Source organism: Rhinolophus sinicus, chromosome 6 (genome assembly GCF_057876585.1).
Source record: "Rhinolophus sinicus isolate RSI-liver-muscle chromosome 6, RSI-T2T, whole genome shotgun sequence".
NCBI classification, from domain to species: Eukaryota; Metazoa; Chordata; class Mammalia; order Chiroptera; family Rhinolophidae; genus Rhinolophus; species Rhinolophus sinicus.
In genome coordinates this window covers 4,379,679-4,668,036 of record NC_142506.1, presented here as the reverse complement: position 1 = coordinate 4,668,036, position 288,358 = coordinate 4,379,679, and the positions used below count along the sequence as shown (strand labels likewise).

The window sequence follows — 288,358 nt, the reverse complement described above, 5'->3', positions numbered from 1 at the left end:
TGGAGCACTGGGTTTAGACGAGGGAAGCGGCATCATGAGATCCACATTTTAGAAGCAGCTGACCGTCTGTGGAAGGGGGAGCAAGTGGCCTATGGGGGGCAGCTCAGAGCGCTACCACGAGTCCTACCTTGTTCTTTTCCTGCCCCCACCCCTAGGCTGTGTGATAAATCGTCTAAAGGGTGTTCAGGAAGGAGAGAGAAGCAAGGACCTACATAAGCACACGAGGCCAAGGTTCCCTCCTGATCCATTTCCTCAGCCCTCGTGGCTCAGCACGGTTCCCAGAGCCCAGCCCAGGGCAGGGGCAGCGGATGGAGCCCAGAGTGTGTTTCCAACAATGCAGAGGGACATTTGTCTGCAGTGGCCAGTCCAGAAAGCCCCAGATCCTGCCACCACCCAGAGCCTGGGAAGCTCTGTCCATAGGAGCATGGCCTCCCTGTGGCCAGAGCAGCGTCCTTCCCCTCTCCCTGCCTCCACAAGGTGACACAAGGCAGTGCTTCTCTAAGTAGGCAACCTGCTCAGGTGCTCCCAGGCTGGCCTCCCTCACCGGGCTCTGTCCCCTTGCCCTGAGTAGAGGTCACTCACGACCCCGGCCCCTGCCTGCCCTCCACCTCCTCCCTGCACACCGGTTGTTGTGAAGCCAGGGTCAGTGTATTGTGAGGCTCCTAACACATGACACGGGCATAGAAGTGAGGAGAGGCGGGCAGGCTGGCCCTTCCCCAGTGGGGTGGGTGGGGCCAGGATATGACCGGTCCCTGGGATTTCCAGAACCCTGCTCTGTCCACCGTCTAAGCTGGTGGCCTCTATACTGCTCAAGCCCTCCTGGTTCCCAAAGCAAGGACACCCTCACAATGGAGGGTGCAGGCTTGGGAAGTGGGGGGCGACCGTCCACACTGGATTGGTGTGGGCTAGAGTCCTGAGCAAGGCTGGGTTCAAATCGGCCTGGAGGACCTCGGCGAGGACAGAGGAGAGCATCACAGGTGGACGTCACAGGTAAGCCGCTTCTGCGTTTCTCTTCACACCACACCCTTTCTGGAGTGCGCCCATCTGACTGTCTGCAAATTTGGTGCCTCGAGGCTAGGGTTGCCAGATTTAGCAAATAAAAATATAGGACACCCTGTTCCATTGGAATTTCAGGTAGGCAGCAAATAAGTCTTCAAATACTAGTATGCCCTTTGCAATATTTGGGATACATTTTAATCTAAAAAATAATTCATTGTTTATCTGAAACTCAGATTTAGCTGGATGTCCTATACAGTGGTACCTCGGTTTTCGAACGTAATCCGTTCCGGAAGACCAAGTTCTGAAACGTTTGAAAACAGCCGACAGCGAGGCCTCCGGATCTTGCACTCAGCGGAAGCTGTGTGACATGTTTGACTTCCGAGGCGTGTTCGAAAACCAAAGCATTTACTTCCTGGTTTACGGTGTTTGTAAACAGAAATGTTCATCAACAGAGACGATCAAAAACCGAGGTACTACAGTATTTCATTGGGAAATACTACAGTCGCGGCTCTCCATTTGTTTTGAAGCATCCTCAGACCCTTCAAAGAGAGATTCGGCTTTGGATCCAGGCAGAACTCACGCCCACAGCATCAACCCCCGGGAAGGAGATTTTCCAGCTCAGTGTGATGAGGAAACTTCCGGCAGAGTCGTCTGGTGACGACTGAATGACTCAGTTTCCCAGGAGGCAGTGGGGCCTGTCTTGCAATGGAACACTTTCCTCCCTCCTATAATTCTTATAAGAAGGGGCTCCCCTGGACTTCTTCAGCCGGGGACTCATCTGTCAGGAGGCTGTGCACACTCGGACCTTCACCTTTTTCTTCCCTCTCTAGGCAGGACAAGAGGGAGGCGATGGTCTGAGAAAATATTCCATTGCTGCAAAACCCAACTTTCCCTTGGGAGACAGGGGGCTGTCTCAACCTCCAGACTTGGATCATCAGGGAGGCAAAAGTCTTGGCAAGTGCTTTCACAGGCTCCTTTTATCAAGCTTAATGAGGAACCAATTCAGTCGCATATAAAAGAAAACCCCAAACAACTGTGACTTAAACAGGATAGGAGTTTGTTTCTCTCTCACAGAAAAGAGGTCTACCAATCAGTCAGATAATGTAGCACAGGCATATAACGACCCTACAGAGCTCCTCGGCTCCTAGGCTGCCTGTTCTCCACCTCAATATGAGCTTTCAACTTAAGAGTCACCTCACAGGCCAAGAGGGCTGCTGGAGTTCTAGCCATTGCATCCACATTCCCTGCTGGCAACAGGATGCAAAAGGAGGGACAACACATTAATCGATCCCAGCTGACTCTGTTCCTTTCTCAACCTTCTTGAAATTGGACACAGCATTTTTATTTCTATCTTCTTGGCCAATACTTAGCAGTTTGATCAATCCTTGGTGTAAGGGAGCTGGAAAATGTAGTCTTTTAACAGAGCACATAGCCTGCATGAAATAATGATACGGAGGAAGAAGGAGAGAAAGAATATTGCGTGACCAACAGCATGTAGCCTCTGCTACGAGCAACAGAAGGTGCCATTTTGATGTCCACCCAACTGACTTCTAAGTTCTCCGTTGTCTCTGCTCTTGAATGGGCAAGATAGATGGGGTCTTACCTTAGTTCCCCAACCACCCAGGAATTCAGGCAGGTGCTGGATTGCTACGTCTCATGGTGGATTGCACACGGCCAGCAGTCTTACAACATTTTCTCCAAATGAAATCTTACTTGCATGAACACGTGGTGAAACTGGAACGGAGCTGGTTAGGGTCATGCCCTGGGGCTCACCTAGGACGCCCTCCTCGGCTCAACCCTGGCAAACCCAGGCTGCAGGAAAGAGCCGGGAAATCATTGGACCCGCCAAACTCAGAAGCTCCTGCCCATATGAGGCCTAACGACTTTTTGGCTTGGTGACCACAGGGGCTCCTTTCTCCAGAGTGACCTCAGAGAGAGGCCTCCCCGTTTTCTGGAAGATTCTATCATGGGGTCTCCTGCTTAGAGGTAGAGGATCCCTCAGGGCTCAGCTTTGGAATTAGGATTTCACTGTTGCCAAACTGAATGTCATTGAAAGATAAGACTCCAGGGGGCACTCAGAACTCCCCCTGGGTCAAGGCCAAAGACACAGAGAGCACAGGCCTGGGGTTGGGGTGAAGTCTGAGGTGGTATCGCTCCTTCCTGTGAGAAAGAAAGGGATTTAAGCCACAGTCTTCCCCATGCCCTGCCTGCCCTTGTCGGCACTGGGGTCCTTAAACCCTGTCTTGACAGCCCCACTCCTACTTGAGAGAAGGCGGCCTCCTCACCCTGCCCCACTCACTTGAACAGCTGTGAGAATGGAGGGTGCAGACCTATCATGGCCCTTCGTGTCTGCTTAGAAATGACGTCTTTCAAGTTCTAGCTAATCCAGTCCAGCTCACGAGGTTCAGGTCCTGGGCTGGGGAGCTGGAGGCCCGGCTGCTGGCTGTGGGTTGTGTCTGTTTCCATCTGGTTCCCTTGGGGTCCTTGATGGGAAAATGGAGGAGGTGTGTGGAGCACGGACGTGGGCATGTTGGGTTCCCAGCCACTTCTAATCGTTCCACCAGAAAAGACCCAGCTGGGGACCAGTTAGCAATAACACCCCAGGTGCACGCACTTCAGGGGAGGGCTCATTCTTAATGGTAGCTCCTCCCTTCCCAGGGCCAGGAGCAAGCTGCCTCCCCAGGAGAACCCTCCCTCCTCATCTGTGTACCCTCAGGGCCCAGCATGCACCAGCACATAGTAGGTGCTTCATTCACGCTGGGTGAGCGAGGTCCTGCCAGGGTTATGGTCGGGGCCCACTTAACGCGTCTTTGCCTTGGGTGACAAACACCCACAAGGGAATGAGAAACTGCTGTGGAAAAGACAGTTGTGTCCTCTTTACTTATTTATGTGTTTACTCATTTATCATTTATATTCTGTCTACCCCTTGGAAAGGATTTGAGGAGTCTTACAATATTAAAACACACACAAAAAGAGCCCACCCCCCCAAAAAAAAAAAAGAAAATCCTACACAAAATAAAGATCATTTACAAGCAGCAGAAAAAATACATGTTACAGGCCAAAGTCGCTTCTGCCTCTGAGCTGTTAATTTGTGCCCTAAGGTGCCTGGGAGGTAAAGCGAGAGCAGATATTTCACTCATGCACACGTTGCCTTAGCTCGTGGAGGGGGGCCAAAGGGACACTGCACCCCACCCCACCCCCATGGCCCCAGCTCTGGCTGTCACTCATCTGTGTGTCTGCAGCCCCTCCTTCACGGATGACGGGAGGGTGGGATGATACGTGCACAGCACGTGAAATGTCTAGTCCAACGGTTCTCCTCCTGTGACAACCAGCTGTGGGGAGCGTGTGCCCCCGAGACGGTGTGACTCGTCATAGTTTACATGGCAAAGCTTGTGCTTCTTTGTTTTTTTTTCTTTGTTAAAATGATTGAGAACAACTTGAAGAGCATCACTGTAGCTCGTTATCAGAGGTCAGGGAAGGGTTTTTAGTGAGGACAGGGGGCAGCATTTGTCTGAGTGGCTCTTCCGTTGGTGATGGGCCACGTAGACAGCCCCCTCCCACGGGCACACGCAGCCCCGGGAAAGGCTGGGAAAGGGCATTTAGGACCTGGCCGAGGCTCTTCCTCTGTGTCCTGAGTGCTGCTCACTGGGGAGCTGTCAGAATGGCCAGGGCCCACCTGCACAGCTCCCGTGTGACCAGGAAATGCCTCCAGTGGATGGGGGGTGGGAGGGAGCGGAGGGGTGACGGGGACCTGGCGAGAGGGCTGCCCCCGAGCTGGGCTCCTCCTACTGCTGTGGGGAGGAGCTTCCCACCAGGGGACTCAGCCACAGCTGAGGGGAATCTGTGGGGACCATTAGGAGGCAATGAAGATGGATGAAGGGCCCTACACTGAGGAGCAGCCAGAGAGCTCTCTGGCTCTGGAAGGCCGGGACTGCTTGCCAATCAGCAGTCCCGGCCACCACATGTGGGGTGCAGGGTCTATCACCCACCTTTGACCATAACCCATCACCCTTAGGAGTGACCATCCTAGCTAACCATCACTGTGAGAGTGCCACCCCTCTCCTACCCCTCCTCCCGAAACAGCACTGAAAATGGTCTACCTTTGCTTGCACACCCCTGGTGACGGGGAGCTCATTAGCTCTTGAGGCAAGTGAACCTCCATCCAAAGCTCCAACCCGGGTTTCTCAGTCACGGCCCCACAGCAGGATCAGCTGTGCCTGGGCTCCACCTTGCAGGTTCTGATTCGGCAGGTCTGGGGTGGGGCCCAGGCAATCCTTGTTTTACCTGTGACAACACTGAGGTCACAGAGTGGGTAAGTGGGGGAGCCCAGATCCACATGCAGGTCCCTGACCCCCCTGATGTCCCATGGTCCCACTCCTCTGGCTTCTCATGCACTGAGGGGGTGGGGTGGGGGTGACAGGCCTCGGCCACCAGCTCTGCCCAGGTGCCGCTCACCACTGGCCCAGCCGTGTGCTCAGTGCAGAACGGATGGACTGGGCCCCATTCTCTCTGTGGCCGCTGCTCCATCCCAGGTTATGAAGATGCACGGGCTTGATTAGTCTGCGCTCAGGCCCCGATTCATCATCTCCCGCACACCTTTCAAAAAGCCCTGTGCGTTTTAGGAAGAACAGACTCAGTGTCACACAGCACTTTTCTGATTAGAAGGAACAGGCAAGGCCACAGAATCCACCTAGGAGTCTAGAGTCCGGCTCCTTTTGAAAGCTTCCAGGGCAGGGCAGGATGACTGGACTGTAATGATGAAAGATGACCCTGGCTGGTGGCACTACATTGGGGGCCGTTTCCAGGGTCTGAAGGCTCTCGTTGGTTCAATGACATGCTGGTTGTAGAGCGCCTGTGAGGTGTCTGTCACTAGGGAGGTGTCCGCAGTGTGGCAGGAGTAGATGGGGGACTCTGATTGGCTGTGAGGGCGCCTGGGTACCCCATGCTGGCCACCGGCGGGACAGTGGTCGGGCAAAACAGAGGGGGCCAAGGCTCGGTCCCCCTGAAAGGAGAGGGCTCAGGCTCTGGGACATGGCAGCAGATGCGTTCTCATGAGCAGGATCTGTGCTCTGTAGGCGCCTTTGCCCAGGTGGGCCACCGGCTGCCGTGCCCCTGGCCTTGTCCCTGCGTGCTTGGCTGACTGCACCTGAGTTCTGGGAGCAGTGAGCCCGTGCCAACTCCTGCAAACTCTCAGGTCATTTTCCTCTGCAGCAGCTCCTGTGACCATTATATCATTAGCCTGGTGGACAGTGCACCAAAGGTTGCCCAGCTGCTGGTGGTGCAGACAGGGGGCCAGCTGGGCAGCAGGTCTGAACACCCAGGCTCTTCAGCCCTCCCTGGACATCGTGGGGTTTGGTGGGGTGCTGCCCGTCCAGGAGATGCTCCTGCACCTCCTTGGGGAGCAGGGCCATCCTGGAGGCCAGCCCTCACTGAGCCCTCTCTGTGATCATTGAGGTACGTCTGATTTCACACTTTCACTACCCTGTATATTTGTGTTGTGTAAACCCATTGCATGGAGGAGAAAACTGGGCTCAGGGAAAACAAGAACTTGCCCCAGGCTACGCAGCCAGTAAGGGTCCTGATGGCGACTCAGAAACCTGACCCCCGAGCTTAGACCCACATCTTCCTGCCGTGGTGCTGCCGCCTGGGGTTCTGGACACAAGACATACTCGTGTCAATCTGCATAAGCACACAGCTCACTTTCTTGGGAGCAGAATCTCGCTTTTCCCTCCCAGGACCAAAGAACTCTGCAGTTATTGCTTCAGTAGTGACGCTGTTCCTTAACCCTTGTCAAGAAGATCAACTAGCCAAGCTCCATCGTTCTAGCTCTCCGCAAACGTCAATCATTTGACAATTATCAAGTCTTGGGGCCCAGTATTTATTTTCCTCACTGGCCTCTTTCATTTCTCTTGTTCCTCTGGTAACCTTATGTCAGGTGGGGATGAGGTGACCCCAGTAATATTAAATTCTCTGTCTCACTGGCTTCAGGGAGGTGGTTGGGCAGGAATGGAGGGAAGGGCAGGCCACGGTGCTTCAGGAGGCCCCACGGGGCACTCAGGGGACTCAAATCTGAGTCTTTCCCCAACTTTGATGGCCTTGACCTTCTGGAAATGTCAGGCCAGTTCTCTTATAAGTATCCCTCACTTCGGGCTGATGTCTTCTGAAGGTTGGGTCCTGGCAACGCACCTTTGGCAGGGATATCACAGAAGTGACAATGTGCTCGTCCCATCACTCTGAACCCTTGAGTAAGATGGGATGGCCTGAGCTTCTCCACTGTAATGACTTCCCCCTTCAGGTGATAAGCATTTTGTGGGGAGGTCACATTCAAAACAAGCGCCTCACCTTTTCTCAGGAAGGCCTGGTTCCTCTGAGAAGAGAGTGGTATCTAGAAGCCAAGATCTGGGGGAGAGTGTGCTTGACACCAGTGCAGCGTGGCCACCAGGCACTCCTCAGACATTTACATCCACACTTATTTCTGTATCTGACTGTCTGTATTGACAACCCCAAGTTTATGCTGATATGTCCATTTCTGATCCAACATCAGAGAGTTTATCGTACCGTGTTTCCCCAAAAATAAGACCAGGTCTTACATTAATGTTTGTTCCAAAAGACGCATTAGGGCTTATGTTTAGGGGATGTCATCCTGAAAAATCATGCTAGGGCTTATTTTTTGCTTAGGTCTTATTTTTGGGGAAACACGTTAGCTTTCACCCTTTCTGTATTGGTGAGTCCCCCCACAGTGAGAAAGCTGGCTTCCATCCTCCTTCGTATAGTTACTTATTTGATCAATCCTGTCATATGGGAAGTTTCTCTTGTCCATTTCCACCATCTCCCCCAACCGAAGCCCTCCTGTGCCTGCTGAGGCTTGGGCTTCTCCATGAGGCCACCCCTCCACGCGGCTGCCCTCCTCCCCCAGCTGGGTTTCATGCTGGCCCTCCCCATGCCTAAGTGTCCTCACCCCTTTGGACTCTCACACCTCACACAGGGTTCCCCTTCCAAACATGAAAGTTGCCTTTTGCACATTGCTTTTTAATGATCTCTTTATGTATTCTTCTTCCCTTCTGGGCTCAGCAACTTTTCAAAGCTTGGCATGTGTATAATTCTTCTCTGTATATCGTTACTGACTTCTGTACCAGGTATACACAGAAGGCTCTCAATAAATGCCTGTTGTGTGCATGAGAAAACGACCACATGGGTAAAGGCGCAGAGGCATAACGCAGGGTGGAAGTGAGTGGGTTGGTACTGACGGAGCAGAGCCAGGAGCAGGCAGTGGGGGCAGGAGGCCAAGGTCAGACCCCGGAGAGTTCAGGATTCCAGGGAAAGGGGCCGTTTCTGGTCCCCGGGATGATGGAGACTTAACGGACATCTTTAGGCCTGAAAAGGGTAGATCAGGCCTGTGCGCTGGAAGCAGCTCGCTGGCTGCCCACTGGAGGATGTGCTAGCTGGGAAAGCAAGGAAAAAACGCGCAGACCTCAGCGTGGCCCAGGGCTCTGCCACTGCCACCTCCTATCCCTGACTTTCAGTCCTTCAGTTCCTGCTGCAAATGGAAATATGGCCTCTGTCACATGTGGTATTTTTGATGTTCTCATGTATAAATGCATAAAAAAGAGAGATTCTGTTCATACTCCATCTACTTTCTTGTCAGTCTCAGCTTCATTTTCAATTCCCTCCTTTGGTGTGCTCATTTCCTCCTTGATGGATTGCTTGATTCAATCCTTGTACGCTCGCTGCTGAAGGGAAGCACGTCGGGGTGGGTTTTCTTTTTCTTTTTTTTTCCTTTTTAAATCCTAGAAGCTGCTGGGGAATGTGCTGGCTTGCGGGCAGGCAGGATCCAGTGTCTGGGGTCTGTTTTGAGATCACACCAGCATCCTGGGTTGGGGCTGTCTGTCGACACTTAAGACAAAAACGAAACCTCAGGGAGGAAAGGAGGGTTGCGGAGCGGGTGATATGGGCCAGTATAGTGCTACCGTGTTTCCCCGAAAATAAGACCTAACCAGAAAATAAGCCCTAGCATGATTTTCAGGATGACATCACCTGAACATAAGCCCTAATGCGTCTTTTGGAGCAAACCTTAATATAAGACCTGGTCTTATTTGGGGGGAAACACGGTAGGTGCTATGGACACAGTCTCCACTCCGATAAAGCCACCTGCTCACTTCTGTACAGAAACGGTGATGGTTTACTTGGCCGCTTTCCATTGTTGCCTGATGTCTAGGTTTCTTGGGTTTCCATACCATCCATTTACAGCCTCCACTCTTATTTTTACAGATGGGGAGACGACTTAATGACGCCATCAAGCGCCCGGGTTCTTTCTTTCTTTCCACGCCATCTCCTCAGTGTCATGAAGTTTCTTCCACGTCACAGGATGGTTAACCTCCTCACATAACAAAATAAAACTCAAGTTAAGATGGAGACAGGAGGGCTGGGGCGTTCTTCCTGTGATTCTCTATCTGATTAAAAGAGAGAATGATTCTCACAAGCCCCTCATTGCGTTTCCCCTTCACTTTCATTGGCTGGAATCGGATTACATGACCATTTTTAGCTGCAGGGGAGTCTGGGAAAATGAGGATCGGCTATTCCAGCCTCTCTCTCTCTCTCTCTCTCTCTCTCTCTCTCTCTCTCTCTCTGTCTCGGAGGCAGGTTTTCTGGACAAGAAGAAGGGAGGGAAAGATAGCTCTTGGGTGTAAGTAGCAGCGTGTGCCCCAGCACTCGCTGGCCAACCCCACTTCCGCCCACCCCAGCCACAGGCTGTCCAAGGAAGTACACTTGACATGGCTGCCAGCTGGGGCTGGAGCGCCAGGGGGACGTGTGGGTGAAGGACACTCCGCTCTTGCCTTGGCTCACTTCCTTCCTTGTCACTAGAATAAAAGAGAAACGCCATTGTCTTCCCAGTGCTGAGGGCAGTGTCTGGCATACAACAGAGGCTCAACAAGTATTAATGACATGAACAAGACCGGGGCTGAATTGACTGCTAAAAGGGGGAAAACCCTTTCAGTGCCAAACAGCACCAGGAAAATGCCCTTTCAAATTGACTTTGTTCTGGGGGGACATTTGCCATAAGGTCCAGGGTTAGAGAACTGGATCAGGGAACAGCTGGGGTTTGGGGGTCTTATCAAATTTTCCCTGCAATCCATGGAAGTGGGGATTGTGGGGTGCAGGTTTAGCTGAGGGAGTGGAGTGGGGGACTTCCCACTTTAGAGCATGAGGACGTGTGTCAATCTTGGCCACCTGTGTCTAATGAACATGAGGGGTGGAAAACACATGGTGTTGGGTTCCCACTTGGCTCACTATCTACCTGAATTACCATGGACAAGACACTGGTCTCCTCAGCGACAGAAACATGGGGATAATGACAGCCTGCCTTTCATGGGTATTTCAGAATTTACAGGAGAGAGAGCTCTAGCAAATTCTCAGGACATGGTGGGTGGTTAATAAATGATAGTCACGATAATATTATTATTCCTGTTTTAAAAAGCCACCTTGCATTTAATAGGTGTTCAATAAATTATTCTGGTGGGTTTCATTTCCTCGTGATACTCAAAAACATGGGATTCTCCGGACCACAGACGAAAAGGTTCCCTCGGCAAAGTCCGTGGTTTGAAGCGTCAATAAGGGCAGGGCAAAGCATGTGTTTACTGCACGTTTTTACAATCTCATCATCTGCTACAGTTTTTAGATGGGGAAATGTGATAGTCAATTAAGAATCTGAAAAAGAGTTCCCTTTATTAAAACTCACACACACATAAACAACATAAGCACCATATTTCACGCCGAATCAGAGCCGCTGCCCGCGAGCTGAAATTTACCGCCTCGTGTCCCAGCAGAGGGAATTTGCAGTTGGATTAATGCCCCTTTCTCTGGTAGTAAATCCATTTCATACATATGGCCATATTTTCACCCAACTGACAGGCTGCAATGGCTGCTCTTTTGTAGTCGCCTAGGGAAACCTGGGGTCCCTCCAAGGCATTTGGAGCCTCCTCTGCAAGTCCCGCAGAGTCACGACATTCTCCAGGGCAGAGGCATATTAGGAAGCTCAGCCCGGTCATCCCGAAGATGGGAAAACTGAGGCAGTGATGCATACAATCTCTCCACCGCCACTTCCTTACCATGGCCTCTGGGGCCACGTAGGACCATCTAGACCAGTGGTGTCCAAACTGCAGCCCGCAATCCAATTTTATTGTCCCGCAGCAAATTCCAAAAATATATTTAGTTTACTTAAATAACCAGGTGAGGCAATACGTACTTTACCTCCAGTGAGTGGCCTGGCTGTTTGTGTATTTTACTGCATATGCCCCTTGGTGAAAAACGTTGAAAAAAGTTTGGACACCCCTGGTCTAGAGCCTTGTGGGGCTGCTCTGCGCTGCGTCATTCATTCTGGGAGCTCTGGACTGCTTCCATCATGGCCTCACACACCGTCTCCCTCTGCCGGGCCTGTCTTTCTACCCTTAGAGTGGTCTGTTAGGTGAGGCCCCCCGGGGGTGCCCTCGTCCCCCAGAACTACTCCATCAAGGCACTCTGGCACAGGTGGAATTAATCCTTGCACAATTAGGCCAGGGACGTTTAAGCTTAGTGTCTTCCTTATGGAGGCTGGAGCTCCATGAGGACGAGTGCCTGGATCCCCCGCATTAGTGCATCTTACTGGAAGGAAGGAATTAATGATAGCTGAAGGAATGAAAGGGCCAGATGTGGAGACATGCGACAACAGCCTCGGGGGATGGTGAGTAACTCACTATATGTGGAGTGGAAGGTTCTGAGGAGATGAGTTCGGAGAGGTGGGTGCGGGGCTGAGAGGGACTCGGTGTCTCTCAGGGTTGTGCGAAGATGCTGGGTGCCACCCTGTCATGCGGGGTCTCAGCTCCTGCTCCCCACATAAGAACACAGGATATGGCGAGGCCAAAAAGGAACACCCACGGAGCCATAGACAGGGAAGTCATACCACTGTATTCTCGCTGGCGGCTGGGTTGGAGACACAAAAACAAACATCCGCCAGTACCCCAACAAGGGAACTTCTTGCACCCCAGTCTCGCTGGTGGCTGGGCGAGACACAGGAAGGAAGGAGGATCCACTCAATCCGCAATCTGCCATCCACTTCTCTGCCAACCAACCAATCCCCTTGCCAGCATAGCTACTACGGTAGTTATATTAGTGGCCAATTGGCTAACTGGTTACGGCCAACCAGTAGCCAGCACCTTTCCACGTGAGGCCGAGAGCCTGGAAACTGCTCTCTGGGACTCTGTCCCCACGGGGGGACAGCAGCTGGACTCAGTGACCAGCCTGAAAAGGGAACATCCTATTGACGTCCATTCCGGTTGCTGGATCTTGGGTTTCTTAAAAAATCAGCAGCTGCGTCACTTATCAGTGCTTGTGATTAGCTTCTTTTAAAATTGAGGGGAAAGAAAGATTTTAAAAGTTCTAAAAATAAAATGAAAAATTCTCCATTTTGTTGAAAACAATGGCAAATTAACTCCGTGCTGCTCTCCACACCCTGGCACTGCATTCACAGAGCTCACACTTGCCCCACGCGGATGGGGCAGAGAGCAGATGCCCTTCCTGGCACATGACAAGGTCCAAGTCCCCCAGCTGTGAGGCTGGAGCCCTGTCCCGAACCCAGCTCTCTCGTTTGGGACCTAGACCTCCCAGACGTGTCTCTTGGCCCCACCCCCTACATCCTGCTTCTAATAGGATGGGCCAGCCAGCAGGGTGTAGCTGCCACACAGTGAGTCTCAGTCCGCCATCAACCTGCAGCTCAGACCCTCCTGGAGTCCTTGGTGGCCCAGGTGAGCCCAGATGCACAGCCGCTGCTACCTGCCCTGACTGGTCCTGTGTCTGTGAGTCCCTTCCTCCTGGTCGACCACTCAGATCCGGGCATCATTGGCCCACCAGACGGGTGATATTGATGGCTGTCTAGGCAGAAACCACCTGTGTCAGAGTCTGCTGGTCACCTTCCCACGTCTATTCTCCAGTTCTTCCCTCTCAACAAAACAATAAAACTCCCATTTTGTTAGAAGGAGCGATGACCTGTTAAGGGTTCCATGTCTCTCCCAGCCTACAGTTGGGTTTGGCCATGTGACCGAGTTTGGCCAGTGAGATATATAAGCAGAAGTTATTGGACAGGCTTCCAGACGTGCTTCTGTCTTTCCCCATTTTCCTTCCTGCTACCTGCAATGAGGAGGTAGTGGCTGGGACCCCAGCCCCCACGTTGCATCTGGCCAGTAAGGAGACTCCTGACTCACTACCAGCTGCAGTGCCTTCTTATATTTTGGCATCACTAGCTGCCCATGCGGGTCTCTTACATACAATCTGGAAACTTAATACGTTTCTGGGGACTTCTTTTCCACGAGAGCTCCCAGTTCTGACTCCACAGGATCCTTGGCTAGTTGTAAACTTGCGAGAGCGCCTCTGGCACTCCCAATGCCCTGCTGCTTCTTTGCCTGGAAAACACTCAGCCCCACTCTCCCCAGAGCACAGATGGCCACCACCTGTGTCCACTGGCAGAAGGAGCAGGCCAGAGGGGTGTCGGGCCCTGTGCTAAGGTTTCCACATATTTTAGGCCAATCACTAAACAACTGCTGGAGATAATGAATATATTAGTTGCATTTCATTACAGATGAGAAGGGAGCCTCCGAGAGATTCTGTAACGTCTCCTGTGTCGTCCACTTGTTCACTCACTCAGTAATCACGTGCTGCGCTTCTTCTATGTGCCACTGTTTTCATTGTTGATAACACCCACAGTGCTGTGCTACTTTCTGAGACGGGGGAGACAGCACACAGACGAGCTTGGCCGCGCTACATCTGAGTCATGTTAGGACAACCAAGGGGGATGTCAGCTGTGCCTCCAGATCCAGTTGTCACCCAGCAAAGCAATGACAGCATCAGGAGTGGAGCCCGGGTTGTGTCCTCCCCATTGAGGCTCTTTGGAATCCAACTTGACTACAGGGTTAAACAGAGAGAAGACCCCTCCCCCACTCCCTGCCCCAGGTTTGGCTCAGTTTGAAAATAAATGTTTTCTAAACGGAACAAAAGCACACATTTTCCAACCATCTGAAATGAAAGATCTTCATCTAATTTTGTATCCTCCTGACAGCTGTGGTTGCGGCCTCGTCGGTGACCACACTGTCCAACGGGAAGAGTTTTCTGGTTTCTTTTCAGAGAATGCAGGCGCCTCAGGCCTCGGGAGCTGTGCGTGGGGAGCTGGGGCCGTATCTGCTGAGAGCTGTGCCTTAATGGCCCCACATCGATTGGAGCTATCGACCTCTTGGTTTCAAATAACTGACACGGTTTCCAATGGATCCAGATAATTAAGACTGCTCAAATGGCAACTAATAATTTGCATTTGCAGTGTGGGGAACCCACGCTGGGTGGGGGGCATGGCAGGAAAATTCATCCTGGAGGTCGTCTGATCCTTTTAATGGACTCTTAGAAAAATCATTTCGCCCTTCTGACTTATCTTACCAAAGTTACCAAGTGACCAAGGGGGGTTCTTTCCTTTTATTGGACACTTGGGGCTGGCTCACAGTGTTGGCGAGTGCAGGCTGTTGCCTCCCACCCTGCAGAGCACAGGAGTTAAACACCACCCCCGTCATCTGCTCGTCTTCTTCGGGCATCGCCTGAGCCACTGTCCTGAGGCCGTGGCTCCTGGCTGACCGGGCTTGCTGGGCTTTCATCACAGCTCCAGCAGCCGGCCGAGGGCCAGCTGTGTGTATGAGCCTGCCTCCCAGCACCTGTCTTTGTCATCAGTGGGGGCCTGGGTCCAGCACACTTCTGTCACAACAGCAGACAGTTGTGGAGCGCAGGCAAGCTGTCTCTGAGCACATTGTCCTGCAAACTCACATAAACCGCACAGGGACCCCGAGGCAGGAACTGTTATCACCTCCTTTACCAAGAAGGAAACTGAGCCACAGAGGTCAGTAGCTGCCAAGGCCATGAGGTTATTAGCTGGTGGGGTCAGAATTTGGCCACCAACAGTCTGACCACAGAGCCCAGGCGTTAACTACCAGGCCAGGCTTGTCAAATGAATACAGGGTCCCTCTCTTCTCTCCTGGCCTCGTTCTCCCTCCATTTCCTTCCAGCACTGAGCTACATCTAGTGTGTCTTTTCGTGAATTAGGAAAAAGGTTCCTTGTTGTTGGGCAGATGCATTTCCCCATCACGGTGCGTGGCTTGGTGGGTGGAGGGTGGACTGGGTTTCAGCCCCCATTGAATCCTTGCTTAGAGCACAGCCTGCCCCACCTCTCTGCACTGTTATCAACCAGTGACCCTTTGGACTGGTTTTTCATGCAGGATTGTCCTCCAAGCTCCCCCCAAATGGCTGTTGCTAGCATCTGTTGTCACCCCGTCCATGGTGAGGTGCTGGGCAGGGAGAACCCTGACCTCTCCCCAGTCCCAGCAATCCAGGCTAATGCACAGCGCGGCCCAGCCTGGGGACAGCTGGGAGTGGAGGGTGCAGTGAGGAAAGAAAAGGTGCAACAGGGAAGACTGATTTGTTTTATGTTATCAAGATTCCACGTCATTTCTTTCTGAAAAAGATTACACTTGCTTTTTTAAGTTTCAAATCCACGGGATGAACATACATTTTGGAGTCAGGGAGAACTAAATTGAACTCCTGACCAGCTCTCTGTGCTGCATCTTTGTGAGAATATGTAGATTCTGCCTGTTCCTCAAGACTTCTGACTGCTCTCTGCTGAGAAAGTATCTCAAACTGTGACAATAACACATGTAAATGGCATCCTTAGAGTTGTGCAGTGCACAACTTCTACAACTGTATGTGGTGGCCCTGACCCTGACAAGTCACAGTATTTTGGAACCTCATTAATTTCACCCATAAAATGTTTGTTATTGTCCTTAGAGAAATTGGTTAATAAGTGTTAACTATTATTATATTATTATTGTTGCTGTTATCAGATTTCAATCCTAACAAAAATGATTATGATACGCTGGAGACATTTGGTATTTATAAAGGATTTCTATTTTTCCAGTGGGGTTCCAAATTTATTTTCTAGTCTGGTACAGTCACAAAGCCATCATTATTATCTGCATTTTACAGGTCAGAAAATCAACCCATGTATTATTTCATGACTTGGACAGAATAAGACAATCAGGAAAATCAAAAGCAATGTTCCAACTCCTCTAATTCTGACTCAGCTTGTCATCAGGCTACTCTTTTCTCCTGGAGCAGGTGGTGATGGTGGTGATGGGGATGGTGGTGATGGTGGTGATGGGGATGGTGGTGATGGGGATGGTGGTGATGGTGGGGGAGGGGTGTGTGTGTGTGTGTGCGTTCAAAATGTACTTTCATTGGAAAGTCTTATTAAGTTCCCTTCTGCCATTGTTCCAGATTTATTGCTTTAATTTGTTTTGGCTTTTTTATACACAGGGGCTACATTTTCCTTTGTTCTACCTCAGTTTCAACCTGCCTGTAGGGTATAAAAATATATTTTTATATTTCACCCTCTATAGTTTACTTGTCTGGTGGCCAATGTTAAGCAACAGAATGATTTACTTTGGACTTGAGAGTCAGCAAAATGTGAAGTCATTTGTATCTGTAGCACTCATACACTTACGGATAAAAACATGTAGACGTGAACTTGGACCACGGTTTGCAGGGGAATTTCTCTCTCTCTTTCTCTCATCTTACTAGTATCCCTGCCACCTCACTATACAGGTTTATCCCACGATTACTATCTGAAAGTAAAACACTCCCTGAAACCGTTCGTAAGCCCAAAAGGCATAATTACCATGACTTTGTATGTCCCTCGTCGTCCTTTCCTCCTGTCATCTCCTGCCTCACTCTCCTTCCTCTGCTTCCTGGGACTACCTCCCACGTACAATCTGTGCACCCAAATCCTTGTCTCAGGTCTACTTTTGGGGGACATTGACACTAAGACAACACTCCTCAGGTGGTGGTTTTATGTTTGGGGGCTGATTTGTTAAATGTGTGTTTCCCTCATGAGTCCATGAGCACCTTTGGGACTGCCTGCATCACTGTATCCTGGACGCAGTTCCTGGCACACAGTAGGTGCTCAATAAGCCCATGCACATGAATGAATGATCCCTGTATTATGAGGTCATGATGCCTCATGGTGATGCCATCGTCCCACTTTCTCCTGAGAAAAGTAGTTGCAGGAGGTGGCAGGAAAATGTACCTGTTCTTTGTGTCAGTGTGACCTGGCTGTTGTGTATGTTACAGGTTGGACCTGACCTTACCTCAGCCATCCTAGGAGTCCAGTGTCCTAGGAGGTCACCTGGCCTGAGAGCTCTGGCCAACAGGCACACCTCACACTGGGCAACATCGGATCCCAGAAGGACAGTCAGCATTGTGGCTGGAGGAGGCGGGAGGGGAGGTGGGAGGGGAGGCGGGAGGGGGGGTGGGAGGGGAGGCGGGAGGGGAGGCGGGTCACAGGGCAGAGCGGGGAGTTAGTGAGGCTATGGGAAGAGAACTTTGGAGAGGAAGAAAAACGTGAGCTGCTGGGCACCCAGCCAGTGTCCACCTGGCTTGGGTTCGCAGCTGCTGAGACCACTTTCTGTCTTATTTGCCCGTGTGCCCTCTAGGCAGCCTCCTATCCTGCAGTCCCCGGTTGCTCCCAGGCCCCGCACTTTGGTGATGAATTACCTCCTAGTGGAGCCTGGTCTGTTTTCTGACCATCCAGGGGCTGGGTCATGAGCAAACTCACAACTTGGAGCAAGGTGGTCTGTGTCCCACAGCCAGGCCTGCAGCCCAATGAGGGGTCTGTGCTTAGGCCTGAGAAGAGCATACTTCTGCTTTTCTCCTGGCATCTCTGGTCACCTCGGTAGTTTCAGACTGAATTTCCTCTAAGGAACACCCCCTCCCAAACTCCAAGAGCTGGTCGCCTGCACTGGGTGGCCCCGACTCCAGCCTATATTCTCTGACTCTCTGGCTCAGCCTTTGCCCATCAGGGAGCCAGAAAGGAAAGCTGGAGTGGTTTCAAAAATGGTTCAGGGCTGGGGCCAACCATCAAAGTCCAGACGTGGCTGCTGGCCAGGACTAGGCCCGTGGTGTGTCCCCTTCTGCCTCGTCTCTCTTCCTGACCACTTCGAAGGGGCTCCATCCCACCACGGTCTTTTTCTGAACCGTGTTCTCAGCCTTGGCTAACTTCTGTCTAGAGCTGCCGTGGTGTATCAGCCCGGGCTCCGCAAAGAGAGAGCGCACAGGGCTGGAGGCCAGCAGGCCAGAGTCACGGTGCCACAGGGCTGGCTCCATGAGGAGCTCTGAGCGGGAGTGCGTGCCAGGCCGCTCTCTCGCTTCCGATGGCTGCCAGTGTCCTTGGCTGGTATACACATCACTCCAGGTGCAGCCCCCACTTCACAGGCCTCCCCCCTCATCTCCACATCCTAAGTGACATCTGCAAAGACCTCATTTTCACATAAGGTGAATGCACAAACACAGGTGCTGTGGGTTAGGACTTGGACATATCTCTTTTGGGGACACAATTCAACCCAGGACAGTGGGTGTGTCATGGTAAAGGTGCCACCCATCCCCCCCTCCCTCCCCCTCCCCCTGTACCCCTGCAGCTCTCCTTTGCAGGCCCCCCTCTCTCCAGCCTGCACCCCAGGCCTGACCCTAATCCCCCCTTGAGCATTTGTTCCGGGGTCTTCCTGTGGGAGTTTCCACTGGGGAAAGCTTCTCAGTGGGCAGTCACAGCAGCGTGTCCCGGGGCTGGGCAGGCAGGTTTCTTAAGGCCTGGGACCTGACAGGCTCTACTCTTCTCGGAGCTGCTGACATCAGAATCCATTACCACCCTGTAATTCTCTTACTCCAGAGGAAGACTTTTCTCTGGGAGTGAGTTTTCCCAGAAAAGACTTGTAATACAATGGCTAAAAGCTCTTCTCAAAAACCACACCTAAAAGCAGAAGCCTTCCCACTAGCCATTTTGACTTCCAACAAAGAAAACAATTAAAAAGGAAAGGAAAGTAGTGAGTTGAGAAGGAAGCTTCTGAGAGAGAGGGTTCTAACCAGGTTCGCGGGGCCAGGGCTCGTTTGAGGGAACCTCTCTCTCTCTCTCTCTCTCTCTCTCTCTCTCTCTCTCTCTCTCTCTCTCTCTCTCTCTCTCGGGTTGGGACTGGTTTGATTTTCACCCCTACTTCTTTAAAGAGAGGGCCAGTATCCACATTAGCGTCTAGACACTGTGCCACTAGCTTGGGGCAGGTTCGGGCAGGTTTCACACCCACTCTGGGCCTCAGTCTTCTCATTGGGAAAACGGGCATAATAAAATCTGCTTTGCAGGACGGCCTAGAGCGTGAACAAAATGAGGCTGGAATAGGGTTCCACTTGGTTCCTGGCACATAAGACTTGCTCAGTCGTACTCGTTGTGACTTCACTTAACCTCATGAACTCTTGGTGACATGGGTATGATTCTCTTGCCACAGGTTTGAACACAGGCTCACAGAGGTTCTGTCCCTTGTCCAAACACACCCAGCTGGCCAGGATAGAGCCTGGATGGATCCCCAGCCGACTAGGCTCTGATTGCCCATCGCCCACCCGCATCCACTCCCCTCCTTACCCTTCCTCCCTGCCCTCCTTTTCCTCAGCCCTTCCCTTTCTCTGTAAAGCCAGGGTTCATGACCAGGTTTGGGGCTGAGATAGGGCACCGGAAATGTTGGGGGGAAAACACTGGATTTGGAGTCAGGAGCCTGGGGGCCAAGTCCAGACTGTGTGTGGAGTGAAACCTGCACAATGCCTCCCTCTCCAGACTTCTTTGTTTCTCCCATGATGGGCAGGGCAGCAACACCTGCCCTCGTCACCTCTGGGGATGCAGGGGGGAGGGACACTACTCTGTGCGGGCTGCTTCAGGTGAGGCACAGAGCCTTACAATTTGCACCCTCACTTCATGCCCCGCCGTCACCAATGCACTCATATGTCAGTAGGAAGCTGGAAATAGCCCCCTCCCCGCCCATCTTACAGAGATGCTATTGGAGACCCAGTAGTCCAAATCCTCCCAACTCCTGGCTCAACACTGAGCTCTCTAGAAAAGAGCTGACAACGTCAACAATTGTTCCTGTCACCTCCCTTCCTCATTTTGCCCCCAATATCAATGGGAGAATTTGGGGTTTTTTTGTTTGTTTTTGTTTTTTAAATTTGATTGATTGTTCCTAAAGGGGGACAATTCACCAGGTATTCCTTGCCCCTGAATGGAGCATGCTTCCTCCATCTTTCCCGAAGTCCTGCCAGCCCTTCACCATGTAGCTTAGCCACTTGGTCCCCTGCCTATGGGCTCTGGCCTCACTCAGGCTTCTGTGCCTCTTCCCGGTGCTCTGTTGGGGCCGTTTTTCCTGCCGGCGTAGGACTCTCCATCCTCCTGTCCGTGTCCTGTCGTGGACAAGTCAGCAGGGCCCAGGTCTTCTCCTTCACTTGTTCTCAGTCTCCACTGCAGTGTGGCCAGGAGTGAGGAAGGACGTGTCACCCACCTGTCTCCTCCAGTCAGCCCCGAGGACCAGTCAGGGAGGCAGAGAAATGCAAATCAAATGTGTCTGCTTCAAATTAAACCCACATTCTGGTCTAGTGGGGGAAGAGCTGTTTCTTAGCCAATAAATATTAATAAGAAAAATAAACCAATCTTTTAGGCTTCTTCCCCCCGGCTGCCACCCCAGGGTTATAAATTATGTACTGCCTGAGTCTGTTTTGACAGTTGTGATAAAGTGGGTTTCAGATTCAGCGAGCGTTTCTCCTGAAAGATTGCAGCATTGTGTGTTTTCTATACAATTGCCCCTACGCCCCCCACCCCCACATTTTCCTGTCTAGAAGGAAGATTTGACTATAGTAGCTATTTTTCTACTCCGGGGCCCTCTCTGTCACCTCTTTGCCAAATAGACACTGTGATTTCTTTTTCCTTTCTTTCTGTCTCTCTCTCCCTCTCTCTCTTTTTAACTTCTGACCCTTATCACAGAAAGCTAGAAAGATACTAATGGGCAAAAAGAACAACCGCCCCGGGGTGGGCGTGATGGGCTGTGATGGCTCCAACTTCACGATGACGTGTCCAGGTCTTCACGCTCCAGGACCAGGTTCCTTGTCTGACCACCAGTTCACACCAGCAGAGCCCAGCCCATCACGGAGGGCCCAGGTGAAGCTCCAGCTTCTTTGGAACTCACTTCCTTTCCTCCTGTAACTCATAGTTAGGACTAGGAGGGGCCTCTTATCCCATCTCTACTATTTTCCATCTGGCTGGTTTCCATTCATGCCTCCTCCATCTCCCCAGGAGCGGTTAGGTAGCCCTCCCCTCCACCCCCATTCCCCTTACACTCTCAGCCCGGCTCACCCGGGCTTTATCTCGCCCTCATTGGACAATTACTTGTATGCATGACTGTGCACAAACTCCACGTGTTCCCTCGGTAAATTTTTATACACGTATGTCTACAGACCTGCTTCACCTCCAGATCAAGACATTGATCTCCAGCATCCCAGCACCTGAGGCCCATCCATCACCAAAGGCTCAATTATCCTAATTACGACAATGCCGGTTACTTTCATCTGTTCTTAAACTTCTTCCAAACGGAATCATACAGTACGCACTCTTTTGTGTTTGGTTGTTTTTCTTTTCACTATTATGTCTGTGTGATAAATCCAATTTGTTGTGTTTAGCAGATGTTTTTTTTTCCGCATTACTGAAACTGTCTTAGTTCTTTTGGGCTGTTCTAACAAAATAACATAGACTGGGAGGCTGATAAACAACAGAAATGTATTCCTTACTGTTGCTGACTCTAGGAAGTCCAAGACCAAGACAGCAGCAGATTTGGGGTCTGGAGAAAGACCACTTCCTGGTTCACAGATGGCCGTCTTCTCACCATGTCCCCATGTGGTGGAAGGGGCAATAAAATGGCAATAACCACATATCTATCCACAATTACTTTAAATGTAAATTAATTAAATGATCCAATCAAAAGATAGTGTGGCTGAATGGATAAGAAAACAAGACCCTTACAAATGCTGCCTACAAGAGACTCTCTTCACATGGAAAGGCACACAGACTACAAGTAAAGGGATGGGGAAAAGATATTTCATGAAAATAGAAACAAACAAACAAACAGTTGAGGTAGTAATACTCATACTAGATAAAATAGACTTTAAAACAAAGGCTATAACAAGAGACAAAGAAGGGCCCAGTAATCCCACGTCAGGGTATTTATCCAAAGAAACCCAAACGCTACTTCAAGGGGCTGTGTGCATCCATAAGTTCATGGCAGCACTGTTTACAATGGTGCTAAGATATAGAGGCAGCCTGGGTGTCTGTCAATGGAAGAACGGATAAAGAGTAGGTAGTACATATGTACAGTGGAATATAGTTTGGCCACGGAAGGGAATGGGTTCTTGTCATCTGTAGAAGCATGGATGGCCCTGGAAGGTACTGTGCTGAGTGGAGTATGTCAGACAGAAAAAGACAGATGCAATGTGATTTCACTTGTGTTGGAATCTAAAGAACAAGATAAACAAACAAACAAAACAGAAACAAGCTCATAGATACAGAAGACATTTTAATGGTTGCCAGATGGGAAGGGGTTTGGGGTGAGTGAAAAATGGGAAGGGTTTAAGAAGTACAAAGTGGTTGTTACAAAGTAGTCACGGGGTTGTAGTGTATAGAATAAGGAATATAGTCAATAATATTGTAATAACTATGTATGGTGTCACATGGGTACTAGGGGAATCACTTCTTTAATTATATAAAGGTCTAAGTCCTATGTTGTACACCTAAAATTAATACAAAATAATATTGAATTTCAAAATAAAGTTAAAGTATATAAGGTATATATATCTGATATCTCAGATGATTTACCTGTTCTACTCTTAATGGACAATTAGTAATTTCCAACTTTTGGTTATTGGGATTAATGCTATAAACATTCTTGCCTTGTCTTTTGGTGAAAATAAGTTTTCCTTTGTCTTAGGGACAAAGCCAGGAGCAGAATTTCCAGGACATACAATATCTATGTTTAACTGAAGTTGATTTTGCCAAAGAATTCTCTGAAGAGGTTGAACTAAACTTACACTCCGACCAGCAATCTAGGAGAATTCTGGTTATTCCATATCATTGCCAACACTGGTTATTTATTGCCAGTAGACTTTGTGTGTGTGTGTGTGTGTGTGTGTGTGTGTGTGTGTGTGTGTGTGTGTTTGGTCCATTTAAAAATCTGAGTCATCAGCCTTCAATTTGTAGGAGTTATTCATCTATTCTGTATATGAGCCCTTTTTAGATGCATGCGCAGCAAGTATATTTTTGAGTCCATGTCTTGTTTTATCACCCCCTTAATGGTGCCTTTTGATGAACAGAAGTTCCTCATTTTAATGAAGTCCAATTTATCAATCTTTTCTTTATGGCTAGAGCTTTTTGTGACGTGTTTAAGAAATCTTTGCCTACCCAAAGGTCATGAAGATAATCTCTTATATTTTCTTGTAGAAACTTCAGTGCTTTACTTTTTACATTTAGATTTATGAACCATGTCAAATTAATTTTTATGTGTTGTGTGAGGTTCACCTTGACTTTTGAAATAGCCGCTTCCCTGGTGCCCACCCCAGCTTCCTGTCTTGAATTATCCCAATTTGTGCGGCCAACACGGTTCTCCAGCCTAAAGCTGGGTCTGATCACATGACTTTTCTGCTTAAAGCCACATTGTGCTTCTCTGACCATAAAGCCCAACGTCTCTAGCGTGGTGTGCTCTGCCTGTCAGGATTAGACACTTATCTTTCTAGCTTCATTTCCTATTAAGGAGATGGGCATTATAATGTAGCCACAAAAATCCTGAATACCTACTGTTATGGGTTGAATTGTGTCCCCCTATAAGGTATATTGAAGTCCTAGCCCTCAGTCCCTCAAAATGTGACCTACTCCAGGACAAAAGAAAAGTTTATCATGGCAGTCTATCTCCTATCTGTAATGTCCAACATGGCTCCTGTTTCAGACATCTAATACTGAGTGACGAAACACCCCAAACGTTATGACTTAAAATGATAATTTAGTAATATCTCTCATTACTGGGTAAACAGGGTGCTAAGTAAGTGGTTCTTGCTTGTTCTTTCATATGGTTGAAGTTGCATGACAGCTGGAGGTAGAGTCACTTGAAGACTCAAGTGGGCTAGACATCCAAGCTAGTGTCTTCACCCATGTCTAGAGCCTTGCTGGGGATGGAGAGACTCCCTGGGGGCAGACCTGCCAGTCCCGTCCCTTTCCTGTAGCTTCTCTTGGCTAGCTTGAGCTTCCTCACATCATGGCTTCCTCACATCATGGTCATCAAACTGCTTACATGGAAGCTGCTTTCCCTGGGAATGAATGTTCCAGGAGACCAAGGTTGCTTCTGGCCCAGCCTCAGAAGTCATTCGGTATCATGTCCTCTCCTTCTGTTAGTTAAAGGCACAGGATCAGCTGAGATTCAAGAGGCAAGGATTTTGAATACTGAGAGGCACGGCTCATTAGGGCCCATGGGAGACTAGTTATGGTAGCTCCTTTGCGTATCCTTATGAGCTGTGAACACATTATCTTTTGTCCCCAGAAGGCTCTAATAGAAGTCAGGAAGGGCATTCATTAGACCAGTAATTTATTCTGCAGTCAATTTCTTATTATAAAATGCATGCCCCACTCTAATATGTTATCTAGATTTAAAAAAGGACAGAGATGACCCTAAAGGATGGCCTAAAACTCATTCTCTATATAATGTGGCCTCAACAATGTCGATTGGTCTCACAAATGCTATATAACACTCTGCACGGATTAAGTAAAGGCCTACGAGTATGTATGAAGAATGACATCCTGTATACATTTTGAAATATAGAAAATAGAATAGCTCTTAGATATTACCTGGGGACTTCAGGTTAAGAAGCATCAGAATCAATGATCTCATTTTAATCTCACGGTAATAATTAGTAATTTCATTATACCCAACAGAGCTCATCGAAACAACCATGTAATGAAACAAAGATGTATTATACACATTTTATAGAATAATAGATGGAGTTTCAGAGTTATAAACTGCTCTTCTGCCAAAGGGAATACCAAGGCCAGACCGGATTCTGAATAATGGGGCAATGGGAAGGCCTTTTGTCATGCATTCAAGTTTAAATAATGGCTCAACATTTTTACCCCACATTCACGTCTTCACTAATGCTCTCCTCAGGTCTTGAATTGTTGTTTTTATGTATAAGATGTTACTACTGCTCTTAAAGTTTCGTGACACCTGAAGATTTATACTTTCGGGAGATCTCTTTAGGAAAAAGGACAGAAGATTGTGAACAGAAAATTAGATTAAAAATGAATATTTACGTAGAAGGAGAAAAAAAGATAAATTATAAAGGTTGAATAACTACAAAATTCAAAATAATCACACAATATCCAAGGAAACAACCTAATATTTTAAAATTAACTTCCAGACACACATCTAAAACATGTTTTCCCTAAGATTTCGGGTCCATACTCTTCTGTGGCCTCTTCAGAGGACAATTTTGTAATCATTTCTAATGAGACAATAGAAAGCTTATTCAGTCCTTCTGGCATGGGGGATTAAAGTAGTTTTTACTGATAGTTTAGAAAAGGACATTTAGAATCCTAACTCTACAAACTTAGGGTTGTTAACAATTTTGGGAAAGATTCTAGCCAATTTCTGCCACGTATATGAGCTGTAAGTTTTCAGACCACTTTAACTTTTCTTGTGTAACAACTAAATATTAAATCACCTTTGAATTACTGACACTCAATAGCCAGCTTGTCATGCCTTCCTCTTAGAGTGATATATTTTGAGCTTTGTATGACCTCCATGGTTGTCAGCATTTTGTTTCAAATCAGCCAGAAATTTCAATATCTCCCCAATACATTCAGATGATTCACTTTTTCAGACTGATCAAAATATCAAAGAAACCAGGAACCTATGTATTTTTTCTATGAGTCACTCTTTCTTCTAATGAATTACCACATTTAGTGTGATCTAAACATTATTTTTGCTATAATTTGCTTCTAAATGTCAGATCAATTTCTCTTAGTTTTTTCCCCCTCGTATTTTCCTTTTGTTTCCTGTCATTGTAAACTAAATTTCCTTTCATCTCCTTAACAATAAACTTAAAGATAATAAAAGAACTATCCTTCCTTCATAAACATTCAGTTCAGGAGCCTGCGATTTATTATTTGTTTTATTTGAAACATTCCAAAAGGCCTTTTCAAATTACGTTTGAAATGAGGTATTGAAGCTCTGTCAACTTTTTGAATACTTTTTTAAACGTTTTCTTTATGCTCACTCAGGTTTCTCCAAAGAGTCTTCAAACATGTATGTTGGAATCTTTAAACAACTTGGTGGCCATGTGCAAGTCTTGAATAGATTTGTAACAGCCAGACCATTTTATCACCCTTACATTCTTTAAAGGAAAATCTAAGTTGGCACGTGCATATAAAATAACACGTACAATCCAAGCCTGCAAAGAAAACATTCAATGTAGTCGACAGCTACCAAAGCTGTCACCAACCTCAGAATTGTGGAGGTGGCCTTTTCTTAACGGGATTCACGGCATATATTGTGCCATTATGTTTACATGCAAAGGACTTTGTTCCCCGTAACAGCAATGTTTTCATACAATTGACTGTGAATGACATTCAAGAACGGGCTACCATAGTCCAGAAGCTGTTGCACTTTGTTGAATCAAGTCGTAGATAGCTGTCAGCTGGCAAAAAAGTTAAAAATTTCTTATAGGGTTTTCTGCTGACAGAGTAGTAGCACACAACATTCATCACAGACCAATGTTTATCACGTCGAATGTGGAATCTACCATCACGGGGTAGTTATCTAGTGCTTGGTTTATTTGATGGATCTCTTAATGGAACACAGTTTACAGCCCAAACAGCACTAAGCCCTATAGGACACATATAGATGACACCATATAGGACACCCAAGATCTCAGCAGTTTGGTCGTTCATTATTTTGAAAAACATTTGTTTCAGAAGTAGCTTTTATATCCATTTTATGTTTTGTTTGATTCTTTGTATTTGTGATATGATTCTTCTTATCTCTGTGGCCATGATATTGGGGGAAAAAGTTGTTTTTACTTAAGCACATGAATGAAAACGCTGCTTATCATAACAGTCTGTCATGAAAGATCACAGAACTTATTGAGGGTCATGAATGCAGCACAGTGCAGCTACTGTTGACCTTCACGTAGTTTTGTCACTTGTACAAATTGCGTCTCACTTTGCCTTTATTTTCATGTCCCTTCTGACTTTCGTTTCTCTTTGGGAATGGCCTGATTTTCACAATCGTTGTGATCGCTTTAATTGTCATTTAATTTTTATACTTTTGACTGCCAGGACTCTTTTCTGCATCTTTATGGCTTTGGCCATCAGAGTTTTAATTCCTGTTGTGATGTAATAAGAGAGTTTTGGACATCTTAAAGATTCTGCCAGTCTTGGTGTGTTTAATTTTTTTTCTTGACTTCTATTAAGGTACTTCCCATCAAATTTGAATTGTTGCTTTGATGAATAATCCTTAAAATGTATAAAATTAATCCAAAATCAAGGCATACACATTAGCAATTCTAATACTTTTAAAAACTGCCACTACTTGTATTGAGCTATGTAAAGTGTAATCCAATTATTCCTATTCCATATCCATTGATTTACTGATGAATGTGTAGGAGTTTGTTACTTGCTTCTTCAGGCTGTTTTGCTGTGTCACTGACAATCTTGCATTCTCTTTCATCTGGAACCAGCAGACTTCCTTGGGACAAGAGGCACTGGATATGCTAGATGCAATCCAATATATTGGGATGCATAAAACACACAACTTCTCACGCAGACTCACTTGCTGTTTAGTGTTCTCACACTAGCTTCTACTCTACAAACACAGGAATTGTGATTAATTCTATTTCATATAATTCCCACCACAAAAGAAAAACACCTACAGTGCCTTTAGAATTGTACCTGCTGAGATTTTGAGCATATAGTTGATAGGAAAAAACTGTTTTGATTAGATATCAAAGAGACTCAGACTTATGATTGTACACAGTTTATGACTGGAAGACTTTCCCACCGCTGGGCTTCTGGATGTGTACGTTTCACCGTGTTTCTCTTCCACCAGCCACAGACACCTAGTGTCAGGGACTGGAGGACAGACTCCTCTCGGGCTCAAGTTGCATCCTCAAGTTGCTCTGCAAGGTGAGTTGACACAGAGGGAGCACGGAAACTTCTAGAAGCTACTCCTATACCAGGATGGCTAGCAGTAACATAACTATAAATGGTGGTGAAAGCAAATCCCATAAATATAGACCAACAAATTCCCATTGACTATATCCCCAACTCAACCTTCCTTTTGCCAGAGATCCCCAGAGCACTTACGGTAATTTATTACAGCAAAATGATAGAAGGTAAAATCAGCAAAGGAAAAAGGCACATGGGGACAAGCCAGAGGAAGCCAGGCATAAGCTTCCAGAGTCCTCTCCCAATGGAGTCACACAGGATGTGCTGAAACCCTCCAGCGATAAATTGTGATAGCACATGATAACAGAAAATCCTGAATAAAATTTTAACAAACAATTCAACAGCACATTAAAAAAAGCATAGCATGACTATATGGCATTTATTCCAATAATCAAGAGTGCTTTGTTATGAGGCAATTCATCACATTGATACATCCAAGGAAACAACTTATGGTAATCTCCATAGATGCTGAAGAGGCATTAGGCAAAATTGAATATCCATCCTTAGCTTTAAAAAAACTTAGCAAAATAGGAATTCACATAGTTTCCTCACTTGGTAAATGATATCTCTTTTGCCCCCGAGGCATTTCCAGGATAAATGAGGAAGCACTAAAAGCATTCCCACTAAATTCAGGAAAAAGACAAGGATGCCTTCTCTACAACATTTTCTCATTATAGCAGATGTGTTAGTAAGATACAGAAATTATATGTACAAAAGCTTGAAAGGAGGAGGTGAAACAATCACTAGCTAAATACAATATGATTATGTCTCTGGAAAATTCAAGGCAATTAACCAAAAATGAATAAAAATAGTGAAATAATTCAATAGGATAGCATGATTCAAAGTTAATAAATAGAAATCAATAAATTGATCTCTCTCGCTCGCTCTCTCTCTCTCACACACACACACACACACACACACACACACAGCTACGTATAATAAGCTATTACATTGTGATATATAAAGGAAGAAAACAATCAGTTGAAATATGACAGTCTAGTCCATTCCGTATTTTCAAGAGCATTCCTTCCACACGTTTCTCAGAAACCATGTCATCCGGGAACCAAAGGTTCTGTGTCTCCAGGCGGCCAGACTGCCCTCGCTAAACCTCCATGCCCTCCTCTCCCACAAGCTGCAGGTCAGTGCACGCGCAGCAGTAAGCTTTTCAGAGCCAAGAAGAAAGCTTCCCCCTTGGGAGAGGAAGCGTGGGGGAAGGGGTCAGCTCCTGGAGGGTTTTGAATAACATGGTTGAAGACCTTGGGAAGGCGATGAAGCCATCAAGGGGACTAGGGGCCAGTGTGGGGGCAGAGAGACAAGCGCAGAGTTTCCTACAGAAGCAGTCCCGCTGAGAGCTCATGGGGAGCTCAGTTCTACTAGACAGAGAGCAGATGGATTCACAAAAAATATTTAAGAAGTGCAATTGGCCAGATTCGGACAGTTTGTTTGTCCCATGGTGGAGGCAAAATCTAACAAATGCCACGTCTTCAATAGTCATCCTTCTAATAGTCTTATTAGCATTTTAATTATTATTATTATTATTTTGGCAAATTGACAAAAAAGCAGAGGCTGGTGTTTATATCTTGATAATTGTGAAAATGCTTCACTGACTCCTCTCAATAGCTATGACCCCCATTAACTGTCGCGTTCACTGTTACTTGTCATTCACGGTGGATGTCAGATATTGTCCTAGTTCTTCCTGGCATGTCTCAAGTCTAAAGTCATTGATGGAATAGAAAAACGGGAGGCAAAAATTAAGAGTGAATTCCTAGGTAGAAACTGAAGTGGCAGGTCTGTCTGGAATACAAAGTTTAGAATTTGAGTAATCCTCATGAAAAGCTCTGGAGGATGTTTGGCTCAGTTTTATTAATCCTCACTTGCATGGTCTGTTGGGGTGCTTACAAGATATGGTGTGTGTGTGTTTTTTTTTTGTTGTTTTTTCATGAGCATGGGACAATATAAGGTATTTTGAGAAAAAAGAATGAGAAAAAGAAATGACTGATGTACCCTTACGCTTTTTGCACAAAAACGTAAGAATGCACTTTACACTTTTCATTGATGAGCTGTTCCCTACTCATTGATGTCAATTTATGTTTGCCAAATGAGCCATTCAAGATAGGGGACTAGAATCTAGAAGAACGTAGACTAAAGATACTCCTTAAAAAGCCTTAGTACTTTAGAATACTAAATAGATATATTCATGTGGGAAGCAGACTTTCACAAAATTAGAAAATCGTAACTTTTCAAAGTCCTTAATACCCCAACCTTCTACTTATTTTTCACCTGAGTTTCACAGACAATCAACTCCAGACTGGCAGTGTGGTTTATCACTGCTGAACTTTGTCACCTGGCTTAATTTCCCTTTCAGCTCGGCTTGGTAATAATATCTGCCTAACGGCATCCCATCTCCAGAATTTCTCGTCATCCTTGCATGACACAACGGAGGGAGCTAATCATGTTTTAAAGAGACTAAATATTACAGTGACATAAAAAGGTTCATTATGTCTAAGTCAGGAATATTAAACATCTGTGACCCGGGAGAGGAGAAAGGCAGAGATTAAGTTTGACGTTTGAGTGAAAACCGGGTGATAAAAACAATTAGGACATTAATGGAGGAAGATTCGGTGCTTTGTAGTACCACTGACCTTTCCAAGCTCACTGCTCCTTGTTGCTTCATGTCTTTGATTGCTAAGTCTCCTGAGAGGGGAAAGGGATAATTTAGAGGGTTGGATGAAAATTCATTCAATTTCTGCTCCACCCCATTACCTGGAGGTTGGTGCCCCTGCGGCTCATTTCCTAATCAGTGAACTACTGAACCATCAGGACCCACACCTCTACTGCTCGATACCACGAAGGTAGGAGGGTCTGGATGCCCAGGTTGAGTTCTACCCCCGTGGCCTTCAGGGTGTGGCAAACCAGGCTTGGGGGGTGGGGGAAAGAACAGGGATGCAAAGTGAGACGGAACTGGGTGTCAATCCTTCTCCACAACTGGCTGCCTGTATGACCTGCAAGTTTCTTACCCTCTCTGAGCCTATTTCCTCACGTGTAAGGGGTAGGAAATGATATCAAAGGCAGTGAGATCAAATGAGATACGTAAACAAAGCAACTGCCTGGAATTTAGCTGCGATCGTCGCAGCTATGTACATTCCCCCTTATAAAGAAAGTAAAATAATTCTCAGGAGCAGCCTCAGAAGACTTCTGCTTCAGTCTCAGAGGTCAGACCTCTCCCAGAGGGAGGCTGGGAAACTAGAAATCCTGAGCGGCATGCTTGGCCGGACCCACCGTGATCTACAACTTGGGTTGGTTCTCATCAAACGAGGAGGGTTAGCTATCACATTGCCGACTCGCGGCACCTTGCTTCCTGTTGGCTTCTACCTAAGCTCACCTGCTCTGAGTCTGCTGTCCTGTGTGTCTGCTTCCCGTTGTCTAAAATTTGGTTGCCACATCTCATCGGCTACCATCTCTCTTACCTCTTTTGACTTCATAGGGTGACACTTAATACATTCCTTTACTGTCATTCTTGCAGGCTTTCAAGAGGTGGCCGCTTTTACCTGGAAACCCAGAGTACATTCTCAACTTGCTCGGGACCGTCAAAGGACTTCCTTGGTCCCCGTTTTTTAGCAGCATGTCTCTCCAGAGCCAACTTTACACATCCGCTGAGGGCAGGGAGCTTCCCCTCTCATCCTTCCTTCCCTACCTGAGCTTGCCCACGGGCCTGGCTCTCCGCAGGTCCAGAGAACACATTTGCTGAATCGAGCCATTCTCTGGACATGAAAACTCATGTCTTACTCAAGTCCACAAGGTGACGGCTTCAGCTGGCGCTGCCTCATTTCCGGCCTCTATAGAACTATAGAAAAGCAATTCTTATTTTTCAAGAGAAAGCACAGAGAGTAACTGAAGCTCCTGGGGGCAGAGTTTCAGAGCCCACAGAGGCCGAGGTGTACTTTTATCCGAGACCTTGGAGGTGGCTGACTGGAATTGGGTTGGAGGTGAAGGAGGAGGCAGCATGGCAAGCATCCCAGGGGCTCAGTGCATCAGTTAAAGCTCTCAGCAGCTGGCTCCCAGTTCCGGGAGCGAGAGGAACTTCAGAACTTCCGAGCATCCTCCCGGACTGGCTGTAAGGCTGGGGCCAGAGCCTGGGGCTCTGAACAGTTTCACTAGTGACATGTGAAGGCAGCAAAGGGAGAGAGAAGGAGGGTGGTTATTCAGGGCTCCGAAGGGGGCTGCCTTTTCTGGGTTCGTCGCTTGTGGGTGTCAGAATCTTGACCACCCCTCTGGGCAGTGACACAGATGCCAAGATACTTTCTGTGTGCATCCTGTTAAATAATCGTCCAGCAATAATTGATTGGGAAAGGCTCAGGGCCTTAAATAAATTCATGAAGGATTAGCATGAGAGCTGTTCCATCGCATTACACCAAAGCCTCTGTTGCCCTGTCGGAACCACAACACAACTCAGGCAAAGTTTGTGAGTACGTAACAAATGACGGTGCAGATGACCTATTCTTGTCTTTTTCAACCTCCGAATTCCTGTTCTTTCAAGGAACATCTTTGCCCTCTCCACTTCTCATTAGCATCATGTTGTTATTATTTTTACTATTGATTATCTGTTTAAATATCTCTTTTTGCACAAGCTGTGAAATGTAGAAGCCAGGGCTCTGTCTTCAAGTTTGCTGATTCTCTGTCAACTCAAATCTATTACTGAGCTGCTCTCGCAAAATTTTTATTCCAGTTAGTTTACTTTTCAATTCCAGAATGTCTATTTTTAAAAAAAAATAATTTCTATCTCTTTACTAATATTCCCTATTTGAGAACACATGGTTCTCATACCTTCACTTAGGTCTTTGAACACATTTGTAGCAAGTGATTTAAATAGTCATGTAAAGTCTTCACCCAGTGAATCTAATATCTATAGTCTCTCAGAGACAGTTTTATTGACAGTTTTCTTTCCTGGGTGTGGGGCATCCTTTCCTGTTCTTTGCATGCATCCTAATTTCTTTTGTTGTTGGAAACTGTACATTTTAAATAGTCTAATGTGGCTACTCTGCAAATATGACTCCCCTGTCCCCAGAGCTTGTTGTTGTTACTCTCTGTTGCTCTTCTTGACGTTATTTGTTTATGTCATAACTTTTCTAGACTAATTGTCTAAAGGCTGTATTCTCTCTCGTGTGCAGCCACCAAAATCTGTGCCTGGTTAGCTCAGTGGTCCATGAGAGCCTGGACAGAAATGTCCTTAAATGCCTTAAAACAATAAGTTTCTCTCTCACACTTTGCCAAGGAGCTGTGTGATGTTAAAAGGTGCTTCATACAAAGATTTTATGTACAAAAAAGTTTGGGAAAAAATACATAAGCAGATTAAAAAAACAAAAAAAACTCCTGTGTTGTATTTTCTTTCCCAGCTTTGATTTCAGCACAGCCTCGGTGCACAGTTCCATGCTTGCTGGAGGTCCTATGTCCTGCTCATTCAGCTATGTCTTGTGCCACTCCTCTGCTTTTTTGGCTCATGCTCAGTGTCCAATATTATGAGTCTTACTAAATGAAACCACTTAAGGACACAGAGGTGGAAGGTCTCAATGCCATAATGAGTTAAAAATTGATTTTAATATCCCTTGGCCTGCTGAAGGTGCCTGGGGGTGCGAGAAAATTAATGCTTTGGGGGTCAACCCTCAATCAATAGGGGAGCAGAAGTGGTGGATAAATATAAGCTTCCTGCAGTTGGCGGGACGAGTCAGAGGGCATTCCGCCCAGTCCTTACAGGATCTCTCTGGAGATCAATCCTCACGTGACATAGTGGGAAGTAGCTCAGTGATGTATCATGTAGGGCCTTTTCCTCCTTCCCCGTCTCACCTTTCCTTCTTGCCTGTTTCCAAGCTACTTGTGCAAATTTATGTTTTAGACTTTGCTCGTAGGAAAATCTAAATGAAGACCATGGTTTTAGGAAGAGCTAAACAATTCTTTTTCACTACAGTTCTCACAGAGTTTTGTCCACTATTTCAGATTGTTATTATGTAAGAGAATGTTATGGAATGCTTTCAGTCACCGAACCTTTTAAAATTTACAATCTTGAGGGCATTTGCCCCATGGAATACAAACATGCTTTCAGAAGTGTCGGTTTAACATATACAGTTATCTACCAGAACTTCAGATAACTTTATAGATCTCAGTTAATGAGAGGCAAGCATCATTCAGTGCTAACTTCATATGGTCTTATGATACAGCTTGAAAGTGCTTTGGGGGTTGGGCAGAAATGTCATGACATCACGACGCCTCAATATTCCACTCACTTTATCACATCCAAGCTCACACAAGCCAAGGCACCATCATGGGCAATACTCAATCTGATATAGAGATGATATATCTCTCTGTGATACAGAACAGTTCATATTTGATTTGATTTCTTATTTGATGAAAATCGGTGATGATTCTTCTACAGCAGAACGATATAATTGTGATTTAGCTGATTTTATTTAATCAAATGCTCCATGTTTTATCACTTAGAATATTTAATTTGGGGGATGTTGGAATTGTGTTGTAATGTTGGCTTGTATGCATGTGTGTATAAAGGATCTAGTGACAACTTCTTGTCAATATCTCACAGTTTGGGGTATCCTGTCCCCTTCATGCAATTTTGGTGATACCTCACACATCCTGGGGATTCGAAGAGTCCAGTGATTTTCAGCCAGTTAGAGATCTTCTCTGGACTTTGCCATATTGGTAATAGATGAGGAGCTGTCTTTTTCTTTTGAGTCAGGGGTTAGAAACATGTAGGCCTGGGGCTGCTGGTGATTGTTTTGTCCCATGTGGAGAAAGCTTGACTGTAGTAAGAAAATAAAGCTGGTTAACAAAGGGAACCAGGGATGAACATAAGTGGACAGAAAGATGGAGTGCTACTGTCATTATTTGAACCCTTATATATAGCTATGCCTGAAGGCAGCTTTGTCCTAGGAACTGTCAGTTGCATGAGTCAATAAATTCTCTTTATTGCAATTTGCTAGTTGGGCTTAGAACTCTGTCACCGGTGGCCAAAATTCTTGACTTAGAGTAGACTGTAATCTGAAGCACATGGTAAATACTGTCCTTGGTTCTGGCTCCTCCCCCTCTGCCTCTGTGGGGGCGGGGGCTGCGACACAATAGGGACCCAAACTGCCTTGCCTTCCCTCACAACATGGCACTTCTTATAAAGCCATTTGATACCTCCTGTGTGATATTTCAACTCCAAACTTTGCGTAGCGTGGGGATAGAATAAGAAAGCAAGGTTTTGAAGGGCTGAGTTTGGGATTCAATTTTGTAGCCCTCTTTTGGCCTCTTCTGCTTTTGTTCTAACCGTGAAAGCTTCCTTGAAGTCAGCAGCAAGTTTGGGTTCCTGGTGCGACATAAGTTCTGGCCCTTAGACATTCTATTTTTAATAGACAGTCCTGGTTGATTTTTTGTAAATGAAAAAAAAAAATCAATATGGCTTTGATATGAAGACTTTGCTGTTCATTTTTTTTTTTCTTTTTATTTGGGGTACTTTTTTCTTTTTCTTTTTCTTTTTTTTTGGTCAGCAGTGAAAGAGACTCTGTACCAAAGAAAAATGATGTCCACAGATGAAATATGTTTTCCCTGATGTTTTTTGATCAGCTCGATGCATACCAAGTGCTTTCAGAAACTCAGGAACCTGCTGGGACTGGGGCAGGCATGTGGAAACTGAATTTGTGCATCTCTTAGCATTTTTGTGGACTCTGTGATTATTTTAAGGTGTCTGTTGGAAGTCAAAGTTTTCATGGTTTATTAAATTAGAAATAGAGCTCACTAGATAAATGCAAACTCTCATCTGGAGGACAGGGACTCCCAGTCTGGTCCTGGCCAATAATTACACACTTTTGATGTCAAACACTGATTGTCAATTCATCATGTCTCCTCTCAGAAACCTTTGATAGATCTCCATTGTCAGGAGGACAAAACCCAGATTCCTTAGACCACCCTTCATGGTACAATCCAATCTGACATCAACCAAAACGTCTTGGCTGGGAACGCAAGCTCCGGGTTCAAGGTGCAGAGGGGCTGTGGCTGGTCATGTGGCTCTGGATGGGTCTCCATGCTTCCCTGGTTTCAGAGCCTCCATAAAGCAATTCTGTTGGGCAAGGTCAACTCTAAATTCTCCTTTGATTATTTGTTTTTGTTTAAACATTCTTTATCTGGGTCTGAAATCTTCAAACATACCTCCCACCAACATTGACTAGATGTCTGCTATATGCCAGGGAATTAAAATACATCATCCCTTTTGCTCTTCACATAATTATAAGACGTATTTGTATGTTAGAGGAAAGGAAGCAGAGACCTGGGGTCACACGGCTGGGACAGGGCAGAGCTGTGACAACCAGAGTCAAGTTCAGGTAATATCGGTGCCCTCTTTGGCTCTGCTCAATGTCCGCTATTATACTAAGTGAGACCACTTAAGGGAATAAAGGCTGAAAGGCCTCAGTGCGGTAATGAGGTAAAAATTGGTATTAATCTTCATTCAAGAAGCCCAGGAAATGTGTCCTTTTATTTTTTTGAAGAGATATAAAAATAAATACGTAAAGACAGTGTGGCCTAGTGGAAATTGTCTTGTATTAGCCACGAGAACAGTGATTTTGAGTGAGTTTTTGTGCTTAGTACATGTTGAATGAGTGAATGGACTATTTTAAACTGGGGTCCAGAAGCCACAGGCATCATTTTTATCTCCATCACTGATTTGTTATAATATGTATTATCATCTTGGTTCAGTGGAAGAAAAGTCTAGGATCACGGTTTTCTCACAAGTGAAATGAGAAGGTTAGAGACCCAGGTGACTCTTTCTCATTCTCAGATGCCTTCCTTCCTTCCTTCCTTCCTTCCTTCCTTCCTTCCTTCCTTCCTTCCTTCCTTCCTTCCTTCCTTCTTTCCTTCCTTCCTTCCTTCCAAGTCATCATCAATCCGCCATTGACTGAGTGCCTACTATGTGCTAGGATGTTGCTCAGATAAAAAATGGTGGTTGCGAAGAAAGCAGTGGACACAGAGCGGGAACAAACACATGACCTTTACCTCAGAAGGCCGTCAGCTTGAGCACACTGAGCTCCTCTCTGTGGGAATACCCTGCCAGGGAACAGAGGTGGCCAAGCAGCTCGGGTGTGATCTCAAAGCAGGTCTCTATTTCTGTATTCACATAATAATCTGTTGTTGTAAAAGTCACAACGTTAAGCTCTTTCTGTATTCTTTTTCTCACAGTAGTCTCCAAATTGTATCAGATTTTGGCTTTACAAAGCGTAGACTGTGTCTGTTCCCACGCAATCTGTCTTCCACCATCCTTTTCCTTCAGCACTGATGACACTTATTTCCTGCCCACACCGAGCTAGGTGCTTTGACACAGGTAATAGAAATGCATGGGCTAGCACACGGGGCCAGCAGCATGGGCTGGTGGAGCCAGAGAAGACAGGCTGGGGCATTTTTCCTAATGTATCCCCATCTTAACAGCCACCACACACATGAGTATCTTAAGTGCTCTGAAAAGTACAGAAACCTGAACAACTTTGTTAAAACTTCCATTTCTGGATTTATTTACTCCAGGTTCAGGAAATGCTGTTTTTCTTTCCGTGTGAAGCCTGGAGCTCGTGTTCTATAGGTACCCAGTAAGGACCTGAGTTAGGAATGCACCTGGTCTAGCTCAGCAGTCCACCTGGGGTGGAGGAAAACAGTAGTTCTGCATTAATTCCACAGTGACCGTGGTTGAGGCCAGTTATGGGTCAGACCCTGGACTAGATACTGGGAATTCCATGGTGAACAGAAACAGACATGGTTCTCACTTTCAAGAAGCTCACAGAAAAGACAGCCACGTGGACGAGATGCAAGTTCTCAACTACGACAGATGGTATAAAATGAGGCCTGGAGAGCCAGAGACTTTCATAAAGAGGGAGTAGCATTTGGTCTCGAGAGTATAGGAAACATTCTTGAAAGAGTGGCAAAGAGTTGAGACCTGAGGAATAAGCGGGAGGATAGTAGACTAGACGGGGCAGAGGGGGGCAGTAGGAGAGTCTAGGCAGTGGGCACACAGCACCCCGTGGTGGAGAAGGCACGCCCGAGCTGAGGAACCACAGCAGGATGAGAACCTCCTTCATCCTTTGCTTAGTTCTAGCGTCTTCTAGATACCGTTCCTTTTCAGGGCCATCAGGGTGGTGAGTTGACTCTGAGTCACCTTTATGGCCTGTGGGGTAATATCCTCATGTCACTGACCTGGAGGCACCTCAGAGTTTTAGAGACAGGCTGTTTCCATGCCAGTGGCACTGGGTTCACAAGGCAAGTACCATGAGGTCTGTTGGGAGGTCTAGGTGCGTGCTCTGCTCCTAACAGCTTATCCCAGGGAGGGGGTGTCCTCTTAGTTTATTGCCTGCATTTCATTAGAAGAGTGTGGAATATTGCTTTTCTTTTATTATTTTTTAAATTATGATATTACACTAAAAAAAGAAGATGGTAGTGGAAACGTTCATATAGAGGAATGTTGTATGTGACAGAACGTAGCTAGCACCACCCTTGGCACATAGAAGATACTCATTAAGGATTATGGAATGAGATGCTTGTGGGGCATCGAGTTTGAGGTGTCATGATCCTTCCTCCCTTCACTCCCAATAGATGCTGATGCTTTGGTTACAAGTATTTGATTTGGCATTTCCATGCATCATTGCTTTATAGATTGTCCCCTTCCTCAGCTCCAAGCTCTGCACCTCAAGGCAAGAGAAACCATCCATGCCTGGATTAAGCCTTTCAGGATAAAGTGCTGACCGGAAGCTGAGGTGACCAAGGCCTTGCTCATTGGAAGGCAGATCTCCGGAGAGGGGCTCTGATGCGAGACCCTCGTCCAAATCAGCTCAGAGGCTTTCTTCATTCAACTCCTCCAGAAGCTGACCCTGAAAGCTGGTCATTTACATAAAATAATTCCAGGAAACACCAGCAAAGAAGGAGTGAAGTAAGACAGGGAAGGGGAGGGCTCCAGCAAAATGTTTGTTGTCGTGAAAGTTACTTCTGACAGTGGGAACTCACTCCTTCTGAGGAGCTCTGGATGCCAGGCTAGGACATGTACTTCTGGGTTACCCTACCTGGAGTGTCAGGTTCTGGGGTGTTCAGCCACCACCGCTGCTTCTTTCTTTGATGAGAGCCACGGTCAGGATGGTCTAGCTCATGTTCAGGGAGAGGAGAGGAGGACAGCTGGGTTCTGAGCAGATGTGAGGGGTCACCACCAGTGTCACCACTGTTGCTTTCACACGAGCCTGGACTTGCCAATGGTCCTGCGGAAACAAAAGGGTGTCCTTAGAAGTGGCAAGATGAACGGCAATGAAACTGGCCCACACCTTGGGAAGAAGTCCTTTTTGAGAAGAGGGAGGCACTTCCTTTAATGAGACCCTGACAATGAAATAAAAGGCAGATTCTACCTCAAATACACCTGGGGCCAGGCCAGCATGCTGGAGTGTCAGCTCCTTTTTATTTCCCAGGCTGATGCTACATCATTGTTTTTCATGCTAATAAGCATCAAGAAGCTGTCAGAATTCTTTTTCTTTTTCTTTTTAAATCATGCCAACATTCTTTGACTTACTCTTGAGACTCAACAAGACCTCTGTGAGCTGGAGATGGGAAAGTATGCAGAGGGCACATGGGACAAGTGTCAGATAGGAGAGGCATTTTACAGTTTAATCAGATAGGGGAATGCACGCTTTTTTCTTTTCTTTTCTCACAAACAGAAAGCGTTGAATAATCTGGAAGCATCACAGCCATGGTAGAGCTGGAGACAGAGGATTAGGTCTTCCAAATACTGCATTTTAGGATCAGAGGTGATTTGTTCTCTGGGGAATTGCTGCAAAAAGAGTTTGGAAACTCTGGTTATTATCATACTGACCTTAACCTGGACAGATACACTGGGGTCTTTATCTAATAAACATTCCAGCTGGCTGCTAGAACACTGGGTTAGAAAAAACAGAAGCAGGGTGTAACTGGGAGCAGGTAAACATTATTTTTCTCTGCATAATATTAATAATGTCTAATGTCACTCTCTGATAATTCCTGACTGCTCCTACTAAAATAAGGTTATTTCTGCATGGGAGAAAATAGGGAACAGAGGTTGGACGCATCCATTTTCAATTGAACTAACACTGTCAAGGTGCTTCTGTATGCCTGGTTCTGTGCAGGAAACACATCTGACACAGAGAAGCAGGAGGCACCAGTCCTGCCTCTGGAAATGGGCAGCCTGGCCGGGAAGATGACAAGTGATGGGAACACTTCTGCCAGCCTTTGAAGTGTGACGGATGGAGGGAGAAGGGGTCCTTGAATGAGTCTAGATGGGAACTGCCAAAGATGTGACCCAGGGCCAGAGAGGTAAGAAGGGGGAATCTGGAGCTGGCTTCGTGGCTCAGTGGCCTTGGTGCTTAGGTGGCCGAGAAAGCACAGGTTAGGGGCCTGGTTGGAAGCATATTATGATTTCTATTACATGTTACATTTGGGGTGCCCCTGGGGTATCCTTGGAGAGATACAAGTTGGGAGCCTGGAGGAGACCTCTGGGCTGGAGACACGGGTCTAAGTGTCAGCAGCATGAATTTCCATCTGTGGCACCTGGATGGAAAGTGATTCCTTGAATTAGAATAGAGAATATAAGATAGGGAATGAAATGGAATTGGGTAAGAAGAAGAAGAAGAGAGCAAGAACATCGTAGGGGTGATTATAAATATTGTTTTTCTAAAGTGGGGTGAGGAAGGTACTAAAATTCTATTTGGTGCTATGGTTTTCATATGCTGTTTCATTTATTTCCCACAACACTTTGATGACAGGCAGTGTTATTCCTATTTTACGGACAGGGAAACAGAGACCTGGAGTGGTTTGCGGGGGGGCCAACGTACGTATCTGTTGGGAAGGAGGGGATCGATGTACAACTTCCTTCTCCCTTCTGGCATTCAAAAGTCATTGAGGAATAAGAACGGGAGATAGAAAGACCGCATTCAAAATGCCAACTTTATTCCACATAAAGCTGATTGGAGACTACAGGTTAGATGTCTGGCCACTGGGGGGGTCCTAAGACTCCACCCCACTGTTGAATTTAGCAGCTCTCACATGGCCCTCGAGCACCCCCACGGGAGAGCATGTGCCTATAAGTTTACGTGGCAGAGGAGCCAGGTGCCCCAAGGCCCGAATGGGCTACTCCTTGTATACCAAAGGCGCTTCCTCCAAACTTCCACATCACATACCTCACTCCCCTCCTCTAGAAAGGTGAGTGATGGGCAGAAAGAAAGTGGAACCCTTTCTCTAGTGACTTCTCTCTTAGAGAGTTGAGTGGAAATTTCTTCCTATCCTGGGAAATATTAAGTAATGAAAAAGCTGGTAACCTTTTGGCGAACCCACGTCTGACTGACTCTTGGGTCCATTTTTATCACTCTGCAGTACAGGTTACACACTAAAAGCATGGATCTTGGAAAAACAAAATTAGATATTTCTAGGCACACAATTAGTTCTCATCCCTAACATTCCACGGAAATGGCCTCTTCTAGGAAGAACCATCCTTTTGTCACCCTGCCCCTGGGTGCCCATCCTGTCCCATCTCCGTTCTCCTTACGAGCCAGCTCTGACTGTGCGAGGATAAGGCCGGTGGGTGTAAATCTTATTTTCCCCTTAAGTGATGTTGGAGTCAGTGCTCCTTTTGCTCTGTTCTCAGGAGCCAGGTTTGCAGGCCTTACTGTGACTCCATAGGGGAGTCGCTGTGCTCCTTGCATGAAAGTACTGCAAGTTTTCTGTCTTCTACCCACAGTACTGTTGAGACAGAGATGTCCTGTGAGGTGGGAAGCCAGGACTTTGCTTGTGTGGTACCCTAGTTCCCAGGCTGGGGGCATTCCTAATTCTCTTTGGCTTGAGTTCATCCAATCCTAACCCAACACCACTCAGTTGAACCACGTCAACGCAACATAAGTCTTCCCAACATAACCAACTCAGTGAACACAATGAACAGATGAAATCCTACAGAAGTTACAGGAGAAAACTCTGTTAATTCATTAAGAATCCAACATTAGTGAGCACCTACTGTATGCTGGGTAAGTACAATATTGGACTAAATGTCTGATATCACGGGGGGCCTGAGGAAGTGCCCTTGACACCAGTGGGGCGGTTCCCCAGGGAAAGTGATATTTTAGCTTCATTGTAAAGTGTGATTTGTAGTTTTCTAGGCAAAGAGGAATGACAAAGACATTCAGGACAGAAGGAAGAACACAGACAAAGTCTCAGAGGTGATCAGAACTGTAGGGAATTCTAGAAATTCCAAGAAGTTCGATGTGATGAAACAGAATGCGAGGAGGAGAAAGGGTGGGGCTGGTGTGCAGGGTGTGGAGTTGGGAACGTGGGCCAGGCTCACATCTGGGTCAGATGGCATTCTGTGGCTTGCTCAGGACTCTGCGATTGACCTTGAAGGAGCTGACCTTCTGAAAGCAGCCCTGTCTTACACTCATGGGTCGTGTTTCCTGGTGTTACACTAGGCCTCAGGTGCGATCTAATGGTCCTCGTCTACACACTGGCCAGGTGTTGCAGCCCTGGCTTGTGGTCTGCCTCCTCTGCCTTTCCCCCTGCCACATCTTTTGGGAACTTTCCATTTTCCACCTTTCTCGATTGAGTGCTTCTTTCCAGATTTCCAAACAGATGATAGAGCCTAATCCTGTTCTAGACTCAGTGCCGTTCTAGATCACTGACATTTTGTGTTTATGGTAAGAGAACGTGGCTGTACCTCTTAGTCTTAGGTACCCATGATATACAGAATAAATATTTACATTTTAACAAAAACAGAACTCCCCCTCCCCCAATTTTGGGGTGTACTCAAACATTATAACGGAGAGAAGAAATGTGACAGGGACCTGCTACTGGTGAGGAGGAAATGAAGTACAAACCAACACACGTGCAAGTGCTTGGTGTTCCATCTGAACCCACCGAGGGCCCCTCCCCCAATTCCAGTGAAGTGAAACCACTTACAGAAAGGGCAGAGCTGGGACCAGAAAACAGGGCTCCTGTTGCCTGACCTCGGGCTCCCTCACTGCTCCACAAGCTGGGATCCCCACATCTGTGGGAAAATCATACCCTGCTGATATTCAGAGTCCTCGCATCGTTAAAAACACTGTCCGTAGAGGCTTCCCACAACCTGGGTCATTCCACCCTGAATAATGTCTAATTATATATTTCCATGGTTACTTTCAGAGATAATAACGAGTCCCCCAACCCCCTAAAACTGCACAAGGACTCTGGGAAGTGTGTTGAAGAGAGCAAAACAAAACCACACAATTACCATATTCAAGCAAATAATCAGAGGCGAAATTGGCTACTGAGGCATATTATCTCTTACTAATTATCATTGTAAATGATGAAAAACTCAAAATGAACGGTGCTTTCCCCACCCCTGTGCTGCACAGGGCACTTCTTTTCCCAGTTCTAGGAACTGAGGGCCTAATTATTTGCACTTAACAACTCAGTCCCATCTCCTTGGCTCGAATTCCATTCGTTGCTGTAAATGGGGGCCGCAATTGTCACAGAAAGTGCGGTTGTTAAGAATAAAGCCTCCCCTGCCTCCCTTTCCACTCCCTAGCATGAAGAATGACTATAATTAAGAAGCGCCCAATTAGCAGCCATAGATCAGACTCCTTCAAACCCCAAACCTAGCAAGACCGCCTACTCTCACTTGAGTGGGGTGTCTTTCCCACAGGAGATGAATTCAGACACACACTTCAAATCACTTTGGGCTCAATAACGCTTTATTTGCCATGTCCCCTTGCCATGCATTTCCAAAGGGGGTTTAAACACGTACTGGAGTACTAAGTACTAATTACTTACTCAAGTAATAAGGGAGCCTCTTCAAAAGACTCTGAGTTGTTACTGAAATGGAAAAGAGAAATAGTATCTGTTAAGTCAATCGCCGATTCAGTGTCTCACTTATGGACAGAGCACAGGCTTAGCATCTGTCCTGGCGTAAGCATCGTGCTAGGTGGTGGCTTTACAGAGACACATCCAAAGTAATGTCTGTATTTCAGGAGTTCAAGGTCAATCAGAGGGAGATGGATTGTTAAGCGACTGGGGTGAAGTGAAACACCTGGGAGCTTCTGCAGTTGGGGCAGAGAAGGGTACAGCTTTGAACACTGCAAAATAAGTATGTTTTCCCGGATCCACCTCTGGAAATTAGGTCTGGCTGTAATGGAGGAAAGACTGAACACATAGGTATAGGGGGAATGGAGCCATGAGGCCGAGCGCTGTACAAGGATTCTCAGGGCATCTCATGTTCTGTCCCATCTCTGCAGCCATCCTTTCTGTTAAGTCTTCATTCACACGCTGCACTGGCCTCGCCAGAGCGTCCATGTTTCCCGAATGCGGGGCATCTTCACTCTTTTGTCCCTATTGTTTCTTCCACGGACATCCCCTCCCACCTTTTCTGTGGCTGTGGAATTCTGTACCATCTTTCGAGGCCTGTTTGCGGCCGCATGCTGTCGTGCAGGGGTGTGGACTGATACCGGCTCTGCCAGTGACTGGCTGTGGGCAAGTTGTTTATTCCCTCTGAGCTCAGGATTCTCCTGCATGAAGACAGGAATGAATGGTCCCTGCCTCAAAGAGCTGTTCAAGGATGAAGTGAGCCGGTGGAGGAGACTCCCAAGATCGGGTGCATATTGGGTATTCCACTTGGGCACCTTTCCACTCTGAACTTTAGAATCAAATTGCAGTAAGTTAGATTAAGGAAACATACATGGAGCTCAATTTCCATAAACAAGAAGTTATGAACCATGGTCTGTGGTCCAAACCCCAAGCCAGCAGTTGCAGGAAGGCAGGGATGTGACACCGGAGTGTCCATAAAGGTGCTGACTGTGTAGGTGTGACGATGAGGCCACCGCACACATGAAACAAGCCAGCCCAATGCTGTGTAATAGAATCTGCTTGAGTGACTTGAGGGCAGGAGGCATTCTTCTGTGAACATCCAAGTATCGGCAGGATGGTTTACTGGATGAGTAAATGAATACATAACACTGCAGCACCCTCCACAGCAACTAGACCAAAGGACAAGCTTAATAACTGAATACTAAATATTTGAATTAATGAGGGAGTGATTTGCATTCTATCACAGGCAATTTGTGATTTAGAGAGATGTGCAGAACATTTGGGATCTGAGAGAATTGGGTTTTGTCTTAGGTCTGCCTACTTCTGATTCTCTGCGTGAGCTTCAGCAAGCCAAACATTGATAACGACCCAAGACTTGGGATAGCAGAGGGCACAAAACGATAGCTCTCTCTCACCTCCTCTCTCTCATATATAGCAGGGGTGCCAAAAACATGTATACACATTTTAAGAGAGGAAAAAAACTGTATTAAAATTGTAATACTCAATATACACCAAGAACAAAAGATGAATACAAGTCATGTGTATACATTTTTTGGCACCTATGGTAAATACTCGTGCGTGTGTGTGTGTGTGTGTGTGTGTGTCTTAGAATGGGTTTCGAGTGTGCCATAGCCCCTACCATCATCCTCTGCACCAACAGATTGGCTGCTTAAGTAAATTCACAAAAGGCCCTCATGGAGGAAGCCATGCTTGAGCTGGGTTTTAGAGGATGAATAGGAGTTACCCAGAAGTTAATGGGGGAGGCAACCATGGTTCAGAGATCACAGTTCATTCAGGAATAGGGAAATGTGCTCTGATAAAGGGAAGATGGTCGCGTTGGGGTTGGGAGGGTGGGCTGAAGGTACAAGGACAATTGGTGAGGAGGGCAGGAATGAACGTGGAGCTGGATGGAGCACGGATGGTCCTCTAAGACACCATTCAGATCAGGTACGGAAAGTTCTCTAATGAGGCTCTGTTGTATTCCAGGTGGCATCCTAGTCACTGGGCAGTGATGGATGAGGGAGATGCAGTCCCTGTACTCAGAGGGCACGGTCCCACCGGTCATGGGCAGACGGAACAGGACATTTCAGTGTAATGTGGTGGGTGCTACAAGGCAGGTGAGTAAGTGCAGGCAGCTGGCAAGTACAGTATCATTCTCACCACCGTATTATGACGGAGCTACAGTCACAACAGCGCTTGTGAGATGAAGAAACCAAGCTTTGCTTGACTCCCGAGCTTGAGCTCATTCCGCTGCACTGGAGACGGCAGCAAAATGCCAGCAACGATGGCTGTGCTCCAAGCTGTGCTTTGCATATGGAATCTCTCTTCCTGACATCAAGGCCATGCAGATGAAAACTTACCCTCCATCACCCCTCCAGCCGTCCTAGCTGTCGGGGGAGCGAAGAGGGGTTGCGTGTCCCCAGTGGGTGTCTGCGTGTCCTGCAGTGCCCAGGCCTTGGTGCCTCTTTACCTTCCATCTCCCTTTGCCCCCTGACATGCCGCCAGGCAGTTGCTTAGCAACCTCTCCAGCAAGACTGTGCATCCCGGCATAAATTGCTGCTATGCACCGGGAGACATTCCTCCCTCCTTCCCTCTCCTGCGTTTTAAGTAAAGAGACATCCTAAAATAGGACATTTTTTTTCTTTTCTTTTTTTTTTTCTTTTTTTTTTCTTTTTGACAGACAACTTCTGTGTAAATGTTGAAATCTGTGTTGTCTGTCAGGAGCAGTCAATCTGAAAACTTTGCTGAAGAGAATGTATATTTAGTAACGGGTGACAAAGAGAGGAAGACATTGATATGTCAATTATTCTGGCTAGTTAATGCAAAAGCCGGGGATTTAAATCAAGTGGTTCAGGGAAATGAAAAGGAAAAGAGAGCCGGGCTGAGGACAGACCCTTGGATTTTAAACAGTGCAGGGCTCTGTTTTGTTTCACTCCATCTGTCGCTAACAGAGCTACCGTGTCAGCCTAACCCCTTGAGTATCTGTGAGAGCATCTTGGCTGCTAAACTGGGCACACTCTGCATTCTTGCCGGAAAAGGTGCTGGATTTATAGGCAAAGAGGCTGGATTTGAGCCCCAACTCTGTGCATTTTCATATTAGATCCCTGGTGTGTTAAAAACATCAGATTTCTGAAGAGGTTGGTAAACAGCCTGCCTCCCTGACCCCTCCCTGAATCCCCTCCAAACTCTATACCTGGACCCTCAGGACCTCCATGATCTCCCATCTGCCCCCTCCCCCTGCCCCGCATACCGGGGGCCTCCTGGACCCTATTCCTGTGGTCTTTTATGTGGTCGGCACCAGAGCAGTCCTGCTTACAAAATCTGTCACCCAAACCCCAATAGCCCTGTAGTAGTAGTTCTCCACTGCGGGCAGTTTTGTTTCTAGGGGATACTTGGCAACGTTTAAGATATTTTTGGTTTTCACAGCTACGGGGAGGGCGAGCTGCTGGCTTCCAAGTATGCTGCTAAACATGCTACAATGCACGGGGCACCTGCCCACAGTGAAGAAGGCTCTGGACCCAAATGTCAGCAGTTCTCAGGTTGAGAAGCCCACTGTCCAGTGATCACCTGAGGGAGAGAACCTGGCTGAGTCACTCTTACCTCTTCTGGCCTCACATACTAGGCTGCTCAGACACCATTCTTTAATGCGTAAATGGCTAAATGAAAGATGAAGGTACCTCGTGATTGAGCCAATATTTCTAGTTTCAAAACACTGAGACTGCACACTTTTCCAGCTGCTTGGTTGGTATATCATTTTATGCCAGGTTTATTCTGGACATCAGCTATCAAAAGTAGTTGTCCTGTGACCACCGTGTTTCCCGGAAAACAAGACGTAACCTAGCATGATTTTTCAGGATGACATCCCCTGAACATAAGCCCTACTGTGCCTTTGGGAGCAAACCTTAATTTAAGACCTGGTCTTATTTTGGGGGAAACATGGTATGAGGAGTAAATTCATTATTGAGCAAGAAATGGGTTGCAGATTAAGTGTCTTAACTAATCTCCTGGGCATCGCTCTGCAGTTGGTCTACTCTTTGTTGGTCCCATAGAATTTTATCTGTATCCCTTGGGTGGGCTTTCTAGTTCCTGGTTCCCTCCTTGTTTCAACCTGAGCTCACCCTGATCTTGGAATGATCTCCAGATAGTTGGATCAACATGTGGCAAAACAGACCTATGGGAGTCAGCATTTCCACATCTCCTGTGTAGTGAGTTCAACAGTGGTCCCCCCAAGTTCTAAGCCCCCAGTATCTGTAAATGTGACCTTATTTGGTAAAAGACTCTTTGCAGATGCAATTAAGTTAGGAATCTCAATATCAGGTCATTTTGATTTAGGGTGGGCCCTACATCCAATGACATGTATCCTTATAAAGGAAAGGCCAAGAGAGCTTGTCTAATGAAGATGCTTCTGGAAGGGACTAGCATTTGAGTCGGTGGACTCAGTCATGCAGATGGCCCTCCCCAGTGTGGGTGGGCATCACCAATCCATTGAGGGGATGGATAGAATAAAAGGCAGAGGAAGGAGGAATTCACCCCTTTTGCCTGACTGCCGAGCTGGGACACTGGTCTTCTCCTGCCCTCTACTCAGCATCATCTCCCCTGGTTCTCAGGCCTGTGGACCTGGACAGAACTACACCACTGGGTCTCCTGGGTCTCCAGCTGGCAGAGGGGAGACTGGTACTTCTCTGCCTCCATAATCCCTGCTCCTCTGGAGAATCCAAACACTCTCCCTCAGAGCCTTCAGAAAAAGCCAACCCTGCTAACAACTCAGTTCCGTACTCTGCCTTCCAGGATTATGAGAGAATGTGTTTCTGTTGTTTTAAACCACCCAGTCGGTGGTGATTGGTTACAGCAGCCTTAGGAAACGAATACTTCTGCATCCATCCTTGTGCTGCCGCGTCCCAACTCCTCGGACGGCGTCATCCACCTGCCTGTTGTTCGAGTCTGAATCAAGTTCTGACTCTTCCACCCCCACTGGACCTGCAGCATCCAGCAAACTAACGAGTTCTCCAAACCTACGCCCTTAATAGCTCTTCACTCTTTCCCTGCACTCGACTCCACCCTGCACTGTCCGGTTGGAGGTCTCAGTAATGTCCACTTCCGTTACTGCAGCAGCTGCCCCCACCCCAACTCATCTCTCCGCACTTGGCCCGTCTCCCCTCCATCCTGCTGCTCTCAGCTGCAAAGCTGACGTGATCCCGCTTAAAACTGCATCACGTCTTCCGTGGAGTCGTCAAGAACCATCCAAACTCCTCAGCATAACCCTTCCTTGACCATCCTTTCATGCATTTTCTTTTCCTCTTCATTTTTATGATTTAAAAACCATTTAATTAGCCCCGACCGTGTTCCGATCCTGTGCTTGGCTCTGGGCGTACACGGAGGAATAATACCAAGTTTATGCCTGAGCTGGGGGAAAAGATACAGATAATGACTTCATTCCAATAGAAGGAAATGAAGGATGAGAAGTGATTGGTGTTGTGAGAGTGACGGATGGGAAATGGGATTGCTAAATGGCTAACCTAGTTTGGGGACAGAGAAGTCCTCCCCTGAGGAGGCAGTAGTGCTCACAGCTGGGAGATGAGCTCACAGAAGAGAGGAAGGGCAGGGAGAGACCAGGAATGATCTGAGTTGGTGTGCAGCGTGGCACGTTGGGGACCTGGGTGGAGGTGAGTGAGGCCGGAGCGAGCCATTAGGACAGAGGTGACGTGAGGCAGGCAGGAGAGAAGGGGCTGACACACAGGGTCCCGGGGCTGGAGATAAGGGGCCTAGATTTTATTCTAAATGAGAGAAAAGTTATGGAATGGCTTTACATAGGGAGTAAACGAAGCAGACTTATATTTAAAATAGCACTTCGGCTGCTCTATGGAAGTGGACTGGAAAAGGGCGAGGGTTGGCCTTGGGACACCTGTCAGGAGGCCCTGAAGTCATGGGAGGTGATGGCGCCAGACCGAGAGGGGGTCCAGTAGGAGCAATACGACCCGGTGGCTGGTGGTGGGGTAGGGACTGTGGAAAGGGAGACATCAAGGGGACCCCAGGAGTCTGGCTGAGAAACGGGGTGGCTGGTCCCATTTACTGGGATAGAGTATACAGGAGTGTGGACAGGTACAGGCAGAGGAGTCATTCATTTGTGGTGTGAACTCGCTGGTCGCCCTGGCTTTCCCTCCCAGCTTTCCTCATCCTCTCCAGAAGGTTATGGAAGCCCCAGAACCTGGGGTTTGTGAGGTTCTAGAAGCCCCAGGCTCTCTTGTCTGTAGGCCTTCCCACCTGCTGCCCCTTCTGCCCAGAATGCTTGCTGTGTTTTTCTCCCTGACGGGACCCTCCTCTGGGGGACCCCTCCCTGATGGGACCACTCCATCCTCCATCTGCCTAGAACCTGTACTCCACTCTGCCCCAGCGGACTCTCCCTCCCTGACCTCTCCCTCCATCCCTCAGGCAGGTTCTGCTCTCATTAGAAAGTCATTTCTCAAGGGTGAGAGGTCCCCACGCACATAAGATAATGTAGCTAGATTAGAGGGGGGTTGCCCAGCTCCTCTCAGGGGCATATCTGTTCCAGCTCCTACCCCAGCAGGACCCCAGCTATGCCAATGCACGAGAATGCCACAGTTCTTCCTACCGGCCTATGGCAGCTGTGAGCGCCCAGTGAACTCCTGGATGGTAAAGAATTTTGTAAACTCAAGGCACTGATGATTTGTGAGGTGCTGCATGAAACAAAATGGAATCCTAATGGTCTTGTCTCTATTATTGCTGGGATGTTAAATTTAGTTATGAATATTTGAAAGAGACGCCTCTGATTACTTAAATGTGTTACCTAACTATAGCCTCTAAATCATGAAAACCAGAGACAGGGATATGGTGAGACTTACAGTGGACATATATTTTAGAGCAAAGGTTCCCAAATATTGTTCTGTGGACCAAGACTAGTATATAATGAAGTTTTCACCTGTTCACAGTAAATCTGTCAGTGTACTGTTGCCAACTCTCCTATTCCGGGGAAACAAAGCTTTCTTTTAAATTGATGTTAGTTTTTTGTTTGTTTGTTTGTTTGTTTTTTAATAATCTGTATTAGCAAAGCACTAATACAGATATTTTGTATTAATATTACTAGTATTATTAATATTAATTGCCTTACCTTGATCATTCAATTACCTTGATTATTTTTTAAAAGTCTGAAATATACAAAAGTTGTATCCATTGTTTTAGAGTCCTCTTTATTTTACAGATTTTTTAGGCCTATTGAAATTTTTTTCAGTACTGAAGAAACCCAGAGGAAACTAAATTTGCTAAAGCTCCTTGTGTGGCTTGGGAATAGAGTAAGAAACGATGACTTATTGGGCTGTGGCTGGAACGGACCTTATAAGATCTAATCCCACATCCTCCCTAAGAGATGCTTTCAGACGCTCAGTGATGTCCCTAAAAACTGTGGTCCACTTCCAGGGGCCAGATACCTACGAACGCCTGAGAGGGCTGTGCCACCTTTGAATGGTCACACCTCAGAACAGTCTTCCTTAAACTGCCCGATCTGTCTTCCCCGCATTCCGCACATTGATCCAAATTAGCCCTATAGAATCCCAGAGAACATTTATAGTATTTCCTTCGTGGGTGTTCAAATCCTAGAAGTCAGTTACCTTGAGTCTTTTCTAAGGTAATCAGCTTGGATTCCCAGGAAATACATTTGAAAAATTCAAACTGATTACCTTCCCCGTTTTGGTGGTTCTCTGCCACCAGAGCGTGTTTCCTACCCCAGAGTTCTGATGGCCCCACAGAGATACCCAGCGCTGAGACTGGTCTAGCTGATAAGGGGGACTTTCCTCCTGGGTGGGGGCATCTCTGGGGAGAGCAGGGGAACTCATGGTTAGGCCTTGGGGCCCTGTGAGAGTCAAACATGCCAAGACAGCTCGACCACGTAGGCGGTGGCTAACCTACATCCCAGTCCACCCCTGTGTTGGCCACGCGTGCGGGTGACCATCTTTGTAGTCCTCCCCCATTGCAGGCACTCTGGGAAGCCCCGTAGCAGCATGAGTGAGTGCATGTGTTGAGGCGTGGGGGTGCTATGAGCAAAGGGGCCGGCAGAGAGAACAGGGAAAAAGGAGGTGGCGGGAGCCCCATGAACTTCTCACTGGACTGACCAGCCTTGAGAGCGGCTGCGACATGCTCACGCTGCCACTGTCAACCAGGGAGGCCCAGGCTGGCTTTTCCAGGACACAGAAGAGACCACGCGGCCCCCATGAATCAGGGCAGAAGGACCCGCTTCTCAGCCACCTGCGCCCACAAGTCCATTCACATCAATAAAACTGTCCTGTCAGCGCAATGCAAATTTCCTAGTTGGTACACTGGGCCGGCTGAAGTGCACAGGTGAATCGTAAGGAGAACGCTGCCATTATGCCTGATGTGTGATTTCACAGCCCTGGATGAGAGGGGCAAGGAGTCATCAGGCCTTCTCAACATTGGCCTGATGGAAAAACAAAAAACAAAACCTCACAAACACATCATCGTCTCATGCGTTTTCTTAAATGCAAAATCTAATATGTAAAGAAAGCTTCAATCTGCAGGAGACATGGAACTGAAGCGAAATAAATTGTGCTCCATGCCAGGAACGCGGGTCTCCGGCCCCGGTCAATGAGCTCCGCCTGGCAGATGATTCGGGGATGGTGAACAGCGGACACAAAAGGAAAATGTGGGTTGCGAACAGTTGACTTCATTTTTCTACCCTCATACTATCCTCCAAGGTCAGCTTGTTTCCCCCTCACCCTGCCCCCAGCTTTACTGAAGTATAATTAACAAAATAAATTGTAAGGTATTTAAAGTGTACACTGTGATGGTTTGACATGGGTATACATAGTGGAAGAATGCTCCCCATCTGATTATCAGACCCATCACCTCACACCCCGAAAAAAAGACCTAGTCGGACAATCAGCTCTAATGCGTCTTTTTGGAGGAAAAATTAATATAAGACCATATAACATAACATAATATAATATAATATAATATAATATAATATAATATAATATAATATAATATAATATATAATATAATACCAGGTCTTATATAACATAATATAAGACTGGGTCTTATATTAACTTTTGCTCCAAAACACACATTAGAGCTGATTGTCCGGCTAGGTCTTATTTTCGGGGAAACATGGTGGTCATCCCTCTTGTACAATATAGTGTTATTAACTACAGTCCCACATTACACGTTAGGTCCACAGGCCTATTCATCTTGTAGCTGACAGTTTGTAGCCTTTTACAACCTCTCCCTATTTCCCCCACCCCTCAACCCCTGGCAGCCAACCACTTTTCTACTCTTTTTCTACGAGTTAGATTTCTCTGCTTTTTGCTTGTTTTTATTCCCAAGTATTTCCTTGAAATCTCTGTAGGACAGTGTTGTGTGATGGGAGATTAACCTGATTTACAGGAAGCAAAGAAGCTGGTTTGTATTGTTAAGGGAGTAATCTGGCCCAAGGAATAAAAACCAGTCAAACATTGAGAATCATGAATTTGCTTTGGGGTCACAGACAAAGTGGAGAGAGCCTTGGGGAGGGCAAAGAATAGCATTTTTGTTAGACTGTCTGGGTGGGTCCTGGTTCCTTTTCTTATAAACCATTATACAAATTGATTAACTTCTTTGATCTTCAAATTCCTTATGTATGCGATGGGGACAATGAGAAAGGGCCCTGACACATGGGCAGGGGGCGGGAATGAACAATAAAGTGGAAAATGTATGTGAACAGGGAATAACAAAGCCTTACATAAACGCGGCTTCTTATTGACATCTCTGGGCCTCAGTTTCCTCACTTATTAAAGGGGATATTAGGCCAATGTCTGAGGTTGCTTTCAGTTCTGAGGTTGCCAGCTTAATGAGGGCACAGTGTGGTCTGCTTACATTCCAGGGAGCAGGTCCTGACCCCCTAACTTGCGATGCGTTAATGGAGAATAGCACAGAACCAAGATGAAGAAGACAGAGTCTGCCCTCAAAGTGGTTCACAACATTAGGGGTAAGATGAGCAAACAAATAAATTAATCCCAGTAGGCAGCGAAGGCCGAGGGTGGGGAGTGGGGAGCTGTTTGTGCAAGAGGAAGTAGAGAACAGCCGGAATGCACAAGTGCCTTTCTCAAGGTTCCATATTGGATCAGTTCTAAAGCTTTCAATCTGGGCATCTCAGATTGGCACCTGGGGGGGGGGTGTTTGTGTGTGAGGGTGCGGTTTGGACATCCAGTTTTTCAACTCCCTCTTGGTAGCATTGTAAGAAATGAGTTACATGGCAGGAAGGAAAGATATGGGTTTTCGGATCCCATTCTAGCCGTGAAATCCTAGGTGCCATGCTTGCCTTGCCTCTCAGGTCTGAGGGAAGATTAAGGGTCTTACTGAGAGTCAAAGAATCGGGAAGTACTTTAGAGAAGGGCAGATGGGTTCTTAGGGAACCTCCAGTCCATTGTGAGAAGGAGAAGCCCCAGGGATGAGAGCGCTTTCATTACTACGAAGCTGTCTTCTCCAAACCTTCTCCCTGCTCTGCATCATCTTCTGTAGCTTCCTAACCTTGACTGCACCCTAGAATCATGGGGAGAGTTAAGGTCTCCAGGCTGAACCATTGACCAATTGAGTCAGAATCTTTGAGGGTGGGACCAGGATATCAGTATCCTTAAAGCTCCCCAGGTGATTGCAACGTGCAGCCAGGCCTGACACTTCTCTTCAGCTCTGGCTTTCCCGATGTTGCTCAGTCGTTGACTCCCCATCTCTATCCTGAAGACTCAACCCTGTCCAATTCCTGAGTCAGGGTGACGAAGACAGGCTCACCCCAGGGGTGGGGTCCAGAATGGGACGCGTGCCCATACCCAGTACCTGGGGCCACCCAAGTCCACCTCTGACTTCATCTCCTGTGTCTGTCCCCCCACTCACTCTACATCGGTCCGCCTGGCCTCCCTTTGGTTCATCTAACAACCAACAACAGCCCCACCTCAGGACCCTGGCAGCTGCTCCCTCCTTTGGCTCGGAGCTTTTTTCCTTCAACGGTTGAACGGTGGCTTCTTTTCAACTATGCCGAGCTCGGCTCAAAGTCACCTCTTGACCCTTTCTCTTCTCTCCCCTCAGCCCCAGGCATTCTCCATTGGAATCCCTGGTTTACTTTTCCCATCCTGGTGACTCGCTGACGTTATCTGCCTACTTGGTGATGGTTTATTTCACTCCATAAGGAAGTAAACTTGGTGAAAGTGGGGCTTGTTTGCTCCAGGGTGAGGACCCATGGTTGCCTCCCATGAGTTTTCATAAATACTACAATTGGTTGATTTCTTCTGCCACTCACCCAGGCTGTTGCCCTCACAGGTACCATTGACCTATCTCCCTCTTTGCTCATTTCTGTTTCCCTGCTGTCCTCCTCCCCATATAGTTCATTACACACAGGAGGTGGGCATTCACTGGCTTGGTGTGACCTACAAAATCTTCCAGCACCAAGGGATGGACCCAGAAAGTGTTAAATATATAGAATCTTACACTCACAGAAGCAATATATGCCTTGAAAACCATTTTTTCCCTCCCTTTTGCATTATCACCAAGTTTGGGGAAGATACTTTGGAACAAAATGTTTTAGTGATGAGCTGTTTGTATGCTCTGCTGCATTTCCTTCCTTGAGGGGATTTATTAACTTAAAAATGGAAACTCTCCCTTGTGAAAAGTATTTAAATATGTTTTCAAAACATGCTGGACTGCAGTGTGTAGACCAGTGATAGCCAGCGGCCCCTCCTTCTCTCCAGCCCCTCAGCCCTAGGGCCTTTCCTGCAGGCACACAGATGAGGGGCTCTCCAGAGCCCAGGGCCTGAGTGTAAAGCTTGAGACATCTTGGTCACAAAATAGGAAGGGATACAAGTAAAAGGAACTGGAAAGAAATTTCCAGGCCCTAAACCTGCACAACGGCACAAGGAACGAGGGCAGAACCACCTGAGCCAGGACGACAGAGCCTACCACAGGTGATATAATTGCGCACAGAATCTACAGCATCCCCTTCCCTGGGCATTCTGCACTCTGCAGAAGCATCCCAAACTTCAAAAACACAAAACAACTTTTCCATCTTCCATCTGTTCTCTCACACGCCTCTCAGACAATTGGGAGCAGGGGGGTTCTGATATGATGGTTCTTGCTTTGGCAGAAGGAAACTGAGACTCAGTAGAGTGTCCGGGTGACCTGCCGAAAGTCACGCAGGTGATGAGCCTGTAAGCGGCAGCTCAGACCCACATCCCTGTGTGTCTGAGTGCATGACGGGTCCCTGGGTGCCTGTGTTCTGGCAAAGCAAGGCGGTGAGTGATAGAGTGACGGTCACAGCTGCTTGGTTCAGCTGCCAAGTCTGGATTCACCGGGTGGATGGCACTGAGTGAATCGCTTCCCCTTTCGCACTAGCAGATGTTTGGTCTGAACTGGGGTGTCCAAGATTATTTCCTCTCCTCCCATCCTGTGTCTCTCCAACACTTTGCATAACATTCACCGTAAAACCATAAAACCATACTGGGGTGTTATTGTTAGGGTTACTTTGACGGGTTTAAAGGAATTTAATATAAACATGGACGCCTAATTCTGACTAGTTACCGATAAGATTGTTCCTGCGTAAAGGGCAACTCTTTGCTGGGACTTACACATAAAAAGGCATTTAAAATTAAGAAAAAAAAAAAAAAAAAAAGGAATCAGAAGCCTTAGGTACAACTCCTGGCTTGTCTCTGCTGCCTGGTCACCGCTCAGAGCTTCAGCCTCCTCATCTGAGAGGTGGGCTTGGTATTAATACCTTCCTTTCAGGGTCATTAAAAGGCTGCGTGAAATAACGAACATGGAGGCGTCGCACAGCCGGCTGGCATCATAAAGTGGAAGCACCTCGTGCCTGGGACGGATTTCCCTGCCCCCCTAAGCTTGATGTCCCTTCATGGTGGGGGACCCGCTGGATGGGATCCCTTTGCTTATTTTCCAGCTCTGCTCCAGGCACAGCCGTGACCTCTCTGGCGGGAGGGCTGACAAGATGACTATGGACATGGTAGCTCAGCTTAGACCTCACTTTGCTTTAGCGAGCAGTGTGCTCACCCACAGGCAGAAGGCTGTGGGCGCCGCAGGTCTCTGTCCCTGTGTGTGGCAGGAAGGTGGCCCTGGGCCATCCCTGACTAGGGCCAGGAGACAGGTTGGCCTCCTTCTGCAGTTCATTTAACAGGCTCATTTGGCCCTCACACTCAGGGGACGTTTTGACCTCGATCTGCCTTGCTATTCATGCAACTGCTCGGTTTGTTGAGAACCTGGGTAGGAAAGAGGAGCGCAATTTACTGTTGCACCCCGCCCCTAAGACCTTGAGACCCCCAACCCAACTCCCACTGGACTTATTCCTTGACACCTGACTTTGAGAAAGACTCTGCATCTCCTTTCTGGGATCCTTGAGGGGAGCAGGTGACACAACCTCATCCGTCACTTCCTCCGCTGTTTCGTAACCCTCCCTGACACGCTCTCCATCTGGGGCTAGCCTACATTCCACCCGTGCCATTTATTAGGCCCATTCCCTCCAGGCTCATGGCACCTGGCCTGATTCAAGGGAAGATGAATGCCTTGCTCATAATCCCTCTCTCCTTTCTTACAAAGTCACCCTTCTGCCTGGAATCGTTCGTTCTTTAGAGAGAGTGCCAGAAATGCAGTGTTTGTAGGGTTATCTTTCCCAAGCACAACCGAATCTCGGATTCATAAACTACCACAATTGGAAAAGCGTACAGGACCGGCCCTCTGGATGGGCTGGGCCTCCCTCTAGGCACTAAGCTCTTAAAGACGCTGCTGGTCAGCTCGGTCTGCTCCTTTGTCTGGCGTGGCTGGGCACACACAAGCTGGCAAGTCTATTACAGTCACGCACGGTTCCGGGACTCCACACCTGGCCCTTGCTGATTAACCAAGCCTTTCAAGGTCCAACCACAACACATCACAGAACATTCCAGGTCTGACAGCTCCTAGGGAATAAGTGTCTCTGTGTGTTCCAGAGATGTTCCATGGACGCTGGGTAATAATCTGGTGACTTGTGCTGAGAGCTGAGCCCTCCGTTCAATTCAAGGATGACTTCAGCTCTTGATTTCATTAGTTCCTCCTCTGACCAGAATCCTTTGCTCTGGAATTGAATTATCTCCCCCCCCCATCCCCCCATCGTTGTAGCTCACTGTATCAGTCAGGATAAGCTCAGTTGAGCTGCAGTAACAACTGCACAATCTCAGTGTCTGAATACATCAGTTAGCAGGGAGGGCTCTGCTCGCGGTGGCCATTTGGAGACCAGGCTGATAGAACAGACACCATGACAAACATTGCCACTTGCCATGTCAGAAGGAATGGGGATTGAGATGAATTGTGCATGAGTCCTTGAACCTTATGCCTAGAAGTGACCCAGGTCACCTCTCCTCACACGTCACAGGCCAACAAGTCACATGGACATACCTAACTGCATCAGAGGTGGAAACAGCAATCCCACCATGGGTCTGCAAGCACAGAGCCAGAAAGATTGGGCAGACAGCAACAGGGATTTTCACCTCACCAGCTTTCCCTCTCTGTCCAGAAAAGGAAACATTCTATAAACCACCTATTAAAATGGGGAAACTATCCAAGCATGTATTCTAATGTACTTAACTTAAAGGGAGCAAACTTTGACCCAATTAAGGAAAGAGATTTTCCCAAGATCACACAGTGAGTCAATGGCATATTACTACTAGACACGGGGTCTGCTGATATTTGTTTTTTTCTCCTTTTTGGACCACAGTGTCATGTGGACGTATTGTTTTGTGGATTTATCCATCTCCATTTGGGTTTCTGAATCAATAAGGTTGTTACCAATTTTAGCATGATTGGCTGGGGGGTATTGATACTATGGTTGACGATCAGTGAGGGAACTATTTAATTTACTAACCCCCTGGGCTTGGAAGATGGAAAATCAGGATGATTTTCATCATGGGAATATGCATTTGCGTCCAAACAGCAATGCTGCCAGCATCTCCCCTGAAAATGCCCAGCCTCAGAGGTAAACCGAGCCCCCCCCCCAATGCTCCAGAACAATGCCAGGTGCTTAAGTAGGAAATGCCATTGGACAATTAAATCAGACAATAATAGCAATAGCATTGAAAGTCTTCTCAATGCTGTGTGCTGTTCTCCTTGTTATGTTTTCATGAACTGATTTAATCGTCATGCTAATTTGGCAGGTGGGGATTGGTAGCCACCAGCTTACAGTTGAAAATATTGATGGTCACAAAGCTTAAATAACGAGCAGAGAGAGTAAAACTAATATTAGAGAGAATAACTTTATCATTATCGCCATATCCACTTATTGGCTAGAAAATCCCAGATCAAAATTACTGTGGTCATTTATTATTTTTCAATGATCTCTCCAAGTGGTGACGTATACGCCCTATGAGTGGAGGGACCAGGTCTGTCTTATCACCACCAGAGCCATCACTCCTAGCGCTGTGCCTGCCATACCATAGACATTCTATAAACAAGAAGTTTAAATTATTATAGATCCGGGCTTGCCTGGGTCCCTGGCAGAGACGTGAGTTTAACCTTCTGCCCAGTTTAGTCAGTTTGCTTTGGATCCTGGCTTTGCCCTCTGCCATCTCCTTTCCGCCGTAAGTCCCATCCATTTCTTTGGAGTATCTTTGGCATTGGCACAATACATGTCTTCATTTTAATGTTTTTACATCTCTCTCCCTGTTCTTACCCTCATTCTTGCCTCTCTTGCTCTCTCTCCCTCTCCAGCCCCTCTTATCCTTGTGTTCTCTGCTTTAATGATCAAGATATAGACGCGCCACCTCCAAAACACCTGAAGAATGGCTCATTGCTGGGTAGTTTGGTTCTGCGATGAGAACACACACCTTGAGTGCATGCCAGGACCCAGGCTTTGATGTGGCATCGTGCAACCTCATTTACTGTTTCTGCTCATTAGTACGCTGAAATCCCCTTTCATTACTTCACTCATCCAATTTTTATTTTGTAATTTAGCTGTGGAATGTAATAATTGGGTTTAGCATATCCAGGCCTTCCTGCAAATGGATACTGCCTGAATCTTTGGTCTGGACTGTCCAGTGACTTGCTATTAATGAGTATTATTAATGAGCGAATGTTATTGATGAGTGAATTTATCAGGTGTGTACTGAGTGCCCACTGTGTGCCAGGCATTGTGCTGGTCATGGTCATGTGATAAGTAGGAGCAGGACACACGCCTTCCAGCAAAAAGCTCACTAATTATTGGGGGAGAGAGACACATAAACAGAGAGTCATTTAGTCCTGTTGGCTGAGGTAGGTACACTCTGAGATGGCCCCCAATTATCCTCACCTTCTGGTGTGCATGTCTGTGTGTAATCACCTCCCTGTAAAGGACCCGTAACTTCCTCTGTGCAATGGAAAACAGGAAAGATGACTGATGGCACTTGATCACATGATATGAGTGTAATGCCCATCTTGCTCCCTGACTCTCCCTTGCTGGCTCTGATGAAATAATGGTCGTGAGAACTGCCCTGCGGAGGGGCCCATGGGGTGAGAAATGATGGACAATCTCAAGCCAACAGCCAGCAAGAAACCGAGGCCTTCAGTTTGACAGTCTGCACGGAAGTAGGTTCTGCTGGTAACCACCTGAATGATGAATGAATGGTTGGGACGAGAACTAAGCCCTGGCCGACGCTTCAAGTGCAGCTTTGTAGAGACACCGCTGAACTGGGCTCCTGACCTACAGGAAATGTAAGCTAATGCGTGTGTATAGCTTTAAGACTTTAAGTGTGGGGTACTACCGTTATGTGGCTGTGGATTAGTGCAGAGCTTGAGGAAATCTTCCTGCGGAAGCAATGCATGGACGCTGCCTGAACGCAGGAGTAGGGGTTAGTCAGGCAGCAGGGGCAGGAGTGGGGTCCTCAGGGAGAGGGACATTTACAACAGGGGGCACAGTATGGGGAAGGCCCAGGGCCAGAAAGGCCTGGGCTGTTGGGGCCCCCTAGGCAGCACCAAATGGAATGGCTGCGCGTTGACGTGGTCTGATTTGCAAAAAGCTCAGTGTTACCAGATTTGGCCTGCTATAATGAGCCCAGACCTACCTGGGCTTAAATTTGGACACGGAGAAGAACCTATCAACTCTCACTTTGACTCATCTAACGTGTTTTGCTTTTTCCCTTAAAAAAATTAAGATGGTCTGCCTTTATGAAATGTTCTTCATTTCCCTGCATACATTTAAAAGGTCGGCATTTCTGCAGGCATGTCCGAGCCTCACAGACGTGGATTTCACACGGTCACGGCAAAAGAGAGCTTCAAGGGTCACAGAACGCGCCGACCTCGCCGAGCCCGCTGCACGCTGGGAGGACACTTTGGAGACTGGCAGCCAAGTCAGGCTTAGCTGTGAGTATCCAGGCTTGAGCCGCGAACGATCCCATTTCCTACTAAGCCCCTTACCTACGTCCACTTCCACAGGTGTCCTATCTCTGAGCCCATCACTTTCCTCCTGCACAAATCCAGCCCCTTCCTGTGGGCCTGACCCCGGCCTGCTCTGCAAGGTCTCATGATCACTCCCCAATCACTTCCTCCCAAGTCCGTGACCTTTTGCTCCCTTCTGACCTTTTCCTTTTAGCCTGCAAAGATGGCCGAGCATGTCCACCTCTGAAACAACATTCTCTCTTGCCCCTGTTTACATTTTTCAGGTTCTGATGTTAGTTTTTCAGTCTCCCTCTTGTCCTTCTCCAGGGTGGCCCTTGAATGAGAGGCGAATTCTCCCTGGATCCTTTTCCTCGCCTTCCATCTCCTCCTTAAAGCACTGAGGGCTGACAGGCTGATTCCCGTCAGCCCAGCCCTGCAATTCACTGATACCTGAGTCTCAGCTTCTCTGCAGCAGGTGACAAGGTAAACCACACCCATTTCTTCCTGCTACTTCCTTTGCCCTTGACTGCCATGTCAGAGCCCTCCCCTTGTTGTGGTCCTTTGCTCTGATTGGCCCTTCTCTCTCTCCTTTGTCTGTCCTTCCCCCTCCGTTCCCCAATCTGCCCCTTAATTAAATAAATATCCATGTTCCTCTGAGTCTGTCCTTCCTGCCACGTGTCCTGGGTGGACGTACGCCTCTTCTCCTGCATTTATCCTCCATCACAAACGAATGGCCGTCAGATCTGTGTTTCCAGTGCTGACCTCTGTGGACTGACCACACCAGCCTCATCACCCGACACTCGCATGTACATGAAGCTCTGTTTGTATAGAATTGACTTCCCACTAACACCAGGGCGCTGGGGCTCCCTCTGCCTTTGACTCACCCCGTTGCCTGTGCTGCACCCCCGCCTGCCCTTCCTCAACCTTGCTTACTTCTGCTCATCTTTCAAGACTCAGTTCAGGCATTGGCTCCTCCTAGAAGCCTCATGAGCCTCTGGCAGGGACTAGATAACCTCCCCTCTTCCCACCACGTTCCCACTCTGGTGGCATTGCTATTTCTGGCTGTTTCTTATTGCTTCCCATTTGTCCGTGAGCTTCTGGGAGGTACTGGCTTCCACTGTTCTATAACCAGAGACTAACACTGTGCTAGTCACTCACTCATTCATTGAAAAAGGAATGTCAAGGGGCCCTCCTAGGCCCTGGGGATCAGTGGAGGGGTGATAGTCACAGCACATTGGGAGACACAACAGGAAGGTGACAACTTCCTGGGATGTGTGTTTGCAATGGGGCATCATGGGACTTTGGAGAAGTGCCACCTAATTCAGACAGGGTGGTCGGGGAGGTTTCCCAAAGCTGAAAACTGAGGGGAGGATAGGAATTAGCTCACTGATGCACTTATCACAGGGGCAGAGAGGTGGGAATGTTGCAGGTAGAAGGAACAACCGTGCAGAGGTGACAGAGAACATGATTTACTAAAAAAAAGTGAAAGTAGCCCCCCAGGCTCCATCTGATGTTTGACATGGGATCTGCAGAGAGAGAAGGCTGGAGAGGACGTACAGCTCTGACGGCAGTGTGGGGGACGGGTAGAGAGGGCCAGAAAGCACCAGGAAGCCCAGGAGGAGGGTCCGAGGCAGCTCAGGGAAGAGGGGACCGTGCAGAGGGCTCTCTAATTCCGACCTGTATTGATCTGTACTCGTCCGAGGTGTGAACAGACAAGTGGCCCTGCTCACCTCCCTGCCATCACCTCTTTTACCCCCCAACACCTAGCTAACCTTGTTCACTTCGCTCCCCCAGGCTTTTGAACTTGCTGCTCCTTCTGTTTGCAGTGTTCTCCCCTGGGTTTGGGCATGGAGGGCTCTTGCTCACTCTCACATCACAGGCTCTAACGACCTCTGTCCCTCCGCGCCACAAGGTTGGGAAGCAGGGCCACTTCTCAAGATAGACATTCGTGATTGAGACACATCAGCAGCTGCCTCTGACTACAGCCAGCCTGCGGTCTTCCTTCTTAATAGAGGATGGAACCACCTTCTAATTCACAATTCTGCTGTTGGGGCTTCCTGTATCTGGAGTGTACTCTGTGTTGGTTTTGAGTGACCACACTGACGGCAGGTTTTGCTGGCTTCAAGAGACAGGAAGAGAACAGATGTGTCTGCTTCACTTTTCTCAGTTTGCCTTGATCAGAAGCAATCAAGGCAATGGGACTGCCGCTGGGATCTGTGGGGAAATCAAGCTTCCGCTGGCCTTCGCACTGTCTAAGCCGAGATGCGTGAGAATTACAGAAGGCAGCCCGCATCGCAGCTGGCCCAGACGCAGCCTTCCTAAGGCTGATAATAATGGCAGGCTCAGCAGGACAATTTAGAAGGAAATTTATCTGTTTCTGGAAGCACGGAAAAGAACTAAGAGGGATATTTATGTGAGATGTTACCTTCCCTGTGTTTTCTTTCAAAAGCTCTGATGATTTCCTTTTGTCTTTTTGTGCAGATGCCCAGAGATGTATTTCCAGCCCACTCCCCTACCAGCACGTGGCTTTCTGCCTTGGTAGCCTGATGCGGTGGGCTGTGGAGAAGGGCGCCACACGCAGAAAACGGCCTTCTCCCTTTAAACAGAAAATCCTTCCATTTGCTCTGCCTTGCTCACCTCTCTGACATCGCCTCTTTTATTCCCCCAACTCCCAGCTACCTCTGTACACTTTGCCCCTAAGACTTTTGCATGTGCTGTTCCTTCTGCTGGGAGTTCTTGTCCCCCTGAGTTTTTGCACGGAGGACTCCTGCTCATTCACACATCACGGCCAGAATCAACTTCTCCTCAATGTCACCTTCCTTGATTGTGACTGTTAACTTTATGTGCCAATGTGGCTGGGCCATGGTGCCCAGACATGTCGTCAAACATGACCCTGGCTGTTTCTGTGAGGGTGTTGTGTGTGGATGAGTCAACACTTAAATCGGTGGACTGTGGGCAAAGCAAATGGCCCTCTCTAGTGTGGGTGGGCCTCATCCAATCAGTTGAAGGCCTTTATAGAGCAAAGACTAATCTCCCCTGAGCAGGAAGGGCTTTTGTCAGCAGACGACCTTCAGACAGACTTCACTGGCAGCACTGCTCTTCCCTGGGCCTGCCGGCACTAATGGCAGGTTTTGAACTTGCCAGCCTTCACAATTACAGAAGTGAACTCCTTAACATAAAGCTACACACACACACACACACACACACACACACACACACACACACACACACCCTGCTGGTTCTTTTTCTCCGGAGGATCCTGACAGATCCATTGATCCCCTGCCCAAGGTCTCGCTTCTCCTCCCCCACCAGTTGCTCTGCTTTATCACTGCCCTGTTTCTACCCCAAGACTTGGCACTCTCTGAAGTTATCGTGTTTATTTATTTGCTCCCTCATTCACTGCTGCTCTTCCCCAATAGATCATGTGCTCCCAAAGGAGAGGCACTGTTCTTGTCCTGTGGATGGTTCTAACCTCAGAACCCAGCACAACTGCTGGCCCCTGAAAGGAGCTCTGTAAATAATGAAGTGAAATGAATGAGGGCTTTTGTGCTTAAAAACAAGCATGCCCACAAAAACATGCACCCAATTGTTCACAACAGCATTACCCCTAATAGCTCAAAATGGAAACAACCGAAAATGCCCACCGATCGCTGAATGGATAAACAAAAGTGGTGGTAGACCCATAGTGCGGACTCTTATTCAGACATGAAAAAGGATGAAGTCTTGAGACATGCTAAAATGTGGATGAACCTTGAAAACGTGCGCAGTGAAAGAAGCCAGACACCAAAGGCCGCATGCTGTATGATTACACGTAAGTGAAACGCCCACAATAGGCCAATTCGCAGAAACAAAGCAAATTAGTGGTTGCCAGGTGCTTGGAGGGGGGAGCAGAAATAGGAAGTGATGGGTACTAATGGATACGAGGTTTCATTTTGGGGTGATGAGAATGTTCTGGGATTAGATAGCGCCGATGGCTGTGCAACACTGTACATATACTAAAAGCCATTGAAGTGTATACTTTAAATGGTGACTTGTATATTATGTGACTTTTACCTCAATTAAAGGAAAGATGTAGGCTTCCACTCTCTCATTTAACCATGACACCCACCATGTGACTGGATCCACCAGTTACGACTGAGCAGAGAGTAAAAATGACAGTCCTAGGGTCCCACAGCTGGCAAGTAGCAGAGTCAAGGACACCACCCACGTGCATATGGCCACAATGGGTTTAGAATCTACCTGTGTTTGTCCACACCCTCGAAATGCCTTTGGTTCCATTTCCTATTGACTGTGCTCATGGTGGCTGCTTGATGGGTCTCAGTCTTCACCCCATCTTCCCTTCTCCACCACGGTGATTATCATTGAGGAAGCATGTACCTCGCCATGTAACTCTCACCCCAAAACTCCCTGAATGGAGGCCCGAGGCATCCCTAACTGAATGCCTAGCAGCAATGGCACCTTATCTTTCAAACGATATCACTCATTCCCATGTTCGTTACAGCATTATTTACAATGGCCAAGACATGGAAACAACCTAAGTGGCCATCGATGGATGAATGGATAAATAAGATATGGGACACACACACACACACATACACACACACTATTATTCAGCCATGAGAAAGAAGGAACCCTTGCCATGTGTGACAGCTTAGATGGACCATGAGAGCATTATTCGGAGTGAGATGAGTCAGACAGACAAATACCATATGGTATCACTTACGTGGAATCTCAAAAAGCCAGACTCGTAGAAACCAAGAGAAGAACGGTGGTTACCGGGAGTTGGGGGGTGGGGGAATTGGGGAGATGTTGGTTGAAGGTTACAAATATGCAGTTAGAAGACGAGTAAGTTCTCGAGATCTAATGCACGCATTGTGACTAGTCAGTATATAGCACGCATTGTACTATATACTTTTAAGTGGCTAAGAGACTGGCTCTTAAATGTTCTCACCACCAAAAAGAAATGATAATTATGTGACCCAATGGAGGTGTTCGCTAAGATACAAGGGCAATCATATTGCAACATGTAAATGCATCAAATCAACACATTGTACACCTTAAATTCACACAATGTCATGTGTCCATTGTATCTCAATTAAAAAATAAAACAAAAAACTCCATCAGCCACTAGTCTCTCCACTCCTCTCCCTTTGAAACCTGCGCTTACTCACAATGAGCTATGCTCTGTTCCATGAGGATTTTTCCTACTGTCCCACCCGAGGGACTACTCTCAATAGAACCCGCTCTCTGGACTCCCCTTCTTTCCTCTCTTAGCTAGTGAAAGTCTCAGCTCAAATATCCCCTTTGTGGTAGGTTTCCCCTCTACCTGTCCATTGCAATCCATCTTTTCATTCCCTGCACTACCTTTGCTTCTTCCAGCAGCACTTCAGCCTTTGTCACCTGCCGTTTCACGCTAGATGGTGGGGTGTTGAGTCCTGGGGAAGAACTCTGCTCTTGGCAACCTGAGTGTTCAACCAATGGAGGCTACTGTAAGGAGTAAGGCAGTTGGAGGCCAATATACCTCTGAAAGGGAAGAAAGTGGCGTTTATCTATATCTGTGGGTCAGGAACCTTCCTAATTGTAAACACCCCAGAGTTAGGCAAACACACGTGGACTCTGAGGAAGCCTTTTCACGCTTCCTGGAGGCCAAAGCTTGGTCCTTGGAGCACTGGGCCAGAATTAATGCTCCCCATATGTACCTAGCCCCTCTCGAAGGATCCGTTTGAAGGCTGTGGAAGCCTTGAGTCCCAGACCCAAGAACCCCTCCAGACCTACTGCACATGTGTTGAGACGGAGCGGCAGAGGGGACGACGAGAGGCAGGGGGGGTGGGCGGCGGGGCCCTCAGCACACGGACCACACGTCACACGGGTGGAAGGGCCCCGCCCACTCCACACAACGCTCGCTGGCCTCTGTCACTAGGCTCTCGCGCCGGTGTGAGAATATCAGCGTGAGAACCATAAAGGTTCAACCAGTGCATAAAAAATACCTTACATGTTCTCACTACAAAAAAGACATGGTAGTGATGTGACATGTCCTTTGACGCACAAAAATGTTTAATGTGGATGAAGTATAATTTATCTATTTTTCCTTTGGTTTCTTGTGATTTTGGTGTCTTAGCTAAGAAACAGTTGCCTAATCTAAGGTTCTGAAGATTTATACGTATGTTTTCTTCTAAGATTTTTATAGTTTTAGCCACGACAGCTAATGCTTTGATCCATTTTGAGTTAATTTATGTATATGATGTTGAGATGAGAGCCCACCTTCCTTTTGCATGTCAGTATCCAAAACTTCCTTCTGCAAAACAGTATCCAAGTGATGGCTCAGCTCTTGTTGAAAAGTCTATTTTTTCTCTATTGAATGTTCTTAGCACGCTTGTTGAGTAAAGAATATACACATTTTTTTCAACTGGGTGAAGTACTGAAAAAAAAATGACTACATTATCTTTGTTCTAATCCTTACCAGAAGTGTCAAGGTCATTATCATTACCTCTATTTTAAAGTTAAAGAGAATGCAGCAAGGAGCGTTGAAGAAACTTGCTTCAAATCCACCTGGCTGGCTAGAGGCAAGATTGGGATGAAAAAATCCAGTTCTCCTGAGTCCTACATTATTATTCCGTTATATATGAGTTACATCCATCCAGATCAATGACTATCTTATTGTAAACCAGTCTGCATTATTTAAAATGTAGAGAAATTATTTTAAATGGATAGAGAAAACGCTATCAAATTTTCTACAGCCCACGGGAGTTGAGACTACACTTTCAATTTCAAAATAATAATAAAGCTAGAGCTATTTCTAAGACTGTTTCATATATTAGCTCGTCCTCACAGCAACCCTATAGGGGGGATAAGTTTATTTTCCCCTTCCGTACGTCAGGAAAAGGAGGCATGGTGAGGTGACATAACCCACTCAAGATCACGCAACTGGTGGGTGTGGTCAAGATGGAGGCAAAGGAGGCAGCTGAGCCCCTGAGTGTGGGCACACATCACTGTGCAACCTGCCCCTTGGGGCTCCTTGGCCGAGGAACCTGTCATTCTCTCTTAAAACCTAAAGTCTTCTACAGGGCTTAACATGCCCACAGAGTGGAGGCAGTAAGCTCATGAGTTCTGGAGCCATGATGCTGGGGTTTGAGTCTCATCACTGCTTTTTACTAACTGCGTAGCCATGACAGAGTTATTTAAGCTGTCTGCACCTCAGAGACTCATCTGTGAAATGGGAGATAATTACCTATTTTATTGGGTTGTTGCTGGAAATAAAAACATGTGAAGTGCTTATCATACTACCTGGCACAGAGTGAGGGCTCATAAACATTAATGGCTGTGTTATTATTACTCTTATTTGCCAAGATGGAAAGAAATGACCGAGGAAGTCATTGTGTGCTGTGCTGTAAGCCCCGGACTGGGAGCTGGGCCACCTGACTTCCAGTTCCAGTTCTGCCATCCAGAGTGGTGCGACCTTGACCTTTCAGTATTTACAGGGGCTGAGTTCCCTTTGGAAACAAGCTTGCTGATCAGGCCTCTATGCTCTGGTCCAGGCATGTCTCCACATTTCCTCCCCCTCCTAATTCCTGCCCCCCAATGGCTGGCGTGCCCTGAACCTGTCACTTAGGTCCCCATACCTGCTCTTTGCCAATTGCTGCAGGCTCACGTGTTCAACTCCTTTTGTGAACCCAGGGCTTGCAGCATAGTAGGTGCTCAATAAATAGCTCCTGACTCACTGACTGCTACTTGTCACAAGTATGTTTGGCATCTCCTAGGAAGCTTGTCACAAACACAGCAGGCTGGTGAGTGCCCCTGGGTCTCCCTTACCCTGGGTAATGCTGAGTCATGTGCCAACCACCCACTCAGCTGTCATTTCACAGGGAAGCCCTCCCCCCAGAGAAAGTCCTCACCTCCGGTGTCCTCCCCTGCCGTGTCCTGGGTAACTCTCCAAGTCTACCTCTCTGTGTTTCAATCAGGAAGCCAACGGCAGCTTCTGTAAGGGCACTTCTCGGGGAACGCGGTGATTGAAGCAGATCATGAGTGAGGGAGAGAGATTTGAGGTGAGTGAGGTATGGAACAAAGACTCAGGAATAAAAAGAACAAAAGTATAAAAAAGGGGGGCGGTTTGTTTGGTTGATGTTTTTTTTTAAACACTGAATTGTGTACCTCTTCTTGCTTAGGTGGCTTTTATTTTGCATCCAGGGATGCAGGGCTCTTGGAAGTCTTTTTCTTTCTTTCTCTCTCTCTCTCTCTCTCTCTCTCTCTCTCTCTCTCTCTCTCTCTCTCCCTCCCTCCCTCCCTCCCTCCCTCCCTCCCTCCCTCCCTCCCTCCCTCCCTCCCTCCTTCCTTCCTTCCTTTCTTTCTTTCCTTTCTTTATTTTTTTTAAGTATGTTTTTCCAGGACCCATCAGCTCCAAGTCAAGTAGTTGTTTCAGTCTAGTTGTGGAGGGCGCAGCTCACAGTGGCCCATGTGGGGATCGAACGGCACCCTTGTTAAGAGCATCGCATTCTAACCAACTGAGCTAAGCAGCCACCCCGTCTTTTGATTTCTGTTAGGAGCCCCTGAGCCACTTCAGACCCCTACCCCAGCTCCCTTGGCGCACCCACTCCTCCTCTGTCCTTTAGAAAGAGTGAGGTACATGCCTCGTGCCATAACAACTCACAGTTTAAAAGCCCATGTGGTATAACGGTTATATCTGAGTTATCATACATGACCGCATAGCCAGTCCCACAGGGAGAATTTCTATGGGTCCTGCTTTGAAAGTGGGTAAACTGAGGCTTAGAGGAGTGAGTGGGAAATTCCAGCCTCCCGTGGGTTAGGGTGGCTCAGGGTCCCCCTTAACCATGCCCCCATATCCTATCTTGCCTCTTCATTGCATGATAAAGGAAAGGGCTTTTCCAGGCCCCTCCCTCCATCTGAGGGGGGAAGGAAGGTGAGGTCCCAGAGCTCGGAAGGGTCCCTGCAGAGATGGGCCTTGGCTGAGCTTTGCTGAGGAGGCAGCAGAACGCCTTTGGGCTGTGGGGGTTTCACTTTCCCACTATTAGGTGGGGACAGTTTCCTCATCTCTTGTTCATCATACAAAAATTAAGAGTTATTATTTTTAAAGACTTTAGCTCCTGCCTCACGTGTGCTCCTTACACGTGAAACAGAGAAGGCAGGCCTGGAGGAGGGCATGTAATCTTAGGGTGGATAAAGGGAGAGGGAAGGTGGATGCAAAGAGCAGGACAGGCCTGGGACGGGGCCCTCAGCTGCACCATCTGCCTGAATTCTGAGAAAAGTGGACAGAGGCTCCCAGGGCTTGGACTGACAGAGTGCAGGGGTCACGTGGGCTTGTGTCCTCCAGTACCATAGCCCTTCGTCCGTTGTATCCCTGTGAACAGACTCGTTTCTCTGAACCCTGCTGGACTCTGACCACTCCAAGGCAGGACTTTGCTCTACTGTATTTCTAAGGCTTAATCAGCACATGAAGGGTACACACATATTAATATGAGTTGATAGGAGCCAACAGCAAATCCTGGCCAAAGCCTGAACTGGGAGATGGGGCCTGCCTGTGTGCAGTGCATAGAAGCATTCTGTGCATCAAGGGCCCGATCTAAGTGGCAAAGCAGGAAAGGTCTGAGCCCAGACGTCAATGTTCACGAGTCCACTTGCTTCCAGATCAAGCCACACCGTCTGTGATCAGCTTTTGTTAAAAAATAAAGCTGCCATTGTGACTTCTATCCGTTTTATTGCTTATTTATCTCTTAATTTGTTCTTAAATTGGGTGGAGAGTGGAAGAGCTGTTTAATGAGGCCACTTTAAACTTCAACATCATTTAGCTTTACAGTAATAATAGTAATTATTATTATTTTGCATCTCAGTGTTTCTCAAAGGCTGAAACCTTGAAACACGTGCACTAGTGTCATGTGTGGGGTGAGAGACGCTGTGAAGGTACAGATTCCTGGGCGTTTTTCCAGACCTACTCAGAATTTCTGAGGGGGAAAAAGAATGGCCCAGAGTTTTTCATTTTAACAATCACTCCGGTAATTCTTTGGCAAACCAGACGTTGAAAACCACTGCATTTTCTTATCTAATTTCCACTAGAATCACACAAGGGAGATAGACATATGTATCCTATACACAGAGGGTGCCAAAAAATGTGTACACATTTTAAGAAAGGAAAAAACTATTAAAATTGTACTACTCAATATATACCAATAACAAAAGATAAATGCAAGTCATGTTTGACTTCTGCAATTACAAGAGGTGCTCAAAGTGGTTCCCATCAGCATCCAGACACTTCTGATGACAGCGAACTACTGCTTGAGCAACGTTGACCAACGTGTCCACTTGGATACATTTTTTTGGCACCCCCGGTATATGTATATAATAGATACACATATAAATATGAATAAGTAAATATATATTTATTATATGTATTTTGTTTTACAGGCAAAGGACCTCAAGCTTAGAGATGAAAATTAATAATTAACTGCCCACTGCTATGCAGCCCCTGAGTGGCAGGACTATTACATCTGCATTTCCTTGTAACTTATTGGCCTTGCGTTCCTCAAATTCGAGCTGTTCTGTGTCCTTAGGACTGTGTAGAGCTCTGAGGCTCAGAAGATGTACTAAAATGATTTCTGAACTCACATTAGCTATAATTTAATCGGGTAAGGGGAGCAAATGATTTGGGGTGTGGGCACATGTTCAAAGATAAGGGGCATATACGTAGCAGGAGTTATGGGAGTTTGGGGAGAGGAGAGCAGATGTGGCCTCAACTGGAAAAACATCCAAGAAGAAAGTAGGACTTCCGATTGACTGTCTAGACTGAGTCAGATGGGCATAGGTGAGGGGAGTGGAAAAGAAGGTTCCAGGTGGAGGGGTAGCCTGGATGAAGCTCCGGAGGCCGGGCATCATAAGGCAGTGTGAGACCCTTCCAGCCTGTGCCACATCAGTCACACAGCTGGCAGGCTGTAATGCCTTGGGCCCGGCTTATTAAGCACATTTGAAAATTGGGCGAATTGCTTGATTTGGTAAAAAATTACATGGTACATTTAATCAGGCCTCCTTTAAGGAACAAATGTCATTAAACATCCCTTAATTAGCTGCCCCTGCAGCCTGACTGGGTGAAAATGATATCCTTGACAAACTACAAAACATTTTTAAGGTCATATATGGAGAAGAAAAATACCACTGGATGCCCTTGGGTAATAGGCCCATAAAAGCTTGCCTCATTTTCATTCACTGGAAAGATTCATTCTGGATTGCAGCTAATCGGAATGGGATGGGCTTTCTTTGGAGCAGAATGTTAAGACCAAGGTGTGTTGGTCTTTATGCTAAAGGAGGGAAAAATAAAAGATCCAGAAAAACAGACACATACACATTCAATAACACACTTGTTTATCAGCCTGCTGATTTGTTATGGGAATAAAAATGTCTACTTGCTATGTCTACTTGCCCAGGATACTGTGGGATATTATAGCAATCCTGGTCTGGCTATGCCAGGACAAAAAGCGAATCAGAGAATGTTACAGAGATGAAGGGGACGGTGCTATCAGTTCCTTCGGTGTAATGTACACTCTCTGCACAGAGAAGAACACACATCATATGTGTGCAGCCTAATAAAATTTCAGCTAAAATCACCCATGTCACTAGCACCACCAGATCAAGAAACCAAGCCCCCTAATACTTTCTTTCCATCCTCTCCTGCTGCCTCCACCCTCTGGTAATTATTGTCCAGACTTCTCACAGTAGCGGCTGATTTTCCCCGCTTCTGTTCTTCATTTGATGGCATCATGCAGTGTGTACCCTTCAGTGTCGGGCTTCCTTCGCTCAGCAGTGTGAAATATTCATCTACGCTGCTGTGTGTGCTGCAATTTGTTCACTCTCATGGTTGTATCGTGTTCCGCGGATATGCCACCATTTATTGACATATTTTCAGCTCATGGATATGTGGGCAATTTTTCATTCCTAGGTACTACCATGTTTCCCTGAAAATAAGACCTAGCCGGACCATCAGCTCTAATGCATCTTTTGGAGCAAAAATTAATGTAAGACCCAGTTTTATTTTAATATAAGACTGGGTCTTATAATATAATAGTAAATATGATATGATATGATATAATATAATATAATACCAGGTCTTATGTTAATTTTTGCTCCAAAAGACTCATTAGAGCTGATGGTCCGGCTAGGTCTTATTTTCGGGGAAACACAGTATGAACAAAGCTGCTATGAACATGCCTTTTGTTGGTGCATTTTGGTGCATGTTGGCATATGTTAGCATGTGTCGGCGTATGTTGGCGCATGTTGGTGCATGATGGCATATGTGGCCCTATCTAGACATAAGACTCTTGTGCTCAGCATACGCAGTGTAGCTGGAGTGTACACAACATCATGCCTTGTGATAGACACATTGGTGGCAAGAGCATTAATGTACCTTAATAATATATATTATATATGGTATATATAACATTTATAATAATATATGTACATATGTATGTATGTGTGTGTATATATACATGTACATGCATATAAAACCTATCTGTCTATCATTCCTTTAGGCCATCAGCTCTTTGAGTGCAGGGACTTCTGGCTTATTTTTTCTTCCTAGGGACAAGTGAACTGCTTGGCACAGGGAAATCCCGATCTACGTTTGTTCAACAAAGGAAAGAGCACTGGGCTCCAATGACTGGATTCTAGTCATTTAGCCTTTCTGGGTCTCAGTCTCTCCATTTGTCTAATGGGGAAGATTCGTTAATTGAAGGATGCTGACTGAGAGAGTTGGCTTTCTCCTCAAGGAACTTACACAGCAGAACCCCTGCCCCCAGCACTTACCTCTATAGTGTGGGGAGTGACAAGTCTTGCTTTTCGTCAGACTTCTTATTAAAGACAGTGTCTACTTAACCTAGATTAGGATTCTGACATGATATCCCCCCAACAGAGGAAGGGTTCTAATTGCAATCAGCAAAATCAAGCCACAATTAAATGCCTGCAAATTGTCATGTTCATGGAAAAAGCATTTTCCATCTCTTCTGGTCATTGCCTCCCGGCCCCCCACCCCCAGAAGTCCCTTCACAGCATTTTCTCATGTTTCACTTCATTTTTAAGTGTTGACTAAATACATTCTTCTGTACATTTAAGATACACCTTTAAGGTAATCCAAACGACGCAAACTAGTAAATACAATTTGAATACGGTTTCTCATTAAAAAAAAATCAAGTAGATTTCAAATAATTTGTTCCCATATTTGATTCCCTGCCTGCTTGTAACGTAGGGAAAATAAGACGTCTGTGGAAAATTTGTACCGTGAGTTCGATCACCAAGTAGATGGACTCAGGGATCACAGCACGGCTTTCAATCATCCCATCCCTCCCGAGGCCAGTCACTTTCACAGTCAGAGCTGGCATTTTCGACCGCGCACTGGCTCTGCATCACTGGGTAAGCCAATGCCTTCTCTGGGCCTTCAATTCCTTATCTATAAATTGTGGTTTTAGGTAAAATTATTTCCAGCTTTTACATTTAATTATTCCCCAAATTTGGAAATGATTTTTAAAAGGAATTTGGGGTGAAGTAGATGATAGGGTGTGGCAGATTGCATTATTTTCTCTTATTTTTCTCCCCTTCCTGCATCCTTTGCCTTAAGACCTTTCACTTCCATCCAGAAGGGGTGGAGGCTGTTCCCCACACCCCATCGTGACTTGCCTGGGCCTTTGAGATGTGGGTGGATGGACAGAGTGCCAGTTCCAAGCCTAGACTATAAGGAATATTGCAGGTTTCTGTTTCCCCTTCTTGTGCTTCCATCCCCCATGAGAAGATGTAGCTGCTATTCCTTCAGGCTGGACCCCAGAAGGAACACATTTACAGCACAGCATTTCCAACCATCCCACTGACCCATGGGCCTGAGAATAAAAGCTCACTGTTGCAAACTGACTGACACATACAAAGCAAGTATGTCATTTTGTCAACAACAGGAGCAATGACAGAACATACCTTTGCCTTGGGTGTCTATTGACTCTCGGTCTGTTGAGACAGGTGGGTGAGATGGCTGTCGAAGAGTGGAAACCTGTCCCAGGTAACAATACATGTTGTTAGCTTTCTGTGTGACACTCTTGCTGAGCCACTGACTTATGTGACCTCACTTACTCTTCACAACGACCTTATGAGGAGGTATGAGTCTTGCCACGCATGGAGGACAAAAACAATGCTTAAAGAAGTCAAGAGCCTTGCTCAAGGTTAAGTAATTACAAGTAGGGGGTGTAGGAGGGAATCTCAGGCCAGCTCTGGACCACTTTGCTCTGCCCCCTCTCAAAAATGTTGATGTCAAATGTGAGTGGTCTGGTGTGTCCACATTCTCGTGGAGACCTGTGTGCACTCATAGGTCACACAGAGGGTGCCAAGGGGGGGACTATGGTTATACATTCTGAGTATGATGGAAAGGTTAGGATCAGACTCGTGGACCATGTGTGGCAAGACTGTCAGTGCTCACCGAATACTCATGTACCCTCTCTGTTGTCCAGGCGCCCTGATGGTTGTGCTGGGAACGTGACTGGGTTCTACCAAGTTAGAAGTAGGCAGATACATGCTGAACAACTTTGGGGAATATATCTGTCGCTTCAGTGTAACCGTTCTGTCCTCACTAAACAGTGTGACTCACGTTTTCAGCGGAGTATGGAAATTGCTTGGCTCTTCCATCTGGAGTGGATACCTGAGATATTCTGTTCTCTTCTGGCAACAATTTAAGATGTCCAAAGTACCTGCAACACATTAGATGCACGTCAAAGGAAAATAAAATGCTGAGCTAGATGGATGAATAGAAGAAAGAAAGAGTGACAAAACTGTATCTGAGAACATAATTGGGAGATCCGATGGGAGATGGAAGCGTGTCCAGACAGCCTCCTCTCCAGAATGGAGAACACGCCACCAGACGTCTTGTTCCTTCTCTGATTTTAACATCAGTGACATTGAAGCAGGAGTTGTCATTTCAGTGGACGATGACGGCAAGTTCGATCGTCAACCGCTGCCTCTGAAGAAACAGCTTATTAGCTTTAGGAGCTCACAGCTACCCCCAAATCCAGTGGGAGCTGCCACGAGACAGTGCCATTCTTCATGGCTTTAATCTGAAACATTTACATCCTTCGGGGGACTGTATCAAGAGCTTTTAATGAAAAAAGTTCCATTTGAAATAAGCTTGTGCTTTTTTAAAAAAATTGCTTTTCTATTCTTTTTCTTTCTTCTTTTTCTTTGTCTCTCATTCTGGAAAGGCAAGCTATAGAGTGTTATAGTTAATTCCTCACACCTCTTGTTCACTGAACAATTATTGAGGACACTTTGAAGAGAGTTTTTTATTTTCTTTTTTCTTTTCCTACTAGGAAGAATAATAGGACCTGAAATTTAAGCAGACTGAGCCATGGGAGCGGGAGGAGTAGGCAGTGGCCTGGGCTGAGCTGAGGGCTGTGGACCAAAAATACCTCCTGTGGAAAAAAATCAATGTCAGGGAATCTGCACTCAGGAGCTTTTACTTCGAAGAGTTGGAGGCAAAGAGGTTACTATTTCTAGGCAAATATGGGTGAGATACATACGCATAGAATCTCCACGATTTGGGCAGATAGATGTATGATGATAAAATGTATGCAGTCTCTTATTCCTTCAAGCTCTGCAATAGCTGTGAGCTCACATAATGTACAAAACAAACCTATGAGTTAGGGCTCATTTCCCCCATTTTATGGGTGCGACTGAGGTGTGATTTATTACGTTCTGGCTGAATGGGGATCTATGTGGGTTCTTGTAAGGGCTGTCCAAGGATGGTTCAGAGGCTTTCCCTGCCACACTCTTTCCATAAATAAATACCATCTCTGCCGCCACCACCACCACCATCAGCACCACCATCCTCTCCACCACTACCATCATTACTGCTACCATTGTCACTGCTTTCACCACCACCACCACCGCCACCAACACCCCCATTCCCCTCCCTATCACAGCCACCACCACTGTTGGCATTACCGTCACCATCACCACCACAACCAACCACCATCATTATCACCACCACCACCGTTACCACCACCATGGCTACCACCCTCACTACAACCAACATCACCATCACTCCATCACTTCCAATAGCTCCTTGTACCATGATGTCCAGTCACCGGAGGAAGACTCAGTGCCCATGCAGCTCCCGGGTGCGGGCATAGATGGTACCTACATGAGGAGGCTGAAGTGTCTACATACTCGGGCTCAGCCTCTTTCCCCAGGTATCTCAGGTCTGCCTCCTCCTGGGTTTCACTTTCCACTATCATCACTCACTTCTCAACTGTCTCTCCCCTGATCCCCCAATCAGAAGAAGGAATCATGTTCTGAGCTATGGTGGAGGGTTGGAAAACTCGCTCTTCAGTTTCAACTCCACAGGAAAAGCTTGGTCCCCACCTCCCCAGGCCTTTGTTCGCTGTGCCGTCCTCCCTTCATTTAGGTAATACTCACGGAGCCGAGTTGGCTCTGGGTTCCAGGCTTGGTCTATGGGACAGCAGCCTGGCGTCATCCAAAGGCTTATCAGCCACAGAATCTCAGACTCCACCCCAGACCTACAGAATCAGAACCTGCATTTTAACAAGCTTCCTGGGGGATTCTTAAACACAGACTTCAAGAAGCACTTCTGTAGCTAACTAACTGATGGAGGGTAAGTGGTGGGAGCACAAGAAAAAAACTGTATGTAAACCTGGGATTTCAAAACTATTTGCCAAACAGACAAGAGAACCGAGGCTCAGAAGGGTGGTTGTGGCTTCATACCCTGCTGCTCAGAGAAAACAGAGCAAAATGAGACCCTGGACTTCTGCCACCAGAGCGTGAGCTCTTTTCAGGACAGCTTGCTACCTCTCCCTGTGCAGGTCAGAAAAGTGTCCTGTACCCTGAATCCAGGGCATGTAGAAAGTCAGTGTGGGCAGAGAACACCCACATGGCCTGGGGTCCAAATTCCAGTGGAGGGTACAGTGCCAGGTCAGAAGTGTCCTCCAGCAACGCGACTCCACATTTGAGTCCTTTCACAGCTTCCTTTTTACTTTATTCGCAGCTGAAATCATTGTCTCGTGTGATTTTGACCACATGCTTACTTCTTATGGCTTCTCCCACTAGAATGAACTTCACAAGGCCGTGAACTTTTTCCATCTGCTTGTGGCTGTATTCCCAGCATTGTCATATAGAAGACGTTCGAGAATTTGTAGAACAAAGAAGTGTAAGAAAACAGAGGTCCCCAAAATGAAAATAATTTACTAACATTATTTGTTTAAGTCAAAAAGAGAGACAATTGTCTGCCAGGCAGTACCCTAGGCACTCTATATATGTTCAATCCCTTATGGTAGTAGGTATTTTTCATATATATATATATTTGTTTTGTTTTTTCCCGCATAAGGATGGCTGTCCCGAATGACAATGCTAATATGTCGCTATCCTTGTCAGACATAAGACTTGAATCTTGATCTATTGACACGATTTTTTTAGATGCAGAGAAATAAAAAGAAGGAAAGAATAATTTGTTCATCTATTCTAAGCATAAACTCCATGTCAGATGGAAAGGGAGACACTTTCTATGCATTATTTCTCTTAATCTACCCAACATTATACAGATTGTGTTATTATCTCAAATTTTCACTGAGAAGGCACAAGCCAAAGACCTTTTGTCTAGAAAGTAGTTGACACATATTTTGAAATCAAAACTGTTTTATTTCAGTCTATGTTCTTAGTCACATACCACTTTGTCTTCTCACTCTTCCTTATTTAAAGGAACTGATCTCTATTATAGAATACTCAGTAAGACCTCCATTCATTTTGGCAGAAGTTTACCATATACCATAAGGAAGGGAAGTTAAAACATAGGAAGCTGATTGCAGAGATTTCTTTTAAAGCAACCATTGTCATGTTTTCTCTTGGGCCAGCCTGTGTCTGCTCAGTCTCCTGTACTTTCTCCTTCCACTGCCTCAGGTAATGAGTCCTTAACACTAGTTGGCTCCTCAGCCTGCAAAGAGGGCCACTTCTGTTCTCCATTCTTTATTTCCTCAGCAGCAGAGGTTGTATGATGCATTTCAGAAAAAAATTCCAACGAGGATGAAATTGGATTGGGTTTCTGATGGACCTTCTGTGAGTTAAATCTTTCTCTCCCTGGAAGGAGAGAGACCTTGAGTTCAGATTCAGAGGGCCTTGGATCTGAATCCCGACTCGGGAGGAGGAAGTACTTGCTCAGAGGTTGTTCTGAGGTGTGGGTGTTCTGATGAACTGCTTCCCGTGTGCCCACGGTCTGTGCAAGCTGGTCCATGGACGTTTGCCTGATCGACTGAGGATTGCATGGTCTTGGGGAAGGGGACCCAATAGTCTCCTGCAGCTCTCGTTATGTTCCGAGTAGAGATACTGCCACCCAGGTGTGCAGACTAGGGCATAAATGGAGGCTCTGAAGAGTGAAGTCCTCTCCCTGCCACCTTACAACATGGGATATGTTTGGATAAAGCATGTTGAAAGAAAAGGCAACAACTGCCACTTTACTCACTTAGAAAGAGTAAGCATTATATATAGCTCAATAGGTTAGGAAAAAGGGATCTTTTGGGATGAACAGACATTAAATATGTTTTAACAAATCTTTAGAGGAAGCAACCGTGGCAAGATCACAGGGCTTAATCCAATGATGAGAGAGTTAGTGTGGACTGGGGAAAGAAAGGCCGACAGAGAGGAGACATACGCAGTATGTGATCACATGAAATTCAGTGTACTTACAGAGTAAGAATTAATTTGGGAAAAGACTGGCCTAAAGGTTATCCAAGACACAGAACATTGTTAAACAGGAGACACAGCATTAAAAGACTTTAGAAGTGAATGTGAAAGAGAAACATTTGCAGTTTTTGTTTTTTTTTTTATTTCTAAGTTATCTAATTACCAGTGGCAAATAATTGCTATGCTGATTATAAATAAAACTATTATCCTTTTATTAAAACAGAGCTAAGAAACACTATAGAGAAATAATTTTTAGGTAAGAACAGATAATATTTTTTTCTCCCCTGTTGTTTTCAAGTACTCGTATTCACAGTGACCCAGTCTACTTCCAATTACCCTGTGTTCTCGAAGCACAAGCAACACCTTTCCTTGATTTTCACGTGGGATTTGCACTTTTCACTAACTCAGACTCAACTAATGAAGGGCAGTCTCAACTAATGAAGTTTTACTCAATTTGTCGCCCAGTAGTGAATTTACCCACTGGGAAATGAACAGAAAGACAACCTGGGGCCTTTTAGGAGTAATTAATGTGTTGAGAATTTCTATGGAAGTTGAATTGCTGGTTCTAAAATGTACAGTCTAAACAATTGTCACCCCAATAAATTTAATAAAAAAATAAATAAATAAATAAATAAATAAAATAAAATAAAATGTACAGTCTAGTTACTGCTGTTACTGGGCTGGTGGGATGTTGGCCTGGGAGCGGGGGAAGGGCACAGGGGAGGATTATCTCTTATTACTAATTCTGTTTCCCAGGCAGACTCTTTCATGCCAGGACTGTTGATTTATCCTCCTGACTCCATGTTGAAGTCGGCTGTGGACTTAGGGGTGATTTATTTTGGCTGCGTTAATATGAGCGACGTCACTGGGCCTAATGATTAAGTATTCATGGTCGGCCATAAATTACTCTCTTTCTTTGCTCTAGATAACAACGGATTATTTTTCACCACTTCTGAGCATGAATTATGAAGGACAGTTACTTCTTTAATCTCTAGCACATCTAGCCATGAAAAGGTTTGTGTCTCCAAGTCTCCCGTTTCAGAAGACAAGCTACAGCTACCACTTCTTTCTTTTAAAAAAAGAAAGAAAGAAAAAAAAACCACACACACACGAAAAAAACCATGAGCGAATGAATTACTGCTCCTGAACATTTATCTAGGCACTATTGTCTAGTAGGGGAAAAACTGGGTTGTGTGTCAGGAAACTTGGACGTTTTCCAGGGTCCCGCTTCCAATCAGCTGTGGGAATAGCTACAAATTCCAATTTGTCAGGCCTCAGTTTCCTGATCTGTTAGTCAAGAAAGCCAATATAGTTGCCTCTCCTTTCAAGTTATTGTGAGGCCCATGAAGACAGCAGCGACACGTCATAAGGACAGCTGGGACGATATGAACGTACACATGTGCTTGCATGTGTATTGATATGTGTGACGTCTGTGTCGGCATTCAGTTATGGAGGAAAGTCACTGCCAGAAACTACAGGATTGGTTACCACCCCTCTGTGTCTCTGGGATTACATGGTTTTTTTTTAACTTTTCATTGTCATGTTTCCAAAGTAGTTGGACACGTACTTAGAGGCCTGAAACCAGCATAAACAGAAAACCCATCTTTTTTTGTTAACAAATCATCATCTACTTGGTTGCTCCTCTGTCAGGATACGCAACTCACAGTTTAAATCATGGTTTAGAATCATTTTGGTCAGTTTCTCACTAGATAAATATAAAGAGTGTAGGTATAGCAAATGGCATAGTGAAAAAAAATAAAAAATAAATGAACCCAAATCAAAAAAGGCCGTGCAGGGCGTAAAGTCAGGTTTCAAGTTCAGAGCCTTCCTCCTGGATTCTGTAGTTTCCTTTCCGTGGGGAACATGATGGCTCTTGTATATTTGAACTGAGTCTGACTTCTTGAGAGCACAGCGGTATTTTTGCACTTGTCCTCATCGCATGGCCGTGTGGCACGATTAAGTTGATGAATTCAAGTTTGCAGCCAGCTTCTGTCCCAAGGGATTTCCTGCAAGAGGGTAAAGGTGGCCTTCCCAGGCCTTTGGATACCGAGAGAAGCAGGTTGGAAAACACATTCTTGCAACTTTAAACACCCATTCTTGTCTGCCAACTAGAAACTGCCTCCTAATGTGCCACATCCCACACGCATTCGGATTTAATTTGTTTGCTTTTTTTCGGTGATTGCTCTTTAATTATTGCAGTGTTGAAACAACTTGCTCTGTCTCCAAAAATACGCTCCAGTAGGTGGGGGAAAGATGAAGGGGTGCCATACAGGCGGCCTGGAAGGCTGAGTGACAGCTGCCTGAGGAGCAGTGGCTCAGGACCTGGCACCTTCACTGTTCCTGCACCTCCCAGAGGAAGGACTCAGCTGTTAGAGGTCAAGGTAAGAACCGGGTCCTGAAAGTGGGCTCGGGCCAAAAGGTAGAAGTTATAGGTGTATGGAAGCTAAACTAGGTAATATCTAAGAAACTCCCTTGCCTCCAAATATGATCACATTCTTTTAAGTGTATTAGCTTCTTGGGATGAAATGTCATAATGTAGAAAACAATGGACAAGTGGCAGGCCTGTTTTAGGATACTTTTCTGTCACTTAAAGTCTTTGGGTCTTTGACGAAGTTTCATAAACTTCTCTGTGCCTCAGAGTTTCCGGTAGTAATATGTGTATACTGATATTGAGTTCATGGGGTTACTCCGAGGCTCGAATAAGATTAATTTCTCTTAGTGCTTTTTATGGGGTGGGGTTGGTTCCTCTCAGCTGCTTTTCTGGGCAAATGCATTTCCTCCTGTCTCCCCCTGTAGCTTGGGAACGTGGGCCAACATGGAAAACCGGAAGCCTATATCCAGATCTAGATTCTACTAATCGGCCACGGGTGAGTCATTTTTCATCTGCTAAGGTTGTTGTGGGGGTTCAACGGGATGGAAATTATGACAGACCGTTTCTTGAGCTCTTAGTTTCTATGTGCCAAACACTGTGATAGCCCCATCACACAAATTAGTCGGTTTCATCCTTAGGAAATCCTAAGATCCTCAAATATTCCCAATGTACAGAGGCCAGTGAGAGTCAGAGTGAGAACAGGAAGAAGAAAAAGCTAATGTGAGAGAAGGGAGACGTACGGAAGAGGTGGTGGAGAAAAGAAAAAAAGAAAAATAGTCTCAAGAAGGGGAGCCACATGGTTAAGTTGAAGCTTACAGACTTCTTCCGTAAGCGCCCTCGGCTTTGGAAACAGCAACTTTTTCTAAAATACGAATGTCAAAAAGAGAAGAAACCAAGTCAGAGAGTCAGAGTTAGAACAGGACAAAGGATCTGTTGGTGTGTTTTGACTGAATCCCCAGATGCCAACATTTTCGATACTCTTAGAAAACCAAACTAGTGAGGCTTTTGTTTCCTCCAGTGTCTAGTTCAATATCCCAGACTTGATACTGGATAGACCGGTGGCTGGAGCTAACCTACTGCTGGAATGATTTCAGTGTTCAGCTAATGCTTCATTCGCTCAGCCAGTACTTACTGAATGTACTGTATGGATCTGATGTTGGGGGTAAAGCAGAGCAACAGGGAAGTTATGTAGGGAGGGTGGGCTTAAGCTTTAGCTTTTGTCTTTGGGCAGGAGACGGGCTGGGTAGGCAAGATCATGGAATCAACAATTTTGGGGATGATTTACAAATGATTTAAAACTCTTCTTTTTTTTTGGTTCCAGGTCTGCCACATCAAGAATTTTCAGCCCTAACATTTAGCTTAGTGACTCTGAGAGACACAATCCGGGGAGACGACTTTGGATAGTCTGCAATTTTTATTCTTTGTCAATAGAAGTCATATTTAATCTGATCTGCATCTATGAAGTGGGCAACCTCATATTCATACCTAAATCACAGAGGTATTCCGAGTGTCTCCAATGCCCTTTGCAAACTTTCCAGTACCCCAGACACACACACACACACACACACACACACACACACACACACACAGTACTTTTTAGTTTTTTTTTTTCTTTTCTATATTTAATGATGTTTTGGCATCTTAATAACGTTTCTGGCTGGGGAGAGACCACCCCTCTAGGGCCTCAACAATTCTTAGAGAGAGCAAATGGCTCAGCCAGGAGCATGCCTTTGGAATGCAAATGTACCATTCCAGCGTCCTACCTGCCCTGGCTGGGCCATACAACCCAGGAGGCAATAACCCTCTTCCTTAATCACCCTGTCTGGTTCCAGGCATAGAGGGACCATGCGTGTAGGTAATAGTCCTCCAAAATTATTCAAAGTAGCCAATAACAAAATGGTTGCCCTTCCCTTCTCACCTTTCCTGTAAGAACTTCAATAAAGCGCTCGCTCTTGTACCTGTCTGTGCCGCCTGACTGCACTGGCCCTTCCCCACGGGGCCCCGGGTGCTGTGCCACTTCCCCGTTCCTACAATCAGCTTTATTTTCCTGGGCCTCCCCTATGTCTCCTCCTGCGGCCACACCTGACTGGCCATCCCATCAAACACAGAAGACACACAGATTACTGTTAGACAAAGGGCTTTCTAGTTTACAAAACAAACTTACGTTCACTAGGTAAAAGTTACATTAATCTTTTGAAATGGCTGTCTCTTTCCTCAGGTCATGGGTTAGGGAGCAGATTCAGAGAGGGGACAATCTGAGCAGGCTGGCCCAGTTCAACACATTCAGGAGGCAGGCCTGAGACTCAGGTCTTGGAAATCCAGGTTCCAAGTCCTGAGTTTCAGGGTTTCCACTCTTATTATAATCTCCTTCTGTAACCTCAGCCGTGATAACTGCTAGGTCTTCCATGAAAACACTGTGGACCATGCTGATGAAAGCAATACTGTTGCTCGTTTTACATGACATCAGAAGACAAGGCAAAGGGAACCAGCATGATTTGAGCTCCGACCCTCCCGTGATTTAGCCCTCTCTGAAACAGAGGTTATTGTCTCTGTGTTACAGATGAAAAAAAGGGACACTCCAGGCTTTATTTCCAGCTGAAGGTCATACGGCTGGTAAGTCGGACAAGAGCGACTTCCCTCTGGTAGCACAGCCCGCGTCTGCAAGCCTCTCTAGGTTCTCCGGGCAACACAAGCCCCCTCTCTAAACTCTTTTCATGATGCTTTGCATTTTCTGATCAAAAGTGCCCGGTGGGGATAGACACTGGGAGGCAATTTAGCCAAATATCCTTTTTAGCAAATGATTTATTTACTGCTGCTAGGACAGCATTTTCTCCGATTCTTTCCCTGGCCCGCCTGGCTGCTTCCTGTCTTTTTTGTTCATTTCTCGCCAGGAAGCCTCTTATCTTTTGCTGATTTGGGGCCAGTACATTTTGTCCCCATAGTGAATCTGAGACTAATGGGCGCCCAGAAGAAAGGCAAAGCTTAAAGCCACTCAGAAGCACAGTTGTCTTCTCTTGGAATAAACACGTCCTTTTTCCTTACGTTTCTAAGTGGGATCCTTCCTAACGACCTCTGTCCGCTCACACCACGCACTTTTTCTCACACATCCATCCGCTTCCCAAGCAAGCGTAACTGAACAAACTTGGATGACATGGGGAATAGGAAGTAATTCTGATAAGAATCCATATGCCCTTACTCTTTGCCTAAGTTTTAGTATATGTGAAGCTGCATCTGAGAGGGAGGGGGTGGTATTAGAGGCTCCTAAAAAGAGAAACAGACACAGAGTGCCTTGTACTCTGCGCTCATATGCTCAACATTACCACTTTCATTCTATACATTCAGAGGATCGCATGACCAGTGAGCTGTGAGAACAGAACCAAAACTCTCTGAAAGGCTTTATGTCTCTCTCTCTCTCCAGCATAATACCTGTCCAGATGAAAAGTACGGCCTCGCTTACAAAGTTTGATGGAGGCTACCTAGTTGAAGAAGGCAAGTCCAGTAGAATAAAACCAACCTGGAATGCTGTTTCCTACAAGTCACCTTGGCTTACCCAGGGCTATGCTCACGTATCACATGCCCAGGGAGGTCAACCCTGCCACCCTGTTTAAGTTGCCCCTCCAACACTCTCTGTCTCCCTTCCCTGCTCTGTAACCTCACTATCTGACACATTGTATATTATACTTATCAATTTACTGTCTTTCTTCCCTTGCTAGAGTGTAAGGTCCTTGAGGATGGGAATTTCAACTGTTTTGTTCATTGTTACATTCCCGGTGCCTAGAACAGTGCCTGGCACACAGTAGGTGTTCAATGCATATCCAGTGAATGAATGAATGAATGAATGGAAAAAGGAGAGTTAGGTGTCCAGTGGTGAGACCCAGAGCGCTGTACCAGTGCTGCCTCTATCAGTTCTTTTTAAAACACAGAGCCGGCAAATACATTTCAGATGAAAGAATTTGCATGTAAACAGCTACTCAGCTAGCTCTCCTCAGTCTGGATGGCTCTTGCCATTAAATCTCTGAAATCAAGACGGAGACTTTATGTTCATTCTATGAAATCTTACTTTTGTTAGAAGAGGCCAGAGAGCTAGGCTCAGAGTCTGGGATCGGGGCACCAGCACGGATGGCTTCTAGGTGAGGGCCTCTTCCTGGTTTACTGACAGCCGTCTTCTTACTGTGTGCCTACATGGTGAAAAAGTGTGGCATCCAGGATTATACATTAGATATTTACAAACATTGGCAACACACATAACGAATGAGGTCAAAAGGAATGTATTTTGATGAGTCTTCAAAGGACTGAGCGCTACAGCTAGTGGAATGAGAATAGAAGAAGCATCTATTAGGTCTACCTCATTGAAAGATACTTGGAGACTGAACCACTGCTCCCCTATCTGGAATTCACATTTACTACATCGCCAAATGCATGTTCATTTGATCCAGAGTTTTTGTCCTGGTGTAAAAGGGATACAGAAGTAAATGTGCATGAATTGAATGCACCTCTGGAGATTCAGCTGGGGAGAGATTGATCTAGTCAAATTAGACTGGCGCTTGAAAGACAGTAACAGTTGAGTGCCTGCCTAAGAAAAGACAACTAATAAATGCATGCATTTTTGAATGCATGAGTGAATGGCTATAGCCAAAGTGTGATAATTACCCAAACTGGGTACCTCGAGTTTAAACGCCACATAAATCGTCTGAGGTTCTGGGTGGTTTTGTCACAAACAGTTGTTTCCACTGGTTATGTAGCGTGAAGGAGCAGGTAAGTCTGACTTGGTATACCTGACACCCTTCTGAGTATCTTATCTCCACGTCGTTCATACACCCTAAGAAGGCCAATGACCACTCAGAGAGGATGGGGTTCCAGGGCTCAAACTGGAGACGCAGTCTTGGTGACAGAGCAGAAAGAGCAGAGGACTTGGGATCCCACATGGGTGGTGTCCAGAAAGTTGGGAAGTTTCTTTAATACACAGAACTCCAGCTGCCTCAGCGGTAGAATGTGATTCCAAACAGCTCCCTGACGATGGCACGGTGGGGACAAATGAGAACATATGAGGTCAGACAATAAAGTCTGCAAACTTGTTGCACCTATGTTGCCAACCTTTTTTGATATCAAGGGATCATTCATTATGAATTTGTACCAACTGGACAAACAGTTAACTAGGTTTACTATTTGGAAGTGCTGAAAAGTCTGCATGAAAAAGTGAGATGACCTGAACTTTTCACCAGCAATTCATGGCTCTTGCATCACGACAATGCGCCAGCTCACACGGCACTGTCTGTGAGGGAGTTTTTAGCCAGTAAACAAATAACTGTATTGGAACATGCTCCCTACCCACCAGATCTGGCCCCCAGTGACTTCTTTCTTTACCTGAAGATAAAGGAAATATTGAAAGGAAGACATGTTGATGACATTCAGGACATTAAGGGTAATGCGATGACAGCTCTGATGGCCATTCTAGAAAAAGAGTTCCAAAATTGCTTTGAAGGGTGGACTAGGTGCTGGTGTCAGTGCATAGCTTCCCAAGGGGAGAACTTTGAAGGTGACCGTAGTGATATTCAGCAATGAGGTGTGTAGCACTTTTTCTAGGATGAGTTCACGAACCTAATTGTCTGACCTCATACACATGGAAGTGCTTAGGAAGCATTTTCGAACTCTACAAAGGAAACACGACCAGAAGAGGCTTCTGAATGTGTGTGGAGCTCAGATAGAGCGCCGTGAAGACACGCCCACATCCTCAGGACTCCTAGTTACCAGGAGAGTAGGAATGAACAATCCTGAGTTTAGCTTCCAAAATAGCGTACCCATGAGTCTGAATCAGGAAATCTTTAAAACGTTTAAGAGAATTCATTCTCTATAAATTAGGTTAAACATGCAAAGAAAAAAGTAATTTTCCACTCTGCTACTTTCTGGAGGATATTTAACTATTGGGAGTTATGATTCCGAGAACCCTCAGGCTCATGACAAATGTGGCTATTTGCGTATTGGACCTCGGAGATTTCTCCTCCTATAGCTGCTGCTTTGCTTGTACCCTCAGGGTTGGAAAAGGCAAGTTGTTCTGAGCCAAGCATGTTGTGTTTGGTAAAAACAAGGAAATACATAAAAGTAAGGCAAAGCACTAAAATAACACTGGGTTGCGAATCGGGGCAGTGGATGCCTGCCTCAGCTCTGCCCACCAAAGCAGTATGGCCGTGTGCCTGGGTGGGGGAAGCTGTCCGCTGGTTGGATCTTTCTTGGCCCTCTCCTTTCTCACGACATAGCCTGCAGCACTTGGCCAGAGAGGCTGAGCTACTTCCTGCTAATGAGGGACGTTTCCCAGGCTTCATCTTCCACTTTCCACTTTGCACGATCCCTTTCCCTGATGTCCTGGATTACATCCCGTTGACCCACCATGGGACAACTCTGTCCGGACCACAACACGGCTACCTGATGTGCCTGTTTTTTGGGTCATATTCTCCCTGAATGCTCTTCTCTGATTGTTTTTTCTGGCTTCACACCCTGCAGCATCCTGACATATACTCCATCCGGATGCCGTAACTGAACTCTTGGTGGTGTTGTACCATCCAATGGCTCATAAACCAGGCATCAATCTGGGAACTGGACCGTCGTCTTTATGGTCAAATTGACCTGCTTCAGGGACCTTTCCCAATAGCCTGCAGCCATAAACGATCTCTCTCTGTTCTCTGAAAGCGAATCATACATTTCCTCGCATGTGGAACTTAACGCACTGTCAGCCATGTCTTATTTTCCTACTATACGATGAGCAAGGCAGAATCACCAAGTATGATTCATTTTGCATCTCTTCTCTGCCAGTTCATGGATGGCAGCCATCATCAGATGCCTTGGCTGGCTCTGCCTCCTCTAATGGAATCGGGGCTGGGACCTCTTCTACTTTCACACACACACATGGTGTTTGTCTCTCTGGAAGGCTCTTCTCTTCCTGTATTCAGTTAACTCCTATTTAGTCTTCAGATTCCAGCCTGATCATTACTCAGGTTCACCTGCAAATCACGGCCCCCCCCACCATACCTCTCACATGTCTGACTCAGCACTTGTCTCAGGTGTGCTGTGCATGTTGTTGCAAGACTCTTGGCCCATGATGGCAGGAAGCACAACTGATTTTGCTCATCATAGTATTCCCAGCATTTACAACAGTGCTCAGGCCATGTTTGATTTTAAAAAGAATAAAAATCAATGATCTGCAAATGAGCAACAAACTTGCATTAAATGAATGAATGAATGAATGAATGAATACTTGCATGGGTTCATTGTTTTCTTCGGTGACTATGGTAGTCTTTCCATCTCGGTCACCCGAAGAGATTTGGGTTCACATTGGAAACTACCACCAGGTCTCTCAGGGTTTCTCAGCTCCCGCAGGCCTCCTGATGGCAGAGAATTGCTCTCTCTGCAATGAAAACAGCAGGCCTCAAGTCTACAAGCCTGTACATAAAAAGATCCATTATCCTGGGAGCCAAATGTCACTGCTGGAATGGCTTCCAAACGCTGCCAAAAAGAACATTATTAATAACAGTAATGATAATAATGGTGATCATAATAACACATATTAAATTTTAATTTATATGGCACCCAAGCTCCGTAGCTCTGGGAGGGAATCACTCTCACAGCAGAGGGGAAGGGATGAAGCAAAACTCCAACTGAAAGGAAATATGATACACTTTGGGCCCGGAGCCAAGCGTTGAGCTGCTATGTATATGGGAAAAGAAAAAGAAAAGGACCAGGCTTCAGACTAAGTGGGACGATACGAGAGTTCTGAATTTCAGGGATATGTCAGAGAGAGGTGAAAACATATGTTTTAGTCTCATTTCAGGATAAGCACTATTCTCGTTTGAACTCAAAGCATAGATGATATGACCCTGGGGACCTCTAAGAGATGCAGGGACAAAACCTGCCCAAAGGCGTCTGAGTCTGTCTACAATGGCATGTGACAAAGCAACAGGACTGGATGGGTTGAAAGGTCAGCGGTCCTTGTACTGTTTACAGGGAATGGTCAAACATTCGAGAAGTGAAAAAAAAAAAAAAAGTGGATGTTTTAGTGGTTGTGAGGACACTGAAAACCTTTTTCATAGTAAGAGAATTCAATGCCTCTGAAACTGGTTAACAGCTAGAAACAGGAATAGCTTTCATTTATTGTGTCAGCATTGGGTAACATTGAGATATGGGTCTTGGAAGTCAGTCAGATTGCATTTCGGTCTTTCTTTTCTGCTTATTCTGTGACCTTGAATATGTCACACAATCCTGTAAACTTCCATTTCATATTATTTGATAGCAATAACAAGATTTAACCTCATAGGTTAGAAAATGCTCGGTGTTAGTATCTCTTATTCAATAAAAAAGTGTATTGATGTATCCAACACCTTCCTCACCTCCTTTTCTTTTTTTTGTAAGACCACTTAACATGTGATCTATACTCTTAACCTCTGACATTTTGAACTGCATGATACTGTATTTTTAACTATAGGCACTATGTCTATTGCCTTGATCGTGGTGATGGTATCACACGTGTGTGCCTATGTCTAAACTCATCGAATCGTGCACATTAATGAGTGCCGTTCCACCTACATCAATTATGCCTCCAGAAAGCCCTTAAAAACAATAAAACATGGAACACAGAAATAAATAAGTGTTCACTGAGTATGATGTAGTTCATACTTAAAACACGGTAAGAAGCAATCCAACAAACCTTCATGTATGTAGAACTATGATTGAATGACCCCTTGCAAAGAGAAGTTCAGCGTCACCATGTTTAAGTTGAATGGATCTGTGCGCCAATTTATTTTGAGACCGAGAACTTGGAAGGTAGGAGTCCTGTGCCTGATATCTGGATATGAGACTTGTGGGAGCAGACAGAAGCAGATGATTAATTACTGTAAGATTAATCATTGTGTGACCTTCTTTCCCAGGTCACCACCTCCCCCAGGCAGAGTTATCACTCCAGATGTCACCTTTTTCTACCGAAAGCATTAGAGGCTAAAACTCGACTCTATATTCTGATCCTAATCTATAGTGGATAAAAAACATGATTTTTTTTATTAATAAAAACATACATGCATATGCTAAAAAAAGTCTAACTACCAGAAGGATATGCAATTAAGATTTCTTTCTCATCAAATGTCTAATACCTTCCTCATTAGCAGTTCCTTGCTTGTCCTTCCATAATTTTTCTTCTTTGGTGTTGTTTTGAAGCTCGGTTTAATTAACATGCCTGCATATATCGCATACACCTTACAAATTGCCAAATTTCATCCAGTATGTTACAATATTAATATCCAATATATTAAATGCATGCTATGTGCTGGCCATTTTCCTAAGAACTTTATATGTATTATTACATGTAGTTTTCACAGCAACTTCTGGTTTATAAGCTCTGTAGCCTCAGTCAAGTTTCTTAACTTTTCTGAAGTGGCTTAAAACCACAAGAACTGTGTTCTCTCACAGTTTACGAGGCTGTAAATCTGAAATCAAGGTGTTATCAGAGCCATGATCCCTCTGGAGGCTCTAAGAAAGAATCCTCCCTTGCGTGTTCCTAGTTCACGTGCTGTTGGCCAACCTTGGTGTCCCTTGGTGCTGCCACACCACTCCAGTGTCTCTGCCATCGTCACTCAGTGTCTTCCTTCCTGTGTGTCCCCACATGTGATCTCTTCTCCCTATAAGGACACCAGTCATTGGATTCAGGACCCATCCTAATTCGGTATGACCTCACATTAATTTAACTAATTATATCTGTAAAAACCCCATTTCCAAATAAGCTCACATCCAGAGGCTCTGGGTAGACATGGATTTTGGGAAACACTGTTCAACCCAGTATAGACTTATCTATATTTGATATTACATATCTGTTTGTTTACTATTACTTCACCATACTAAAATATAAATTCCAGAGAGATACGGCAGTCATCTGTCCTGCTTATTGCTGTATCCACAGTGACTTGTGGATGGATAAAAATATCTGTTGACACAAGAAATTCTGTGTTAGATATGAATAAGTGTAAACAACATACTTTTTAAAACCAAACCTGAGGATACAATATTTACTGTGATTTGGCTGCTTTTTGGACTTATTTATGTATCTTATCTTTGCCTTTTATATTTAACCTTTTCATTGTTTTATTTCCCTCTTTTTCTACCTTCCTCTAGAAAGATTGAGTTTTATCTAAATCTAGTTCCCTTTTATTATATAACATAATTATTTCATGGCTCTCTTCCATTGGATTAGGCATTCTTACAAAGCCTAAAGTTAATCAGTACTTTTATTCTCCCTCATAATACAGTCAACTGTGTAAGCTCCACCTGTTTTTAAACTAATCTAAATTATCATCCTCCTTAATTTTTATTCTTACAATCGATGCTTATTTAAATTTACTTTATCTGACATGGGACACTGGGCTTTTAAAAGAATGCAACTGTCTGGAAAAACAAATAAACAAACAAAGAAACAACACTGATAATTTAAACAAGGATTCAGATACTTTTCTAAAATAAATGATACACTTGGGGTACACCCCACGAAAGTGATGAAGACTGTATGGTAGCCTGATACAAAACAACTTTTTAAACACACAGATTTATGAATTTTATTTGTTGACCTGTAGTTACTCCCCGCCACCCTTTCTTTTTGCCCTCAATTTCCTTTATTCTGAAATGCATTTTTAAGGCAGCATTTTTGAGTAAAACCTATGAGACTTGATCTAAACATGTCTTTATGTTGCTCTCACTTTTGAATGGTAATTTCTCTGGCTCTAGAATTCTGAGTTGACAGCTATTTTCCTCAGTACTTTGGAGACAGTATTTCTTTGTTTTCTGGCATCTGTTGTTGCAGATGAAAAGTCTACTGACAGTTTATTTGTTGCTCCTGAAATTAATCTGTATTTTTTTCTGATTGTTTTTCTTTGATGTTCTGCAGTTGTCTTTTCCCCCCATGGGGAAATGAGGATTTCTTTGTATTATCTCTGACAACTTGTCACTCATCTAAATGGAGACTCAGCTTTCCTCAGCGCTCAAACATTTCTTGTCCATGTTTCCTCAAACGTGAGCTCATCTGATTCTATTATTTGAACTCCTCTTAGATGTATGTTGGACTTGCTTAATCTTTACCCTTACGTCTCTTTGCTACTGACTTCCCAACTCTATTTTTCCTACACTCATTATGGTTCCATTAGATCTTTCAGTTTACTAAAAGTTATACAAATCTATCTAATTTCAGCTAAATTTATTCTACTTAAACTTCACTATTTGTTTATTAGTAAAAGTCTTACTTGGGACATTTTCAAAGTTGCTTTTTTCCCCCCACATCGTATATTTATTTAATTTATTTTTGTATGTATACTTTAATCTCCTTTATCTTTTTACTTATTTCATACTCATTTTTTTCAGGTTTATGTTTTCACTGTTGTTGCTGTTATTGCCAATTCTTGAAGCATTAATTCTTCTATTCATTATATCTGATGATGCATCATGGTAGCCTGATTTTATGAGGCCATTAATTAAAATAAAATTCTGATATTTTTTCTCCCCTATGGGAGCACGGTGAGGACTTTCCTAATTACTTCTGAAGGAGCCTTGGGTTTTCAATAAACCAGACAATTGTAGGTGCACAGAAAAACTGAGAGGAAGGTAGAGAATTCCCGTATAATTCCCACCCGACACATGCACAGACACCCTCATTATCAACCCCCCCCAAAAGTGATACATTTGTGACAGCTGGTGAACCTTCATTGATGTGTCATTATCACCCAGAGTCCATCATGTATATTACGGTTCACTCTTGGTGTTGTATCCTCTATGGGGAAGACAAATGTGTAATGACATATATCCATTACTATCAGATTTGTTTTTCATGTTAATTTATGATCTTGATGACACAGGCCTGGGTTTCAGTTTCTTATTGGCACCTTTTAACCACATTCAATACCTCTGACAGAGTCAAGCTTTCTTATTATTTCCCAGACCACAGTGGTGATCAATTTCCATGGAAGAGACAACTGTTTGAGAATCCGGAATTTATGCAAAGACTCAGTTCTAGTTCTTTGCTTTCTTATACCCAAAACCATACCTTCTGGATCTTCTTGGATAGCAGAACCCTAGTTTTCATCACCTATGACACACCTATGACACACCTATGGACATCCTGGTCCAAAACGCTGGGGCCCCTCCCAGCATCCGTCTGACCTTACCATGCTGATATTAATTCTCCTTTATTCCTGAGACTTGTCAACTCCCTTTCTTTCCTTTGAATTTACTTTATGTCCAACAGTTTGTTATATTTTTTCAGCATATGTATGACATGAGATCAAAAACTATGGTGAATATTTAAGTTAAAAAAAATATTACAGTAAAAGACACATTGCCATTAATCCCCCTCAAAATACTTCCCCTTGCTTCAAACACACTTATCCCACCATTCTTGCCACTTTCTGAAGCAGTTCTGGAAGTCTTTCGTGAGCATCTTTAGTTGCGCTGTTGCGGCTGCCTCGGTGTCCTGAATCGATTCAAAACGGTTACCTTTCATGGTCATTTTGACTTTGAGGAAGAGCCAGAAGTTGCACGGTGCCAGATCCAGTGAATAAGGTGGGTGAGACATACTGTAATGTTTTTGACAGAAATTGCTGTACCAGAAGCGATGTGTGACACAGAGCTTTGTCATGACGCAGGGTGAAGTAAAGACACTCACGAAAGAGGACTCCCAGAATTGCTTCAGAAAGTGGCAAGAACGATGGGATAAGTGTGTTCGAAGCGAGGGGGAGTATTTTGAGGGGCATTAATGGCAATGTGTCTTTTCCTGTGATAATTTTTTAAAATTTAAACATTCACTGTATTTTTCGATTACGCCTTGTGTATGATTTTATAATGGGAGGAAATTTACGTATATTTTCTTAGACTGCCGATTGCTAGAAGTATACTCTATATTTCATGTAGTTTCAGGGATTACACACGATGCTCATGTAGACCTTAGACTATTTTACTTCAATACAGTAGAAAATGATCACAGCCTGCAAATCCACCTGCAAAGTAATGCATAGCATTACCGAGACCACAAAGAGGTAGTTTAACAAGAACCTCCCATAACAATAGGGGGTTTTACTTTCTCATTTATTTTTTGTATTACTGTATTTTTCATATTATTTGAAATGAACAAGGATTGGTTTTGAAATGATAAAAACTGATTGAACACAATAAACACCAACATCGGGCAAAGAGTGACACCCATGAGGTTGGGAGATGTCACCGGTGTTTCTGCACCTCATTTCTGATTCGGGGACCCCTCCTCTGCAGCCTTGGATTTTCATCTTTGAACAAAGCCACAACTGATGCGGATTTTCCCCTTAGCTCCACCCCATGAATCTGGGATGAAATTTGACATTCGGTTGTTGCTTTTTTTTCCCTCCCAAGAATATGTATTTACTGATGGATTTGTAAGAACAAAAGGATGGAAGTTCTGTAAAAAGAGGGGCTGTTTCCTCTGAACAGCAGGGACGAGTGGGCAGTCAAGCTTTGGGTGGTTTCCCAGACGCTGAATTTTTGGCATATGCGACTTTTCTTTCCTGGCAAACACCTTGGTGTCTCACCACAAACAGCAAGCCCTTCTTTTTTTCTCGCCTGCCCACAGCCTGTCAATGTCATATGGAGGACCAAGAATAGCTGTACCAGGTAGTCTCTTAATCATCTCCCAGTGAGTGTGAGTGTGTGAGTGTGTGTGTGTGTGTGTGTGTGTGTGTGTGTGTATGTGTGTATGAAAATTCCATCTGAAATATGAAGTGATCTCAACTGTTTCTCATTGACTAGGGAAGTTTTTACCAGTGGGTGTGGAGGCGAAAGGAGTCCAAATCTCCTTCACAAAATGTGCAAACAGTTTTTGTACATTTCCTCTTTTACAACAAGGGGACTGGAAACGAGGTTAGAGGACTCCATGAGAGCTGAGAAAAGCAGTGAGGGGGTTCTAGAAGTACTAAGGCTTTCTGTACCCAGCAAGCGTTCAAGCTGGTTTTCCTCCAGTCACCAGAATGAGTGCTTCTCTTAGGCTAAGAAATTGGGTCCATTCCCTGTCCTGGCAGAAACTGATTTTTTTAAATTCATTTAAAAAGTTTTTTATTCTTCATTTGTAAACATCTTCAGCCAGCAAAATTTAGCTGAATGGGTGCTTGCCTTGCATAGAATTCCATTTCCTGTCTTCCCATGCAGCCCAATGTATTCAAAGGACCATGTACTGGCCAATGGTATGTAAGCAGAAGTGCTGTGTGTGATTCAGAGGAAATGCTCCCCTTTCCTACCTGCTGGGAGATGTGATGGCTGATTCTTGAGCAGTGTCTTGGACGCCGAGGTAGAAAACTGTGTGCTGAGGATGACAGAGCAGCAAAATGGAAGGGACTTCAATTGGGACAAATTCAAGAAGCTACCTGAGCTATACCACCAATCGCCGTACCTCTTTTATGGGAGAGAACATATTTGTGTCTTGCTGAGGTGTTAGTTTAGATACCCTATCCTTCTTAGGTGGACCTTATCTTAACCGATATATCTTCTTTTAACTGCAATTGTTGTCTTGCTCCATTTAACAGCGCTTAAGACCAAGTTCACAATCTTACCACCTGTTTCCCTTCTAAGAAATCCAAGAGGTTGGCCTGTAGGTGGAGGCTCCAGCAGAGAGAAGACGGCTTTAAAGTGCTGGAGTTGTTTGAATGTGAAAGTTCCACTGTGATCATTAAACAGTTATTGAACGCAGACATTGTGCATTTTCCGTCCTCTGCGTTCCTGATTACCGCATTTTTTGAGTAGCAAATAGCTAATTAAGTTAGAATAACACAAATTTAAAACACACACTCCATTAATGGGGAGTAGGTTGCAATGTAAATTTCACAACTAATTTAGAAAGAATGCCATTTTGAGAACAATTGCCAAAGTTTTTTCCCCATACTTGACTTCAGACTGGGGAAAAACTTGTACTTTAATTACAAGCTAGACAAATACAGTCTAGGAAATCTTGTTCAGTGAGTTCAGATATAATGAGCTTCCAGAAAGCGGTGAGCAGGAAAATGATCATTTATTTATACGGGTTTTGCTTCTTGGCATTTTGTGATTGCATTTGTTTGGTGTACTTGACTATTAAGATTTAAAGGCACTGTTTCCAAAGGAAGGCAGAAGATGCCCAAATCAGTCACTGTGAAGCATTTTCCTGCTCCAGGGCTTAAACTGTCTCCATCACCAGCACCAGGGACACAGAACAATGTGGAAGCCGAAGCAGAAGACCCCTTGTTGACAACAGACAATGTGCTGCTTGTTGAACATTCAGCCACAAGTGAGACTTATCTCTACTTCTCCCAATCCTTAGTCTGACCTGCCTGTGTAGCCATATGTCTTGTTCCATTTCCCGGGCATGTGTAATGCTCCAGAGACAGAAGGTAGGACTCAAGACCACTAGGGGTGACAGGTGTTACCAAGGGAAGACTTCCATATTTCACCAGGGTAGCTAACTTAGGAGCTCTCCGCCTGCTGGGTCAGTGCTGGACACTTGTCTGTTGTCTCTTTTTTCCTCTCAGCTGCAAACTCCAAGAACACAGAACCACCTCTGTATTACTGTGGGGACCTCAGTTCCTGTCACAATGACCAGTATATAGCAAACGTGCAATACATTTTTTTCCACACAACAGATGGCCTCTCCACCTTTAGAATAAAGTTCAGGCTCTTTTGCATGACATTCAAGACACTTCAAAATCTGGCTTTAACCTTTCTTACTAGTCTCATTTCCTCCTTTCCCCTGACGACCGCTGCACAACTATATTGAAGCCATCGTGGTTTCCCAGGCAGGCTTAGACCCTTACACTCGCCGCATCTGCTGAGAGGACCCTCGGTAAACTTTTACGATGTAGCTTAAATGTCATGTCTGTGTGGCGTCTGCCAAACCCAGCAACTTCCTGTGGAGTGACTTTAACAACAGACATTTGTGGATTAGCTGTTCTGTCCCAGGAATGGCCCAAAGTTCTGCGATGGCTCTTACCAGTACTGGAGGGTCAGTGGACATGAGGCTGGACACAAGGCAGTGGGCTGAGCTTCATGGCCAAAGGTCAAGCAAGGCCACCTCCCAAGTCTTGCCTATTTCTTCCTCAAGAAGCAAGGTGAGCCTGTGGAATGAGAACCAATAGATCTAAGAGCTGGTTGCTTTGTTTGATAAGACTGCTTGTTGAACGTTCAGCCACAAGGAAGGAAGGCCTAAGCTTCCTTACTGTCTCATAACTTTGGCTTCCAAGGACACCGAACACTAGTCGTAGCCTGTGACCCCCACCCTGTCTCTGTGCCACTGCTCATGCCCTCCCCGGTGCCTGCTCTACCCCGCTCCCCCATACCTGCTTGACCAACTCCTACTTAACCTTAGAGAATTAGATCAGGAGTCCTCCTCCAGGAAGCCTTTGCCGATTGCCCCTTCAGTTTGCATTACACGCTTTCCTGTGCACATGTCTATCTCTGTTCCTTCTATTTGTAACCAAGTATTTTACACTGTCAAACCCCTCTCTGAGAGCCCCCTGGGAATCTTGTTGAGAACTGCAATGATATAGAAGCAGACCCTTCAAGAGTGAAGCCTGGGTATTTGAATTTTAGTATCTTCCCCCATATGACGCCATGAATATCCAAAACCACGTCTCTGGGTTGTGAGTTCCTTGAGGCTGGGCATCCCTTATAAACGTGTGTGCTTGACAGAATGACTCTCAGAAGGCGGGCAACAGACTTTCATTACATGAATGACTGAGTGAATGAATGGCAGTGCCCTAAGTGGCATCGGAAGAAACCAACTCCCCTGTCTGCTTTGTCATCTCTTCCACTCCCTGCCCTGGGTCATCTGGTCCCCTGAATCCTTACCTTTCATAGATGCACCCGCCATCACCTGGGAGTTAGCTCTTGTCTCTATGGTAACATGCTATGTAATTGATTTCCTCCTTACATTAGTTGTCTTTCCTCTGTTCTCCCCCACCAGAATATAACCTGCCTGAGAACAGGGATCTCTCGTCGATTTTGTTCAGTGATAGACTTTAATTACACAGAACAGCATCTCAGCAAACATTTGGTAAATGAATGAATGAATGAGTGAATTAACAAATTTCCTGAAAGGGACCTTCACTCTTGAACCTGATTTGTGCCAATGCACTTCCTCACCTACTGACTCACTTTTAGCCGACAGTCCTTGCACCATCTGCCTGCCTGCCAATCACCTAGCTGTGCACCCCACTTCTCAGGCTCTGCCCACAGAGCACCAGTTCAGCCTCAGCCAGGCCTGGTCCTTCCTAAGAACTCCAAAATGTCACTGGCCATTTCTAATGTGCAAGTGATCACGGGAGCGTCCCTTGCTGCAAAGTAGCAGCATTTCCATGAAAGCCGAGGTCTCAGCTGCTGTCTTTGATTTATTCCAAGGCTGCGCGAGGGAACCTCCACTTGTTACTTGGAATGCACAGAGCTGCCCCTGGGGAATGAAGATGGCACCATTTAGACTCATCATCACAGAGGGCACCCATCGCTGCCGCCTTCTAAATGATCCCCTGTGTAGGCAAGACAGTGGGCGCAGAATGGCTGGCCTCAGAGGCTTTCTGGCTTGCTAACAAGCTACTTAGCTGAATCTTGTTACCTTAAGGTCATTGGCTTGAAAATAGGCCAGGTTCCTGGTCATAAGAAGTGCTTCTGTTTGATAGCTGGGCCACAGGGCAACTGAGAAATGGTATGTCTTCAAACCTGGCCCTAGGGAATAACTGTTTCTTGTTCTTATGGTGATGACAGACTCAACACCAAGCCTGTCCATTTCTTCTCGGTGGGCATGGTCCCTGAGTAGATGGTAGGAGCCAGCCACTTGGAGAGGTGGCCTGGGATCTCTGATTGGTGCAGCTGAGCATGTTGTATGTGACTGGAGACTTGAGAGAAATACAGAAGTGGGGGGTGTCATCAGATGGGCACAGTGAAGTGGGGAGGAAGGCCATGGTGTCAGCAGCAGGGTTTTGTAGTGGGAACACCAAGGTGGGCTCCAGACAGGCGCGGTTTCAGATTTTGATGTTGCCACTTGCTACTGATGTAACCTTGAGCTAGTTAAGAAAATGAATTTTAGACTCTATATTCCTAACCTGTCAAATGGAAATGATAATGTATATCTTATGAGGTTATTGTATTACCCATGTGTGTACAGGTTGTATAAAAACTATAAAGTACTATATAAGATGGAAATCAGATATTCAACTAGCTGAGCCTTTCCCTTCAAGGTGAGAAGTGCCAGATTCCAAATTCTACCTTCAGAAACACATCGATTGTCCTCTTATTAACTCAGATGACGTCAGAGGATTCTACCCAGAGATTGTGTCATCTAACCAGCTGTGGGATGAGGAGCTGCCATCTAGAGTTGCCCACCAGCTTCTCTGCTCGGGCTTCTATGTGCACACGAAGCTTGTACACGCGTGTGCATGTGCACAGAGCTGGCACTTACACAACCAGACATGACAGCAGGGGCCTGGGTGGTATTCCAGGATGTTAGTCTAAAGCCTGTGGTTTTCCCCATCAGGGCTAGGTCCACCTCTGGGATGGGCAACTGGGGGAGAACAGAGAGAGACAAAGCATTCTTGGGTCACACATTAGGGTAAACATAGCCGCATGGGTTTCATAAATGCAGTTATCAATTTCCTAGGAGCCTCAGGGAATGCAAGAACCTTCCCCTAAAGGAGGCTCAAGGAAGGCACTTTTATTTCATTCATTAATTCAATGATTCAATCATTCATCAAATACTTAAGAGTGACAAGTGTGTACCAGATGTTGTTCTAGGCCCTGGGTTTCCAGGGGTACATGAGTCAATCAAGGCTGATGGCTTCATAGAATTATCTGGAAAGAGGTAAAGCATTTTCTGGGCAGTTTTATTTTTTTTAATTTTACATGCAGTCGTGTCCCTTTTGGGGCACTGCAATCAGCTCCAGGTACGTTTACACGAGAATTTTACTCCTAAAAGTTTATTTTGAGAAAAAAATTGCAGATTGCACAAATATCTACTTGTAAGATTTTTTTTTCCACAGCATTATTTATGTTAGCAGACAAGTAGAGAACTATCTAACTGTCTGTCAATAAGGGGAAGTTTAAATAAATCGGCAGCGTATCCTCTGAATGGTATTTTATATCTGTCATTATTGAATTCATACACTATTTCTCAATTTGATGAAGAAAAAAAAAACTAAGGATGTCTGTGGGTAAAATAAATACATGAAAGGTGTATTAAAATGTGCTGGCATAATATCTCCTAGTTATCAGTTTGCATTGTCTTTGTTGGGCTGTAGCAGATAATTGGGTTTGTATCCTCTTTTCATGGGTGTGACCTTGAGAAAATGACCTAAATCTACTAAAATGACCTGTCTACTTTCTACAGTGGCCATAACGATGACCTTGCAGGGCTTTGTGATTTTTCAATGAGATAATGTGCGTTAAAGTGTATGTAGCAGAGTGTCTGGTTTGGAATTCAAAGTTATTAACGATCTGTTTACCCATATTGTTTTTTTAAGTTATCTGCAATTAATATGTATTACTTCATTACTCAGCATAAAAGCCAAGCAGTATCATAAAGAACAGACAGGGAGGGGAGTCTGACAGACAGGTCCTCTGACGAGCAGACATCCCAGGTCCTTGCTGTGCATCCACTGTAGAGTGGATGATAAATATCATTAGGTTGGTGCAAAAGTAACTGTGGCTTTTGCAATTATTTTTAACTTTTTAAACCGCAATTACTTTCGCACCAACCTAATAGCTTAACAACCATGCAATGACCATGTCATGGGAGGAACGGTCATAGGAAGCTGAATTTTTCAGAACAGGAGTCTTCAGAAGAGAAATGAATATCTTAAGGTTTCTCATATCCAACCGAGGTTAGGCTTAGGGGCACAGCTACGGCCAGTGGACAGATGCTCCTGCACGGGATGCTGCTGTGTGGGGAGGGAACTCCTCGGTTGGAGGTAAGAGAGCCGGGATGGGAGCCCATTTGTCCGTGAGGTTGTAGGGACGATTCCTGCAGTGGGTAGAAGCCAGACCGGTTCCTTTCCATCCCTGCTCTGAGTTCATGACCTACCAGAAAGAGTCTTTTTTTCCATTGTATCTAGGACCTGCCACAATCCTATCCGCTTCCTACCAATATCCCCAATGTGACGTTTCCTTTTGGCGCCTCCCCTTTTTGCCTAGTCCCACCCACAGGAGCCTAATGAGCTCAAGGCCACCTTCCTCGGTGACTCTGCACAACTCACACCATCACTACACATTGGGGAAACAGCCTGGGCTCTGAAACCGGAAATGCTGCACTTAGATCTAACTCACTGAGAGTGTCCTGGGACAGGTTTTACGAACTCATTGAACCTGGTTTTCCTCATCTGTAAAATAAGGATGAAGAATCATTTATTGTGGACTTTCTTTTGTATAAGAATTAAATGAAGACCAGCTGAGAAAAGAAGAAAGAATGCAGCCTTGCCGGTGGGCAATTCCTGCCTGTTTCCTCTTCCACATTCCCTTTCTGCTTGCCTCTTCTCTCCCTACTTGTCGGCCTCATTTTTTCCCTTCACCTTTCCTAATAAAAACAGAAATCTCTTAATTTTGCCTACTTCTTTTTAATTTGTAAGTCTATGCTGTGATTCTTTTTCAGTGGGTCCTCACCAAAAAATGAACAAGTTTGCAAAGAGTAAAGGGTAGAGAGAAAGGAAGGAAGGAAGGAAGGAAGGAAGGAAGGAAGGAAGGAAGGAAAGAAGGAAGGAGGGAGGGAAGGAAAGGAAAGGAAAGGAAAGGAAAGGAAAGAAAGAAAGAAAGAAAGAAAGAAAGAAAGAAAGAAAGAAAGAAAGAAAGAAAGAAATGAAACAAGCAAACAAAAACCATTCACTCGAGGTAGGTAGTATAATCTCAGTTCTACTGGTAGGAAACCAAGATGAAGAGATACTAGGCAATTTGTCTGAAGACACAGGGCAGGAAAGACAGGGGCAAAACCCGGACTATCCCATTATGTCAGGGACTGAGAGGATCCTGCCTCCTCTCATTTGTTTGATGCTTTCACTAAATTTAAAAGAAAAATATATGTAAAAAATAATAGAGTACATATAGGGTTCAATTTAGTATAAATAACTGTTTTTAAGACTGCTACAAAACCCATGTAGTGATTTATAAATATTACTGTTTGGAAAAAAACAAACTAGAATATCCATTTAAGGATCTTCTGAAATGTCAGTCAGGCCCACTCGTCCCTCCCCTTCACTGGCCTGTTCCATCATTGCAGGCTAAAGCATTTTCTGGTAGGAAATCACAGAGGACATGGCCAGATGCTTTGGCCAAAGGTGGCTGGTAGACTTTTCAATTAAAATAAATCACAGTGATTGAGTCATTGTCTGAGCAGAGGTCTTGATGGCCGCAGAAAGGAACATGCTGTGTTCTGAAAGGCTGGGGTTTGACTGTGGAGAGTGAGGGGGGACGTGACACAGGGCCAGCCCCCCATGGGCTCCAGCAACCCCGGGAAATGCGCCATCACCATCATGAAGTGGGATTGAGCCACCGACACAGTCTTGTTTATTGGACCTCAAACCGGGCAGCCAATTTGATTACAATTTGGCAGACGCTAGGTCTCTGAAGTAATTTCAAACCTGCCCCAATCATGAGTGAATATCAAGTCATAAAACGAAAGAGCGGGGAAGGCAATTGTTCCAACCCCTTCATTTTATAGCTGCACAGACTGAGGCTCACGGGAGTCCGGGAAGAGCAGCGTTGGAGAGGGCTGGCCTGTGCCTGGCTTTTCGTCTGTCCACTTGCGGGGCTTCTGGCCTTGGCCATGCCACTTGGTGGCCCTGGGCCCCTGTCTCGTCATGTATCCAGTAATGACAGCACTACCTCCTTCACTGAGGGAACTAGATGTAAAATCCTGAGCAGAGGCCTGGCCTGGAGGAAGACTATGATCCATGACAGTTCAAGCGACTTCCCAGGGACACAGGCACAGCTTGGAGATGACAAGGCCAGGGTTTGTGTTGGGGTCTTTGACTCTAAATCAGTGTTCTTCCCACGACCTCCCGTAACCTCTCTCTCTCTCTGTCTCTCTGTCTCTGTCTCTGTCTCTCTCTGTCTCTCTCTCTCTCTCTCTCTCTCTCTCTCTCTCACACACACACACACACACACACACACACACACACACATACATTACAAAAACAGTGTGACTCATTGGGCATGATTTAGTTAGCTGGGGACAAAGGGTAGAGAAGGGCTGTGTCTGTGAAAAAGGAGGGCATCACAAAACCACTGCATGCTGGGCTGAGCCTGTTTATTTCTTTTCCAGACCAGAAAAAGTGACTGGAGTCGCCCAGTGTCCCGCCCACCAGCCCCGCCCATTTCCCTCCTCCATAGATTCTGACCCTTTGCAGACCTGCCTTCAGGGAGCTGCTGGGTCGGTTTTCCTAACGATATTCCGTTGAATGATTACAGCTTTGGGGTAACCTCACTCAGGGGGACATGCTCTTTGAACATGGTCATGACCTCAAGCTAAAAGAGTCCAGTGCTAACGGTGATATCACGGCCATTAACAAATCAGTAAGAGGGGACTTCTGAGGACATTGCCCTGCATCTAAACCTGCAAATTAGGTCAGCCTCACCTCTGTGGTTCTTGTTAATATTCTGGAATCTCTAACATGCACTTTGCTTCACTAAACCCTAAGAAGTCATATATTCAGTCACTTATTCAGTTTATTCAGTTAGGATATATTAATGTTCTACAAGATTCTCACAGTTACAGACCAAAGAGAGGCAGAAGGGTGAACTAGAGCATTCCAGTGACGTTGGTAGTTCCGTGATAGAGAGAGATCAAACCCTCTTGGGCACACGGAGGCCATGCCTGGTGCCTGCGGGTCTCAGAAGAGGAACCGCAAAGCAGGCAAGATGAGTGGCAACTCAGAAGAGGAGGTTTCCAGGTGGCCTTGCAGATGGAGACAGGTGCCTGCGTAAAGGAAGTGAGGTTGGAACCCATATGATATGTTTGGGAATTTTAAGTCATTTCAGGAGGATGGAGCATAGAATATGTAAGTTTCAAACACTGAGTCATAGAATTCAAGAGGCTGGTGAGGTGCATTAATGGGAGTGACGCCTTTGGAGTTGTGTGATGTGGTGTGGTAACCCTAGGGCAATGTCATGAGGCCAGCATGCTGAGGACCCTGGGTTTCTTCCTGGTGACAAAGGGAAATGAGACGCACTGTAGTGCAGAGGTTAGGACATAGCCTCAGGCACTGTACCCCCAGGGCGTGAATCCTTGTTCCACTACTGGGTGGCGTTGGACAAGGTACTTATCCCCTCTCTGCCTTGATTTCCTCATCTGAAAAATGGGAATAATGAAAGTATCCACTTCATAGGGTTGTGGGGAGAATTTAATGAGTTGAATTAATGTAAAACACTTAGAATTGTGCTTTTCACCTAGTGTGGCCATATTATTATTACTCATGGGTTTTCAGAAGGAGAAGAAGGTGGATGGTCTTCCAGACAAAGATAGGTTAGAAAAGGATGGGGAAGGAAGCAGGGAGACCATTAATATGCAGTTGAAATAATCTGAGGGAGAGAAAATGAAGATCTAAAGTTTGATGGAGATAATAGGGACGGAGGAGAGGAGGGTATCAGTTAATGATGGCCTCATTAGCTGGGGTACCAACATACACCATCACCTCATTACTTGAAGTATTGCATTAGTCTGGGTTCTCCAGAGAAACTGAATCAATAGAATCAATGGGGAGAAGTGTATGTGGGGGGGGGGGGAGAGAGAGAGAGAGAGAGAGAGAGAGACCATGAAGAATTGGTTGATGTGATTATGGAGGCTTCTCTCTGCTCTACCAGATAATCGGACAAAAGGGAAATATTCCTTAACTGAGATGTCGAGTGTACTGACTGTTGAGGTGAATTTGAATATTTACTTATATCTTTGTAAGATGAGAATATTCCTGACAGCACTGTAATTAACCACTGAACTGCAGGGCAATGTTGAAAGAGACACGACTGTCGTCATTGCATAATCACTACCAAATCCCACAAACTCTTTCCGTCTTGTTTTTCCCAATGTGGGAAGTTAGAACTTTGGGCCAAGTGATATGTAAGATCTTCCCTGACTTCTCTATTTTTTAAATCTCAGTCTAAAAATATACAGCATGATTTCTGTGATTGGGCTCCATGTCGACTGTGCAGTGCCATTTACTTTCCTGTTTTTGGCAGGAGGAGTGGAGCTAGCCCTGCAAAAAAGCCAAGTGCCCTCCCTGGGGATGGGGCTTGGCAGGAAGAGCTGCAACAGTGAGCTGGTGGATCCCTGGTCAGGAGGGAGCAAGATGAGAAGAGATTCAGGACTGTCACATATGAATGATGGCACCGTAGCAAAGGTCCCCTTCTCTGGTCCCAGGGCTCCGAGTAGGCATGCCCTAGGAGTCCGGCTTTGTCTCAGAAGCACAGAGAGAAGAGGGCCAGGACTGGGGGCATGCCTCCAGTTGCAAAGCCATGATGAACAGTTATTTACTGAGAACCCACCAATGTCAAGAGCTGATCTGGGCTGGGAGGGTAGAGGTTATCTAAGGAACAGCCTGAGTTAGACCTGGGACCACCCTTTAAAGAATGGTCCTTATGGTAGCGTCAACCAAAGAGTGAACCAAAGTGGAGCTTTGGGAATCAATGCTAAGAACAGGGTATGTGGTAGAATGCTCCAAACTCTGAGTTCCAACTTGAAATACTAAAGTTATAGTGTTTGTGTGGCTATTGAAGTCTCACATTGTTGTCATGCTTAGTATCAATGTCTCGCGCTGCCCAGACCTACGTGAACATAGCTTGACCTTATTTGCCACTGGATATGTTTCCATAATAAGAAGGGAACTTTTACTCCTTCCCCCAAAAGGGGAAAACAGAAAATAAACAACCCAAGATTGAAGCAAAAGTAACTTAACTGATCAGTGATTCTGGGAAAAGAAACTGAGCATGCCCAACTCAGTCTCCTCTCCCCTCATTCAAATCCCCTCCAGAGAGAGGGCAAATTTTCTCTTCATTCATGGAACAAGCTCCTCTGGGGTAGATTTTAGGGAGTAGGGAGGTGTTTTCATCAGGATGGGCTAGGATGTGCTGCAATAACAAATGACCACAAAGCTTCAGTGGCTTACAAGTACGGAGATACTTCTCCATCGTGAGTCATCACCTGTTACACAGGGTTTTCACTCCTGGCCCCGGGTTCGTGGAGAGTCTCTTTCTGGAAGATTGCTGGTTTCTATGGACTGAATTCTATTCCCCCAAAATTCGTATATTGAAACCCTAACCCCCATGATATAATTAGGTTAAGATGAGGTCATGAGGGTGAAGCCCGCATGGTTGGATTTGTGCCCTTATAAGAAGAGACACCAGAGCGCTTTCTCGCTCTCTGGTTACTTGCTATGAGGACACAGCAAGAAGGTGGCTGTCTGCAAGCCAGGAAGACAGCGCTCACCCTAATGGCACCCTGATCTGGGGCGTCCTGCCTCCAGAAGTGTGAGAATATAAATTTCTATTGGTTGAGATGCCCAGTCTATGGTATTTTTTATGGCAGCCCAAGCAGACTAATACTCTGGTCTTGTGACAAAACCCGTCTGGTATTAGAACTTCTAATCACAAGTTTTACTTAGCACATTTGCTTACATTTTCAATACTCCTAAAAGTAATAACTAAGCCTTCCAGAATCCTACTCCCTCCCTAGATTTTATCTTGTACAGAAGCTAATGAGCTCATTCCATAAAGCTGAAAGCAGTTGGCAGAGTCTTAACAATATGTACATAATATCTATATCTATAACCTATACCTATATCTCTATCATTACCTATGCATCTACGAGTATCTATCTATCTATCTATCTATCTATCTATCTATCTATCTATCTATCTATCTATCTATCTATCTCAGAGTGGAGGCAGGACTGAGTTGGAAAATCCATGTCTGATTCCTGGCTCTACCACTTAGAAATGGACTTGAGACACTGAAAGAGAAAATTAAACAATGTAAAGGAGCCAACAGTAGCTGAGGAACTAATTCTTTACTATATTCTTCCATGTCCACTACCTCGTTGAATCCCCACAAGTACTCAAAGAGGTAGACACGGAATGTGTCCTTGGGCTGCTGGCCCTGGGGAACAATCCTGGCTCTGCAGGTCATTAGGCCCATCATTAACTTGGAAACAGTATGCTGTTTACCAGCAAGTGCCTTCCGCTCTCCGAGCCTTGGTTTCCTCACCTATAAACTACCACTCGTAAAATACTACTGCCCTAGACTCCCTGCAAGGCAGCTGCGAGCAAGACATTGAAGTTCGTGGACTCTGGAATCAGCCTGAGTGGGATCTCAGCTTCCCCACGTCCTGTCTGCTGGGCGTCAACCAAGTGATTTAACTTCTCTGTGTCTGTGTGCTCATTGGTAAAATGCAGATAATATTAATCCCTACCTCAGGGTATTGTAAGATGGAAAGGAGTTGATTTAGGTAAAGTTGTTAGTACAGGGCCAGGCACAGGGTAACTCTGGCAAAATATTAGCCATGATTATTACTATTAAACTAAATAATAATAATAATAATAATAATAATAATAATAGCCTTATTATGACTATTATAGCATGCACAATAGATCTCGTTAGCCACCGAGCTGCAAGAACAGAGGTTTCTGAGCTGTCTTTGGCTCGAGCACACATGCTCGGATCAGTACACTAAAACTGGCACAGCGGATGTGTGAAACTTGAATATGGTCATTGTTGTTGGACAAACCCTTCTAGAAACACTGCTAGATCGGGCTGAGGAAGGCTGGACTTTCCTCTGCTCTGCCAGTTGTTTGCTGGGAGCCACAGGCAGTGATGTGCCCACTTCGAGCATCATCTAGACTGGGCATGTCCCTTCTCCTTACCTGGCAGGCGACTTAGGATCCAAGGGCTCCTGCAGGGGTTAAATGAGGCAACAGAGCAGGTGCTTCATAAATGCCGGTGCCTCCCTCTGCACCAGGTGTATGCACAGAAGGTTCTGTGTAAACCAATAAAGCACCAGACGAGATGAATCAGAACGTCTCTTTCTCATGTAATCACTTGGCTTCTGGAGAAACCAGTGTGCTCTTGCAGCAGAGGCAGCTGTGGCTTTCTGAATAGCTGGAAATTTGGCCGTGGAGGCCACAGCAGGGCAGATGGGATAGGGAGCCATGAATTGACAAAGGCACGAAGGAGCTATTTAGCTGGGAGGGCGCTGGGCAGTGCAGGATCCAGGCTCGCCTTTTAACTTTGCCCAAAGGCTCCAGTGCCTGTGAGAGTCTTTGTAGGCCGACCGGAATAGCCAGGGCCTGGATAATGACGAAGGGCATTTTCAAAGCCCATTGACAAGGATGAATGAAGCAACCTTAAGCGTCATGGACACAAGGATGACCAGTGTTCTCGTGGCACTTAGAGATCAACCAGTCCAAGTGTTCATTCCAAAAACACCCCACAACTAGACCTGAAAGGTCATGTGACTCCCTCAAGGTCACACTGTCTCCTCACTCTTTTGTTCGTCCACAATGTACTGAGAATATGGTACATTCGAGGTCTGGGGCTGGGTGCTGGTAACAAGAAGGTGAACAAAACACTCTTTGTTCCTTGGGAGCTCCCCAAATAAGTAAAACCGGTGATGACAAGTGCACTTAGTGACCTTCAAATGTCTCCTGCCATTTGCATGTATGTCGAGTTGGCTCTGATGCACCTCGTCTTCCATAATATTGGATGGTCATGTTTTTCATGATTTGGGTGAGGACCAGTATGTGGGATAATGTCTACTCATCTGCAGATTTGCTCTTCAACTTGCTTGATGCCCCAGGAAGCTGGTCTGCAGAGGTCAAATGACACTCATTGGGTTCAGCCAATGGGATGCCCAATGAGACAGGGAGGAATGGAAGTGGGATCTCTTGCTGTACCGTTAAACCCCCGTTGGGCTGTATCTTTTGAAGGAAGGCCGAGGGGGCCGTTTCCATAACAGTCTTCTTTCTGGAATCCCATAATCACTCTTTCCCTAATCCCTTCAGGCCTGTGGGTGGTTATATACCCATTGCTATTAGCCCACATGATTACTGCTCGGCTCACACAGCTGACACCCAGGGTAGGGCAACCAGCCTGGACAAGAGGGACCCAAGGCCGGGGGGGGAGACATAGATGGGAAAGCGATGCCCATAGCTCTCCTCCCAGCTGAGGAGCACACAGACGCACATTTTATGGGTTTCTTCAGAGTACAGGAAGGAGCCCCCCAGAAGCACAGCCTGGCACATAGCATACAACGTACACAGCTCATTCGTGGTAGAACCCGGGCCACGGGTGGGGCTGAGAGGCAAGAGTCAGGGAGCAGAGCTGGGATCCAGCCAACTTCGGTCAGGTCTGAGGGTGGTGTGCGTAGTGCGTTCAGAGCATAGACAGGATGCCTGAGTGTCCATAGGATGGGAGTCGGGGCCCAGTGGTAGTGAGGGAGCCAAAAGGGCAGGGTGGTCCCAATGGTCAGTGAGCCGAAGACCCACAGTCTCCAGACCCTCTTGCTGCCGGCTGGGACCTGCTGAGGGGATCTACGTGTCACAGTGTTATGGTTGCCTGGCTGGCTGGCTCCTGTGTCCGAGGAAGGCGTTTCAGATTTCTCTCATTGGCATGCACAATTTGCTGTGAACTTAGTTCCTGATAAATACCTGTGTACCCCCATGTTGGAGTGACATAATGTCCCTCATTTTAAAAGTAAGGAAAATGTCTCATGGGGGAACTGTGAAGTACCTGGCACTGCCCTGGCACACAGTAGGTGCTCTGTGAAATTTCATTGTCTTTCCTTGTCTCCTTTCCCTATAGGTATCCAACAAAGAGGTGTTCGACTAAATTAAATTTAGTATACATATCTCATCTGCCTGGGAGCCTCCCTTCCTTTCTTCCTGTGAATTGTCTGTTGCCTGGCATGTATATTCTTCCACCTGGGGTTTTCAATTCAACTGTTAAATGGCCTTGTGGGAAACGAAGCTGCCTGGAAGAAACAGGAGAAGTTACAGCTGAGGTTCCACTTGCCCACCTCGGCTGCCCAGGAAGATGAGAAGATGGAGAAATAAAACGTCTCTATTTTCTGAAAGGTACACACAGAGGAAGAAAAATAAAGTTGTCTGCAGCCTATCTATAATAATTTTCAATTTGAGTGAGGTGGTGACCTATAGCTGGCTAATATAATGGGAAAATTTGATTGTGCTGAATCTGAGAAAGAAGAGGCCCAGAATAGTTGTGAGTGGGTGGAGAAGGAGGGGGTTCTGCTTCTCGGGGCAGGTTGCTGACATCAGCGGCACAACTGAGGGAGTGATTGGAGTAACATAATACATTGTTACCACAGACCCGTAGTGGCAACGGGACAGAGCCCCAGAGGTGGCTTTGTAGAAGCAAATCACAAAACACGAAGGAAAAGGTAGGAAGACTAAGCCAGAATACAGCCTCGTGGTTAGGACTCGAACAGACCGGGTTTCAACTCCAACTCTGCCTCTTCCTCTCTGGGTGACCTTGAGCCAACTTTCTTACCTCTCTGAACCACACCTACCTCAGCTGGAAAATAGAGATTCTGAAGTCTACGTTGCAGAAATAGTTTGAGGTTAAATGTGACAGAGCAAGAAAGAAAACAGCTTATTGCCTGGAGCACAGAAAACGTTCAAAGAATCATCCATTTTAGAGTCTGTTTATCAGGGCAGCCTGGACTCTGTCTGGGAAAAAGGAGGTGTCAGGTGCCAACCACGCCGAGCTGGGCTGGTCTTAAGAGCCTATAGTTGCCAGGCAATTAAAGACCAGTTGGAGGCTGCACTATATGATGTTTATTGACAGACTTTTGTCTAGCTAGAAAAAGGTGAAGCAAGCTTTTTTTTCGTTTTCTTTTTTTGTTTTCAGGCAGAGCGTATCAAATCTACCAGGCAAAGGGGAAGGAATCTTGGCTTGCCTGCCTTGTAGGCTGTATTTCCAAGCTCATCAGAAGCTAGACTTCAGTTAATTCAGCAGGGCTGCATTATGTATTAGAGAGAGCCTGGGTTTTGAGGTCAGAAAGGCACAGGTTTGAGTTGGGCTCACCGCCTTTCAGTTTTTAATTTAACACACATTCACTGAGACTGGCCTAGCTCGTGGCATGAGGGGAGTGGAAGATGGCGGAAGGGAGAGGGGACATACAGAGATTAATTAGAGTAGTCAATCTTTCCATGATGGTCAGTCTATCAGGGGAGGAAGATCCCTAAGCAAATGCATATAAAATGCTGTGCAAGTTCAGAGACGGAGGGATGTACAGGAGATTACAGAGCGTGCCAAGCCCAGCTTAAGATGCAATATTCTAGAAGGTTTCCTGAAAGAGATAATGCCTGAAAATAGTCTTAAGGGATGAAGAGGATTTGAAATTGGGGGTGGGACAATTTCAACAGTCAGAGGCTTTATCTTCTGGGCGCCTCATTTCCCTGAATATGAAATAGAGATCGCATCTATCTAATGGGGTCGCTATGGCCATGGACGCTCCACTGCGTCAGAATTCCGTTTCTCTGAACGTCAGCAGCTGTGAGCATTAACTGAGAGAGACTTCGATAATTTGATAGATAAAAAATTGTGCTGTTGTTATATGAGTGCACTTTTTATAATGAGAGCAGTTGAATATTTTTCATGTAATTACCCATTTGTATTTTTGCTTTGTGACATTCCCACTTTGGCCTGGGCACCTAAAAGTTCGAGCTCTAGAAGACAAGGCAGTGCCTGGGAGAGTGATTCATATGCTAGAATAAATGCGATGGAAGAGCATCAACCATCGTACATGTAGATGGTGAGAAGGTTGACACACACTCGGCCATGACATGGAGCTGTGCTTCTGTGAAGCATCACAAATTCCTTTATTAGGGCAGAATTTGGGGCTTGTTTCCCCCTTCACTATAGAGACAATCTTTTAACTCTGATTATTACATGCTCACTCCTTAATGATCTGCTCATGTCTCCGAGTGCACGTCTTGCTGTGGCCCTGGAGACGCAAAGATGGAAGAGGCACCGCCTCTGCCTCAAGGACCATATTGTGATAGAGAAGGTGGCTAGATGGGCAGATCTTTTTAAGGTGGTATTTTGTCTGCAAAGGGGTGCAGGACGGGGCCAAGGGCTGCTCATTCGTTCATTCAACAAATATTTACCAATCACTTAGAATGTGGCAGGCTTTATTCTAGACTATGGGTCAGCCCAGCATTTTATAACAATGGCCAGAAAGTAAATATTTTAGGCTTTGCAGGATAAGAGGCAAAACCAAAAGTATTACATGCAGGTACTGCGTAACAAGAGAAAAAATACATTTCTAAAAGTTTTTAATTGATGAAATTTAAAAATAATACTTGAATTCATTTAAAAAACAAGACAAAACAGGTCTGCTAATAAGAAGAATGGAATTCCATTTCTGAGGGAGTCTGATTATGGTTCATTTTCTCCAACATTCTTCCCTTCTTTATGTGGGTCTGAATTTCTGACCTATATCAATTTCCTTCTCCCTGAAGAACTTATTTTAACATTTCCTCTCGGGTAGAGCCACTGGTCATGAATTCCTGCTTTTGTTTGCCTGAGGAAGTCTTTCTTCTACTTTTGAAGGATAATTTTGCTTCATATTGAATTCTACATTGGTATTATTGTTTCTCCTTTAAAAATTTTAAATATTTTTCTTGCTAATATGGTCTCTGATGATAAATATGCTGTAATTCCGATCCTTGTTTCTGAACAGGTAAAGTATTTGCCCACCACACCCCTTGGCTTTTTTCAAGCATTTTCTTGTTTTCTGCAGTTGGAATAGGTAGGTTAATTTTTTTTTTTTTTTTGTATTTTTGTATTTTCGTGCTTGGTGTTCTCTGAGCTTCCTGGACCTGTGGTTGGGTGCATGTGATTAATTTTGCAAAGTCCTTGTCCCTATTGCTTTAAATATTTCTTCCACTCTTTTCTTTCTTTTCCTTATGTTATTCCAATTATACACGTGTTACATTGTTTTAAATTGTCCCAGAGTTCTTGTATGTTTTGTTCTGTTTTTACTTCTTTCCATTTTTCTCTTTGCATTTCAACTCGGGAAGTTTCTATTGACCTGTTTTCAAGATCTTTGACTCTTTCCTCATCCATGTCCAGTCTATTGAGGAATCCAAGAAATACATTATTAATTTTACTAGTGTTTTTGACTTCTAGCACTTCCTTTTGAAACTTCCGTGGAATTTCCATCTTTCTGCTTACATTACCCATCTGTGTTTGCACATTGTCTACTTTTTTTCTCATTAGAGCCCTTAATGTATTAATCATAGCTATTTTAAATTTCCTGTCTGATAATCCCAACATCTGTGTCGTAGCCGAGCCTATTTCTCATGCTTGCTTTGTCTCTTCAGACTATTTTTTCCTGCCTTCTACTTAGCCTGCCTTATATTTAGTTGAAAGCTAGCCATGATGTATGTATCATGTAATAGGAGCTGAGGTCAACAGGACTTAAGTACAAGGTTTTATGTTACTCTTGCCAGGAGTTGTGCTATGTTTAATGTTCGCTGTACGTGGAGGTGCCAGAGGCTTTGCTTTCTGCCGCTGTCCTCATGTTTGTGTCCTTACGGACTCTGGGTTCCCTAAGTCCACAGGGACAGTCTGTCTCTTTCAGCTATGATCTACTGTCATCACACCACCGCCCTGTTGATGTGATGGGAAGGTGAGGGGCGGGGGAGAATCCTACAATTTATGAGTAGATCTCAATCTTTCAGTGGGCCTGTGTCTCTGGGCTGTGACAGCCCCACGTGTTTCTTAGCCCTTTCCCCCTTAAGTGGGACAGGAAGGCGAGAGGGGCCTGAGTGGGAGAGATGCTTTCCTCTGAGTTAGGTTGGAGCTCTGGTAACAGCTTTTCCCCCCCGAGTGCAGGGCTTTGTTGTAGATAAGGGACTGGGGCATTTCATGGGGATTACTCTTCCCTTCCCCCTGCCAGACCACCAGGTGACATTTCTTAGTTCTTACCATGAGACCCAATGGAGTTTCTGGAGATAGGACCCACAGAAGCGTGGGGACCTCCCTAAGCCCCTAAGTCTCATTCAGCCTCCAGTAATTCATCCAAGTCATCATTTCAGGGTTCCTACCCATCTATGGCTTCAGCCACTTCTGCTGCAAGTAAGCATATCTGAGCTGGGACTCTCCAGAATTGGGGTGGTAGTTTCCCTGTGACCTCAGTTCTCTGATGGGTCTAAGAGTAATCACTAATTGCCACAGTCCTGCTTTTTCTTGCTGTAAGGAGAGCAGTGACAATTTCTAAGCTCTATCGGAAGCTGGCTTACAGGCTGAAGCCCAGTTGTGCTGTTTGTACAATGGAACACTACTCAGCAGTAAAAAATAATGAACTAATACACTCAACTTTAAGACACATGCTGAGCAAAATATGACTGCCGCTGAAGAGGACATACTGTATGATTCTACTTATCTGAACTTTACTGACAGGCAGACTAGTCTAGCATGGTGGAAACCAGCAGAGTGGTGGCCACTTCCCCCGTAATGTGAAAGCTGACATGAAGGTCCCTTATTCTCAGGGTCAGTGAATCACGTACAATAAAACATACAGCAGGTGCTGCTCTAATGGAGGCCTGCGTCCATAGCAAGTCACGCCGCTTTGTAGATGACCCAGGACTCTGAGAAACTGTGAACGGAGGACAGCGAGGCTCCGGTCCCCAGGGAAGTGTCCGAAGGGAAGGTTATGTGGAGCAGTGGAGCACATCTGCACGTGACTGGAGCTGTGTGGGGAGGAGGGGCACTGACCTGCCAGCTCTGAGGTCGGAATCAGATTCACGTCAAGTCCTGTCCCATGCAGGAGTCCCTGCCTAACACAGGGATGGTTATATAAGAGCAGAATGTGACTTTATGTCCATCATTGTCAACGATGAACTTTGCCTGGAAATATTAACTAATGGTAATAAGTCTATATTATAATTCATAACAAATCGTAGATACATAGATCAGAGATAGATAGACAGGTAGAGAATGAGGGTGAGCAAGTGAAATCTTTTTCACTGTTGGAGTGCAATCAAACACGATCAAATAAATGAGGAGACTATTGCTATAGTGAGTGGATTGGAGAGGTGTTAAGACTTGAAGGGGGGGCGGTTTATCCAGGCAAGGCATTTGAAATGGGTGGAGTTTCAAAAACTGTTAAGGACGTTGACAGCAAATTGCAGAAACACGTGACAAACTCGGCTGTTCTGTAGAAACCAGGCTGTGAGTCTGGACAGAGGGTACAGACGAAGGCAAAATCCTCATGTGTGAGCAGATGGAGGGTTAGCTGATTGCAAATGGAATTTGTATGTTAAGAGTGATCAGCGAGGATCCTTTGGATGTTCAAGGTCAAAGGCATGACCCAAGATTCTGGGGAGGATGGGGAGGAGGTCTCAGTAGTCCCACCGGTCCCACTGGAATTGAAGAGGGCCATTTCAGGGGGTCACCTCCCCCTCACAGTGACAGCGCTGATGTGGGTTATGTTGCTTCCTCTGGTTAGCTTCCAGGGGAAAAGCAGATGGCAACATCAAGTTTGGGAGGGGGGGGAGTTTATTTTGTAGGAAAATATGAGCAGCAGGAGGGGGTGTGCTATAAAATGAACAGGAAGAGGTGAAACTGGGGAGCCCAGGCTTCAACAAGAGGAGGCCGGCACAGTAAGCAAAGAAATGGGCAAGAAGCTGAACTGACTTAGCAGAACTAACTAACTGGTAAAAACAAGAGAACATCCAAGTGTAGAATAGTTACGAGCAAAGCAAGGAAGAGAAGCCATCTATGGAAAGAAGAGCATCTCCGTGACATGTTGTAAGGGTATGAATGATGAATTAGTGGAACCTACCGAAGGGCTGATTCATGGAGGCGAGATGGGAGGATGCACACAGAGACGTGAGGAGAAAGTCTGAGATCACGAGATGGCAGAGATCAGATCGCGTATTGCATTGCATGGTCCTGTCTATGTCCTGTCAAAGGATGAACCGCAGCTAGTCTTCAACAAGGATTGACTAGGAATACAACTCAATTTAGCGGCTATTCATCGATTGCCTCCTAGACACAGTGCATTATTAGAGCGGTGGGAGCTGAGGCAATGAATGGATCACGCCTCTGCTCTCTATGCGCCCATGGCTTAACCAGGGGACACATGTAAACAACTGACTATGTATAACACACCAGGAGATAAAACACAAAGAGCTCATAGAGAGAGTAACAGCCCACCGTGAGCAACCCCACAGGAGGAAATCTTTAACTCTTCCTGGGCACGTTAGGGAGCCTCCCAGAAGGAGCTGTCATTTGCCGCATGTTAGGAAGCTTGTGTCTGGGCAGAGGGAACAACAGGAACAGAGGCTGGAAGGCAGGAAACTGCAGGGGTGTGCTCAGAACACACTGGTGGGTTTTTATGCCTGTTTCACCCTCAAGGCCAGGGAAGGTGGCTTTGCTGATTGCCCTCCCCAGTGACAGCGTCTTCCCTCTGCCTCACCCCTTGTTTTCTTCCATAAGGAACTGCTCCTGTGGCAGCCCTTACAGCACAGTTTTAAGATTCTCTGTTGACTTTGTCAGCTCCTCACTCAGAATTTTTGGTTCTTGGCCAGGGACCAGGTTCCTCTCATCCCCTTATCCTCTAACCGGCCTGGTTCCTGGCACACAGCTGGTGCTCAAGGAGTCTGAGGACCACAAAAGGCAGCAGAGGCGTTTATCTTGCATTCATGCAGTAGGCAGTGGTAAGCCATCGAACGTTTGGCCTATTTCCTAAAGATATGACCAGGAGGATTTGGTACCAGGCACTTACAAGGAAATGGAGGCGGTGTGGGACCAGTTGTGTAGAAAAGAGAGTGGCGATGGGGTAGGCATAGTGGGAAAGAGGGTGTCATCATGGCAGCTGCCACACGCGATGCTAATACTTCTGGTCTGGGGACTGATGAGATGGTCACATCACTTACAACTACTATTAAGCATAGAAAAGTCACGGAAGTGAGTCAGTTTGAGGATAGAATGAAGAGCTTTGTTTGGATTTACTGATTAGCGTAAGCTGAAGTAAGTTTACCTTAATAATTGGTGATCTTTCTTTTTCAACACGACTGAGCACATCCTAAGTCATGAACGGCATATTGGTATCTTTTTTCCATTACTCAATGTCAGAAATGCTTGACTTTCACAAGAAGCTATTTTGCTTTCTGGGTCCCTCCCCGTCTGGATGGTACAGTGCTAACATCCAAACACTCACCTCCAACTGGAAGCATCCCACACCTCCATCTTCAGAATTCCCATCACACGTTGTGTCTGCACCCTTGTGTTGCGATGGCCTGGAAGGGGAAGGAAAGGATTATTTGGTGAAATGTTTGTTTCACAGTAGCAAACTGAGGCTCTGACTTTTTAATGACTTGCCTAAAATCCCACAGGTTGTCGGTGGCAGCATAAAGATGAAAGTGTACAGACCCAGTCATTCAAACCTTCGTCAATCCAATGGATCTTCACTAAATGATGGTGACAGTGGTGTTCCATTAAATAAACTCTAATGAGTAATTATTCCATGTGTCACATACCATCAGGAAGTAGGCTCCATGCAGACATGTTTGAATATGAGAGATTATTAATACATGTGTTAATCACATTATGTGCAAGGAGAAAGTAAAGGAGAACCAGCATTTTTAACCACGTGTTTTCTATCTGACATTGTTAGGAAAGTTACAGGCATCATTTTATTCAAACAACTGTCCTGTGAATTAGACGTTATTCCCATTTCTAGATGAAGTAAATGCTTAGAAATGGTAATTAACTTCCCCTAAGGCAAACACTAGCATGAAGGGGACACACTCAGGCCCATCAGATCCCCAAAACCCCTCTCTCTCAGATCACAGCTTCTTTGACAGGCCACTCAGGTGTTAAATAATATCCTTCCTCACAAGAGTCCTACAGAAGTCTTGAAGAGCAGTTGTTGGCTCAGACAGGTGCGAGCTTTGTTTTCAGGCCTGCCCCATCATCTGCTGGTTTCCCATGATACATTCTGAAGATATGAATGCCACATGGCTTCTGTCAGTCACGGGCTGATGCCCCAAGAGTTCGACATTCTTCTTCTTCCTCTGAAGTTATGCAAAGAGCAAATGCTAAGATTTGTGGCTGCACCTTCTATGTCTAAAGGCTCTGTGTCTGTTCCCACTTATGACACCCCAGTTCTATATCCAGGTGGAGAGGCGGTGCCTTCAGCCGCTGCCTGTATCAAAGCCACCGTCCCTCCTCTGAGCTGGTGAAGTGGGAAGCGTTCTCCAATGCCCCTGGCTTTTGAGGCAAGAGAAGTGCTCTCAGCAGGGCCACCCATTCTTGCCCCGTTATCCAAATGTTCCTCCCCACGATGTCCATTAGGATCACCTTCTCCCTAGCACATCCCAAGTGCTACGTTTGAGATTTATATGTGGGTTTTTCAAAGCACTTCAGGTATATGCATTTCTGCCAGAAAGTAGCAAATGATTTAAGGAGCGTGAAATTAGTTTATAAATGGGAGGGTATCGAGTTGCTATTGCTCTTGAGAACGAGGAGTCTGCTCATTTACGTTTTCTCCAATGTGTTCTATAAGAATTCACTGCTGGGTAAAGTTATGTTTCATTGAGGCTTCCAATGTACTTAAGGAAGGGGGCTGGCTAGTGAAATGAGGGATGATGAATTCATATTCACAGAAAGGCGGGGTTGACCCAGGAAAGGGTACTAGATGCTTCTGAATCGAGACTATAAATGCCAGCATTTGATCGCTAAGACTTGTGGTCAGCTTCGGCAGTGTGATATAAGAGACCCCAATGCAATAAAAGGAAAGAATATTGTAGCCCTTTGGTCACCAGAAGTTAACAGTGGAGCATGACACGGGCTGGGACGGTGCAGGAACAGACAGCAGCAGTCACCTGCTGAAACTGGACAGACCGGACCCCTGTCTGCTTTTTCTCCACAGCAACAGAAATCGACCTAGAGCAGCATGACAGCGCTTCAGGTAGAGGCATCCTAGAAACCACTCAATTTGCTTGTTTGCCACTGGTGTCTCACTGACTCTTCAGGTTCCCAAGAGGTGACATGGGGATAAAAGGGATGCAGACAGAAGGGGCTTCAAGTGCCACTATCCATCAACTGAGCATGTGACTCCCATCTATTCTATATACTGTGCTCCCAAGTAAGGTTTTGCTTCATCTAAAAAATGGTTTCTACTTCCAAAGACATATTGAACACCACTGATTCTGTCCGAAATGTCCAGAATAGCTTGAAACTTTACAGACACTTCCTGAACCCACAAAGGATGCTAAAACACCGATCAGAGGTGTGCCAGAGTGAGAGGGTCTGCCTTACGTCAGGTTTGCTCAGAAACTCAAACCAAGGATCTGAATTGGGAAGCAAGCCAGGGAGCAGAAGACAAGCAAGTCTTGCCTTGTCATAAGGTCAGGTGAGCACATCAGCAGCCCACGTTCTATGGAAATGGTACAGTTGGAATCAAGACTGCGTGTGCAGAGAGGACAAAAGGAAGTTACTGAAGAAGTGGCCCAGACTAAAATCACTTGTTCTTCTGTCCCAACACATTCCCCCAGCTCACGCCTATGGTTTCATTCATGGGGGGTTCCTACCACCAATGGACAGAGGAGAAACCTACTCTGGCAGACTTCATAGATGGGGGAGATCCATATGTTGGTGGTGTTTGGAGACAGACATTGGAAATGATTTCAAAGTGGCCCTGAAAGAGAGTAGTGAGGAAAACCAGCCAGGAGGCCAGGTTGCGCACAGCATGTACAATTGATGGGGAAGGGAACGCGGCCTGAGTTAGAGGACTGTGTGGAATCTCAGTGAAGGAGAACGGTTGGGCTGGTTGACCAGAGGCCTAAGAGGAGGCTGATTAGAACATCAGGGACAGAGACATTTGGGAAAGAGGCCGATGATGAAACCATGGGTGTGGGTACACTGTTTGCTCTTCTTTTATTCACTTGGTTGCATCCACCACAGAAGTGACACTCGACCTCCACGCGGATGAGAGATGTCAGCTCTGTCTTCTGCCCTCAGCTAGCCCAGCGCCCAGTGCTATGAAATGAGCCTTAGAACCATGCCTATGCGTGGGCCTGACACCATGGGCTCCCTCCCAACCCCACCCACCCCCCGCCAAGTCTTATTTGGGTCTGTAACTGACAAATCGGATCTGTCAACTGCAGAGGCCAACACTGAGCTCTGGGGATGACAGCCCCCACGAGGAAAACCACCAGCCACTTGGTGGTCAGAGTCCTCACACTCTGCAGGGGACAGTGATTTGTCATTACTGGAACTCACACTTATGCGTTTGCCTTCCTGCCCTCTGTGTCTCTGCCAAAGCCGCCATAAGCTTACCGAGGCCCACACAATCAGCCTCATCTATGAGACCACGGGACATTTTTGGAGGGGCCCCGGTAGGCACAGCGCCATCATGCCCGCTGGCCCTAACATCCCAGAATGAGCCAGCCTGGTGAAGTGATGGAGTGTCTCATGAATGCTCACTCAGAGATGACTGCTCACCCTGAGGTCGGCTTTGCTCTCCTGGGATGCAGACAGGGAATAAAGCTCTCGGAGCCACTAACGGCTACCTCGCAGTAATACCAGTCTGCTTGCTTATGCGATGTTCTCCACCACCTCCAGGCAGTCAGTGTGAAGGGGCTGATAGAACAACCCTCGGAACGAACCCAGGTGAAGATAGGCTGGCATCACGTGCATTGCGTGCTGTGCCCTGGACCGCAGAAACCTGAGCTATGTGATCATTTGCTTTCCTTTCGCACACATCCGTATTTGTGGTTGTTACAAATAGCACTTGGATCAACTGTAAAATATACCCCCCACCCTGCTCAGTTCTTGCACACCTACCCCCGCTCTATACTCAGGCCCCCCAGATTCGCTCCAACGGAACGTCTCAGCGGAGATGGCAGTTTAATGCATGTGAGTAGGCGTGTGTATGCAGGTGGAAATCAGGTGCTGGCCCTCTGTACCTGTGCACAGCACAGCATCGGAAGGCTGTGTCACCTGAGAGGAGGGTACGAGGGGGCCGTGTGGTGTCATGGAGTGACCTCCCATCCGAGCACGAGCGACTCCTCGTGCAGCTGTGGGCGGCTGCCCTAGCCACCTCTGACACCTGTCCCCTCACCTGCACAGCAGGAGCACTGACTGATGTGATCCCTGACGGGCCGTGAGCCCTCGCTTCCTCTGCCCTTAGGGTACAGAGGGTACCATTCACCTCCCACTCAGACTCTGGCTTGCTATGCATCACGCTCTGTACAAAAGGCATCTGATGCTTTCCAATGTATGAGGCGCAGTGCTGGGCACCGCAAATAAGACAGGGGATGGGAAAGAACCACCCTGTACTGAGACTTCACGTCTCTTAGTTCATTTAATCCTCCAACAGTTTGCAAGGCCGCAACTATCCTCACACTCCTGCTACGGCCGGTGTCACCAGCTTGGGGCAGAAACACATTGGTGTCTTACATTTTTTGAGTTATTCCTCCAGGATCTATCAATCCTGGCTTGCAGAAACCCCGCTGTCTTCCTCTGGAGGTCTCCCTGTGCCCCAATTGCTAAGTATTTAATTCACAAAGCACATTTTATTTTGTCTTCAGCACATCCCTGATGGTTAAGTGCCCAAGGAAGAGGACATTGAATTCTTTTCTTTTTTTGAAATACGGACACTTTGGGGCCACTGATAACATTTGCTTCCTGTGCTTGGGGAACATTCATTACCTTTTGCAAAATTACCACTGAGGTTCTTTGGTTACATTTAGTGAATAAAATACACCTCCCATTGTTCTACTGAACTAAGCATTGGGCTCTTTGATGGAAGTTAAGTGTATTTTTCTCCTGACCTGGCCCTTGAATAATCACTCCTCTGAAATGTAGATTGACACTCAACTCTTGGTGCTTTCGACAGGTGCTATTTAAGATTCAACAACTTGCAGCTCAAGAAAGAAATCAGCCACACGCCTGTCCTGGCAATCGGACTTCATCCTGCGGCTAAAAGAGAGGGGCTGTTTCCTGAAAGAAGGGGTGTTCCTGCTTTCTCCCATTCTGGGTGTGAAGCCAGTGTATGCTGGATGTGGGCAGAAGCGAGAATGGTCTTCCTGTGCAGCGAGGAATGCCTGCCTGGTCCCAGAAGATGGAGTGGCTGGGGACATCTGCTCGGTGAATGTCGGATACGTCCTCCACCAGGAAGCCCGCCAGGTAGAAATGAAATCCCGAAGGCCAGTTAACAGACGTGAGGCCCACAACCAACCTTGGGAGCAACCTACTCCACTCTTGGTTTTATTCTTTCTTATTCTTCCTGCATGGAGTACATTTTGCTATGCCCCACACAATCCGGAGGTAGCTGGGCGCATTAAGGGAGAAGGTTGTGTGCAAGCTTAGAACAAACCGTGACGCTTTCTGTAGAAGAAATTTTGAAGCAATGGCGACTTGGAGCGTGGGTGGCTGGAGAAACATCTGCACCCAGAGAGGGTTAATAGAGCCGATAAACAATGTTTGGAGAGTCACAGAAATTATGGGGAGAGAAAAATCCCAGGAGAAAGACTGGGTGTTCTGAGGATCTATAGTCAAGGGGGCGGGTTTTTTTCTAATTTACGTATTAGAGGAAATACGTTTTTCATCTCTTCCCCAAGAAAGTGAAATTGAACCAACCAATATTATTGTTGAGTTAGGAATAACAACAAAGCTTATTATATGCCATATATTGTGTTTTACATTTATCAGCTTATTTAATCATCATACCAATCCTGTGGGGAAACTGAGACACAGAGAAATGAAATGATTTGCTGAGACTGCAAGTGATCCAGTGGGAATCAATTCTATGTGCAAGCATTTCCTCCTTTTACAGGCGAGGCATCTGCGTCTGCGTCCCAGCCTGTTCGATGAATTACCGGGTGGGGTGGGGTTCAGGGTGGGTTGTGCCTTCACACAGTGTCCTTCATCCCTTGTCCTGATGAAAGACAGGTGACATCAGGTCCTCTGATTCCATCCTATGTCTGCTCACTGTTAGTTTTCTGTTTTGTCCACATGTCCTGGTCCCTGTGGCCTGTTCAATCCATGGGATTCACACACATGCATAGACACATACATGTCTCTGCATCTGCACACACACTCACACATATTAACAAATACACACATGCAGATGCACTCACCACACACATGCATGGCCCCCCACACGTACACACATGATACACACATACATGCCCTCATAAACATGCACACGTGTGTTCACACACAACATACATGTACTCACATGTGCTCCCCACACATATACACAGTGCCCCACATGTACACAAACACACACATACACACATGTACATATATGATGTGCATACACCCACACATGCATGGACAACCATGCCCACACACATACACATGCACACACATTTCCTTTCATTGCTGAAATGTCCCTACTCAGTGATGGGGAAGATAGACTGATTTGCACTGTGGCGATTTTGTTGGTTTTAGAGGATTTGAAAGGTTTGAAAGGATATTATTGGTGACAAACTGACATTTAAAAAATGTCAAGTCCCTCTCCACGGACACTCCTCCCCTAATAGAGCCGTGCAGTTTCCGTAAACGCCGCAGTAACTCCCACACACAGGCGCCCGTCCTGCTCCAGACATTTCAAAAGGCTGAGAGGGGCGGCGCCTCCCACAGAGACAATACCCCAGTGACAGAGCTGTCACGTAAATTATATGGAATCTGAAGATGGGCACCGGGAGTGACTTTATTACTCAGAGATAAAAAATCTCCAGATGAGTTGTGGGATGGGCTGGCGTCGGGAACAGGCACACGGATTTGGACCTCGGCTCTTGGCTGGCTGCGCGGCCTCTGAGTTTCTGACCTTGTTTCCTTGTCTGAGACACATGGAGTCAGAATCCTACTTTCTGTGGATGGTATGAAGGTTGGCAGTGCTGACTGTTGGGTCTAACCCAGTGCAGAGAATGCAGCCAGAGTTAGAAAAGAAAAGACAGCCACAGTTACTATTATCTCTGCTTTTAGAACCTGAATAAAACAATAAACAGGCTCACGGGCAATGATTTGCCGAGTCTCTCAGGACTGAGGGAAGCTCCTGTGATCTCACGAATGCCCTCCGCATGCAGCCTTTCCAGCTTTCACTCCAACCAGTATTCACTGAGCACATCCGATACCCACAGACTGTGTGAGTCCCGTCTTCCTAGCAACGTGGAGGGAGCAACCGATGTCGCGTTTTGCACGAGGAGACTCAGTCCTCTGGTCTTCTGCGTCTCTCCCTGGTGCTGGATGCCCCATGGGAGTGCTCCCAGGAACACGGGAACTTGGTTGGAATTCCACATACCCCTGGGTAGTGGAGGAAGAATTTGGGGCATAGGAATCACACATAGTTTGAGTTTGGGCAGAGGTTCTTAACCCTGGCTGTACAGAAGGATCACGTGGGGAGTCTTTAAAACTCCCAAATGCCACACCCCAGGCAAATCCTGTCCGAATTCCTGGGGATGGCACCAGGGTGGCAGGGTTCGTAAAGCTCCTGATGATTCCCACATGCCCAAGCTTGAGGACCGTGGTTGTGGGGCCCCTGCCGATTCCACCCACCAGCATCAATGTTCCCTTCTTCTATGCCAGTGTTCACCAGCTTGCGTGGCCACGAGGAACGCCTAAGATATTTGTCAAAAACACTGTGTTTTTCCTTCCGGGGATATGATGCTTTCCACCTGGGGTGGCACCTGAGACTGTGATTTAAGGCTTGACATTCAGATGATTCTTACGTTGTGTCAAATTGGGAAACTCAACCTTTACCTGAAGGCTTTGACTCCATTTTAAAGCAAATACTCCTGCAGGCAATGGTGACTTGCTTTTACTGACAGTGTACTTAGTGGTTTAAATAATAGGATCACAGATCGTCTTTTCTAGAAAGAGTCTGGGGATCACCTCATCCTACAGTCTTATTGTGTACGTGAGGAAACTGAGGCTCAGAAGGAAGTGGTCACATGTCACATTAACTCTAGAGGAGCAGGAGAAGCCACGCTTCTTGTCCCCTTTGGTTCTCCCTCCTGTGAGGCAGGACCGGCCCTGCAAACTCAAAATCACCGAGCAGCAGAGCGGTCAGCATTTCCGAGCAGGCAGCCCAAATTGCTTTCCCTTTAATATATCCTTGTGACAAGGTGGTTGGTGCTAAACAAGGTCCCCAGAGAAGCATAAAGCAGCGTTCCCCCCAGGGCCACACCTGCTGGACGAGGCTAATCCATTTTGGCGGACAGCTACCCTCTGCTCAGGCACCTGAAAACCTTCATCTTCATTATTAACTCATTAATCACCATAACCAGCAGTGGCAACGTGAAGTCCCAAGGAAAGACAGCCAGGTAGGGCAATGCTCCCACACACTTTCATAAATTTGCTTTTCAGGCGGTCTCATGGCTAATTGTTAGGACTGGAGCTTAGAGACTGTCTGCCCTGAGGCCATGTGGAAGGATCCAAGGTGCTCAATGAGGAAGGAAAGTTCTGGATGCTTCATGCCTTTAGATGAAGGAAGAATGAGGCAGGGGGAGGTGGAATGCAGGTGTGAGGGCCCTGGGCGAGGGGCAGGATGATTATTCTCTGATTAAATCGGCAATAAAGAGTTCAAGTGTGAGATCTGATGCTTCTTGCTTTGTGACCATGGGAAAGTCACGTCCCATCTCTGGACCTTAGTTCCTCATTTCGAAAAACTGGTCTATTATATATACCTTCCGGCAGTTACTCGTGAAGATGAATCAGCCAGTGAGGTGAAAGCACTGAGCGTTTGTCTTACCCTCAAAGGGTGGTCACCTGGCTAGACCAAGGTGGGCCCACGCCATGCAGACTTACTACTTGGTACCCTACAAGCTGACATTTATTGAATAAATGCTTAACAGTCATTAAGCAATGGTGTTGCTCAGTAATAATAATTATTAAACGGTATCAGGAAAAGGCTGACCCTTGCACCGAGGAGGAAAGGTGCAGAAAGAGGCCCATTACCCGGTGAGCAAGCAGGTTCACCGGCTCGGCCAGTGACAACTCAGCCCCCCCTGACTGGCTCTAATGCTCCAGAACAAGTTCTACGGGGACACAGGAAGACCATTTAGTGATCATCGGGTTTCAAGCTCCCTGGGGCGGGTTCACTCTCCATCGGTCCCTTAAATGTCTTATCAAAATACTTCTTCCCCTTTTGATCAACCACATTTTGTCTCAGTTATGCTTCCCGTGGTAGTTACTGCCCTGCAGACTGTTACCAGGCACTGACTGGCTGGCCCAACTCGTAATAAGACCCTGGGCACTGCGTAAGGGTAGTTCTCTGTCCTCTTCACTTGCATTCTATAAACTGAGGCGCTCAGACATGCAGCCCCTCACCGGGCCACAGACAGGGCCTTATTCCCCTTCGCTGTGTTCACCTTCATAGCTCCACCGCCCAGTCCTCTGGGAGGAACGGTGAGCATCCTTGAAAACCCAACCCAGACATTTTCCCTGTGAGTTTCTCAGCTCTCCCGTCCCATCACCATGGAGGCTGTGGCCCTCCCCTCTGACTCCTGGGTCCTGACGCACCGCGATGGCAGGACTTACCACGCTGATAACAAGCAGTTGGATGTGAGCTGTCCTCACTAGCCCGTGTGCTGTTTACTGGCAGAATCTTGCATGACTCATCTCTGCGCCACCCAGCACCTGCACAGATGGGGCCAAAATCATGTATTTTAAGTGGATAAATGAGTGTGTGCAATGTGTGTCATGTGCATTTTGCTCTAAGTCTCTGTACTGTTTTCAATTGTTCTACTACATAGCAATCAGTTAAAATGATTTTTGCCTTTGGAGTGTTCCCCCCCCCCCCATTTTTAAGAATCTTCCCTCCCTCCTTCCCTCTCCCCTCGTTCCTTCCCTCCCTCCCTCTCCCCTCCCTCCCTCCCTCCCTGTTTCCCTTCTTTCATTTTACATGATGAATCAAAGTTTCACAGGGACAAGAAATTAAACTTTTCGCAAACATAACCAGACTAATGGGTAGGTAACACAGATGGTGATAGTCTATTAATATGTAGCAGAGCCTTTCTCACTGTTTATTTTCCACATACTTAATGTCAGCATTATGTGTTTTCAGGTGGCAGTGGCATAGTCAATAGATCTTTCTAGAGTTGAATGTCTCTGACATCACCAAGAGTAGTGATTTGCTTATGGCTGATTCCGAATACTCATCTATGTCCAGAATGAGCCTGTCAGCAAGAGAACAGTCAGCACTGCACACAAGTGCCCAGGAACATGCTCTGTCACAGTGACCTTGACATTCATTGATTGTGATCACCCAGCATCCTTAGTTCCAGGGACAGTTACTACACTTATTCCACTATGGCTGGGGCTCAATTCTCAGCTCCTGGGACCAGGCACAGCTGGGTGTTACTGTTCCCTGGGCACTTTGTCAGACTCAAGATGGGCACATAGTACAACCAGAGGCAAAAAAAAAGAAAGGAAGGAAGGAAGGAAGGAAGGAAGGAAGGAAGGAAGGAAGGAAGGAAGGAAAGAAAAAAGAAAGAAATGGAATTCTGGAAAGGGAACTCACTGTTTAACTGCAGCATTTAATTTAAGAGGACATAAGATTTGAAGGTGCTGCAACTTCTTGTGTCTAAAAGGGGACAGCTTGTCTGAGGAAGGAACCAATGCAGAGGAAGGTAAAGCTGAGAGATGAAGAGAAAGTGACCAGGTCCAATCCCTGAACAAGCCAGGCCTGAAATAGTCTTTGGAAACATTCAGTTACACGAGACCATGGCTTAAGTTACTCTGGATCAGGATCTCAGCATCTGCAAATGAAAGAGTCCTACCTGAGACAGTCATCAGCCTTCTGCTTATTATAATGACACTCCCTGTATCTCAAGAATGTCTTGGGTGAGAGACACAAGGATTCTGGTTGCTAAAATGAAACCTACATTTTGAATTCATACATTGTTCTTCTTCTGCTAATTTAGTCAGCGCCAGGCTACCACTCATGTTGGACCCCCTCTGAGAAGGCTGAGAATAGTTTTCGTCTGGACCTGCAAGGCTGTGGCCAGAACCTGGACTGAGTCAACTGGCAAAGAAGTCTTCCTCGTGACAGTGTCGCCAGCCCAGATCCACAAAAAGGGCAATGACACACACAGAAACACACACTTACGTGTATGATACAAAAATATGCATCTGTGTGTGTGTATAGTTGGTCTCCTACGCTAGGTGCTCTTGCAACATTATTTTAAACTTTACTTTGCAACATAAACATCATCACTATTTTCCTGAAAGTTCTGGGGATATTCTTTCAGAGCCTGGGCTGTAGTTCCTAAAGTCTTGTGCTTTGGCTCTCGGTCTTGGTCCCAGAAGTTGACTCCGTGGGCAGCCCTGGTGAGCACAGCCTCGACGACTTGGGTCTATCAACCCCTTGGAGCGCTCTGTGTGTTTGGCAGGCCACCAAGGTGCTCTCCTGAACCTGGATGAGTTTTACGTCTTGCGCAGAAGGGATACAGGACAGCCCTCCATCTCGCAGGTTTCAGGATGTGTATTTTCAGACTTTATACCCCAGGGATCTATTTCCTGTTTTCTCCTGTCTGATCAGTGAGCAGCCATAGTGGCAGATCCATCTTTCATAAATCGAGCCTGCCTGACACCACCTCTGCCTGAGAGGTGACAAGTCACCTGGGCTTCCCAATGATGGCTTCAGAATGTCCAGGAGGTAGGGATATTTTTGCAAACTTAGAGCAGAGCGACCGAGTTTCTTCCCCTTTAACATGACTGTTTGGCACTGTGGACAGTCCCAGAAGCACACGAGTGGGGCGGTCAGGCCCCTCCACCTCTCTTCAGCCTGCTCCAAAGGCCTGGTGAGTGGGCCCTTTCCATTATTTAAGTTCCTTCATAGACTCCGAGCCCAGAAACTGTCACGCTGAAATACTGTGAGCAAAACGGGTCTCATACTTTCCTCTAGTTGAATGGAAAGCTTCAGAAGTTGAAGATCTGTAACTATCTCCCAACCCAGAAAGTTTAAATATGTTCTTAGGGCTTGGATTTTTATTGTTGGTGTTGCTTTGGAGCTCAAATCAAAACTCTCTGAGCCCATTGCAATTTTATTGTCAGCACTTACGCCATTTTAAAAAGCCCTGACTGGACACCTCTTGTGGCCGGGTACATGCTCCCAAATGAGTAGCCAAGGCCCTTGTCCTCCGAGAACTCACAATACCTGGGCCCTACAACGTGTGTGTCACGGGAGGCAGAAGGAAGGAAGTGCTCACCGGAAGCCTGTTCTACAGGTGTGGGGCTCAGGAAAGAGGTGCAAACCCTGCCTGGTAAGATCAAAGGAGACTTCTCCAAGTGAGGTGTGTGCATGTGTGAATGTGGTGTGTGTGTGCGTGTGTGTGTGTGTGTGTGTGTGTGGTGTGGTGTATGCACATGTGTGTGTGCACGGGTGTGTATGTGTGTGTGAAGTCCTAAAGGATTTCAGAGAACAGGGAGAGGAAGAAAAAGTGGAAGTCTAGGGGATGTCATGAAAAGGCTTGGTGACACACGAACAGATCGGAGACGGAAGGCGGAGAGGCCACAAGCCCAGGTTACCCTGATAGTCTCTTCCAGGGGCACAGCTGAGAGCAAGGCCACCCTCAGTGCATAGGTCTGGGTTCTGGGAGGTGTGGAGGCACAGAAGGAGGCGGCATCCCTGGACCTGCCCTAAAGCCCCCGCGTCCGCCCTGCCCCCACCACCTATTGCACATACGCACTTGCCCGTAGACAACACTGTGGGCTATGACACTGAAGTACATGGGGTCCCCTTGACATTCCCTGGGCCTTCCTGCCTTCAGGTTCTGTATGTTCCATTCCTCCTTGCCTGCAATGTCTTCTTCTACCCCTTCCACTTGGTTGATGCTCTCCTATCACTCTTATCATCCAGCTCAAGTTCCAGATCTGGGAAACTCATTTTTCTCCAAGCAACTTTATATTCCCCTTCCTCTGTCTGCTCGTGAGTTTATTTATATCAGGATCCTTCTGGGTGTAAGTGACAGAAACCTGACTCTGACTTGCACAGTCAGAAGAGGGAACTTGATGGCTTATATAATGAGGAAAAGGTAATGACGGAGGTTATTCTAAGGTGTAAACGTTATAACTAGGGCATTGATGTCATTTCTCTGGAGCTTTTGGCTCGCTTTCCCCAGCTCCGATCTCAGCAGGTCTGTAAGTGTGGAGGCAAGTTGGCCCTTGGCAACACGGAATCTTTACAAGTCACGATCCTGAAGAGAAGACCCTTCCAGTGTATATGCGCCAAGGCTCACGCTGGGGGCTTGGCTGTCCCTGGTGATCAAGGGAATAAATGTGCTTGCTTATCTTCATGCAACCACATAGAATGGATTTTCTCACAGGAAAGAGAGAGCTTCTGTTACCAAGAGAAAGGGAAAAGGCAAGCTAGATCAGCAAAGACAAACCAAATACTCGCACGCCCACTCTGCTCTTTAATGTCACCACACTAACTCCATGGTTGGCTGCCCCGTCTGTCTCCTCCACTAGACTTGAGTCTTTGGTGGCCGTGATGGGAGCCTACCCACCCTGTAGTAGGAAGCCGGGGACACATGAACTCAGCAAACGATGGTGGAATGAGTGAGCTTGTCAGTGACTGAGGGAATGAATGAAAAGCATGCCAGTGAAATAGATGGGTCAGGTAGTGCCGTTTCCATCTCACAGTTTCCTTCCATCATTTCTAGCCTGGACAACTTTAATAGCCTTTTAATTAATCTCCGTATCACCAGTCTTGGTCTCCTCAAATCCATTCTTGACATAGCAACCAAATTGATATTTTAAAAACCGTAAATAATATTTCATTCCTTTGCTTAAAGCCCTTCTGTGCATTTGACACTGAACAAACACTTTTGCAGGGCTTCTAAGGACCTTTCTGACCTGGTTTTGTCTGCTTCTCCAGTCCTATGTCTTGCTAGTCTCACTTCTAACACCAGACCCCCCCTTGCCCCGATTCTCAACTCCAAGTGCTCATGTACTTTATACTCCAGTCCTTTTGAATTACTTTTTTCTTCCAAGGCACGAAGTTCTCTTTTGTGCTCAAGTCTTTGTTCCCTCGCCTGGGATGCACTTCTCCCCTCCCCCTCCCCCTGGCTAATTTGGACTCATGCTTCAAAGCCCAGCTATGCGTCCCTCCTAAGTGAGGGTTTCTTGGACTTCTAACCACTGTCCCTGCTAGGTGCTCCTGCGGTATCCCCTCCCCTTCCGCCATAGGGACACCTATAGTTCTCTACTGTTAACTGCTGATTTCCTGGTCTGTATCCCTGCTGGCTTGACAGCATGCTCTGAGGACCTGGGTGGAGCTCCACCACCTGGCTAGGACTCGGCACTGAAGAATGAGAGGTGGATGGATGGAATGAACACCTAAATTGACTGGTCCACCAGTGCACCAGGCCTGTGGCATGGACTGAAGCTAGGGTAATCATGGCAGGGTCCCATCCTGAAGAGGCTCCTCCATTCATGCACAATGGCTGCCGTTCACAGAGGTGACAGTGGCAGAGACTGGCACTGAACCCAGCCCGGACTCCACATTCAGGCTCTCATTCCATCCACCTCAGCTGTCCCTGTGTTGACATTCAGCTTGGCTCCATTCAGAAAGGACAGCTGGTGACTGGACCTGGCAGGGCTGGATATGGATGGTGAGGGAGGCTGAGACTCTTATGATGGAGGCAAACCTCTGTGAAACATTTAGGCCAAGCGTCACCATGCTCCAAATCACTGCTTTCCCATTCAACTGGAGAGAGGACTTATGGAGAGCATTTGGCTTGGAAAAGCACGTTGGGACAAACATTTCCTTCCTATTTGTACATGAGAACAGGGTCTCAAAACCCCCTCGGTGAACAATGAGCACGGCCTTCTGGGTAGAGCTCCCAATTTGCTGATGGGTTTCACGGCCGGGCTTCGATGGCGGAGGTGACGCTGTCATCACTGTTGGGAGTTATTAAGAGACCCAAGTTCTAGTCTCAGCCCGACTAGCAGCATTTGTGTGGTCATTTGGGGGAAAGCAAGTGCCACCCCAGCCCACGGAGGTCTCATATTCTTTGCCAGTGTTTGGCGGACTATGGAACACAGATCTGCCCAATGAGACATAACGGGGAATCTGTAAGGGGCTGTATTTCCAAATAAAAAGACAGAGGCTTCAAATAGAAAGCATTTAGCAACTCCTCCCTTTTTCTTGGGACCACAAGGCAATGAACAAAGAGAAAGAAAAGGTCAAAGCCCTGAGGAGAGCTGACCGAGAAGATTAGCATCTGAGTCTCTGCCAACCCAGTTAGGCCACGGAACAAAAGCCCTGGCCTTCTGGTTCCAGGAGATAATTTAATGTCTTCTTTGTTGCTCAGAGCCACTCTAAGATGGCTATTCTATTACCTGCAGACAAAAGCATTCCTAGTGGATATACATGGAATCAATTAGGTGACAACTGTTAGGTTACACCAACGGCAAACACAAACAAACCAAAATGAGCTGCTGGCTGGAGCAAGTGAATGATCATTCCAGGCTGGTCTCCAGTGGCTCATCTGCCAAATGAGGCCTCTTCAGAAATGCCAACGAGAGAACGAACAATGGAGCTAACTTTTCAGACACTGGGGTGGAACTTTCAATCTCTGCATTCGATCTGCCACTGCTCAATCTGTGTCATACAGACCCTGCATTGAATTCGTGTTTCTAGACAGTATGTCACGCAGGGGAAAAAGCAGGGCCATTGGATATACCTGAGTTTGTTACCCTAGAAAGGCTTCACAAGTGGTGACGCTTTCACATTGCTATTTCAGTGTGTTTTAGTCTATGAAATACAACATCTCATATCACACTTGGAGGGGTCAGGTGTTATTCTCTCTCTCTCTCTTTTCTGTTTTTTGGTCCATGAGAAATCTTACACTGATAGTGATTACAGGCTTTATTTAGCTTCATCTTTGGCGGTTCATTTTGACCATCCTATCACCTTAACCTCTCCTATCCAATCACTTGCAGAACTAGTCATTTTTCTGTGTTTGATTTCAGAACGGGAGTTTGGCTGGAACACTGAGTAGGTGGAGGGCAGTATTACAAGGTGAGTCTGACAAGTTCAAGTTGAGGGCTTTAAAGGGCAAGGGCCCTTTAATGCAAGTTGAAGAGTGGGGGTCTTATGCTGTGGGCACAGGGGAGCTGTGGGAGCATCTCCAGCAGCAGAAGAGGAGAAAGAAGAAGACTGGACAGGAGGAAAGCAAAGACGAGGCCTCCCGCAGGCAGTCCACCCACCTTCTCTTTCTCTGCCATATAGATAGCACCAACCAGTGTGTTGAATCACAGGAAACTCTTGTTATGGGAGAGGCCAAAGAGATAAAAGACTAGTCTTAGTCTTAGGGAGATGTTCCAATGTCCCCTTTGGGTATTTTGAAAACATAAGACTTTTGTTGGAGTAAAAATGGTCCACCTAGGCAAAATGGGTAGGGGATGGGGCAAGTCAGGCGAAGGCTCTGAGGAAGGGGAGTGCGGGCTTATTCCAGGGATGAGGAGGACACCCGTGCATCTGGAATGTGGCAAAGGAAAGGACAGAAAAATAGAAAATGAAGTCAGGCAGGAAACTGGAGGTCAGCTTGTAGAGGACTTTTGGCCATTGGAAGGATTTTGATCTTAGTCGGGGTGAGATAAGAAACCACCGGAGCGTCTCCAGCAGACAGAAGAGTGATATGAACTGACTTACATTTAACAGGCTGGCTCTGCCTGCTGGGTTGAAAGTAGGCTGAAGAAGGGCAGAGCGGAAGCAGAGAGACCAATTAGGAGGCACCGCAGATCCAGACAAGAGATGAGGGTAACCTGGGCCAGAGTCGTAACTGGGAAGGTAGGGAGAGGTGATCAGAATACGCAAATGTGTTTAAGGTAGGACTGAACGTATTTTCTCACGGCGTGCGTGTGCAAAATGAAAGAAAGAGTGGTCAGGGATGACTCCAAGGTCACTATTTTTATTGTATTTCTGTGTTCCCTTTATGTTGGGTCACGTGACCTTCTGCACACACATGCACTCATGTTCACACCTATATGGATTTCCAGATCATTCTGTACTTCTCTGGATCACAGATCATAGAGACTTAATGGGCCTCAGTTTCCTTATCTATCTAATGGGGGTTAATTAATTATGCAGCTCTCATGAAGTTGTTATGAGGGTTAAAATAAATATGTAAAATAGATATACGCTAGATGCTTTTCAATGCATGCCTCAATCTTGCTTCAATAAATGTTAGCTATTATTGCTATTATTTTGTTTTACTATTTCTATGTACAAAGTTGTCTAAGTTGCATTCCTCTGGATGTCAATTTTGGTGGACATGGGCTCTCAGCCATCTGTCTCCTGCAAGGCTAGCCTCTGCCCACCCACTCCCTGACCACCGTATTTGGCAAGGGAGGAGGAAGAACTGGATTAGTCAGAACCCAAGATAAACTTTGGGTGACCTTGGGCCAGGGGACAGGCTCTTCTGCCGTAAGGGCAGGAGCTCAGGTGTTTCTCTTTCTTGCCCTTCTAGCCTCTCGTGTCCTCATGGAAAGTAAGCAGGCCCAGGCAGGAACTGTTTCCTTGGGCTGGCAAAGGTACTCCCTGCTCCGTTGTAAATGAAGGAGAGAGGGTGGATTCAGGAGCCCCCTGTGACCCAGTCATCTCTTTGGCAGTGTGGCTCAAATACAACAGTTCTGAGAAGTGGTATGAAGGATGCGATCCAGACACAGTCTATTAGGAGGACATGCTCAGCTCCCCAAACAGCTCCCCAAACAGCTCCCCCTTCTGCACACCCCAGGGCCTCTGCCTGCCTTGCCTCCCTCCTCCCTGGCATCTTCCTAAAAAATTCTTCTCACTCTTCTGTGTCCATCCAGAAAACTTCCATAAATCAGAGCATCATCTCTCTGACACACGAAAGGATGGAGAGGGGCGTCTGTCAGGCACGTCCAGTGTGGCACACTTTGGTTGTGTTCTTTACCTCCCCACGGACCCTCTTCGTTGAACTTTTGTTTCACTCCTTTAAGTCACTGGACTTTTTTATCCTGGAGGGAAAAGGCAGACACCATCTGGGCTTCAGATAAACTCAGCCATGCTTTGCTTCTTAAATGGGAAGGCAATGGAGATAGGAAGGTATTGGAAGCTTAGCTGATCGGAAGGCAAAGGGACAAATGACAAAGAAAGGAACTTGGAAGCAAAGTGGCTCTGCCTGCTGGGATGGGACTGCATTAGATGACCTCAGCTCCACGGTGGCAGGAAGTCTGGTAAGGCATGCTGACTGGCTTACAGTTGAAAGATGCTGACCTTCCCTGGATGGTATTAATTTCCGGGAAGCCCAGGAAAGGCTGAGTGTGTTAATTATGGGATGTGTGGGGGCATTTGTTTAAAAATCCACTATTTAAAAAGCTCTGTATTAAGTGTTCTGAGCAGGCTACATGAATGAATAAGGCACAACTCTTTACCCCTCTCCATAAACAAGTTCCCATCTAAGAGGACAGATGAGGTCCATTGTGCAGGTCCAACGAGGGCCCCTCTGGTCTCCTCCTCAAAGGGTTATGGCAGCGAAAGGAGTGACACAGCAGAAGCATTGCCCCAGTGTGGTGAGCTCTGGTATCTAGGCTCAAACTGGGGATATTGGCCAGATTGGCAAGAATTCGCCGCAGACTGGGGTGAATGCTAATAGGCACTCTGATGACGACAGTACAGAGGGATTGTCAAAAGACCTCTCTCTACCCAACAGAGTTCTCACTCTCCCTTGTTCCCTCGTATCACTCTGCTTTTCCCCAGGTATCTCATTCCAGAACCTTCCATCAGCATGGGGACAGCACAAGTCCTGAGGGGAGAAGCCCACTTCACTTTCCTGGGCCTTAGTTTCCTTACATATAAAATAGGGTAGTGGGAGGGCTTGAAACGCATAAGTGTTTAGATCTCTCTCTTGTGAATGGAAGCCATCTTTTCTTTCTTCACGACTCCAGGCTTACTAATGTCTGAACATTTTCTATGTTCTGGCTAAACAGACTGGGGAGAGATGTTACATTTTCTTCAGTAGCCATTCTAGATTTTTGTTTACCTACCTGCTCTGAGAAAATCAAGTAGTTCTTCCCCATGTTTAATTAAAATCTCTCTTGTGGTAGGCAATTTCCTCCAGAGTAGATTCCATGAATGTAGAGAACAATAACTAAATGCCTTTTTCATATAGAGCATTTTTATATGCTCACATATACAAGTTAATTTTCTTTTACAACCCTATATTTAGCCCCGTTTGGGCCTAATTTCCATGCATTTGCATGTTAATATTCATACTTATGTAGATAGATTCCTGGATTCAATGGGAAAGAATATCCCACACAGACGGTTGGAAATGACAATTCAGTCACAGAACTTGATCGTAAGATGCAGGGGAAGTTCACTGGGCAGGATTGCCAAATTAAACACCAAGCTGCTTTTTCCGTAATGTGTGAAAATGGTTATGAATTATATTTTCTCATTCGTCTTCTGCCAAAAGAAGAGCAGAGGTAGAAGCCACATGTGGAAGGCATCCCCTGGCAAGACAGTTCTGAAGAATGACATAAGTTCTCTGAGATGTGACAAGCGTCTGTGCGGAAATGGGCCACCTGGTGCCAGAGACGTCAGTCCCTTGCCATGTGGAAGCCATTCTGAAAATGTATTGTCCCTGGCAGTCACCACTGGTCCCTTTTGATATATGGTTTCTCCGTCTAGAATTGAAACAAAAAGTAGAAGCTAGAGAGGCTGGTTTTAAGATAGTCACAGCTCTTGCGATACCTAGGAGTTAGGACCCAAAGCTGGGAAAGCTAACACTTACCAACTACGTGCCATGCACTAAATGATGTACTGGCTGTGCTGTCTTTTAAAAGCGACCCTATTAAACAGATATGATTATTTCTATTACTCAGAGAAAGATACTGAGGTTCAGAGAGGGTAAGTGGCTTGGTCAGGCGAAGCAGATGGCGGAACCAAGTATTGAGAGGAGATGTGTCTGATCTCAAAGCTCATTTTTATTTCTGCCTAATAGAGTCCCAGCAGTAAGCAGTTCACACTTTGTGGGCCTTACCATCTGTGTTGTAGATACTCATATGTGCCATTTTAGTGTTAAAGCAACCACAGGCAAAACTCAAATAAATGTGCATGGCCGTTTCAGTGAGACTTTATTTACAGAGAAGGCATTGGGTCAGATTTGGCATGCAGACGATGGTTTGCCAACTCTTAATTTAACATCTGAGTACATCTTAGAAGTCAGAGTTCAAATGCCACAAGTGTCGTCTCCAGCTTGGTGTCTTAGCTGCGGCTTTGAGCTCTTCAGCAATGATTCTTTCAGACCCCTGGCTTCTGAGTGATGGTATACACAGTTAGACAGGAAAGCTTATGGCTATGGGCCCGCCATTGCCTCTTTACATTAAACGACTTCCTTGGTCTGTGACAATGCTGTGTGGGGTGACATGGGTCAGGAAGTTTGTACAAATGCTGGGATGGTGATACTAAAGGAGCACTGGAGTCAGGAAAGGAAAATAAGATGTAGAGTTTGCATCAATGCCAGTGAGGACAAATCACTGTTCTTTCAGGGTGGAAGGTGTCTGATGTAATCAACTTCCCATTTAGTGGTCACTTACGTCCCTGAAGAATGATGCCACATAGAGGATTTGGGTTGGTCTCTGCTGGCATGTGGGACATCCAACAGTCAGTGACGATCATCTTCCATAGAGGAGACCCATATTGTTAGGTTTATACATAAACCCCATCTGTGCCACCATAAACAATATGTTCACAGGTCCATTGCACAAGCACTGGGGTGGCTGAAGGGAAGAGGCTGGCTGCCAGCAGCAGGATAAGTTATTCCATTCATTGGACTGTTCAGTGCCTCTGGTATGGCAGATGAGCTCTGTGCATTAATTGGAGATACAAAGATCCACCTATTTTGTAACCAGTCCCATTGATCCATTTGCATACATATTTCCCAGATTTCCTTTTCCCTAACCATCTAGTCACATGCCTACCAAGCTCCTGACCAACTGCCCAAGCCATTAACCACTCACCAGGACTCTGTGTATATCCATGCCTCAGTGTCCTCCCCTCCCTGAGAGTAAAGTGGGTACACTGTCATATATCTGCCCATCTGCTTCTTCTCTGCAGCTTTCAGGGCCACCGCAAGGTGAGGCTGTAAGGAGGCAGCTAAGTCCTTTCCTTGCCTGTCTGTTGATCACAGGGACCCTACTCCCTCCCTATGAGAGCGCTGTGAGATCCGGAAGGCGTACAGGTCAGTAGAAGGTGGCACGAGTGTCTGGGTCATCTTTCTGACATTTTCTCATACCCTCTGGATCTGCTCCAGCCCCGTTCTGAAAACACACTATGCGCCATGCAATGCATCACTGCTCACCGGCCCACACCTATGACACCTATGGATGTGACAGTCCCCAGCCCATAATGGGCAGGTTGGAGAGCATCAGCACTTGGTGTTTCATGGCCACATGCCCAATCTCTACTGTCAGGAGCTGGTTTTTCAGATGGAGTGGATTTCTCGGCTGCAGAGGTGATGTCATCGCTCCAGAATCCTAGGATTCTGCACTGTGACTTTCCTGATGGGGTTCATCAGAGACTCTACACACCGCGGGTGTCTGCTGTGGAGACCTCAGCAGCATGGCATCTGCCAGGTCGTAAAGCTCAAGTGAGCAAGAACTTGATACCGATTTCTGGACCTGCTACAAAGCCCTGTCTTTCTCTGGCCCCCAATTAAAAGTGGAAACTTTTGAATCACTCAATTGTTGTATCAGAACAAGCTACTCGAGGGCAATATATGCTGCCCTTAATGAACTTTTAGTGATAGAAAATGAAAATTGGAAAACACTTGTCTTCTCATTGGAAGGGGAAGCTGTGATACACTCCAACATACTGGGCCCCTAGAAATTTACCAGCGTGGCAGGTCCATTGAATCATTATGGGGTTTATGGCTCCCATGTAACTTGTGGGGCCACTTACAGTACTTGCCACCCCCTGCTCACCCAGTCTTACTAGCATGATGCCAGTAATATAGCGAACCAATCTGATGCCAGAGGGACGCTTCAATGATCAAGGTCGTTGCAGAATAATTTAAACAGACAGGTGTAAGGTTATCACCTTGAGAGAGCAGGTGGTAGACTGCTGCCCTTGCATGTAAATGTAAACTGTTTGTGATCCTCTTTACTGATTGCATAGAGGAGAAATTTCACCAAATCAGTAGCCACACACCAAGGTGCAGGAGCCATTGTGCTCAGCTCCACTATCGGGTGCAGGAGCCATGATTGGGGCCAGCACTTGCCTTGGTCCTACATCTGAATCTGGAAGTGACAGAAGAAGCCAGAGCCATGGTGAGTCTGGATGGGTCTGACTCAGGTGCTGGGGCCACTATGGCTCCCGTCGTGATGGCAGCTTGGAGGCAGGCCCAGAGATGAGGCGAGGTGGAATCAATCTTGGGAGGCACACCAATGAGGTCCAGTTAGCAGGATGATGAGGAGATGAACTTTTATGAGCTTAGCTCTTCTTGTGAAAACTTCATGCCAAAGCACAGCAGCTCATAGCAGGATGCGGTCACCCAGCTCTGGCAGGGGATTCACTGCTACGGACACGTTTCTGAGATCTCCTTGTCCATAGCAACTCTTCCGCCAGCCACATCACCTCTGTTTCTTCTCATAGCCCTCCAATGATCGTTGCTTTTCCAATAATCAGCAACACTCTCCATTATCTGTTGACTTAGACCCAAGGGTTTTAATTAAGAAACAACTGATTGAACAACAGTATTTACCCTACAGGTTGGTTTGTGAATATTAAATTAGGTAACACAAGGAAAGCGCATCGAAGAGTGTACAAGTATGACACCAAGAGAGAACTCTGTTTCCAGTACCAGTTAGCAGCACCCTCACTTCAGAAGTTGCTGAAAATAACTGCTGAAAAGGACAGATTTCCCATCTTAATAGAGATCTTTGCTAAAGCTTCACGTTGGCTATTACAGAACTGGGTCTTTGAACAGTTAGCAAAGGCTTTTGGATCCTGGATTGAAAAATATTCTTTTGACACCATTCCCCCAGTTGTGTTCCCCACTAGCATTAATTCATGTTCAGATGTCTGGAGGGCATTATCGTTTCCTCTCCACTTCACAAATTGTTACTCCTCCTTCAAGGTCGAAACTGAGGTCTAGTTCCTCTCTGAAAAATCTCTACCTACCCTAAGGAGGCCGACGTTCTCTTTTCTTTCTGGTCCTATTGAATTTTGTTCGTCACTCCATTACATTGTATCATATTGATCTCAGCTCTGTCTCTTCCAATTTGTGAACTTTGTAGGAGCAGGAACATATCTTAATCACCCTCAGATCCTCAAGGAATAGCAGAAATCTTGACAGGAAGTAGGTGCTTATTACACATTTGTTGAATAAAATCAATGAATATCTTTACGATGTTATACGTAAGTTCGTCTTTGTGACATTCAGAGTATTATCTTTTCTGTTCAAAAATAGGGATGAGTGAGGACTTTGTCACAATCTGGGCTACCACCACTCTATCTCAATAGAATACTCACTAAATTAAAGTGACACGCCAAGCCATTCAGGTCCAGGGTATAATTTGACTCCAAAAATAGAAGGGGAAAGTAAGAGGTGCTATTTGTTTCTACAGTTAAAGTAATTAAGAGTACGGTACTGGCATTAAGACAGTGGAACAGAATAGAGAGCTCAGAAATAAACCCATGCACATAGGGCCAACTGATCTTGGACAAGGACGCCAGGAATATGCAATGGGGAAAGGATAGTCTCTCCAACAAATGGTATTGAGAAAACTGAATGTCCACATGCAAAAGAGTAAAGTTGGACTCTTGTCTTATACCACACATATGAAGTCAACACAAAATGGATATGTAAGAGACTTAAATGTAAGACCTGAAACTGTAAAATTACTAGAAACAGAACAGAGAGGAAAGCTTCTTGATATCATGGGTGTGACACCAAAAGCACAGACAAAAACAAAACAAAAAAAACTAACTTAGACAACTGGGACTACATCATACCAAAAAGCTTCTGCACAGCAAAGAGAAAAGACATCTCATGGAACAGAGGAAATATTTGCAAACCGTATATGTAATAACCATATTAAGTTCCATAATGTACAAGGAACTCCTACGACTCATAGCAAAGAAATTAATAACCTGATTAAAAAAATTGTCTGAGGACTTGAAGAGATGTTCCTCTAAAGAAGACATGCAAATAATGGCCAACAGGTGTATGCGAAGATGCTCAACACCACTAATCATCAGCGAAATGCAAATTAAAATCACAATGAGATGCTACTTAACACCTATTAGAATGTTTGTTAACAAAAAAAAAGTCAAAAGACAATGAGAATGTGGAGAGAAACTGGAATACTTATACACCATTGGTGGGAATGTACAATTATACAGTCATTATCGACAATGGTATAGGAGTTCCTCAAAAAATTAAAAATAGAATGACCACATAATGCAGCAATCCCACTTCTGGGTATTTATCCAAAAAAGTTAAACTCAGGATTTTGAAGAGATATCTACACCCCCTATTCATTGCAGCATTATTCACAACAGCCATGATATGAAAACAACCCAAATATCCATCCAGAAATGAATGGATAAAGACAATGTGGTCTGTACACATACTGTGGAATATTATTCACCCTTTAAAAAGAAAATCTTGCCATTTGCAAAAACACAGATTAACCGGGAAAAACTTGTGCTAAATGAAATAAGCGTCACAGAAGAACAATTACTGCACAATTGCACTTACACAAAGCATCTAAAATAGATTTATGGACACAAAGAATACAATTGTGGTTACTAGGACCTGGGGGGAGGAGGCATTCGGGAGGTGTTAGTGAACGTGTATAAAATTTCAGTTTGCAAGATGAAGAGGTGCTAGTGATCCGATGTGCCTATAGATAACTGTAATCAAACACTTAAAAATCGATTGGGAGAGTAATCTTATGTTAGGTGTTTTTACCAAAGCTAAAAAAATTAAAGCTTTAATTAACAAGAGAGAAACAGAAAGAGGAATCTTCAATCACTCATAAGTGGTCTTTCTTTACTTGAACCTAGCTGAAATCATTACTAACCAATTCATTTGGAATCTGGTCTTCCCATTGAGAGGGTGACATTTTGGCATGTTCTGGAAGGAGCTGTAGGAGTTTGCCAAGCTCTGAAGCATATGGATGTGGACGTTGGGATAGAGGAGAGTGGGCCTGGGCACAGAATCCATGCAGACTGACAACTCTGGGCACAGAGGCCCAGAACTGCAGTATTTCAGAGGGAACTGCCAGCGGCTCTGTACAGCTGAGATTTAGGCTGAAAGGAGGGGGATGGTGAGAGAGACTAGTAGATAAAGAGAGAAGGGCCATATAAGAAAAGCAGGTTCCCATCACTCCAAGTAGTTTTAATTTTACCCCAAGTTTAGGTCTCGGGGACACACTGAAGGATTTAAACCACCCATCAGTATCTTGGATGTAATAATTAGGAAGGATGAAGAAGAGAAGAATTTGTGTTAGGACCCTGTAGATGGCAACCACTCACTCCTCCTTCCCACTGGCTTCTAACCACTTAAAAAATGGACTTGATGACGAAAGTACAGTATCACTTACTATTGGGCCACTTCAGGTCCCATCATTCCCCCGTATTCGGGGCTCCTTGATAAAACTAAACTCAAGAATGCAGTTTGAACACAAGCCAAATGAGCCCTCCTCACACCTCCTTCCAGCTCACAAAGACAGGTCACGTGTGGAGAAAGCAGGATCTACCAAGAAGACACCTGTCCAGTCCTTGGAATACAGGTGCTGTTCACGTACAGTGTCTGGCAGAGCAGAGGGGACGAGACCTGACATCCAGGTTTGCACTGGCTTTTTGGGGCAGCGGCTCTGTCCTCAGCTAAATGGTCCATTGTGAGTCATTCCTTTTCCCATGGAAGGAGTAGGGAGGCACCTGGGGCCAGGTGACCTGAAGAGCTCGTTCCAAGCCTGCTACCCGCTAGGAGGGACGTGAAGTTCTCTGCATTCTAATGAACACTGAGCTGTGAGGAAGGGGAGAGAGAGGAAGTATGGGGCATAGATGAGAGTTCCTACCTAACAGTAGGCCTAGTCTGGGGAAAACAACAAAAAGATGATGGCATCAACAGCCTGCCTAAGAGACAATGAGACCCGCAGAATGTCTTTATCTGATACCCTCAGAATGGAGAAGAGCAAATCAACCAAAATGGCAGCGGCATACGTTCACGAAGTCACCATCTTTAGAACCTGCCTTCCTGGATTATAACCCCATCCTTGGCATTAATTCACTGTGTGACTGTGACAGCACAGGTCACCTCTCTGACCCTCAGTTGCTTCATCTATGCAAGCTGCTTAGAGCCGATAATCTGTCACGTCCCTTCCCACGAAGATTTTAGCTTGTTGACACTTTTTCCCTGAGTCAAACTTTATAAATTTTCTTCTGCTATCAAAAACTGCAAAGCATAAAACTTAAATGACCAAGAACCTATTAAAAAATTAGTAGTTGCAACCCTAAGGAAATGAAAAGTTTAACAAGAGTGCCGCCGGAGCCTGCATGTAAATGGGGAAGAAGCGCTCACACAGAACCCCTAATTGGCAGCCGGGGCAGCCGGAGCTCGGCAGCTAACAAGCTAAACAATTTTGATGACATAAAATTAACACCAGGACATAGGAAAAGCCTGTTTTATTTGCTATTTTATGTGTTATGTGACAATTTAATTAAACTTTGAAGGGATCTAAGCAGTTAATTCCCCAGAGAAATAAACCCAGAACGACATTCAGGCCTGTCTCCTAAGGAGTTAGGCAAGGGAGTACTTCTGCATTTTATAGTGCTATAAACTCAACTTTTACTTCAGAATTAATGAGTGTGATCAAACAGTCTTGGCCTCGCCTACACCCCTTCTCCTTTCTCCTCTGGGGATTGTCTTGAGGCCATCTGGGGTCACTATGTGGACCGTGGGTAAAGGGGATTCGAATCCCATGTCACGGTCTGTATAATGAATCTCCCATGCATGTAGCATGGCGGGCTTGCCCTGGGCATTTCTGCGTTCTCCTCACAAATACTAGTGGGGATGACATCATCACCATCATCATCTTCGACATAGTAACAACAGCAGCAGCAGCAGCAGTGACCACAAAAGCATCAACCAAGAAAGGCTAGGTGATGGTGCAATCGCAGGCATTCCCAACATGCCAGGGCTTCAATCAGCAAAGGTCTGCTTCTCTCTCGTACTTCTTGGACACCCACAGTTCTCTAGGGCTTCTGATTCATGGTGACACGTCTCTAGTACCCAGGCAGTTGGGACAGCCATTATCTGGATTGTTTTGGTCTCAGTGGTGTAAGGAATGTTTCCCTCTGGAATGGACACATTTCATTGGCTGAAGCCAAAGCTTTGATCACCGGTAAGAGGGGTCCGGGGCAGTGCGATTCTTCCACATGCCTGAAGGAGGGAGATCTGGAAACATTTGCTGAGCAGCACTTCCTGTGTGCCAGGCTTCACGCTAAACAACGTATGTGTACGCAGTCACATATACGTATATATGTACCTATGGACTCGTTTAAATATTCTGAATAATATAAACATACCTGTGTAGTAGATTCAAAAGCTCTTGAAGTCTGGCATCTCAGTATGTACCAGCATTATACTTTCTCAGCTGTGTGTCTTGGGCAAGAAAATTAGCTCCTAATTTCTGCATTTTTCACTTGTGGAACAGAGAGGACCAAATTGCTTACCTCACAGGGTTGGTGTGACATTTTTCATAAATGAGAAACAAGGGTTAGTTATTTTTGGTGTTAGTTATTTTTATCCACAAGGAAGTTTCAATACCTTATCCAAAAAGAAAACAGAAAAAAAGAATGGAGACTGATTGAAAGGAAAAATTTCCTACTCTGGTTAGAAAAGGTGGTTGTTTTCTTCGGAAGAAAGTTAATTGACTTTAAGCTTCGTGTATGCTTGACTTCTTTGCCAATCTGCATGTCTGTCATCTTAAATTCTAAGTTCCCTCTATGTTTAAGCGTTGTTTTTCTCTGTAATTCCATAGTATTTGCTCTCGGCCTCTTTCAGTGTGGTATTAACAGTATGTTGTTTTAAAGCCCTGTTGAGTAGCCACCAGGCCCAGGGGCATGGGGGTGGGAAGGAAACTAATATGAGTGGGGTATCTACTACATGCTCAGTAAATAGTGCTCTAGGCTTTATAAATATATTATCTAATTGGTCCCTGCACTAATTCAATGAGTTATAGGTGATCACCTCCTTGCTGTACGAGGAAACCGGCTCCGGTAACAAAGAGGGTGACAGGGAGAAGCACTTGCTCAGGAGGAAACGGAAGTCTAAGGCGCCAAGCGTCCCAATCTTCATCTCCTCAGTGATGGGATCGTCTGGCGCTTTTGCTGATAGTAACAGCCTTGGATTAAAACTCGGTTAACCTGTCAATGCCAAAGTACATCTCCATCTATTTTGTCCGTTTTTGTGGAATCAGGAGCCCGTGGTAACGCTGACTACACAGAACCTCTTTGAGTCCAGGATCTCAGGAGGCGCACACACGACACCACTCAATAAATGTCCGTTTTTAACATTATTAGAATTTGACTTATCGTGTCTCAAATTTTCTTCTCTTTCCTAACACCCAAGATGATGCTCGAATGAGAAAGGAATATTATTGCTTTAAAAACCTCCTCTGTTCCACCGTCTTTTATTTACATTGTCTTAGATTTCAGATTTCCCAAGTCTCCTCAAAGTCATGTGGTTAGTAAGTGGCGGATCCACGGTTCAAAGCACTATTCACACATCTGCAAAAGGCACACGTGTTCCCGCCAGCACAAGAGCCCTGCTTGTTAATGGTAATGCTGGTGCCCTGTCTCTTGGCATTGTCATGAGGTTAATGCTTATGCACGCTCTCTAATCAGTGGAGGCAGGGAGAGGGGCTCTTCTTCTCCTTTTCAGGTTTGTTCTCGCTCTTTCCCTCCCCCCACCCCAACTCTAATTTCCTGCACTTCCAGGAAGAGCTGACCATGAATTTATTAGTGGTGTTAAGAATCATACTGTGTCAGCATGAAGATCTCTCTTTTAGCTTATCAAAAGAAAACAGCTTTTATTTTTAATGCTGAGGGAAAATTGGGATGGTAAAAGAGAATCAGGGAAAAGTGTGGGGGGAGGAGAGAGGTAAGTGGAATCGAGAGTTGTCAGGAAGGTTGTGGAAGGAAGGAGGGAAGAGCCAGAAGGTGGGAAGAGGCAAGGCCCACTGGGAGAGTAGAGGAAGGTGTGGAAGGGGAGGGGGGATGGAGGACGAGAGCAATGAGGAAAGGGGTGTGGACAGAGCTAAGGTCAAGTGAGGAGGCCAGTGAAGGATTACGGTTTTCCACTGGGTGCAGCGCCCTCGCCCCCTCACTGTGACTTTTTGCTGCTGAGGAACAGCAAACCGAGTGTGTGAAGTTTGGAGACAGTCTGTTGGACGCTTAATGATTTATAACAAGTACAGGAGAACGCCATTAAAAACAAATTCATCACCGACAGGCTAAATGATTTGCAAACATCTGCTCTGCAGCAGGACCCTCTTGGGAAGAGAATTTCCAGGAGTTGAAAGTTCTTCTAATGTAGCTGTTACAGGTGGGAGTTGAGATCCAGACACCAGCTTTTAGGTCACCAGCTTTCCCTCCAAGCTGATTAATTATGGCGATGTTTAAACGGTGCTCTTTGACCTGTCTAGTTCATGTGCTGAAAGTTTCTCTAAAGCTGGGCCCCGTCCAGAGTGATAAGCAGATTGAGACGTGGCTGTCTCCCTCCTTGGCAGTTTGGTTCCCTGAAATGACTCCGTTTCTTAGAAATGGTGGGTCTCTACCTCTGAATTTGCTGACCTGTCCGTCTATCAGCTGGCCAATCCCAGGAGCAATGAGTGCTCTGGCTAAATATGTTTACTTGTTGCCAAGAACTTGACGATGGGTCAGATGCTTCTGGGACTGGCCCCGGTTTTTCTCCCACCCTCCAGGCAGTTTAATTCCAGGTAACAACCTTTAGCTGTTGGCATCTTGCCCTACGTGCTCCATGCTCAACTGTTAGCCTGCAGGCATGGTGGATGGTTTCGACGTGCCTACCACTCCCCACCTGATGGACTGGAGTGTCCCCTAAGAAGAGGTTCTGAAGCCGTAACTCCAGTCCCTCCCAAGGTGGCCTTATTTGGAAATGGGATTATTGTCGATGTAATCTACAGATGAAGTCCTTGAGTGCATGTAGCTTGTATCCCAGTAGAAGACAGATCGTAAACAAGAAAACTCATATTCAGTGTTCTGTCAAGTAGTGGTAATAACTTCTACTGAGTAACGTAGGACGAGTTACAGAGTGATGCACCTGGGTAGGTAGGTGAGAGAAGGTGTCTTTGAGGAGGTCACACTTGACTAGGGACATAAACTGGTGGCACCACTGTCACCATCATCATCCTCACTGTATCAGTATCACCCTCCTCATCAGAGCTGGGACTGAACACAAGACAAGGCTCTTTTAGCAACATCACGCTGCCTCCTAGTGACTGAATAGAGGAAGAGAATTTATAAGCAACAAACAAACAAATACTAAAAGCTAAAATACAAAGCTGGAGTCTCTCCCCTTCCCCCAAAGTCAGGAAAGAGCTATGGAAGTAGGGCAGTACCAATAAATTCTCTTCAGAACGTAGGAAATATTAACGTTTGGAAAGTGACCATTCTGATTCCCATAGACATTCAGCATGACCGTAACTTGCAAAGGCCACTGTGGATTTTGTTTCTCCCTCAAGGCTGAATATGTGCGCGTGGTCCCATGGGAAAGAACGTCTCCTGTGCTGCACTGTCACCGAGAACAATCAGCCATAAGGCACAGGGGTTAGAAGCACGGAGTTGGGGCCACAGGGGACTGAACTGGAATCCCAGGTCTGCACTTCTCAGTGCGGCATTGGAATCGGGTGAGAAGATCAGCTGCGGAAACGTGAGCCCAGAGGCAGGTCTCGCTCACCTGAGTAGCTGGTGCTCACGCAGGGATCGAGGATGCACCTCGTGTCTCTAAGACTTATTTTTCACATATTTAAGATGGAAATGACGATACATACATCAGGTTTTTGTAAATCAAATGAGATAATGATTAGATGGCACGTTAGCACAATGCTTGGCACATAGTAACTAATCAATGCACAGTAGCTTTATCACTCAGCGCTTTCAGAATGAACACAGCTATGAATAAATGCAGACTATCCATGCTGATGAGCGCGTAGGATATGCATCCCTCTAACACACAGGAGAGCTAAAGCCAGGAAACGAGCGGAAAAGAAAATGCAGCCCATGTCAAGGAGCCTCAGCATCAGGCATCGGGAAAGGCCCCCAGAATCTTCAGGTGAAAATAAGAGCTCCGACTCGGGTGGCATTTAGGGCCATCGCCTGCATATGCCAGGAATTGCACGCACTTCATGTGTCTGTATATAATTTTATTAAACATCTCATACTGAGTCGGCGGCATGGTTACGGTCAGACTTACAGATCTGGTAGGCAACAGATTTAGGGATTAATCCAGTTCTTTCCCCAGAAGATATAAGGGTGATGTTAACTTCTACAGTCGATCAGTTCCCATGCCAGTCTTCATAGCTATCATGTCATGGATTTATTCAGGACCTCAGCCATCTCTACTATAGTCTGAGTTCATTAACAACCTATCTTTGGGTTTTCTAATCCATCAAATGGAAAAAAAAAATAATGTGTTCTGCCTACCTCTCAGAATTGTTCAGAGAACCAAACAAAACAGTCAAGTATTATGAAATGGTAAATGTAATATTATTATTACTAAATTAAGGTAATGTTGTATACTTCTTATAATTTTTAAAGAAAAGTTGCAAGGTCATGTTTGTAACGGCCTCCCCCCACACAAGCAAGTCTGTTATACAAACTTGAGGCTTCTCAGAACCTGCTATCCAGTTATAAGAATTTCAGTTGTCCATCAACAGTCAAGAAACCCTCATAAATATGGACAGATAATTTTTGACAAAGAAGCAAAAAATATACAATGGAGAAAAGACAGTCTCTTCAATAAATGGTGCTAAGAGAATTGGAAAGCCACATGCAAAAGAATGAAAATAGACTGCTATCTGTCACCATGCACAAAAATTAATTCAAAATGGATCAAAGACCTAAGCCTAAGACCTGAAACAATAAACTGCATAGAAGAAAACATAAGTACTAAACTTATGGACCTTGGGTTCAAAGAGCATTTTATGAATTTGACTCCAAAGGCAAGGGAAGTAAAAGCTAAAATAAATGAATGGACTATATCAAACTTAAAAGCTTCTGCACAGCACAAGAAACCATAGACAAAATAAAGAGGCAAACAACTGAATGGGAGAAGATTTTTGCAAACAGTACATCCAATAAGGGGCTAATAGCCAAAATATGCAAGGAACTCATGCAACTCAACAACAAAAAAACAAACAACCCAATTGAAAAATGGGCAGAGGACTTGAAGAGACATTTCTCCAAAGAGGACATACAAATGGCAAATAGACATATGAAAAAATGCTCAAAATCACTAATCATCAGAGAAATGCAAATAAAAACCACAATGAGATATCACGTCACCCCAGTCAGAATGGCTGCCATCAACAAGACAAATAGTAACAAGTGTTGGAGAGGCTGTGGAAAAAAAGGAACCCTCATACACTGTTGGTGGGAATGCAGACTGGTGCAGCCACTATGGAAGGCAGTGTGGAGGTTCCTCAAGAAATTAAAAATAGAATTACCGTATGACCCAGCAATCCCTCTCCTGGGTATCTATCCAAAAAATCTGAAAACATTTATCTATAAAGACATGTGTGCTCCAATGTTCATTGCAGCTTTGTTTACGGTAGCCAAGACATGGAAACAACCAAAATGTCCTTCAATAGACGAATGGATAAAGAAGTTGTGGTATATATACACAATGGAATACTATTCGGTGGTAAGAAAAGATGAAACAGGACCATTTGTGACAACATCGATGGATCTTGAGAATATAATGCTAAGCGAAATAAGTCAGACAGAAAAAGCAGAGAACCATATGATTTCACTGATATGTGGTATATAAACCAAAAACAACAAAAGAACAAGACAAACAAATAAAGAAACAAAAACTCATAGACCCAGACAGTAGTTTAGTGGTTACCAGAGGGTAAGGGGGGAGGAGGGTGGTAGATGAGGGTAAGGGGGATCAAATATATAGTGATAGAAGGAGAACTGACTCTGGGTGGTGAACACACAATGGGATTTATAGATGATGTAATACAGAATTGTACACCTGAAATCTATGTAACTTTACTAACAATTGTCACCCCAATAAACTTTAATTAAAAAAAAGAAACCCTCATACAGACATTGCCATTTCTCAAGTACACTCATATCCATTTTCTTATGTGCAATTCATAACAAGACTTACTACGATCATTTCTATAAGCAGGTGAGAGACTCCAAATGGAGAGAGGTGAAGTGACTTGCCCAAGGTCACACGCTCCTGAGTGACATGACACAGCTCCATCCACTGTTGACACCACAACTGCCACCAGCCTTTCTTAGGTTCAAGGGGCTTCATTAGGCTAATTATTGGCACGTCTTTGTACACAATTTTTTGTACATGTATTTGCTATATTGTCCCAAAGCACAGATTCTGAACGCAGACATGAGGACAATGACCTCTTTCCATTTGCTCTGCTATACTTGCATTTTAAAAAAATGTATTTAGAGAAAATAAAGCCCTGAACTTTTAAGGACATATTTATTTGAATGCACTGTGAAATTATAGGGCTTTGCAAAGAGGTGACCGTGTTAATTGGACTACGAAGGATTTGGAGGACGTAATCCACTGGGTTAGTAGTTTAGTTACCAAGGTGATTCCTCACTTAATGGAAGGAGGAAGAGTTGGTTGGAACACAACCATGAGAGCTGTGTGGTGGGTGTTCTCCTTCAGTTCCGTCTGGCTCTCCTGTCCTGCTCTGGACCCTAAGAAGCTGCCCCCCAAGGACACCTTCAACCTCACTTCTTTGCCCTTCTGTTTTCGATTGGATTCAGCCAATGGGAAGCAGCGGCCGGAGATGGGGAGGCAGATACACTAAGAGGTGGGACACCAGGGAGTGTTGGGAGAAGTCGTCAGAGGACCTGGCCACTGGACCACCTGTGAGCTGGACCTGGCAATGGGAGGTCCCCACCCCTCCCCTGTCCTTGGAAGGTACTCTGTCCGCCATCCCCACAGTGGGAGCCATTTTCCAGAATGCAGCCTTGAGAGAGCGACGTGGTGTGGGGACCGTCTGGACTGATTACCTGACTGAACCCCATTCGGGTCTCTATATACCTTTGAAGGTTCTGGGACAATATGGCGATCTGTGCCCAAGACAGACAAGTTCCCTTGCTTATTCCATCCTCCTCCTGCCAACGGAGTGGCTGCCTCTTTCTGCAGTGGCTCTCTGCCCTCCGTGTATGAGGGCTGGTTTGTGACCCTGCCGTCTCTGCCGCCACAGCACAGGGGGACATCGTTCAGCAAAGGAGGGGACACAGGAAGTCGGTACACAGTGTCTAAAAATCGCAGGACCAGGAGCAAGGGTACTTTCCCCCTCTACTTAATGTTGTACGGCCCCAAACAGCTTTGTATTCTTACACATAATGCAAAAATATATGCTGACTTGGGTAACTAACCTACTGCTTTTAGCTACGGGCTGGGGAAAAACACAGAAGAACGAGCATGCTGGGATTTTCCATTTCTCCCTTATTGTTGTGCCGTATTCTTACTGAAACTTGGGAATCAAATTATCTGCTTTTTCTATCAACCAACAAAACATTTGCCTAGTTAATCTCTGTCCTGGGTTTTGTTTTTCTGAGCCTAAATCCATGTCATTATGCATCATTCAAATCCCGAAAATGCAATAAAAGTGGAGACTAAAATGTGTTTCAGCCTCCATTGATCCACATAATGATTCTAAGTGTATTGGATATAAAAGACTGTACTAATTTTGCTAACTCTTCATTTTTTCCCTCACAAACAGGGAAAAACCACAGTGCCTCAGGGGAACAGAAACTCTGCAATTTCTGCTCTTGGGACCCGTAATGAGTTCCAGCCGTGGTTCCACACCGCCTGGCTGGTAAGGCCAGTCAGCCCCTTTCCTCTTATCAGGATGTGTCAGGGACCATGATGGAGTCAGACCAGGGGCCAGCCAATCAGAGACAGCGACAGTGAGGCTGTGTTTCTTGGTTTACTCTCCAAGTATATTATCTGTGCCGCTGAATTTGATGCCACAGACAATACTCCATTAAGCAACTGTTGGAAAAATTACTGCTCACTCAGTTTGTTGGAAAAGAGCACTGCACTAGGAGTCCTAATACCTGCCTTCTAGAGTTTTCTCTACCATGAAGTAACTGTGACACTGGGAAAGTCATTCACTGCTAGGGTCTGTTTTTCTGTAAATGGAGGGAGCTGGACTAGCCAAGATTTTCACACACTGTGGTCTATGGATCTAGTGGGATTTGGAAACGTATCCTTGGAGCATTTGAGCATCCTGTGAGAATTTTAAATTTCACGTTTTTGTTTAGATGGAGATTCATGAAAATCTAAAAGTGACATCTCAGCCATGTGTCTGAATAACTAAGAGCCAAGTTCTTCCTATAATTTAGTTGCAGCATTTACATGTGTTGGAACCATCTCAAGTGAAAATCTTAAATGTCAAAGTTTGCCTTTCATTGACCTATTTCTCTCAGGGGTGCACAGAGATTTCAAGTTTGAGAATCACTGGAGTAGACAGTACCTCCCCTGTAACATCTGGTGATTGTCTGAAATCATGGAGAGTGGGGTGATTCCACTTGTTCATTCACCTATTTCTTTGCTCATTCATTTCTATGTTTATTGCATGTTTCAGTGCACACCTGTATCAAGCCAGACACTTTTCTAGCCACTGAGGTAACCAGAATGAAAGAAAATCTCGACGTACTCTGAGCATCTCACATCCTGTCTGGGGAGAAACACTTGTCCAGAGAGAGTTACTGGACATGAGATTTTTACATGGAGATTATCTTTAAACCACAATATAATAAATCAATCTGTATGGTGAGCATCACTTGAACTCTAAACGCTTGGCCCACTCATCCTGAATTCAGAAACTTGTCTAGGGTCTGGGTGACTTGAACAATTTCCCCCCAAATTGTCCATGCCCGAATCCCTGAATCCTATGAATATGTCACATTACATAGCAAAAGGGACTTTACTGATGGAATTAAGGTTATGGGCATTACCATCAGACCATCTTAGATTATTTGGGTAAACTCAATGTAATCAAATGAGCCCTTAAAAGCAGAGAACTTTCTCCAGCTGGTTAAGACAGTAGCAGAAGAAGGCAAGAGTGATTCAAAACGGGAAAAGGACGTGCTCCACAGCTGCTGAGGGGGTCGCGTGGAAAGCAAGATACGGAATGTGGGCAAACTCTAGGAGTAAAGACTGGCTCTGCTGACAGCCAGGAAATGTGGACCTCAGTCCTACACCCGTAAGGAACTGTTTAGCCAACGACCTGAATGAGGTTAAAAGTAGGCTGCTCACCAGAGCCTCAGGAAAGAAGGCAGTGCTGCTGACACCTTCATTTTGACCTTGTGAGACCCCACGCAAAGGGCTCTCCTGAGCCTCCCGGTCTCCAGTTCTGACCTAAAGAACTGTGAAATCATAAATGGGTGTCATTTCAGGGACTCGATTTATGGTGATTTGTAATGGCAGCCCTAGAGAACTAGTACACTGCCTCACAGTTGGATGGCTTCATGCACGGCCTGGGGGCTACCCGCTGTGCTTGGTCCCATGTGGCCATTTGCAGGGAGGCGTTGGCACCCACCACAGGAGCCCACGATCATGGCTATTTTCTCCTGCTCATGCGAACAATCCTAAACTTCCTCAAAGACATAGGAGCCTCTGGCTCAACAGATAGGAAATCATTTCAAGAAGATCCCAAAGAGAAAAAGTAGCTTTATGTTTCACAAAATATGACCTTGCTTACTCAGGTGTACGTGAGGTGCCATGACAAAAGTGGAAAAAGTAGGAACATTTAGAGAGAACACGTGTGAACTCATGCATGTGCATGTGTGTTTGTATTGGGGTCAGGGGGTCATGCTGAGATGGCAGGAAAACTCTCCAGTGGATTCTGAGGGAAGAAGTCTGAGCAAGAGGATTCCGGACAGAAGGAAGTGCCTGGGCAGAGCCCTGAAGGTGAGAGCACAGACCTGCTTGAGGACTCGAGGTAGCTGGGCTGGCTGGAGCAGGGTGTCACCTTAGAGCCCCCAGATGCCGTCAGAAGAACATGACACCAGCCAAGGCTTTTGTGGAGCAGAGTGAGTGATCAGACATGTTTTAAAATAATTACTCTGGTGACAAAAGTGGCCCAGAAGAGACAAAGAGTCAAGTGAGGGAGGACCATTATCGGTAGGGGATTGTTGTGCTTTGATGAAAGGAGTTTGTCTGAAAAAGGCACTATTACTACTAGGAGGGTTTGGATTACTGTTATCATGACCAGACACTGAGGCCCCATCTTCCTAGAGGAGAGCAATGGGGGCCAGATGGCTTTAGCTAAAGCTCAGGTCAAAACTTGAGTAGTGAAAGGTGCTTATTTTTGTTTCCCTTTCTCCATGGTAAAGACAGTGTAACAACAGAGGAGAAAGAAGAGAAAATAGACCTCAAATCATCCTCCATTTACTCACCCCAAAATGATGATTTTCATTTTCATAGTTTCACTTCCTGGCTTGTCTGAATGCCTATATAATTTTACACTATTGCAATCACACTCTACACAATTTTCCATCTCACGTTGGGAACGTAACATGGTAACAGTTTCCAGGTCACTGTAGTGTCTTTGTAAGGTCATTTCTAATGCCTACCTAACATTCCCCAGGATAGATGCTCAGTCATTTTAACGAACTATTCTCTCTCTGTTGGACATTATGTTCCTCCCAGAATGTCTGCCCTTGTAAGGAATACCTCCAGCACACAGCATGTATTCTGTGGGGGGCCATCTCTTGAGGACAGATTTCTTCCACTGTTACGCCGAGGTTGATGATTTGGACTGTTTTTGGCTCCTGGTATCTAGTGCTATATCGCCTCGAAGGCACTTACTGGAAAAGTCATTCTGTTCCCCATCACTGGGGGTCGGGAAGAGGAATTAGCTGCTACCCAGCACTCACCATATACCAGACACTAAATCACTACAACAACCCCTGAGACGTTCTATTTGCTGAAGTCCTACTTCATGCTAAGAACTTTGTTCAGCGCTTCATTTAATCATCAAAAAGCTTAGCGAGGAATATGCTCTGTATCCATTGTACAGGTGAGGAAAGCTGAGTTTCGAAGAGGTTAAATAACTTCTCAAATTAGTGCTTAGGAAATAGCAGGGCTGGCGTGGAGCCCAGGTCCTGCTGACTTTGAAGTCTTTAGCCTTCACACTATAGGGTAAGCAACATACTCTGTCCCTTCCTATCTATCGTGAGGCTCATATTTGCAGAACAGTCAAGAAGCATGAGCAGGAAAAGCAACCTAAACACTGGAAAGCAGAAGATGTGTTAGGAGCCCTGAGCACCAGGTAACACTCCTTTTGACAAGACAATTCCTATCCGTTGTCCAGCCTGGATCAAGAGATGTCAGGGAAAGTTTCCGTTGGTAACAAACTATCCAGAAAGTAATTCTGCGGGTGGGGGTGGAATCCATGCACCTGGGCTCTAGACAGTTTCAACAGCATCTGCGAATGGGTCAGGCATCAAGGTAAGCCTGGGCTACCTGGCTTCTCTAAATTAGTGCCGAAGGCAGAGCACAAGGCATCTGTTAGCACTAGGAATAGCCAGTCTCAGAGACTGTTGGGAGGTCATGACGATTCCACAGAGGAAGTAGCACATGAGCATTTTTAGGTTAGGGTGGCAGAGGTGTAAAAACAGCAAGAGCACCTAATCACATTGTGAGTGGAGTCTGCACTGATTCAGACTTTGGAGGAACCAAAGGGTGCTACATAACCCATCTGCTCCTGTTCAGCTTGCCAGGGACAAAAGCACACACGGAAGGGGAGACAGGGAAACCATGGGGACTTGGGAGAAATAACCCTCTGTTGCTGTTGTGCCTGATGTCATGACACTTGGGAAAAAACTAGGTGGTTGTCTCTGGAAAGGAAAATTATTTTGTAATGATGCCAGCTTACTTGCTTGGATACCTGTCTCGTTGCTTTGTATGTGTTTTTATGTGCTTTGTATGTGTCCTCCAGAGCATCTGAGGGACAGAGGCATCTTTCCTGCTTTAAGGGAGTGAGCGCACTTCAGCAAAGGGACGGAGCATAAATTCCTGGCCAGCCACTCGGCTGTGTGCGGGGGGAGCTGGAGATAATTACAACAGAGTGGTCAGTGCAGTGGTTTAAGTATGGGTGGGGAAAGAGGGACCCAGCACAGTGACTGTTAACTCTCCTGAGGACAGGAGAGGGTGAAAGAGATAAGGTGAATGTTGAGGTTGTAGAACTAGGCTTTCGGGGCTTTCGGGATTTGCCAGTGAGGCAAGATAGCGAACACCTCAGGAAGACGAAACAGCCTAGATAAAGGCATGGTTAGTTTGGGGTGTTGCAAACGCTATAGGGTCTAAAATGTACACTAGTGATGAGCTACGGGAAAGGGGAAAAGGATGGGCTAAGAAGAGAGATGGGCATGAAGTGGTCTTGTAGGCAGGGGTTCTCGTCTGACTTTTTAAAGAAGTAATTTGACCCTAAGCGCCCATCAGCCGATGCTATGGGATCGTACCATGGCTTACAAGAAGCATGTACTAGGAAACCAGGTGGGAGCCCTGGGGGCCACTCGTGAGCCATTTTTGTTATGCTAGGCGAAGTAGTTTATCTCTTTGATTCTGGGTCTCCTTATCTTTAAAACAAGAGCATTAGTATTTATCTTTCAGGGTTGTCCCTGGAGATTGAAAAATAATAAAAATTCAGTGATGTGAAAGGACCCAGTCCCGTTCCTGGCATATAAATATTACTGTCTTCCCCATTTAGTTGTTGCCCAGTAAATGTGGACTGAATATAATAATGTCATTAAGGAACTATAAACAAATCAAAGATTGTCATGATCATTACTAAAAGAAAGAATATGGGAAAAATTGTCATCGCTGAAGAAGAATGTGTCCTACAGAATGGAAGGGGATGGAAGGCAAGCCAAGGCAGAGGTGTGGAGGGAAGGAGAGAGAGAAAGAAACGGCAGACCCATGATTCGTGGCAGGTATTGTCGATTGGAAACAAGGAAGAGATTTACCTGGACTCTGTGCTGGACGCCCTGTTACTAGAGACCCGAGCCAGCCAGTGCCCTGACGTGACCCTTCTGGACACCAGAGAGCAGGTCAGAGCCTCTGTCACAGGCACCGGTGTTCACTCTTTTTCTCTGTCCCAAGTCAGGGAGCAATAATTCTTCCTCAGCTGGCTCCTGAACGTATAGTTAATTTAGATCTATTGAGTTTACAGGGATTACCTTGCTTCCTTTGTAGTAAATAAAGCTATAAACAGCTGGTGCAATTGATTAATGGCTCCAGGTGAGCTGCAGCATTTAATCAATGACAAAACTGTTCACTGGGTACAGTCTAGAGAAGAACACAGCCCAGGACAAGGGCCACAGCCGTGGGGCACGCAGCAGGCAGAGGACGGAGCTGCAGGCTGGCAGGGCCGGACCTCCATTCCGCAGGAAGTGTTGCTAGACTGTATTTATCCAATCCAGACGATCACCTCCTGCATTCCCCCACCCCCTTTTTGTTTGGCTGGGGATAATTTTTGGATTATTATTTTTTAACCACTATAATTATATAGAAGACAAATGCAAATAGATAAAATACACAAACATCTAACTCGAAATAAATCAAAGTGGTTTAATGGTCTCATCTTCATATCTTGTGACGCGTCACACATATGTGTGATTTTTTTGCATTTTTATTTTGCTCCCCTACCACTCATTCTCCCCAGGTAATCAGAGATCTCATCTTAAAATGTACATGTGGTCCCGCTATGGCCTGTCCATCCTCTTCACGAGCTGCTTCGGGTTATTAGAATAATATTTCAAATCCTTCACAGGCCCGGCAGACCCAGCTTTGCAGTCAGGCTCCGCCCATCCACCTGACTATCTCAGCCAATACCTTCCTTATTTACTAGATTCCCGCCGCACTGAAATCCTTCCCCGTTGTCAAATGTCTGCTGGGTTTGCTCTCAGTGCTGGGTTTCTGTCCTGCTCTATCCTCTGTCTGGAACATGCTCCCTCTATTCATTGTTTGGTGGCTCCAATACATCCTAGAGGTCAAAGGACTGTTCCCTGCCCAGGCTAAGATTCTTCTAATGAAACTCTACTGAGTTCCTCATACTTTTCTCTGTTTGCTTCACTGCAATTATTATAGTTTGGATGATTTTTTTCTGTGTCCTTTTCCTCCCTAGACTGTGAGCTCCCTGAAGGTGGAGAACATCTATTTATGCATCACCCACTGTAAGGCCGAGTACCAGGAGCACAGCTGACCATTGTGACGATTGAATTCAATCACAAAGACACACTTTCTATTCTGCCCTTTTCACTTAGCATTGCCTCCTAAACATTAGGCTGCAAGGATGCATCTGATAGCTGTTTACTATTTCATCAGACAGACATCACTTACTGAGTTCCCCTGGTAGTTGGGCAGTTGAGTTTTGCCCATTATTTCCTGTTTATAAATAGTATTTACCCATGGCTGATACATTTAAGAATTATTTCTAGGGAAAATGGGTGAAATTGAGCAGAGTATTTTCCTTGTTTCATACATAGTTAGAAACACAATCATCAAAAGACTTGTCACACACACAGCGTGCTGAGAACTCCTGGCTGGAGGGGTACAAGCGAGGTCTGGCAGGCAGGTTTGGGGGAATGGCAGGGGGATACCAGGTAGACCAGCTCTCTCCATCTACTCACCTAAATGCATGGGTTGGGACAAACTCAGATTCTGATGAAGTGGGAAAGGCCATCATACACAATATGCAAATAAAAGGCCACGGCTGTGTTCTAATAAGTTCATTTACAAAAGCAAGGGAAGGTTGGATGTAGCCCTTGGTCAAGTGAATGGAATCAAACCCTACTTGTAAAATGTTTAGCGCAATGTCTGGAACATGAGGAGGTCCTCGTGAAACAAGAGTTCTTATAGAGATGCTGACACTGATCGTTATGATTGGCACCTGTCAGTCTGCTGGACTTGGCCCCCTGCCATGACCCTGAGGTTTCCTGGATTCCGACAGCGGTCATCACAAACTCTGGTGGGTCTGCCTGCCAGCCATGCTTTGCAGAGCACAGTACTTCCCTCAACAAAACTTGGTAACTCCCATCTCTTTAGGTACACTCCATTATCGTGCAAGAATTCCCAGAGTTCTTTGGAAATTCCATCCCTTTCAATTGAACACATTAGTTTAAAGCGTGTAATTACTTCTAATTGGATTCACAGTCGACGGGCTGCAGTGCTATTAGAGGCCTAATCGATAATCACTTCATGGAATAATTCGAGCCCAATACCATCTCTTGCCTAAGCCTTCTGATGAGCTGAGGTTTGACTGCATGTTAGATCACACATGACGAACGAGGTGTGTGGCCTGGCACTTGGCCTGTGATTACTGCTGCATTTTCCACCCGCGTCAGTGGGAAGTTCCTGGAGATAAGCACAAGGAGAAGTGACAAATGGCAAAGAGAAGGAACAGGAGGGCTGCTGCCCACTGTCTGTATCCTTATGGCTCAGACAGAACAACATGGCGGAGGAGAGAGAAAAAGGCCACAGCTGTACCTAATGATGTATTTGGCCTAGCAGACCTTGGGTAGGATTTAGGGTTCATCGGGGCTCATTCTAAACCCCTGTCAGAAACACCGAGATATACAGCTTCTTGCTCTCAGAAAATTCCACACCCGAGAAGGCAGCCCAGCCTCCATCAGCCCATCACCGACCTCCCGGCAACCCCCTCACACGAGGATGTAGCTCCTTGATCTTATCCTTGCCTAGTTCAGCTCTGCAGTCTGTTCACTTTTCTTTATTCCAACTACCGTTTTTGAAATATTTCCCACGGAAGGACTGGAGCAAGAGACAGAGGAGGATTTGAGATCCTGACTCTAACCCTGACCAGTTCTGTGGCCTGGGAGACCCGCTGTGGGCCTCTGCGTGGGGTTAGGTTAACCCCAAGGTTGCTCCAGCTCTATCTCGCCAGCTGGGTTAACAGGTGACGCTTGGACCACATGTTTGAATCTTCCTTATACAAGGGTTTCTGTCTCTCCCTCATGAACTAACCTGTTTGGAGTCCAGACTCTCAACTATGAAACGTTGAGGACAATCAATGCTGAGGACAGTTTGGGGTATAAGTGGTTTTGTAAGTTAATTCATCCTTTGCCTAAGACATTTTCTGATATACATAATTTTGATAAGTGAAATGGAGGCAGAAGAGTAAATTACTGAATGAATCGAATAGCGTGCTATTCCTAAGCCCCTAGTATGGGTACCATTTCACTAAGTCATGGAGCAGACAGAGGCACCAAGCCCCAACCTAAACTGGGCGCCAGACGCATACAATTATCACTTACATGAGTGAATAAATGGTACAGCCAATGAGCACAAATTCAACGCCATCCAGTCTTAGAATGAGTTCTGATCAAAGCAGAAACCATCTTCATGTTGCCTGTTAGGTGCTGACCATATGGCAGGTATCACGCTAAGCTCTCTGAACACATTAACTTACTTTGTCACAGCTCACCTCCCATCATGAGATTGGTTCTGTCCTTCTAATTTTACAGATAAGAAAAGCAAGATTCAGGCACATTAAGTAACTTAAGAATACACTACAGGACATCAGCAGCAGAATCAGTATTAGACTCAGAACAGCCTGACCCCAAGACTGTCCTCTCAGCCATTGTCCGGCAGTACCTTCCTGGGAGTTGATTGTATGGAGGTTTGACCACCTGTTTCTATGGGTCCCAAGGGAACCTGGACACCTTTCCTGAAGCCCTGACATATTGCCTGGCTCCTTCCTTGGTTTCTTGATTTTCCCCATTTCTCTGGATCTGAAATTTTCACTTTGAACCCACTTAATCATCTAGAATCTTGAAAAATTCCCTGTTGCTTACTGGTAACATTTCTCTTGGTCCTTGGACCACCACCAACCGCATGAGGTCAGCTACCAAGAGATTGGTCAACCACAATGGATGGGCTTGGAGAAGAGCCCACCTCCTCCGTGTCTGTTTCCCTATCTGCCTACTTAGTTGATTCACTGTTCTTGTTATCGGGGTCACCTGTGCTTACATCTGAGTCCCACACACTTCACTGGACACTTGATGTGCACTGCTGTCCAAACAACATTTAGGCCATCTCTATAAGAACATCCCTCTATGGTGGGAAACAGTTTTGTAGTTACTTTTAGTTGTGGGGTCTTGGACAGATCACTCATGCTCTCTGAGCCTAAATGTCCGTCTCTGACATGGGCGTGATACTGGCATCTTCGTCATAGGGTGATGGGAGGATGAGAGGAATCCTGAAAAACGGTGGGTGTATAGCAACTGTTCATGGTTACAGTGGTGGCTGTTATTAATTGCTCTTTCTTGGAGCTTATGCTGCTGTTGTGGTAGTGGCCGTCACCTCCTCTCCCCATTGCTGTAATGTCAGCCGGCTCTCTCACACTTCTGAACCTCCCAAATTTACACCGACCCCAGGAAACAAGTCTGGTGTGCCCATAAGGTAATTAAGAAAATGAACCAGATCAAAGGAGGCAGAGCTAGTTAGGAAAGAAAAAAGGAAAAGAATTGGGTTCAAAGTGTGGTTGTTAATTGCTTGTTCTGGCTTTATAATGCTAAGAGAGTCCATCAGCCAGAATACAGAATGAAGGAAGGAAATAAATTAATAGAGAAACTCCGCCTTGTGTTGCTTCTCTGTAATAGGCCAGAATCCTTGTGAGTAATTAATCGCAAGTCAGAAAGCCAATTTACTCAGCAATTGAAGGAGTCTTTGCAGAAAACTTTTTAAGGATAAAAGCAAAGCTCATGGAGGAAACTGGGAGCTACATCACAGGGATAAATCACCGTTATTAATTCCTGAGGGAAGTCATGCTTTATAGTGGGGGTTCATTGACAAGCAGGGTGATCATGGACTTGGGGGCAGCCCAGAACTGAGGAGATGAGCTGAGTGAAGATCTGAAGACCAGGGATGGAATCTGAGTTCTTCCTGCACTTGCTCTCTGACTTTGGGCAGCTGCCTAGTCTCCCGGAACTTCACGTTTTTCCTCTAGGTGAAGGACAATGAACGCTCCATCTCACCCTCAGGGGACTTGTGAGGATCCAATGGGAGAAAGGAGTTTGTAATTTGTTAAGAGCCTTGAGATCTGAGTAAGCATGATGATGAAGATGATGGTAATCATGCTGGTTGAGAAGGATTCAGGATCAGGCTAATGTGTGAAGTGGATTCCTAGATGTTGCAACCTAAGGCCAAGGCCTATTATCTACCCCAAATGCCTTCCCACTGGCCGCCCGGTGCCTCGAATGGTACTTCAATAGAGAGCATGCGTGATTTGCCATGACCATGTTGTTTTTCTCTTTGCTGCATGGCCATTGTGTTTTTCCATCCATTCACCAATCTCTCTTACGTCGTTTACTATCATCCACCCCAGTTTCGCTTGTGTGAGTGTCATGAAATAAGGTGACTAGATCTGTCGTGTTGTGCTGTATGCAATGCCTGGAACTGTACATTCCTCACACTACCACCTTCTTTTAGCAAAACGATAACATGTATTAATCCAAGTTTGTGTTTGAGGAAAGTGAGGCATGTTGCATTGCACAAATATTAAATAACAGAGAGTTAAGACCAGATCTGTTTAATTATTTTTGATACATAATCTAACTCTCTTAATGTATGTAACCCTGTTTTGTTCAGCTACGTTATCTTTTAAACTTTTCATAGGGAAGTAATAATGGCTTCCAAAGCTACAGCCTAAGTCTTCATGAGAAAGTAGTTTTAAACCAGACTAAAGGTGTATGCAATATAATGAAGGGTTAGCCCCCTAAACTACCCACGGGGGCTGGCAGGAAGCACACAGGTTAACTAAAGAACACATTCCTTTGGTAGATGCTGGTGGTATGTTTGTATATTGGCATTGACTCTACCACCCTACTGGTCACCAGGAACAAAGGAGCTATTTTCAGAGTTAGTGGTTGTATTTGAGTTATCTTTTGTCTTGCAAAAGCAGTGGTGGTTCTGGAAGCAGGCTTCATCCGGGATGTGATTTGTGAAGATACAGGGACACCCCTCTCTGATAAAGGTACCGTGGAAGTTCCAATGCCAACAGGAGAGGCCTCTTGGGAAAGTCAAGACTTAAATGTGATTTTCAATGTCTGAACACACAGATGAGATAAAGCTAAACTTTCCAGAGAGAAGAAAGAATAGAAAGATTCTCAAAAGCATTGACTGTTAACAAAGGCTCAAAATAATGCTTCTGTAAGCAGGCAGGCATTCTGTGGGGAATTAGTAGGTGTTATATACAATGGGGTTCTACGTGCACATAAATGTGATTAAATTCATATTTAAATTGTGTCAAACACTTGGAATACTGCAAGACTTTTCAGAGCATTCCTAAATTTCCTCGAGTGTCTTTCACCCAGCCTCTTACACCCTTCTCTCCACTGAGACATGCTAGAAGAGTCTGGGCAGATGCTATAGACATATTCTCTGTATCCAAGCTCTTCTCAGAAGGGAGAGTTAGCTGTCCCAGCTGCTATTCTAAATAAAAGCTGGTTTAGAAAATAAAATGTCTGGTGTGGGTGGCTGGATTACGCATTTTTTCACCTCCTATTTAGGCATTCTTATCGTCGGCCTTAGAAACGTTATGCCATAACCCTTCAAGTTTACGGGGAACACACAAAAATGTCTTACCCCCGGACACATGCCCTTTATTTTTCTTTCTGAGAACATTTACTAAACAACTGCTAGGCAACAAATCTTTGATAGAGACTGTGTTTTGAAAACTATGTATATATATATGTATTATATATATACACACACATATATATAATACATATACATGTGTATGTATGTATATATATATAGTTTTCCAATCACAGTCTCTATCACCCTACTGGTTATATATATATATGTATATATATATACATATATATATATATAACCAGTAGTATATATATTTATATATGTATATATAGTTGTTAATCTCAAGGAGCTCTGGTATCTGGTGTCGGGGCAAAACAGAAACAAACAAAAAGGGAAATAAATACAGTCATTTACAAGACACAGTGATAAGTGCCATGATAGGAATAATGCAAAAGATGTGGAACGGATGTACAGACTACTCTGGTGAGGGTACTCCAGAAATGAGAAACTAGTTTCACTTAGTAAGTTAAAGCAACAAAAACAAAAACAAACGAACAAAAAGAACTACAAAATAGTTTTAAAGAAACTTCTAAATCAATGTAATTATGTTACTGATGGGTGGAGTGAAACTGTGAGGTCTTCCCAATGAAATTCTGAGGATTTTGTGCTTTCCTTCAAGACACCCTGGCTTTCTTCTCTGATGAAGATTTTGCAGCTTGGACTACATAGTTAAATTCCTCATATGTGTGAGTAACTGAGCTTGTTGAAATAAACCAAAATGCAGGTAGTTATTGATTTTTCTATAAAATGTATTTTAATTGCTGTGTAAGTTGTTAATAATCATTATTAACAACTATAAGCATTAGTTTTGTTTAAAAAAAGAGTCCATGAAGAGTAACTTGGGCAACACCATATCTAGGTAGAAATCCATTCACTTTTCCCCCAGATAGTATGGTTATCGGTCACTGTTTGAAGTTATGATAAGCTTATAGCTAAAGTTTTCGCTAATTTTGGCTTGTTCCATTTTCAGCACTTCCACAGCTGACTTTTTGTATGAAAACTAAATTAGTACAGAGGCATTTGAACTGAACACAGTGCTCTGGCACATCTTGCCTAGGTTTTTGCTGTTACATAATAATTTTCATGAAAATTCCCGGTTTCACATGGAAATGTGAATGGATACCAGTTATAGGAACATAAAAGGAAAACTTCTTACCCCATTTTGTTCCCCAGCCAGAAAGTGATTCTCAGAGGAGAGTAGGGGATTGGTCAGTAATACTGGCAAAGAAAAATGAATTCTGCTAAGCTAAGGGCATTACAGAAAAACTAGATGCCTTCCCACCCCAGGAGTTAAAGGGCAGCGGGCACAGGACGCTTCCAATGCCTACAACACTGTACGTGCTCAGTAACCCATCTTAAGTGAATGAGAAGGGACTGAATGCACAGCTCTTGGATGATTCCAGCTGACTGTGGAGCACTTTGTTATTTATTAGCGCTAGCCCCAGAGATGGATTTATTTGCTTCTTTGGGACGTGTCAGTGGGACGACTGACTGCTTCCTTCTCTGGCGATTTCAGGGCTTTGGGAGTCGTTAGAACAGCTCCTGTACAGGTGCTCAGGCCCTGCCCTTTCCCTAGCACCTTGAACGGCCTAACTGGCGCTACGAGGAAAGCCGGCCTCTTTTTGCCCCTCTCATTGTCGCACGGCTTCATTCCATGGCTGGGATCCCAAGTGTCTTTTCATTCATTCCAGTGACTGATTCTTTCCAAATGCAGATTCCCAGGCTATGCCCAGGCCCTTTGCTTGACTTGCATTGCATGTCACTTCTTAGCACTTTCCTGACCTTTTCTCACTCATTCTTCATCTTAGAGTTTCTGTGCACCGCTTAGACCTGGTATTTGAGACAGTAAAACTACTTCTGATTTTCTCTCTGCTCCTGCGGTGGCTTGTTACACTGGTGACCCCCAATTTGTTCACATTTCTCTGTGCCTATGCCCTTGCGTATTCTCTACCACCCTCACTGAGCTCGGTCATGCAACTTTTCAGCAAACACACAGCCCCCAGTTTAGAATCTGCCTTTGGACTTGCCTTCCACGTGCACATCTCTGAGGCACCACATCTGACCGGGTGCTTATGCTCCAGCCCTCACTCGGCCCCCATCTTGGGTCACTGGGCCGTAGTCTTTCCACTTCACCTGGTCTGACCCATCCACCTGTTGCCGTCGCCTTGGTTCAGTCCCCAGAGAACCATGTTTGCCTCTGTCACACGCTCCAGACAAGACCTAGTAGCAGAGCCCCTGCCACGTGCTGCTGGGGGCACCACCAGGACAAAAGCCATCCACTTGTCGGAAAGAAAGAGCTTGAGGCACAGAGACGCCTCCCTAGAAAGGTGAGTGGACGTTCTGTCTGGTGAGGAGCGGCTGAGGAAATCAAAAGAAACAGGTGGAGGGGGAAAAAGAAAAAGAAAGCAGGCCTCCTGCCCTCGGTCATCTGGAGGCCTGTGAGGTGTAAACCACAGGTCTTGGCCCGAGTGAGCACGGCCAGCGCACTGCTGAGGCCGCCGGGCACGCAGATCAGGAAGGGCAGGTTCAGCAGCGGTAACACCATCACCAGAGATGGGCGGCGGCACCTGGGCTCACCGTGCCAGGACGTCCTGCATCATCACGCAGCAGGAACTGGGTCCGTGCTGAAATCTTGTAGCACAGGGGATGTGAGTTTTCCCCGTGACAAATACCAACTACAGAGTTAAGGTGGCTTCATGCTAATTAAACATATTAATATCATTCAACTGTAAGAGCGTCTGTATAGCTTTTCAGATTTTCCTCAACAGGGTTGAGGAGGGGAGGGTGCCGAGCCAGAAAATGTTCTTGAAGATAATTATGTAACAGCAAAAATCTAGGCAAGATGTACAGACGCGAGTGTTTTATAAGCAACTTTAAAAAAAAAAAAAAGTCTGCACTGTTGCATTTCATTTGATTTAGCTTCACACCACGTGGTGGGTTACACAGAGACAAATACGGATCAAATTCGTGAAGTAAATTGATTTGGATTTGAGTATCAACGATGCCATTTAATAGGGGTGCACTGAAAACACTACTCAGCATTTGAAGGTTGGTTTCCATAGAAAATGAGAAGCAAAGTTATCTCAGAAGGAGTCTGAGGATTGAAGTAGATTAAAAACAAACAAACAAACAAACAAAAAAAACCAAAAAAAAACAACCAAACAAACAAACAAAACACCACACACAAAAAAAGCAGCAAGTACAGGGCCCAGTACAGTAAGAGGCACCAACAAAAATGGTATGATTACGCTCATCCTGCACGTTTTCAAACAGCTGGTCATTTCCCCATGATTCTCAGGAAATCAGAGAAGGGAAGCAGCCTTCTAACCCACCTGCCAGCCACAAAGCACTCCTCACCCGGGATGTCTGCTCACCACGTGGGTCCCTCTTTCTCATTTCTCTGGAGTATGAGGACTGAGGTGATCGACCACCTTCTCCCATGACACAGCTGAGTGGGGGCAGCACGGAGATGGGTGCTTGAAGGACATAAAGAATAGCGACACGACATACACATATATGAGGGACACTTTAAAATGTCTTTCCAAAGAAAGGAAACAGAGAAAAAAAAAATTCCTTTTCTTCAAAGTTGTAAAACATGTGCCTCTTTTGTAGCAGAATTGTACCCTGGGTTGATACTATTCATAATGAATTATATGGTAGTGATTTATTTATGCCAAGTGTTTAAGAAACTTGCCAGATTGATGAAAAATGCATAGGTATGCACTTAAGTCTGACGCTAGACTTAAGATGGGGGAAGAAAGAGCCAATCTGGAAAGAGTGAGAGATAGGGCAAGCGATATGAGGCTTATGGGATAGTGGAGTGAGAAAGGAAAAGCATTTTGTAATTAAAACCACACAAATAACATGAGGAGGTTTTCATTTGAATGTCCCTCATCATCCATTCCTAGGTTTCAAGATGAGTCCAATAGCAGACAGAGGGCGGCACCACGTGAGCAGGAAAGAGCGCGGGGTTTGTGTCAGGTTGACCTGATTCAAATCCCAGCTCGGTCAGGGTCCAGGGGGCTGACTTTGGGAAATTACTTAGCTTCTTTCTCTTTGTAATATTGGTCCTAACGATATTAGTGGAACTGAATGCAAACTGAGTCAGAACAGTCCAAACAAGCTTGGGCTAGAAATTCAAACGACAGAAGTAAAATCCAAACAAGAACCTTTTGGTACCCAAGACTCCAAAAGGAATCGACATCAAGACCAACTAAGGGTTGACCTGGAAAGCAAACCCAGAACCGGCAGAAATTATAGGCGAGGACGTGTGGTTAGGTCACACCTGCATCACACAGCACGCCTGTCTCTTACTCTGTCTTTTGGAGTTCATGAGTTTGTGTACACAGTGAGAAACTAAGACATGCCGTTGGCCAGCTCTTTCAAGAGTAAGAATAGTGACCGCGACACTCTTTCTCACCCTATCTTACCCTAGACTCCTGCTTCCCACCCAAGTCAAACACGATTGCAATGACTTGTGTACTTTCCCAGAGATTTTAAATCATATACAGGAAGAGACACATGTAGATGTAGGTGAGATGTCGACGCAGGTGTAGCTATGCATGCAGTTTAGATAGAATTGCAGATTAAGTGTAGATGGAGGTGCAGGTGAGTGAAGGTGTTGGGATGGATGTGGATATAGATGCAGGTGAGGTGTAGCTGCAGGTGAGAGAGAAATGCAGGCATTGATTGGACACAAGTGTACATGTAGATATGGACACGTGTATAGGTGAGATGTAGCTGTACACTTAGCGGGAGGTATGGATGCAGCTATAGGTCGAGCTGCAGCTGGGTGTAGGCATAGCAGTGGAGCTGAGTGTGTGGGCAGAAGTAAGTGTAGCTGTAGGTGTTCATCACACTCCCCCTTCTGTATGCAGTTTGTAGGACTCTGTTCTCACTTCTCCATCGCTTTCTCTCTTCCCTTTTATCTCGGGGATTCTTCCATAAAACTGCAAAGAAATGGGCTGGTACTTTCTAAGCACGCATAGTTCTCCACTGTATAAATGAACTAGCACTTTCTCAGTCCCCTATGGCAGAATATTCCAGTTATGTCTAGTTTCTGTTCTTACAAACTTGGTCACAATAATTTCTTTTTTTTTTTTTTTGTACTTGTTTTTTTTGGAATATGTGTCAACAAATTTGATGAAGTGGAATTGTTTTGTCAAGTGGCGCAAACATTTAAAGCTTTTACAGACATTGCCAAAATGGAGGTTCTCCGATCCCAGGTGAATGACTGAAAAAGCTTGAAAAGCAGTGATGGAGGCCTGGCACCCGACAACAGGCCCTGCAAATAAGTCTCAATCAGTTTTTTTATATTGAGCTTCATTTGTTTATTTCTACAGACTTAATTACCAGAGAGAGTCACAATCTTCACTGGCCACAATCATCATTGATCTACATATTTTTTTCTCTTATTTTACAAGAGAAGGACTCATTCTCAGTCCTTTAAAATGTTAGCTCTGTCTACATCACATTCTAGAGATTTATAATTGAAAAATAATGTTAGTTTAATCTCAAATACAACTCTCTTTGAAAAGTGCAAATATTAAATAACGGAAGTGCTAATTATACGTGGTAAACTTTGACAGAAATAACCGCCTAGCTAAATATACCTTTTCCACTAATTCTTCAAATACGTCAATGATACCTGGATTGAATATGTGTCTTATACAAAATGAAATTCACCTTTCTAAATATTATGTGGACCCCAAATGACTTTCACTAGTAGAATATAGCTCGTGGATTTTAGGCCAAATTAAATATAAAATAAATCACCAGAAAGTTCTTCAGGAACGACAGAGCCTGTGTTCTCTGATCAAAGGAAGCCGGGACGGCCAGGAGGGTTATGGGACTTCTTTGGGCTCAGTCTGTTCAACCTCGTTACCCTAGTCGAATGCCTATTTATGGATGTAGTAAGACACTTCACTTTGAGACGTTGTTATTCGCATTTTAAGGGGCTTAGAGAGACGAAGAATCCATAAGGCAATGGTCCTCCTGGTCCCACAGCTGGCAGCTTAGCATCACCTGGGACCTTGTGGGAAAAGCAGACTTTCAGTGCTTGCTGCAGACATGCGCCAGGAATTCTGGGGTGGGACCCAGGAATCTGTGGTTTAAGCAGCCCTCTGCCCTAATGCCTGCACATAAAGACTGGGGCAGAGGTTGGTCGGTCTCTGGCCTGCAACCCGGGGCCCCTCAGACAAGGCCCTTGGAAAGCCTTGGAGACTCTGAGAGCTACAGGAGTGGGTATTCCCACTTAGGAAGTGGTTTCTGCTTTGCCTTCCTTCACGCCTTGCAATGACATCGGTCCTCATCTGTGGGGCCATCCTTAGATTTCCTCTTTTCCATCCTCCAAATGTGAGAGGATAAAGCAGAAGAAAAATATGCCCATATTGCAAGTTTATACACTGATTATAGTTTGTATCCAATCAGAAGTATCTACTTTGTCACTCTATTATTAAAACAGAGAAATACTTTATCCCCTACATGATTTTACACAGAAAGTTGGGTGTTGCCCAAAGTTAAACATGACTTCCTAGCAACAGTGACAACTTTCTGGCTGTTTTTACAAATTGCCTTTGACACAAATGTTCCACTATTTCCTAATGTTCCAAAACATGAATTTAAACAAGGTATTTGGACATAGATTGGAGCTGGTTTATCCGCAAAAGCCAATGACAGAAAAATAAATGACATCAGGGAGTTTATTCAACTCACTCAGACATACCAGGCACAGGGGACTGTGAGATGGAGGGGACTTTGGCCTCAGACAGGGATTATTTTTATACTTCCTGACGTATGCGTTCAGAGGTGGAATAAAAGTGAATAGAATCAAAGAACAAACATAAATAAAACAAACAAAACAGAGAAAATTTTGATGGTCGCCAGATTGGAGGGGTGTTGGGAGTGTGGGTGAAAGAGGGGAAGGGATTAAGAAGTACAAATTGATTGTTACCAAGTAGTCGTGGGGATGTAGGGTACAGCATAAAGAATATAGTCAATAATATTGCAATAACTATGCCTGGGTCAGATGGGTACTAGATTTGTTGGGGTGACAGATGGAAGGTGGTTGGGGGGCCGCGTGAAAAAGGTGAAGGGATTGAGAAGTACAAACGGGTAGTTACAAAATAGTCATGGGGATGTAAAGCACAGGGAATATAGTCAATAATATGGTAATTACGATGTATAGTGCCAGGTGGGTACTAGACTAGTCAGGGGTATCACTTCTTAAATTACATAAATGTCTAACCATATGCTGCACACCTGAAATTAATATAAAATAATATTGAATGTCAACTGTAATTGAAAAATGTGGAAGCAGAACTCAAAATATTTAATAAAGGTAGAATTCAAATGAACGGGGGAAGCGATGGATTAATAAACGATGTTCAATAAATTGGCTTGACATTTGGGGAACTGAAAACGAAGTGCATAGACTGCCCAAGCCATTGCTTTGCAGGAGCTCCTCGATGGCTTCCTGCAGCCTGTACGGTGCTGGCCCTGTCACACCCGGGGCTCTGCAGAGTTCCCCTGCTGCTTCTCTCTCTGGCGGAAACCACGTCTTCATCCACCTGTCTGAGCTGTTTCCCAGATACTGGGGGGACACACTCTCATGTCACCCAGGCTGCAAGCCCGAGGTCAGTACTCTGCGTGCTTTCCCAGCCCCCCAGCAATCAGGCCCCATCAGCAGTCTCCTATGCACCCCACTCCAAATGGAAATCGGTCCTTTATTGCTTGTTTCTCTCATTTAAAATAAACTCTTTGGTGAAGGGTCATGTCTTGATTATTACTGAGCCCTCAGACCCTCCAGCAGACGCGTCACTTAGCAAGAACCCCACAATGTGTGTGTGTTGAACACAGAAGTAGATTCTTAAGCACGGGTGTGGAAGCTGTAATCAGAAATCAGAGTTAACTTTATTACTATTCTCAAGATGATTTCTCCAATTGTTTTGCTGCTGAAGGCCTACACCACAGCATCAATAGAAGGGGGAATAGTGCCAAGTTATTCAATCAGGAAAAAATTTAATCTATTTTTTCTCATTAACTAACCCAATCCATTTGGAAGCTCCTTGTGGAGCAAAATTAGGACCCACGATTCCCATTAGCACACTAGGTCAGTTTGTTGGGTTAGTTAGCTGAGGCTTTTTATGGTGCGGGATGAGCTGTACGAGGGGCCGTGGGCCTGCAAAGAATTGCTTTGGGTATAATCTGAGAGGTAATTCATGGAGGAGCCCTGGAAGAATATGGGACCAGGGAAGCATTGCATTCTCACTCAATTCAAGCAAACTAACAAAGATGTACTGAGCTTTAAAGGCTTAACAGAAAGGCCGGATAAGTACAGGCACACATTCTACACAAGTATGTACCCGTCACAAGTCATGGGGACCCACAACCAGTGCAGAATGTGTGTAGTTCACACAAACCACAACCTGACAAACAAATGACGCATATACTGCCTCCTACAGACGTCTCCTACATGCCCCAAAGCCAGAGGACACATCCTCAGCACACACGTGTTCGCATATGCACACCTGAAGTTACGAGTGGGATTTACGCACCCAGCCTGGGTGGGATTTACGCACTTCAGCCCTCCGCTGAAGACAGGAAAGTGGTACTTGGTGCTTCTCCGGCCATCTGAGCATACACCCTGGCTGAGTTTAAAGGCCAGGATAAGGGAGACACATAAATGGCTTCTCTCTGCTGACATTTTTCTACACACGCCCTCCAGAAGCCATCCCTTTAAGAAATGGGGGTTTTATTAACACAGAAGGACTGAAACTTCCTGCACATGAGCTATTGTGGAGCTGACGGATGATGCTCTCACTCTTCAAGTTACACGCCTTCCCTTCAATAGCAATTACAAGAGAAACCAGGAAGAGAAAATGTAAGTTTCTCCTCGTGCGACATAAATCAGTCGGACAGGCCCTCATGGAGCCGACATCCATCTATCAGGGTCTCTCATTAAATCAATTAGCAGGAAGAGGGGGGACGGTGGATTCCTGCGAAGTTCCCGGCAGCCTTCTAACCAAAGAGCCTGCCACTCTGGGGTCTGAATCCTCCCCCTGTCCTTCTTTCTTTGGGCACAGAAATTGCTGGGAGTCAGGGAAAATAAATCATTTTACAGGACAAAGAACCAGAATCTAGCTGCTACTTGACTCATTAGAAAATCTGTGAACAACGAGAGTTATTCTTCGGCTCACCCTTGAATCCAGATCATTCTACAGTTTGCCGTGAAGATGCCCTCTTTGTCAGAAGATCAGTCGTTTGTTTGTGTGTTTCCTTCTGGCAATGGGGATGATTTGCTTCAAATCATCCACGTTCTTTCTTCTGGCTTCCTGATGATGGAGGAACCTCAACGAGCATGGTTTAATAACATTTTAACCTCCACATAGCTGTGTACTCTTTACAGAGAACATTCAGGTTGATCTCACAATACTCCAATAATGTACGTAGCACGACTATTATGATTCCTACTTAATAAATGGTGAAATGACCTGAGGTAGTAAGATATCCAGTGACTAGACCTTGGGTACTCAAAGTGACGGTAGAGGGATTAGAAGGAGGGACGTTAGAAGTTTGAGCAGACCACAGTTAGTATCTTATATTCGTGACACTAAATCAGAGGTTCTCAGCAAAACTTCCATACTTAAAATTGTGGGGAGCTTTAAAAATGCTGACGCCTGGGCCCGAACCCCCAGACAGTGTGGTAAAACCCATGGGATAACAGCATGAGCATCAGGGCTTTGGAAGCTCCGTAGATAATTGTAATGTTTAGTCAAGTGTGAGAATCACTGTACTGGGGGTATTTACTATATTGCAGGTTGGGAAAAGGGACTCTGGGCTTCCAGGATCATTACACCTGACTAGTCACAACTTGAGCCCAAAGACATCTGACGTCAAAGCTCATAATCTTTCCGTCTGTTCAAGAACAATCTCTAGCACCTGTTGGCACCCGGTGATTTGCACAGGACTTCCAGAGCCAACACGCCTTTGATTCTCAGGAGCACTGAGAAATATGAGTCGGGTGAGTACTGGTTTTGTCATGTCGCAGATAAGAACATCTCAACATTTTCAGTTTTGAGAAGAGGCAGTGGCTTTCATTCCTGTTCCTTCCATTCTTCGCTCCTGATCTTTAACCCCCAGACTATTAACTACACAATGCGCTGAGGTCTGGCCAAGAGCAAAGTAAAATGCAGTCAGCTCCCCAGGGATTCCAGAAGAGGTGGGAGCAGAGGCATTTGCTTTGTTTGTTGACTGGGGCCTGTGGCTGGTGACGAGGGAGGCAAACGGAATGATGAGAGTCCGACGCCTCTGCCCTGTTTCTCATGCCACCTCTCTCTCTTAAGGTGACCCAACGATGCTATTGATCAAATTTGAGAAGCCAGCGGCTGAGAGTGCCCGTCTGTGGTCAACCAAAGCGATACACTTCTAAGGGGATACGATATATGAGAAAGAAAAGCCGAAAAGCCGGTTACGCAATTTACAGTAAGAATGTAATTGAAACAGTAGCATTTGAATGATTGAGTTACGTTCAGAATGTCTTCGCTTTCCAGATCCAGACAAAGGCCCTGCAGGATGGAAATCACATGGTGGTGAAATAAATAATGCAGTGCCAGGGACCAGTGTGTTTTGCCATCGGTTGGCTTGTTGCTCCTCAGATTCTTTCTTAAACAGCCCGGGAATCTCATCTGAGCGTGTGTCGAGTCTGGGCATCTGGGACCAGCATGGAGGGCACTGGATACTTCAGAATCCTTCACCTGCTCTCTTGTTCTTGTACCTTGGGGTCTGCACACCCCTGACGATAACAGGGGCTCCGGGCATGCTTCCGAGGGGATGAATTCCAGGACAACCTGAGCACCCTCTGCATTTCCTTCAAAGACAGAGTTGGGTAAACTTCCTGTTTTTTTCATCCACGGATCCAAATTTAGCTGTAGCAGGCACACACGTTGTGCGGTGAGTTTTATTTTTTAAGGAACTCGGCACAGTTCCAGGGCCACTGAAGCAAAACCATCACTGTTTCCACAGCAAAGGGCCTTGGGCAGCCGAGACACACCTGACTTCAGGTACTCAGAGAGGATGCCCCTCAGTAGTGTCATCTGAGAAAGATGGGCCAACGGGTCAGGAGGTGTGGCACTGCAGCTGCATTTCTATGTCAGCAAGACAAAGACTGCAAGGAAGGGCTTTGGATTAAACTATAATAATAAAAATGTCCCTCTGTCTGTCTGTCTGTCTGTCTGTCTGTCTGTCTGTCTGTCGTCTGTCTGGAAGGCTTAGCACTGCAGCACCATTGCTATGGCATCAGGCCGTTTCTACTCATTAAGTTGGAAATGATCAGTGATTTTTCTCAAAAGAAATATCATATTATTTTATTGTTCATGATCCCTCAGTGGTTCCTAAATGATCTGGGACTAAGTTAAAGGACCTTCACAATCTCATGAAACACCTGCCCACTTCCCGCAGGTTCAGCTTCCTCACGCAGCCCCGCAGGATTCAACCTGCTCTTATCTGCACGGCTCTTCCCACTTGGACCTGTTCCTGGAGTCTTGCAGGTGGAGTCACCACAGTGAGTATTTACTAATACTTGGTATGTGCCAGCCCTTTTGGTAGTTTCCTTACAGGCACTGATTCATTTGATCCTTAGTGTAGATAGGAATAACTACACCCACTGTGGAGCAGGGGAAACTGAGACCGAGAGAGGATACAGAAGCATATTCAGGACGTGGAGCCCCTAGTCTCACTCCAGAGCCCACACGGAGCTAGCAGATGTCACAGTTCTCTACACAGAGAGAAAAGGGGCGGCGTGCTTGTTCTCCCCAACTCCCGCTTCATGCGTACATGTCATTCAGATCAATGAACATTTCCTGAGTACCTACTCTACATTAGGAGATACGTTACGCTTTTTACAAGTGTGTTCTCACTTCTTTCTCATCAAAATGCTAGGAGATAAGCATTATGTCCATTTTCCCCACTACTCAAATCAGGAGACCAGGGTCGGGGAGGTTCCGTGACTTCTGGGTGCTGTGTGGGCTACAGAGCAATAATTCTTGGTCTATGGAATCCTCAAGCAAGTACTTGTCAAGAGCAGTCACCCTAGAAATACATAATGGATTCAAATTCATTTGTGCAAATGCATCCCACTTACGTATGCCCCTTAACACACCTACTGTGTGCCTACTCTGAGAGAGCTCAGTAAGTCCCAGTCTTGCATACAGGAGGGAAGACAGTCACATGTAACATGCACATCAGATGCATGTAACTTTGGGCAAGTTATATAATGGATGCTATGAGAGGTGCTAGGTGAGAGGTACTGACAGAGAATACATGTCACTATGTGCCCATTCTAGGTTGGGATGGTAGGGAGGGATACACTTGGAGACAGGCTGCTGTAGGCGCCCCATCAGCATTTGGGGACAATGACTGGAGGACCTGCATTCATGTGAAGGTGTCACCTTTTTTGTGAGGTTCTGAATTGCTTTGGTTCTAGATACCTTCTCTCCCAGCTCTTTCAGGGACACACAAAGGTGAGGACATAGAGAGCGAACAAAGAGAGAGAGGAATTTGTAACTTCTTAATATTTGAGTAGCAGTCCCTCATTGGGGTTTTGTTCCTCTTATGGAAACAAGAGCTGAGGCTAATGATATTTTATTGCGGATGTTCCTCACATGATCTGGGGGCCTTCCCAAGCCATAATGGACCACGGTGAGAGACAAATGGAAGCATCTGTGGTTCCTGCCCTGTCGGGTGCATGTAAGCTGTGATCTACTGCTCTCGGCCTGACTCCGAGTCTCCTTCCCTTCACCTTCTCCCCACAAGAGAAGGTGCCACCAGCATCCTTAGACACTCCTCTTACCACCAGGTTTTATGCTGGAGCATTCTTCATTCATCATGCATACCTGGCACCAGTCCTAAAAGGATTTAATCTGGGCAGCCTCAACAAAAACAATCCTGAAAATAACACGCCAAGCAGCTCCAACACCATGAAAACATCGTGGGACTGTGAAGTGAACACCTCCTTTGCGCTAGACTCTGTGCTCAGTGGGTTAGGAGTCATCCGATGTATTCCTCCGGACATCCACAAAATGCAGATATCGTCCATCCCATTTTATATGCAAAGAAACTGAGGCCCAAAGAGACATGTGGATTGACTCAAGTTTGCCTGTCTCGGATTCTGAGTCCATTAACTACTCTTAACCTCTATTCTGTCTACATTGGATCGTGACCTACGGACATGTGCTAGGCTTTGGGCAAGTTACGTGATGATTCTGTGCCTCAGTTTCTTTGTCTTCCAGTAGCCAGCGCAAAGTGTATAGTGAGAACTCAATGTTTTAATAAAATATAAGATACTTGACATATATAAATACTCCATAAATGTTGGCTATCATCTCTGTCCTTCCCCCCTTTCTCCTTTGTTTTTCCCTCCTTTTAATCAACACATATTAGGGCTCTTGAGCCATAGCAAGCCCTAGTACCTATAAGAGATCCCCACACTACAAAGGCACCCTTTTTTCAGCTCTTGCCCCAGGACAGAGAAGCTCTTATTAGCCAGAGAGCTAAGCAGGCCTGCCTCTTCTGCTTGAGGAAAAGCAGAATTGACTACATTGAACATAACATACAGAACCAGATTTTAAAAATAGCAATAGCATATCATGTCATTTGTCCAATCAGCCTGTCGCTAAGCACACTGCAGAATCAGCTGATCTCCTGTCTGCATTTCCTGCAAATACATCTGTTGCATACCTTGGGTAATTTTAGAAGCAGAATTAACTTCCAATTTGTTGGCACTTTACTGAGGTGACAAAGTAGAGAAAAATGAGACATCAAAACTAAATGAGCTCCCAATGCTGACATTCTAACCTTACTATCAAGCACACTGTGTCCACACACCCACGGAGCCACGAGGTCATCGAATTCCCAGTAATAAAATATTTTTGTTCAGGTTGAACTGATTACTCATCAGCAAATGAAACTGGGTGGGAGAAATACCCAGTGTCTTAAATACACACATGCAAATAGACATACACCGGCTGCCACGCCGTCCAGTAGCTTTGGGAAATGCCCCTTCAGGGGAGCCTGTTGTCTACGGGCAGTCTTTGTGGATACCTTGTGGTCCCTGCCCTCAAGGTCTATATAATATGGTCCAGAAACAGACATAAGCAAAAGCCCCCCACTGAGGGAGCACGCTGTGACGGAAGGGTGTGTAAACCATGACAGGCCACGGGGATGAGGACACGGGTGTGTGTTGGGCATGTAGGAAGTCTTCTCCAGCATGTGTGTGGGGTGAGTGATGCTGTGAGGAAGGAGAGAAGACAGCAGTTCAAGCAGGGAGTAGTGCTAGCTCAGCTCACTTTGCCAAGAACTAAGTAGATGGAACATGCGGCGTTTCTACTTGGTAGGACGTCTGTCTCCTGGGCTGCCTCTACTCTCTCCCAACACCAGGGAAACGGACATTTTACTCTCCTTATTGTTTAGGGAATTGGGGCTACCCAAAGAATTTCCTATCTCAAAATAAAAATCTCTACTTGCCTTTCTGTGGTCTAATTTTCTAGTTTCCTTGGGACCTGCCCTTTTGCTCTGCAACACAGCTGTCTCCTTAAACCTCAGCTTCCAGGGCAGAACCATCCTAGGCCTGGATATTTATACATCAGGAAGCTTTTCTTCCCAGACCATTTTTTAAATATGCCTGCCTCCAGGGGCCGATATCTTCCTCCTTTGGAATTTAAGGGCAAGAATGATGGCTACACTTTGAAGTTCTAAACTCAACTGATATCCTGAGAGTCACCATGATACATGTGAATATTATTCTTTCCACCCCCTCCTTAAAAAAAATCCTACCTCCTGGGAGTCTCAGGTCATCCAGACTCTAACCATGTTCATTGAAGTAAGGACTTTGTGCTTTTTGAGCTGACTTACGCATAGTCTATCTTTCATGAATTTGTCTTCCCTGTGAGTCCCACCTGGCTGCCATATTCTTTTAGATCATATATCAGGTTATCTATGCATCTAGGAAACAAGGGAACTGGCCTCCTGAGTCTTTGGACACTGATAAAGTGTGACTCTAGTCTCTGAGTCCCAGATTCCTAACCTTTGAAGGTCAAATCCACTCCTGCTTTTGGATGTATAAGATAATCATTAATCAGCAAAAGGACTGGCCACCTCGATGGACAGATCACATAAAAAAAGACTTTAATAAAATTACTAACTTTCATGAAAATATGTGAAGATTGTCCTTGAAATGCAGTTAACTACCCATCCTCTAGTTTGTGTCCCAAGCCACTGGTCAACCTACTTAGTTTAAAATCTTCTCTACGGAGCCCTCACTCCAATGCACACCATCAGATTTAGACATTCTCAGTTTGGTCTTTCGTAGCAGGACCACAGTCAATGATTCGTATTCAGTGACATGGGAAATCATCCATCAACTATTGACACATTCATTTCAGAAATAAGAAATGTGTGCCACTCTCGCACACTCTCCCAACAGTTCCAAGTTCTGAATGTCGTAATCGCTTTTTTATTCATAATTTCTCCTGCATTTGGTTGCAAAAATACAGGTTCAAAACCACTTATCTGTACTCTTTGGAGCCAGATATATATATTATACATTTTAAAATGTTTTTAAAAGATGGATGGGTATACTATATATCACATACTCCAAGCAGTCTGGGCAGCACTCTGCCATCTGACAGCCATAGTCTTGACACAAACTGATGAATGGTCACAATAAGCAGGATGAATAAAGGTTATCAGAGCCTCTTGCCGAGTTAGGTATTGTCCCTACATTGGCTCAAGTGAGGTTAAATTGTCCTATTTGATCATCGCACCAGAAGTTTCAGATTTCGGAAATGTGGCTATGGGAGTTTGGATTGTATGATCATCATGGTTATTCCTAACACCACTTACGTTACTGAGATCTTTCTAGAGAACCTACAATATTCCATGGGTCTCTCGGGAGGTGGTGGTATTGCCACAGCTTGGATGGGGAGAGTAAGGTTTAGGGATATAAATAATCTCCTCACACATAGTAATAGGCACAGCCGATCTGAACCCTGGGCCGCTTGATTCAAAGCCTGCACTCTACTCACTTTACTGACTGCATAACCTACATTTCTGGGCATCTCAATTCTGAGCGGTTCCCGTTTCAGGAGCTCCACTGTCCTAGGCTAGAGCTATTTCCTTAAGGCAGGAGGGCCATGGTTTTTTTTATTCTGACAAAGAAACGGGAGTACAATTCTTTTCTAAATGCTCGCTACAGAATAACATTTACAGGTATGTCACTTACCACTCAAAATCTGACCAGCAAAACCTCTCTTTATTGGTTAGTTATATATAAAGAATATGACTAGATAGTGCACAGCATAGGTTCTTAAACATATGAAAAGATGCATACACTCACAAGAAGACACACAGGGATGTTTCAACTATACCGAGTTACTATTTTTACCTATTGCATTGTCAAAGGTGGAAAAGGTGGTGAATGAACTCTTTGGCCAAACTGTGGGGAAACAGACCCTTTCACATACAGAATGCCATGTGAGGGGCACTATCTATCAAAATTAAAAATTTATATGCTTTTTGTTCCAGAAAGTCTGCTTCTGTGAATAGTGTTAATGGTTCAGATGTAAGATGATTTATGCATATGAGTATTCATGACAGCATTGTTTCTAATAACATAAGATGAGAAACCATGTAAATATGCATTAACAGGGTACTTTTTAAACTAATTATGGTACTTTCATGGGACCAAATTCTCAGTTGCTAAAAAAGAGAATGAGAACCATGTCCACGTGGAAATATCTCTAAAATATATGTTTAAGAAAGCAAGTTATGGAGCATGGAATCTTGTGTAAAAACTAAGACAAATAAGACTATATACTATCATTTACTTTTTTAGGCATAGAAAACATCCAAAAGACACATAAGAAGCTGTAATAGTAGGGGTTACTTGTTGGGGAAACGGGGGACAAGAAGGGAGAGAGGTTTTTCACTGTAGTACTTTTATCATTTTGATTTTGAACACAATGGATTACTTAAGTAAAATTAATTAAAGTATATGATTAAGTTTAAAATGCAGCACTCAATTTATATCCTTTATTATGATTATTAATATTAAAATTGACATTAATAGTAGATATCTTGAGTTCTAGTCAGACTCTGATACAAGATAACTGTTTAAATTCCTATGGATTCTAATTACTCTGAGCTTTTCTAATTCAGAAAATGTTAATTTTTGAGGATACTTCCTCCTTTACCATCACAGTGACAGGAAATGGATGGGTATTTGAAAACCAGTGTGGTACGTGCTGAAACTTTGAAAATTAGCACTGCAATAATGTGAAGTATTTCTTTTTCCCCATTTCAGGGCTGAAGAAATTGCACTGTAGATTATTTAAATAACTCGCTCAGAGAACCAGTGGGTCTCAGGACTGTATCGTGGGCCCATGCTCTCTCTGATTCATTCCAGAGCTACTGAGGGAGACTTTTGATCATAAAAGAGCCTGATCAAGAATCAGGCCGACAGCTCTTACAAGACACCGACCACAGTTCCAGCTTCAGTCCTGCTTTAGTCTTGCTCAGACTGGAAGACTGAAAACCAGCAACTGTCAGGATTAGATTTGTTAGGTTTCTGTGCCATTTTGTTGGTCAGAACAGTGTACTGACATCATCACCCAGGGCAGTGGGTCCACACTAACTGTTGAATAGAGTGTAGGTTTAGTTGTTTGGTTTTTGTTTTTTTCTCTCTTGAATCAATTATCTCCTCCTGCTGCCATGTTCCTTGACTCTAGAGTCCACCCCGTATTTGTCTAATGTTTCTATGTCTCTTAAGAGATTCTGTGAGTCATGCTTATGAAGCTATAACAGATTAGTTGGAAATCCTGACCATAGAGACTTATATCCAGGAGAGAGTCTTCAAGATGGGGGTGGACTGGACAAGCCATTTATCTGTAGAAAGCATGGCTGAAATACAATGGATGAATGTGAAATGTAGTCACAAAGGGGAAAATGACTTCAGAGCTGGAAAATGAGTTCCATGGAGTGGGGTCAAAGCAGCCCACGAAAGGTGATGGAGGATGAAAACCAGAGACTGGGGGCGGGGAAGCAGTAAAGAGACCAGGAATGAGGAGGGCCTGATTGGAGGTGTTTTCCTTTGGTATTGATTACATGTCATGTACTCAGTTTGCTCATCCTATGGTAAAGATTTAGACAGCTAGATTACTTCCGAGTGTCTCGCTCTCTCCCCTGGACCTGTCTATTTCCTTTCTTCCCTCCCTCCCTCCCTTCCTTCTCTTTTCCCCCCTTAGCTTTATTGAGATATAATTGTGTAAGTTTAAGATGATTTCATACATGTATACATTATAAAATGATTACCACAATAAAGTTAGTTAACACATCCATCAACTTACATAATACAATTTTTTATGTGGTGAGAACATTTAAGATCTACTCTCAGCAACTTTCAAGAATATAATACAATATTGTTAACTACAGTCACCATACTCAATATTAGAGCTCTCGCATGTATTCATCTTCTCACTACAAGTTTGAATCCTTGACCACCATTTCCCCATTCTCCTACCCCCAGACCCTGGCAACCACCATTCTACTGTTTGTTTCTCTGTTAGAACAAATCCACTATTCTCTTGCAACTCAAAAACATTGATTTTTTTTTCCTCTTTTCCTTCTATCTCCTCCTCCCTACCCCTTTTACTAAGCAAGTTGCTCCTTACACTTGGTAACAACAGCCTAATTCAATTTTTTTTCCAACATGAAGACACAGAAGTAGTTGGTGAAATCCCAAATCTCAGGCAATCTGAGTGGCGGCCAATCCCTGTAGTTCTGTGACAAAAACCCACACTTAGGATTCTTTTTACGGCTGATATGACTGAAGAGATGTAAGTGTGATACATAGAGAGATAGATACAGGTTTTCGAGAATGGGCCAGTGTTTGAGAGGAATTTGGTAAGAAAAATCCTCACACTTTATAATGCATCTGGACAAGACCTATATTTTCAGCAGCTCCCTGTTTCAGAATCAGACAAAACATTCCTAGAGCTTAAATGATGCCTTAATCACACCGGACAATTTAGATGCACTTAGAAATAACAACATCTGTGTGCCTGGCCATTGCTGAAAGGAAAGTATCATTTATCAAAATGGCTTCCAAACTGCTCTGTTTCGTGTAAGCACAGCCCCCAGGTACTCATCAGGGCTGACGCTGAGTGGGGTGGGGAATGTTTCTGAGAGCAGCCATGAGGAAAAGGGCTTGCTTAGCTTTCACAGGAAACTCCAGAATCATTTTCTGGTGGTGAATGGAGGACCCTACATGTTGTAATTCTTTGAGGGAATGTGTGTGTGTGTGTGTGTGTGTGTGTGTGTGTGTGTGTGGGCGGGGGCCGGGGGGGGGGTAGCTAGTGATTTTTAATCTCAGCCTCCGGTATGATTTGAAAACCAACGATTAATTTCCCAATTGCTGCAGGGTTGTTTTAGGATTTTTTCCCCCCCATTTTAATTTTATTTTAAAGCTGGGGCACTGCACGACTTTGTAAACAAAGCAATCGATCAATGGCTATCAGCAATTCTTGTGAGAGGGCAGAATAAGTTGATGGATTCCGGACAACAGGAAAAAAAAATAGTGCAAGTCAGTTGAATAAATTAATGGACATTATTATCAGTGGAAATGGAGGTTCCCACAGGTGTTCTTAAAGGAGCACATTCATTCTTGCTCCGAGGCTACTAAATCTCTCAGGCCACGTGGAGTTGATAATGTGGAGAAGTTTCTCATTTATAGTCTCCGGTGCATTCTTGAGTCTTCTTACATTCGTAATTAGACTCTTCTTTTGGATTACAGGTAGTAGAGATTTAAAAGGGCCCCTTGTTTATTTTTCATTTTCATCAAGCCACTGAATGTTAGTGCTGGAAGAAGATGCTTCTGTCTTCTTGGACCCTTTCTTCTATGAGAAGTGAAAATTCTGGATCCCAGAAACCAGAAGTGATTTACTCAAGGTTATGATGGCTTAGTGTCAGAGCCAGGCCTTAAGTCCACGTTTTCTGCCTTCAAGTCCAATATTCTTTCCCCTCCATCTCATCGCATTCCTCTCTAGTTATTATGTCGGTAACTGTAGTGTGAACTCCATTATGGTGGTGACCTCTTACTGCTCCTCTTGCTTCCTTCTTCACCCCTTTCTCATCCACATTTCATGAGGCCTCCTGTTTAAATTCCTCCAAACACAGTTTTTGTCTTTAACAAGGCCAGGGATTCTTGAACCAGAGTTCAAAATTCTTTGATATTTATCCATTGTTAACTATTTTAAATACTGTCTATTACCTGATATTTGAATACTATCTATACCCTTGTGTGGGGTGATCCAATCTCTTACTACTATTAATATCACGTGTTCTTTATACTTCAGTCAGGACATTTTGTTCCTGTGCAGATATGTAAGTTGGTTCATGTTCTTCCTTTAGCTGTTGTCCTCTACCCATATTATTTATTAAAATCTTACCAGACTTTCAAGATGCTTGATAGATGGTGTTCCTTTTATGAAACTGTGACTCTTCTCCACACCCCTAGCTTTCCCGTGCACAGTCTTCCATGCCTGTTCTGTTTCTGGGATGACCTGGAATCCACATCATGAAGACGACAGAGCCAAAGATGGAAAGAATCTGGGTCCTACCGCTCAAAGGAGATTTGCCCTTAGCCAGAACAACCATTTTAGACTTCATGTGAGTAAGAAATAAGGTTCTATTCTGATAGTCACAGAATTTTAGGGTTTGCCTTAACTCGAAGCAATAACAAACAATAGAACAACGCAATACGAGGTAAGTAAGATCTGAACTTCAGTGGTTTGCTTAAGAAAGGTTACTAATTCTCTATCTCAGACAGGGGCCTGCACACTATATAACACAGTCCCAATTTGGCCCACCGTCTGTTTGTAAATAAAGTTTTATTGGAACGCAGCACACTCATTTCTTTGTGTATCGCCTATGACTGTTTTTGTATTACAGCAGCAGAGTTGAGTAGTTGTGATGAAACTGGTTCATAAGTTTGAACATGTTTACTATCTGGCCCTTTACAGAGAAATAGTACTGACCACTGTCTGGAGTGCTGTGTCTGTGCAGCCAAGAAAAAGGACAGGAAATACTGCTGATACTACTACAGAATGTGGACTTTTCCTTTCTGTGCCCTCCCCTCCTCCACCCCGTCTGTCAAATGAGCATTGTAACCACATGAGTTCCCATCTCATGTGGTTCTCTGAGGACAGCAGGAGTTAATGCATAAATGGTGGTTAGGATGTCATGGGCTTGGACTTGGAAATGTTGGAAATGTTGACTATCAATATCACCTTGAAACAAAAGAAGAAAAATCCTATAATTTATAGCAGACATGTTCCCAGTCATATACTCATTCGACACTGATCACTTTGGCCGCAGCCAAGTGTAGTTAGAAATACAGATGGAAGGGGAGGCTGCTTCTAGAGGCTATTCGATGTTTTCTTTCTTCCCCAAGTAGTCTCTCCAACGAGCTTTATTATTATTTGCTGGTTAAACAGCACCTCACTCTTCTTAATAACATATACTGATGATGTGTAGAACATGCCTGATAACTCCGAGCTGCTAAGCTGCTCTCAGTGCACCTGTGCACTTCTGCTCCCGGAGGGAACATTCATGCTTCCTGAAAATCACTGCTATCTGTGTCAGTGGTACTTGTTACTGTATTTCTACATGGAGTTAATTGCCCTGTAGGTGATGAAATGTGAGTTCAAAGACATGGAGAGTTGTTCTGTGAGAGCAAATGTACAGGCTTTGGGAAGATTTGCTGAAAGCGAATAGTTTGTTATCGTTAAATCAGTAAAAGATTGGGGATAAGAAAGTTACAGAACACAGGAGTCTGTATTCATATTGCTTTCTGAGTATCTTTGCGTTTTTACTCTACTTCAAGAAACTCATATTAAAAATCAGAGACCATGTGTAGGAGTGTCATTTGTGCAAAACCAGACAAGAGGAAACCAATGAATCGGCTCCATCTTCAAATCATGGCTTTGGCCGCACAGCTGAACCTGGCAAATAAAAACAGCCTTTTTATGTTTTAAGTTAACATAAAATATTTGAAGTGTGCATGCATCATTTTTACGGTCCACTCTTTAACTTTACTTTTGATTAATTAACCTACCGTGGTAGACCAATTTAACTGGCTACAAGGGCTTCTAATGAAATTTGAGACTCTTTTAAGCCACTTGTTCTTCCCACTGCTCTTCCCTGGACCCCTAAGGTGGACACACCTCTTCTGGAGCAGCTTCACCTCCTGTCCACGAGGAGGCCTCATTCGTTTCCCTTTATTTTCCCAGTTCCCAGTCCAATGTGTGGTACGTTTTAATCTCATTATTATAAAAGTAATTCACCTGACGAGTTCCACGTGGATGTATAAGAGCAAGGCCTGCCCAACTTATTCTTTATGGTTTTTCCAGCTCAGTCAGTTTCCAGCCTCCTTGTTGCTCAGACCCAAATCCCTCAGTCACCCTTGGATTTCATTTATGCCTTTCCGCTCACATCCATTCTCTCAGCTAACACAGCCAATTCCTCCCCCTTCATAATACACCCCCATCTGACCTCTTCTCTCCACCTCCACTGGTTCACAATGGCCAGGGACCGTTCCTTTCTTGTCTGGATTACTGCAGTAGGCTCTGACTGGTTCCTCTGCTTTTACTTCCCATGACTTGCTTTCTGATGTCATTAGGTTTAAACTGAAATGCCACCTCTGCAGAGAAGCCTTCCCTGACCTCCTATTTCAGGACACAACCGCTCCTCATCAGGCCCCACCTCTGGACTATTTTTATTTTATGAATAGCTTAAGTATTAGCTGAAATGGTATTACTTGTTTGGTTGTGCTTCTCCCCCACTCCAGGGAGGGATCCATGAGCACACAGACTTTTAACATAATCTACTGTTTGCTCAGTGCTTAGAACACACCCTGCACATAGTAGGTACACAATAATTTTTTTGCAGAATGAATGAACTGAAGTGGTCATTAGGCTTGGTTTCTTTGGTTTGAGGGACTGTTTTTTCTTCTTTAAATGTATTCAACATACTTTTGGCAAGAGAACATAGGAGAGTGAATATAAGTCAGATGATATATGGGGAAATGAGAAAATAAAAAGGAAAAACTGCTGAGCTACTGAATAGTGAATCTTAGGGGAAACTTTCTTATTTTCAATATCTTTATTTCCTGGGATAGAAATAAAATATCTTCATTTGGAAAGGAAATCCCAGTGGAACTTGCAAAACATGAAAGAGAATTGCTTTGCCTTTTTGGGTTTTGTTTTTGCTTTGCATTACTTCGGTGTATGAAAAGAGGTTTCTGTGCATCTTTATTAGGTCAGTGTTTCAATAACATACCCTCAGGGCAGTGGGGGGAGGAAAGAGCATGAGAGAGATCGCTGGGCAAGAAAAAGCTACCAGCTCTTCAGAGAGACTCTGAGCTTGTTCCTTTACAGTAATTGTATTTCAGTGGCTGAACTGATTGAGGAATTCATCATTGTACTGCGTTCCACACATTATCTGGGTTGGTCCTGTTTAATCTTTATAGCATCTGGACCAGTTAGTGCCATCTGGACCAATAGGACCACTGTTGTGTCGACGAGGAAACAGACTCAGAAATGCGTAGCTTTCCAAATCACATAGGTTGTAAGATCCTCTGCTTGGCAATCCCGTCGTTAGCGCACGGCTGAGGCTTCCCTTCCCCCCTGGGCACTGGAACAGCTTCTTTCGCTGGCCGGCTTGCCTCCAGCCTCCTTGCCTTCTAACCCTTTCTCAAGAATGGATGGCTGTGGTGTCGTGTGGTGAGCAGGCACGTTCTCTGGTTCCTTCTGACCGACCCGCGGTCACGTTGGCGTCTGCAGAGTAGTGGGGAGAGTCTTCAAACGGGAGTGGCCCTTGGGAACGTAGAGAAGCTGAGAGCAAGGCTTCGGCCTTGGTCATCTTGGATTTCCAACACTTCACATAGTGCCAAGAACCGAGCACATATCGTGTGCTTGTTAGCTTTCCTATTAACAGGTTATTTTATTTTACCTTCTGCAAATCCTCTTCTAACTCCTGTGGTTTTATCTGTGAGGCAAGCAGTGGTCATGTGGATCATGTGGAATAAGCCAGTAATGGCGCCCATGTGGCTAAAAGTACTGTGTCCTCTCTACACTTAGCACTTTAGACACCGTAGGCCATAGGGTTGAACTCCCTTGGTTTCCCTACTTATGAAGTGGGGATAAAAGCCACACTTAACCTCATGAGATTTCCGTGGGATTCAGTTAATGTGTAAAAACACTGAAAATAGTGCCCAGATTATAAGTCCTTAATCAACGTTAGCAAAAGTTATTCCAGTTCCTACAAAAACCTGTGAGGAGCCCACTACGCATATGCTCATTTTATAGCTGCTGCCACCGTGTCCTGGGAGGTTGTGACTTCTTCAAGGCCCCGCAGCTAAGATGTAGACCTCATCGGTGACAACTGAGATCTGAGCCCATGTCCGTCCTCTGTGCCCAGGGAACTAAGGAACCGATGGATGAGCTGACACATGAGAGCCCCTGGCTTATCAGAGCACCCTCGGTGCTGAACACCACAGCACACATCTCCCAAGGGTTTCTCTAGTTCTTTTTTAAGTTGTCCTAAGTCCTTGGGTTTGCACTGGTGTCTGCTTGCCTCTAACCCTGTAGTTCTCAAGCCCAAAGAGTTTCATCCTCCAGAGACATATGGCAATGCCTGAGGATGCCTTTGATTGTCACAACTGGAGGGTGGCACTACTGGCATATAGTGTGTAGAGACCTAGGATGTCACTAAAAGCCTCCCATGCATAGGGCGATCTCACAGCAGGGAATTGCCCTGCCTGAATGCCAGCAGTGCTGAGGCTGAGAAACTGTGCTTTAACCAATGATCCATTAGATTGATTAACCACTACACTATAATCACAATCTAATAATGAAATGACCACAGGGCAGCACTGCCAACCTTTATGTCCAAGGGGCCCGCTCAACCTCAGCTGATTGGAATCTCGTATCATTAGCAACAGTGACCCAATTAATTAGTCCACTCAGGGGAGCCAGCTTCTTTTTCTAAGTAAAAATGAAACTCCTGGTAATAGTGTCATTATTTGGAAAGACTGATTCTGTTGCGATCACAACCCTGAGATTACCCTTTGTGTATTTCCACAACTATAATTCCTTAATTCATGATATCATTGCTGCTTTAGATTCTGTCTTCCTTTCTATAATCATACAGTTGATGACGCCTGGGACCACACTTGCTTGTCTACCACTTTTCCTTAGCTCCTGGAAGAAGGCCTGGACCATAGTGAGTCTAAAATAGATCCAAGCTGGAGATACGCTTGTATAAATAAATGATCCAGGTCGGCATTTGGAAACATAAACACAGGGTCTAGAGCTCAGGAGAGAAGGTTATGATATCTCAGTTGTGTGAGGCAGTACAGAATGGGTACAGGATTTGAAATCCAGTGTCCATTCACTCATTGACCAGACAGGTACTGAGAGCCCACCACATGCTAGGCCCGGTGAGACTGGAGACGGGCCTGGCTTAAGTCCTGGACTCACGTTCAAACATGTCAACACATTCTTTGGCACACCTTCCATGAAGAGATAGCATCTATGTTCCTTTCCTGAACTTAGGCAGTCTTTGGGATTTCCTTGGCTAATAAAATGTGGCAGAAGTGACATCATGTGACTTCTGCATCCAGGTTAGGAAAGGATGTGGCTTGACTACTATGTGGAGAAATGAGAGAGAGAGAGAGAGAGAGAGAGAGAGAGAGAGAGAGAGAGAGAGAGAGAGACCTGAGGAGCCCCAGGTATTCCAGTCCAGGTGTGTGTACCTGACAGCCCAGACACCAGCTGGCTGCAGACACATGTCCTGCTCTGGGGATGCCAAATAGGAAAGAATATGTAGATGAGGGACGTGGTTTGGAAGATGAGTCCCGCATGCTACACTGACGTCAAATTTTAAATGTTATTTTCTGAAGATTGCTCAAGAATGGATTACTGGGAGTTTGGGCCGGAATGCTGGAAATAAATTAAAATCTGAGACAATTCAAGGCACTGTGAGCTGTGATTTTAGTCTTTAATCTCATGGACTTCAGAGTCATTACAGATTCAAAGGAATAAAGTATCATTACATGATCTATGCTGAAGACAGACAGTTGGATGCCAATCAAAAAACATGTACCTGCTGTTGTTTTCTTTTTTCTAGACATAGACTGTCATCGCAACCCTAATCTTTGTCTCACTTTTATTCTTCCAATAAAAATGTATAACGTGGAATCAGACATTTCAGATGTGCGCCTTCTGAGTCATGGTGAAAGCAGCTATTTTAAGCAGTACCTAAAGATTAGATTCATAAGAAAATGGGTCCTATTTCCCATTTCTTCTGTTACAAAAGAGAACAAGAAAAAAACAACGGAAGAGATGAAGCTAAAAGAGATTTTCCTAAAGGCCGTGGTCTTCCTGCAGCAGTCAAGCATTGGGGAGTACATTAGGAACCAGGGGAGACCACAGATAACCACATCAGAAAAGCAATCTGTCCTCCCAGCACTTGACACTTGGCCCCACCTTCTGACCTCCGGCTAATGTTACAGTGTGATCCGCTGTCATCTACAATTGAGGGTGTTTATTTTTACTTATATCTTGCAGGACAGAAAATACCATAGACTGTGCTTCCCACCCAACCAAGAAAGCGGTTGCCTCAGCAAAACTGCAGAAGTTGGAAGCGCTGGGAGCAGCAGAAAGCGCAGTGTTTCTGCAAAACAGCAGATACTCAGCTTCTCCCACTACTTGAATTATTGATAGGACATTCGGCACATGGCTAGCAATGCCCGAAGCTATTATGGCTCTTGGCTAGAGGAGCTGGAGAAGCTGTGTGTCCAGAGCCAGGCCCCCGACTTATTGGAGCCATAGCTGGAAGTGCCACTGCCTTGCTGGAAACCCCCAGGGTTACGGGCAGGGCTCTGTATCCAAGAAACCCTATGGCACGTGTGCTGGGCTGGTGGGCACCGATGGGTTCTGAGAAGCCAACAGCTCCACGTGCGCCTGCTCACTGCTTGATTCATAAGCTCCCTGGGGCCCAGAGAACGGATGTGAGCTTGAATCCCCATTGCCACTGATGAGCTGTGTGACTTGATGGGGGTCCCTGGACCATGTTGAGAAACACAGAAGTGGCCCCAAAGTTATTGAGTCACTATGATGTCTAATATTGGGGTTGGGAGGACAAATAAGGACCGTGCCTCTCCTCCCTGTCTCAGTTCCAAACCAGCTGAGGAACGAGAAAAAGAAATCCAGACGAGGGTGGAGTGTGGGAATAGCCTCCTCACCACTCATCAGTGGAAGGGCTGCGGCACTCAGCTTCCAGAGCCAAACAGTTAGGCTTCTAACCCACATCCTGGGAGCGAGCCAGGCTCATTCCCCTGCTCACCACAGTCCAGGAGCAGGCAGCCTTCTCTGGGCCACTACTGCCAAGTTCCATGCGTGGCCAAGAGCAGCGGAGGCCTCCAGCTATCTATCTGTGGGCAGCCAGCTCCCAGCAAGAAGAGCGAATGCAGGAGCTAGGGAAGCCTGAGTTTCTCTTTGCACAGGTGCCTAGAACATGTCTCTAGACTTCCCCAGAAGGGCAATGATGGAAACACTGGAAAGAGAAAGCAGTGTGATACTTGTAGCCCTGCCTCTACATAGAGGAAAGTGCCAGGTGTGGAAAGAGGCGTTCCCTTCCATCTAGTAAGTGAGAGTCGCTTCATGTCTGTCATTGCACATGGCTGTCGAGAGGACTGAACACGGGAACGGCCATATGTAAAAGCTCGTGCTCACAGGGAGACTTCACAACTTGTAAGATGGTGTTCGGTTTTTATTGTCTAGAAAGCTCTAGTACTAAGTCTTTGGAGAAAAAAAGAAAGAAAGAAAAACTAAATCCAAACAGATTTGTATCAGAATATTTCATTGGCCTCATGTTTGCCTAAGAGGGTACTTACTGAAGTCAAATTTCAAAGGCTTGGATTTTACTTCTACTACTTACAAGCTGTGTGACTTTGGGCACATTGCTTATCCTCTCTGTCTCAGATATTACTAGATCCTCAGGAGTGCTGTAAGAATTAATAAGCTAATACAAGCTTAAAACAAGTCTAACATATAGGTGTAGGTAGACCATTAAAGCTAGTGATGACGATGATGGTTACCAAAATAGTGAGAGGGCGGAACCTGTTCATAAGATTACAGCACACTGACGCTTACGTCCCTCAGACGCTTCCGGTTACTCAGAATAGAATCCTCAGCAGATGCCCTCCATGCCTTAGCACCTGCCTGCCTCCTCATCCTCAGCTCCTAATCCACTCCAGACACGTGGCTGTCACGTGTGTCCTCAGTGAAGCCAAGCCCTCTCAGAAGTATGCCCTGCCACCCCCTCTATCTGAAAGGTTCTTTCTCTGATTGCCCCCCTGCCTGGTTCCTTCTCATCCTTGGGTTTCTGCTCCAGGTTGTGCCCTGGGAGAAGCCTGCCTTCCAAGGCACTACCTGCTCAGCAGGTACTCTCTCTTAGAACCCTGTCATCTTCATAGAACTTAACCACAATCTGTAATTATGTTCACCAGTTTCATGTCTGTTGCCCTCACCAGAATGTAAACATGAAGGGGGCAAGGATGACACCTGTTTGGTTTACTTTTCTATCACCAGTGCCTCTCACAGGGGCTGACCATGGGAAGCATTAATACAAACGTTTTGGTGAAAGGGATGGAAAGAGCATGGCCTCTGGACTTCGGCAACCTCCATCAGAGCCATCCTGCCACCTGGAGCCATTGGCACCAGCAAGGCATTTCATCCATGTTGCTGAGACTGGTTCCCCGGATGAAGAAATGAGGAACTACCCACTCACGTCCACAGCAGCCAAAAAGTGGAGGCCACCCAGGTGTCCGTGGGCAGATGGACGGACAGACACAAAGTGGTCCACACACACGATGAAGCAGCATTCAGCCTGAAGAGGCAAGGAGGTTCTGACACGTGCCATGGCATGGATGACGCTTGCGGATGTTATGCAAAGTAGGGTAAGTCAGCCACAAAGAGAAAATACAGTACCATAGGATTCTACTTATATGTGGTTTCGAAAGCCATCAGATTTATAGAGACAAAAAGTAGATCAGAGGTTGCCGGGGTCTGTCTGGAGGGGAAATAGGGTATATTTTTCAACAGGTAGAGTTTCAGTTTTGCAAGATGACAAATTTCTTGAGGTACATGCTGGTGATGGTTACACAATGCTGTGAATGTTTTTTAACACAACTGAATTGTACTCTTAGACGTGGGTAAGATGGTCAATTATATGTGTTTTGTTTTGTTTTTAACCACAGTTTGAAAAGCCTCATGGGGCCTTTTGAGTCCAGACAGGTAAATATGTAAATTGTCCAATGTAGGGAGTGACTGAGCAAAGGATTTAGAATCAGAAGAGCTAGGTATTGAGAACTGGGTTAGTAAAACCGTTATTAAAAACTACATGGTATATACTTTCAATTAACTACATTTCACTACAAGCAAATGTAATGAATGAAAAAATTAGAGGCTTTGATGCACTGATCCGTTTCAATGCCTTCTACATATACACAAAGCAGATTTTGTTCAGCTTATTCAACAATTCAGAAGCTCTTCACATAGGAAACGAGAGAGGTCCTTTGGCCTAGTTCCCTCACTGCAGGAAAGTACCACACTGCGTATCAGTGTTTGTTTCAAGCTTCAGGGAAGCTAGCCCAGCACGTTCCAGGGGTGGTCATGCTCTCCAGTTCTTTCCTCCGCCTACATGCTGGAGTTTTTGTGTGTGTGTGTTTCATTTGAATTTTGATAATACTTTTAATAATGTGGTGAGTCTACCGTCTTAGCCACCTCCCTGATCTGTAGCCACGATGTTGCTCTCTGGTCCCGATCCCTTCATCTCTCACCGTTTCCTTCCTCCCAGGCCTTACTTGTGCAAGTGCCTGAGACTCTTCAGCTGCAGCCTTTGCTGGTCTGAGCAGGACCCACGCACAGGCAGGACAGAGGCAGCCAGAATGCTGGGGGCAACGGCCCTGGGAACAACTCAGCCAATGATGGGCAGCGTCCCCACCTTTAGATGGGTCACTCAACTCAGCGATGCTTCCGGACAGTCTCCCAGCTCCTCCGTGGCAGGGACCCCACTTGTCCACAGCAGTGACTTGTGCATCAAAGCACGATGCACGGTGCTCCCTCTCTCCTCGTCTCACTTCCCCACTCATTTATGGGGCTTCCTGGGAACATCTCCATCCAAATGGAATGCAGTCATCCATGTCCAGGGTGTGCTTCTGGGACCACCCAGTGGCAGACATCTGTCCCATCATTTTTGAAAGATTGCCTTCCCATGGCAAGTACTGCTGAGGCCTTTAACTAGACTGGGGTGAGGCTGGTGAATGAGGATGGTCTGGCTCAGACCAGCCCACTTCCCCTAAGGGCATCATTTCTGCAAGCATCCCCCTCTGCCTACCAAACCAAAGGGCTATGAGAACAGTGACTATGTTATCTTCATTTCTCCTCTTCTCTTCACATGGCTTATTTTTATTTTTTTAAGATGGAAAGTTGTACAGATAATAGAGATATTGTTGTGAAGACCAGAAGGAGGAAAAGAAATGAATATTTCCTGAGTACATATTGTGGACCAGGAACATTGCTTGGTGGTTTGGACTTGATATTGTATGTTATCTTCATTCACTGGAAAATATCGTGGCCTCATGCGATGGTTAATTTTATGTGTTACCTTGACAGGGTTAAGGGACGCCCAACTAGTGGGGGAAACATTATTTCTGGGTGTGTCTGTGATGGTATCTCCAGAACAGATTGGCATTTGAGTCTGTGAGGAAAGATCACCCTTGCCAAGGAAGGTGGGCATCTTTCAGTTGAGGGCCCAAATAGAACAAAAAGACAAGGAATGGCAAATCCACCCTCTCTGCCCTTGAGCTGGGATGTCCTTCTTCTCCTGCCCTTGGATATTGGAGGTCCTGGTTCTCGGACCTTTGGACCTGGACTGAATTACACCACTGGTTTTCCTGGTTTCCCAGCTTGCAGATGGCAGACTGTGGGACTTCTCAACCTCCATAATTATGTGAGCCAATCCCCCAAATAAATTTCCTCTCCTCCCTCTCTCTCTCTCTCTCTCTCTCTCTCTCTCTCCACACACACACACACACACACACACACACACACACACACACACACACACACCCTACTGGCTCTGCTTCTATGGAGAATCCTGACTAATACACCCTGTTTTACAGGTGAAGGAACTGAGAGTAGGCGTGTCACGTAGCGCCTCAATATGTTCATATTGTTCATATGTGAAATGGAGGTGATATTACCTATTTCAGTGCTTAGTTGTGAGAATTACAGGAAATAACACAGGGAAGGTGCTTAGAACAATTTTCAGCATTGAACCTGACCTCCACATATCTCAAACATTGACTTTCTTATTACGGTGACACGGCTGGGAAGTGACAAGAGCAGCAATCCATCCTGGGTCTGCCCAGAATCCATGCATGCTTTTATCATTATCCTTAGGTACTCTGAAACTCTAACTTTTTGGGAGAGAATTGTGCTATCTAATGAAAATAGAGCCAGGTGTCACCAAGTTTTGCAAATAGCAAGTTTTGCAAATGTGGTACTAGAACTATGTTCCAGATGCTCTCTGTTTGCAAAGTGCAGCAATATTTACCTTATGTTAATATATACTGAGAGTGTGTTTGCCTGTGTGTGTTTGTATGTGTGTGCCTGAGTACGCACACACGTATGATAATCAAACATTTACCTTGCTTTGTGGTGGGACTCAGAGTGAATTTATTTTATTTTTTGTTATTTAAAACATTTTCAAGAATGAACAGTTATTTTTGTAACAGTGTAACTGTTAAAAGTGCTCACACATGAAGTTTGCATTAGAGACAAAATAAAATATTCATTGGCTTTTATGTATGAGGCATGCTGGCACTGAGAATCTCTTCTTAAGCCTTTCTGCAAATAGATGCTGCACAGGGAAGATCCAAGTCACCAGGAAGTTTCATATTTTTATTAATACCAAGAAACATGCATCCTAAAAAAGCCATTTCCTATAACTATAACTATAAGCAGAACTTGATGATGTTTGATATGACGTTGAAGTTCCCCCAAAAATAAGGCATTTAAGCTCTGTGTTTTATTTCTGGATTATGTCCAGTAAAGGGTGTCAAGCTACAGATTGCTTCCCATCTTCATCAGGGTTGGGTTGGGGCTTGGACCAAACACCGACATGGGCCTGAGCATGTGTGGGGAGCTTCTCTGTACATCCATCTGTCCCACAGAGCTGACTGTCAGTGAACAAGATGGCAGTTCTGGTATTCAAGAAAAAATGGTGAATCAAGAAAATGTTGTATTAAAATGACAATAATATTTCATTTGAGGACTCCAAAATTAGCAGAGAGAGAGAGAGAGAGAGAGAGAGAGAGAGAGAGAGAGAGAGAGAAGAATTTATAAACATTAAGTATTGACAATGATGTAGGGAGACCAGATTTCTTAATCTGCTGTCAGAAGAATAAAATGGTGTAGATAGTAAGGAGACAAGTTGTCATTATTTAGTAAGTTAATGAAGAGCTTGCTACTGACACACACACACACACACACACACACACACACACACACACACACACGTCTGCACGAACTGACGTGCAAGATCGTTCATTCTTCATGTCCTCTAAGTCTCTCCTTTACCCAGTTTGATGACATAGCCTATCATTACAATCACTTCCTCCCAGATCCCCTCTCCTGGGAGGTCATCTGTTTTCTAAATAAAGTTTTATTGGAACCCAGAGCTATTCCCTTTTGTTTACATGTCATCTGTGGCAGCTGTCACACTACCACGGCAGAGTTCAGTAGTCACAACAGAGACTGTGTGACACACAAGGCTTAGAACACTTACTACAGAAGTTTTACAGAAACTTGGACTTTTACAGAAACTTTTTGCTGATTCCTGACAGCATCCCCCCCCCCCTTTTTTTAACCAAACAAACAAACGCCTGGCTAAATTCAAGTCTCTGCTTCCTCTTCACCTATCTTATGCAACTCAATATGTTTGGAGAAAAACGAAGGAGCATATTGTCTTGTTTCAAGACATTGACCACTAGTGGGATTTTAGTATCTGTTATCCTACTGGATTTTCCTACTTATTTACTCTCCCGTTCTCCTAGAGAATATTTTATATCTTCCTCTCACTCAAAGAGCTTTCTCCGCAAAAGCCTGGTACTTCCCCTCTCATCCTTATTCTCACCATTGACCTTATTTTCTATTTATATGAATAAATAGAAGTAAACAGAAAAGAATTGTCAGATTTCTAGCAACACATTTACCTAACTTATCTATTCTGCCTGCACAATGTATACATCAGTTAGCTAATGCTGCATAACAAACTGCTTCAAAACTTAAAACAATAATCATTTACCATTTTTCATAAGCCTACAGGTCAGCAGAGTTTTGATCGGTTGGACCTGGTTTGGCTTCTTTTGTCCCTTATTTCTCAGGCATTAGTGGTCAGCTGGTGGCTACCGTTGGTGGCTTTGGCTTGAATGACTAAGTTCCCCTCCACATCCCTCACGTCTCTCAAGAAGGCTAGTACAGGCATGCTGATATTATGGTGACAAGAAAGCAGAAATACATAAGCAGTTTTTCAGTCTCTTGTTCACTTCAATTTGTTGCTATCCTCTTGGGCAAAATAAATCACATGTGAAGCGGAAAGTCAGTGTCAGCATGGACACAGGGGCCTCTGAAAAATCAAACCCACTAATAAACAATATATTACTGTATTTATATAATTGGGTTACTTCTCACTACACTGGTACAAGTCACCATCATCCCTGAACTTGATTTTCACAATGAACTCTCAACCAGACTTCTTGATCCATCCCTGATTCTTTTAATATCCACACTCAACATAGCAGACAGAGTAATTCCACTGAACAGTAATTTGTATTGTGTCATTCTTCTGAACAAATTTCCCCAAAGACTTCCCATACCCCTTAGAGCAAAGCAAAGATCGTTATCATGGCTAACAAGGTCCTACATGACTTAGGTTTCCTGCAACATTTCTGACCTCATTTTGTCACTGTCCCCAGTCAAGCTGATCCAAGCACCGTGGCCCACTTACCATGTCTTGAATGTTCCAAAATCCTACTTTTTTAAGGCTTTTGCGTTCTGTTCTGAGTACTCTTTCTCCAGAGAGCCCTGGCTTTAAATTTCTACAATAAATGGTCACCTTATCAGTGAAGATTTCCCTGACTATGTATATAAAGTATCTATATTTCCCAACCCCAGTCATCCTTACACTCCTTACCCTGTGTTATTTTTGCCCACATTTGACATACTGTGTATTCACATTGATTTTGTTTACTTTTTTACTCTAGCACCTTCACGAGGATATCACTCCATTTGTTTACTGCAGCTTCCCAAGTGCCTAGAACAGAATAGGTGCTTGGTACAGAATAAGCCCTGAATAAATATTCCTTGAATAAATGAAGAAATGGACGTGAATCAGAAACACCTCCACACACACTAACTATAAGGTGGGTCAATAACCATGGTGTACGTTTACATTGGAATACTACACATCAGTGAAACAAAATAAATCACAACTACACCTATTGAGAAGGGCAAGTCACATTATATAATGCTGAGCAAAAAAAGCAAATTTCAAGAGAACTACGGAAATGACCCATACAAAGAATCAGGTTGGGTTAACCGCTCAGGGACCATAGATGAGTATGCCATTTCTCGGAGTCCACCCTATTCTTGGATTTCCTTTCTTGACTGTATCCTGGAGGGTGGCCAACAGATGCACAATGATTGTGTGTGTAGAATCCACAGTGGAAAGACTGGGGGAGATGCAGGTAATGACTGAGCAGGGTCTGGACCCTTACTTTCAGCTGAATGTTATAGTAGCGTATTACAGTCATCCTTCAAATTAAAAGTAATTCGTTCTGTCATGTCTCAGTGGCATGAGTTTTAGGTCGTATGGTTTTTCTTGGAACATACATAAAAAGGGGGGAAAATATCAACAACACAGTCTGTAGAGGAGACGCTAGGTCAAAATCTAAGGTCAGGACATAATCCCTTAACCCTATCAGGCCGAGTTAAGCAGGGGATATCTGTGTTCTTCTGAGACATCTAATGGGGGAAAAATGAACACTGTGTCTGACTACTTATTTAAAAATCACTTCAATAATGCATGAGAGCATGACCAAAACAAAGCAAATAGGATAATATGTTCCCCAAACACTGTGGAACAGTCACAAAACATGGACTTTTGGGTCAGACAGACCTAGGTTAAAATCCTAACTCTATTAACTTAGTAGCTGGACGTTCTTAAACAAGTTGTTTAAACTTTCTTAGCCTCAGTTTCCAATCTTCCTTCTGCTAAAAATGGAGGCATTAACAAGTACATTTAAAGTTTAAAGTTTTTGCAATGGTTAATTGAAAAAAAAAATAGAAGTACTTAGTACAAGGTCTGGCATTGTAAGTTGAATAATTGCGTAAATGTTTACATGTATAAACCAATGAATGAATGAGTAAACTCTCCAATTAAGTAAAGAAAACATGTAACTAACTATAAGCTCAAGTTTGGATGAGATAAAGGTACCTGAACTGTTTTCCTGGAGAATAGTGTGCATTCCTCTGCAAAGGAAACAGGGAAGGCATCGTGGAGGAGTGAACTTGGGCCTTGGAATGTGGTGAGATTTTCACTCATGAACAGAGCAGGTCTTCTACGTTCACGGGAAGAGGATGGGAGGTTGCAGAGGGAGCAAAGTCAAGGTTGGGTTTTTACCAATTTGGCAATTAGTTATCACTCAGTCAACTGAACTCGAGCACTCATACCAATGAAAACAACATGAATATCTAAAAAATGTTATCAACGTAGAAAGAGTTTCACAGTTTGTCAGCCACATATTTGGAAACTTTAGAATCCTACCTTCTCCCTCCCTCCCTCTTTCCTATTTTAGAAAAGCCATGTCCTCAGTGGGGTCAGGGACACTAAATAAATGAGTATTTCTTCAGTAAACCAGCCCCATTCACCCCAATAGGATACAAAGAGCCTCATGTTGAGTCAGGTAATGTTTCATTGCAAATGAAACTTATAAAAAAACTTTTAGCTTTCAGAACTTTGAATTTCATAACTGCAGATAAGAGACAGACTGTATGGACTTGGGAAAGGTGCCTGACCACATGAAAACACACGTGCCCGTATCTGAGCTAAACATCGTATAAGCTACTTAGGCCAAGAGGTCTGGCACAGGGATCGCCAGGCCCATATCCCCCTTAGGGCACAGTAGACTCATTTCTCCTGGCTTTAAATAAGCCACGGGAATTAGGAGGCCCTCTGGAGAAACCCAAGCTGTCACATACTAATTAACACAAACAGCAATCCTCACATGACTGGATGATGTCTGAAAAATCACCCTCGACAGTGCACATTTAAACATCACAGGGAAGTGATGACAAATCAGTGTTTTCTCTGTCTAATGGCTTGGATTGCAAGATATTTCAAAAACAAGATCAACAGAATACCAATTTGTCTGACAAGGGAGAGAAAAATATGAGGCATATTTTCCTGACTTTTTTTTTTTTTCTTGAGATGTCAAAGACTTAATTCAAATCTTCAGCTCTTTGGTTTATTATGTAGTTCCAGAAGCATGGCTTAATATGCTGGGCTCTAATGTGGTTAACACGAGGAGAGCAGAAAGCACCATCCCATCACATTCATTTCAAGGAGATCTCTTCATTTCTATTAAAGAGTCTTGCAAGGGGATTGGCCAAAAGAGCTCCTGGCTGTCTGAGGGATATGCCCATCAAGACACTGGGTTATTGGAGTTTCAAATCTTTTACATTAAAATTAAGACAGTAAGCATTTACTATAGACAAAACAAGAAAAAAAGATCACATGTGGATAGTGAGAGCCCTTCAGAGTTTATCTTAAAAACTTGACCTTCCCATCCAGTTACACAAACATGTTCTCATGTGTCCTCACTTGGAATGAGAACTGGAGGGGGCTTGGTTTCAGGGCTTCATAAGGGTCATGAGGACTCTGCCTGGGGTTAGAGCACAGGAGTCAGAAGTCAGTTCCAAGCCACAGCCCTTACAGAAGAGTAGGATGAAGTGAGGAAACAAATGCAAAGGCTGGTGATGAGCTGGAGTGAGTGCTGGAGACCCAGGCAATACTCATGAGACGGCAGGATCTGGAATGAGATGGGGCAAAAGGATTGCCTTGTGGAAAGCACTGCATTTGGGTTTAAGCAGACCTATGCTTGAAACCCACTCCCCATGTACTAGCTGTGTGATTTTGAACAAGTTATTTGAACTTTACGGGCACTGAGCTGCTATTGCGCCACCTAAAAATTTTAAAGAAAATGGTGTCAACTGTGCTCATTGTGAAGATTAAATAAGAAAGTAGCAGTGTCTGGCGCATGGCATGTGTTTGATAGACACAGCTATTTTTATAGAACGGTGTTGCTGATTGTGATGATAAAGACTCATGATGATAATGCTGCTTCTGATGATCGTGATGATGGTGGTGATGGTGGTGATGATGGTGGTGATGATGGTGATGGTGGTGGTGATGATGGTGATGATGGTGGTGATGATGGTGATGGTGGTGATGGTGGTGATGGTGGTGATGATGGTGGTGATGGTGGTGATGATGGTGATGATGGTGGTGACGATGGTGGTGATGGTGGTGATGGTGGTGATGGTGGTGATGATGGTGGTGATGATGGTGATGATGGTGGTGATGGTGGTGATGATGGTGATGCTGATGATGGTGGTAAATGGTGGTGATGGTGGTGATGATGGTGATGCTGATGATGGTCGTGATGGTGGTGCTGCTGCTGCTGATGGTGGTGATGAAGATGATGGGTGATAATGGTGGTGACGGTGATGGTGATAGTGATGGTGACTAGAAGTAGTAGTAATAACCAGACAAGTCCACACCCAAAACAGTCTGGAATTTGGAAAAATTGTAACTTCACTGTCTAGCAATTTTGTGTTGTATGAAGGTTTAAAACTAGTGTAAAGGTGAACAAATTGACGTGGGAATGTAAATGTTGAGTGGGAGAATTAGAAGACATACCCACTCAGTTGGGAACCAAACCAAACTTTCTCTCTAGGTTATGCCATAAACTCTTCCATACACTGAGGATACATGGCAGATTAGGCTGACAAAATTCTTGCCAACAGAATTTATCTGCTGGAGGGAAAACAAGTGACATGCACGTGGACAAATGGATACTGGAGATACTGCCAGGTACCGATAAATGCTTGTAAAATTATACCAGTAATTAAGAGTGGTGATTTCTGTTTTGTGGGGAGGGGAGGGGTCCAGAGCTGTTTTACCTAGAGTTGTCAGAAAGTCTCCTTGAGAAGTGGATTTTAGAATGGAAACTAAAATGATTAAAAAAGGAGAGTCTAGTTTATGTAGGACTGTGTAGAACATGGTCAGGATTTTTCCCTAAGTGCAAAGGAAGATGATTAGATGCTTTTAAGCAGGGGACGCCATAATCTGCTTATGCCTTAGCGAGATTACTCTGGTTGCTGAATGTAGGGTATGAAGCTGTTGGAGGCAGGGATGTGGTATGAGGGAAAGCAGGAAGTGTCGCTAGGAGGCTGTGGCAGAAACCCAGAGAAGAGAAGACAGCACCTTGTACTCGGTTCGTGGTCATGGAGAAATGGGATATGGTCTATTTTGGAGATGCACTGACACTACTAACGGAGTGCCTGGGAGAACACAGTCTTCAAAGCAGGAATGAGCTGCCTTCCTTCACTGGAAAATTCCAGAATAAGATGCCAATTAGATAAAGCCAACTAGGGACTAGGAAAGCCTTGCACTTAGGGTACATTCTGAAGTCCAAGCCTGAGCTGCAAGGTCCTTTCATAACTTTGCTCTGCTTCCTGTGCCACACACTTTTCACAGTCTTGATGCTTCTGACACACTGGTGCACTGTTGTTCGCACCAATCTCTTTGGTGCCTAAAGTTGTCATTCATGCCAGTCCTTCTACTTGGGGTGCTCTAGAAAACATTTCCAGAGCTAACTTTTCGCCTGGATAACCCCCACGTTTTTTCCAGCTTTTACTTTAAGGAGCAGAAATATAAGATTTTTGTAGTAGAGTTGCATAGAGTTTGCAATATGAGAAAGCAGAGTGCTTATCAAGGGGCAGTGCAAAGGCAGCTCATCCAGACTGAGAAGAGTCAGAGGGGGCTTCCTGGAGGAGGTGCTGTCTGAGTTTAAAATAACAAATAGCTATGGAAAAGAAGGAGGCAGAATTTGTAACCATGGAGTCAGGAATGCATGGCTCATTTAGAGAAATGCAAACAATTCTACATGGCTAGACAACAGACTTAGAAGTGAGAGGATGTGAGGGATGGGGAGACAGAGAAAGTGAGAGACAGAGAGACTGAGAGACTCAGAGACAGAGAATCTGAGAGAGAGAGAGAGAGAGAGAGAGAAGCGATCTGAGTCTGGGATCGAAATGAAGGGCTCTTATGTCAATATTGCCTGAGAGGAAGTGCCAGGTCCTGGTCTCAGCGTAAAAAGGATACATTGCTCCCATCCTAAGAATTAAATCCTGGACTCTTGTGTCATCTGAATTCCCTCCAGCCTGGGATATGAGCAAGAGTGGAGAAAGCCAGCTGTGATTGGGGGTGGCGGGAGGGGTAAAGGAGAAGGGGGGTTCTTTTATCTCCAATCATCTCACAAGAGCCGGAAACTCAAACAATTCAGCATTTAGAGAAGCCCCCTGTCAGGGGAAGTTCACAGACAGTTGCAGAGAATGAGCATCTGCCTTGCTTTACAGTGACGCCCACGCCAGTCCCCTATCGTCCCTGTCCTGGACAGTGACCTTGTCCTGCCCCTTTCCCCTGTGTCCTCTCTACCCACTTTCACCCAATTATCTCTCTGCTACCTTGTTTTTTTCTTAAAACTCCATGAAGCGCAAGGAATTTTCTTGAGAGAGGAGTGAGCTAGCACCCAGATTGGAGAGAGGAGGGCAAGTGACGCAACGTGAGCCAGGCCGGCTCATTCACGTGTTGTACACGCTTGTGCGCAGATATCACACGTGCTCCTTCCAGCGTTAGCCAAGCTGGGATGCCCGACTTGGGACACCAAGCAGCCACACTGCACTGCCCCAATACCGCCCCTGTGCATTTAGACGTCACTACCCAGGCCTGTGTCCTGGGAGGCCAGACCTCCAATGCCAGTGACAGGCTGTGACATTAGAGGTTGTGAACTGAGTCTTCGGCCTGTGCTTCGTCTCCCTGCACAATGACTGAGCTCATGCTTAGGGTTCAAGAAAGAAAATGAGAAGTCTTCCTCTAATCAAGTTGTACAGAACTGCCCATTTTAGAACAAACATCTAGATTGGCATTTACATTTCACCATATATGTGTGTTTTCCATGTCGTGCTTTAATATATTTCCTTTGGATTCCATCTAAGGGCATGGAGGAATAGGTGGACTTTTCAAGTTCCAGGGACTTTAGGGGAAACAGCCCGGCTGTGGTCCATCCGTCTCACCCACTCTCAGCGTCCCAGCATCTTCTGGGCCCTGCTCCTGTCTCACCTGCTTTCAAATCCACTGTCCACACTGACAGAAAAACCAGTTTCCTGTAACCCTTGCCTGATGCTTCCGCTCTTATCCGTAAAACCATCAGTTCAAAGCTAATGTTCCAGACCGACTTTTCTGAGCTTCCACACATGCTGGGCACGCCAGTTACTAGGCTTACACTGCGTGTACCTGTCTCCCCAAAGTGCTAGGGACTCAAGGTGAGGGAGGGAGTAAGTTCTCTTTTCCTGATGAGGTGCACGGAATAGAGCTAATATTTCCTAAATAAAAACACATAGAAAACATGGATGGATGGATGGGTGGATGGATGGATGGATGGATGGATGGATGGATGGATGGATGGATAAGGGGAAAGAAGGAGGGAGGGAGGGAGAAGTACATCGTCAAACCCAGTAATATTTAGAAACACCAGCCCATTGTCAACCCCTCATCTATCAGGAACCCAGGTGACTACACTTTGGCCAAGGGACCCTGACAGGAAGAGTTCAGTACCCTAAGAGGTTGCTGCTGCCACCAGTGCCTCTGCCCCAGGGTGAGATTCCATTCTGACGCCAAGTGGAAAGAAGACAGAATGAAAAGCAGAAGCCCGGTGAATGGCGCCTAAGGAAGCAGGTCCACGTGCTCTCAGCCTCCGTTCTCGGGCACAGGCCCATCCGCCCAGCCTGCCAGGAGGGGCATCCCCAGGGCTCTGGGACAGTCTCTGGTTACTCGTGTCAAGAGCTAATGTCACCCACTTCGTCTCCTGGTGCCTCCCAGACCTACAGAGCCAACAAAGGAAGATGCGGGATGTCCTGAAAGCCCAGCTCTTCCTGAGCCCTCAAATGACCTCTCCACATCCTCCTCCAGGTTTTTGGTCTGAGCTTCTCACATTTAACATGACCCAGGACATCATGACGTTAACACGGGCAGCACGATGGATCCCACTGCACTTTCAGTTGGCCTGCGTGGGCTGACCTCTTGGCTACCGACGGCAGAATTGGTGTGGACCTTGACTCTGCCACTTTAAATTCCTGTTATCTTGGGAAATACCTCTCTGCTCTCTGAGCCCCTGAAAATAACAATAAAACATGCTATATGCTACCTGCTGACCTCAAAAGATTGTAGTGAGAATCAAGGTAACAGGTGTGGGGTTGTTAAGTGAAGTGTACAGGGCTGTTCAAAGCTGAGTGGTTATTACTTGCTAACAGTCCTGTATTCGCTGCGCTTATTTAAATCCAAACTTCAAACCGCTTAATTGTGCTTTCTCTCAAGCACCCTCAGGGATGGGGGAGAGGGTCGGGCACCCACTCTGCTCCAGAAGCTTCTCTTCATAACTGCCACTCGTTGGCCACCAGCTCTGGTCCGGCACAGTGCTAATTGTCTGGTGTGTACTGTAGACAATCAAACACAACCTGCGGAGCACGTTGTGGCTGTTTCATCTAACAGATAAAACCGAGATTCAGGAACATAAATTAATTTTTCAAGGTGATACAGCTGTAGATTGCCAGGTTGGCGTTCAATTCAAACTCCTGTGTGTTGATTTGTCTAAAATGCAGAAGTGCTCAGAAAATGCTCGAGACTTTCACAGAATTGACCTTCACCTGGAAGATCCAGTCACAGGTCTGTAGAGATGCAGAACGTTTTGTAGAGATAACACCTTATCTCAGACAGATGTTTTACAAAGATGGGAGTTGAGTTTCACCTTCTTCGTCCCTTCTCCTTGCTCCTGTCTCTCCCCGTCTGTTTATGAATCTTACTTCATTAATCACTGTCAGTGCACCTTCCTGCTCTGCAAGTTGAACCGTCGAACCCAGAGAAGTGTCGTGGTCAAGCAGGACTTCTTATTAGTCACCTCACAGGCCTGTTGTGAGTACCCTGTGTGGAAAGCGCTTAGCTCATTCCTGGTGCTTAGTAAACACGCAATAAATTGAAGGCGATGGCAGCTAATGACACACTTGGCTGTCTGCAGGTTGCCTTCCGCGTGGCACTGAGATCAGAACACACAGCCAAACATCACGGATCCACAGAATGAGTGGTTTGGTTTTACCAGCTAAGATAAAAGTCACACACAGAAGCGGAACCCCAGAAAGAGGAAGAAGGAAAGGTTGGAAGGCAGCCCCCAAGTCCTGACACACGAGGGTTTACAGGGCAGGTGAGAGAGTACATCACTTTCTCACTGACCCACAAGGCAAAGAAATGAGAGCGACCTACATGGTGGACTTTGCCTTATGTTTTGAGGTTTTAGGGGCGAGTTGGTTCTATGGATTAGACACTCCTTGTCTCGTGGGGACCGAGGAGAAAAGAATGGAGACGAAGTGGAAGCAGTACTTTTGCACCCTCCCTGCCCCTCCGCCTGCCCAGTACCTCAACGCGCTCCCCAGCATTTCAGCATCCTTACGAGTACTTCAACGTCTTCCCCAGTGCTTCTGAGAGTGCGCAGGGTCAGGAAGACCCTGTTTTTATTGGCCAATGTAGAAATGTGGGGAGGAGAAGAACGAAGAGTTCTGCTTAGGAAAAAGTTTGGTTTCTGAACAATAAATGCCAAATGAAAAATACCAGGTGCACAGTAGAGGCCCAATAAATCGTTGCTATTATCTACTTCCACCTCCATTCCAGATTCATGCCTCTGATCTCCCCAGCTTGAAAACAGGATGCATATCTGATTTATCTTTTTATTGCGTATAGGGCTTTGCACATGGAAGAAGCTCAGTAAATATTTGTGTCATATGTCTTCTGTGTGTGCCTGCAAGTGTGTAAGCATAGGAGCCAATCACTGCTTTGCTTACTCATCATTAAATATGAACCAAAAACTCTGAACTGAGTCCTTACATATTGGGGTGCTGATGGAAGCATGACAAAGTCAGAATTATGGACTTAGGGGCAACATTTTCGATGACTAGAAATCCCAAACCTTAAGATTTGTCACCGAATATTTCTCTCAGATTTCAGCTAAGATTTATTGGACAACTCTATGTGTTAAACGTTATGTAAAGAGATCCTATATATTTACAGTTAGAAAAACTCCAAAAAAGAGGTGTTACCACCTCCATCTTATAGATAAGAAAATGAGGTTTAGAGAGTTGAAATAATTTGTCATGTACCTAGTATGGAGTTGAGCTGAAATGCTGAATTCAAGCACATGGGTTTCTTGGGAAAGACTATATGAATTTGACAATTATATGGAATTATCATTTTTTAAATGAGAAAAAAGTGGATACTTAATATGTTAAATAATTATTTTCTATGAAAAGCAGAGTTTCTTAATTTTCCTGAATTTCTACAGTGATAGGACTGCTTCACTGATTAGTATTATAAATTTGGTGAATACAAAACATTAATAGAACAATATTGATTGAAATTAAGGAGTCCATTGACTTAGGTTCAGCAAACTTTAAACAAAACTATATTACAATAAGATGCACTATGTTCTATAACATGACGAAGAAAGATGGAAAGACAAAGTTCCCCCGGAAGACACGAGTACCCACAGTTCCTTTGTGCTCTGGATGCTATCCAGAGTTTTCTAGTCCAATATGGAAGCCCATCTTCTGCAGTCAGTCCCTGACTCAGCTTCTCCTCTCCTCAATTTGTCTCATTTTGTACTCCCAGGATAACCACGTATTACATCCTGACTTACTATGTTAAAGCAAGACAGGACGCTTTCTAGACGTTTACTTTCTTTAGGGGATATAAAGGCAACACACATGAAATAGAAGCAGGTCATGTAGTTGAGATGGAATCCTTATAAAAGTATCAAGCACAGAGTTTGGCTCAAAATAGGCACTAAGAAATACAAAGTTTCCTCACTGCTCTGTCTCCTTCTGTTTCCATTTTGGTGGGGGGTGGGGGGGGAGGGGGAAGTAAAGAGTCAAGGAATTTCCCGAAGAGAATCTTAAGAAGGAAGTTGGGATAGGTAGGAGAGATTTATGATTAAGTAATGGGAAGTTGGATATTCTGAGCAACTATGTAGCCAACTTCTGAACACTAGTGGTTTATTCATAGCTACCTGCTGTCTCTTTTAGAAGCAAACCACGCCATATTTCACTCAGCTTAAGTATGCAATGATGTATAACATCTACCTTTCTTTATTCTAATAGCTAGTCTTACTGTCCTGGGCTTAGTCAATATGTGATTATATGATCCATCCAGTTCTGGTCCCTAGAACCGTGAGAAGGGAAGTGAGAGAGAAGCATTTTCTTTATCAGTTAACACATAGAGGCAGACATGGGTGCACCCTGAAAATCGAGGTGAAGTCCCGAAGGCAGTGAAGGGAGGAGGATGATGTGGTCTTTATCCCTGAAGAACAGCTGTGGAGCTGGATCTGAGAAGCTGCACGTGTAATTCTAGTCCCTCTGTCATCAGTAAAGAGACTATTCTATTAGCAGAGGGTGACCATTTTGCAAACCGAGAAGATTGGAGAAAAATTGAGTCAGATGTGGAGCCTGTCTGTTGAGAGAAACTGCAAGACTTGGAGGGAAGAAGGCGGCAAAGGAAACTAAAAACTGTTCCTTATATATAATTAATTTACATAATGTACACATATGTATATATGTGTGTTTATATATGTAGATATATGTATGAAATATGTATGTGCATATATCTGTGTGTATATGTGTGTGTGTGTACACATGCCAATATAGAATTGCCATTATAGTATTTTGCCAAGTAAGGGCATTCAATATAAAAAGAAATTAAAACAATCAGATCATGTACTATCACTGTTATTTCATAAAGATTATTTTGAACTTCAAAAGAATCAGAAACATGTACTTTCCAAATTACACACACATGCACACACACGTATTTGGACTTATGAGGTGAGCTGTACTGTAGTCGCCTACCTGGCTGTCGTCTGGTGAAAAGGAAAGCTAAGCAATACCCACTTCTCTGGGTTTCATTTCTTCCCCCTTCCCCGTTTCTATGGCTGGTTGCTTTACAGCAGTTCTCCTTATGAATGTGTGGTCGTCTCCCCAATATAACAGATCCTTCCCTATGAGAGTTCACTCCACGACACGGATGAGCTAACGAAGACTCCCCTGAACTATAGAGTTGGGTGTCTGGTGCTATGGCAGGACAACCTTTTCCCACTCAGCGGAAAGTCCTTGAGTACAAAGACTGTGAGTTGCTTTCTCTGTGTTCTGCGCAGAACTTAACATGGAATTTAGAACATGGTAGATATTTCATTAGCATGTGAATAAATGGATCAACTATGTACAACTAAAAACCACATGCTAACGAGTTTTACTCAGTTAAAGCTTTAAAAATTCATCCATAGATGATTTATGATTTTTTTGGCAATTATGATCATGTTTTATTTTAGCTAATCCTTTTAATTTAGTTTAATTATTAACAAGCTTCATTTAAATATTTAATAAAATTTAATAAACCTAATCTTTTTAATAAACTGTTTTAGTATCTGCTATTCAATTTGCTGATTGAATTGAAAAGCTTGTATCTCTGGCTTTTCTACAATATATTTAGAAGCAATACTTTAGTCCATTGTTATTCATTTCTTATGAAAACACCTGTGATAAAGGGTAAAGGTTGATCAGAGTACACATAAACTTAGACTTATATTGAATCTTAAACTAAATCTGGATTTGTTCATTTCCTTTTTCTATGGTTGATCGTTGCTTGGAATTTGACTTTAGTAAATATATTTCAGCTTCAAAAGACCAAACTTCAGTTAAATTGATTTGGTCAACTTATCAGGCAGTTTTGGTTGGAGAGGAGATAGTGCAACCTCACTTGGGATTTATTTTTCAGAGCATATGACCTTTTTGGTTGACATTTGTCAGCGTTAATGAATCCACAGAACCGCGTGAAAGAGATCGGCTGATTCTGACACCTTTAGAAAAAGACTTCTTTGGGACCAGGGCACCTGTCTCAGAAATAAAGGGTGGTGAACAGATTCTCAGATATTGCTTTTCTGTCTACCTCCTGTTCTCTCCTTGAAAGAAAGAAAGAAAACTAGATAGATAGACAGGCAGACAGAAAGAACAAAACTACCCAAAGAAGCTAGCAAATTGGCGACAGTATCTACGATTAAAGACCCGTGAGGTTTTCTTTTGGAACTGAGCAGTGAGGGAACCCCAGCTAGCAGCGGGGTGAGCTCACTTATTTTGGCATCTATTTCTAAGGAAAGCTCATAGGATAGAAATCTATAAAAGGTCAATGAAAGCATGCAAATTTGATACACTTCCTTTGAACACAAAAAATAGTGTTTTGTTCATCAGACTCCCCAGAGCCTAGCCCCAGACTACTTGGATGGTTTCTTTCGGAGAAAATGGAGTGAATCTCCGTCCCATGAGCTAGCCCAGGGTGCCATGCCCTGGAATAGGATGGAGAAAGGTACAACTGTTTTCCTTGCTAGCTGGAGACCAGCATAATCACAGACACACATGGTGATTAGAACCTAGGAAAGCACTGAAGGTGTGCAGGGCAAAGGGGGGAGCAAAGCCTTAGGTTCTGGAAGCCTGTAGGGGGCAGCAGAGGGCGAGAGGGAACAAGCATGGAGCAGACCAGGAAGCTCCCTTTCCTCGGGGTCCGTGGCTTTAACTGGGAGTGACTTAGTCTAACTTAGAGGCCAAGCCTCACCCTGCCCGTCACCTCATACAATGTGCCCTTAGTATTTGCTGACATGAATCGAAATGCAAGAGGCAAAGAGGAGCATGCTAATAGCTTGATTTGCAAACTAGACACTTCACACTCACAACAATACTTTGGTTTACAATTATTTCCCCTCCTTAACGGGTGAGGAAAATAAGACCAAGAGAGATCATCTTGCTCAAAGTCCCACAAAGAACCAGGCTTTATCCCTGACCAGACCTCCTTCTATTAGGTTGGTACAAAAGTAATCACGGTTTTTGCAATTATTTTTAACTTTTCAAACCGCAATTACTTTTGCACCAATCTAATATTTGATTCCAGAACCCACACCTGCTGCCTTCAACGATGAGGAAGGAAGGGGGCATGGGTCAGGAGCTACAGATACTTAATGAAAAATGGGAGGGAAGGGACGCTAAGAAAAGATGGAGAGTGTATCTAAGGGAAACTCTGTGTGTGTGTGTGTGTGTGTGTGTGTGTGTGTGTGTGTGTGTGTGTGTGTGTGTTTGGAGTGGGGGTTGGGGGAACTTTCCATTCCAGCTTCTGGGAAATGGTTGTTCTGCCAGGAGTCTGAATTATCTGACCTGAAGGAACAGGAGAAATGGGAACAGGTGTCAGGTGGTATTTTCTCAATGTCTGGAAAAGGCAGTCTGCTCTCTGGGACTTTAGTTACAGAGCTCAAGGTTCTCGGGGGGAGAGGGGGGCTGTGTGAGTGGACCCCACACTTAGCAGAGAGTGGAGCCAGAGTGAGAATCTGGGATCTAGGGTCAGGCAGATTTGAGCTAAAGTCTTGGCTCTGCTGCTCATTGCTTGAGGGAAACTGGACACATTAAAAAATTTATGAGCCTTAGTTGCAAAGCACATAATCACAGATATAATTTATTCCTCAAGGACTTTCTGTGACAATGTATGTCCATGGACCTAGTACAATGCCTGGTACATTGCAAGCTCTTCACATATTAACTATTTTAACAAAGATGTAACTTGAACTTCAGTGCACTTCACCCTACACTCATATATTTCACGTCACTTCACGGAGCATCAATATATGCTGAGTGTTTGTCTGATAGGGTAATAGGAGAGATTACCTACCGTGTTTCCCCGAAAATGAGACCAAGCGGACAATCAGCTCCAATGCATCTTTTGGGGCAAAAATTAATATAAGACCAGGTATTACATTATTATATTATATTATATTATATTATATTATATTATATTATATTATATTATTATATTATATTATATTATATTATATTATATTATATTATATTATACCGGGTCTTATATTATATTAAAATAAGACTGTATATTACATTATATTATATTTCTGGTATTATATTATATTATATTATATTATATAAGACCCGATATTACATTATATTATGTTATGTTATATCATACTATATTATATTATACCTGGTCTTATATTATAGTAAAATAAGACCAGGTCTTATATTAATTTTTGGTCCAAAAGATGCATTAGAACTGATTGTCTGGCTAGGTCTTATTTTCATATTTTCAGGGAAACATGGTAGCTCTAGATCTTAACGAAGTTAGAGAGTGGGCAAAGATTGAATTCAGGATACCAGAATGGTGTTCATGAATTATTTGTTCTTCCAAAGAAACTCCATCCAACCACTTCATTTGAAGAATTTACTAATACTAAGCTCCGTCTAAACTTCCATTTAACCGAAACTCCTGGAAAGACAGGCTTTCCTATGAGTCCTACGCACCTTAATTGTTATTGTAGCTTAAACAGTGATTGCTCCGAGCACATCATCTTTTTCATTCTTATTTATCTCTGTGGAAAGAGAGGCTCTGTCCACTGTGAAATACTTTAAGATGTTTTCTAAAACACTAAGGAAACCTTTTGTGAGAGATGGTCAGAATACTTTCTCCTGTCCTTACAATCATGACATGCAGGGAGCGCTCACACAGCAACACAAAATCCTAACCCTACTCTGGGGAAATACGTTTTCTTTCTGCACTGCTCTCTGGACCATTTCTTGGTCTTAAAGGCTGAGAAACGTTGAGGATAAGAAGTGAATGCAGCCATAAAAAGAACACATTTTCTCCAGTTTCAAATGAGAACAATAGCATCTTCCATGCTCCTTTCACAAACATGATAGCGAATAATGCATGCGATGGCACTTTGCACAATTGGGTGCATTAAAAAAACCTGTTGGAAATGGGTTCCTTCTTGATGGTGCTGTAATTCTTCCCTCTGCGTTCTCATCTAGCTCTTGGGCATCTGATTAACAATGGCCGCCTTGTGTGTTTGTTGGCACGGGGTAGAGGTATTATTGTACATCTAGTTAATCTTACCATGATTTGATTTATTCGCTGTTTGACTTTCCATTAAGAGCCTCCATAATCCTGCACCGGTAGTGGGAAGGGTGGAGGGTCCTTCAAGGGAATCTGCAAAACCTGGACAGCCAAAATCACTCACTTGTAAAAGCAAGTTGTCCATACATTTTATTTTTGTAAAGCCGTGGAATACAGTACGACTTCACAAAATCTTCCTGACAAATGGGTAAGTGTAAAATATAAAGGGCTAAAGCATTGTCAAGGCTGTGGGTTAAACAAGGTTAAGGTGACACTATTTCAATTCTCTTTGAAAAACACTGCGTTCAGTGATTCTTAAAAATCCACGATAGCTTTCATTCATTTATTCACTCATAAAACAAATAATTACTGAGCTTCTGCTATATTCCACTACAGTTGCTGTGTACTGATATTTTACGGTTCCATATCAAATCCATCGGTTTAGTTTGAACCTAATTTCGCTCCTTGTCATTCTAGGGTTCATTTGGACAAGTTATTGTGCCTTTATGCAGAGATGACTGGTTCTCAGGAAGACAGTGGCCTCCAGGTTGCACCTGAGCCAATCACGATGCATTCAGAGTGGCTGAGTGATTGATGTGTGTTGTATAAATAGAACATTGGAAACACAATATGGGAATATGGAGAGCCAAATGTCAAAAAAAAAAAAAAAAAAAAGCCCTGAAAATAACCATTCAAATATATGCAAATTGCTTAATTAATTGACCTCATTTGTGTATGCAGATATCCTTTGCGTTTCCCTTTGTGAATTGGTTATTTTTCATTGTGTTCCAAAACAATATTCCAAGGCTAATTAAACCTTTTCGAGCTATAGGTTAATATTCAATTCACATGTAAACACATTTATGAACATTAATCAAATTCAAATTACTCATTTCATAAATATTGTTTTATTCATTTTCAGCTAATAGATGTGTTATCTGCATTTATTCAGTGTTGGTTTTGAGGAGATGATAGCTGTTTAAATGGCAACCTAGTGTTTATGTTCAAGTTGATTACGACTTTTCCTAGTTCCCAGTTGTTTGCTGCTATAAAGATGTAGCACAAAGTCTCCATTTGGAGTGCTGGCGGGCGTTTAAAATATGATGATGATTACCAGAGGACTATTTCACTCCAGAACACTTATGTTTAAAGAGATGTCAAAGGGAGGGCTTGTTGCCTATTCACAGAAGAGGAGGATGCGTCTTCATCGCAGATCTAGCCTCAGCTTGGCAATGTATCTATTCGTCCATTCTAATTAAATGGCTGACTGATGTGTTTATTCATTGTTATCAATCTATCCACCCAAACATTAATTCACTCAGTAAACATCTGCAAAGTATCCTGTACTGCAATTTGAAAAATGCTTGATCCAGTGCAAAATCCTGACCTACTGAATCTGACATATCTACATTTTTAGTAAACCACCAGAGTAATTATGATAGGCATGAAAATGTAATTACTTTGGTCTTACATACACGTGGATTGTACACATGCTTAATACCAAGCCCTGAAATGGGTTTTGGGCACCGGGGGTGCAGCTGCAGATGAGGCAGACATTCCCTTCCTAAGACACTGCCATCTACGATGACGTGCAATGAGCGCCATGACAGGGGACATAGTACAAGGAGTTATGGGACAATTAAGCAGAGGTCCTAAAGTAGGGTAAGGGTCAGGAAAGTGTTCCCCGAGAATGCTAAGTTTAAGTAGCCCAAAGGTGGAATGGGAGTTAGTCACATGAAAAAGATCAAGCCAGTTACATGGTTCTGTGCTGGTGTTTTGGTTGTGGGATGGGTAATATCAATCAGAAGATGGCATAGGCCTAGATGTGTATCATCTACTATGGAGGACTGACAAAGTGACAAATAATTATATTATGCTTATAAGTACTAAGTCATGATTAATTGAAAAGGTTTTAGGGTCAAAGTTTGAAACCAATTCACCACTGTCTGACTCTAGGAAAGTCAATCTCTTTGCACCTCAGTATTCTTATTTTTAAAAGCAGGTACAGTAGGCCTTCCTCACAGCAATGCTCTGACATCGTCACATGGAGCAAACACTGGAGGAGCACAGAGAAAGCGGATGGTCTTGCGGAAGGCTTCTCAGAGTGGGTAGAAAATACCCACCGAGATCCTGACTACTCCCTGAGATCCTGCTGGGAATGGCCACAGACGATGCATTTGGAGTCTGGATGGTCTCTCACCTTCCAGATGCCAATGGAGGACCAAACCTAGGAAATGGCACCATGGAAGCAACAGGAAGTGGTTTCACAGGGACTTGGTAAAGACGCCTGAAGCCGTGGCTCCGTGATGATGGACTTAGAGACATCGGAGCCTGGCGACAGATCAAAGCAAGCAGCTATGGCAGGGACGAGAGGAAAATGGCGAGCACCATGTGACCGCTGACGGCCATGCCTGAACGTACAGGTGAAATGTCTTTGGGGAAAACCCAGACGACATGGGAGAGGTGAGACACCTCCAAGCTAAGGGCAGATGCAGACGAACCCCATTCAGCGATTGTTACTGTGACCCTGACATTATTCACAGTCTGGTGGGATCTGGTGACACAGGTGACAGTGTTTGGTTCTATAAAACCATACTGGACCCGGTGGTGGTTCTTAAACGGCACCATTCCTGATTATGTGTGGTGCATTACTGAGCTTTCTGAGGACATCAAAAGTCAGTGCAGTTTATCACTGAACACAGAGGTTTTCAAATCTACACTTGGTCATGATTTCATCCCAAAATTACTTGAAAAGTTTAAACTTTTAAATTTTTTGATTTCTCTCCTTTGACTGCCTCCTCATTTCCTCCATTTTCTCTTCCTCATTCTTTTTCTTCCTGTCTTTTCTCTCCATGCAGAGAGCTGACCAGAGACGTTTCTTCAGCTCATTAGGATCCGTGCATGAGTGGACTTCTCAGTGAATTCACGTTAAGGTGTGAAGAAGAGGGGGTATCTGCTACCAAGGCAGATTTCTTTATAGGTCCTGCACATATATGTATACTGTTAGATATACATCTAAACATTTCCCCTTATATGCTATAGTAAAGTACTTCTTAAAATTTTGATCTCCAATTGTTTATTGCTAGTATATAGAAATACAAGTAATATTTTATATTAATTTTGTAAAATGTGACTGAAAAAGTCAATCACTAGTTCTAGGAACCTTTTTGTAGATTCCTTGGGATTTTTTTACATAGACAATCATGCCATCTGTGAACAAAAACAATTTGATTCCCCCCATGTGCATGCTTTTTGTTTCTTTGTCTTGCGTAACTATACTGGGTAGACTATGCAGTAATATTGAAGAATGCATCCCTGCCTTATTCCCAAGTAGGAGAGAAAATGATTCAGTCTTTCACCATTAAGTAAGATGTTAGTAGCAGGTTTTTATAGTTACCCTTTATCTGATTAAGATAGCGCCCTTTTTTTCATGAATGGATATTGAATTTTGTCAAATGCCTTTTTTTGTACCTATTGATATAATTGTATTTTGTTCTTTTAATTCTGTTAAAATTCATTTATTTCATTTATTTTATTTATTTTCAAATATCAAAACTTACTTGCATTCCTGGGATACAAGCTCATATGGTCATGACATATTATTCATTCTGTCTAGTGTTGGATTCAACTTAACTAAATTTCAGTGAGGATTTTACGTTTATGTGCATGAGGGGTACTGGTCTATAGTTTTCTCAGAATGTCTTTGCCTTGGTTTGGTCTCAGTATAAGGCTAGCCTCATACGATGAGTTGGGAGGTACTCCCTCCTGGTCTCTTTTCCAGAAAAGGTCATTTAGACTTGGCATTATTTCTTCTGTAAATGTTTTGTTGAATTTACCAGTGAAACCATCTGGGCCTGGAGTTTCCTTTGTTGGAACTTTTTAAACTATGAACTCAACATATTTAATACATATAAAACTATTTAAGTTACCAACTTCTTCAGTGAGTTTTGGTCGTTCATATCTTTGAAATTGGTACAATTTATTTAAGTTGTTGATTCTAGATTAAAACAGTGCTTCAAAAGATCCACCCGCTGTGGGAGTGCCTTAGATGGAATCTGACAGGAATTCAGGATATCAGCCAGTCAAGCTGCTGCTCATATCAAAATTGCATTCCCAATATGGTAACGCAACGCAGACCAGACGTGTGGGAAGGAGCACCCAGTATGCACAGCCAGTGACTCGGTCTGGACGGATGGGAAAACTGAAGTTCTATAGGTAGGAAGTGATCAAAGGACTCAGCTCTTGTTCATAGGAGACAATTTATCCTGGGGGTCAGTTTATAAGAGTCCTACCATGCCCACAGATACCTTTCTAGCCCAACTCTCCTTGGGGATCACTTGATCTTAACTTATACCTTGTGTCATGTGACGCTTGTCCTGGCCACGCCTGACTGGACCATGAAACTGAATGCACGTATCATCCAGACAGAAAAGGAGAACCAGCTCCTATGGAGTGGTGTCCTGTGAGAACTCTTTAGCAGAGATGCTTCTGTATTAGGTAATGATCGAGCCCCAATCAGAATTTACCTTGTTAAGGTCTGAATATGAGATTCTAAATGGAGGACAGGAAAAACAGGGGCAGTAGAGAACCAGTGATAAAGAGAGAATCAGAGTGGGAATGTAAACACATGAGGCGCCTAAGTCAGGCAGTTATCAGTTCAAATCCTGCCTCAGCAGGACAATTGTGGGCAAGTTATTTAATACCTCTGAGCACCTGCTTCTTTAATTGTAAAACTAAGATGATGATAATAATACACAATAGAGAGTTCTTACGAGGCTTAAATGAGAATATATTTGTCAAGTGTCCAAAGTCTCAGAAGAATCTCTGAGTCCACTGCCTTAGTCATTTCCCAGTGCACCGTGCATATGTTTATACACTGTGTCAGGGTCATGGCACATTGCTGGCACCATTTCTTAGCCATCTTCTCCACTTGTATGACCTCTCTGTCTTTAAGACCACAGTCAAATGCCGCATCTCCCTGTGGTTTTCACTGATTCCCAGATCCAACACCAAATTCATAAGGTCCTCATCTACGTTCCCATAATACTTTGCACATACCTCTTTCCTATCAAATCTTTTTCCAGAACTCCATACTGGGCAGAGATTGGGTTCTTTTCATCTTTGTATCACTAAACAACATAAGTAAAGCTCAATACTTTTTGTATCATTGATAATATATATCAAACGTTACTACAAATTATTCTCTTACCAAGGGGCACGAGTGTTGCCGCGAACACACATGATTCAGGCAAGGTTTTCGACATGTAGAACAGTTCCCTTGATCTATTCTACTCCCTCATTCCCACCTGGATCTTTTTCACTTTAATGTTATTTTTTTCCTTTAAAATTTCTGCAATTTTCTCCTACTATGTATGTTGCAAGAAATCACTGAACGTGGCTCATTTTTACATTCTTATTCTCTGTTAAATGGTTAAATGATTGTCTATTTTGAGTACTAATGTACAGCTGTTTCCATAGATACTTGATCATAATAGCTAATTAGCCAAACATGTTTTCTGAAGCCCTTTGAATGACATTTTATAATAATAAACATCCAGCTTTTATTCAATTAGTACATTTTTTCTTATTTCTCTTCGGAAACATAAATGCTACATGATGCCTCAATAGATAAAATGTAATAGGATTCAGGTAATTTTTGCTCCCGACATGGAGGCCATTTCTGTTCCTATCTCCACCTGGAAGTCCTCATTCTCTACTTAATGAACTCCCAGAGCAGAAGTCTCAACAAAAATGCACACTTGAAAACTACTTTTAGTTCACAAAAGTGCTTCTGCATATGCTGTTTCACTAAACCTTCACAAAGAACCTAGGGATATCAACATAACCATTGTCCTCAATTTATAAACAGACGCTGGAGCTCCGCTGTGCCAAGCATGGCACATTGCCTTGAAATCCCAGGTGCCTGGTGCATTGTGGGTGCTCACCCAACACTGAGGAACTCACCCAAGGTTATGCAGGTGAAGAATTCTGTGAATGGTAGAGATAGTTTGCGAATACCCTCCCTTCCTCCTGATACATTATACTTTCGATATTATCCCATCTCTTCGTTTGTAGCAAACTCAGAACAGTTCCCACTTTCTGCACGGCACTACCATTACCTGCACCCCTGTTTGATATAAATTACAAGAGTCAGACTGAAGCCTTTTCCAGTGCATTCATTCAAACCATCTATTATTTGACAGTTAATAAAGAATAATCACAATTCCTGCCCTTAAGGCGTCACTTCACCTTTGTGTTCCCCAAAATGCTTTGCTCAGTATTTATTACTGATAGAGACTCAGAAACTGTTTCTTGAAACCTATTACTGTTTGCAGAATGCATCACCCAAATCAGCATTCGGTAAAACTTCTCCAGCACCGGCTTTTCCTCAAATGCACTCCAATTGGATTAACTACCTTGCTTCTCCTCTTGTTGAGGCTGCCTTCACTCTGTGATTACTAGTCTCCTCTAATTTTCCAAACACTAACCGCACTACTTGCTGTTAAGGATAAATTCCCAGAATTGAGATGAATGTTTGTATGAGAAAAAATATTGGCAAAAGCTCTCCTCACCATACACTCTCAGATTTAGTTGTCACTCTACGGGGTTGATACATACCCATTTTACAGATGAGGAGACTGGGGAGCAGACAGATTAACGATCCTGGCCAAGTGCACATGGTGATTGACAGGGCCAGACGGTGAGTGAACCCCTCGTTTGCTGACATGAAACCTCAACTTGTAGACCTCAGCACCTAATATACCTTTACCAGGGCCCTGGGCTGCAGACCTCTTGTTCTGATCAAATCATTTCTTGTTCTCTCAAGCTGTGAGCAGAATCCCTAAGGGGATAGCTTCACGTATTGTCCCTTCCCTGCAACGACCTAGTCTGGAGGCCACAGAGATGATGGTTCCTTGAAACTGGGAGGTTCTACAGGCACATTGTTTCACATCTCTTTTTCTTTCCCATTGAAATTTCAGTTGTCTATACTGGCAAGTGCCTTCACAGGGAGGCAGACGACATGCCCAAGAGAAAAGAGAGTACAAGTCTAAAAATGCCTTGAGTAACACCCTCAAATGTCAGAGAAGCAAGAGGGAGGTCGACTGCCATCAGGAACTAGCTCTGAGCGTCAGAGACCACAGACATCACCCTGTCCTAAGATTTCCTAACAGTACTGGTACTTGGTTCCTAAATCATTATCCAGGCACCTGAACGTGCTTCCCCTCAGTGGGCAGCTGGGATGTTTTAAACAAACATTTGTAGCCAGATTCTAGCCACTCCTTGATGTACAGACAACACAAGGAAGCACTCAATAGAAGGAAGAACTGATGAAAAGCGAGGACAGGGGTCAGTTTGGGGGGAAGGCTTCTCTGTCCCCCCTTCTCCTTGTGGGCTGGGAAGCAAGCACTTCTGTGCTCTCTCAATTCCTTGCACATGACTTTCTCTCTGCATTTTTGTCCTTGTGTCATCATTGTGTTTGGGATTCTTCCCCCCTCACCCAGCCCAACTGTATTGACAGCACTTAGTATTGGGAGCGTTTATTCAATGTACAAGGCTGGTGTATAGCACGGAATGTGGCTTAAAATCACTGCCAAACAGATGTTTGCTGAGTGAATAGATGTACTCATATACTACTGAAGAGACAAGAGAGAGATGCAGAACTCACTTGAGTGTGATATGTCAAAACGGTAAAAAATATTAATGCCAGGGGGGAGAAAAACAACAAAAGAAACGTAATGATACTAAACTGCAAAGAATAATCAGGGACAATTATTTTAAAGCTTTGGTGGTTTTCCTCAATACAGGTAGATAGGAGAGAGAGCAGCTCCCGCTAAGACCTGTCTCACAAAGGCAGAAGTCACACAGTTACACAAAGAAAAGCGATCGGGTGAAAAAAAATCACCAGTCGTCTCTTCAGGATTGATTGGTTACAGTGGAGAAGCCGCTGACGGCTGAGCCCAAAGCCCATTTGTCGAGGCCATCAATAAGTTCATCAGTATGTTTTTCTGCCGATTCTGGGCAATTTAATGAAAATCTCGGGTTCCCTCTTCCAGGACCCTGAGCACTTGACCTATGCCTGTGTCAGTAACTAACCTCTAAAGTACTTGTTTTCACTTGTGTGGAGTGTTTTGAAATGTGATACCTTTCAAAGGGAGCGTCACTAGGACATAACTTGCCAAAAACAACCACACCCACTGCCATGTCTGGGAGATGGCACCAGTGACGGGGCTCTGCTGTCAGACCCGTAAACGCTGCCCATTTTCTCTATTAAAGTGGTGATCCCATCACTTCAGATGGTGTAGCTAACGCCTGGTGGGGTTGGGAGCGTGACTGTCCCCTTTGGCCGCTGCCTGGGCTCCTGGGGAACCCTGGAAGCCCACGACTCTGCGGACTACAATTCGGACACCATCGCAGTGTGGCTCCTGGATTTTTCTCAGGCATTCTGTGTGGCCCTGTGGATCTGACTGGAAAATAAGCTCCAATGTAACTCCAAGTCCTCATTTTGAATTTTTGCTCTGCCATTGATTAGCGGTGTGATTTGGGTAAGATTGTGTGTGTTTGTTGGTTTGCAGATCCAAGCCTCAGGTTTCTCATCTACAAATTAAAAATGCAGTTTAGTATACTGCGTACATCTATCTGACATCCTTTCTTTGGCAGTGCCCCTTCCACCTCCATTTGGTCCTGTCCATCAAGACCCTGTTTCCTTCCCATCCTTCAACACCAACTTTAGTGCCAACACACGATGGCCATTTGACCTCATCACCTTGAACATGAGAAAGTGCTACAGTGAAGTCACCTGCTCTAAGCAGGGCCAATGAGTGTCCTCCCTGAGATTGGCTTATGCACCCTGGGAAAGGAAACCTTTGGTTTTGGGTCATGAGTCAGAAGGAACCTGGGACTCCATTAAAGATGCTTCTTCTCCTGGAAACAATATGCCTAGTGACAAAGCCAACACAGAAGGGTACCACTCACGAACAGTGAAAGGCAGAGCAAAAGCTAAATTCAAAACTGCAGCTGAGCTTCTGAATCCAGCCACGGCTGGTTCTGGTCCAATGTTGTACTTTGCAGGTTAGTACTTCTTTTGTGAGTTAGCGTTGGGATTCTGTCACTTGCAAAGGCTAGAGTCACAATAAAACCACCTAACTTTCAGGGTTGTTTTTAAGGATTAGAGGTATAACATGTGAAGTTCAAAGGCACATAGTAATCATTCCAGAAATGGCAGGTCCTTTTATTGTTTCTTCAGATAAATGATGTGGAATGCTGGCTTCACCAGTTTACCTTGGACTAACCTTGACGTTTTTCTCTTCTCTATTTGTTGCCATGGTTAATCCTCAAGCCTCATTGAAATGGATATATTTTGGCAGATGACTCACATATTGAGATGTATTTTTAAATTTTCACATTTAAATACATTTAGAAGAACTTAAAAATATTGTGATAGTCAGATTTTTATTCAAACTCCTTCATATACTAATAAAAAGTATTTCCTTAAATGGAAGTAGGAAGGTTATGAAGTTAATAATAGCTCTGATAATAATCTTGTTTATAATGGTCTTAAACCTCAGTAACGAGGGAGGAGAAGGAATAATATTTATTAAGTGCACATTAGGTCTCAGGAAATTTAAGTGTTAATAAATGTTTTAGCTCATTTGGGTCTCACGCCAAACACCTAAAGTTGAGCTTTTTATCCTTATTACACGGGTGAGGAGACTGAGGCTGAAAGATTTTAAATAGTTTAACTAAATTATTGGGAATAGAGAGAGACGGAACTGATACTCAAACCTACTTATGTCTTCCCCAAAGCCCGTGTTCTTTCCGATGTGCCAAACTGATTCTCTAAGAAATAAAACAAGAGGCACCCACTGGGCCATCGAGAAGCAATACTGTTCTTCCAGAACAGAATTTTGGAAACCAACTCCAGCTTCCACGTCGATGGATGTCCGGGACAAACTTGCCTCGGGGGCCTTGAATTTCGCTCAGGTGGTTCTCGCCTTGCAGTGCTGACACCAGCTGTTGCCTCTGGCGGAAATGCTTTTCCCAGAGGCCCTCGCAGGGAGGAGGGTGACTCCAGCTTACATTCCTATCTCAGTTCAAACGCCCCCTGCCCAGACAGTGGTCCCTAGCCACCCTGTCCTGCTGTCGTCTACCTCTTTATGCTGTTTTATTTTCTTCATAGAACCTTCCACTAACTGAATTGTTTTGTTTGTTTGTTCAAATCCATCTGCCCTCCACTAAAATCTTGTCTTCACGGCCAGAGAGGAACCTTTTCCTCCTTTTCTCCTCTCAGATTCCCTAACTACTTAAACAGTATCGCATACATAGTGTGGGCAGAAGAAGCACCTGTTGTGAACTGAACAAACCGTATTTGTCGTAAGGCTTCAAGGAGACAAAACGCCATCCAGACATTGTTATCCTGGTGCCGCAGCCACTGGGTACAGACACACATGTGAGTGGTCATTCTCCCTTCTCCCACTGGGAACCCCCCCAGTGTGTGCCAGCGGCAGCTGAGCAGGTCAGGGGCTGACATCTTCTCTCTGAGCTATGTCATCTCAAGGACAATGTCCCTCCTACAGTCTTTGGGGACACGTGACAAGCACAAGGCATCTGGAAAATGAAAACTGTGCAGAACTCTGCTCAGAGTCACTCAGAACTTGGGAGGCTGGCTGCTGGGCTGGGACCAGGCACAGCTGGATCCCCAGTGCTGGCAAGGCTGGGCATCTCATCCACGGCAATTCAAAGCAGGGAGCAGGGATGGGTTACCCCACCCCAGCCACGGAGGAGAGGCAGAGTCAGGAGGCAGAGAGAGCAGAAGACACCACAGGTCTGAGGGCAGGATGAGATGGAGGTGAGGACCAGGAGATGGAGTCTCAGATCAGGGGGCTGCTCTCAACCCCGGATCTGTGGGTGAGCAGGAGGTGAGAAGGGCAGAATGTCCTGGGGGGAGGCCGAGTCCCTCACCCGAGTAGTCACTCCGCAGAAGCTGGCCAGTGCAGGACAGAGGTCAAGGTATAGGGCAGGCGGGTCCTGACATTCACACATAACCTGCTTTGTTACGGAGAGAATGCGTGCTGGGCTGGGGACCAGTACGTGAGCGCTGCACACAGGCACACACTGAGAACTCCACTGGCCCGGGACTGCCCTCTCTCCCAGCTCTCTCCACCCCCATGCCATCATTCGTTATCAAGCTCAACCTCTTCCAGCTTCTAATTTTGTCCTGAATCTCTACTGTCCCTCAGTCATTCAACCCTGCCCTCCTGGGTTGCTACAAAAATCAGCTAATATCCTCCCTCCATTTACAGCCCCCTCCAACAATCTTCTAGAATGATATGCTTTGCAAATTCTGACTTGATTCTTCACGCTCTTGCACAAATGCCTTCAATGGCTTCCCATTACCCACAGGATAAAAACTAAGCCTCTTACTTTGGCGTAAAAGACCCTGTACGATCCTCTATGTACAGGCTCCTCCCACTTGTGCTGTGCCCCTCCCCCCACTGAATAAGGAAATGCTTGCAGTTCTGTGAGTTCTCCCTCCTTCGTGATTTTCCACCATTTTTTCTACAGGACATTCACCTTCTTCCACTGTCTACCTGGCAAAGTTTCAGCATTCATTGGGCTCAGTACAGTTATCACGTCCTCTCTGGCCTGTTTCTTGTACATCTTCTTTCACCTACTCTGGTTTAGGGCCCCTGAATGCTCTTTCCAGAGCCCCCTGTACATATATGTCTGCCGCAGCCTTTATCACTTTCTTCCATCAATGCTTGTTTCTACATCTGTGGACCCCACAAGCCTACAGTCCACAGCTGGCAAGCAGCACAGCTCAAAAGAGTATGGCCGGGGAAATGGGTGCTTATTCCCATTGAGAGCAGGGAGAAAGGACGTTATGGGCAAGATCTGAGTAGGAAAGCCCCCGATTTCAAAGTCCTCCATTGTAACTCAGGTGGTTACCATGGAGAGGGGTCACTTTGAAATCCCACACTAGAGAGTTTCATTAGCTTTATTAGTGGAATTTCATTAGCTTCATTAGTTGAGAGCCATGCGCCTCAAAGGGCCTGCCCTTGCGTTTGTGGTAGCACACCTGGACACGCACCACTTCCGTGATAGACAATGGCTTACTAGGAAAAAATATGTCACCTGGAATGAACAGTGTGCTCTGCCACAGTTGACGGCATTCAGGCACAAGCCTCTTATCTCCTTGTGGAGCGGAAACACACCCTTTCGGGCTAGCAGAATTTCCTTGGAACATACTTCTAGATGCCTCTGAGTTTGGGACATCAGGCTGTTTACTTATTTCTTCCCATGGCCCAAACTAATATCTATCTCCAGGCTTAAAAAAAGTAAAAAAAAAAAAAAGGGGGGGGGGGCATGACTAAAAGAAGAAAACTGTCCCCTAGCTTTGTCCTTCCCTGTCTTCGCGACCTTGGCCGAATCACAGCCTCTCCTTTTTACATTCAAAGGGCTGACTAATCTCTGTTCTATCTTCTTCCCTGGCATTTGTGAAGATTAAATGTGATAATGGCTGGAAAAGTGCTTGGAGCACTGTAAATTGATGTACAAATGGTAGGGATTAAGGGATTAGCGTCAATCCAGTAAAGATTTTCTCCTTTACAGAAACTACTTAAGCTAAACTCAGCCCCAAGAGTCCCCTACATGCCCACATCACACGCACCCCCCACATCACACGCGCCCCCCACATCACACGTGCCCCCCACATCACACGCACCCCCCACATCACACGCACCCCCCACATCACACGCACCCCCCACATCACACGCGCCCCCCACATCACACGCACCCGCCACATCACACGCGCCCCCCACATCACACGCACCCCCCACATCACACGCACCCCCCACATCACACGCACCCGCCACATCACACGCGCCCCCCACATCACACGCGCCCCCCACATCACACGCACCCCCCACATCACACGCACCCCCCACATCACACGCACCCCCCACATCACACGCACCCCCCACATCACACGCACCCCCCACATCACACGCACCCCCCACATCACACGCACCCGCCACATCACACGCGCCCCCCACATCACACGCGCCCCCCACATCACACGCACCCCCCACATCACACGCACCCGCCACATCACACGCGCCCCCCACATCACACGCGCCCCCCACATCACACGCACCCCAAACGTGAGCCTTAATCTGCTCTCCTTTTCCCTACGTGGTTTTCTCAAGCTTCCCCTACATTCCCCTTCCTCAGCACTTCAAGATGTTTATCCAACATGGCTTTAGGGAAACTGTATTATGTTATGTGTTACATTATATTATGCTGTGTAAGATGAAAAGTGTGTGTGTGTGTGTGTGTGTGTTCAATGGAAGAAGAAACCCAAAAAGAAAAGGTCTGAGAGAAACAAGAAAAGTTGTTCTTTGAGTCCTTTTTGTTGGGATTGTGTATGAAACAGCAGGCTGATACAACATTTCTAACAAATGATAACAAAATGTTCCCATCCTAAAATAATTTGTCATATTCCTTGTCTCTCCTATTTTAAAAGGTTAGTTATTATCTGGCTATTTTTAAATTTTTATTTTAACAATCTCCCCTCTAGCATCTTGCAAATTCTCTCTTGAGAGAGATTTGTTATTCTGACCCTTCCATTTGACGGTGGCAGAATGTGAGGCGACTTTTCCACTCATTAGCTCTGTCGACTGTCCAAATAGTTCTCCAGGCAATCCACCAAAAGACAACGGTTTATTCAGGAAAAGGAAAAGAAACGGAACAACCAAGGAGTGCAAGCGCACTCGCAGCCGGGCTGCTCTCAGGCCGACCACATGGAAAAGGGAACCCAGTGCCCAACACGGCTTCTCTCTTTATTCCCATCCCTCCCCAGGAAGTTAAGACTAGAGACATAACAAAGGGCCCAGCTCCACCCCATGGTCCTCCCAACTCTATGGTCAAGAATCTTAAGAAGCCAGTTCACTTTTATCAGCTCTTTGACCTCTGACTGGTCACATGAATGGGTCTAATGCTGCCAAGACTTGGGCAAAGGATGTGAGTCTCTTTCCTGTCCCTGATCTATTTGCAGACACGCTGAGATAACTCTGAAAATAGCTTATGCCTCGCAAGTGTCCACTCGTGTGTCTATCTCCTTCCTATAAATGGGCTCCCTGAGGTCAAGGGCTGTGTTCACCTCATATCCCACACCTTGTTCCTGCCGACCATATAAACACTCTGATTTAGTGAACGACTGAAACAAGATATGTACCTGTATGTCAGCATACATATATTCTGTCCCTGTTCTTATATTTTTCAGTGTATATTTTTATATTACACATGAACAATACACTTCTTTGTAATAAATAATTCTATCAGTAGCTTTCTCTATAAATACATACTTAGTATAAAATTTAGAGATCATTCCTATTTACTCACATGTATATCTTTGGCTTTTTATGGCAAAATATACATTAGCTACAAAGAAGAAAAGCAAGAACAATGCAATTTCATTCTTATATGTTTTCAATTTAACTCCTGTGGAGTAGACGTGCATTGACTGAAAAGCAAATCCTGAGAAAAGTCATTTGGTGACTCTGTACGACTCTGTATTCTCTCTGCTACGTCTGGGTTGGGCAGGATGGGGAGGCTGGAGGTGGGAGATGAGGCGGGAGGAGGAAAAATATTTGAAGGCAGCAGACAGGAAATCAACAAATGAAAAGGTACATTAGTCATGGGGTGCCTATTCCAGGTAGTAGTCAGCCAGGAAAATGACTTTTTTTTTTTTCTCTTGAAAACCCAGGGAGGGTAATTAAACTCCTCCCACCACAGCTACATAGCATTTCACAGAGGTTGTTGTGATGTTTTTGCATTCAAGGAGGGCTGCACTTGTTGAATTTTGTCACTTTCATGGATTTACAAAATAGCTATTAGAGACAAAAATAATTAAAGATCTAAGACTGTAAATTCTGGGTAGTTAAGGTGCAATGCTTCCATATTTTAAAGGCTAATGCTTGAGAAAATGCACCCTGTAAAACTAGCATTTTATTTAATGCCAGGTTCAACTAATGTGTACAATAAATATAATATTAGTATTGGAATTACATCGATTCTGCCTTTATCACTCAAAGGGCACAACCAGTGTCACAGTGAAGAAAAATTGGTGAATAGTGCGAGACCTATGTTGAGGAGATTCTTACATATTACTTTTACACAACAAAGATTTGACCTAAAATTTATTAAAACCTATTCAGACAAGCACTTATTATATAAAATATGTGTATGTATATGGACAATATTCAGTATATGCTTAAGTGGTATGTGGAAGTTACTTAACAAATATTTGTTGAATATATCCGTGTAAATCACAAGTTTGCTGATATTTTATTTAGCAGAATATAGTTTATCCATAGACTGGGCTTAGTGTTTATTTTTAACATTTCTTATCTTTTAAAATTTACAAGTGAAAACCACCAATACAAGGCGCCAGTGCTGTTGGTATTTGCAATGCTGAGTTTTAATGTAGAGAAGAGTAGAGGGAGTGATTCTGCTTGGTGCACTGCAGGCTGTCCCAGAATGAGCACAGGGGCGGTTTCTGAATTGGAATCAGAAGAGTAAGGCCAAGTTTCATCTCCTCACTGCTACGTGACGTGGGCCAAGTCACAGAATTTCTTTAGCCTTTATTTACTTATGTGCATGATGAGTAAAATCATGTCTTCAGAAAGTTGAGAAGATTACATTAAGAAATATTTTTAAAGTGTTTTGTCTAGTTCTATATACCCGACAGAACTTAGGGATTTAAAGCTCCAGCAAGCCTAACACCAAACTGTCTTATACACCAGTAGGTACTTTATATGAATTATCATGTCATCCTCGCGGCTGCTCTGAAAGATAAGCATTATTTTTCCCAGATATCAGAAGCTAATGATTAAAAAGCTTAAGTAATTGGTCCAAACCTATACAGCAGCTCAGGCACGTATTTGAGATTTGCACTGTCCTTGGGACCACAGGCTATTGAGCATGTTGCCATGAAGTTTGTCCATGGGTCCCACCTTCTCTATTTCCTGGTGGTGCATATAATTGTCATTCACCTTCGGAGGTTCTCCCTAAAGGACACACATGTGGTCTTCATTTCAGATGACTGTACTGAGAGAGAGTGAGCTCTGCAGACAGGGCGCTTGCCATCACTCGCCTGGAGGAGGGAGAATGGCCATGTTCTCTGAAGCCTTCCAGAGAATCTTCTGCTTTTGTTAGTGTCACGATCAGGGTCATTGACTCAGGTAAGTCACTTATGTGTTTTGGGTCAGAGAAGCAACTAAAAACGAGAAACACAAATGTAAAAGATCATGGATTATATATACATTTAAAAGTCCTGATAGTTGATCCTTGATAATGTGCAAACTGCCATTCTGTACCTTTTCCATTAATCTGCTGAATGCATCGACAATCTCAGTCAAATCTCTTTTTAAAAATGCATTGTCATTCTCCTCCTATTGCAACTTGGTGGCTGGCATAGGCAATTAGGCATAATCATAATTTATTGCAAGCGTAAATTAGAAGTAGGATTACATAAGTTTTATTTTTCCTACTGTGCAGTTGCTTCTATACCCAATAATTAAGATTGGAAATGGGCCACCAGAGACTGGCTTTGGAAAGGTCCCATCTGCTCTGGCTCATCTTACCTGGGCTAGACTCTCTCTTGGGGCTAAAGGAGGCAGATTCAAAAATAGCAGGAGGTATTTAAATCCGTAAGTCCTGAGTAAGATTTATAAACTGTATAATATGTTTACTCTGTCTTCAGTGTGCCATCCCTAAAGTTTTAACAATACGCTGCAACTTGGATTACGGTCAGGTTTTTGGTGGGTCTGAGTCCTCAGTGCATGCTGAGAATTCCTGCTTGCTCTTTTCTGTAGGAAACTTCTTGACTAGCTTCACAGAGAAGTCAGGTAGGGTTAAAATGAACATGAAAATCAGAGACATGTACTACGGTGTTTAGTGTCCAGAATTTGATGTAGCCACAAATGTCATGTTGTAGAATATTTAATCATATTGAGAAATGTTTACATCATTTTGTAAATTGTTCATATCATGCATAACTTGTATAGATTCCATATGAAAGACACATTGGTAGAAGAGACAAAAGAACAGATAGTTACATCCTAGGAAGGTACCAGTGGCTGTCTCTGAGCTGCACTTCCTGCAGATGGGACACCCTATTGGAAAAGGGACTAGGACAGTTCATCTGCATGTCGAGCATGGCCCACCCCTTGTCTGCTAGAGGAGCTTCTCCACGTATGCATATTTGGAGACCAGAACGTCTAACTTGAGAGCCCACACTTGCAGGGACGGGGAGCACACACTGTCACTGTGGGTCACTGAGTGCTGTGTCTCCCCTACATTCCTACTGGGGATACAGCGCCCTGTAAAGGGTTTTGATCCAAAGCAGAGACTGGGTCCTAGAGGATGGTACCCAGTGGTCCTAAGATACTGTTTCCCGCTGTTGTTTGCAGTTGTGCATCGGTGGGCTGGCCCAGCGTTCTGTCAAGCCAGAAGCTTCCGGGTGCTGTAGTGCAGTCCAAGCAGGGGATCGTGCAGGCAGGGACCCACTCCTCTCTACTCCCTTTATGTAAAATGGGTTCCACATGGTATCGCACGGAACCTTTTAACTGTGGATCAAATGCTCCATATCTACCGGGGAGTGGTGCTGATTGAGGCCCTGTGACCAGGGAAGGCAAAGCTATACCTGGAGTGTGTGTGTATTTCTGTAGAACGAAGTGCTAGTCCTTTCAGGATAGAAGAGGTTCAGTGTGGCCAATTATCCCAAGTGGCTTCAGGGTCTCTTCAGGAAACTGTCCCACTGAGAGTTCAGCATGGTTTCTGCTGCTGGTAGGTCTGACATCTGGTAGCTGGAGCAGGTAAACCTGGCGAGTGAATCCTTGCTATTGGGCTCCTGCATGGTGTCCATTTCGCCACTGCAGACACTCTGTACATGTGCCCGTTGAGGCAGCATCTCAGTAGCTGATGACAGAGGCTGCCTGGCATCACTTGCTGGGCCCTCTTATTTAATTGGCAGTACCTCTACCATGACAAAAGCTCTGTGATGCACATGACACGGGATATGAAGACCGTCACACGTCATCACCACGCCCATCCATGCTTCCCGGGTTTCCTTATCAATATTCCACTCTTTTCTCTGAAGCCCTGAACAGCCAGCCAGACCACTCACTCCAGCCCATGACTCCTTTATTCTAATTTTGGGGTATTTCTTTTCCACATAAATCGGGTGACCCTGCGCACAACTTGGAGCTCTGCCCATTGGGAGGATTTTCCCCTCTCTGTTTCTTTGTCTGCAAGACCATCTCTGAATGAGGCTGTGGTGTGTGACACTGCTTTCCGCTGTCAGTTTACATTTGTGTGATGAACCTGGCCATCGTAGGCTTTTCCTCCTACGTCAGCTGTTCATCCAAAACTCTCCCAGATGACCATAGGAGAGATCTGAATGATCGCCTATGTCTTTTGGAATGCCTGTGTAACAGTTGTATTTCCAGCTTACTTCCCTAAAAAGAAAATTGCCGGATTCCACATGATTAAATTTTGCTAAAACATTATCTGAACTTGTTCTACCAATTTACATTCTCATTTGCAGGATATCATAGCTTCTGTTTTCCTACATCAAAGTCAATAGTTGAGATTATTAATTTTTAAAAAAATATTTACGATTAGTTGAGAAGTGATATATCCATGCTGTTTTAAATTACATTCTCTTAACTATTAGTGAAATTAAAAATCTTTTCATTTTTATTGAGTCTTCTAGTTTTTGTTCATTTGTGAAATACTTGTTCTTTCTTTCCTATGTCCTAGTATGTTGATTACTTTTGGTAATATTGATTTGCAGGAATTCTTCATGTATTCTATACTAATCTGACATATATATATATACATGTATATGTATATATACATATATATACATATATATACATATACATATATACATATATATGTATACATGCTATTATGGATATTATATATATATACCCATATTTTATATATATATAAATTATCCATAATAGCACGATATACACTCTCAGACTATGCATTATCTTTTAATTTTGCTTATTTAAATCAAATTTTTGTTACATAAAATTGTTTAATTTTAATGTATTCAACTTTATCAAAACTATGTATTAAAATTTTACCTTTTTGTTTTTATTTCACAAATTGTACCAAATACTGATAACTGAAAGGCATTTTTTTAATTATTTAAAATATGTTTACTCTATTTTGTTTTTTGTCCATTTGATATATGCATATGTATGTATATCCATATTACATCTATCTATATGAGATGTGTGTGAGTTTAATGTCAGATAAAGATCTAGTCTATATTTTTCTGGGTTCTTTACTATGCTTCTTATTATGTTTCTTTGATTTATTTTTTCTGTCTCTACTCCAAGTCATATTGTTTTTTTTAATTTCTATATTGTTTCCTTCCCTCCTCCTTCATCTTACAGTTTGATGTGGTTATTCTTGGATTTGCATTTTTCTACAAAAATTTAAGTATCAGCTTGTTATGTTACATAAAACCACATTAGTTTTGATTTAAGACTGATTTGTGGTAGTCTGAACACCTTTAAAATATCTAATGTGTTCTTTCAAAGCATAAAATATTTTTTAATAATTTACATCTTTTTTGTGATTAGAGTCACAATTTATTTTAATTGATAATTTATTTTAATTGATTGTTCCTGGTGTTTAGAACATTATTGATATTTTATTGTGATCCTCTGTCTAGCAACCTTGACCTTTTCAATTCTAACAGCTCGTAGATTATTATTTTTCCAGGTATCATCATGTTGTTTGTCAATTTATCATAGTGCTCATTTGATACCTTCTTTTTCAGGCTTCTTACTGTTTCTTCTTTCTTTTTCTAGCTTTACTATGCTGACAAGTATCTCCAGTGCCCTGCTCAGTAAGAACTGTGAGGGTGATCATTGTTGGCTGGTTGTTGACTTTAAAGAAAAACTCTTAGCATTCTTAATAAAACATTATTGATGTAATTAGTTAATTACTTTATTTTGATTTTACTTCTACTCCAATTTATGCATTTAAAGCTGTACATTCTCATTTTTAAAGCAGTGTTTACATGTTCTCTCAATTTGAAATACTGTGAATTTCTATTGTGACTTCTGTTTAACCTATGAGTTAGTAGGAGTTTCAGTTTTAAATTTCTGAACATTTGCTCATTTGAGCTTTCTTTTACATTAATTTCTAATGTTATTGCATTGTTGTGTGAGATTGTAGATTTTATGATATTGGCTCCGATTTATATTGATTGAGGCTTGTCTTATGATTATGTGATCAATAGTTGTAAACTTTTCATATTTGCTAAAAAAGAATGTACAGACTGCACTTGTTTGGTGCAGAATTTAATACAGTTCCATTAGATTAAGCTTGTTACATGTGTTCTTGTCGTCCAGATTGGGGGTGGAGGGGGGGTAACTATGGCCCACGGGCCAATCTAGCCCAGGGCTTAGGCTTGTTTTGTTTTGTATGGCCTCTGAGTTAGGAATGATTTCTTTAAGGGATTATGTACATGAAGTGTGTGTGTGTGTGTGTGTGTGTGTGTGGAGAGAGAGAAAGAGAGAGAGAGAGAAGCAGGTTAGCATATATTATAGAGACAGAGACTACGTGTGGCTCACAAATACTAAGATATTTACAAAAATGTTTTTGTAAAAAACATTTGTCAATCTCTTTTCCATAGCCTTAGTATTTTTGTTTGCTTGATTTATGATTCTTATAAAGATGTGTTCCAGTCTTTCGTTGAGCATTCATTAGTTAATTGAATGTCATTTTTGCCTTTACTTTTAAGTACACATAAGTCCAGGGATACAATATCTTTCTGGTGGATTATTCATTTATAAAGGTCACCTTATCCATATTAATGTTTTCTGCATTCATTTAATTAGTCTCTGTCTTGCCTATATTAGAAGAAAGCTGGTGTCCAAATATTGATATCTGAGATCATATTTTCATAAGGGATATTTTTATTGTGGGCATTGATGGGAGAAGCTTAGGTTTTGGAAATGTTGCCTCAGAAAAAATTTTGGGTTTCCTTCTCCTGAGTGTCCCAGGGGTCTTCCAAGTTTGAGATAAGTTAATTTGTTAGTATACTGGTTAGTGGTTACTGAGCAATTCACATAGAGTAAAACCAGCACGCCATATAGGTTAGGATGTTTAACGGTTTCTCATGAGTGACCTTCCTTATATTTTTCCCCCAACCAGAGGTCAGGCTACAGACAAACTTCATTGCCTCTTTCCCTGGATGGTGTACAATGTTTCTCTCATCCCTCCTTCACTTTGGTATTTGGGTTTTCTGGGCATTAGATTTACGTAGGGAACTCATTTCAAAGTCCCCGGATGCTCTGACCAAGTGACAAATCTTGCGTCCTTCTATGGGGTCACCATCCCTGCATCCAGCACCTAGGATTTCCATCTCATGCCTGTCTCTAGACTCAGAGGCTTTAAGGTCAGCTCATGCACTTACAGCACCGGATTCTGACACCTGGGCGTTCCCCTTTCCCTTTTGGATTTTGCATTCACTTATACATTTAACTTCTGAAAGTATTTATTTTATCCATTATTTCTAAGTAAGATGCAAGAGGGCATCCACATTACAGAGTTCACTCATTCCAGCACATGTCAGAATTTGAACCTAGCGTTCTCATTCCCTCATCCTCGCAACCCTGCGTATTGCTGCACTTTTAGCCACACATTTGATATCGGGACACTGGGGTTAGCAACATCGGGTAACTTGTCCCTGGTCATACCACTATTAAATGAGAAAATAAAACTCTGTATTCTTTCCACTTCACTATGCTGTAACTCTGACATATTGTAAGAAAAGGAATTGTATTATAAGGATTTGTGAACAAGCACAATAGTTAGGTAAGATTATATCCACCAGGATTCTCTAGGTTGCATGTGGCAGAAATAGCTCCAACTGTTTTAAGGGAAACACACTGGCTTATATATCTGAGCTATCCCTTATGGAGTGGCCGTCTCTCTTTATCTCCCAGCCGCTGTGTGCACTGGCTTTGTTCTTTGTCAGACTGGCCTAATGTGGTAGGAAGACGGCCCCAGACTGACGTCAGTCTGCACCCTACAGTTGAACAGCTTAGAAAGGAAAGAAAGTGCCTCTTTCTCAACATTTTCAGTAAATTCCAAGGGATGCACTCATAGGACCAACTTTGGCCATGGGCCTGTTCCTGAATCCTGCCAAAGGAATATGCCCTTTACCCAGGTCTGGGTTAGGTAATGAATCCCAAAGCCAGACAGTGGCAGGAGCAGCCTGAGGGCACGGGTGGGGTCCAGGCCTATTTAGGACCAGATGATAAATGTTCCTCACATACATCATAAAAATTGCTGCTCTGAGGCTTGTCCTGAATGGATTCTTCTAGAATCCTGACACTGCTGCTTTCCTGATTTGAAGCACCACTTGCTCCTGCCTCCATGTCACCTATGATGACCACACCCTTTTAGACACTGTACTACATGCAGTGATGTTGAAATTCCTCTTTAAGTTATTTGTCTCTCCTTCCCTACTTGGTCCGCACGAGGGTCTGGACCATGCTTGTTTTGCCCATCATTTTATAATCAATGCCTCATAAATCCTGGGTACATTATATATAGTCAATAACTATGTTTACTAAAGTAAAAATCAGCTACCAGAACAGATAAACCACAGAAGCTCAATAGCCTAGCAAACAGAAATTTATGTCTTGCTCACATCTACTCTGATTGGTGATGGTAGCAATGGTGGCTTGTTTCAGAGATCTAGTCAGAAACCCAGATTGGTGGAGATGCTGACATTTTAAAAGTTTAGTTTTCAAGGTTGCACTGACTGTCAACAACCACCTGGCCGGCAGATGAGGAAATGGGAGAAGAGAAGGTCATCCAGGAGGGTCTGAGGGGAGCAAGCCAGGGAGTGATATAAATTGCTGCCGCTATTGGCCAGAACTCAACAGGAATTGTGTTGCTGTTTCTGGCTGAGCAGCTGTGTCCCAGCACCACCTCTTTGTCATGGAACGGACACATGGATCTTTGGTGGACAGGCACTAGTCTTTGTCACAGTAAGATCTGTTGAATTAATACATAATGTCAGCATCTTTGTTCCAAGTAAGGTTGAGTTATAAGGCGCTCTGGAACAAATTGTATTTCCTCTTTTTAGTTTTATTTTGCTTTGCTTTTGTTTATTCTCAGAAGGAAAATTTGGATAATATTCTTGGACGTGGAGGAAACTGGCACTCTCAGAAAGTATTGGGAATACCAGGCATGGCCAGGGCCCCTGTGGAGAATTTGAGGATTGTCTTAGAGCAACTCCAGCAGCCAATGCCTCTCTGGAATGATTTAAGAGGCTGGTGACGGCACTTTGGACCAGGTGCTTCTTCTCATCTATCTATCTATCATGGACATATCTTTTTCCCTTTCAGAAGATTCCAGAAGATAAGGGAAAGGAAGGAAAGGAATGGAAATAACACTTACTGAGCATCTATGATATGTCTGGTCCAATAGTAGCTACACTACATAGGTTATCGCATTCAATGACCTCAACAATCCCATGGGGATATGTTAGTTGATTGATTTACATATACAAACAAAATATAATAAAAACTGCAACACTAATGGGAGTCAACACTTAAAGCATTACTACCACGTACCACTGTTGTACAAAGATGTTCTCCTGTAACCTTGCTGACAATCCCATGAATTTGGAAACTCCAAGAGGTTAAAAGACATGTTCACGATCATTCACGTGGTACAAAGTAAAGAACAGGCAAGAACAAAGTCAAGTCTTTCAGCTGGTTAAAAACAAGACGTAGGATTTCGCCAAATCCCTGCCCTTTCCAGCCAGACTGGCATCTTTGGTTTTCAGTAGTCACTTATTGTTACTTGCGTGCCCCCAAGTGGAGGAAAGCCAGAGGCCATATGGCACCTGAGTAGACTTAGCTGCAGCGAGGAGGAAATAGCAGGAAAGGCGCACAAACAATACAGAAGAGTGTGCTGGCAGGAAGGGTCCCTGAGAGCAGACGGGAAGGACGAGGCTGCCAACTGCGAGATGCGAGGACAAAGAGCTTTGCCTCTGGGCACACGGCGCAATGAGGTACAGGGGCTATCAGGGGACACATGTCTCTGTTTGACTAAAATTCCACAATGTCTGTTTGAACTTGTCGGTACCCTGGTTCCTGGGTGATAAATGCATGCAGACAGCTTACTAGGCAGGTAGCTTCTGGGTATTTAAAGCAAAAAACACACATTCTTAGGTAATGCAACACATTTAGTCTCCAGTTTGGTTTCAAGGTCATATATGTGTATATACATATATATGTGTATACATATAAACGTGTGTGTGTGTGTAATAAAATCTTGCACCTCTCTCAGCATCACTCAACTGAAAAACGTTGCTTTCTTATCATCAGTAATAACATTCCTTCTGAGGATTAACAGGTTTGGGTGGCCATTCTTGGCTCAGTCTTATGTTTTCAATTGTTCTATCCTTTTTTATCTAAAAGAGAAAAATACCAGGTGATAGCTTTTTCTCAGTCCTTGAGGGAGACAACCATGACCTTGCATTCTTCCAGGCGTTCTGCTCTAGTGGTGCTGCCCTTGTGTGTGTTCACATATTGTATTTGCAAGGGTTCTCCAGAGAAACAGAACCAAGAGGATCTCGATAGATGATAGATAGATGATAGATGATAGATAGATAGATAGAGATAGATAGATAGATAGATAGATAGATAGATAGATAGATAGATAGAAATACATAGCTATATATATAGCAAGAGATAGATTCCCACATATATGAGGAGAATTATTTATTATAGAAACTGGCTCACATGGCTACGGAGGCCTAGAAGCCCCACTCTGCCATCTGAAAGTTAGAGAAGCAGGAAAGCTGGTGGCATAATTCAGCCCAAGTCTTAAAGCCTGAGAATCAGTGGCCTGATGGTGTAAGTGCCCATCTGAGTCCGTAATCCTGAGAACCAGGAATGCCAATGACTGAGGGCAGGAGAAGATGGATGGCTCAGGTCAAGCAGAGAGAGAGAGTGGATTTATCCTTCTTCTGACTTTCTGTTCTATTCTGGCTCTCGGTGACACCCACCCACATTGGGAATCTGCTTTACTCCATGACGAACACAAATGCTAATGTCTGCTGAAAACACCCTCACAGACACACCCAGCAACAACGTTTTACTGGGTATTGGGGCATCACTCCATCCACCAAGAAGACACAGAAAATGAACCATCACACACATACAGCCTTGTCTGAGGCCAAACACAAGTAGCCAGGGGGAAATGGAGTTTGGTTGAGTACGCACTATGTCACCAATACCTGCCTTGTATCTTCATTACCTTCATTAATCCTGCCAATAACCGAGCAGGTACTAGAATTCATCCTATTTGTAAACTTCAGCAACGAGGCTCCGAGTACTTAAGGAGCATGTTTTACATATATGACCAGTATATGATGAAGCTAGCGCTGAACCGAGCTCTCACTGTCCCAAAGGTGACGGTATTCCCACCAACCCCGTGGAGTTCAGTCTGGGGTATGATTCAGAATCATCTACGCAGCACTTTGGGAATTGAGCCTGAGTCCTGCCTGAACGCTCAGGAATCCAACTTACTTCTATGGCTCTTGGTTCTTATTAGGACCAACAAGCAAACAAAACCCGTATTGACCATTAAAAACCCCAGCACATTAGGGTGGTCCAACTTACATATCCTTAAAGATTCCCTTCAGTCTTCAAGACTTACATTAGTTCTCTATTGCCATGTCACACATCGCCCCAAAACGCATCGGCTTCTAACAACACGCATGTACCGCCTCCCGTTTAACCCGGGTCAGGACTCGGGCCGTAACTTAATCCTGTGCCTCTGGCTGCGAGTCTCTCAGGAAGTTGCAGCCACACTGTCGGCAGAGCTGCGCTCTCATGTGGCGTCTTGACCTGAGGAAAGCGTCTGCTTCCAGGCTCACTTACGTGGCCATATGCAGGCCTCTGTCCCTCTCCATACGGGCCTGTCAAAAGGACAGTGACAGGGTGTGGCAGCTGGCTTCCCCCACAGAAAGAGAGCTCGAAGAGGGAAAGAAAGGGCCTATTCTGGAAGCCACCATCTAAAATCTCATCGTAAGTGGTATCCCAGTAGTTCATCTGCGTTCCATTGGTTAGAAGTGGGCCGACAAGTCCAGCTCATAGTCAAGGGGGATGGGTATTACACAAGGTCACGAACACAGGCTGTCAGGACTATTTTGGAGGCCATCCACCACAGTGTATCTCAGCTTCCTTCTGTGGGGCAGGTGAAAGAAGAATGGGGCGAGGGATGGTTTGCACTGCTCTAGAGATTGCTGTGTGACCAATAAACATTTGGATAAAAAGAATGTCTCATCTAATTTATATGATCTTTGCCAAAGCAGACTGGCAACAGAATTGATGTTGAGAAGTCCTGTTCTAAATGTTAAAATAATACTGAAATCATGATTAAGTGTCTACACACTACATTCTGAACACTTTAGAGAAACATACAGATGTTACATGATGTGTTTCTAATGACACTAATGACCTTTCTCATTATTGCCTCTTTTCTGCTGGTTTGTAGAATGGCAAAAGGCATCACATTTGGGGGGGGGGGGGACACTAGCTGTGGCGCTGCCATTTTGGGCTCATCGGCTTAAGTCTCAACTTCTCAAATGTAAAATGAGAGTAAAATCCCTTTGTCTACCCGTCTCAGAGGACTGTGAAAAGAATGATGTAAGATAAATTGTGTGAAAGTGTTTTGTGGAGAATCTACCATAGCAGAGACAGTTGTGTGCAGTAGTTGTAGTAACAGAACCACATATAATCTGTGCTCTGACAAAAATGTTCCTCATATAGTGCATGCCTCTATCTATCTAGTTTTTGTGCTGGGTTTTCTACGGAGAGGTGCCTTTCCTTTGTTTTGCATCCTACTGTGTTTTCCCAAAAATAAGACCTAGCTAGACCATCAGCCCTAATGTGTCTTTTGGAGCAAAAATCAATATAAGACCTGGTCTTATATAATATAACACTGGGTATAATATAACACTGGGTCTTACATTAATTTTTGCTCCAAAAGACGCATTAGAGCTGATGGTCTAGGTAGGTCTTATTTGGGGGGAAACACAGTATTGGAATGCTGTTTAACCTTACAGGCTGGTTGAAAAGGGATCACTCAGAAACATCCTATAACCTTGGATTAGAATTCACCTCTTTACCAACATGACTTCCTTTAAAAGTCTCATGCTCTCTCTGCCTGGTGTCAGGTGTATGCAACTGTACACTTCCACAGTACAGGGGCTGTTTCTGACATCTCTGTAGACTCATAATCCCTTATTAAATTAGTTACACCCTACTTCATTTCAACAAACTTTGGGGCAGATAATAAAAATGTGTACAATAGGATAAAGTGGTTGTATTCATTAAGTTTTCCAGCCTCTGTAACACAAAGGTGTGCACACAGTAGGCACGCAGTTATTTTCTGTGTACTCATGCAAACATAGCAATGGTCAAGATGGTTTCTGAGGAATATCACCTTGTCCTTTTTTCTTCACTAATTCACTAAAAGTATCTTCATTTTCCTAATGCCCTGGCACCCATTAATCCTAGCAAGTTCCTGCCAGTGACCTCTAGATACACATAAAAAGAACATATTCTGTGTGCATTGTACCCAGGGTACATCAATGAACCACCTTCTTCATTTCATCAGGCTTTATTTAGGTTTGTTAGCATGACTTTAAATGTTTTGATTGATTTTGTCTTTGGAAATGCAGCCTCTGATAATTCTCCTTTGACTTTGCATTTCCCAATTTTGGGTTCAATCCACATATTCCTGCCTGCCATCACCTCACTTCTCCACCACTCCAGGTCCTAGCCCATTGGGAAAGGAGATCAAACTACAATGCATGAGTTTTATAGAGGTACTTCTTACTAATTTGTTCTCTTTCCTCTCAATCCAGCTCTAGAAGCGGATGAAACTATTAGACTGTGAATGTTTTGAATTAACTTACCTAATTATGAAGAATCCCTTAAACTTTCCCTTTAAATCTAATTCAGGCTCCTCTTTCCAGACTGATTCAATTAAGATTCATTTTAACTGTGGAACCCTGTCTTCATAATTGTTCTTTTTAAGTCCTTTAAAAGACATGTATCAAATCCCAAGTGCTGTCTGGCTTCTCAGTTTTACCTCCAATTCCCGACTTAATGAAGCTGAAAAGACTAGGTGATTACATTGTTCCTTTATTTTTATTGGACCTTCCCAGGAGAATTTGTCCAATTCTGCTGAAATACTACTAACTTGGAATTTTCGTAAGGACTTAAAGCCCATTCTGTGTACATGTAGAAGGGGGAGTTATTGCCAGTGAATTCTTATTCAAAATATTTTGATCAAGTGCCTCATCTATGGCAGACACTCTTCAATGTATTGTTGTTTTAATGGTGAAAAAGACAGTCACGGCCCCTACGCCGTGCAAAGGACACTGGGGAAGGCTGTGGTCATATGGTATGACGATTGTCGTGACAGAGATATGCCCCGAAGACTGTGTTGGCAAAGAGATGGGACACTTCTTGTTGCTTAGGGGAAGGTGTTACAAAAGGCTGCCCAGAGGAGGTGACACTTAAGCTCTGTCCAGAAACACTGTCCCCTCTCCCTGACCCTAGCTCTAGGGGTAGCAATGCATGCCCACGGTGGCTGGTCCCCAGGTCAGGGCCATCCCTTGATGGCCCTCTGAACACTGCTGGCGTGTGCCATCTGTTCTCAGCTGGGACCCTGACCGATGCAGCTCATGTTCCTCATCTATAACATGAGCTAATATGGCTATGGTGCCTGATTCTTGTGAGAACTGCATAAAATAGTTTTCTGCATGTGTCCGGTGCCTGGGCACGTGCACCCGCCACAGTGGAACACAAGCAATTCTCATCACTTCTTGCTGTTCACACACTCCTTAGAGAGCATCACCAGCCTTCTCCTGAGAACGTGCTGTTGGAAGCCTTCAGGTGCCGACTCCTTCCTTCCAGCACAGTTTTGTCCATGCCTGGGGTCAGCATGGGACACCTGCTTCCCGAACTCTCCAGGTGTACTAGACTATCCACAGAGTACTTAGCCCCAAATGGGGAAATTACTGGGATAGCCTGTCACCTTTTCTTCTGACTTCAGGTATCGCCTACCAGTGCCCTTCTAGGTCTGCCAGAGTATCTTCCCTGGTTTAAACTTTGTGGGAATCAAGCCTTCCATTGAGTCCTATCTAGCGTTACATTTGTGATTATGATGACCGTTATGTGGGTTATAGTGTTTATTGCAACTCAAAATACATATGACTTCATTCTTCTGTGCACATGGTAGGAGTACAGTCCCCTTCTCCCTCTGAAGTAAAACATGGGGTTTGTTTGAGCCAACAGAGTGAACCCGCAGTGGTGGCATCACTTGGTGGAAGAAACATTGACACGACATACATTTGGAATCGTGCAAGTCCTTCTGGATGGCACTTCTGGATGGTAAGAGAGAAATGAGCCTTTTTTTAAGCACTGAAATGTGAGATTGCTTGTTGCTGCAAATTAACCTTGCTTTATCCCGACTAATACTGGGACCTTAAATGGATCACATCCTCTCTCCACGCTGTAGTTTATTCATTTATAAAAGGAGATGGTTGGACTAAATTGTCACTTATGGATATTTATCTGATAGTCAAGGACTCTACATCTTGTCTGATAGCATCCAAGCAAGAATGGTGGACTCCGTGCTTGTTCCTCTTGGAGTCTTTCCACAAAGCTCAGGAATGATTAAGATACGTGTCTAGATGACATCCAGTGGCAGCAGAAGGAGACAGCTGGCTAAACAATTGTAAACCATCAGCAGGGCGTCTACTCCAGATGCTCAAGTATTATTGTTAAATGTCCAAATACATGCCCATCACAGTTTGGAAGCGGAGATTTGTCTTTTTCCTAACACAATTTTTACTAGCTGTCAAACTAATTTATGGGGAACCCATAATGCACGTGCTACATTGTTTTACTAGGGACATGTGAGCATCATGGAAAGTGTTTGTGAGCCCAAGCATGCAGGACAGATGAATAGTACACCAATGAAATATCAGAATACAAGAACAATTTTTCAAGTGGAAGCACCTTACTATTACAACCTATTTTTATAGTATTTACAAATATGGTTGACTATGTTTTCCTTGTACTTAATATCATTTTTTGACTGAAGAAGAGTAACATGAAGAAAATCTATTTACAGACTTTCGTGACTTGATTATTTTACAGCAGGTTCCAGGCAGAAATTTTAGAATCAAACTCAGTGAATATTGATTTTTCCATTGTTAATAATGTGACTTAATCTCTCTGAACTTACATTCTTGAATTATAAAATGAAGATACTGTTAGGTATATTTTGAAATAGTTTGTAAAATAAAACTAGACTATGCATATATAGTGATTCATGCAGACTCAATACATCGGTGGGAAATAGCCATTTCCATTGTCAGCAGTATTGCCACCCCCACCCCCACCATCACCATCACCATCATCATCATCGTCGCCATCACTGTCATCTTTGCCCCCATAGAAAAGGCATACGTGCTTGCCTCTGGTGATGTCACTGGGCACTAGTAACACATCTTAGCATATCAACTTCTACTGACATCAAACAGCTACAAGGTAAGATTCACTGCCCTTAATGCCACACTCTGTCATTTTCAGCATGACTTCACGTACAGATATCGCAGGGGCTTTCTCATAAAACCCAGCTTAGTGAGTTAATCAACCTCTGGGAGGTATTAGAGGACAGAATGGATGTACATTTCAAAAGAGCTTTATCCCTAAATCATTCCAAATCGCATGTCTGAACAATTTTCTTCTCTACTGCCGTTAACTTGGCCCAAATTTATTGAACACCTTTTACCTACGCCAGTTCTGAAATAATCCTTGCTATCCCTCATCACTTTCACAAATGCATCCCTCTCTTTCTAAAGCCATTTGTCTGTGAAAAGGGAGGGACAGCATTTCACTAGACTTGTAAAAATGTAAGTCCTCGAATGGTGGTGCCTCCCAGAATTTGAAAAGAATCTTTCCCTTTGAACAAAAAATCAAGCAGCATCAATCTTATCATGGATAAATTTTATGTGTCATCAAAATGGTATAGCAATAGTTAATAATTATTCAGCACTTCCCATATGCCAAGAACTGCTGCTAAGTGCTTTATTTATATAGATAAATCGTAACTTCTCCATAAGTTACATTCTAGTGATATCCACTTTTTAAAACTGTGTTAACAGTACAAAGGGTTGAGGCAAACTTCCAAGACCCTTCAGCTCGTGAGCGGAGAGTTGGGATTCGAACCCACGTTGGCTGACTGTACAGCTCGCACAGTCATTCCTGTGAATGTTTCCGTCCCAAGTAGAAGAGATGGAAGTTCAATGATGGAAGCAGAGAGCACAGCCAAATCTAAACCATGTGCCTGGGCTGCCTCAGAACTGAACTGGAGCCAAATGACATCTATTTCATGTTAAGAACTGAATAAAAGATACTGAAGAACTGGAGCATCTCTGAATTTGAGAGTCCAAGGAGACTCCCTGGGCTTTTTGGAAGAAGCATGGAATTTATACATAATTAGGTGTAAGTTCTTACTCGGATGCCTATTTTCAAGTGTCTTTCTTACTGCAATATAAATTTCACAAAGGCAAGGGTTTGTGTCTGTGCTATTTGCTGATGTATCCCTATGCCCCAAAGAGTGCTTTGTTTGTAATAGGTGCTCGGTAAATATTTACTGACGACGTAGATGCACGATCTCTAGTTCTTCCTGGTTCTTTCTGCTACCTGCCCGTCCTGGTGGTCGCTGTCCTCTGTGGTTTATCAGCTTTGACTTGTGAAGTGGATGTTAGGTCTGGGGAGAATTAGCTGGGTTTCCAGTTGTGGAGGATCCATTTAGACAGATTTGTGTCCATAGCTGCTTCGGAGAGTTGGGAAAGTATGAATTTCATTGATCCTAGAGCAGTGTTAAGGTATTAATTTATTTAACCTACAGACCATATACATTTTACTGGGAAGGCATGAGATCTGGTCATTCAGGCATGCCGGCTTGCCTTCTGGCTACATCTTTGGGCCAGTGGGTTGTTGTTTTTCCCTATTTCCCTATTTCCCATAAAGCCTGGACACTGATGGTTTTGGTAGAGGACAGCTCTGGTGTTTACAGGGATCCTGTCTTGGACTTTCCGACCATTCCTGAGGTTAAAGATCTGTCCCCCAGGCATGGAATGTCTTATTTGGTCCCGATTCCCCCTGTATAGTCTTTAGTTTTGTTATCTCCTGACCAATGTGTTCGCTCTCAGTCCCTTTATAGGATTAATATCACTTTATGTATGTAACAATCATACATACTGGTTAGGTTTTATCCAGCATTCTATCCGTATTAGCTTGGAGAAAGAGCATTCTCATGTCAGCTCAGTCTATTATATTGGATAGAAATCCTAAGCAGCAATGTGCATAGGAAAAGTCTTTCTGGAAATAGCAGTATTACAATTGCCAGTTTTCTTATTAGTTACCACCTCAACTCAACTCTGTTCTCGTGACGGCTGGTGCTGTCATATTACCAGAGCCCAGCACTGTCCTTAGTGAACTACTGTGTTTCCCCGAAAATAAGACCTAGCCGGACCACCAGCTCTAATGTGTCTTTTGGAGCAAAAATATACGACCCATTCTTATTTTAATATAAGACCGGGTCTTGATATAATATAATACAGTATAATACTGCATCTTATATTAATTTTTGCTCCAAAAGACTCGTTAGAGCTGATAGTCCAGCTAGGTTTTATTTCAGGTAAACATGGTATATACTATACATCATAGGAAACACGTGAGATTTGGTGAGAAAGCGTTCATCCACTCATTTTCATTCATTCTTCACCCATCGGTTGCCTCCCTATCTCCTGCCTCCATTATGGCTCTAGTACCTACTGCCCCTCCCCAAATTCCAACGGACTCAGGGATATGTCCCAGAGCCTGTGGAATTGTACTCAACTTTTTTTATTTTACCCCAAACTATCTTTCCAAATACCATCGAATCCATCTGTGCTATCACTGTAGTCTCCTTAAGCTCTTCCTGGCCCACAACTTTTGTTCTCTTCTAGAATAATCCATGGTTTGGAATGACTATTTTTGCGCTAGATGTTGGGACATCACTGCTCAGCTCCTGATACTCTTGATGAGTTGAGGCAAACTGGATTGTGAAGTAGAGCCGTGCTCAGAGACAGAACTTCTAGGTTGTCTTTGATATGAAGAGTGAATGGCACAAGGTGAGTCCAGACAACAGTTAGGAATACACAAACCATGTCTGGGGTGGGGATTCGGAGGGTAAGGTATTACAGATAACTTGAGGGCCTGGGGATTTGGGGCCTCAAGCACAGAGAGAGAAAGCGGAGTCTAGTTATTAGAACTAAGGTATCTAGGTAAGGCTCATGTAGCAGAAAATGAGTTGACAACTGAAGTAACGAGAGGTTTTTGTTCATTTGTTTGTTTAACTTCTTGCCTGAGGTAAGATATGTACACACACACACACACACACACACACACACACACACACATACAATCTTTCAAGATTTTGATGGCTAAGCCTTCAGGTGGTGGTACATCAGTCTCAATAGCGGGAGTGGAGGCAGCTAGAGCCTGGAAAGCAGGTGGGCCGGTTTGCACTGTGTGCCATGGAGAACTTAGCAAAAACATGGTTCCTTCCCTTCTTCCTCCAATCAAAGGTAGTTACAACCACTTATGTGTGATCAGAATAGGGCCTAGTTGGAAATAAGGAGGAATTGCCTTTATATGTGGACCGAACAGAAAAAAATTGAAGGTGCTTTTATCCTCTTGCCTGCCCTGCTTTTGCCAGGGAAACCTTATTAGGTTGTTACAGTCTCAGCAGATAAATGTAAGGTTTCATTTTTATTCATATGTGTTTGCTCGGCATTTCCTGTGATAGACTTTGGTTGTAAAGAGAGTTATAAATGCTGTTTCTGCAGGCTGTTTTTACCATCCTGTATCTGTGTTATTTCAGAAGGGCCCACTGAGACCCAATTCCAAAGGTCTCGTTGTTGGACAGAGGTTTGCTTCTTGTTAGCGGCAACCCAGAGAATTCTTGATTGACATTCTGGAGCCGTTCCAATTACCAGAGTGGTCAGGCAAAGCAACACACAATGGGCAGCTATTCATTCATGCATTTAATAGGAGTATGAATACAAATCTATTATATATATATATGTGTGTGTGTGTGTGTGTGTGTGTGTGTGTGTGTGTATACGCTATAAGGGATATAAGGAACATAAAGGCCATATATATATATATATATGTATCTACAAGGACATAATATAAAACGAAAACAAACAAAAGACTGTCCTCTTGGAGCTGACATTATTATGGGAGTTGTGGATAGAAGTAATACACTATTATAAACTATTACGTCAAATAAATACACAGTATAATTTCAGATTGAGATGACTGTGATGAACAAGAAAGAGCGGTGGCTTGAAGAGTGACGATGGTGAACAGAGGGTGGCAGTTAGGGTGGCCAGAACATGCTTCTCTGAGGACCTGAAATTTCCTGGGAAAACTGTGAACTGAGGAAGCAAGCTATGCAAAGGGATGTTCTAAGTAGCAGGAAGAACAAGTAGGAAGGCTCTGGGGTAGGAAAAGGCTTAACATTTTTAATCAAAACCAGATGTCAGCGACTAAGAGGTGGAGTAGGAGCAGGTGAGCAGGGAGAGGCAGCAGGGACACTGTGTAGGCGCATGTAAGACCTTGTGACATATTTCATGGATTTTGACTTTTATTATAATGGTATATGTTGTAGAAAATGACATGAAACAATGTATAATTTTAAAGAATGCTCTGGAACTTGGCTGTAGAGGGGGAAAGTGCCAGCAAGAAACCAATTCAGAGACTATAGTATTAGTGCAGGTGAGAGATGGTAGATAACAGTTTGGGCCAGGATAGCAGCGATGGTAGTAAGCAGTTTTCTTGTCTGTTTGTTTGATTTTTGACTGGATGTTTTAAAGGCATAAGTGGAAGGCCTTATTGGTAGATTGTATGTGGGGTATAAATATAGGAACCAAGGATAATTCTGAGTTTGTTGTTTGGAATGCCTGTTCACCACATGCAGAGATGGAAATACTGGAAAGCAGTAAACTACAGAGAAAAATTGACCATCATATGTGCATATATGTTACTTAATGACACGTGGTGAGGGATTATACATGGACTGAATGTTGAGAGAGAAGACAAGGTCCAAGAGCTGAGATCTGAGGTTCTCCTCCATCTAGAGATGAGGAAGGGGACAGGCTACAGACAAAAGGACTGAGAGAGTGTGTCCAGTGAGACAGCCAGGCAGGGAAGTGTGTTGTCTGGGAAATAAAGTGCTGAAATGCCCCGAGGAGTAGTGATCAACTGTGTGAAAAACCAGGTGGTGGGGCAAGTTCAAGGAAAAGGGAGCCTCGGCCATTAGACATGGTAATATGGAAATCTCCACTGATGTTGCAAAGGCTATTTCCATGAAATGTTGATGATAAAAACCTGAAAGAAGACAGTCAGGTGAGATTGGGAAGTAAAGAAATAGAAACTGAGGAGCAAAGCAACTCTTTGAAATGTATCTGTATGAATTCTAAGTAGAAAATAGAAGAGAGATTTTGTGTTTTTGAGTACCTAAACTCTACAGATCAACTTAATTCAATTTAGTAAATGATTTTTTTTTTTTTTTTTTTTTTTTTTTTGAGGATGAGAAAAATTAAGCTTAAAGTCTCAACCCAAGATCACAGGGTGAGGAGTTTGTGTGGAACGGGATGCAGAGCCAGGTCTACCAGATGCCATATTATTTCCACTGCAGCATCCCAGGAAAGTTGTATTTAACTTCACAGGAGTATACGTGTAGGAGTGAAGACCAAGTGTCTTAGTCAGTTCAGGCTGCCAGAACAAAGTATCATAGACTGGCTGGCTTATACACAACAGAAAATAAATTTTCACAGTTCTGGGAACTGGTAATCTGAGATCAAGTGTCAGGATGGTCAGGTTCTGGTGACTTTTATCTTCCAGATTGCACACTCCTGACATTTCAAGTGGTGGGAAGAACAAGGAGAGAGAGAGAGAGAGCTCTGGGGTCCCTTTTATAAGGGCACTAATCCCATTCATGTGGGCTCCACCCTCGTGACCTAACTGCCTTCCAAAGGCTCCACCTCCTAATACCATCACATTGGGTGTTAGGATTTTAACATGTGAATTTTCGGGAGCACAAAAGCATTCAGTCCATACACCAAGGATGATATTCTTTGCATATATCACTTCATATCTCATTCACCCTACAGGTTTAATGATCACCTATGGACTGATTGACCTGATACTGATATAGGTCAGGGTGGGCATTTTTAGATTTTCTAATTATTTTAATAGAATTATGTTAGTTTCCTCTTCTTTTCTCTCTCTCTCTCTCTCTCTCTCTCTCTCTCTCTCTCTCTCTCACACACACACACACACACACAGTGTAGCATATTGTATGCAAAACCTCTTCTACTTAAGCTTTAACTTTGTGTCTCAGGAACAGAGAGCCCTCAGAGTTTGCAGGTAGAAGCTGTCCTTTTGGGAGCTATGGTTCCCCAAATGTGCACATTGGCAAGCTGTACCTTAATGGTTCCTCATAGCATATTGTGCCAACAGCTCATGGATCAAGTACTCCCTAAACAGTAGTATTCCCTGACATGATACATCATTTTAGTTTCATTATAGTCTTTTGAGTCAATGATGTGGGCAGAATGGCTATCATTGTCAGCCCTTTGGGAAAAGAGCTCTTTTCCCTCCCCAATGAAGCCACCTGCCATTTTATCCATGTCCACCATTTTAGAATTTCTACCTGCATAGGGTTATAACACCCAAGGAGTCACATTTTTCTGAGTATGTATTACTGATATTACTACTACCTTAGCATTTTCCAGTGCAATTGTGGCATAAGGCAAGAGCACTAAACTGAAAAATCAAAACAGTCTGCAGTTGGGTGGGAATCTAGTCATGCCATTTGCTTGTGATTTTAGAAGAGTTACTATTTAATACTGATTGATAAGTAGACAGAGATAGACAAAGACACACAGACACACATGAACATGCGTACACAAGCATCTTCACACATATATACATATGTATATGTATGTATGTAGGTATCCATCCATCCATCCATCCATCCATCCATCCATCCATCCATCCATCCATAATTTACATCCTCAAACCATTTGCAGCATGATGCCTGACTCCTAGCATAAAGACGTTCCATATAACACTTCCTTGTGTGAAAATGTCAATCATATACTGTCCCTGCCACTTCCCAGTGTCCGTGTGAGACCTGACAAACATCAGAGTGTGAGAGTCAATGTGAATGTGTGAAAGTGCATATGTGCAAGGCATTGGGTCGTTCACTGGAAATACATTGATTCAATAGAAATGTCTTTAACAAACATTTCTGATCATCTATTTTCTTCCTGGAAATACGCAGGGTACCAAAGCTGGGGGCCCGTAGGCTCAAAGTCCTTAAAGTCTAAATGACAGATATAAGACTTCTTCCATTGGGCAGCAGGGAAGAAAAGTCGGTTAATTTCCAAAGCAAGAGTGCATTCAGCTCACGGATCCAGAAATTCGGGTGATAGCGTATTATTTGCCAGAAGAGGGTGTTTGGTCATTCAGAGTAGCCTTTAATGTACAGCTGGGTTTATACTTTTATCGCATTAGATAAATATTTCTTTGCGTTTCCTCTTTTAAGAGTGAAAATAAAAGCTCTTTATAATGTAGAGTGTTTTAAACGTAAATGTAGTACTTTCCCATAATTAGCTCGTCCACTGCTCAGAATAACCTTAAAGTCTTGTTGCCTCATTTTTCAGAAATGAAGAAGCAATCTCAGAATCACGAAGTATCACACCCAAGGTGCTTAAGCTGATAGTGAAGCTGAAATTTGAACCTGGGTCTATTTTATTCCGCCTTCAAAAGTCACACACATTTGAATACCTTCCTTGAACTTCCACGTGGTTTCCTAAGCTTGCCCCATCATCAGACTCACCAGGTCAGATGCTGGTGGTCACAGTGGGATGCTGGCAGATGCTACTGTATCATGGAGTTAGGAATTTACCTGTCACTTACCAGACCCTGAGAAAGTTAGAGGGCCCAGAGAAGTAGGGTGGTTAGGTGAGGAGGGAGGCTCAGGGGCTTGGAAAAAGGCCATTTGCCAAACACGATGGAATTATTTCAATATCTTTATAAGTGGTATAACACACAAGTGAGATCTGACTTAATTTCAGCTCTTCTTAGGACAACTCTTAAAAACACAAATCTCCAGATACCTGTTGTGAAGGTTTTAATGAAGCAGAAACTGTGTAAAGCTAGCATATAAATACATCTTTTTTTTTTTTTTTTTTAAACACAATTCTGATTCCTGAGATCAAGTAAGTTCTGGAAACAGTAGCATCATGTTGAATGTGGGCTCTGGAATCAAACTATATCCCGATACATAACCTTAGGAAAATGACATAAGCTTTATGTCTCACTTTCTTCATCTGTAAATGTGGGATAATTGAGGTGACTATCTCATAGGGCTGTTCAAAAGATCAAGGTTAAACAATCTGTAAAATGCTAAATCCTAGATCCTTGGGAGCAGCCAATAGGTGCTGGGTAGAAAGACATAATGGCACCTGTGGACGTGCCTGTCTTCTAATGCAGCCTTTATCCACATTTACAGAGTGTCTTTGAAGCTGAGTTCCTCATGTGAAGATGACTTGCTATCCTTAATTATTGGCAAATAGTATTTGAATCATTTACCAAAGATGCAAATGGGTTTAGAGCAGTGGTTCTTAAACTCAGATAATATGGGGAGAAAGTTTACTGCTGTCCATCCTCCTTCAGAGAAAAGTACATGTGCACAAGCAAATAACACCTTCTGTACAATTCTGGGAGGTTCACAAGTTCCTGAGTGTTCGATTTGCAAGGTCTTAAAGATCGTTTAGAAGCCCATCAATCTGTCACATGATTTTAAAGATAAAAATGTGAAGGCTAAAACATTTGGGAGATTGTTGGGTTCTGTGGTCAGTAGAATAGTGACCCCCACCCCCCAAACTGTCCACACTTAATTTGTGGAACCTGTATGTTACCTTACATGGTGAAAGGGGCTTTGCAGATGTGACTGAGTTAAGGAGCTTGAGATGGGAGATTATACTAGATTTTCTGTGTGGGCCCAAAATCTGGGTCTTTAAAATCGAAGAACCCTTCCTCGCTGAGCTTAGAACAAGATGCAGATATGACAACCAACAGATGGATGCAATGTTGCTGGCTTTCAAGATGGAGGAAGGGGGCCATGATCCAAAGAACGGAGATGGTCTCTAAAAGTGAGGGAACAGATTCTTCCCCCAGAATCTACAGAGAGGAATGAAACCCATCTTGACACCTTGATCTTAGCCCAGGAAGACCTGTGTCAGATTTCTGGCCTACCAAACTAAAGACGGAATATGTATTGTCTTAAGCCACTAAATGTTAGGCAATTTGTTACAGCAAGACAGTTTCTGTGGGAGAAGGGACAAGAGATTTGGGTCTGAAATACTCGCTAAGAATCATCATTCAGGAGAAGCAGCAGAACTGGCAGAGGGAGATGTCAAACAGCAGTTCCGACCCCACCAGAGCCACATCGAAACCCATGAGGAGATTTGGAGCAAATACTGTCCATCAGAGCTGTGTCACTTTGGGCAAAATGACGCAAAGCCTTTGTGCTCATATCTCTCTCCATCACCAGACCCAGGTTGCTATGAGAAGGGCACGCTTGGTGATGGGCATTTCTCTGCAACTGAGGCAGATCCTGAAGGACATTATTTCCATGCCCACCTCTCATCCCCAACAAGCTGGACATAACCTACTCTCCTGAAGGGCTGATCTCCATGACAACAATAGCCCACTTCCTGTACTGTTCAAATCCTTTCCCCCATATGCATTTAGGAGGTGGTCCCATAGGTTTCGGGGTCATTCTGTCAGAGGAGAAACTTAGAAGAGGGGAGTTAGTGGGATGAAGTATAACCACACCACTACATTTAGTCTTTGGCCCCAGTAGACATTTATTGTCACTCTCCTCTATCGATTCTAGTTTCCTGTGTCAGGACACACCTGGTAGCAGAGTCCAGACCCTCGTTGCTAAGCCTCTGGTCACCGTGTCCTTCGCAGACTGGAGTTGCTATGCCTGTCCCTGTAGTTACAGCTGGTCAAAGGATAACAAAGTAGCACTCAAGTGACAAGCTTGGTTTCCACACAGACTCCTCCCCGGCCCTGCCCCCATGTAACGGCAGCCCTTGGACTGATGACCAAGTCCATTACTGCTGACCAAATGGTGCTTCCTTTTCTTGTCTGCACATCTGTGGCAAAGGAGTCAATTAACCAGGTTGCACCCCAGCTTTTAACTCAGTGCGGCTTCCGCTGCGACCCTGCTGAAGCTGGGCTCCCTTTGAGAGCCAAGGCCTCTCAGCACCTATGGGTGCAGGCAGGGGAAGCACAAATCCCCTCGGTGGTCATTGCGAGGGACGGGAAGTAAGTGAGGCCAGTGAGGCCACACCTGCTCCCATCACCTGGGTCCTGAACCCACGTATCCTTCCTGTTGAAGACACTGCGCCACGCAGAGGTCTCTGATGCAGAGCACATGTTGCATCTTGGAGTTTGGCAGCCTATCCTCACAGAGTATTGTCTCCGAGCTGATGCTGTGTCTCCGAGCTGTTCCAGAGCTCTATGAGGCCAGCAGCGTCTATGTAACATAGCATGGAATATCACGCGGGATTCCTTGACCCCGGGCTCACTTCCACACCTCTTCTGTTGAAATGTGAGTCCCCTGCTCTGACTTCGTGTGGGATCCCGTGCTGGTGAACTGAACACTCAATAAGACCTTGGACAGTGGTCATGACTGAAGCCCTGCAGGCAGGTAGGATAAATCCACACACCGAGTATATGTCTGCTCCTTTGGGAATGAACCACTGGTCCTTCCAGGATGGCTCAGAAGACTGAACTGGACATCAGGTGCTCCTTTAGGTTTTTGAGGAATGGTGCCATATTGAAGGCTCATAGTCAGTGTCTGTTGCGACCAGGCTGGAGTTTGGCCGCAGGAATAACTAGGTCAGCCTTGAAAAATGAAGTCCATGCTGTTGGGTCAATGTGTAGCTTCCATTTTTCCCACTGTAGATATTCAATTAATGTGTCCTTCATGATATCATTGGCATGGCTACCGACACAGCTGGCTGTTGTCACCTAGCTGATGAGTTTGTCTACTTCCTTAGGACCTGTCCTGTGGTGGCTGATCTGTGCTTACCATTAACATGCATGACAAAGACCTTCATACTCCATGACCAGTGCCATATATCCATCCATAACCCTTACCCAGAACTCCATATCCTCAGCCTTGCAATCATTTCCACCTCAGCCCTTGAACAGCTGTCCAGACCATTCGTCACTGCCAGTGCATCCACATATATTCTAACCTTGGGTCACTTCTCCTTGCAACAAAGCAGATGAAATGGTGCACTGCCCAACGCTCTACCCATTGGGAGGACTTTCGCTATCGCTGTTTTATAGGACAACTTCTGAGTGAGGCTGTTATAAAGCCAGCTTCCACATTTTACTTAAACTCCACATTAAGCTGTACATCTGTTAATCAAATTCAGATTTTTTTTCTTGCTCCTTTCTCAAGTCACACAGGTATTTTCTGGTTTCCTGTCCTTTGATTGATCAGCTGTATAGCTTTCTTTTTTAAATCAATTGTATTAATCCTTTCAAATAATCAACTTGTGTCTACTGATTCTTTATTTTTCTAATTTTTATTTCATTAATTTCCTCTTATTTTGATTGCTTCCATTGTCCTCTATCGTGTTTAATTTGCTTTTGTGTGTGTGTTGCCTGAGTTTTAATCTTAAACCATTGCCTTTACACCAGGGGTGTCCAAATTTTTTCAACTTTTTTCACCAAGGGCCATATGCGGTAAAATATACAAACAGCCAGGCCACTCACTTGAGGTGAAGTACGTATTGCCTCACCTGGTTTATTTAAGTGAACTAAATATATTTTTGGAATTTGCCGCGGGCCAATTAACAAGGGATCATGGGCTGCAGTTGGCCCGCGGGCCGCAGTGTGGACACCCCTGCTTTACACCATTCTTCTTTTCTACTGCAGGCATTTAAATTATTAATATGCCCTTTAAATCCTGATCTAGCAAAATTCTAATGTTGTTCTCATGTTGTTACTATTTTTATGTGCGTCCTATCATTTATTAAAAGACGGATGTTGAAATATCTGTCTTTCATAGCAAATTTGTCTGTATGTTCCTCTAGTTCTCTCAAATTTTGTTCTGTAAAACTTTTCAAACTTCTATTATTAGTTTAATACACATCGTGGTAGTTATACTCTCTTGATTAATGTAATTTTTAACCATTGTTAAATTCACCTGCTTAGTAATATTCCTCTTTTTGAAGTATACTTTGATGAATATTAATATAGTCACATATCTTTTAAATTCTGGTTTTCACAATATGTGTTTTCTATCCTTCTATTATCAACTTGTCTGAAGTATCTTATTAATAACCTATAACCAAATCTTGCTTTGTATCCAGCTTTACAGCTTGTGTCTTTTAATTGGATTGCTTAGTATTTTTATTTTTAACATAAATATGTATATGTCTGTGCTTCATTCTACCAGAATTGCTATTTGTTTCCTGTTTATCCCTTTTACATCGCGTTCCTCTGATTCTTCATTCCTCTCTTCTGTTTTTGAATTGTTTCTTGGTATTCCGTCTTGCATTATTGATTTATTAGTTATACATCTTACATATTTAGTGATTGCTCTAGCTATTACAAAGTGCATGCTAGCTTATCACATCTGTCTTCAAATAAAATTACACAGAAACCGGGATAGAAGCAGTGGATAGGATAGTGGTCCAATTTGCGACTAATTTCAGAGTAGAGCAAGTGTGGGCGGAAATGACAGGACACTGTGCACGAAAAGCTGCCCTGCAGAGTGGATGTGCAAAGTGAGACGGATGGGAGAACTGAGGCAGGATGGTCCACGGCCCTCAGCAGTGGGCTCTGTCTTTTCATGGCTGATCACATGGCGACACATCACTCACGTTTCCCACGTGCCCAAACACAAAAGACAGTGTAGATGAATTGGCTACCAAACAGTACAAATTCAGCTTGATTTGCCATGCCTGTCAAGCCCGCCCTCGTGTTCCTGAGCTCTCTCTGACTAGTCACGTCCACCAGTAGAGCGCTGTAAATAAAAGATGTAAATTCCTTCAGGGGCAGCAGACACAACAGAGCTACTGACTTTAATATCCTGTCAAAGAACGTGTCTCACAGTGAAACTCGATGGCTTGTTTTACTTAATTCTGGGAGAAGAAATGCCAAGCTGACCTTGATGAATCCTCACTGGTAGCTCTGAGACACCTAAATATTTCAACCCCCCTGTGTACACCATAATCCTGCCCAGTAAGTAGCAAACAGTGTTCAGAATTTTCTTTGCTCAAATTGCATTATATATTTCTGGACTTAGAGATCATAGTTCTGCCCTGACTTGCTACCTGTGCGTGACACGCAAGGAGATTGGCAAAGGAAGGAACTGACGACAACATTCTCAGAGAAACATATTCATTCTTAGCAAGACAGAGCATATTTGGGGTGGGCTTTTCAGTGTACAAGCATGAGGGAGGCAGGTGGAAACTGGATTGGACGTATAGGTTCTGCGATTGTCGAGCTATTTTAGGTTAAACACTCAGTTTTTCTCCAACCACCGGCTACTTTTCAGGCTGGCTCTCTGTGAATTCCTCAGATCAAAGGCTTTCCTTCCTCCTTTCTTTTTTTCCCTCTAAGTATTAGCAAATTACCCAAGGAGGGGCATTACTGGGTGCAGGGCAAAACTCCTTTTAAACCAGCAAAGACACACTCTGAAGGAACTGCCGCTTCTCTAATAATTAAAGTCAGCATCCTCAAGGGCAGTCCTGAGAGCCAACATCACCTGGGGGCTCCAGCTTCCAACTGCATCTCCTTCCACACTGGCTGGGGTGCGGGGGGGTAGGGAGGGGCAGTGTTGTTTGTATGAGCCTCTGGGCCCAGGATGGACACTCAGTGTAACCAATTATATAGCAGAAACAAGGCTGCCACATTTAAATGAGAGTTTACTAAAGGTGGTGTTAACCAAATGAACATCAAAGTCACAAGCAACTTAATGATTTGATTTTCAGGGTCCATCACGCTCCCTAGAACATATGGACTAGACTTTTCTTGCCATTCTTAGACTCTGTCTCTTGTAGTAAGTGTCCTCCTAACACCTTCTCCCCAGAGCCCAGACATGTAAAATACTGGCAGTTCCAGTTGTACACAAAGGGAGCCACAAAGCCACAGGGTGGTAGGGTCTCTGTCTCCCATCTGAAGGATTTCTTTCTGAGGTCACGGTTCTTTCTGCAGTTCTGTCTCACTTGCAGAAACTTGTTGTCATTCTTCACCAAAATTCAGTTCTATCAACATACTTTTATCCGGAAAAGCACAGTATCGATCCCAAATCCGTCCTGGAGCTACACAGATGCTGCTAGGACGGGGACTGGTAAACATGCACGCCTGTGAGCGTGGACTCCAGACCTCGAAGACTGGCTTTCACTGACATTCTCATAACCCCACAGGAACTAACATCCACTGGGTGCTCAGAAAAGGCGTCAGTGTCCACCAGCTGAAGACCACAAGGAGCAAGCCGTCTTCCAGCAATGCTGGGTTTATGAGCTGCTGAGAAAAGCCCTACCAAACTCCTCAGGGAACCAGGAACTTCCAGTACTGGTGTTTAGAAGAGTGCGCTGTAGGATTTGGGATTGTGTTAGGTGATTTGGGGAAAATTTCCAAAAAGTGGGAGTTGGCTCTGTCGTGTGTCGCTGTCAGGAGTTTGGGGTAATACTATGGCTGGGTATCAGTAGGCAGGAAGAATGAAGTGGTTCACGGAAAACCTAGTTCGTGTCAGCGTAGCCAAAAGCTGAGAGCTGTCACACTTTTTCTTTCCCCTTTGGCCAGGGGCAGATTGGGTCAGGCTGCAGGCATTTACTCCTGGGATCTGGGTCTTCAGCATTGTATCTTCTGCTGATCGTAAGGTTTTCAGTGGTTGGGCTGGAGTTCTTTCTGCTTCTTAGTGGCAGGACAGGTCATTCAATTATTTGCCAGGAAAATGACTGTGAGTTGCATTTAAGACTCTGAAGAAGCAATATGGACTAACTGTAACACATGCGACTACCAGAAACCAAATGGTACCAGCTCTGGTAGGAGATCCCAAAGCCAGGAGCTTAGGTACCAAACCCCGTCCACGCAAGTATGTCTCCAAGTCCAGCTAGGTCTGTTCTGGAGTGCGAGATGCCTTTTTTTTTTTTTTTTTTTTTTAATCCTAACCACTCACTGCTCTACTCAACTGGCCACATTTATACACGTGCAGCAAGACGTGTTTCTAGTACAGATACCTCTGTCTAGCTGAAAGAATATATGGCTGTGATTGCTCAGCACAACTTGTGTTTCAAACCTTCAGGAAAGCTGCTGTGCTGTGTATGACTCTTACTAGGGTCAGAAATGAGTTTTGAATCCCCTTTTTTCCCAATTGTATTATTCCTATCGTGGGAATTTGAGCTCAAGCTGAATCTTTCTTCTTGGAACATGGTGTGGCCCCTACGAGGACCAGTGATGTCAGTTGTATCAACATAAGCGATTCTGTCCAAGTGGTCCTTCCAGATTTCTGGACATTCCAGTCTGTGTGTCATAAACATTTTTTTTATTTAAAAATGCATACCTATCACTCAGTGTAAACCAGCAGACTCGTTTATCTGGACAAAGCTGTAAACAGAAGTTGGCACCATAAAGTTTAACCAAACATCTTTTGATTCTTTGAGGGACAAGAAAGCATGAAACAATGCATTTCGGTTTTTTAAAAAGGGAAGAGAACAGACTTGTTGGACACCTACTCTGGGCTTTCCACTGAGTAACATATTTTACACTCATCTATTTTATTTCTCCCAATAACTCTGTGAGGCTCAGTGGTCAATTTGTAGGAACAAAATAGGTAGAATGGACTCTGCTGTGTGTGTCTACCAAGTAAATGAGGCCTCCATCTTCTACAAGCAGCACCATAATTCCCTTTGAGCAACAAAACTTCTCCATGTCCATTGGGGTCTTACGAAATGAATCTCACTCCTTACTTCTAGGGGTGGGTTTATGGCTCAGAACTGACCAGAGTGGTTGGTTTGATGTGGCACATGGGACCCAAACTGGTCTAATCAGAAGGAATCCCAGAAATGTTTTCTGCGCAAATAAGACAGAGGCCTTTTTCTTTGTGGCATTCTAGGCCTTAGGGATATTGATGATGTGGAGATACCTGAGGCTGCTATCTAAGAAGCCCTGCTGGAGAAAAACAAAGAAACCAAAGGGAAACAAAGGAGTGATGGAGGAAGTGTGAAATGAAATCATCTGAATAGATATGTGTGACCAGGAATACAGCCATTTTCCATTTGGTTTCTCCTTCATGCAACCAGAGAAACCTTCCTTTGTTTTCTCTTTAGTGATTAGGGTTGGTTTTTTTCTCACTCAAAACCTGAAACTATACAGTCCTTATAGGGGCTTGTGGGGAGGGCCATCAAGGTCAAATCTCTGCCTACGATCAAAGCTGGTATCAGGACAACAAGGGTTTGACAGATTCGTTTGGCTCTGAGGTCCATGCTCTGTCCATGTCTGGGGCACAGTAAGGGGAGAGGGGCAGTAAGTGCTCTGAAGCCCCAGGTGAAAAAGAAGCTTCATGAAGATGACGTGAAGGATATCACTGGGATAAACCATGGTGAGTACAACGTGCTTTGGCATTTTTTAATTGTGCTATACTGTCCCTGATGATTACAATTACATTTGTCTCTAGCTGTGGCAGGGACACCATTCTAGGACAAAGGCATGCATCGTCAATAACCTTGGAGGCAAGCCACATTACTCATGCATTTTGTAACTACTGAATTTTGAGATGGTCAAGCCTATTCAAGAGCAATTAAAAACACTTTTTAAAAAATTGTCTCAAGGAGAAACACAGCTTCTGTCACAGACTCACGAGCTCTCCAATAATTATGCCCGTTTTTTTCACTGTATCACCAATATTCAGCATAGAGCATGACATACAGAATATTCTCAGTAAACATTTGTTAAATGACTCCATGGACTAATTAATTCTACCAGGGGCATAGCCTCCAAACACCTGTTTCTTAGCTCTTTGCTATCAATTTCCTGAGTTCAGACAGTACCAAGTCCTTTCACTGATAAATGCTCTCGTTCCTTCACTGCAGATCAAAGGGCATCTGTCTTATAGTCCAGTTTCCTAGCCATCCAGATTTCCATTCCACTCAAAAGAGCGAAGGTAGATCGCTTCCTAAAAGGCGATGGATAGCAATATGCTCTCCTTTCACGAAGCAAACAGGGCAGGAGACTTAAAATATAAATAATGACCTAAAAGCAAGGTAATTTGGAACTATTTCACAGCTGATGAGCCATTATTCCTCCCTATCATCAATGCATCTAAAACAGGCTCTCCGATCACCTTGTCCAACCTCCATCATAAAATTAATTACCTCTGGATAGACCCCATTTAATTGCTCATAAAATTGATCTTACTTTTCAGATTTTATGGCAACTAGTATGTCATCAACAAAAGTGCCTAGAATAAATGAGATGCTCATTATCTACCTTGGAATAAAATAAATAAACCCACGATGGATGTAGGACCTTTAGACACCTGTGTCTCGTTCTAACGGACGCTTCTAGACAACTGTACCGTTCCTTGCTGGGAAGCTTCCTCATTTTGAAAAGTAGTGGAAAAGGCATTTTGTTTCAATTAGAAAATTCAATGCATTTCATTTAAAAAAATGCAAGGACTAGTGCCAGCATTCATGCATTCGTTTATCCCTCTGTTCATTCATTTATTCAGTCCAGAATAAATGTGTGGTTATGGGAAGAACATGAATTCTAATCTTACTTCATCCATGTAACAACCATTTACCTCAGAAAAAATTACTGTGTCTCAACTAAAGATGCATCTTCAGCAAATTAAGCATAATGATATTTACTTCATAGGCTGTTGTTAGGTTTAAAAGAGATGATGAATGACTCATAAAGCTTCTGGTCCAAAGGAAAGATACTGGATCAGCGTTAGTCGCTATTGTATTTCTCCCTTTGGTATAACCCAACCAGGAAAGAAACGTTCACGGATGTGGGGCTGCACCATTGAAAGAGGACAGGTTTAGGCTTTAGTGCTGGGATTCTAACTGTGATTCACGATCTCTCTCTCCTTAGGCGAGTTACTGACTCTGTCTCATCATCCACATCCTCAGACACAAATGTCAATTCTGACACTTAACTAACAGGATGAGATGAGACGGTGGTTGCCAGCGAGCTCAGAGCGGTGTTTACTGTAGACGCCCCGAGCCCCAGTGACCTTGGGCTCCGCCCCCTCTCGTCCTGCTCCTGTTCTGAGCGCTGGGCTGAGGCTGGCGTGTACTTGGAGTTTCCTTGAATTGGCTGAAGGTGTGGGCACACGGGCAGAATGCCTGCCGCTGAGCAGAGCTCAGGAACCTGGCGGTGTCTCTCCACTGTCAGGCAGGGGCGACCTGGGAGGCTGGCCTGGTGAGCATCCGCTCCCAGGCTGCTGACCCAGGGCCCTGCTTGCCCCTCCTTCCCCTTTTCCTCAGCTCCTCAAACTACGTGGTTCGGTTAAGGGTACTCAGAGTATTTCTGATCCACTCGGAGTACTGTCTACCTCTTAGCAAAAATGTTTACCATGGGGTCCACCTGCCTGGGACACTGCCACTGCCACTTCAACGTTCTTTCCCTTAGATACTCTATTTGCCCTCAGAGTTTACAGTGGGTGCCATTTCCTCTTTGCAATCTTCTCCTAACCCCCAGGTGGAGGGCAGAAGCCCTTCACTGTCTGCATGCAGGCCCCTTCCCAGAGTGCTCACTACACCTCGGGAAAGTCTGTTTGTCTAGTTCTAATTCAGAAACAAACCATGGGAACTTATATATCTGTCCAATTCCTATCTGTATGTTCCATGCGGGCTTTTCACAAAGACTTACGGAATTGTTGGATGGACTCACACCAGTGTGTGAAGCTCACAGGTCAGAGACTGGGTGACAAGCCTTTGAAGGTCACCTCACTCAGAGCTCAGAGGGCAAGTCCGAACTCGATAATCCAAAGGGCTATTGGTCAAGAACTGAGTCAAGGAAAACCATCCAACTACAGAGCCAGGAAGTCAGAGAAGCTAAAGTGAGGAGAGCAAGAAAAAGCAATGGAAGTGGCCCGGAGAAAAGACAGACAGGATGGGGACTTCTGTCACCTGGATTACAAAGTCTTGGGTTAGCGGTGATGTGGGGGCAGGTATGGAAGGTCTTAGAGGGGCTGGAAAAAAGGGCAGAGGAGGAAAAAGAAAGAGGCCCTATTGGTATTTTCTGCAAGTTTCCACAGGAAGTACATAACACAGTGTATTTTATCAAGGACATTCATGGTTCTGTGACTAAATGAGTTTGGAATCTTCATTAACTGGGTGAAGCCAAGTTAACTACAGTATTACCAGACACCTCAGAATCTTCATATGCTAGCACGAATATCTACGCTCAGGCCACTTCCCACGCTACGTACCATACCATCAGTTTTTTAAAAAGGATAATTTCGTTGAGCTTGCATCCCAGGGGAATTGGTTTAGAAAACACAGCCTTATATTATTCTTAGTGGCTTTTATCATTTTTATGGATTGGATCATTTCATGTATTTATTTATAGCTTGCTTTGTTTTAGAAAAGCTCTAAAGCTGTGCCACATTAATAATCATTAGAGTTTTGCTTGGTTTGGGGCTTTTTACACAAACTGTTGTGTTTGAGCTGGAATTACATTCTTCTTTCATGAATTCTAGTGAATGAAATCAGAGGTTATTAGCCCCCTCTGGCAAAGAGAGGTCTCAGAAGTATAGGAAGCTACCTCAAGAAAGTGGGAAGGTAAACGAGGGTTTCCAGAATCTAGTCTGGGAGTTTTTGGCCTAGAATACAACACGCTCCCAGAGCCTCATACAGCAGGGCGAGGTGGGGAGCTGGGGAGGGGCGCAATGGACACGATATGGGAGATTGTTGAGTGGTTGTGACTTAGCAAAACATTTCACCTTCTGGAACTTCACTGTTTTCTCCTTTACAAATGATCCCAGGGGTCCCATCCATCACCTTTGCCCCCGAAGCTCCAGGCACGCACTCTCAGAAGGGTGCAGTTACTTTCTAGACATCACTTTCCTTCATTCCCAAGGTTACTACTACAGCTTTCTCAGGCATGGGTCAGCACCCACCCTTGTGTCTCCATCCCAAGTGCAGGGCCATAGGTCACACCTGAATGTGTCCTTAAGCCTTTTTATCAGGCACCACGCCTCAGCACTCTCATCAGCCCCAAGGTGCTTCCCAAAAGGCCCCACTGCAGATTCCTCCCGGATCACGCCTCTACTCACGCTCTTAGGTCCACATTTTGTAACAGTTACATAACCAGTTCTTCTTCCACGGTGTTCGGTCTCCATTTCACGTTGGAATGTAACATCTGTTGAATTCATGCCCCATGAAGCATGAAGAGTACCATTTTAACATCCTGTTCCACATGCATTATCTCATTTAAACTCCACACCTGCCCCGTGCATTATTGTGACCCTTGCTTCACAGGTGAGAAGCCTAACTTGCAGGAAAGTTACCCAGGCCACCTATGTAATAAGCTGGAATACAGGTGCTGTGAGCAAAAGAAATCTGTCTTGTTCACGTTTGTATCACTGAGTATACAGAACGGTTCCTGGCACATCGCACATGCTTAAGACTGTTTCCTGTATGAGTAAATGATATCAGGGAGTCACAAATTAATGGTCAGGGACTCTATACCAAGTTTCTCAGTCTTGGCACCATTGACACTTGGGGGCAGCTGACTTTTGTTGCGAGGGTGGCATCCTGCGTATTGTAGGATATTTGGCGGCAACCCTGGTCTCTAACCCCGAGATGTCTGTAGCAGTCCTCCACCTACCTGTGACAACCAACACAGCTTCCGGATAGTGACAAGTGTCAGCTGGGTGCAAAGGCACCCAGGCTGAGAACCGCTTCTCTACACGGGTGTTTCTCAGGGGTGCCTGTAGACCACGGTGGTTTAAGGTCAAGGAGAGAGGGGAGGATCGGCTGACTTAGCCTTAGAGACATGGCTCCCCATCTAAAGTAGACATCATTTGTCAGCTTACTCCATACACAGGGCTTGAGGAAATGACTGAGGGAAACTAGAGTCGGGAAAGCAGAGTTTTAGATTCACTGTAGTCCATCAAGGTGGACTTGGGCCTCGGGATTTCAGATGATACCAATAATTTATTGTATTTAGTTTTACATTCATCTCTGGATATGAAGAGATATCGTTTTCTACGTGTGACAATGGAGCTTCCTGTTTTCCCCAGAGAATGGTAGGCATCTCTCTGGGACTGGTGAATGGAATTGTGGACAGAAGCAATGGGCACTAATCCCAGCCGAGCACCTAGGACTTGTTATGCATGACCCTTCACTCGCTTTTACTCACTGAGTGGCTGAGTGGAGATGAAGGCCAGGCTGGTTTGGAAGTCACGTGTAAGTTGAAGACCCCCGAGATACACTTTGGAAGAAACTGGATCTTCAACCATGGCATGGAGGACAGTTGTACAGGAGTTTCCTGGAGAATATCCAGCTTTGCGATATTTCACAAGAAGAAATAAACTTTCACGCTGTAAAGCCACTGAGATTTGGGGATTTGTCTCTTACAGACGCTGGTGTCACCATAACTAACACACTCTTCACATGGATTTAAATAAGTACAAATGTGAGTAGGTATAAAGAAAAAATATTTAATTATATATCAAATGATCTGCAGATGTGGTAAACCTCTCAAAGGTGATACCAATAACGGATCATTAGCGCCAAGAGAGCCCAGGATGTGAACAAGAGCATGGGACCCAGCCGGGGTTCTCGTCTATTGAAACTGTCCTGACCGATTTCAGAGAATAAGGGGAAATATAATAAAACTCTTTGCTCTGTTGAGACCCTTGTGATATATTATTGCCAAAAAATAATTAACATGTATATTATACAAGTTAACTATTAGTTTTCTCTTGTTGCATAGGAAACTACAAGTTAGCAACATGCATTACTTATCTCCCAATTTCTGCACGTCGGAATTTTTGACAGCACTTAACTCTACCTTCTGCTCAGGGCCTCCCAAGGCTGCAATCCAGGTGCCAGCCAGGCTACGTCCTCACTTGGAGGCTCAACTAGAGGAGAATCTGCTTCCAAGCTCACCTTGGTGGCAGATTCATTTCCTTGTGTCTGTAGAATTCATGGCAGCTTTCTTCTCCAAAGCCAACGATGGAGAGAGTCTGCTGCTTCCAGACTCTAATATCGAGACCCTCGTATAAAGGATGCTTAGCATTAGGTCATGCCCACCCAGGATGACATCCCTTTCGATTAGAGTCAATTGATTAGAGGCTTTAACTACACCTGTAGAAAGCCTTCACTTTGCCAGACAGCATAAATCACAGTCCAGTGTGGGTTTGCAAGGGAACTCTGCATCTCTCAATATTTGGGAACGAAACTCTTTCCACTTTTGGCTCCACTGACATCCAAGTTCTTTTAAATGTCTCCATTCAGCGAACGGAAGGAAACAGAACTGAAAATTATCTATGGAAGAATTATTTGTTAATGGGTCAGGCCCATTTAATGTAGTTTACTTCTGCTGATGCTCCATTGGCTAACTGTAGGGAGACTGAAAAATGTAGGGTAGTCGTGTGTCTAAGAAGAAGAGAAAAACGTGGATGTTTTTTCGGTCTATCCTGGTCACTGTCAACCAGCCCATTTCACTCTTCTGTCACACAGGAAACCTCACTTTCCCGAAGAGAGCCAAGCCAGGTCTTTTATGCCCCGTGAATTCAGCCGAAAGTCCAGTATCTCCAGTGATGCCCAGTTTCCCCATCAGGACTGAGTATTTTTCCTGATGGTCCCTGCATTCTGATAGGTGTGAAGAAATACCTCACTGTGGTATTAATTTGCATATCTCTGATGGTTAGTGATGTTGAACATTCTTTTCATGTGCTATTTGTTATCTGTACATCCTGTTTGGCAAAATGTCTTTTAGTTGTTTTTTTGTTTGTTTGTTTGTTTTACTGTTGAGTTTAAAGAGTCCTTTATATATTCTAAATATCAATCCTTTGCCAGATATGAAGTTTGAAAATATTTTCTCCTAGTTACTAAGTGGTTTTTTTCTTCTTCTTCACATGGATTAAAAAAACAAACTAAAAACAAACAAACAAACAAACAAACAAAAAACTAACAAAACAAAGAAAAAACTTTTAAAACTTTTGATGAGGTTCAACTTGTCAATTTGTCCTTTTTTTGAATGGTTTTGGTGTAAGTCTAAGAACCATCAAACTAGCCTTAGATCCTAACGATGTTCTCCCTTTTTTTGTCTACAGTTTCACAGTTCTATATTTTATACTCCAGTCTAAGATTGATCTTGAGCGAATTTTTATATACTGTGTGAGGGTTAGGTGAAGGTATTTATTTATTTATTTATTATTTGCCGATGGAATGCCCAAATGCTCTAGTACCATGTGTTTAAAAGGCTACCTTCCCTCCACGAAATTACCTTTTCACCTTTGTGAAAAATCAATCGGGCATATTTGTGTGGGTCTATTTCTAGCGTCTTTAGTTTGCTCCATTGATCTATGTGCCTATTCTATTCGCTAATACCACACAGTCTTGATTAGCAAGCCATTTCTGCTCTACTATTAAGTCTTTCCAGTAAGGTTTTCTACTTCTGCTATTATACTTTTTTCATTTCTTCATTTCCATTTAGTTCTTTTTTTATATCAATAACTTCTATTCCTTTGCTGAGGTTTTCTATTTTCTCATTTGTTTCAACATAATTTCTAATTGAATTCTGAAACATTGTTATAACTACTGCTTTCAAATCTTTGTCATCCAGTTATACCATTCCAACATCTGATTTGTCCTGGTGTAGAATCTGTTGTCTTTTCTCATCAAAGTTGTGATTTTCTTGGTGTTTGGTATTATCGGCGATTTTCAATTGTGTCCTAGAAATTTTATCTGTTACAATCGAATGCTGTGGCTCCTAGTTACATCTTTTATTTTAGCAGACAGTCCCCAAGCTGAGGCTTAGAATGCAGGCTTTGGCCTAATTTGGGTATGGTGTTGATGGCGGTTTCATTTTCAGAACGTTTGCAGTCATGTTTTCATCTCTTCGGGTGGGTGCTGCTGGGGCTCACTGTCCTGGCCGGTGTCGCCAAGGGTGTCCCTAAGTCTAGCTGCCCCACTGGCGTGGCCCCTGCCTCTCCCCAGCTCTCCTCGGGTCTCTGAGTGGGGAGGGACAGTCGTAGGTCTGTGGGGACAGAGAGGTTTCCTGGATGTGGCCGCTAGCTTTCCTGGCCACTCTTGCCTTCTGCCTGACCCCCTCAGAATCTTTCAGTGCAAAGGGGAGGGAGCCTCAGGCCCAATGGGGAAGGAGTGTTCTTGGCCTGTCCTCTTATTATTCATGATGCCCACGACCAATCCCTCTTGCTGGTGCTGCCTGATACCCGGATGTATTCAGAGACCCCATTTGATGCAGGGATGGAATGGGCCTACCCACACTGTCTTCTGTTGGGAGGTCATGGATTGGTAGACCCACATCTGGGTGACCTTCTTCTATCAGGTGATGGGATACGAGCCGCCCTGACACTGTGCTGCCCCCCCAGTCCCGGAGTCCCCAACCAGCTCGCCTCCTTCCTGCCACCTCTCAGAGCGCTCCTTCCTCTGTCTCTTGCACCAGTTCCAGGGGTTTCTAGTGGTGCTTGGTGGGGAGGAACAAGGGAAAACCCGTCTCTGCCATCTTGTTCAGACCACAAGTTCAAGCAACATTCTTACCAAGACATTTCACAATCAGTCCTCTGTTTCTCTATTTTAGCATCGATTCCCCCACATGTGCATATCATGAACATGCCTGATTTGCTGAACTTCACTCACTTTTCTGCCTGTATTCAAATTGTTCTCTCCACCCCGAATGCCCGCTCCCCTCCACTTCTCTAGAAGTGCTTGTGGGATTTCACCAAGTGTTTTCAATGATTGGGGAAGTCAGGGCTGACATATAAAGGGCTGAGGATGCTAAGTTAAGGTCTTTGGACTTTGGCCTATAGGTGAAAACAATTCCCTTGCTGGCCTCAGTCCTCTGAGCATTCTCCTTAGTGGTTACTGAGGCTATATTCTTCTGAGTAACTCAATTTGTAAAGAAAGAAGCATGCCTCACCGTTTTGTCTTGGAAGTCAGCTGACATTCAGTTATTAGACTAATCCAAACGGTGATTTCCAATGAATGTCTCAAGGGGATGTTTCCAATTCACTTTGGTGACTTAAAAGAAGTTGTCAAAGTAAATTAAGGACCCAGCTCTTGCTCAGGCAGTGAATGTTTCTAGAATAATGCCTGTTCTTCCCTGAACAAAATACTCTTGTTTGCAGTCTGACTGGTCACATAGCCCTCAAGAAAGAGGTTCTTTTGTAGAGAAATAACTAGCCATAAAACAAGCAAAAAAATAAAAATAAAACAAAAAAACCAACTGCCATGCACTTATGTATCTATTATATTCAAGACGCTAGATGCTAGAAAGTGTACAGAATTCTCACAAAAAAGTTCCTGCGTTCAACAGTATAAAACGTTGACTCATTCACTCGTGTTCACTTATTCAACCACCTTTGCCTGTATTGATTCAATATTTAGCCATATGCCAGTTACTTTGCTAAGTGCTGTTGTTATAATGGACAGCACATTGCATCCCTTGGGGAGCCAACCACCAAATCAGAAGACGGGCTCTTAAACAGACTCATAAGCCACGTGAGCGGGGCAGGGCCTTACAGTCCCCCGGCCGCCACAGGCACATGGAACCCCAAGAAAATGTAGAGAGGAGATATCTACCTTAAAATGCAGGACAAGGAGGCAGCGTTGAAAAGTCCTAGGAGTTTTAGAGACTGAGTAGGAATGAAGAGTTTCAAGACAAAGAGAACAGAGAAGGCACGCTTAGGCACGCTTCTCCTGAAGACTCAGTGAGAAGGCAAGAAGAGCAGTGGGTGTGTTCTAGGCCCCGCGTGGTGAGCTGGCCGTGGGGAGGCAGGCAGGGGGCAGTTCATGACAATTCCTAAAGGCTCTCATTGCTGTTGCGCTGTTTACCACTTACTTTGTCTGACCATCACACAAAAATTTCGGGCGATTAATTCAGCTCATGAGACCTTCTGTTCCTCTCTCTCTCCCTTTCTTCCTTCCTTCCTTCCTCCCTCCCTCCCTCCCTCCCTCCCTCCCTCCCTCCCTCCCTCCCTCCCTTCCTTCACTTCTTCCCGCCCTCTCCCCTTCCTACCTTCCCTCCATCCTTTTTCATTTCCTTATTGCTGTTGTTTTTCACCAACAGACATTCGTTGAATATCTACTAAGTATCATGAACAATGTTAGACGACGAACAACAACGACAATTAAGAAAACAACCAATACCTGCCTTTCTGCATTTTTGGATTCTAGTCTAGAAAAAATATATTCTAGCCAACAGGTACATCTTTATCTACTTAAAGTCACTGTGGCCTAAAATACACGTTACGGAGGGGAAAAAAACAAAAAAAAAACAAAAACAGAGAGGCTGAAATGGTGAATATAAGAATGGATTTTTCATTATAAAATCTGGATAGGAAAACCTTTCCAGGAAAGTGACACTTAATTGAGACTCGAGAAGGAAAGGAGCCCCCCTGGACCACACCGTAGAGGGAACAGTGTGTTCAAAATGCCAGAGTGTAGAGTAAGATCTGGAATGGACTGGTGCACGCCCAGGAGGAAAGTGAGAACGGAAGATTGACCGTTAAGGTGGTCATATCATCCTGCAAAGTGTAAACTCAGGTCTATCGATGGATAGTCCTCACCACTGGTTTTCTTTCAGGATAATCATGTATTACTGAGTCTCTCCTGGGTACTCAGAACTCTCCAGTACAGTCACGAAACAACCATTCAAACCAGGCTAATATCAGCTAGTCATATATTGGAAGAAGAAGCCTCGCATACACACACACACACACACACACACACTCGCATATTCAACCGGATTAATACGCATAGGTCTTAGCCAAGGTCCTTGGTTAGGAGTGGGCTCCTGTAGACGAAACACTAGTAAGTAACATCTTAACAAAATCTTTTTGTCAGTATTTGTTAGACAAACCGTCGTTTTGCAAGCAGGCGGGTGGCAGGAAGGGCAGGAGGGACATTTCAAAGAGAAGTCCTTGCCTGGAAGAGGCACAGGCACGTGACCATCTCCAAGGAGTGCCTGGAACGCGAGGTTTCCTTAGAACCAAAAGCTGAGAAGCGTGACTCAGCAAAGGCTTTGAGTTTGGACGCTCTGCACAGTCACGCAGTGGGGGCAGATGGGAGGTTAGCATTCAGCTCACTAGACTCTAAGTCCAAGTTCTCTGCCACGATTCACGCTTTTCTTGAGTTCAGTTTTCTTACAGGAATGAAGATGGAAATACGTCCTCCCAACCTTAAACATCTTTGTTTCGTTGCTTGTATCTATTAGAAAGAAGGGCCAAGAGTGAACAGACCTCCACGTGCAGCTGGGGAACAGAGAGAAGAAGGTGCCCCACAGAGAGTGACAAGGTTCCTGGGGGGGGGGGGGGTGGAGGCTGTGGGGAAACTTTGGTGGCTCCTGCGTATGCGTAGGGTGTACACAAAACACTGGGGAGATGGGAAAAGGAACCATGTAAACTACAGAACGGTCTGCTACGTGTGAAGAGAAGAGTGTGTCTGTGTCTCTGTGGATTTGCACACACACCAGTGTGAGCTCCCTGATTGCACTGACCGATGCAGCAGTTTCCAGCCACTAAGCCCTTGAAAGGTGGGGGTTCTGAAATGACAAGCGCTCTAAGCATAAAATATACACCATGTTTTGAAGACTTAGGACATCTCACGTGTACTATTACATCCTTTATATTTTGAAATTATGTTATTCTGGGCTCATTATGTGAAATCAAATATATTATTGAATTAATTTTACCTGTTTATTAACTTTAGGTTTTTTTTTTTCAGTTTTTTTTTTTTAACTGTAGCTCCTTGAAAAATTGAAAGTACATGTATGGCTCACATGTTATTTCTCTCTCTCTCAGCACTGCACCTGACGGCCTGCTCTCAGAAAAAGTCCGATCTCTGAAAACCTGAGCCCTGAGATGGGCTCTGCTCAGTGTGAGTCCTGACAGCGTGGGGTCAGGGGCAAATGCTGGATCCTCAGAGTCCTGGATCCGAGCCCCTGCCCAGCTCGGTGATGGCTCCAGACCCTGGGCTCTGTGTTCTCATCTGCAGAATTCAGGTGGTTGTGAGGAGTCAACACAAAAGTTGTAAGTCATTAGGCCTGTACCTGCTCTGACTTGTGTTAGCTCCTGAAAGGAACTAGCTGTGGGGCCTCTGTCGTCACTTGGTACAGTGGCCCAGACGTTAGGGACACAGCTCTATCAGCCTACAAGTGCGGCAGATGGAGGTGTGGTTAGTTTTCCTCCGGGGGCGAGAGGGGGGTCAGGGAGAGCAGCCAGCTGTGCGAAATGGAGCAAATTATTTAATTTCTCTGTCCCCTAGTTTTCTCATCGAAATGTGAGGATAAGACCTCAGAGGGTTCTTGTGAAAATTAAATGACTCTGCAAGGATTTATCCCAGTGCCCGGCATGCAGCAGACACTGAATACATGTTACTGTGATGATGATGACGAGAAAGACGAGATCAAAAAGAACTTCAAAGACACACAATTCCATGAGCTCCTACTGCCTCTTGATTATAGAAGTGAGGCAGCCACAACTGGCACGCGTGCCCCTGGAGCCCAGCCACCATGACGGCTCCAGGGGGAGTGGATGGCCTCCTGCCAAGTGCAGAGCCGCTGTGCGGCTGCTGGGAAGTGACAGGGAGTTTGCAAAAGGGGTGAGCATCTGGGGGTAGCTCCCCTGTGTAAGCAGCTCTCTATTGCTCTGAGTGCTGTCATCTCGTGGTAGTGCTCACGAGAACAGCTACGACTGGAGAAACCGGACGGACTGAGAAATTAGCAGGCGTTTACAGACCAAGCCCACAGACACCCTTCCCCACCTGCTCCGCAGCCTGCACCCGCAGTTGAATACCTGCTCACTGGACACCTGCGCTGCCTGCTGTCCTTCAGAGGTGCTGCCTTTCCAAGGGAGGTCTGCCAGGGCCGAGCTCGTCTTTACCAGCCCATCTCCGAAGCTGCCATCCTGACTCTGACCCCCCCCTCCCGCCTCCTCCAGGCCAAGTCCCGACACGTCAATACCCACATAAGCACCTTCACGGCTTCCTATTGCTCAGGAATGATGAGAAAACTGGGGACACCCAGAAAGCCGAACTAGCACTTTGAGGAATCTGTGACTCAGACACAGGAATATCTTGTAAGTCCTTGTGTGAGCCACTGTCCCTCTACTCACCGCTGCTAGTTTTCCAAATGCAGTTACTACCTCTATTTCCAAATCCCTTGTAGCCACCATGGCTTTCTTGCTATGTTCCCAGCAAGCCTAGCGTATCCCTGCCCCAGGGCCTTTCCACTTGTTTTGCTACCTAAAATCCTCCTTCCCCAGATGTCCTCAGGCCTGGCTCCTTCCTTCTGGTTAAGTTTGCTCAGCGTTATGCCATCAGCGAGGGCTCACCCGACCTCCGTCTCATGGCACACAGAGTTCTCGCTTTCTCTGTAGCTCTTGCACATACAATACATATTTATCCCATTTTCTTCTCCTAGAACGTCACGTGGTGTAGGCAGGGAGTTTGATTTTTTTCAATCACTGTATCTCCAGAGACAAGATCAGTTTCAAAAAAAACTAAGCACCTGATAAATATTTGTAGAATAAATAAATCAGTGCATGAGTGTGTTAGGGCTGCCATAGCACACACCATGGACTGGGCCCTGAACAGCAGAGATTTATTCTCATAGTTCTAGAGGCTACAAGTCTGAGATAAAAGTGTCAGCAGGGTTGGTTTCATATGAGGACATTCTCTGTGGCTTGTAGATGGCCCTCTTCTTCCAATATCTTCACGTGGCCTCCCCTCTGTGTATGTCTGTGTCCCAATCTCCTCTTTTTATAAAGACACCACTGGTATTGCATCAGGGCCCACCCCAAAGAGACCATTTCACCTTAATTACCCCTTTAAAGGCCTACCTCCAAGCATAGTCACATTCTGTGGTCCTGGGGGTATTAGGACCTCAACACATGGTGGCGGCGGGGGTGGGGGGTGGGCAATTCAGGCACTAACACCAAGAAACACTGTTTCAGAACTGCAGTAGAAATAATTTATGACTAGTAGCATAAATGCCTGGAGTGTGAACCATAGGGAAGCCCTCACTGATTTCTCACAGTGAGCTCAAACTCTCAGGATAGAAACCTGCCATCCTTTTCAGAGAAATCGAACTTTCCAAACCCTTCAGATCTTCTCAGCCCTAACAGAGTCTTGCCCAGATGTCCACATGGAATCTGAGCTCTGTTTTCAGCACCATTTGTACATGAACGATGGCACCACGGATGCTCCTTCACCATTACCAAGGCCTGGTTATTCCAACCTCAAAATGCTCTGCCCCTTAAAACGGAAGTCACTTAAGATGGCAGATGAGTCTGTGCATTGTCCGGTCATCCCTACTTCCCCAGTTTCCTCTCCTGCCATTCCTTATTGCTCCCTACTTTCAAGATGTCATTGTTTTCCACCTGTATTTTTAGCAAGATATCCTGAGCTCCCCGTTTGCAGTCACTCAGTCCATCTTTCCTATGCAACCAGAGCAGTCTTCCAAAAATAAAAATAGCATGTCCCTTCTTTAGACATTCTTTAATTCTGTTTTACCTTTAGAATAAAATCCCTAAGAGGCTCTTTATTCCCTCTGCCTGTCTAAGTCTGTAGCCTCATCTCCTGCCAACCCCTCTTCAAAACACGGTTTCCAGCAATTTTGAACCATTTACCTTTCCCCAAATATGCTACATTTCACTCCTCATGTTCCACATTTCACTTAAAATACTGACAATATCCCAGGACGTTCTAAAACCAAGGCCTGGAAGCCATACTAGAGTCCTATGTTCCTTCATTAAACCTCTCCACACACAAAAGCTTCATGCGACAGACCTCTAGATTTCATCAAAGGCTTGTCTTCAGAATTCTCTTTTCTCCCCATGTTTTCTGCCTTCCCCTTAGTACACAACTTCATTATTTATGTTTATGAATTGTTGGAATACGAGAAAATCAGACTCTGTGTTTCCGCTGTTGGTATTGCCACCACAGAAAGCACTTCCTACATCTTCCTTGAGTTAGTCCCCATTACCTTTGGATCAGCACACAGCTTCTGTGGTGTGGGGTCTCAGGGTGGATCTAGGTAGCGTTCACACATGTCTGGGCCCTTGGGTGGAGTGGTGCTGGTCTGCTCAACCTCTTCATATGACCTTTGAGGAACCTCATGAGAAGTAATTCCTGCTGAAGAAAGAAACACAATGAACTTGATCTAGTAAGAAGGCATTCGCCACTAAAAGGAGGGCTGATTCTGAGGCCAGGGTGGTGGGCTGTTCTTAAAGAGACCAGACCTCCACCTTCTCTGCCTTCCATCTCTCACCTCACCCCATGCACACTCCAAAGCACACACACACACACTCAGCCTCCATCCCTGGCACCCTGTTCTCCTGTGTGAAGTTATTCTACTCTGTCTCCAGTGCTGTATGTAGGGTATGCCCTTCTCTCCCAGCTCTCACACCCTACTTTGCCACTGAGCCTTCACAGACTCTGCTTAGCTATGAGAATTAATGTGCCCCATTCTTCAGGGCAAGATGGGTGGAGGGTCATGGAAAGAAGAAGACATACATTGATTAGCTGTCATATATCAGATTCATTGCTGGTTTTATTGTATTCGATTCTCAAAATCATGCTATACAACTGTAATTCTTTCCCCCATTTTAAAGGTGATTAAGCTGAGAGTTAGATATTCAATTGGCAATCTAGCTACTACAGCCAGAAGATGGAAGGACAGGAATAAAATACAGTCTTTTCGTGACCAAAGCTGATGATGCTCTTCCCACATCTTACATCCAGCTCCAAGCTGGATATGAGTTTTCTCTGTGTTCATGGAAAGCAGTGTAGTGGAGACTGAAGACAGCTAATGCAGCATCTATTCCACACTTCCTCCTCAGAGTTCTGTTTTTCTCTGGCACCCAGGTCTATCCTTTCTGCTGAGTGGTGACTCCAAGCCCTGCTTCCGAGTCTGGATTCTAATTGCTCTAATCAGTGCATGATGGTTCCCTGTGATTTTTGTGATTCAGGAAAATGACTTGTTTAGTCTGAGAAAACCAAAGACTAGGCCAACAGTTCATGCCTGAGGGAATATTTTCTGTTCTGTCTCCCTACACATAAACAAGGAAGCATGTATATAAGTCATGTCACCTCTGGAAGTCCTCTTGTGACTAGAAGAGATACCAGGATCAGATTCCGAAGGAAGCTGTAGCTTAGGATAAAAGAGGGAGGGAGAGAGGGAGAGACAGGAGGAGAGGAGAGAGGAGAGGAGAGGAAAGAAGAAGCTGAGATTGAAGTTATCTGTCTTTATTACATTATGCATCCACTCATGTGCTGCTCCTAGAGGCTGCCGAACCCAACCTCTGGATTTCCAGTCACATGAGATAATACATTTATTTATTGTTCACACTCACTTGAGTTTGTTCAGCTCTCTGATAGTTGCCTCTAAAGCCATTACGACTGATGCAGATTATTATGGTCTTGCTTTACTTTCTCTCTCACACGGCCCCCAGCACTAACTAGAGAACCCACCTCATTGCCAGGTTCCTTTCAACTCATCCTCATGTCCTTTCCTAAATTTCACTTCCTCACAGAGCCATCGCTGACATTCAGACCAGATGAGATCACCTCATTGTACATTCTCTTCACAATCTTTATTTTTCTTTCTCACACTTGTCAAATCGTCACTGATTATTGGAGGGATTATTTACTGTGTGTGTCATTCACTAGATTGTGAGCTTTCTCGGGGTAGGGCAATACTGGTTAAGCTCTACCTTCTTTCTGCATCAACAACCATAGTTCTGGGCACATAAAAGCATTGTACAATGAGTGATGAATGAATAAATAAATGAAGAGCCAGCCTTTAATAAATGTGTGTTGAATTGGAATTGAGATTCAATATATCTATATGTAATGTGGACTCAAGAGTGACATTGCCAATTAATATACACTGAGCACCTTGAATGGCTCCTCTGAACCTAATATATTGGTTTGACTCTCATGTCTTTGAAGGTAGTGGCTGGAATTCATTTGAAGTGTTGTATTTGCCAATTTCACTTTATTTCCTCAGCCCAGATTTCAGAGGCAAGTAGCATGACTTTCATTTATCCAACTTACCCAGAGCCTATTCAGTAGAATAATCAACTCCCAGCATGTTCCACACGTGCTGCTTGTCAAAGCCTCTTCTAGTCAAGGAATGTAAGTCATCGGTGCAATGAACTTGGCAACACGTGAACCGAGAGGTTCAGGTTTTAATTTTGCTCTTCCTTAAGAATTCAGTCTCTATCTGGGCCAGCCAGAGTGACTTTTCTGCTTTCATCTCAACAAGATGAGAGAGAGGGACATGTGATCAGCTTCTAAGAGAAGCCTCCCTCTGTGGCTCCCTCATATTCTTCCCGTACCACGTTCTACTTCTCACCACAGGACGCTATGACACATAAGGATGGAACTTTTGAATTATTTGCTTGGTATCCCAGACAGGGGCTACCATTCAACTCAATTCCATATAACAACATTCCTGGAGGCTCGTTATAGATCAGACACTAGAGTAGGCATAACAAAACACAAACAAGACGTGTACCCTGCTCAATGGCTGTCAAAAGGGATTCTTAAAGGAAATGATGCCTGAGGGAGTGAGAGTTTTGTAGAAGGCAATTCCGAGGACTCAAGAAATATCTGTGGTGTGAGCCAACAAGTAAATTAGATGGATGAAAAGACAGAAGATTGATGAATATTAAAGCACTTTGACTAAAAATGAGTCATCTCTCAAGTTTCAATATCTGTCATATTTAAAAGAAACATCAGTCTGATATCTGAGCGATATGGTAAATAATTAAAAATTTACTAGTTCTCTTAGTAAAATGAAAGTAAAAGAGTTGGCATAATCTTAAATATAGTCTACCTATGTCGTCAAAATCCTACATATAGTATGGCTATTACTACTACTCAATCCTTCCACTTTCAAACTAACCAAATTTCTCCTGTCTTTTCTCTGTTGCTTCCAAAGTCTCCTTAAACTCTGTTGTGGTTTCATGTAGTCCTTTCCCTTTCCCCTATATTTTGGATTAATTTTGTTCTTCCCAACGATCTTTTTCATTAAATAAATGTAACCTCTTCTACTACCTCCTGAAATCTTGATTCTTTACCTATTTTTCTTACAGTATAATAAAAGACCTCTGTATCTAATAGGCAAATGCAGAATATTCTTCACAAAAATTCAAAAGAGCAATAGAGTTGGTTACCTTTTCTCCTAGTCACATTAGAGAGGAAACTAGGCTTGGAGTCTGAAATTTAGCTTCTCCTCAGTAGCTAATTGTTATGTCTTTTAGGACCAGCTATTTTTTAATTAATTAATTAGTGACCTGTAGATCACACTTTCCTCATCTAAAAAAACAGAAAAGACACAGCCATAGCCTTTATGTAAATGAATGAGCTTGGCTGTGTTGCAATAACATTTTATTTATAAAGATAGGCAGTGGATGGAAGATTTCCAGTCAAGATGGCATGGTAGGTAAATGCTGTGCTCAGCTCCTCTCAGGACCACATGGATTATACCTAAACCACAGAACCACCATTATTGAGAATCACCTGAAGTCTAGCTGAACTGAAGCCCTACAACTACTGACGTACAGAAGAAGCCCCCTTGAGACTGGTGGTCGGGGCAGAGACACGGGATAAGCAGGTCTCACACTCCTGTGTGACCATTAAATATGGGAGGGTAATATCTCGGCGGCAGAGTGCCCCAGAGGAGGAAGGGGCCCCAGCCCCTCCCCAGCCAGGGTTCCAGTGACAGGGAGAGAGGTCCCCATAACATCTAGCTGCGTAAACCAATGGAGATTGTGGCTGAGTGAGCCAGAAGGCAGCTGCACTGCCGGGCACTCCTCCTAAAAGGACCTTGCGGGCTTTCTCGCTGACAGACTCACCTGCTCTGAGCTCCAGCGCTGGGGCAGCAGCTCGAAAACCGCCAGGACATGGGGGGCGGGGGACTGAACTGTCTAGCTTCAGAGCGAGGCCTGGAGAGGCAACTTCTCTGGCAGAGGAGCTGGTGTGATGCCATTGTTTTTTTGTTGAGCCCGCCCCCTCCCTGCGTGCTGACGCAGGCAGACGCCAATCTGAGTCTCCATCAAACTGGCTGTCACCTTTCCTCCTCCCGCCCCAGTAATTCTCTGAGGCCACCCCCCCCCCCCAATCTCACCATGGGAGCAAAGTCTAAGAATTCAGTTATGTTTTAAAACTGCTGCACCTGTAAAACGAGACAATAATTCTTACCTCACCGGGTTGTGTGAGTGGTAAAAAGACTACACTTGCAAAATCCTCAGCGTATAACGAGTCGTCTAAAATGTGAGCTGCTTTTATTTACATGCGGACTCTAACTCACGGGGCGATCTCTGTACCTGCAAAATTGCAGAATTCCTCACCCCTCTCCAGAGCGGTGGAAACACTGAGTTGGGTGGAAGCCAGGGCACTTGAGGACACTGAGTTAATTTAGACACAGCTCCCACGACGGGGACTGTGAGATAAAAACATTTCCATTTTAGAGGGTGAAAGCACTGCTTCCATAAGCGATCAAGGCAGAAGGGCCAGCCTGGATTTATTCATATCTGTATTGGAAGTGACGGCACGTGTGTGCTGCCCTTATGTAGCTACTGTACTGGGCACACGCACCAAATACACTTAGGAGGCAAAATAATAAATCATTAGCAACTGTGAGCTTCTCTCACATGGAACCCTGAGGGGGGAGGTTCTCCCAAGCAATTCAAACTCAATTACTCTGCTCACAGGGTGTTTGAAATGGAAACAAATGAAGACGGGGATCGCAGAGGCAGGTGGCATTCATCACTGCAGCCGAATGCGTTTTGTCCTGGGCCACTGGCTAGATATTGTTAAGTGAAAACAGGAGTAAAAATAATAAGAGTGACCCTTCACGTTGGTAGAGCGCGTCTGAGTTAGCAAAGTGATCCGCTGGCCGTCAACCCCTTGAGTTTTCCTGGGAGGCCCCAATGGTCAACTCAGTTCTACCAATGAGGTGACCCAAGTTCAGACACACTGGTGACCTTGCCTGGTATGACAGGTTACCAACTGTCAGGCCTAGAACCCCGTCTGGGGCCCAGGCCTGGGCTTATTTCCAGTGTCCTGGTGTGAGTAGGGTATACTTATAGAGTAGGCAAAGCATTTCTTCTGCTGCAGACTCTGCCCTCTCTTCCACCTGTTTCTCTTTTCTGCCAGGTCTCTCGAGGCCTGGGTCTGGTTGGGGGCTACGTCCCCTGCAGTACACTGGCTCACGGGGTTCTGGAGCTTGTGGTTCCTAGCTTAGTGATTGTATTAGTTGGTTAGGGCTGCCATAACAAAATGCCACAGACTGGTGGCTTAGATAGCAGGAATTTATCTTCTCAGCATCTGGAGGTTAGATGTCTGAGATCAATGCGTCAGCAGGGCTGGCTTCTTCTGCAGTCTCTGTCCTGGGCTTGTAGATATCCATCTTCCTGTGTCTTCACAGAGTCTTCCCTCTGTGTAAGTCTGTGTCCTAATTAGCTCTTATGAGGACACTGGTCATAGTAGATAAGGGCCCACCCTAATGACCTCATTTTAATGGAATCACCCCCTGAAAGACTCTATCTCCAAATACTGTCACATTGTGAGGTACTGTTTGTTAGGACTTTGATCCACAGATGCTGGGAGATGAAATTCCACCTAGACCAAAACCCATCAGTGTGGGCTCACCTGCCTGCCTCCCCCACCCGTCTGAGCTCATTCACTCATGTATTAGGTCTTGGCAGTAAAGCGGGTCAGAGTCCATGCTACTTAGGCCCTCAGAAGACAGCGGGGTGCAATGAAACCAGCCCTCCTCTCCCAAACTCACTATCTGAAACACTGGCACCTCCTTTATTTCAGTTCGTAACCCAGCCCTTAGCATCTGCGGCTATAAAATGAGACACTAGTAAAGGTCTGTTCAATATACAATGAGACAACGGCTCAATGTCTGCTCTTCTTTTCAGAGTAGAGCGTTCTAATCGTGAGGCCAGTCTCTAAGAGCCCAGAGCCCAGGGCTGCAGAGAGAGCAGTCACTCCTTCCGAGCGGCTAGCTCCGGCATGTCAGTAACTTCTTCAGATCTGCTTGTGACCAGCGGTCACCTGAGGAAATAGTGCAGTTTGGCCCTGACTGCACATTTAGGATCAGGTGCTAGAAGAATAGTTGGTCAGTATTTGAGTTTGTTTTGTTTTGTTTTGTTTTTTGTTTGTTTGTTTGTTTTAATACATTGACAGCAGTGATTTTCTGTTATTTGGAGCCATGTTTTATTTTTTTTTTTGTAATATAATGAAATCTGGACTCGATTTTGATAAGCTATTTCCTTACATCTATAGAATTGCTAAAATATCAGGCCCTCTTTTGTGTTTGTCCTGTCATAGGAATTCAAGGTAATGTTCATTTCTATGGGTAAGAGCAAGATGATTAGAAAGTGTTGGATTTCTTTCTTACTTAGTACATATTCAGCCTCCTGGGCTACACTGTACTTGAACCGAACACTCTAATGCGCTGTGAGAGGCTCAGTCTTTTCCCCACAGGAGCCTGTATTTTGAGTCTTGAATGATGATTGCTCAGACTCCGTGTGGGCCGTTATCCTGACTGACCCCTGGTGCGTGGCTTTCAGTCTGTACCGTGTGAAGGCAGTCTAGTACAGCACAGACACGAGGGAGTTTGGATTCCAACAGTTGGCAGTAAATCAGAGTTGCTGCCATGATTTACTAGCTATTTCATTTGGGGCAGATCATGGCCAATTTGGGTCAAGTTTTCTTATCTTTAAGGCTGTGTAGGTTTAAGAGTCTTCGTGAACTTTAAATAAATTGTGATTCAGTTATTCACAATATTCACAATAGCCAAGATATGGAAACAATCCAAGTGTCTGTCAACAAATAAATGCATAAAGAAAATGTGGAATATATACATATAATGGAATATTATTCAGCCATGAAAAAGGAAAATCCCGTTGTTACAGCATGGATGGACTTCTTTTGGGGCATTATGCTAAACAAAATAAGCTAGATAGAGAAAGACAAATACTGCAAGGCATCACGTATATGTGGATTCTAAATAATAAGACACACTCATAGAAACAGTGGAAAAGTGGTTGCCAGGGGCTGGGGGGACGATACGGAAAGGTTGCTAAAAGGGTACAAACTTTCAGCGAAGAGAGGAATAAAGTCTTAATATCTTTTTAAAAAGAAATAAAAAAGAAAAATTGAGATTCACAGCAGTACAGACTGGGCACATGAAAAGCCCTGGTGAAGTGTTTCATTCTTCCTATGGAATCAAGAAGCTTCTTGATTTTCTGTTTCTGTTAGATGATGATCATTATAAATGATAAGCAAAGCTATGGGAAGTGGATAAAGGTTGGCATAGGGAACACACAACTTAAACTTTCCTTGTTCAGCTTTCCAAAGGAAAAAGAAATGTCAAACTTTTAATAAAAAAAAAATTATATTATCCAGTGTGTTGCACTGTAACGTACTATATAACACTGACACAATATAAGCATTAATAGTTTTTTTAAAAATGATAAAAAAAATTAACCATGGCCATGACCAAGGAATCTATGGCTCCCTCATACATTGTCAGCATGCTATAGCTAAATAGCAGTGACTACTGCCGTTACGCTCAATATTTGACCACACTGACACCCAGAAGATTCCCAATCATCTGGCTTGAATGGCTTATAACACTGACAAAAACATTGAAATTAGCATTATTTTAAACGTGTCTCTTGGTTTTCTGAGAACTGGCTTATATTTTATTACAGTTGATCCTCACAGTAACCTTGCAGAATGGCCATTACTGTCCCCATAGTATAGATGAGGGTGGGCCTCAGTGTTCAGATAAGTTGCCCCAGGCAAGGGTAGCTATGATATCTGAACACAGGCATTTATCTTCCAGCCCAACTCAGGGCTCATATTTAAACGCTAGTTTTTTTTGTTTTTTTTTTAAAGTCATTTATTATGGTTCAGTGTTTCGTTTGGTCTACAGGATATATTAAACAACGTGATGGCACAGAGTATTGCCTTCAAATATGAATATATAAGTGAAACAGGGAATAGGGACATGGAGAGATAAACCTGAGGTTCAAGTTCAACTCATGTTTATTAATGACTACTTTGTACTAGCCTTTCTTCTGCACCTTCTTCTCCATGATCTGACTGAAGTCTCTCAATGTGCTCATTTCCAGGTGAGGAAATGGAATTTGAGAGATCTGAAATGACTCCATGGAGATGGCACAACCAGCAGATGTGGGAGCCAGGGTTTGAACGAAGGTCTCCTTAATATAAACACAGTGCTATTTATACCGTTCTCGATGTCTAGTTAATGAATATAAAGCACTTAATCAGGCCTATAAAAATGACAGAGAAACTTATTTCAGACTGTCGCAAGTAAAGGCCGTCAGTGCCTGGATGATAAAATACGCTGGCTCATTTGTAAAGTAGGCACCAATGCAAATGCTGCTAATCACAAAACAGATTCAAAGCAGTTAGTTACAGTTTAAGGGCAAGGAGCCCCAACCTGTGAGTCTTCACATTCAAGGAGACTACAGATCTGGGCTGACAGTTTTCAAGGCCAGTTTAACAGTCAGGTTTACAGGGCCAAGGGCTGTCTTTATCTACCTGTGTCTTGTTGGTACCGAGGAGAGCATCACATCATGCTCTGTGAGGGGCCAACAAGCCAAGTCATGGGCAGAGCGAATCAGGAGACTCTGATGAGCAGACATACGCTGAGAAAGAGATAAGTGACAGAAACTTATTTTTAAAGGAGGATCAGGGCCTTGAGAGCCAGTATAAAATGCCTAATTCATAGAATAGATTTGTAATATTGGGAACTTATCAAATCTTAGTTACGTTGAATGGAATGGTGTTTTCTCTGAATGCCCTGGATGTATACTTGAGTCCAGTAATCCCACAACTGTGTGTTTTCATAGTTTGTCCCTATTTGGGATTCATCCAGAGAGGTTGCCCAGAAAATGTGTTATGTAGGTCGGGGATTTTGAATTCCTGTCATTGTCACACGTGTTATACGACACTGGGTAATGTATCTAAAGTCTGAACCCATCTGCCCTTATCTAATAGGACTGGTGTCCTCATAAGAACTAATTAGAACACAGACATTAGGACTCAGAGGGAAGACCATGTGAAGACACAGGAAGATGGATATCTACAAGCCAAAGAGGGAGGCTGCAGAAATTAATTTTCAAATGGAGATCACAACAATTACCCCTTCATTTTATAAATCAGGCACATGATGTCCAGAGAGCTTGTCCAATGGCTTTTAAGCTACTCTCTTCACAATAATATGAAAATGAGATTTAAAAAAATAACAAGAAAAATTAGCAATGCCTTTAGCTACCAATCGCTTTGGACAATTTATTTAACTTTTCTGCCCTTGGTTTTCTCATCAATCTAAATGAATGACGTTAATAGCATCAACCACAGAGGTTTGTGGTAGGGGTGGAACGAAGTAACTAGAAAGCATTTAGCATGTGCTCTCCCTCTCTCTCTCTCTCTCTCATTTACCCACTCAAAAACGATTTTGTGATTGCCTTCTCTGTGCTGGGCTCTGTGCTACAGGAGGGATATACTACTGTGAGCAGCACACATAAACTCCCATTCTCATAAATAATACAGTCTAGTAAGGAAACAAATGATACAAACACAAATTATTTAAAAAATCATGAAAGAAAATACCAGGAAAATATAAATTGGGGGAAGAATGGGGTCAGGAAAAGCCTCTTGAGAAAATGTCATCTAAATGTCAAAAGGAACCTAAGTCCAGGAAAAGAGGGAGGGAGGAGGGTTGCAACTAGAAGAAACAGCACATGCAAAAATATGGAAAACTTTGCCCTGCGAGCAGGAAAACCTAAGAGATGCTCATAAGACCTTCTGTAATGGTTGGTCTCTATGCATGTGTCCCACGGCACAGGACCAGAAAAAGTTGGCTGCAGGTTTCTGAGATGCTTGTGGAGTGATGTTATTGCTATGACAACGGGAGAGGAGGCTGCAAAGCAACAAGAAAAAAAAAGCAGGCAGTGTTTCCTTCACGTGTGCAGCCACCACCGTTGGGAATACAAGCATTGTTCTCTGTGCCCACTGACTTTTTTTTCAATCTATGGCCTTGAGAAAAGCTTTCCTATGACTTTAACTAGACCATAATATATGTTGTATCCAAAGTCACAAATGCTATCCTTTATTTCAGACCTTACCACAGTACCTTGAAAATAAACCCAAGAGGAACACGAGGTTGTAACTTTTCCAAAAGGCACAGAGTCAGGCAGCTAAAATAAGTCATTAGTTAAAACAATCACTCAAAATACAGAGAAACGCCTGGCCCTCTCTGATGAGCTCAGTCCTTTGTACAGAGATGATGGCACACCGAATCCAACTCCCACAGAAGGCCCCTGGGAACGGACATTTCCTGGAGGGTCATTGTGGGAAATGTTAAGTTCCCCTTTACAAACCACAAGTTGGACCTACTCTTGCAAGGCATATAACTTCTTTTCTCTCTTTACTTTCAGGGAAAACAGAAACAGTTAATATTCTGTGACAATGGTCTATTTTTCTTACTAAGTCATATTAAGATATGGGTGCCACAGCCTAGAAGATAGATTATACACTTTGCCGTAAGGGAAGATATCAGGTAAAGTGTGCAACAAGCCTACGAATATCCTTCCTGTGCCAGAAATTAGATTTGCCTGTTTCAATTAGAGGATATAGAGAAAGTGACCTCTTAGTATTCAAAGAGGTTAAAAAATTATGAATAGAGGTTTCTGTGATATATCATTTCTACTCCACAGGGCACATTTTCCCTTCTGTAAGCAATCGCTTATTTGACCCTGCGGAGAATGGCTGACGGTCATAAACAGACTCTTCAGTTTCCCCCACCTATACAAGCAGGGCCAGCCAGGCCAGGACTGAGTGCTGCTCTCACACTTGGAATAATTTCCTATTTGCCAGAGTGATAAACCGAATGTAGGAAATACCTGAGCATTCGTTAGCAGTGATGTGCAGTGTAAGGGAACAGCAAACACCCTTTGATTGGTTCCTATATCTTAGAATCCTGTGACTATCTCTCAGTGCAGTTATATTAGTCCAGACGGGGAGGTCAGCTGTACTTCGGGGAAGGTGCTACAGTGAGCAGCTCTGTGTCACGGGGCTGGGACGGGGCTGCAGGAGCCCTTCTCCAAAGTCCAGAGCGGTTGTTTGTTTCCGGCCAAGTTGTACGAGGAAGTGGAGGCTGACTCCGGAGGGCATGAGCAGTACAGAGCGGCTCCCACCCAGAAAAGCCGACATCACGTACCCAGTGGGTCGTCTCCAGCGTGTCATTCACGAACCCGCACTCAGCGTGGTGTCCCCTGAGGCCTTTCTTCTGTGTGGGACTTTAGCCCATTCTGTTGGTGAAAGATAAGCCCCGGGAGTTCTGTGGTATGCCAAGGCCGTCCCTTTATTCTCTTTCGGGATGAAATAAAGGGATTGCCAATTTGTGGCCTGTAATTGAAGAGCTCTTGGCAGCACATGAGTCAGAAAACCTCCCTTTAGAAATGACGTGTTAGCATGAACAATAGGCGCTTTCTCTTCTCCCTCATCACCTGGCCTCCGATTGAAATGGGCTCCTTGGGGAAGCTCCTCCGAAGTCCTTGACGTTGGTCAAAGAGGGCCCTCTTTTCTTGACATCAGGATGAAAATGGTCATTGTTCTTCCATTATTGAAAAGCAGGTGACTTCGATAATTGATGATGATCCTTTTACAGTAAATATTCCTCCAGCCCCAGACTGAAGACCGTCATCTAAGGTTTTTTCGTGTGTGTGTGTGTGTGTGTGTGTCTGTATGTGATGGAAGGGGAGGCTAGCTTTTCAGAGAGAGAAAAATCAAGCAGAAATAATAGTAATTTACACCTCTACAGGAATTATAGTTCA

General features: G+C 44.6%; 3 long non-coding RNA genes across 4 annotated transcripts; 1 reads left to right on the top strand and 2 right to left on the bottom strand.

Annotated features, from left to right (window-relative positions):
- Positions 1-69,298: 69,298 nt before the first annotated feature.
- Positions 69,299-86,676, bottom strand: LOC141567801 (uncharacterized). The gene is made up of 4 exons (XR_012490643.2): positions 86,557-86,676; positions 76,029-76,128; positions 75,365-75,437; positions 69,299-69,394 (listed from the first exon to the last, which is right to left on the bottom strand). It is a non-coding gene; the product is annotated as an uncharacterized LOC141567801 (long non-coding RNA).
- Positions 86,677-98,501: 11,825 nt separating this feature from the next.
- On the bottom strand, positions 98,502-280,467 carry LOC141567838 (uncharacterized). Its single transcript, XR_012490706.2, has 5 exons — positions 280,331-280,467; positions 276,454-276,602; positions 128,049-128,147; positions 118,717-118,795; positions 98,502-98,620 (listed from the first exon to the last, which is right to left on the bottom strand). It is a non-coding gene; the product is annotated as an uncharacterized LOC141567838 (long non-coding RNA).
- Positions 105,273-127,320, top strand: LOC141567837 (uncharacterized). 2 transcript variants are annotated; one of them, XR_012490704.2, is made up of 3 exons: positions 105,273-105,538; positions 111,327-111,598; positions 123,400-127,320. It is a non-coding gene; the product is annotated as an uncharacterized LOC141567837 (long non-coding RNA). The 2 variants fall into 2 exon arrangements; XR_012490705.2 differs by lacking the exon at positions 123,400-127,320 and adding an exon at positions 114,037-114,125.
- Positions 280,468-288,358: the final 7,891 nt, after the last annotated feature.